The sequence below is a fragment of the Monodelphis domestica genome, chromosome 3 (genome assembly GCF_027887165.1).
Source record: "Monodelphis domestica isolate mMonDom1 chromosome 3, mMonDom1.pri, whole genome shotgun sequence".
In the NCBI taxonomy this organism is placed as follows: domain Eukaryota; kingdom Metazoa; phylum Chordata; class Mammalia; order Didelphimorphia; family Didelphidae; genus Monodelphis; species Monodelphis domestica.
Window position 1 is genome coordinate 446,195,305 of NC_077229.1, and position 237,647 is coordinate 446,432,951.

General features: G+C 37.0%; 1 protein-coding gene and 1 non-coding gene across 5 annotated transcripts; both read right to left on the minus strand.

The window, feature by feature from the left end:
- Nucleotides 1-988: 988 nt before the first annotated feature.
- FYB1 (FYN binding protein 1) lies at nucleotides 989-223,853 on the minus strand. 4 transcript variants are annotated; one of them, XM_007487422.3, is made up of 23 exons: nucleotides 223,742-223,853; nucleotides 221,666-221,761; nucleotides 191,358-191,407; nucleotides 139,497-139,570; nucleotides 137,869-137,994; nucleotides 131,814-132,984; nucleotides 71,521-71,695; nucleotides 61,644-61,693; nucleotides 60,350-60,369; nucleotides 59,774-59,808; nucleotides 58,359-58,479; nucleotides 55,837-55,996; nucleotides 54,651-54,795; nucleotides 42,582-42,604; nucleotides 41,689-41,749; nucleotides 38,466-38,606; nucleotides 36,746-36,777; nucleotides 33,071-33,137; nucleotides 27,097-27,196; nucleotides 24,897-25,059; nucleotides 12,945-12,978; nucleotides 5,497-5,528; nucleotides 989-3,370 (listed from the first exon to the last, which is right to left on the minus strand). In XM_007487422.3, exons 5-23 carry the CDS (start codon nucleotides 137,869-137,871, stop codon nucleotides 3,348-3,350), a joined length of 2,556 nt encoding a protein of 851 aa, XP_007487484.2. In that variant the 5' UTR covers nucleotides 137,872-137,994; nucleotides 139,497-139,570; nucleotides 191,358-191,407; nucleotides 221,666-221,761; nucleotides 223,742-223,853; the 3' UTR covers nucleotides 989-3,347. The 4 variants fall into 4 exon arrangements, with proteins under 4 accessions (XP_007487484.2, XP_007487483.2, XP_007487489.2 ...); XM_007487421.2 differs by lacking the exons at nucleotides 221,666-221,761; nucleotides 223,742-223,853 and adding an exon at nucleotides 206,386-206,549; XM_007487427.2 differs by lacking the exons at nucleotides 38,466-38,606; nucleotides 221,666-221,761; nucleotides 223,742-223,853 and adding an exon at nucleotides 206,386-206,550.
- On the minus strand, nucleotides 20,614-20,727 carry LOC130458701 (U5 spliceosomal RNA). The gene has a single exon (XR_008918090.1). It is a non-coding gene; the product is annotated as a U5 spliceosomal RNA (small nuclear RNA).
- Nucleotides 223,854-237,647: the final 13,794 nt, after the last annotated feature.

The following is a 237,647-nucleotide window of genomic DNA, read 5'->3' on the forward strand; positions in this document are numbered from 1 at the left end:
GGTTACTAAGCTAGTAGTTCATTCATTTTTGCTTTAGCATTTGTTTTGAAAATGGGAATTTGTTCCATTGCTATTAAAATATTAGGGAATAATTTGAGCAGAACTAGATTTTTGTGTTCACTTATGAATGATGCTGAAAACTGTATCACTTCATAATTACTCACAAGCTGTAATCCTGTCATTGCCCAATTCCACAAGCAAAATTTCATATATTTTCCAAGGTGAAGTACTATATTTATTATAAGTCTTTTGGTGCAGTAAAAGGTGTGGAGAGAGGTGGGCTGGTCTGAACATATCCAATCCAACCTGGCTGCCTGCAGTCATAGAATTTGTTACCTTGAAGCTGGGGGGTCACTGAGGTACAGGCTGACCAGTAGTTGGAGGCCCCAGATTACTATCATTTATTGAGGTATTTATATATTTCTTAACTACTTAACATGTTTAAAACTATGCTATCATTTTATTTTATTTTTAATATAATTTTAATAGTTACTCTTTTTATTTCATTGGCAAGGTTTTTAAGTGTTGGGCTCCTAACTCCATTTTCTCCATAAGTCTTGTGTTTATTGCATGATTTTGTAGAGCTTAATGGTTTTTAGGAAGCATATTTTTAGTTATGGAAGAATTGAATGTAAATATTTGAGGCTGGATTTGAATTCAGATCTTCCTGTCTCCTGTTTTAGCATTCTATCCTCTGTGTCTTCTCACAGTTGACAACTCACCCCATATGGAATTCTAAATAAATATTCTAGGGCAAAAAAAAAAGAAGGAGGGAAAAATAAGAGTGGGATCTTTTCATGAAACTATTTGGAAGTAACACTTCTATTAACTGCCTTCTAGGATAATCAGGTCATAGCAGACACTTTCTATTTGTAGTTTGATTCATAGCATTAGCACAAAGCTATTGTTATGAGACTTTATTATGTATATATTAGCTACAAAAAGATTTGGGTTCTAAGGAAGAATACTGATACTTAAATCACAAATCTGAGTTAAAAACAGGCTTTATTTTGAATTACATTTGTACACATTACTCTTCCAAGATTTTATTATAAAACAGTTGTTATTCATCTAGAAATACAGGACAATATGAATGCTTTTATTTGTTCAATTTTTAAATTGTTTTTTAAAAATCCCAAGCTATTGTATGCTTCAGGGGTGGTGTGTTTGAATAAGAACCAGAATCAGGGCTTCAAGGTTTTATGCTTTGCCAGTCTTAAGATGAATTATGACCTTGAAATAAGTCATTGCATGTTTTGCTTTCTCTAAAATAGGTCTTATCTGATTCTGAATAAATCCTGTCCTTCTAAGGTAAACGATGTCATTAAATTCTTTTTAAAAATTCACCTAGATTAAGGCATCACAAGGAGGAATGCAAAAATATAGTTGATTAAACTGGCTTTTTTTAGGATAAAGGGGGTTTGGGGTGAAAGGTGCATATGCAAACCATACCAGGCCTGCTGTCAGATTTGGAAGAATAACCCTTTAGTATTATTTAATGTTCAAATCACTTTTATGAAGCTATTTCTGAGAAATTTATTGGAGGCAATATTTCTTCCTATTGTAAGGAGACATTTCTTCTGTACCATTCCTGTGAATATAGACTTTTATTTAGAAGAAGGAAAACTGTATTTTTTTGGCTTCAGTAGCCCATGTTATTCATGTACTCTGATTTGTGGAACAGTTATTTGTAGAACAAATCTCCCAAGCTAGAGAATTTTCCAGAAAACATTTTTGGTAGCTCTCTCATCAAATATGTCAATATTTCACCTACCAATATCCAAAAGAAATGTTCAAAAAATATTTAAAACATTTAAAATCATTTTACCTTTTTATTGGGTCGAGATTACCTATCTTATAGAATTGCTGTTATTATTTTTTACAGGTTTGTGTGCATACACTTCTTCCTCTCTATGGAAGCACCCAGACTGACCCTTTGGGGAGTGGTTTTCTATACAAAACTCTAAAACTTCTTATAGATCCATTCAAATCTTTTCCTGTGGCCACATGGTACACTTGAGAAACAAAGGAAGAACGAATTCAACAGCTATTGTACACTAATGAAAAAAATCACTCAGTCCCCACCGCACCCCCCAAAATTGGAGTGGTACAAATTTGCTACAAAATTGTGAAAGGACAAAAATGTTCTGACATAGCCTTAAAAAAGAAATTCAGCAGTTTGGGAGGATATTAGAAATGATATAATTTGACGTTCTAACTTGGCAAGTGAGAAAATGAAGTATCAGAGAGGTCCAAAGTTTTCCTATTTCTATAGAAAGTTTGCATAGGCAGGAGGACTGTGAGTAGATCTGAGGAATCCTGACCGTTTCCACATGGTTAAATATTAGATCCTTATTTTGGAAGTCATGAAAAAAATATATTTTCATATCCATTCAACAAATATTTTTCCTTAAAGAATTGGAACTAAATATATAACTTTTAGTTTTGATTCTGGCTTGCCTTTGAACTAAATGTGTGCCTAAATTGGGGACATCTTTCTAGCAGGGTGTTCATTTGTACTCCCCCTGCTGGCAACGAGAAACTTACAGGGAGAAATTAAACCGGTTGTAAAGCCTTCTGAACAGATTTGGAATAAAAACAGGGCTGTTCATAGTCCTTTATGTAGAATGTCATGGTTATAGAGTCAAAGTTTAGGTCCATGTTACTTCTCAGAGAGCATCACTTTAAATAATGAACAGAATCAAGTTATTTGAATATCAAAAATCAGCTAAATGATGGGTTTTAAAGACTAAGACATTTATCTTAGATGTCTGTACAAAAATACACAAATTATAACAAACTCTCTAGCAAATAATTAATATGCTTTCCAAATGAACACATATAGACAAAACATTCTGCAAATTTAAAACACAGAGAATCCTATGAATATAATTTCCTTTTAGCAAATATTAGAAGAATTTTTCAAGTGGAGGAATTGCCTTCTCAGATGCCAACTTATGTTTATTTTCTTTATTTAAATCATAAGTGAATGTGATGGGTTTCTTTCTCCTCTGTTTTTCATTTGATATTTCTTTTACTGTCATCGAGGTCTATCAATTTCTTATCAATGAACTGTGTATATCCTTGGAAGTGCTGAACAGGTAGCCAAAGGGGATGTGCATTGCTTCCTTGATGAATCCCTCTGGGATGTTTGTTCAGAATAAACTTAACTCATAACGGTCTCAATCTCCAGTTCTTTATGGTGAGAATGATGCTTTAGTAACAAAAAGGAAGTGATAACAAAGTATTTTGCTCATTCATCTGCTGTTACATCTTAATTATATGGTAATTAAAACTGTAAATGCTTATAAGAATTCAATGAAGTCAGCTTCTAAGGTGGAAAGCTACTAGTCATTGTCGTAGATACAACCTGAAAAAAAAGGACACAAAATTTAATTAGAAGATGAAAAGTACACATATATGCTTTTACGTTTTCTTGAGTTGAAGAACGTCTTTTTGTGATTGTATTGTATCATGGACACTGAAATGCAGACTACAAGAGAGGGCTGAATGTATGAAAGATAACTATCTTCTATATAACTATAGAATGAAGTATTGAACTCACTGTCCAATGTTCATTTTGAATGTATAAAAAAATTAATTTAGTCTCTAAATAACAGCAGGCCTCTTAATCTGTACTGCATTTAATTTACATGAGTCTTTTTTTCCTATATGTAATACATGGCATTTAATATTTATATTAACACTCATTAAATGGCTAGTATAATCTCTTTGACATAACATAAACTTTAAACAACTAGCTAGATCGTTATATATAGGAACCCAGTAAATATAAGTGGAGTACAGAAGAAATATCATTTAAAAAATAAAGAAAATTTTAAAATAAAGAGTAGTTGTAATATTAGTCAGATAAATGATAACTAATTGAAGAAGGCAAAAAAGATGAATAAAGTTATGCGTGAAAATTAGAAATATCAGTAGAAGTGACTATTTAAAATTGTTAAATGGGTTAAAGAATAGAGGGAGGGAAATGAGCAAAAGTATGTTTAGGTTTTAGAGTAATACAATTTTTTAACAGAATTAATGAAGTTTAGAAATTTTATTGGGCAAAATGTCCATCTTTTAGAACAAAATTAGGCAAAATGCTACATGATTTATTGTAGGAAACAGTGGTGTATGACTTAAGAAACACAAATGGCAACATTTCTTCCATCACTTGTCTTCTACATCTAATTTTGTTTCTATACCATGGAGATCTTTTATACTGTTTCTATTTTAAAAAATATCCCTTGTTAAAACAAGAAGAACAATCTTTTCTTATACTAAATCAGTCCTAGATCCTTCTTTTTCTAACCACTTAATAATTCTAAGTCTGTACACATTATAGAAAGAAACTTGTAGAGCTAATTGTTGAGCCAGTCAGCAAGAATCTCAAGAATATAAGGTGTAAGAAGACTGGAAAGGTGTGTGGGTGTGGGTGTGGTGGAGGGAAGGGGAGACAGGTTAACTTATGAAGGGTTTTGAATACTAAATTTGGTGTGGAGCTAGGCAAGAATCAAAGTTTCAGTTAAATTATTTAAGAAAGTAGTTGAGAATAAAACTATGATCCCATATAAATTAAGCTTGTGTCTGTGTGTATGTTTCTGAGATTCCCCCTCTGTCTGTGTTTCGAAGGAATCACATCACAGGCTGAATGAGTAGAGAACTTTAAATAGAAATAAAGGCAGACTTTAGCAAAATTCATAGCTGGAAAAGCTAATTTCAAGTTAAAGTTAGAGAAAAATTGTTCTAAAGGAGAGTAGATTATTGTTCAAATAAGGGTTAAGAGGTAGCCAAATAAGAAATAAGGACAACGAATAAAAATAGTAGAGAAGGAATAGATTATCTTTGTAATATGTGATAGTTTAAAAAACCAAACATCTAGTTTTGGAACTAGAGGACTTGGTTTCAAATCCTGGCTCTGCTACTAATAACCCATGTGAATTTAAAAGCCACTTGACCTTCCTGGGATTCAGTTTATCTTTAAAATAAGGGGATGGATGAGATGATTTCTAAAATTCTTTTCTAGTTAAATCCATGATCTTAACAGGTATAGGAAAATTCTTATGATGGCAAACAATGAATGCAGAATTTCAAGGGATGGTTGGGCACTCTGGTTAGATACCCTCTCAAAGGCAAAAGTGGTAGATGGGCTCTCCTACAAGCCGCAAAATAAATATTCTCATGTGCTGTCAGTTTGTATGACAGCTAGAAAGCATTAAGGCACAAGAAAGAATAACTAAAATTGAGGCAAAATGTGGCTACAACATAGAAATTTTTGGCATATAAACTTCATTATGTGTTAGGAACACTTTTTTTTTTAACATCCTACACTATACCCAGAAAATTATGTATGATCAATAAGTATTGATTTATTATAAAAGCTGATGATTTAGACTGATAATTGTTCTTCCTCTCTATGTATAAGCACTATTCAATAGCTTTTACCATAAACATATGTGCTAATATGTATATTTTTTAAAAAATGAAACTTACCATCAGCAATATCATCATAGATCTCTCCTTCACTGTAAATATTAAAAAAAAACATTTTTAAAGGAAATCATTTGCTTTAGACAAAAAGCATTATTTATTATAATCAACAAACATTTATTTAGCATATACTTTCTAACACTGTACTAAGGCACCATGATCCCAAAGCTCTTTATGCTAAAAAATACCATATTTATGACATCTCTTGAACTTTTAGTGTTGATTAAAATGCACTTATATTTGGTATAGAAACTACAATGATTATTTTCCACTTTTAAAAATGGAAATGAACAAAATTAAGAGTTAAAATGTGATTATTATGATACAAAATATGACAACATTTATGTAATTCTAAAAAGTGACTTTATTTTATTCATTAAGGTCACAGTAAGTCATAAGGATCATTGATAAAAAGTGTAGAGAACTTGAAATATCCCTTGGCATAGGGATTACACAACTGGGTGAATTCCAGTTTGGTCTTTTTTGGTTTGATACATTTGTATCTTTTTACAAATCTGTGTATAAGATTTCTATTTCCATCCATCTTTTCATTGCTGATTCAGCACATTTTGTGTGTGTGTGTGTGTGTGTGTGTGTGTGTGTGTGTGTGTGTGAGCACTATGGGGAATATATGAAAAACAGTTCCTGATCTCAAATAGCTGGCATTATAGTGAGAATTGAGATCAACCTATAAATAACTTAAGATTTTGTTTCTTAAGATATTACTTTGAAAACTTGTAACTAGGTTGCAAGTTCAGCATTCAAAAATTTAAAATATTTTCATCAGAAAATCTTGTCTAGTTCAAGCAAAATTGTAAGATGAGATGGACCTATGAGAATATCAAGAGAACTAATGAAAAAAAAAATGTGAGGGATGGTGGCCTAGCAGTACTAGATATTAAACTGTACTATAAAGCAGTAATCATAAAAACAATCTGATACTGGTTAAGAAATAAAAAGGTGGATCAATGGAATTGATTAGGGGTAAATGACCTCAACAATCAAAATACTAGTTTGATAAACTCAAAGATCACAGCTTTTGGGAAAAGAATTCACTTTTTGACAAAAACTGCTGGGAAAGTTGGAAAATAATATGGCAAAAATTAGGTTTAGATCAATATCTCACACCCCATACCAAAATAAATTCAAAATAATCATATCATTTAAACATAAAGAATGACATAAGTAAATTAGGTGAATGTAGAATAGGTTCTCTGTCATATCTATAGAGAAGAATTTAAGACCAAATGAGAGATAGGGAACATTACAAAAATATAAAATGAATAATTTTGATTATATTAAATGAAAAAGTTTTTATACAAACAAAACCAATGCAACTAAAATTAGAAGGGAAGCAACAAATTGGGGAAAAAAATTATAACAAAAACCTTTGACAAAGGTCTAATTTCTCAAATTTATAAGAAGCTAAATCAATTGTACAAAAAAAAAATCAAGCCATTTTCCAATTGACAAATGGTCAAGGGACATGAATAGGCAGTTTTGAGATAAAGAAATAATGTTCTAAATTTCTCATAATTAGAGAAATGTAATCAAAACAATGCCTACTGCATACTTAGCAGATTGGCCAATATGACAGTAAAAGAAAATAATAAATGTTGAAGGGGTTGTGGCAAAATTGGGACACTAATGCATTGCTGGTGGAGTTGTGATTTAATCCAGTTGTTCCAGAAGGCAATTTGAAATTATGCACAAAGGGCTTTTAAAAAAAAATGCATACCCTTTGATCCAGCAATACCTCTACTAGGTTTGTACCTCAAAGAAATAAGTAAAAACACTTGTATGAAAATTCATAACTGCACTCTTTATGGTGGCAAAAAATTGGAAAGTGAAGGATTATCCCTTGATTGAGGAATGGATGAACACATTGTGGTATATAATGGTGATGGAATACTACTGTGTTGTAAGGAATGATGATCTGAAGGATTTCTGTTTGAACCGGGAGAACCTCAGTGAACTGATGCAGAGTGAAATGAGCAGAACAGGGAGAACTTTATACACAGAAAGTAAAACATTGTGGAAAAATTCAATGTAATGGACTTTCCTAATAGTAGTAATGCAACAAGGCAGGACATTCCTGAAGGACTTATGGGAAAAAATGCTATCCACATTGAGAGAAAGAAGTATGGGAATAGAAATGCAAAAGAAAAACATTACATCATTTATCACATGTATATATGGGTACATGATTTGGGGTTTAGGCTTTAAAAGATTGCTCTATAGCAAAAATGAATAATAAGAAAATGGTATCAAGTGATAACATTTGTGTAACCCAGCAGAATTGCTTGATGGCTCTAGGAGGAGGGAGATAAGAAGGGAGGGAAAGAAAACGAATCATGTGTGCAATTGGAAATCTATTACCCCAAAAACTGCATTTCCCAGGAGCCCACCGACTTCCTGTCATTACATACTTCCTGTATGTAGACAGAGGGATAAATTCAGTGGGTGTTCCTGGTCTGGCCTCTTTACTTCCTGTTGGCTACTGTCGGGATAAGCAGGGATTTTGAACAGGCTGATTAGCCATGGGCTCATGGTTTTTTTAAATTTTGTTACCTTTTTATTTCCTTATTTCTAATGATCATTAATAAATCTCTTAAAATATAATATTTTTACTATTTGAGATTAATTTTAATTTTTACACATGTAAACATGGACAAATATCTTAAAATAAAAATTAATTAAAAAAAAGAAATATGTTTTACCACAGAAAAACAACTGCTTGATTATATGCGTCAAGGGGTTATAATTGGTGATATAGACTAAATGATCATCCTAGTGCAAACATCAACAGCATGGAAATAGGTTCTGATCAAGGACACGTGTATTATCCAGTGGAATTGCGCATTGGCTACGGGAAGGGTGGGTGAAGGGGAAGGAGGGAAAGAATATGATTCTTGTAACCAAAGAATAATGTTCTAAATTGATGAAATAAAATTAAAATTAAACAAAGAAAATAAAAAAAGAAATATGTTTTGAGTGATAAAACATGTATAACCTAGTGAAATTGCTTGTCAAGTCTGGGAGGGAAGAGGAGAGGGAGACAACATGAATCAAGTAACTTTGGGAAACTTATATGCAAATTTGTTATTGGAACAGAATAGTGATAAAAATTTAAAAATATATGAGATGGACCTCTGTGCCTTTCTCAAGAAGGTAATCTTTGTTATTCTTTCTGGCTTCTAGGGATTGTTTGCCTTGATCTAACCCTTGAGTTCAGGTGATTAGCCAGCATGAGTCTTTTAGGACTACTTAATAACACGAATTTGCTTGGTCTCATCTGATGTTAGGTTGATGACCTACACCTGTTCTCTGAAATCCTGCTTCTTGTATTCATTGTATTAAATTCTGTGATCCTGAATACTCAGCTATTGGCCCTAGTCCCCGACTCCTTTCAAAGCTTAGCTCAGTTGCCACACTGATCTCCTCAACATTATACAAAGTAACTGAAACATTGCGGGAAGAACAAATGTAATTGACTGCTTCTAGTAGCAATGCATTGATCCAAGACAACCCTGAGGGATTATGAGAAAGAATGCCGTCCACATTTAGAAAAAGAACTGTGGGAGTAGAAATCCAGAAGAAAGCATGTGATTTATCACTTGTTTATATGGCTATATGATTTTGATTTTAAAAGATTACTCTATTACAAAAATGAATAACATGGAAATAGGATTTGAGTGATTGATATATATATATATTCCAGTGAAATTGCTTGGAATATTATAGGTAAATGTCCACAACTAACCCAACGGAATAGGGAATGGAAATCAACACAAGAATTGGTTGAGGTAGACAATGCCATAAACATAGGAAGAGCCTCAAGTGCACAAATGCATTCAACAACCCTTCTAAAAAATCATTGAATATTGCAAGATATATCTATGGTAGGTTAAAAACAATAAAGTTTAATGCCTATTGTATAGACAAGTAGTCTCCCAAAGTCAGAGCCAGGCTTGACCCTACAGGGAGATTAGAGCAACCAACTGGAGGTTGGTAAGATGAGTTGCATCCCTCCCTTGTTGTGATAGCTAACAGTGGGGTTGTCTCCAACATAACAACCATACTTATCTATTTTTCCAATATTTCTCCCATTATACCCATTTCTTCTGTTCTGCAAATTCCTAATGTCTAGTTTTCAGAACTTGGCATCCTTCAGGGTTTCCAAGAATCAATAACAGCAGCTTTGCAGGTTCTATTCCCCCACTCTCTGACCCCTAAAGCACTGATAGTAGGCAGCCAATCAGTCAACAAACGTTGACTGAGAGTTTACTTTGTGCCAGTCACTGTGCTAAGCTCTGGAGATAGAGAGAAAGGCAAAAACACTTTTTTCCATTCTCCAGGAGCTCACATGTTAATGGGGGTGGGAATGGGGAAGGGCAGGGCGATGTGGAGAAGAAAATATATAAACATCATCTGTAATCTATTCAGTATAAGTGAAAGGTAATCTTAGGGCAAGCACCAAGGGTGGGGAGAGACTGGGAAAGGCTCATGACATAAGGTAAGAATTGACTTGGATTTTGAAGGATGTCAAGGAAATAAGAAAGCCCAGGTGGGGAGGGAGAACATTCAAGGCATGGGGTCAGCTGGTAAAAGGAAGAGTCAAGAGATGTATAGTTAGATCAAAGAATATAGAAGGCTGCAAGAAGATGGAAAAGGTAAGAAGTGTCTAGGTTATGAAAGGCTTTAAAAGTCAAACAGGATTTTATATTTGATCCTGGAGGCAATAGGGAGCATTGGAATTTTTTTATGTTTGATATGAGGGGTGTGAATCTTGAAATTTCTCAGACTTGTGAATGTTAAAAATTTCCACATTGGGGAATTCTCCATTGGAACAATTCCCTACTGGGAACATTCCACATTTGGATGTGAGAACTCTACTTGGATCAGAAATAGGAGGACCTCTACTCCACCCTACTTAAGGACTGCTTTAGGGGAAAAAACTCCTTGCTAAACAATGAGGGTACTTGGGCCCATACTTAAAATGAGGCAAAAAGTTCTTTAAGCCACGCCTATTTTTAGAAGTAATACAATGGGGTGCTAAGTACCTATTAAAGGTCAGGCAACTTTAAACTTGCCAGGAGCAAAGAGGTGAAAACTTATTCAGAAGTTTTTTCTGGTTCAAACTTACTAAAGGGATTAGTCGACCCAGCAGTGTTTTTAGAATGGGTTGTCCTTTGGAAAACGTCTACTATGATTGGTAGATGTAAGGACTTAGAGGAGGTAACATAGGAGAAAACCCCCTATATGAGAAAAAGCAGAATCTCTTGAAAAATCAATCCTTTTGAGGAAAATCGCTCGAGGAAAATCCTTTTGGAGAATCTCTTGAGAGAGGCTCTGGAGAAGGGAAGCTCTTGGAGGACAATCTCTAAGGAGGTCTCGCTGGAGCTCCTCTGAGGGGACTCTCTCCCTCTGGAGGCTCTTGAGAGAGGCCCTTTGAAACAGTCTCTGGCTGGAAGGCTCTTAGAGGAGGACTCTGGCTGGAACTCTCTCTGAGGAGACTCTGTCACTAGAATCCTTGTTTAGACAGACCTTGTGGTGAGTGATAAAAGACTGACTGACTGATCTCTCTCTCTTAAGACTCAGGTCTAGGCCATGTTGGCTTAAGGCCCTTCATACTTATTCCTTTCTTATTCTCTCTCTCTTTCTTTGATTCCTTGTTGTATATTTAATTAAATTCTCTATAAAACCCAGTTGACTTGGGTATATTCATAATTGGGAATATTTCCCTGGCGACCACCTTATATTTGATTTAAAACCAAGACACTGTAGTGAAACATTTTCTGCGGTCACAAATTTACTCACCCACTCTTATATCTACTATAATTTATATCTTCCACTATTTTACTCACTACAGTTTATGCCTACAACCATTTCTCTGCTTTAGGAAGATTCCTTTGGAAGCTGAATGGGGATATCCTGTAGAGGAAAAGAAACTTGACAAAGGTAGACCATCCAGAAGGCTATTTCAACAGTCTAGGCTTACGGGAATGAAGGCCAGGTTGGCAGATAACAGGTTGAGGGAGTGAAGTGAGAAGAGAGAGCTCTTGGCTTCATTTTGTTTTTCTGGGACACATAAGGCAAGATTATCAGCTGAGCAGGGCAGGGGGTAGAGGTCAGTGGGGGTGGGGAGAAGAAGAGCAGTGCATGGGAGGCTTAAAGGATGAAAGTTTGAAATAGCTGCCATGAAGAGTAGAATTGATAAGGTCATTCCTGGAGGGTGAGTTCCGGAGTTAAGGGCCAGTGAATGGTGAGTTGGAGTCTTGCTTTCCCCTTTTAATTTTTTTTAAACACTTTTGCCTTCTGTCTTAGAATCAATATCAATTCTAAGGCAGAAGAGCCACAAGGAATAGGCAATTGGGGTTGACTTGCCCAGGATCACACAGCTAGGAAGTGTCTGAGGCCAATTATCTCTTTAATTTTTAGTGGAACAAAGAATCACACAGAATGAACAGGAAGGATGGATTGTGAACTGTATCCCAGATATTATTACCTGATCTCCCCTCCCCCCTCCCCCAATATATTCCTCTTCTAAACTAGCTATTTCTGCTGAAGATTCCACCATCCTACCACTCACCCAGGATCTTACAACCTTGACTTCAACTTTGACTCCTCACTTTCCTTTACCCCACACATTCAACCTATTGCCAAATCTTCTCCACTCTTCTTCTCTCTGCTTTACTCAATTTGTCTGCTTTCCATCCCAACAGACACCATTTAAGTGCAGGCCCTCATCATCTCACAATTGCTTCATCTCTCCTCTTTCCAGCCCATCATACACAGCTGCCAAACTGGTTTTCCTACGTGTAGGAATGCTGGTGTTACTCCCATACTCATATTCTAGTGTATGGGGGGAGAAGGGGAACTGGTGATTTTCTAGTAATTCCTTCCAACACAGATGTACAGGTTTGCAAGTGCTCTGCAGCTAGTATGATGTTCCCAAAATCTTCATGCAATTCGAAGCTATTTAAGTTTAATAACCTAAATTGCATTAATTCTTTTGGGACACCTAGTAGACATAGAGAGCTAGCTGCTTGAGCCATTGAGAAAATAAGTGACTAGCCCAAGATCCAAGATATCTTAAAGGTCACTTGATCCAGCTCTTCTCGATTTATAGTAGAGGAATTGCTTCTAATTCAGCTAACTTAAATAAATAAGGTACAAAACCATAAAGCCTTAACAAGAGAAAGTAGTGATTGTGACTTGTGGGTTTGCAATAATAAACTATGTGAACTAGCAGAAAGTATAGCTACTGTAATAATTGTATCCTTTGAAAATTTAATTACAGTTACAATGATTATCATTAATATGTAGACCATAATACTTTTCCCATTCATGTAGCATATTATTCCACTTACAAGAAAAACTGGCAAAAGTCACAAGATTATTCCTTTCTTTATAACAAGATAGAGCCCTGAAAGATAATTTTTACTTACTTGTCCACCAGACAGCTCCGAAGGACATAGCCATCTATGGAATAAAAAGGAGAGAAAAGTCTTTAACATGCCACTTAGAAAAATATCAATTTTCATTTTAAGAAATGGAAGTTTGTGTTCGCAATATCTGACTAAAAGGTACAAATATGTTTCTTTATAACATTCTCCTTTCCAATATCTTTCTTTTCTTTTATATTCTTCTGACTTTCCTTTCCCCAAACTAGAGTAAATTTTTAAAAATTAGGATGAAAAGACAACAGAATTGCTGATGCCCCCTTGCTAATCACTCCAAAATCTAATAAAGTGAAATTTGATAGGGATCAATGTTAAGTCTTAAATATAGGTTCCAAAAAAAAAATCAGCTTCACAAGTATAAAATGGGGAAAATATATAGCTAGACAGTGGTTACTCTGAAAAAAGATCTGGAAATTTGCTCAGTATGAATCCACTAAGTGATTGGGCAGTCAAAAAGCTAATATATATTGCTTTAAGACAGGCAAAGAAGTTAGCCTTATGGTATTTTGAACTGGTTAGACCATATCTAGTGAATTATATTCAGTGCCGGGCATTATATTTTAGGAAGAATAGAGGTAGAGAGTTAGACAATTAGAGAGTTAGAGAAATTAGACAAGTGCAATGAAAATGATAAAGGACCATTATGTAACAAGAGACTTGAAAAATTGTGGATGTTTAACCTAGAAAGGAGAAGACATGCTAAACAATATAGTTCTATTTAAGTATTTCAAGACTATCTTTTAGAAAAAGGATTAAACTTATTCTACTTTGTTCTAGAGGACAGATCTAGGCATAACGGGCAGAAAATGCAGATATATTAAAAAAAAAAAGCCTTTCTAACAATCTTAGGTGTCTAAAATTATAGTGGTCTTCCTTAGAAAGTAATACTTTCCCATTCAAGTCTTCAAGGCTACATGATCACTTGTTGGGTATATAATGGAGAAGATTCTTGCCTAAGCATGAGTTGGTTTGAGATCCTTTCCAACTCAGACATTATGTAATTTAGATTTTTTTCCCCTCCTCTTCGTCTTCCTTCTATAACACTCTAATACAGTATATAACATAGGAACTCTAATATACTGAAAACTTTACTTCACCAGCTTAGATTTGATTTCATGCCTATTGAGTGGCTGCTATTGGCTGTCATTTGCCTAGTCCTGTACTTAGCTTTTCTAAGAAAATGGTGACAGCAAGACTATTGCCTTTGTGAATGAACTTCTACTAATTTTTTGTTATATTCCATGATATATTACTGACCTTTTCACATTTATTTCATTTTGTTTTTGTGAACTCTACTTGAGACAATTATTATTTATGTAGCCAGAAATAAGGTTTCTAGAAAGAGTAAAAGGCATTTAAATTGTGCCTTTAAAGTCATGAACATTATTGAAAGACTGAGTGAGTCATGTTTGAAATGATCTGTATATGCAACAGCAGGCCTGTAAAACTTTTGAGGCTGGTTGTGGAAAATAAGATTGAGTTTTTCAGCCCTATTTAGTTTTGTAAAATACATTAGATTTATTTTTCTTTGCAGAAAGGTAGTGTTATGTAGTGGATATAAAGTTGGACCTAAACTCAGGAAAGATGATTTAAATCTAGTGTAATAACGATGTAGATGTCATCCAACCTCCTTGAACCTCAGCTTCCTTACCTATAAAATAGGCATAATGACATATATAATATATAAATCCAAAAGATATGTATGCCTTTCACAGGATTGTGAGACTTAACAGAGAATATATGTAAAGTGCTTTACACAATTTAAAGTGCTATGTAAATGTAAATTATTATTAATATCCAAATTAAAGTTTGTGTTCTAGATAACAGAAGCTGAAAACAAGAACATATATGCAAAAATTAGTTATACATTATATATGTAACATGTATGATAAATGTTATACATAATAAATATATCTAACATAGTAAATGCTATATGTTATTAGAGGAAAGTCTTATACTTGCTGATTTTGTATAAAAACTAATAAAATATAATACCTCACATTTAGGTAGTGCTTTAGGTTTGCAAATTGCTTTACCTAAATTATTTCATTTGAGTCTCCATACAACTCAGGTAGGTAGGTACTACTATTATAAACGTGGAAAATATGATCTAGCAAATTACAGATAAAAGATTAGAAAAAGTCAAAACCTGTGACATCAGGAATTCCACAACAGTAAAATGTTCTTCTGCAATATTTTCTAAGAAGAAATTTACTGTCTTTCAAAGGAAATAAAACCTAGACATTCTCTTTAGTAGTAGCTCAATTGCCTACTTTTGCCACTTATTAATGTGTGAATTGATGTAATGGATCAGATGTCAAAATTAATTATTTTTATTAATAGAATTTACTTCCCTGCATCCAGGAGAAATAAACTCTCGTAGATAGAGAGAGAGTTTATTTCTTTCATATTTCCATTTTCCTTTCATTCAAAGGAGGTGACATTCACAAGTTATTCTTCAAGTATTAAATCTGTAGCTGTATATATAATGTTCTCTTGATTTTACTCATAAATAATATTATTTCCAAGTTTTGTTAAAATTAGCCTGTTCCTTGTTTCTTATGGCATAGTATAATTCCATCACAATCACATACCACAATTTGTTTAGCTATCCCTCAATTTCCAGCTCTTTGTCACCACAAAAAGGGGTATTTGAAACATTCAGCTTCTTTTTCTTTTTCCTTGATCTCCTTGGGAAATAAGATCTAGCAGCAATGGTATTGCTGGGCCTAAGGTTATACATAGTTTCATAACTCTCTAGGTACAATTCCAAATTGCTCTCCAAAAATGTTTGGATCAATTCACAGCTCCACCAACAGTATATTAGTGTCCTTATTTTTCCACATCCCTTCCAATATTTTTATTTTGCCCTTTTGTCATTTTAGCCAATCTGGTGGATGTGAGATGATATCTGAGAATTGTTTTGCATTTCTCTAATTACTAGGAATTTAAAGCATTTTTTCATATGCTTACATATGGCTTTGATTTCTTCATCTGGAAAGTATTTTCATATTTTTTGGCCCATTTATTAATTGGTGGATGTCTTATTCTTATAAATTTGACAAAGTTTATATATTTTAGATACAAGACCTCTATCCTAGAAGCTGTTTATAAAAATTTCCCCCCAATTTTATGCTTTCCTTTCAATCTTGGCAACATTTGTTTTATTTGTACAAAACCCTTTCAAATTAATGTACTCAAAGTTATCTATTTACATCTCACAATGCTCTCCATCTCTTGTTGACTCATAAATTCTTCTCTGGTGACTCAAAATTATTGAAGAGTAAAGAATATATGACAATATTTCAATGATAAAGTTGAAAAATTCCAAGTTCAGATAATTTTATGTCTTCCTTTTCATTTAAATTAAGGATATATTATGGTGCATATAGGTAGCATAGTAGGTAGAGTACCAGATCTGGAGTCTAGAAGATCTGGGTTCACATCTGGCCTCAGATATGTCCTAATTGTGTAGCTATGTTAAGTGACTGTGCCACTTCAGCCAGATAGCCTTGACCTTGCTGCTCTCTGGTGTGTGAAGATTAAATTTAACTTTTCCCTGATTATAAAAATATAATTAATTAACTCTCCTCTGATTGTGAAAATTAAATGAACTCCCCTGCTCATTTTTAGATTTAATTACCAAAAGTTTCACACTTGTGTGGGGGAGGCCTGTGACCCATGTGTGCAATAGTGGGTGATGAATCAGAATTAAACTGACTGCCCCTGGGAAGTCCTAAAACAAAGCTTCAACTATGATTGGTAGACATAAAATTAGGGGAAGGCACAGGAAGTAATGCAAAAGAAAGTGTCTTTAAAAGGGAGTTACAACTTCCTGAGTACAGTTCTACTTGGAGTTCTACTTGGAGTTGAACTTCCTGTGAGAGAAAGTTCTTCATTCTTTGGAGTTGAGAATCTGCTGACTGAACCTGAGACTCTGTTCCTGGTGAGGCTGCTCTTAAATCTCTTTCTTTGGACTGACATGTGGTGAGTGAAAAGAGCTGACTCCTTTTCCTGGATATTTTCTGAAGAGACTAGCCTCAGGAGAGACCTATCCTCTTGAGAGAGGTTTCCTGTATCCCCAGGTCCTCAGCTACAAGGGCCACAGCCTCTTGGGATAAGGACTAAACTCCTCTGCCCAGGTTGAGCCAAGGGCCAGGAGTAAATTACTTAGTGCTTAGGCTAGATATCTTACCCTATCCTCTCTCTGATTTTTTTACTTCACTCTTTCTATATTTTGTAAATAAATTGTAAGTAAATCTCTTTGGAATAAATTAAATTCCTGGCAACCCTAATCTTAAATAATCTAGTCCAACCTTTTTAAATAACTAAACCCCTTTCCCCCCCTTACAGGTGTTAGAATGATACTAATTCAAAAGGTAAGGACTATTTAAAAATATATACAATAGCCTATATATTATTATACTATCTCTATCTATCTATCTATCTATCTATCTATCTATCTATCTATCTATCTATCTATTTATGAACATCTAAAAATTGACTCTAGTCATGGAGTTGCTTTGAGACCAAAGTGCCTGCCACTCATTTTCATGTTATGAAACTTTTCTCTTCATTTAAGACAAATATCACAAGTTACAATAATGCTTAAAGGAAATGAAGTCATCACTGACACATTTGATGCCATTTACTTATCTCTTAGCAGATGATCTTTGTAGTTAGTCAGCTTTTAGAACAAATTATTGAGTCTGTGTCAGAGCCACAAAGTATAAGTCCAATAACTTTCACAAAGTGAATCCATGTCAGGAACCAAAACCAAAGTTGAATATTTGCTTACATTTTTTTTCATATATGAACTGGGTATTTCTACCTTTATTTTGTTTTTTTCTTTATAGAAATGGAATGGAAAAGAAAGCATGTAGGAAAGAAATTTAAGATCAGAGTGGCAAAGGTTCCCATGGTACTTTTATTGATACAATTCTAATCTATTTATTTAATTATTTCATAATAACAAAAGCTTTTCTCTCAACTCTTCAACTGCCAAGTCAATGGCATTTTGTGTTGGCATGCATTCCTAATAGCTCCCAATTGAAATGCGAAGAGCTGAGATTGAAGTAATGCATTTGAAATCTGATACTCTGTTGCCTGAGACACTGATTTCATCTTATTCTCCTCATGGATCAAAATGTATTTCAGTTTTTATTGGATCTTTATTGAAACAGAATTAGTCACTATAATGAAGGCACAAAGAATCTCACAGACACTCAAGCTCATCTGCTTATCCTATGTTGATATATGTATACACATATTTGTATTATACATTATATGCTATATAATAGAATATGTATATTTGTATCATATATATTGATTTTGTTTTTGCTACAGGGGTATGTTTTAAACATAAGTGTTGCTGGAGCAACCATTAGGGAATCTTTTAAAATCATTTAACAGAATATTTTGTTGTACCGGATTACATATCATTAGTACTTAAGCATGGACATAGCTTTTTTCTATTAGGAAAACTATTTATAGTCATTCATGATAAGCTGCTCAGCTATTTCTCCTCAATATCATGAATTATATAAAAATAATCCTGTTTGTTTTTCCAACACTGACAGCATTACTTCCTCTATTCTGACTGCTCAGGGTTCCCTGGAAAATGTTTCTTGTCTATATATCACTTAGCTCATCATTGGTGTTAATGAACATTAACTATTATTAGTAGCATCTAAAGGAGATGCTTTGAGGGGTAAGAATTGGATGACACCTTATTGCTCATTTCAATTTCCTGAAATAATGTGCTTATTCTGTGTCTATCAGGTGAAAAATTATTATTCATTGCTAATGCACAGGATGTTTCCAGGATTATGATTTCTGATACCACAATGCATCTGTTTTTGGATCCTTTTAAAAACCTACATCAATTAAAGGTGATTTGTGATGTGTCAAAAAGTCAGTGAATTATTCTACTATAATTTTATACATAGTCTATAATTTGTATTCTCTAGTAATAAATCTTATTTCTAGTTGAGAAATCTTGTCTTTGCTCATATGTGGATATCCCCAATGGTGGATTTTGGTGTAACCCTTGTAAATTACATGGGGACTCGTAGAAAAGTGACTCCCACAGATAAGAGATCTAGTTTTTGTCTAGAAATCTCTCCTCAGTAGGACAGAACGCACTGATATGAAACAAATGTTTTATTGACATTTGCTAGGGCAGAACTAGCTCTGAGACTAACTCCCACACCCATATGTAACTGTCAATTCTATCTCAAAATGTTTGTTTAGCTTTTGTGTAGTGAGCTTTTATGGCTAGTGACATGGATCAGAATGGTGTTTGTGAGTATGAAGCTACCAAACCCCCCCCCCCCAAAACAATAAATTCAGTGTATGGTAAATGGTTCCATTAAAAAACTTCCAGTGTCCCCAAAGTAAAAAACAATCAATTGATCACATTTCCTCCCCTTTTATGTATGCCTCCTAACCTTGAACAAATTGCTTAACCTCCTCTCTAGGACTGTTAAATCTTTTCAGCTGTGCCTGACTCTTTATGATCCCATTTGGGGTTTTCTTGGCAAAGATATGGGAGTGATTTGCCAATTATTCCTCCAGTTCATTTGACAGATGAGGAAACTGAGGCAAACAGTGTAAAGTGATTTGCCCAGGCTCACACAGCTAATAAGTGTCTGAGGCAGTATTTGAACTCAAAGTCTTCCTGACTCCAGCCCTGGCACTTTTCCCCTGGGGCACCTACTTGCCCCTTTCTTTAGGTCTAAATGTCTTCATTTGTAAAATGAGGATTAGATCATCTCCAGGGTAGTTAATATCATTAAAGAATGTATATGCACACATACAACATGAATCTATTTGTCTATCCACATATATATGTAAAACTGTATGTGAACATATACATATGAATATTTATGTACCTATATACAGGTTCAAAGTATTAAAGTTTAAAACAGCACTAAGATTTTGGCACACAACCTGTGTGCGTATGTGTTTATGTAGAAATATATATAAACAAATATATAAACAAATATATATATATATATGCATGTAAAATGGGTTCAAATTCAGAAATACAGTAAAAAAAAAGCATACAATTTAGATATATCCAGGCAAATGCTATTAAAATATACTATGTCGGGGCAACTAGGACTCAGGTCCTTCTGAGTGGCAGGCCTGGAGTCAGAAGGACCTGAGTTCAAATCTGGCTTCAGACCTTCTCAGTCACTTGACCCCAGTTGTCTAGCCCTTGCCCTTCTGTCTTACAGCTGTTACTAAAAGGGTTAAAAAATTAATGCATATATACATATATTTAAAATGTTCATTTGTCTAATCAGTTACAGAACTAGAAATATCCAACTATATTTGGGCAAAGCTATAAAATATCCTGGAAATGTGTTCAACATTTCTCCTTGCATCAGGCTGGGCTGGGGACCTTTTGGTGTTGCCTCATTGTAATGTTTAGAAATGATTTCTTCCCAATGATTTACAGGAGGTAGATGAACGTATTGCCCATCCAACATTGATTCACGATATCATCGATATGTAAAGGAATCTTCCCTCTGGAAACAACACCCTTCAATAGATATTAGGAGAATTCTGCAGCAGCAGCAGATCTCATCAGACATTAGAGAGCTGTTTTGGTTTCATCTTTGTATTCCTGGCACTTAATATGTACTTTAAAAAAAAATTATTCTCTTAAAAAAATGAGTTAAAAACTCTTAACTGTTCCTCTCCATGGAAATATTTAGTAAAAGGTGAAAGATTTATATGATCTCAAGAGAAACCAGACTATTTAATAAGTGTTTTTAGACTAATTAACCCATGTCAAGGAAAAATCTCTCCTCTAAGGGATAAGTAGTGATCTGAACTCCTTGTCCAAGACTAGAAATTTATTTTAGAGAGACTATAATACCAGGAGTATGAGCTAACAAGGGGCCAAAGTTTACCATTAATCCCAAGAGCAGAATAGGGCAAGATGAAGGTTCTCTTGTATTAAGGAGAAGCCATAACTTGCCTGTACCCAAGAATGCTTGACCAGCTGCCTAGGTTTGGCACAGGACTCTAAGAGCATCCATGTGTTACACAGTGGGCTTGGAATAATAATTTCTCTTTTCATTTTTACTTCTTTTTAAACCCTAGCCCTCCATCTAAGAATTGATACTAAGTTTAGGTTCCAAGGCAGAAGAATGGTAAGGGCTAGACAATTGGGGTGACTCTCTCCCTGGATCACACAGCTAGGAAGTGTCTGAGGCTAGGTTTGAACCCAGGATCCCTTGTCTCCAGTCTGGCTATCTACTCACTGAGCCACAGAGCTGCCCCTGAAATGATCATTTCTTAGACTATCCATCATAACGGTAGGCTATAACTGGACATTAGATCAGGCAAATTGAAGGGCTTGGGATGATAGAGTTAATTAATGTGTCTCAAGGAGGGCATGCATGATGTCCCAAATAAGACACATGGTACAGTGTCCATTTTATGGAATATTACGGATTCCATCTCCTAATGAGAAAGATAAGGCACAAGGATCAAGAGAAAGGTTGTAAATTGAGGAAACATGAGTTATTGAAAAGAACAGATTTGAATTAGAAAAGTCAAGACAAGATCTCAAGCTTGCCCCTTACTTGGCCTGTAGCTTTGGGGAAATTATTTCATTTATCTACTCTTTAATTGGTGCTTGTTTAAAATAGGAGTAATACCTACTGTGAGGTAAATATTGCCATATGTTTGAGTGCTTTGTAAACTTCTAAAAAACACTTTATAATTGAAAATACAGGCAGGCACATCTCCCAGGAGCCTGCCTTGAGTTCTACAATATAGAGCTGCTATAGATGCTCAACATAAAATGCTAAGAGGACTTTTCACCTGGTGTTTAGTAATGCTGCCATAGAACTTCACCTAGGTTTCTGGGGAATATAGTTCCCAAGGAGAGCATGCCTTTTTTACAAAAGATAATATTATTAATTATAGATAATATATATAGAGAGCTTAATTATAGATAATGTTATTAATAATAGCTATTGGCAGGGGGCAGCTGGGTGACTCAGTGGATTGAGAGTCAGGCCTAGAAATGGGAGGTCCTAGGTTCAAATCTGGCCTCAGACACTTCCCAGCTGTGTGACCCTGGGCAAGTCACTTAACCCCCATTCCCTAGCCCTTACCACTCTTCTTAGGAAGAAGGTAAGGGTTTAAAAAAAGAGAATAGCTATTGGCAGCATTAGAAATAATATCTATAAAAATATATGGATTAAAATATCCCAAGTAATCCATTTAAAAAATGGTAATGGAAAGTAAAATAGTTCTTTAAGGTTTTCAAAACACTTTACCTATGTCACTTGATCCTTACAAAAGGGTAGGTGCTGTTTTTATACCCATTTTATAGATGAAAAAAATGGGGCTGAATTGTTAATGGAGTGTGAAATGATCCAACCATTCTGGAGGGCAATTTGGAACTATATTGTGTATAGTTTTTGATCCTATAATATCACTACTAGGTCTGTATCCCAGAGATTGAAAAAAAAAGAAGGGGTGGGGGAAAGGACAAAAAAAATATTTACAGCAGATATTTTTGTGTTGGCTAAGAACTGGAAATTAAGAGGATGCCCTTCAATTGGGGAATGGCTGAACAAATTGTGGTATATGTTGGTGATGGAATACTATTGTGCTCAAAGGAATGATGAACAGGATGATTTTAGAAAGAACTAGAAAGACCTGCATGAACTGATGCAGAGCGAAATAGAGTAACTACAATATTGTGGAATGGTCAAATGTGAAAGACTTAGCTACTCTTAGCAACACAATGATCCAGGTCAGTTTTGAAGGATTTATGACAAAGAATGCTGTCCACCTCCAGGGAAAGAATTGTTGGAGTTGGAAAGTAGCTCAAAGTATATGATTTTTCATATTAATTTATTTGTGTTTTTACTTTGGTGTTTTGGTTCCATATGAATATTCTCTTACAACAATGACCAGTATGGAAGTATGTTTTACATGATAATATATGTGTAATCCAGATTGAATTGTTTACCATCTCCAGGAGTGTGGAGGGATGTTAGGGAGTGAGACACTTTAGATCTTATAATTTCAGAAAATATATATTGAAAATTATTATTACATGAAATTTGGAAAATAAAATATCTTAAACATGACTTCCTAGGGCCATATAGATAGTACAATAGTAAATGTCCAAGGAAGGCAGAATTTGAACTAAGGTTTTCCTTTCTTCAAGTTCAGCAACTTATTTAATATGCCTTGTCTTTTGTGATAAATCTTGCTTTCCAAAGAACAATTTTCAGTTATGGGTCACCCAGTACAACTATAGAATCAGGTTTTCTTACTCAATCATGATTTCTTTTTGTAAAGATCTTTGCTTTGTCACTAATTGACTAGATTGGGATATTCTATTACCCTCATGAAGTCTCATTTTGGAATGCATCTGTGTTACAGGACTTGTTAGATTTAGTTAAATTTCAGTTCTTTAGTATTAGGTCTCAAAGGTTTTGAACAATACGGTCTATACCTTTTAGACTAGATAGTGAGCACAAAAGCATAATATGGTTTACCAGAGCTCTTGAGATAACAGTTGAATTTTTAATAAAAGTAAAGTGAATTGAATGGATATGATTTGGGAGATATTCCAAGAATAAGATCTGGGGAGGAAATAAAGAACAGAGGTGAGAGCAGCAAAAAAGTACAGATAGGTAAAAAGGAAATTTGGCTGGCTGAAGTAAATGAAACAGAAAAATACAAATAACAAAACAGATAAGAAAAGTAGATATGTTTTATGATGGCATGCGCTCGGTAATTTGCTGACGTCCATGTGGAAAGCTTTGAAATTTTCCTTGAGCAGTTGTTTGCTTGACTGCCACTTTGTAATAATACATAGACAAAATCCTTTTTTCCACATTCCTAAGAACCAAAAGACTGAGAATAGTTGTTTTGAGAATCTGGATTATAGGTTGATAGGTCTATTCCCCCAAGTTTCTGTGATGGGAAATGTATCCATAGTAATCTGAGGGGGAAGGGAAGCAAGAGAAGTACTGTTGAGAACAAGAGCCACCTAAATCCTTTGCTCTTTCTCCCTCTATTTCATTCCTAAAATATCATTTCAATTCCCAACCCAGAGTTACCCTTCTTTCCTAACTAAAAATGCAAGCAAGAGCCTCACATGATTCTTTTGATTAATGTTCTAGGTGGCCAACTCCCCAAATTATAAAGTCACAGAGTCTCAGCCTTGGAAGGTACCCCAGAGGCTGTTTTGCCCTGACTCCACCTAAATAGGAATTGGTCCTCTTTGCTTAGCTCCAGGATCCTTTCTCTCCCTGCGTCCCCCATTGCCTATTCTCCACTAGCATCATCTTTGACAGATGTCCATTCTTGACCCAGATAATACTGTGTAGGCAACAGAGTTTTAAACTGCCCTTCTCCTTTGGTTTTCAACAAAACAAGTTTCCTACATTTTTGGAAAAAGCTTATCTGAAAAATTTTAAAAAGAAGATTAAAAAGCTTCCAGAGGGCAAAGAATCTTATTTGGTTTGATATTTGAAACCACTCAAAAGAGGCCACTCAAATGTTAAATCAAAGTAGATGCATTTGTAAAATAGTAAATCTTGGAATTACAGATATGAAATAATCTATAAAAAATCCTAACCAGTCAGAACAAAAGGCATTCAGCATTTAAGAATCAAATTTGTCTTTGCATTTATATATAGGGTACACACTGGGCTTGGGTCACAGGATTTCAAGCTAGAAGAGAACTTGGAGATTGTTTATTTTAATTCTCTCACTTTATGGATAGTTAGAAAGAGAATAATTTATAACTAAATCTATTAATTTAATGAAAAAAATTATTTTCTAGTGTATACTCTAAATCCAGAACCCACTGTGCGGTCCAAACTATATGAAATTTTCTTATTTGATCTTAGATAATACTCGGATATGATACATAGTACAATGACTTACATTTGCCTTCTTCATTCCTGCACAACACTTTTGTATCATCTGTGCTTTGTATGACTTCAAGAGATTCCCCAGGCTTCAACTGTAAATCTCTGGTTCCCCATTTTTTAGATGTTAAGGTAGGCACCACTTGAGTTGTATAGAGGACTCTAATTTCACCATCAAACTGAAAACAAAAGAGATATTAACTTGTATTTTTTCCTAAACATGTTGTGAAAACCATAGCCACTGGTACAATTTTGCACAGAAATCTTGTTTATTGTAATGCAATTAGACAATTTAACAAGCATTAATTTGTATCTACCATGTTCAAAGTCCCATGCTAGGCACTGGGACTAGAGAGGCAACAAAGAAAAAGAATCTGTCTTCAAAAAGGTAACATTCTATTGGTGGATATGACATTTAAACAGATAAACATACCTAAGATATTTTAACAAAAGGAGATAAATTGGTACCTGAATTACAAGTTAAACAAAAAGGAAGAGGATGAGTTTGGCTGTAGCATAGGTATGGTGGGAAGTATTGTGCAAGAAGGGAAAACATAGGTTAGTGACAGGGGGTGAAGGACTTTAAGTGCTAAATTAAGGAGTTTGCATCTTAGAAGCACTATGGAACCATTGGAGATTCATTATTTTGCTGTAGAGAGGGTAGACTGGAAAAAGGAAAGACTAATAGTAGGAAGTTCATTTAAAAGGCTATGGCAATAATACAGGCAGAAATGATAAGGGCCTGAATTAATATGGGGCCTATGTGAGTAGAGATGGATGCAAAGATAACATGGAGGCAGAATCATCAAGATTCGACAACTTAACGACTAAGTGAAAATGAGGAGTGAAAAATAACATCCAGGTTGTTAATCTGGTTGACATAAAGATAAAGGGTGCCTCTGGTCACTTATTAAAAGGGAAATTAAGAATGGGGTTGAGTTTTGAGCAAAAATACAATGAGTTCTGTTTTAGAGATTTTATGTTTGGGATGCCTATGAAAAATCGAGATGGAAATATCTGGTATTGTCAGTGATATTGGACCAGAACTCAAGAGAAAGAAGGCTCTGTGTGTCTTTGTGTGTATACAAATATGTTATACATTACATGTATATTTACATGGAAATGATCATTGAAATAATAGAAGCCAATGAGTACATTATAATGAGGATATTGAGAGAACAGGTGAAAAGTTCAACATTGATGCTTGGGGACCTCCATGATAAGAAGGTGAGAGATGGATGGTGACCCAGTAAAGGCAGTCAAGAAGGAACAGTCATAAAGAGAGAAGAACCAGGAGACATTGGTCTCATGAGTTTTTATTTGTATAATCAAACTTCTTTAGATTATTGAATTGTAAAGAACAGGGTTATCAACATGTCATATTTGTGGAAAAGGCAAATGACAACCCAACCAGAAGCCAGAGAAATTATTTTGAATTTTATTACTAGAGGATTTAATATCTTGATTCATTATTTTCATTGTATGAAATGACTATTTCCCCCTAAATAATAAAAGGCTTGGAATAATTATACTTGTTTTTAATTTATTAAGTGCTTTAAGACAGCATACAATTGTCTGTAATAAGCTAACTCACAAATTGTGGGTAATGGATTGTAAAAACCTCATGGGCAGAGATTGTCATTATACTCCATTCTTATAGCCATCACTGTACCTTACACATCTGAGATGTTTATCAGATACTTGATGAATTCAAAATATTTTCTTTAAACCTAAAATGCTGACATTTTAAAATTATCTTTTTAATAAGTGGATAAGACAATAGATTATTATTTTTTTTTAAATCCTTACTTTCCATTTTAGAATCAATACTATGAGATGGTTTCAGAGAGGAAGAGAAGAAAGGGGTAGTCCATGGGAATGAAGTGACTTGCCCAGGGTCACAAACCCAGGAAGTGTCTAAGACCAGATTTGACCTCAGGCTCTCCTGTCTCTGGGCCTGGCTCTTAAATCATTTATCCCCCCCCCTCCCCAAATGATAGGACTATTGATTAGAAAACAATACTATGACCTTGAAAGTGTTTTGAAGACTTAATTCCTAAAAATGTGAATTTTGTTCATTACCATCCATGAAAGATATCATAGAAAGCCAGTAAATCTATATCATTGTTATTGTGAGAAATTGGTAAAGGCATGGTATTTTGAATTATGCATCAGTTACTATTTTGAAATTCTGATGAGATTTAATCAAGACTTACTTTGAATTTTTTCTTGAATTCCTTTTCTTCTTTTTCTTGCTTTTTCAACTTCTTTAGGTCTTTCTCTTCTAACCTGCCTTTGCCAAAGTTTACTCCTGCACTGTAATACCAGAACACACAGAGTAGTAAGACTTTCTATCAAAGCTTAAAACTACTTACATAAACCAAATCTGCTCAACAAAAAGATGTTATCAACAATATCGTACTTGTAAATTTTACTTTAATTATCCATTTTCTTTAGAAATCAAGTATATTCACTGAAATCAATAATATCACAGGAGAGACAGCTTAAAATTATTTAATTATTTATTATTTAATATTATTTAATTCAGTCACTCATTTTAGACATGAAAAAATGGAGCCCTAGAAGTTAAATGATTTTCCCAAGATCATGGAGAAGTTTTAACTAATTCTCTTCTATTGCCAAGTAAACAAATAATTTTTTGTTATATAAAATGGCAACAAATCTATTTTAAAAATTTATTCTTAGTGATGAAATAAAATTCCTGCACAGCTACTAGACCAGGCTATTTTATTCTTTTCTCCAGTTGTCTTACATGCCTTTCCTTTTATTCATTTACTTTTTCAGTTACATTTAGGAATAACTTTTGGGGACTGTTTTCTGACATTTTAGGATTCAGATTTTCTCCCTCCCCTCCCTGCCCTGCCACCTCCCCCCAAAATCATAAATAGTTTGATATATCAGTGCTTTCATGCAATATATAGTTCCATATTGCTTGTGTCATGTTAGAAGAAGACACGTCACACACATAATAATAAACTCTTGAAGGAAATAAAGTCATAAGCCTTTTTTTTATGTTTGTATCTAACTTTATTTTTTGGTGTTTTGATTTGGTAATCATTTATCAGGAAATGAAATGACCACACTGGGGATGGGGAGCATGGTGCTCACCAGGCAATATCTTATATAGTCTACCTGAACTAGGCTGAAGTAATTAAAAGCCCAACGCAATGGCTCTAGGGTAAATATGGAAGCTGGAGAAGAAATATGATTTTTGTAAGCCCTCTTATGCAAACTCCTTATTAACAACTAAATCTGAATTTATTAAGTGTCTAGAGATTAAGTTTCTCTTTATCTGTGTAATAACAGATTCCCATTAAAATTCATTCGTTCAAATATTCCTGATGCTTCATTTTGAATCTTGCCATTGTAAGTCATGTTCAGGAAGGAAGGTCAATGATCTCTCTTCTCCAGTTCTCTTCCATAGCTTGCCTTATGGGGCTCTATTTACAGTTACAGCCAATGGGAATTCATACTCAGGTTAGCTCTGTGAATATATTTGAAATAAATCTGAATAGTTTTAAGATGTGAGTGAGTGCTAGAAAAGATGAAGAGTTTTGTGTTTCAATAGTTGATGTATCCATGATCTCTCCACAAGTGCAGATGACATACCATTCATTTCCTGCCACTTTGTGTGACTCATATCTAGTTTTTCTTTCTGAAAATCTTCCACAAGGTATCTACCCAAAATTTTGAGAACTTACTAAGGTTTTGTTATTTTTTTAAACCTTTACCTTCTGTCTTGGTAACGGTTCCAAGGCAGAAGCATAGTAAGGACTAGGCAATTGGGGTAAAGTGACTCACCCAGGGCCACACAACTAGGAAGTTTCTGAGGTCAGATTTGAACCCATTTGAACTCCAATCTCCTGAGACACCTAGCTGCCTCTCATTTGGTTCTTTGAATATTTTGGGGTACCAGTGTGATACATAGATAGCCCATCTTTTGTTATTCTTTTCTCTGACTATATGAATGTGAGAAAGCATAAAAGAATATTGCTTCTGGAGTCAGAGAACCTCAGTTAAAATTTCACCTATGACATTTACAACCCAGGGCAAGTCATTTGTACCTTGCTTTCCTGTTCCTCATCTTTCTTACGTGCTAAACAAAGGGGTTAGATTCAGCCTCTGAGGCCCTTTCTAGTTCTATAAGCCTACAAAACAGCTAACTTCCTCCCTAGTCAAGATATCATTAAGGTTTTTTTATAAATTCAGAAAGTAAATAATGCTTAAGGATAGGAAGATGTTTCTGATATGGTCTGACAAACTTGAATCCGGCTCCCTGGCCTGGAGAAACAAAATTTCAAAGGTTTTTGTAGGGTTGTTTACTTCAAAGATAAGTTCTCTGGGCCTCAGTGTCTTCACCTGTAAAATAAGGAGGTTAACCCTAAGGTCACTTAGGGCTCCAGAATGAGGATCCTATGACCAAATATAGTGGTGACCAAATGTTTCTTATTTAGTCTACAGAACACAGAATGAGGTAAGAAGCCAAAACAGTATTAGTAAAAAGTTAGAAATGAAAACTGACCTCCTGATGGTAAAAGTTATTATCTTACTTTATTTTTTTTAACATTCATTTAAACAATTTTAGTTTGATAGTGAGGGTTGTTAAACACTGGACAGAGTACTGGTGGAGGTTACGGAAACTCTTTCTTGGTCTAACTATAGTTTCAAAATACATTCTCGTAGAGATATTTATTTTTAGAAGACAGTTTACATGAACTTTATCTGTGCATAAATGGCTTCAGATTCTATGATGGTCAGGTTTTCTTTCTCATTTGGCATGCGCTATGTGGCAGTGTTCACAAAACCCAAAGAAAAAACCTACAGTTATTAAAAAAAAATCTTTCTGTCTTAGAATTGATACTAAATATTATTTCCAAGGCAGAAGAATTGAAAGGGCTATGCAATTGTGGTTAAGTGACCTGCCCAGGACTAAGATCAAATTTGAACTCAAATCCTACCTTCTCCAGGCTTGGCTCTCTATCTACTAAGCCACCTAGCTGAGCTGCCCCTAGTTTGTTTTTTTTTTTAAATAATGCACAGACAAGTTGGAAATATTTTTGGTATTTTTTTCCTTCCTCAGATACTTGAAATATTTTTATTTTTAGTGTAAAGTCTTTGCTTTCCTATTTTAAGAGAGCAAAGTCTTTTCTGTCATAAGAGAATTGGCTGCTACATCTTTTCTACTTTATAATCACAACATGAGAGGCCGAGAGGGTACCATGGATAGAGAGCTGGCCTTGGGGTAAGAGCTGAGTTTGAATCTAACCTATAACACATACTGACTGTGTAATCCTGGATCATTTACTTAATCTCTCAGTGTCCCTAGAGAACTCTCCAAGACTATCAGTTGCTGAGTAGTTGCTTCTCTATGTTGGTAGAGGGGCTTTTCATACTGAGAGATCCCTGTACTGATGACCTCTGAGGTCTGAACCAAAAAAATAAGCGACAACATAAGTGATTTTCATACATATAAATTAAACTGTAACAATTCCCGTTGATTGAAGATCTGACATTCATTGGTTAAATGTGGTCGTAGAGGGATGAGAAAAATCATGAATCATGTAACCATGGAAAATATTCTAAATTTTAAAAAAAATGTGGTCCTAGTTGTATTGGTGACATGCAATGAAATTATGGAAGTGGACATACCACTGCATTTTTTGTCCTAACACCAAAAAAAGTTAGAGTTTTATAGATGAAAAGCTTTAGAAAAGCCTTTTGAGATGATGTCTTTTTGTGGAAGCTTTCAGATAGCCTTGGTTTTGTCTCTCAGACAGCCCGCAAAGTTCATTGGCATCCAAAGAGTTTTAAATGGCGCCTAGTCACCCTAAGGTAAGACATCTACAGGGGTATACTGTAAACAGCTCAATCATACAGGCTTAAGAGCTGTTCGTGGGGCAGCCAGGTAGCACAGTGGATAGAACATCAGACCTGGGGTCAGAAGAACTTGGTTTCAAATCTGGCCTCAGACACTTCCTAGCTATGTGACCCTGGGCAAATCATTAACCCTAATTACCTAGCCCATGTCACTCTTCTGGCTTAGAACTGATACTGAAACAGAAGGTATGGGTTTTAAAAAAAAAGATGATTTACATTTTCAGTGTATTTGCATCTTGAAAATCAAACCAATATAAAACAGGGATTTATAGTTTTGTTGACTATCTAAACTTAAAAAAGTAATAGAAAAAATGTTAACAAACATATTAAAACTATGTCATGGATGCATTTTCCCCCCTGAAGACTTGATTATTAAACCATTCAGCAACCCACAGCTAAGTATTTGCTTCCTATTTGCTTGACTATGTAACTGCCATCTGTTTGCTTAAAAAAAAATAATGTACAATAAGCACAAGGAATGAGGGTCAAGGCCATACAGGAATTTTTAATATGAGAAACAAAAGGAATGTTTTCCACTTTCAATTAGACTGTACCACACCTTCAGGCCTTAATTCTCCAATTAATCTCTTCTGGAACTTGGCTTGGCCAGAACTACATAGCAGCAGTTAAAACAAAACAAAACAAAACTTGGCCTTGAGTTAAACTTCCATCTTTTCCACAGCTGAGTAATTCTTGGCAAATGAGGGGGAATGCCATAAAGAATTTTCAGGGTTAGCATGGAATCTTGAAAATGTTTCATGCGCAAACAGAATAGATTACATTTTTCTGGCAGTGCTACAAGGCTGGCTCAGTTTCTCCAATGCTGCATTAATCTCTGTGCTATAAAATGGACGCTGTATTACAATGGAGCTTTTCCTATGTCTATTATATGGAGCAGCAGGAAATGGTAAAATTAGAATATCTGATTTCACTTTCATTGGAAATCTTACTCCATTAGCTACTGCTATTTTCCTCAAGTTTTTCTTGGATTCTAACTTAAAATTTCCCTCATTAATTTCCTATTTCACAAGAATGATCTTATAACAGCAAGCAAACAATTTGCTTTTTATTTTCTTGTGAATATTAGACATGGTTGACTAAGAGATGGCTCCTATTAGGGGCCTCTGTGCTTTTTTAAAAAAGAAAGAAAGAAAAGAATCTGTGGAACTATGAAAGTAGTGGCCAGAACAGGCTGATTGAGTGCTAAATTGCAAGTTATAGAGTCAGGGTGGCTAAAGAGATGGGAGGTCCTGGGTTCAAATTTGAGCTCAGATTACTTCCTAGCTGCGTGACTCCAGACAAGATGCATAACCCCCATTGCCTAGCCCTTACTGCTCTTCTGCCTTGGAACCAATACACAGCATTGATTCTTTTTTGTTTGTTTGTTTTAAACCCTTACCTTCCATCTTAGAATCAAGATTGTATATTGGTTCCAAGGCAGAAGAGCAGTAAGGGCTAGGCAATGGGGTTAAGTGACTTGCCCAGGGTCACGCAGCTAGGAAGTGTCTGAGGTCACATTTGCACTCAGGACCTCCTGATTCTAGAGCTGGTACTCAATCCACTGAGCTGCCTGGTCCCTGCCCTTCCCCCCCCTCCCCGCCTACTACTGATTCTAAGATAGAAGATAAGGTTTTTTTTAAAAGTTACAAAGTAGATTAGAGAGTAGACTAAAATGAGAGTCAGGGAGCTGGATGATAGACACATTGGATGCTACAATGTACTGATGTGATGATAGGTAGGTTGGACCAGGGCTGGGGATAGAAACAACTATTCAGGAATTAAGGGGATGAATGGCAGCATGGGGAGAGGCAGTGGAACAAGAAGGAAGACAAGAAGTTCAGACAGAAGAATTTAGATAAGACAGTAACACAGTAAGTATAAACAGCGCACAGCTCATATAGCTAGGTAAAAGGAATAAGGCTAGTCTCCAGCCATGTCTTCTCCTTGTTCCAGATGTCCCAAAAATCTGAGGGCAGTTTTAAGCCTTAAGGGTTTTGGATTGGTTTTTATGTATAATAAATGGATAATTTCATAAAAAGGGCTTCTTTTACATATATAATATAGAACCACATAAAGTGGTGAAATCGGAATATTGATTTCATTTCCATTATAAATTTTACTCCAATGACTATTGCTATTTTCTTCAGGGTTTTCTTGGATTCTAGTCTAAAATTTCCCTTATTAATTTAATTAATTAGGTTTTAATAGCATGTAAACACACTAAGACTTTTGGGATACCCTGTATTTTTTGGATTCTATTGGCAATAGAACTATAAAACTTGTTTCTCTTACCTGATTTCAATGGGTGGAGCAGGGAAATCAGATGAATCCACGTCATCATAGACTTCATCTCCTACATCTAATAAAAAACAAAGGAGAAGAGAGATGGAGCAGAAAAAGGATTAGTTTGGATTTTGAAATAGAGACTTGGGGGCCGGTAGGTGGCTCGGTGGATTTAGAGCCAGGACTAGTGACCTCAGATACTGCCTAGCTGTGTGGTCCTGAGTAAGTCACTTAACCCCCATTGCCTAGACTTTATTTCTCTGCTGCCTTGGAACCGATACTTAGCATCCATTCTAAGCTGGAAGGTCGGGGTTTTAAATAAAATAGAGATTTGATGCTCAGTTGGTATCATTTTGAAAGAAGTAGAGCAGACACTTTTCTCTTGTTTGAGGGCATTTCCAAAGGGCAATAGAACCTGGCCAGCCACACCCAGTGGGGATAGAGATAGAATCAAATTCCTTGTGATTACTTCTCAGCTCCCATGGACAGCCAGTAAATAACTAAGCTTCTAGGAGGCAGACTGTTTATATCTCTGGGATGGCATGTAGTAGGTGCTTAATAAATGCTTATTGAGGCACAGTTAGCTAGGGCACTAGATAGAGCACCAAGTCTGGCCTCAGACATGTCTTAGTCATGTGACCCTGGGAAAGTCACTTAACCCAAACTAGCCCTTGCCACTCTTCTGTCTTACAACTGATACTAAGAGAGAAAGTAAAGATTTGAAGAAGAGATGCATGCTGATTGCTTCCTTGAATGCCATGAGTTAAGACTCTCTTCACAACTTGGATGAAGGTTAGGATGCCTGAATGCAATCTGAGGCAAGGCATTGGCAGTAAAGCCAACATATTGCCTGGCACAGAGTCAGCACCATGTAAATGTGGATTGGGTTGAATGGAATGCTGGGCATTAACAATGGAGGAGGGGACTTTGAAAGAAAGGCAGCTGTGGAATTTGGGGGACTAATGTGTTTTATCTAAAATAGGTTCTGAATCCAAATTATTGTTCCTGCCTCAGAAACTGCTCTGTTATTTGAGCCATTAGCTTTTACTCCATAACGAAACAATTGGCATTTAACATGGCAAGTAGCATATAGTAAGCACCCAGTAAGTGCTTGTTTATCTATTGATTTTGTCATCCAAATATGCAAAAAATTATTCATCCCAAATGGCTAAGTCACTACTAATACAGAAGACAGTAAGGCATTGGATTGGTATTTTGGGGGCAGCAAGATAGCTCAGTGGATAATCAAGGCTTGGATATGGAAGGTCCTGGATTCAAATCTAGCCTCATATAATTCCTAACTGTGTGATCCTGGGTAATCACTTAAACCCAATTGCCTAATCCTTATTGTTTTTCTTTGTTGGAATAGATACTTCCTCAGTAATGATGCTAAAACAGAGGGTAAGAGTTTAAAAAAGGAAAAACAAAAGGTGATTTTTTTTTTATATGAAGTGGTATGATCTCATTTTTTTTCATTGCTTTATCTTCCTTTGCATCCAGTCAGCTGATGATGGACATTTCCCCCTTATCCTCATTAATCCTCTGTGGATGCTTACACTTTAAGGGAGTTGGGGTCAAGGTCCAAAGAGTGATGTTAAAGAACGATTATTATATATACTGTTTAAATGAGGTGATTCTGGAAAAAAATTCCTAAAAGGATTTAGCAAGGATTGGGAAATCTGGACAATGATATTCAAAGGATCATAGTGCCTTGAACCTAGTAAATGCTCAATATATATTTATTGACTGTGTGGTTCCTTTATAAGCAGCCACAAAATTTATTTTTGGTCCTCATGGATTCTCATAAATGCACTAAAACATGTTTACTCTGGAAGGTTTCCAGTATGATTTTTACATGTGTTCATGGCAGAAGAATACAAAGCAGCACCCCCAAAATACCCTAAAATGCTTTTGTTTTTAATGAGCTTGTAATCCTTCATCAAGATCCTATCCTGATGCCCCACTGTAGCCCCAAAGAGACTCCGGCAACTCCTTTTCAAACCAGAAAAGCCTTGTGTATGGACCCATCAGCAGAGGGTATATCTTTTGTCTAAGAACCACTCTGGTTAAGTTTAGCAAAGTTCACCATCACATTGCTGGATTCCACAAGCTGAATTTGTTTATTTTTAAACTACAATTAATTGCAAAGACCATCCATGGAAGTGAGTAGGGATTGTGATCTGTAGCCACAAATGACAAGTCCTTAAATCATGAAAATGTACATATTTTTATTTTATTCCTAGTTTTTCAAAGCCCACCTCAGGTGCCACATCCTATGGGAGCCCTTTCCTGGCCCTCCCACTCCTTGGAGTACTTAGTGTTGTATCTCCTTTGAAATTATTTTTAATTATTCTGTATATGATTTGTATTTCATTTTCTGTATGTGTTTGGCATCCCTATGAGAATGTATGCACCTTAAATTAATACCTAGGTCTGTTCTATTTTTCTCTTGGTTATCACCAGTGTACTGTGCTTTGTACACAGGATGTACAAATATACATGCATTTGTTAATAATAAATGCTTGTTGAGCCATTCTTAGGCTGGAGAAGGATGAAAAATGCCTTGAGAACATTTCAAGTAATGGTGTATTTAATCACTTCCTCTATATTCTCAGTGTTTTTGGACATATTTTGACTTAGATCATTATCATCATTACATTTGATACTTAGCTTAATTCAGCCATTGGTTTCTGGGATGCTGAGACTTCTGAGTGTCTCTGAAAATTCTAGATTCAAATACAATGCTCAACTTACTGCTTTAAATACTTCCAAGGAATTGAGTACTTTTAGATTATTATCTTAGGAAAATAAATGCCATACTATCCTGTGTTTGGCTTGATATTTTAGACAGTGCACTTTTTTTTTCTAATTAGACTAAAAAAGTCAGAATATTTTAATGTGTCTGTATTTCATAGAGAAACTGATAATCATTCATTACAAGGAGCTCTGGCTAGATGGGGAAAAAACCTAGAATACTAGAAGCTATGCTAATTTCCCCTATCTTCCTTGAATACCAAGAACTCCCTAGGCCTTTTGTCTCATCCCCCCAGCCCTAGGCTGCTTGAATGAGATTGGTATCAACAATTCTTTGCCTTTCTAGGAGATGAAGGACCACCAGAACTTATCATCTGTCCTGCTTCTACATCCTGAAGTCCTGGCACTAATCTACTGGTGTGATCTCTCTACTGAGAGATCCCTGAGCCTTTCTATCTTCCTTCTCATTGAACAAACTTTAGGACTTCTAGGCCTTTCCATCTGTTTTGTAGCTGTGATTTCTTTTAATGTATTATCTTTCCCAGTTAGGGTGGGAGATCCTTAAAAGCTGAAATTGTCTAGGTTTTATTATTTTTATTCCCAGTTCTTAGCATAGACCTTGGCATATAGTAAGTCCTTAGAAAATGCTTTCCTTTCATTCATTCATCCATCCACTCATTTATTTACTTCAAGAAGGCCTTTTAAAACACATATATGAGCACAGACCACAGATCATACATTTTTAGAACTGAGGATCTTTGAGATTATCTAGTTCAACTGACAATTAAATGATGAAATTGGCCTGGCAAGGTTAAAGGAAACTTGGCTTAAAAGCCAAATAGTGTGTCATGGCAGAGCCAAGATTAGAATCCTCTCAGATTAGCATTAGAGAGCAAGAAACAAGATAAATAACACATCATTTCTACTCACCCAATCCAAGCTGCTTTGGAGGAGAAGGGAAACTAGGGAAAAAAAAATAAAAGTAGTTACAATCATATTAATATTTGAATTCAAATATTTTGTTATTATTTAGAGTACACATGAATAAGTGATAGCCAGGAGGCTTTCAGTAATTAACTGATGGACAGCCATTCCCCTCTCATCTTCCATTCCTTCAATGGGACCCAAGCTTTTGAACCAAGATAGCTAAGACAACTTCAAGATCATATTTAGATCACTGACCAAAAACAGTTGAGTAAAAAGAAAGAAATCTATGGATTTATTTGTCTCTTGATTTAACCAGAAGGCAAGGCCATATGGTCTAATCACTTAGCTACATGAATGGCTATGGTTAGTTGAGTTGAATAGATCTTTTGGTCAAGTTCCAAGCTGATTACTATCCTATAACTCTGGGTCAACATTGCTTGGATCTACAAAAAGCAGAATTTCCAATCAAAGGAAATACAGCAAGTTTTTCTTACTACCTGTATTTCAACTCTTTAGCACAATACAGGAAAAATGGTGATAAAGAGGGGAATGTCCATTTTACCCAGTGAGAGATCATAAATTTAAAAGTGATATGAAATCAGTATAAAGTGGTTAAAAGATAGAGCAATACCTCCTGTGATGTGGTTTATTTTTAAGCGATATTGTTTAGTGAAGATTTCATTTTTTTCTAGAAATTTTAAGTGTTCTGTTTATCAAAGCCTTGAACTATAGCTTCTGATAGACCTTCCTAAACTCATTTCCTGGTTACATGTGATGAACTGTTTTGGAAGACTGAATAGGTTTTTGAGATGTATATAGTAAATTCATTTTGAGACTTTTGAAGTAAAAGTTATCCTTTTTCTTTTTAAACCATTATCTTCTGTATTGGTTTTAAGGCAGAAGATCAGAAAGGACTAGGCAATGGGGGTAGAGTGGCTTGCCCAAGGTCACACAGCTAGAAGTGTCTAAGATGAGATTTGAACCTGGGACCTTCTGTCTCTAGGACTGACTTTAAATCCACTGAGCCATCCAGCTGCCCCCCCCCCCCTAAAGCCTATCCTTACAAGGGAACATTGTTCATCATCCTTAAATTCAGATGGAAGGCTTTTCCACCTCTGGTTTAATGGGGAAAGTGAAAGAAAAATCCTCACTTCTTTGGTTCTTGTTAAGATAAAGCCTTATTACTTTTATCTAAAATACAGTGCTGAAAAAGCAATAAAAACTGAAGTTCTAAATGTTTTTAAATGTGATATCCTTTATTTTAGCATGTAGTTCAGTGCTTAGTAGTCAATAAAAAAATAGGTCTGGATTGAATTCTTTATTTCTTACATAACTAGCAAGTTAATGACTGAAAGAAAAAGTGTTCTAGAACGATCTAAAAGCAATCAATCCATTACTTAAGTAGGGAAATATGGCCTCCTGATGCTGTACCTGAGCTGTGCACACAATATAAAAGGGAGCTGTTTTCACATATACTCTTACCATGTGGAGGGAAAGCAAAATATGTTTTATAAAAAATACAGTCTCTTAGATAGTGAACTTATGAGTGAAAGAAAAAAAAGGGAAGAAAATGGTGATGATTAATTACAGAGAACATGTTAGGAAATTTGTTTTTCAAACACACAAATTTGTTTCTGTGGTTACTTGGTTATGAAAATATTAGTAGCATTGGATTAATATTAGTGTCATTATTGTACAAGGCATTTGGTTGGCTGCCTCTTACGCTACGTCTTCGTTACTGTCTGACTCTGTGTCTTTAGATTTCTTTCGTATACTTTTCTTTTTGTCATCTTTTCCCTTTAACATCTTCAAAATCCCCCAGGTCCATGGATTACTCTTCTCGTCGTCGACCTGTAGCGTGGAGCTTTGGAGCATGCATGCATTGATCAGAATGCAATCATTGAACTGTAAAGATGTTTGAGTTGACATTCAGATGCCTTCATCATTCATACTTTATTGATTAGGGGTCAAAATTCAGACTGCAAACAATCCACAATATCTTTGGCTTTATGTGATATTTCCTTTGATTATAAACATTCTAAAATCCTTAGGCAGGGTTATAATTTCCTTCAGACATTCATGTGACTCATGCACTCCTTAAAAGAACCAATGTCTATAATCATGACGTTTAAAGCTAAAAGGGATGTTAGAGATAATTTAGTCTAGCTACTTCCTAGCTATGTGGCCCTGGATAAGTCACCTAATTTGGTTTGCCCAAGTTTCTTCATCTATAAAATGAGCTAGAGAAGGAAATGGCTAACTACTCCAGTTCCTCTGTGGAGAAAGTCCCAAATGGCATCACAGAGTCAGATGTGACTGAAACAAATGAACACAAAACTCTCTCATTTACAGGTGGAGAAACTGACTCTTACAGAAGAACATGGTCAAGAACAGAACAAGTAGTCAGTAACATATTCAGGATTCAAACTTGGATCTTCAGATTCTGAATACAATGCTTTTTCTATTTTATCACATCATCTTAAAAACTAAAGAAAAATAATAAAAAGAGAACTGTGCATGCTTTTGGAATATCATTATTTTGCTACCTGGAACAAGAGAATTAAAACCAGTCAGAGTTAGGTTTGCTAAAAATATGCATTTGCTTTTACTGAAATTTTGGGATTAATTGAAAAAAAATTCCTTACTTATGGTTCAATTATATTCAGGTCCCAAACCTATAGATATATTCTAGTATATATAGATATATTCTAGTACCTTTACAAAGGGTGAAAAAAAAGAAGAAAAGAGACCTTGAAGGTCCTCTTAGAGATAAATCCTTGAAATGGAGGTACTTCGGTGAGTTTGCTTGAGAAGTGCTCCCAACTGTGTTGGTCATTCTATCTATTCACTGAGTTTTCTTCCAATTTTCAAAATATGAAATTAAGTCAATGTTAAGTTTTCAATATGTCCATTATGATTTGCTCTATGATATAAAATCAATACTAATAGATTATAATTTACTTCACCTCTCTGAGCCACAGTTGCTTCAAATGGGAAATGAGGGAATTGAAATGGATGATTTCCAAGGACCCGTCTAGCTCTGAATCCTTGAAGCCTCAATTTAAAACATTTAAAAAAGGGCATTCCAACCAAGGAAAAAGAAAGTGCAATTGGCTTCCCTCTCGGCAGGGGATTTGGATGACTGAAACTAGAGATGAGTGAACACCAGCTGACTCCCATACATATGTGCTTTCTCTCTGCTCTTGCCCCGTGGCTCCACACTCCATGGCTTCCTATCCCTCCCACAAAAAATAGTCTTTAAAAAAAGTGGAAGCAGAAGAGACTGGGGAAGCAGACTTCCCACACTGGTTGACCAGATAACTGAAACGGTGGAAAGCAAAATGACAGAGAAGAGGACCCTACTACTTTTGTGGCATGTTATCTACATCGCAAACATCAGGAAGTTGTTTTTTTTAAACTACCTTCTTCCTATTTTACTATGATCTTTGTAATAATATTGTGAATTTTAAATGTTTCATGAGAAATACTTTAGTTTGTGATCCAGTTATTTGGAAAAAATGACTACCTTCCATTTATCATTCTTAGCTTATGTCTCTGCTAGGCTGTTCACTATCTTTGAAATTGAACTCCTTCCCTTTATCCTCCACTCTCAACTAATCTCTGGCTGCTGAAGTCTCCTTTGTCAAGACCCCCTTTAAGGCTTCTTTGAAGCTTTCCTTGACCCAGCCATCATTTGCTCCCTGATGACAAAAGTGATCTCATGGAGGAAAAATATTCATGGATCTGGATAGAGCTGGAAGGTACCTCAAAAGCCACAAGTTCAACCTCCTTATTTTTATAAATGAGGAAACTGAGGGACAGGGATGTTAAATGACTTACCCAAGGTCACATAAGTTGCAAGCACCAAAAGTAAGATTTGAATCTAGGTCCTTTAAACCCAGAACTAGTGCTCTTTCTATTGTACCACACTTCCTTCAAAAAATTCTTCATAGTAATTTGTCATATAATATAGCTATTTATATATAAATCTCTCCCCATTTCTCCCCCTTTATACAGTGAGGTCTTTAAGAACATGGTCTTCTATGTTCTTTAGAAGTCAGTAGTTCTCAAAGTATGGCCAAGGAACTTCTTTTTTTAGGGAGGTCCTCTAGATCAAAATTATTTTCATAATAATTTCAATTGCAGAAAAAAAATATGACAATTAATAGATAATGCAGTTAATTGATATTGATAGATTTTTTGTTCAGGTATTTTTTGAGTTATATCTAACTCTTTCTGACTATATCTATCTATCGATCTATCTATGCAGAGATACTGGAGTAGTTTGCTATTTCCTTTTCCAGCTCATTTTAAAGATAAGAAACTGAGGCAGAGTAAAATGACTTGTCCAAAGCCATACAGTTACCAAGTGTTTGAAAAGCCACATTTGTACTTAGGAAGCTAAGTCTTACCTGGTACTCTGTCCATTACACCACCTAGCTGCCTTATTGATAGACAAAACCCAGATAAACAAAAGCTCTTTGGAAGAGGTCCTCAGTAAATTTTAGGAGTGTAAAAGGGTTCTGAGGCCAAAAAGGTTGAGAATTTCTATTCTAGATTATAATTAAATTTTGTATTCCCAGTTGACTAGTTTATTTTTTTGTACATATCAGGTACAAAATCCATTGTCATTGAATTAAATGCATATAATGGTTCTTATTGCTCTTCTTTATCTTTCCATTCTTTCACTTCTGTGATCTTTCTGAACTCCTCCAAATAGAAAATTCTAGTTGAATGAAGTATAGTATAATTACAGAATCTGATTTACTCCTACTAATGAGTGTAAAAACGTCATTTTTTGTTCAGTTAATATATTTAAATGATTATTCCTTGATTATATGTCTACTCTTTTATCTCTTTTATACTAATGGAACATCAAGAATAATTATTTTTAAAATATTACAATTTTCAGTGATGAAGACACACTGTAAATATGATATTCTTACCCATTATCATCATCATCTTCAATACCATCATAAATTTCATCCCCTTGATTTGGGAACACTCCTTGATTTTTGTGGGAGAAAAAAAATTCTTGTTAATTTAAAATTTTTATTTATGTTATATTATGATTATGTTAGACCAGATAAGGCTAGTCTCAAACCCAGAAGGACCCAGGCTCAAGTCCTATTTCTGACATGTTCTCTGTGACTCTGTACAGATCATTTAACCTGTCAGTGCTCCAGGAAAGTCTCTGCAATGAGAAGTTGTGGAGAAGATGACAGACTGGATTGGTAGAGGCAGTTGCCTCACTTGGGAGCTCCCTATGCCAATGAACGCACAGATCTGGACCCTGTCCCCATAGTAAAACTTTTGCCAAAGCTTTGATAAGAAGCTTTTGATAAGAAATAAACTTTAACTGTATGTGATGTGTATGTCTTAAATACTCCAGAGATTTTTACCATTTTACATTGCTACTAAGTCTCAGATAAGGAGTCTGAGTAAATTTAAGTACAACTTAACTAGTTTGGAAGTAATATTAGCTCATATTAACATAGTACTTCACATGAGTCATATCAGTATTGCTTCACTACAGCCTTATAAGAAAGATAGTATCTTTATTGTTATCCTCATTTTTTGAGAAAACATACTCTGAGAAGTTAAGTGATTTGTGGAAGGTCCTAGAATTATGAACCTAATACCAGTGGTTCCTGTTTAAAATAACAACCAAAACCCCTTACCTTCCATCTTGGAATCAATACTGTGCATTGGTTCCAAGACTGAAGAGTGGTAAGGCTAGGCAATGGGGGTCAAGTGACTTGCTCAGGGTCACACAGATCTGGTTTAAGCATATGTAGCATGCTACCAAAAAAAATACCAATAAAAATATTCAACTTACCTCCACTGCCACTTTGACTATGGCTGGAAAAAAGAAAAAAAAAAGATATTCTGCATTAGTTGGTAAAATGTTTTATTATGTTTTGTTTTTTTAATTGTTGGTCAGTTGTTTTCAGTCATGTCCTAGTCGTGTTGCTTGGACACCAAATAGGGAGAGAAGTCTTCTTCCTCACATTGGTAAATCAATAGCAATAAAGTGAGTCAAATATAAATCCCCAAAGGTTTAAGTTCAGGATGTGGCATTCAATGAAAAAGTATTCATTTACTTCTTATTTTATCAGGCAATTTAAAAAATATAATTTGTCCTAGCAAAAGAGTATTTAAAAATCACATGAAACCCTTATTTTTTTCTAGTGGTCAAATAGAACTTCAATCCTTGAATTCAAAATGGAATTTTCTGGTTAATGTGACACAATAAAAGTTAATCTTTTATGTAATTCAAGAATTGTAGAAAACAAATTGAGAATCAGGGCATATCAGGTTAATTCAACACATTCAACTAAAAAATAGGCTGCCTCTTTTAAAATTTTTTTCCCCAAGAGTTCACATAAAATTAGGAAAAGGGAGGATCATAGAAAATAAAATGAACAATTTTGATTATAAAAATTGAAAGCTCTTCACACAAAATTAATGTAATTAAAATTAAGGTAACTGGGGGGAAAGTCTTTGCTATGGCTGTGGGATTTTTATTTTATTTTTTCCACATTATCTTTTTTTCTTTTAGAATATTGGAAAAAAGTCTTTATAGTAATTTTTTCTGATAAAGTTCTCATTTCCAAGATGTGTACATATGTGCATTATAAATTTGATAAGAAACAGAGCCACTGCCCAGGCGATAAATGTTCAAAGTATATGAACAGTCATTTGCAGAGGAAGAAACCCAATCTATATCCAGAAATATTAAAAAAAAAAACCTTCAAATCACTAATAATTAGGGATATGTAAATTAAAACAACTACAAGCTGCTACCTCACAACCATAAGATTGGAGGAAAATGGCAGTGGTTGGAGGGACTTTGAGAAAATAGGCCCTCTAATACTGTTGGTAGAGCTGTGAAGTGGTAGAGCCATTCTGGAAAGCAATTTATAACTATATATAAGTCGCTAAACTTTGCATATATCCCTGAAATCAGTACTATCACTTGACCTAGATCCCAAAGAAATAAAAAAGGTGTTTCATATATATATATATATATATATATAATATATGTATGATATTTTTATATATAATATATATAAGCATCATAGCAGCTCTCAACATGTCAAAGTATTTAAAACTAACAATAAGAGTACAAATGGAATGTGTCTGGATATGAGTGGAAGATGCATCTCTTCCTTTCCCACTTGCCTCAGTAGCAGGAATGAGAGAGACAGCATCATCATGTCCTCGACCCTGAACTCACAAACTCAGGAATTTTTGGCTGCACCAGTTTTCTAAGGCAGCCCCAAGTTTTAATCAAGAGAGAATAAAGTGGGGAGGTGAAGGCAGGGAGAGGAGAGATGGGGGGAATATAAAGAAAATCTCCATTGTTTGTTCCCATCCAGGAGATGGAGAAGGCAGCTCATCTGCAGCTGACGGTATACTTTGTCATGGCAGATTTGTTCTCTCCATTTCTGCATTTCACAAGTTTGAGAATTTAATATCTCCTCATGGACTGCGTGAAACAGTGCACGAGTCATCGATTTGCAATCACCAGGTGACCTGTTTTTTCAAGGGTTCACAAGTGGTTGGATTTGACCCAGGGGCCATAGTTTGCCAACCCTTAACATAGTTGATAGAGAACTGGTCCTAGAGCCAGGAAGATGAGTTCAAATTCAGCCTGTGACATATACTGGTTTTGTGACTCTGGGAAAGTCATTTAACTGCTCTAGGTCAGTGGTTTCTAACTCAAATTGAAAGAGGTGTGTGTGTGTGTGTGTGTGTGTGTGTGTGTGTGTCCATATAACCAGTATATAAGATCTTTGCTAGCAGCATACTGACTTAGTTTTTAAATGTATTATCTTTGTTTTATTGTATTTATTTTGTTATGCATTTCCCAATTACATTTTAATCTGGTTGTGGGTTGTAATAAAGCCTGATGTCCCTGCTCTAGATAATTTTGGTAAGTTGCAGAGGAAGTGCTCACCTGATGATGGCAAAAGATGTTCCTTAATATTAAATATTGAAATGAATAAATTTGCCCTGAGCACCAGAATTCCTAGTTATGGTTCTGGCTTTATATTTTTACACAGTTTTATGCTTTCAAATAATTTAAATAATGATTCAAAATTATGGAGAGGAAATAACAGGTTTTTCCCAAACTCTATTGTTAATATTCTCCCTCCACAAATTATTTATTTTGTATTAGTATTTTGTGTAGATGCAGTATCCCATAGTAGACTATAAGCCTCTTAAGGGCAGGAATAGTTTTTCATTATTGTCTTTGTATTGCCAACATCTAGGGTAAGGAGTGCTTTGTATATAATGCTCTTCAGCCCTTTTTCTGTGTCTGACTCTTTATGACCCCAGTTGGAGTATTCTTGGCAAAGATACTGGAAGGGATTGGCATTTCCTTCTCTAGTTCATTTTACAGATGAGAAACTGAGAACAAGGTTAAGTGACTTGACCAGAGTCACACAGCAAGTAAATGTCTGAAATTAGATCTGAACTTGCCAAAATCAGTCTTTCTGACTAGGCACAGCCTCTACCCACTGTACCACTTAGCTGCCTCTCAAATATAATGGGCACTTAGAAAGTGCTTATTCAATTGAATTGATTGGTTTCCTTTTTATTGAGGGGATCTCACAGGAAGAAAAATAAGCCCTAGAGTGCTAGAAAAATGCTAGTTATTATTGTTATCATAATTATTATCATCTTGAAGAAAAGGGAACAGTGAAAGGAAGGAGGGAAAGGCAAAGGGGGAAGAAGAACAGGGAGGACAAATAAAGGAGCAAGAAAAAATTCATGTAATACTAGAGAGAGCAGTTGATTTGGAGCGAGGAAGCATCGGGTTCAATCCTGCCTCCGATACATTCCAACAGCTAGACACAACTTCTCAGTGGTCTCTAGGCAGCTCTCTAAAAGTCTAAGTCATAGAAGAATTGCTGATTCTCATTGGTAATGGGAATATCCACACCCATGAAATCTCAGACCTAGATCAAAAAATAAAATAAGCATAATCTGTACTATCTGTCTTATAAACTAAGATAAGGAGCATGATTTTTAAACTGTTAAGAGCTGAATTACAGCTCTTACAGTATTAAATGTACAGTATTAAATGATACTTTGCTGTTCACAAAGCCCTTTCCCTACTAATTGTCCAAAGTAAGTAATGCAATTATCATTACTTCCATTTTTCAGTTGAAAAGATTGAGGCTCATTGAAACTAAATAGTTGTCCTAAGGCCACACTGACAACCAAGTCCAAGAGATAAAGAAGATGGAAAGGAGTGTTGGATGAGAGAGAATGGAAGGAGGAGGAGAAAAGGAAGAAGTGATATCGAGTGAAGTGGCTAAGGACTTCCCTTCTTCCCCTGCAGTTAAGGTGACTTGTGCCCTAGGGACCAAAGCTTCTAATTTCCATTTCAAGAGGAGAGTGGAGAGAGAAGAGGACATCCTTAGTCAAGGGATGGAAGGTCAGTCAGCACCTTCCTAGTAGACAGCTCTGCAGTTGGTACTAAAACTTCCTCTTTACTCTCCTACTTCCCCTGGAAACTAGGGCTCTTGATGGCCACAAATCATAAAGAAGACTTTTGAAAATGGCCATCATAATCCTACAGGAGACTTATTTCTAGAGAAAATGTTAACAGAGGCATCCCAGTATTGTGTTTTTGCCAGGTTAACCAAGTCACTGCTTTTTAAAAATTGGCTATAATGTTCATACTTTAAGAATTTCACAGCATTGCCAAAATGTGAAAAAATGAGGAACTACACAAACATGACGTGTATGGAACAAAACTCCACCTCTTAGGGTTAGGGAAGTACTTTTTTTTTGTTTTTGAACATTTTTTCCCCAATTGCATTTAAAAATAATTTTTAACATTCTAAAATTTTTTTTTACTTCCTAATTCTCTCACTCTTCCTTTCCGCACTCTTCCATGAGGCAGTAAGCAATATGATACAAATTATACATGTGCAATCATGAAAAACATATTTCTGTATCAATTAAGTTGTGAAAGAATATGCAGCTCAAACACACACACACAAAGTTAAGGTGAAAAATAGTATGCTTTGATTTGCGTTCAGACTTCATCACTTCTTTCTCTGGAGGTGAACAGCCTTTTTCATCGTGAGTAGAGGGAAGTACTTCAAAAGGTAGATGGGATAGCATTTCAATCAGCCCTCCCAACTTCTCCCTCCAGCTGCCAGAAGAGGCGGGGGCCAGCCCCACAAGTCAGGACACTCCTAATCTGGTCACTTGTATCACTGGTTACAGAAATTCACCTCAAGGTGTCAGTGAAGCAAAGTGCACGACAAAGAGCTGACATTTTGAATGGACTGTTTAAAACACGTGGGTCTGAGTAACCCAAGAGAAGAAAACAAAAAAATAAATTTCTTCAGTTTCCCTTTAAAATTCTGAAGGGAGGACAGAACTGAACTTTTACATCAAAAAAGCCAAAGTGACCGAACAGTGTGAAGTTTTGGGGTTTTTTTTTTGAGTTACCACCATCTTTCCAAACATCCAAGTTTGCCAGTTTCATGTCATCCTGGACTCCTCATAATGTCTTACCCTGTAGATCTCACTAGCTGCCAAGTGTTGCTGAATCAAGATCTTTCTCGAGATCTATAATGTCTAGGTCCCATTCTCTCCCTTCATATGAGGCATAACGGATAAAGTACTAGGCCTTGAGTCAGAAAGACTTGAGTTCAAATATGACCTCAGATACTTACTGGTTGAGACTTAATCTCTGTGTCCTCACCTATAAAATAGGAAGCACCTGGGAGCCAAGATGACAGAGAAGGTACATGGATCCCTTTGGCCTCTACCAAGTTACCTTCCAAAAAAGAAAAAATGAACTAATGCCTCAGAATGAATTCTGGAGCAGCAGAATCCACAAAAGGAGAGAATGAAGTAGATTATCATCCCAAACAACTAAGAAGATTGGCACAAGGGACTTAGTACACCAGGGTGGAAATGAAGGGCAAAGCAGGGTGGCAAGGCAGGCACCACTATGGCAAAGGACCCTGGGTACAGCTGAAGCAACATCAAAGGTTTCTGGAGTTCTCAGCCATAGATGGTAAAGGGAGTTGGACAACTGCTCAAAAAGAGTTTCATGGGGTCCCTTTATTAGCTCTGGATGGAAGACTCTTGTTGCTCTGCCCATAGGCAGATCCAGATAGCAGTCCTGGAGTATGATCTCAGGGTAAGAAGGAATACCAGCATATCTGCTTTTGTAGCCACAAGGGAACAGGGGACCTGGACACAGTTCCAAGGCAGAAAAGTATGCTTATGGTTACTTACAGACAAAAGCACAGGCTGGGAGAGTAGTAAACATATCACTTTACATACCACCTTGGAAAAACTGAAAGCAGAGAGTTCTCCAGGGCCACCTCTGAAGGGAGATGCACAAAGGGACCTGAAGCTTGGAATGGTGCTTCCTTAACCTCAGTTGCAGAGCCCAACTTTTTTAAATTAAATTTTTTAAATTAATTTTTAAATTAAAAGAAAAGGAAAACATAGAAAATGAGTAAGCAACAACAACAACAAAGAAACTCATCATAGAAGTTATTTTGGTGACAAGGAAGACCAAAACACAAACTCAGAAGAAGACAACAAAGTCAATACTGCTGCATCCAAAGCCTCAAAAAAAATGAATTGTTCTTAAGCTCCAAAAGAATTAATGGGGGAGTTCAAAAAGGATTTTAAAAAATCAAATAAGAAAGCCAAGAAACATTGGGAAAAAATGAGAGTGATACAGGAAAATCATGAAAAAAAAAGATCCAACAGCTTGGTAAAGGAGGCATATGAAAAAAAATACTGTAGAAATTAATACCTTAAAGTACAAAATTGGGAAATTGGTAAAAGGCATAAAAAAAAAACAAAGAAGAGAAGAACTTCTTAGAAAGCAGAATTGGCCAAATGGAAAAAGAGTTACACAAATTCACTGAGGAAAAAAAAAACCTCCTCACAAAGTAGAATTGGCCAAGTGGAAAAAAGAGGTACAAAAGCTCAATCAAGAAAATCATTCATTAAAAATTAGAATTGGGCAAGTGGAAGCTAATGATTCCATGAGACATCAAGAAACAGTCAAAGTCTGAAATATATTTCATTCAAAGAATGAAAAAGTAGAAGAAAAATATGATCCCATAGGAAAAACAACTGACCTAGAAAATAAATTCAGGAGAAATAATCTAAGAATTATTTGGCTACCCAAAAGCCATGATAAAAAAAGAAAAAGAGCTTAGACATTATCTTTTAAGAAATTTCCAAGAATGCCCTTTGATCTAGCCATACCACTGCTAGGTTTGTATTCCAAAGAGATAATAAGGAAAAAGACTTATACAAAAATATTCATAGTCTCGCTCTTTGTGGTGGCAAAACATCAGAAAATAAAAGGATGTCCATCAATTGGCAAATGGCTGAATAAATTGTGGTATATGTTGGTGATGGAATACTATTGTGCTGAAAGTAATAAAGAAATGGAGAAATTCCATGTGAACTGGAACGATCTCCAAGAATTGATGCAGAACCAAAGGAGCAGAACCAGAAGAACACTGAACACAGAGACTGATAGATTATGGCACAATCAAATGTAATGGACTCTTCTACCGGTAGCAATGCAATGACCCAGGACAATCCAGAGGAACTTATAAAAAAGAATGCTATCCACATTCAGAGAAAAAACTGTGAAACCAGAAATGCACTAGAAAAATATGTGATCCACCATGTAATGCAATAGGGATGTGGTTAGGGTTTTGATGTTAGAAAGAATCCACTGATCACCTCCCTTTTGAAAGAGATCCCAAAAGGATAACCTCCAGAAATATTATAGCTAAATTCCAGAACTCTCAAGTCAAGAAGAAAATACTGCAAGCAGTAAAAAAAAAAAAAGAAATAATTCAAATATCATGGAGCCATGGTCAGGATGACATAAGATTTAGCAGTTTCTATATCAAAGGATTGGAGGGCCCTGAATATGATATTCCAAAGGGCAAAGGGATTAGGATTTCAACCAAAAATAACTTACCCAGCAAAACTGAGCATAATCCTTCAGGGGAAAATTGGTTATTCAGTGAAATAGAGGATTTTCAAACATTCTTGATTAAAAGATCAGAACTGAATGGAAAGTGTGACTCTCAAATATAAGACTCAAGAGAAATATTATGAAGTTAACAAGAAAGAGAAGTCAAAACACACTCAAATAAGACTAAAATGTGTATATTCCTACATGGGGAGATGATTCCTATAACTCCAAAGAATTTTATCATTATTAGGGCAGTTAGAAGGAGTGTACATGGAAAGAGGGCAAAGGTATGAGTTGAATATGATGGGATGATATAAAAAGAAATAAAATTAAGGCATTAGAAAGAGGAATGCAAGGAGGAAAGGAAAGGGAAAAATAGAATTGGGTAAATAGCCTCACATAAAAGAGCCAATGAAAGAGCTTTTATAGTAGAGGGGAAGATGGGGGAGGTGGGGAGGGAAGAGCATGAACCTTATTCTCATCAGAATTGGTTCAATGAAGGAAAAACACACACAATCATTTGGGTATAGAAAGATACCTTATCCTATAAGGGAAGTAGGAGGGAAAGGGGATGAGTATAGGGGGGCTGATAGAAAAGAGGGAAAATTGGGGGAAGTGGTAGTCAGAAACTAAACAGGGGGAAATAGGAAAGAGTAAAACTTTTTATAAGTCTTTCTAATAAAGGCCTTATTTTGAGTCAAATATATAAGAATACAAGTCATTTGCCAATTGAAAAATATTTAAAGGATATGAACTTAAAGTAATTAAAATTCTCCAAAATTATGCAAAAATGCTCAAAAATCACTATTAATTAGAGGAATGCAAATTAAAACAACTCTGGGTTACTGCCCCACACCTAGCAGATTGGCTGTTATGACAGAAAAGAAAAAAATGACAAAACTTGGAGAGGATGTTGGAAAATTAGGACACTAACGCACTGTTGGGGGATTTGTAAACTGATTCATTCAAAAGAGCAGTTTCAACTTATGCCCAAAGGGCTATAAAAACCAGTTCATAACCGTTGACTCAACAAAACTCTTTCTAAGTTTGTATCCCAAAGAGATAAAAAACAAAAAGGGAAAGGATCTATATGTACAAAAATATTTAAAGCAGCTCTTTATGTGAGGGCAAAGAATTGGAAAGTGAGGGAATACCCATCAATTGGGGAATGACTACGTTAGTTTTTTATTGCAATGGAATACTATTGTAATATAAGAAATAAGAAGGAGGAGTCCAGAAAACCCTTGAAAAATTTACATGAACTGAAGCAGAGTGAAATAAGCAGAATTAGGAGTATACTATACACAGTGAAAGGAATACTGGACTATGAACACTGAATAACTTAGCTATTCTCAGCTAATGATTCAAATGAACAATGATTCAAAACTATCCCAAAGAACTCAAGATAAAAAAAAATGCTATCTGCTTACTGAGAAAGGACTGATGGATTCTGAATCTAGACCAAAGGAAATTTTTTTTCACTTTCTTTCTTAATTTTTTTTTTAATTAGAGTTTACTTCCACAAAAGGATTAATATGGAAAAATGTTTGCACGTGTAAAATCTATATGACAATCCCTACCATCTGGGTGGGTGGGGAGTAAGTGGTGGGAAAGGAGGAAGGAATTCAAGACTCAATATTCTTTGAAAAATATTTGAAACTATTTTTACATGTAATTTCAGAAAAAATAAAATAAATATACAAAGGGAAGCACCTACTTCCCAGGGTCGTCATGAGGATTAAATGAGATAATATTTGTAATAGTCTCCTTGCAGTTAGTCATTCTCATTCCCCCAGCTATTGTTCCCACTAAGACCACCACTCGTCAAAGTCTTGGAATTTAAATGATTAGAGTCCCTCGCCTGAGCCCAATGGAGAATCCCACTCTGTCCTCAGTGATATCTCCCAAGTTTTGAATGACTGCACCACAGAAAGTTTGTGATAACTTCTCTTTCCCCAACTTCAACCTCACTTCCTAGAAGCCAGTGCTGGGGTAGGGATTACAAGGCACTTGGACGTTATAAGTGAATCAGTTTCCCAAATGTTCCAGATTTTGCTTCCTGAAGCTGAGGTCACCTTTGATTTGCCCTGCCTCTTACCTTTTCCTTTCCATTTCTACCTATAGTCATTTGGGGAAAGAAGGTCAAAGGGAGTGGGAACCAGTGTGTACATCTGCCAAAAAGTTTACACTGATATTAGTATTGCAATAAAGGGGGGAGAAATCCAAGTAAAAAAAAAAACAGGAAAAAGATTTGTTTCATGCCCACATAACAAGTAGGCTGTCTGATAAAGCTGCTGCAGTGATATTCCTAAAGCACAGAACTATTTATGTCATTCTCCTACAGAACTACTTCTAGTGTCTCCCTACTTTCTGGAGGATCACACACAAATTTCCTCTGTTAGGCACATAAAATCCTTCACAGTCTAGCTCCAAGTTATCTTTCCAGGAATAAGATACATTATTCATTTTCCTTCTTGTTCTCTTTGGATGAATCAAATTAGCCTTTTTGTTGTTCCTTATCCATACCATTCTCATTTTCCATCTCTGGACCTTTGCCCAGGCTATTCCCAAGGCCAGGAGCACATCCCCCTTTCATCTCTCCCTTATGAGATCCCTGTATTCCTTCAAGACTCAGCTAAGCACCATCTCTTCCAGGAAACCTTTTTTTAAATTTCCTGAACTGTTAGTACACTTCCCCCAATTAAAAAAAATGATTTTTATATATTCATATGCATATATACCATCTCCTCCTATAGAATGTAAGCTCCTTAAGGTCAGGGACTATGTCATTTTTGTCTTTCTATCCTCTGCAAAATGACCAGTACACATAATGAATACGTACTGATTGATATGATGATGATGATAATAATAGTTCATACTTATGTAGCATTTTAAAAAGACTTAGAAAATACTTTTTTACATACCTCTTTAAAGTAAATAGGGCAAATATTATGAACCATCTTTTATAGCTTGGGAAACTGAAATTTGGAGAAGTTAATTTACTCACTTGTGGTTATAAGGAAAATAGGTTTTCATGGAATGGATTAAGGGTAGAAATTGACCTTGGATGTCATCTTGTTCAATCCTTTCCATTCACAGAGGAGGAGACTAAAGCCCAAAAAAGGTAACTTGATTTGCCCAAAGAAACATACATGCTGGGAGTTGTCAAAGACCATGCTGTTTGACACGGTCCACGTGGAAACCGGGGACTGCAAAGCACCCCCCAGGAAGGATGGAAACACCCATTGAAACCCCCCTACATGACTTTCAATATTAACTTCCTCTTATTATTGGAATTGCTATGGTTATTATTCTTACATAGCCCTAGGAAAAATAGATGAGAGCAACATGCTTGCAGGATTAATACAGATGTCCCACTCTGTTCCCCTAGGATATTACTAGGAGAGCCCACTTACAAAATTAAACCTAAGGATTCTTATATACCCACTTAGATAGGACTTTCTTTTCTAGGCATAAAAACTTCTGGCAAATCTGTGCTCTGAATTCCCTAACCTATATCTGGGTCATATTGATTCTACCCACTGATCCTGCCCTTAGCAACAGTGTTTTGTTGACTATCTCCCTAGGCTTCCTGTCTGTTGTTAGGTTCCATGGAAACATGTATGTTGAGAATGAAACTGTGTGCCAAATAGATGTGTGATCATGAGGGTCAGGCCTCAGCCAAGGTGGAGCAGTTTATCCTGTGAAACCTGTGTTATGGGTTGAATGTGAAAGCTGTGTCCCATCCATCATTTCGCTGACCCTGTCCCACCTCCAAGACCCCATCCCCAGTGGGAGGCTGGTCCACCCCACAGCATATACAGAGGCAAGTTTTGAACCCAAAGTACTGAGCTAGGTTTAAAATGCAAGTGCTCTGATTCTAAGGACAATACTTTTTCTACACAGCCATGGCACCTGAATTCTACTTCCAAAACTGTGATAGTATTTAGGCCAAATCCCATTGTGACAAAAATAATGAAAAGATCAACCTTGGTACATCCAAATTATCTTTTTGGCCAAAGGTTCTCATATTTCAAATAAAAGTTGACACAAAGCAATGACAGTGTGACAAATGAACATGAAATTCATTAAAATGAGATTATAACCTTTTTTTTTTCAAGCTCTTGTGAGTTTTAATTTATTTGAAGGAAAAGGACCTATGTGTTAAAATATTTATAGCAGCTCTTTTCATGGTGGCAAAGTACTGGAAACTGAAGGAATGTCCATCAATTGGGGAATGACTGAACAAGTTGTGATATTGATTGTGATGATATACTATTGTGCCATAAGAAATGACAAATAGGATGATCATTAAAAAAAAAAAAAGAAACCTGGGCTTATACGAAGTGATGCAAAGGGAAGTGAGCAAACCAAGAGAATACTATACACAGCAAGAGCAATAATATAAAGTGATCAATTGTGAATGACTTAACTATTATCAGCAATGCAAGGACTCCAGACAATTCTAAGAGACTCGTGATGAAAAAGACTATTCACCCCACAGAAGGAACTGATGGAATATGAATGCAGAATGAAGCATACCATTCTTCACTTTATTTCCTTTGTGAGTTTTTTCTTTTATGTTATCTCTCTCCTTCCACAACATGATGAATGTGGAAATATGTATTCCATAATAGCACATGGATAACCTATATCATATTACCTGCCATCTCAGGGAGAGGGAGGAGAGAACATGGATTGCAAAATGTCAGAAAATGATGATTAAATATTGTATCTATGTGTAATTTGGGAAAATTATGATAAAAAACAAATTAATTAAAAAAGAAAAATAGAGGACAGTTTAATGAGAGTATCAGAAAAAAATGGAAGGTAGTATTTCTCTCAGGTCTTAGTATGTAGGACAGACAGAAGTAACATGGCAGCTTCATTATTTGCTTATGGACATACCTGCTAACACTGCCATGTTCAGCAACATCATCGTACAGCTCCTGATCATCTTCCATGAGTTTTGATGGAAGAGTACTCATTGAATTTTTCTTTCTTTTTAAGGAATCATAGTCGATCTCCACTGCTGTTGTTTTAATATAGCCATCTACAGGTTTGGGGAAAAATGTTTGAGAAACCACAGATTAGAAAATGATATGCTTTCTGTACCACATCTCTTGTTTGTATCACTCCAGCTTTTCTTTGTAATTCTCTTTTAAACATATCCTTTGTATTGCTCTCTTTTTGATAATTCAAACTCTGTCCTACTGAAATTCGGTTAATTCCAAGATAAGTTGCCTGTCCTATGAAGTACTAAGTGTGCTACATTTTTATCTAGCATTGTATTTTTTATATTAAAAAATTAATCATGTAAATGATGTAAAAATATTCAAGATCTAGCAGTCCAACTCCTTTATTTTATATACAAGAAACCAGGTTGAGGGCAATTAAATGCTTTGCTTAAGATCACACAGGTAGTAAGTACCAGAAGTGGGTTTTCTGACCCCAGAACCAATGTTGTTCTCATTATACCATGCTGCCTCCTGACCTAGCAAAGGCTTAGAGCCTAAGGAAGTTAGTGTCAAGTGGACAGGATGACAGAAAAAGCATGGAGCAATGTATAGGGGAATGGCCCCCAAATCAGAAAGCCCTGGGTTCAAATCCCACTTCTGGCACATTCTGGCAATGTGACTCTGGTTGTCACTTAACCTTTTAGTTCACTTGGCAACTTTCTAAGGCTCTAAGTTGTGAAAGATATGTTTCTCTGAAAGGTTTGCAGAAGTCCTTCATTAGGTGTTCCCTAAATGGATGAAATCGCAAGTTGTTTCCCTACTCCCTCTATTCACAAGAAGAGAGGACATAGTTTATCCACAAAATATTCATAATGGCATTATTTTTAATACTTCAAAAATTTTTGAAAACAAAAACAAAAAAACCCACATGCCCAAAGATTGAGGAATGATTCAATAACTTGTGATACATGACTAGAACTGGATATAAAATTGGAGCTCTAAAGAATGACTAATATGCAAAGTGCAAACAAGAACAGTTTACCCAGTATGGTGCAATGAAGGGGAAAAAAAGCAGAACCAAAAGAACAATAATATAAGCACAACATTTTGATGACAAAGAGAAACTTTAAACTCACATGTGCCTCTGGAAGTTCTGCCTAACCATTTTCCTTCAGGGTTGTCCGTGATACGAATTATTTCAATTTCCTCTCCTTGTTTGACACTTAGCTCGTTCTTCCCTCCTTTGACGTCACAGCAAGCCTTAGCTTGATGGAGGACTTGAATAGGTCCTGTTAGCTTTGAGGAGCAAGAAATAGCATATTATCTATACATTCTTTTAGACTATAGAGCTTTAAGTAATTCAAATTAATCTGAGGAAGAGGAATAATCACCAAACTCCTTATTATCCTGTCTACCATACCTGATCTACTTGTATAAGGTTGATAACCAGAAGTCTTGTCTAATGGACATTTAGAGTACAGAAATAGGGATTGGAACAGGATGTAAATGGCCCAAAGAATAAGGACATATTGCTAGTGCCTGAAAGAAACCTATTAGTCCTAAGGATTCTGCCTAGTAGGCTAGCAATCAATTAATAACAAAAACTGTGTATTTAAAAATCTAATGAGTACGCTGTAAGGAATGATGAACAGGATGATTTCAGAAAGAGCTGGAAAGACCTTCATGAACGGATGCAGAAGGAAATAAGCAGAACCAAGAGAACACAGTACATAGTAACAACAATATTGTGAAGTGATCAAATGTGCAAAACTTAGCTACTCTTAGCAATGCAATGATCTAGAAAAATTCTGAGGGACTTAGGACAAAAAATGCTATCAATTCCAGAGAATGCAGTTGAAAGCATAAGATTTATCAATTACTTACTTGTGTTTGTGTTTGGGGGTTTTGGTTTTATAATATTATTCACTTATAAAAATGAATAATACAGATAAAAAAGTAAATTTAATATAAAAAATCTAATGAGCATCTGCTCTACAGGATGTTCCCAAAGTCCTACTTCAGTTTTAAGCTTCAATAACTAAAAATTGCACAAGACTTTTGGGATACCCCACATATAAAGCATGAAAGGCTTCATGGGAATTTGTCTGACTTGCTTTCAGAAGGAAGCTTATGCTTCACTAAATGATCAGCCAATTACTTTATTGCCTCCCTAGAGAACTGAAAATATTAGAGGAAAACCAGGCTAAGCAAAGAGGAATGGTTCTCTTGCTAAGGTTGACAACTGTTCAGAAAAGATAAGTCACTCTCCTCCATCTCTAAGCTTGAAACGCAGACATCTATTAGTATCTTTAGAAGCTCAATGCCATTCTGCCAGCATTAGTTTGACTGAGTAAAATTTTAAAATTATGCCTATCTGAAGAATTTCCCAATATGTCAGTATCTGTGGTGAGTTTTGTGGTAAAATGAAGATCTAGTTTTCAGTTTGAATCATCACATCCTATTTTATTTGGTCAAACCAAGATTATAGAAGCAATACAGTATTCAGTTATTAGATATCAGAGCAGGTCAGGAACACAGACAGAAGGGGTGAAAGTTAAAAGAACATAGAGAAAGGCAGAGGTGAAATAAAACATTAGGTCAGGAATGTTGAAAGACAAATCATAGATTAAAGAGAATGAAGTGGGGACAATTATTAGAATCCATAGCATAGGAAGAGTGCTAAGTTCAGGAATCTGGGTAAAGAAAGTCAAGATATTATTGCTGAGATCATAGCTCTTGAACTAGAAGGAACCTTAGAGATCAACTTGTCCATATTCTTCATTTCTCAAATGAGGAAACTGAGGCTGATGAAGATACAATGACTTATTCAAGGTCACAAAGGTAGAAAGTCACAGATTTGGGACTTGAGTTCTATACTCCAACTCCAGAGCTCTTGAAAATTATTTTGAGATATGGTTCAGTTCAGTTCTCCTACTTAATTCTTCTCAGAGCAAATATGGAACTTAGGATGTGGATGAACTCGAGTTCCCATATATGGGCATATGTTAAAGACCCCACAATGGGAGATTCTGACTTTCCTATTTCACTCAGATTAAAAACCTGTTAAAAACTTCTTCTGGAGAAGCTACCATGCTAAAGTTGCCGTTTCATCTCCTTAGATGGATCTGTGTTCTTATCAATTGAGGAGTTTCCTCCAGTAAAGTATCTCACAACCCCATCTATGCTTTTATCTATTCAGATTTCCTTAAATCTAAGCATGCCTACATTAGGAAGGGATATATCACCAAGAATGATTATTGAGGCCACTTTTTTCAGAATGTGATCATTATTAAAGCATATAATTTTCACTTATGTTTATTTGGGTTTTTCTTTTGGGGTTTTTTATTATTCTCTTACAAAAATAAACAATATGGAAATATGTTTTGCATGATGATACATGTATAACCCAGACTGAATTGCTTGTCAACTCTGTGAGGGGGGAAGGAAAGGGTGCAGGAAGATAATTTGGAACACATAACTTCAGAAAAGCTATGTGGAAATTTATTACATGTAATTGGTCAAATAAAATATCTTTGCCAGATAAAGAATATTATCATCAGTCCGTTTTAGTTATAGTACTTCTTTAGAAGTTGAGCTTAAGCACTTAAGCTACGGTGAAAAACAAATCTTTTTCCCAAGCACCAAATAGTGAACTTACTTTGAACTTTTTCTTGATCTCTTGTTCCTTTTTTTCTTTCTCTTTCTGTTCTTTCTTCTCTTGCTCTAGTCTTTTCTTCTCTTCTTTATCTTTCTTCTTCTCTCGTTCTTTTGTTGCTTCTCTGCAAATAAGAGATATTTTTGTATTGCATTCATGGGTACTGATTGACTAACCATCACTAGCTAAAACTTTTCTACCCACAACTGAAGAGGTTATTTGCATCATGGTTACTGGAAATTAATTCAAGTTGGAGTCAACCAACTACATACTAAAGACTGTCAGTCTGGTGGTGTGACTTCTGGAGGATTTCTGCCGGAAAAGAGGTACAGAGTTGAAGGCTCCCTTAAAATAAAATCATATATAGGATCACAGATCTAGAGTTGGAAGGGACTTCAGGGGTCAGTTTGTCTGATCCCATCACTTTTACTGATGAGGAAACTAAATCCCAATGAAGTCAAGTGACCTATCCCAAATCACACTGGTATGAAATGTTTGGGAAGGATTGAAGGCCAATTCCTCTGACTCAGAACCAGGGTTCTTTTTACTATGCTGGTTGAGAACTACTTGGCCAGTAGACTGAGGCTACTTTAGGAACTGTTCCTTCTCTTTCTCATGACAGATAGATGACTGAAAGCTACGAGGACCAGGCTTTCTAACTTCTCCAGAAATCTTGTGTCAGGCTTTAATAGACTAAACAAAAAGGGCACCTACATTTAAGATAACTTAAGAGGACATACCACTTTAATTCAATTATTTTTCAAGAAACATTTCTTATTGTCCTATAATTTCATTGGGGAATCAATAAAGTTTACTTTTCAGTGCACAGCAAGCTGGTCCCTTGATTCTTTATAGAAGCCTGCAAGCCTCATGTGGCCAACAAAACTCTAGAGTGGGCCAGAATCAGATTAAAATGTAATTGGGAAATGTTTTATAAAATAAATAAAAATACAATCATGTTAATTTGTGGATTTCTAAGTCAGTATGTGGCCCCTAGGGGTAAGTTTCTATTTAACATCAAATATTTAAGGTATTTCTCATAGCATCTCTCCAAGATAAACCATTCACCAATGAGGAAAATTGGACACAAATAGATTGAGATATGTTCCCAGAGAGTAAATGACAAAAATACTGACTTTTTGATTCCTGAGTCTATGATTTACGTACTAGTCCACATGCCCTCCCATTCAGCTCACACACATTTTTTTTTAATGTACCCTTCCTTAGAGAAGCATTGCTTTCCTGGTATTTAGGGATTCCTGATGTGATTATTATAACCCTCATGACTCCAGTCCATTTTGAGTTGAAGGTCATTTGAACAATTTGGATTTCTAGTGTAGTTACTCCATGTTTCCTAACACAGATGTTCCATTAATCTTTTTTTAAAAGAATTATATATAGAAAAATATAGCTCTCACATGTCTTCATATGTTTCTCCATCGCTTTCTTGATCCTATAAGAAAAAAATGGCTAGTGGTAAGGTTTTACTGATTTCAAGAGAGGGAAAACCAGATGTTATATGAGTTAAAAACATTGTGACTCACACAAGGAGCATAAGAATGAAAGCCTTGCTAAAAGTACTTTTTACGTGAGCTAGAATAGAAATAGCAAACACCGAAAGAATCTTGCCTCTCCTAATCTCCGCAACAAGAGAATATAAAAGTTGGAGTTCTAAATCTTTGAGATTCTTTGGAAGAGAAATAAAAATGGAAAATACTCAGTCCCTTACTCATTGGTCTCCTGTCTTTGGATAGTAGCAACTTGAGAAAATAACCACTTTACTTCAAAATTCTAATGATTAAACATTTTGCTAACTAAGATTGTATTTATTCAGAAAAAATTAAAAGCATATAAATAAAAAAGTGAATGATTTATTTAAAAAAATAATAGCTCCTCTAATGGGGGAAAGGGAGGATGAGAGTTAACTAGATATTTTAATGTAAGAAAAAACAAATTAATAAATTGTAATTTTAAAAATGAGCAAATGAACTGACCTCATCTGGATTTCCAAGATCTAGAAACAAACAAGAAATTAACAAAGTTTTAATTTTTGGTTTTGAGAAAACTGTCACTTTTTTCACTAATAGTTGTAACTTGGTACTATTCAAGCTTCTTTCTAAAGAAATTGGGTATTTTGCCTGCAAATGGTTGAATGAGAAAATAGAAATACATGACAAGCTATGTGTTAGAGAACTTTATTTTATGATTTCATGAACATTTGAATTGACATAAAGCCAGTTATAGGGACCTCCATGAAAGAAACCAACAAGTAAAAAGATCCGATACTTTCTCCTTTAAAAGGCAGGTAAATTCAACATTTTGTGAGCTAATGTGGAGCACATGTGTTGGAACATATTTACTCTGATTAATTAAAATGATAACCTGTGTCCATAAGTTTATCAAGCTTAAAAGTTCTATGTGAATATCACATGTATAATATAGATATATCCATGTGTGTATATATATAGAAATGTCCAAATATATCTATATAAAAGACATTTTTTCTTTCTATACCTTACATGATATAAACCTACTTTTATGAATCAAAAGTAACAAGAGATGGACAACATTTTCTGATTTGCCAGGTGATTGATTAGACATAGCCCCAGGTTAGTATAACATATTAAAAACTGAAAGGATGTCCATCAGTTGGAGAATGGCTGAAAAAATTGTGATATATGATAGTAATGGAATGCTATTCAATAAGAAATGACAAGCAAGATGATCATGAAAACCTGGAAAGACTTATATGAGGTGATACAAGGCAAAACAAGCAGAACCAGACAAACATTATACAGAGTAACACAATATTGTATTATAATTAACTGTGAATGAATGACTTAACTATTATCACAAGGCATGGTTCCAGGTCAACTCCAAGGGACTCATGAAGAAAAAGGATATCAGTCACCACAGAAGGAACAGACTGGGTCTGCATGCAGACTGAAACATCCCATTTTCGCTTTTTTGGTCTATGAATTTTTCTCAAATGTAAGCAATTTGTGTATTGTTTCACATGACAAATAGGGAAATGTGTATTATATGATAATACATATACAATCTATGTCAAATTATTTGTCTTCTTAGGGAAGATAGAGGGGTAAGAGAGGGAGAAAAAGAATGAGATACATTTTGGACATAGATAATGGGACAGTGTTTTTCTTAGATAAGCATCTTATTATAACTTATGCATTTATAACAAGTCATATATATTATATTCTTGTTATGCTATATATTAGGCTATCTATATATATATAAATTAAATAGTGACTCAAAAATGTATTTTACCATTGGATTGCATATCAACATCATCATAATTTTCTTCATTTGTTAGACTCCTGAAAACAAGAAAGAGGAAAAAAATGAAAATAGAATAGCTTCTCACTATACAAATGAATTTATATATGTGTGTGTATATCTATATGTGTGTGTACATATATACATATGACATATGTGGGTATGGAACACTATAGGTTACTAACTAGCATTGATTTCCCAACTATATGACTTAGAATGAAATTTGTATAACACATAATGGCCACTTCAATGAATTCATGATTTCATTAGTATCTTTCCTATGTTCACCAGTATAGATCCAAATCTTCCTTATCCTGCCTAATGGACAGTTTTAATTGCATGTTCTGTGGGCATGTCAAATGCAAAGTGACCAAAGTAGAACTTAGAACCTCTTAAACTCATCCTTTTTCCTGCTTTCCCTATTTTTTCCCCCTGAGGATATCATCATCTTAACAAGACATTGTGGTCATCAACCTCAGAGTTACCTTTGACTCTTTCCTCTACCTCAACCATCATCTCTACCAGATCTTGTAAATTCCAACCTCTATAATTCTCCCCTCTTTTATTCACTCATCAAAACCATCCACTCTCAGTCTTTTTCACCTCGAATATTGCAATACCCTCTTAATTGTTGTCCTTGCATGCTTTTTAATCTATCCTTGTTCCTAAATTCTTACCATGTCACTCTTTTATTCAAGAAACAACAATGACTCCCTGTTATCCTTTGAATTAAATACAAATTCCTCTAGTTGGCATTTGAAGCCCTTCCCTACTGGGCTCCAACATTTTTCTATGCACATTACACATTACTTCCAGGTTCTTATCTTCATGCCTTTGCTTAGGCTATCTCCCATGCCCAGAACACTCTTCCTCCTCACCTCTGCCCTTACAATATCTGTTTTTCTTTAGATATCATCTCAAGTGCCAACTCTTTCCTGATGGCTTTCCCAGGCACAGTTCTCCACCATACTTCTTAGTACTTCTACCCTCTCAAAACTGCCTTTTATTCATTTTGTATGTGTGAATATAAATCTCTCTCTCTCTCTCTCTCTCTCTCTGTCTCTCTCTCTCTCTCTCTTCCTCTCTGTCTCTCTGTCTCCCTCTCTGTCTGTCTCTGTCTCTCTCTCTCCCCCTCTCTCTCATCTATCCATCCATCTATCTATCCATCCAATCTAATCTATCTATCTATCTATCTATCTATCTATCTATCTATCTATCTATCTATCTATCTATCTATCTATCCATCTATCCATCTATCTAGGTATCTCTTCAATATCTCAGAGGTTAGGGTCACAATGTCCCCTAGGTCCTGGAAACTCCATATAAAATGTTTTGGCTCTCTCTTTGTACCAGAGAAGGTCTGGATTTTGTCTTTTTTCTTTTACAGTGTGTTTATAGTAAAAGAAAGTATGCATATTTATGCTATTGAATATGTTGATATTATAAAATGACTCATATTTTACGTATTTCTGAATTTCTAAACATTTTTATGTGTTGTTTGCAGGCCTTTGCATGTCATCTGTAGCCTCTCCAGAACTGACCCCAAATTCCCATTTAATTTCTTATGCCAATTTGTGACATATTGAAACTATGATGGGGAAAGTCATCCCAGTTGAATGTAAACTCCTTGAAGGCAGAAGTAGGTTCATTTTTGTCACTTTATTGCCAGAATCTAGCATAAAATGCTTAGCATATAGGCATTGATTGATTAATCTCCTGTATTTCCTGTCTGGATCTTCAATGGATATCAAAATAACAAAAAGTAAGAACAAAAAATGAAAAAAATTGAGGACATGTCACACCTGTCCACTTATGGCTGAAATATCTATTGTAGCTATGGTAAACAGTCCTGAAGAGGAGAACTATGTTTTCTTTTGTCAAAGATAAGTGGACTAAAACAACCAACTGACTACTCAGCAGTAAGTACCTTCATCTGGTGAAGATTGTTAGCTGGAACTCTTAAATAATCAAGGAACTCATTTAAGAGGTGAGGTGGCACAATAAATTGGAATAGTAGTCCTGGACTCAGGAAGATCAGAATTTCAAATCCAGCTACAGAATTATCAAGAGTACTAAAGAATTTTGTCAGCTAGTCGGAGCAGTGGATGGAGCACTAGCATTGAACTTGGAATCAGGAAGACTCATCTTTGTGAGTTCAACATTGGTCTCCAACACTTGCTAGCTGTGTGATGCTGGGCAAGTCATTTAACCTTGTTTGCCTCAGTTTCCTCACCTATCAAATAAGATGGAAAAGGAAATGGCCAATAACTCCAGTATCTTTGCCAAGAAAACCCCAAATGGGGTCATAGAGAGACTGACAATAACAACAATTTTAGAATTTGCTTTTAGAGACCACCGGAGAACTTTTTGTCTGGTCATCAAACTCTTTGGTTTGTCTTTTTCTTCTTACCTAGAGGCTGCATCAAGATCAAGAGCCCCATAGGCAGGATGGAGAATCCCTTGGGCACTGAGGATGGAGAGTCCCTTCAGGATTACTATCTAAGTGAAAAGCTAGTTGTCTACCAGCAGGAGAATATAATGAATGATCCACAAGGTAAAAAAAGCCTGGGTCATCTCTGAAAAAAGCCAATGCTTAAAAACCATTAAAAATAGCTTCCTGTTTGTCCTGTTTGGGAACAAGACACATATTGCTTACCCTAAAGAAAATTCATGGAGATATGTTATATGATAATATATGTACAACCTATATCATATTGCCTGCCTTCTTGGGAAGAGGGAGGGAAAAAATGAGACAGATTTTTGGACAGAGCTAATGTGAACATTTGTGCATTACGTATTTGTAATAATCATATGTATTATGTTATGTTACATATTTTATCATGTTATATATATTAAAAATAAATGGTAACACACAAAATCCCTTCCAAAAGCCCTTTTTCCTAGGGCCCCTAGGTACCATTGTAGATAGAGCACTACTCTGGGAGTTTGGAGGACATGGGTTCAAATCTGGCCTCAGATACTTCTTAGCTATGTGACCCTAGACAAGTCACTTAACCCTGAATGTAACTCTTCTGTCTTAGAATTGATACTAAGACAGAAAGTAAGAGTTAAAAAAAACTTTCCTCTTTCCCCCATATTTCCCTACCCAAAGTTATGCAGCATGGGATGTTTAAATCTAAAGGGGTACTTAGATGGACTTTGCTACAAGTAGCAATGCAACAAGCCAGGACTCCTGAAGGACTTATGGGAAAGAATGCTAACTACATTGAGAGAAAGAACTATGGGAGTAGAAATGCAAAAGAAAAACATATGACATCACTTATCACATGTATGTATGGGTATGTGATTTGGGGTTTGGGCTTTAAAATATCACTCTATACTAAAGAAGAATAATATGGAAGTAGGTATCAAGGAATAACATTTGTACAACCCAGTGGAATTGCTTGCCAGCTCTGGGAGGGGGGAGATAAAAAGGGAGGGAAAGAAAATGAATCATGAAACATGGAAAATTATTTAAAAATAAAAAAAATAAAGGAGTGCTTTCAATAGAAATAAAAAAGAGCAGAACAACAATAACAAAGTGATGGATGGAGGTTTTCAGTGGAGAAAACTAGCAACCAAATTTTAGTTTTGTTATCATTCTTTCATAACTTTCACATAAGTACCATGCTATGCTTCATGCTGAAGTTGCTTTAGGCACGATCCATATTGCTACCCATGGTTCTCTGTTTTGGTTTCTCTGCAAATATCTACTATGGTAAAGATATGTACTTGAGGACCCAATTATCTTTTGGTCACTAGATGGGGAAACAATATGCTTGGAAAAGTGACATTTTATGGAGATTATCCTTGCTCTGCTTGCTCCAAAGGATAGAAGTAAGCATGATGGGCTGAACCTACAATGAGGGAGATTGGGGATTGATGTAAAGAAATAACTTCCCAGCAACTGCATCTATCCAAAAGTGGGTAGAAGGCATCAATGATGCATTATTGTATATTCTCTACATATGTTTCACTGGCATATTGCCACCGTTAAAAGGACAGGGACTGTAATCTAAACTTAGTATCTTCCTCATTTGAAAGAAAAATGTTCTTCACAGAACAGGTGCTTATACATTACTTGAATTGGAGGGAGGAAAAAAGGGAAAAGAAGAAAGAGAAAAAAGAAATAATATTTCGCATCTTAGTTTCGGTTACCTCTCATTTTCATTCTGAAATATTCCCACTTCTAATCCCCTGAATTTATTTAATGTTAACCTGTCTTAAAAACTATCCCTTTGTGATGTTCTAAATTTTCAAATATGTTTTCAAGTTTCTTAAAAGAAGTATTCAGTTGTCATTATGTTTTGACTTTGGGAATTCTGGGAAGATCTCATGACCCCCAAATTCCCACTATCTTTTTTGATTGCTGATGATTGAGACACTTCCCACCCCAGTTAGAACTCCATTCCTTTGTTTTATACAAGGATTGTGCATTCCATTTAAAATGCAAATACTCCTGTCAGTTGTAATATTTTAATCTTTTGTATCATTTTAACTTGTTTAGAGGAGTTGTGTGCACAGGGGAGAGACCTCTGGGTTTGGAGTTTGGAAGATCCAAGTTTAAATTTACTTACTGGCTATGTGATCCTGGTCAAGTCAATTAACTTCAATTTGCCTCAATTTCCTCTACTGTAAAATGGTGATTATAAAAGTATTGTCATAGGGATAAAATGGGATATTTATTTTTTAAAGCATTTAGCACAGTATCTGGCACATAGTAGGTATTATATAAATGCTCATTCCTTCCTTTTCTCCTAATATTAGAAATCAACAGCCTGATTAGTAGTAGAATAAAGGTATATTGATGTTGGAGACTGCCAATTTGGTATTTATGCCTAGCACAGTCCTTGTCACATAGTAAATCCAAGTATCCCTTCCACATGATGACTTTTCTCATGATGGTTTTGATAAAGAGGGAGCCAGCATAAGACATTGAATGAGAATTTGGGGGGAGTTTTGAGGTAGTCGCAGATAACATGCAAAGGCAGAGATGACACAGAACAAGTTTGGAAACTCAAAAAGGCAGAAAATATATGTCTAGTGTTATATAATATCGACATATTTTATCTTGTAATACCATAAAGATACACAATTTCTTTTTTAAAGTTAAAACAAGGAAAAAGTTAAAGTTTGTGAAAAGACCATGAAAGCCAAAATATTTTCTGTGGATGTTCCAGATTGTGGGGGCACTGTACTCCTAGCCCCAGGGAAACAGAAGGAATATCTGTACATAATAAATGCTTACTGATTGATAAGAGTCACTAGCTAGAACCTTTATCAAAGAACAAGTTTTGAGAGACTGTAGAGAGATCTTGAGGTCCAGATAACGCATGTTATTAAATGGGAGAAAGGCACAGAAAGAGAACAATTAAGGAATCACATTTAAAGTCTTTTAAGGTCACAAAACACTTTTTTTTCATAATAAACATAAGGAAGAGGGTATATTATTACTCCCATTTTACAGATGAGGAAACTGATGTTCAAAAAAGTAGAACATGCAAGGTCATTCAGCTAGTAAAACTGGCAGAACTGCGACTGAATTCTAGGTCCTCTGATTCCAGTTCTGGTATTCTTTCACCAGATTTCACCCCATAGACCTTCAGGCAACTTTACAATTTTGACTAAGGCTTATCTTATTTACTTCAGGGTTAGGTGAAAATCTATCTAGATATTTTTTTTCCTGATACTAAGACTACCTGAGGTAGCAGAAAAATACATAGGACAGAGCAGGTTTTGGAGCCAGGAAGTTGTTGTTTAGTCATTTTCAGTCTTGTCTGACTCTCTGTGACTTGGCAAAGATACTGGAGTGGTTTAAAATTTCCTTCTCCAGCTTATTTAATAGATGAGGAAACTGAGGCAAACAGGGTTAAGTGACTTGCCCATAGCTAGTTCCATAGCTAGGAAATGTCACAGCTAGTAAAAGTCTGAGTCTGGATTTGAACTCAAACCTTCTGAACTCCAGGCTTAGTGCTCTATCCACTGCACCACTTAGCTGCCCACCGTACCATCTAGCTTCCTGGGATGCAGGAAGATCTGGGTTCAAATCCTGCCTCTGACACATTCTGACTATGTGACCTTGGACAGGACACTTTATGTCTCAGTAACTCAAAGGTTCAATAACTTAAATTTTTTTAAAATAATTCATTTCCTTTGTAAGCCTGTGAATTTTATTTTTGTCCATTTAAAAACATTCAGAGAAGCGTCTATAGGTTGCACAAGACTGCCAAAGGTATGGTGGTAAAAGTTTAACAATTGACTCTCCAAAAAAATGTACACATGAAATAGTTTAAAGTTTAATCTGAAATATGAAAAATTTTTTCAGTATCAAGTCCAGACAATGGACAATTCATTAATCCCAATATTATACCATTTTCATATTTTTGAGGCTTATGCCAAAAATTAATTATCAGCTCACTATAGTTTATAAAGGGCCACTAAATGGTTCAGTTCTTAGTCAGGAAGACCTGAGTTCAAACCCAGCCACAGACATTTCCTAGCTGTGTGTCACCAAGGAAGTCACCTAACCCTGCTAGCCTCAGATTCCTTGGCTATAAAATTAGGTGGAGAAGGAAATGGCAAACTACTCCAGTATCTTTGTGAAGAAAAGCCTAAATGAGATCACAAAGAGTTGGACACCACTAAAAGGACTCAATAACAACAAAAAGTAGTTGGTGAGTTGGCTCCAGCACATCTCTGGTCCATGATACAAAAAAAGAGTAAGAATTCCTGCTCCAATGTTGCAGAGAAAGTGCTACTCTGGACTGACAGAGGCAATTTCTTTATCTGGGAGTTCCCTACAGGAGAGGTGTCAAGCAAGAAGCTCAAGACCCAGGAGGCTGACAGACCACAAAGCATTCTGACACCATGTTTAGTGTTCACAGGTCACATCTTGGAAGTTTAATTTGACTCAGCCCTGTAAACATAACCCAGTGTGGATACAGAACGGACTGAGAAACAGATGGAACTTTCTAGTTTCTGTGGGTGGCAGTACATGGGTGTTTTGAGTTGGTGAGGAAAAAATAATTATCTGGTTAATTCCAATTATGTGGAGATTCTGACACCTATTAGTTGCGTGGTTATGGCAACTCGCCCACTTTTCTAAGTTTTAATTTCTGAAGGAATGGCTGGATGTACAGTGAATAGAGCAACTGGCCAGGAGTAGGGAAGACTCATCTTCCTCAGTTTAAATCTGACCTCAGACATATCAGGATTTTTGAGGGCTGCCATTTTACACAGTTGGTGTGCAATCCAATAAACCCTCCACATCTTCATCTCCCATTTTTCCTGTGAAATTGTATCCACATGCCTCCATTAAATTTTATTGCATTAAATATTATAATTATATATATGTGTGTGTGTGTGTGTGTGTGTGTGTGTGTGTGTGTGTGTGTGTGTGTGTGTATTTCCCCCACCATTCTAGCCCAGGGGTATAGATTTGGGGCCAAATCTGGCCCTCTGTCAATTTTTGTATGGTTCTTGGGGCAAGAATGGCTTTTATACTTTTAAATATGGTTCTTATTAGATCTTAAAGTGAAAAAATGGTTTTTACATTTGTTAGATATAAATGTAAAAACCATTTAAAAATATAGTTTTATTGTACTTAAAATTGTAAAAATCATTTTTGGTTCCTTTACTATACAAAAACAGGTGTCAGTAGGATTTAGCCCTTGGGCAGTAGTAGTTTGCTGTCCTGTGGAGGTTTTTTGGGGGGGATCTTTGTTATCCAATGAGTTAGTTGCAATTTGTTTGTCATCAGCAAATTTGACAAATATGCCATCTATGCCTTTTTCCAAGTCATTTATTTACTCTGGGCATAGGACTAAGGAAAGATTCCTGGAGACCAAGAATAGGTCTTTAGAGAATGTCTCTGGAACCTTTCCTCAATAACTAGTCTTTGAATTTGGTCAAACAGATAGGTCTAAATTCCCTTTTCTGTAATATTTTCTAGCCCATATAACTCTTTTGTCCACGAGTCCATATAAGGGATGATGTCAAGTTCATCTGCTCCTTTAATCTTCTTCCAATTCTCTCCCCATCTTGGTTAATTCCCTCTGGGTGAATTCTAGCTTTATAATGTCACAAAACTGAAAACAATACTCCCGAGATGATCTGAGCATAGCAAAGAACAGAGACAATTACCCTAGAGATTTATATAATCCCAAGGTTACTAATTTGTTGTATATACTGCCTCCATTTTCTCATCACCTTTAACTCTTTTCTACCTGGTTTCCACTCCCACCCCTCTATTGAAGCAATTCTCAGTAAGATCATTAATAACATCCTTATGTCCAAATACCCATAGTCTTTCCCCCGACTCCTCCCCTCCCCTCTTCCTTTCTCTCCTCTCCTCTGTTCCATTCTGTTCTCCTCTCCTCTCCCTCCCTCCCTCCCTCCTCCCCTCCTCTTCTCATCCTCTTGACTTTTCTGTGGTATGTGGTACTTATAGAGCACTTCATTATTCTCCCTTCATTGCTTCTGCAATATGGTATGGCGTTCTTATGGTTCTGGTTCTACCTCTACTCATTTTTACTAGCTCATATTTTTAAATGTCATAAGATTCTAACCTTTACCCTTCTCCCTATGTGTACAATTTCTCTTAATAATATGACCTATTCCCACAGCTTCAATTATCTTTATGAAAATCTGTTTTTCCATACTCCCATGACTAAAGAATTCTATATCAATATTCCATATGCCTGCTGAATATTTCTACTTAAGTATTCTATCAGTACCTCAAATTCAACTTATCTACAACTAAACTTATCCTCTTTCCTAAACCTGCCCTTCTTCCCAACCTCTCTATTTTAATGGCTACCTCTCATCTTTGTAATGTTCCAGGCTTGACATTTTGGAATCAACTTTAACTCTCCCTACATCCTCACCCCATTTATCTAAGCAGTTGTGAAGTCCTGCCATTTTTATCTGTAATCTCTTTCTCTCTCTCCTATCATTGAGTCTCTTCTTTGCTGCTAATGCACTACCATACTTCAAGTTTTCATTTCTTCCTGCTTAGAAGTGCCACCTAACAAGCCTCCATGCTCACCATCCAACCTATCCTCTACAATACTACTCAAAAAATCTTCCTTAAAAATGAGCATGATGGTTTGTTGTTGTTTAGTCTTTTTCACTAATATCCAACTTTCATGATGCCATTTGGGGTTCTTTTGGCAAAGATACTGAAGTAGTTTACTATTTCTTTCTCCAGTTCATTTTACAGATGAGGAAACTGAGGCCAGCATGGTTAAGTGATTTGCCCAGAGTCACGGAGCCAGTAAGTGTCTGAGGCCAGATTTGAACTCAGGAAGCTCAGTCTTCCTGAATTTAGGGCCAGCACTCTTATCTACTGCACCACCTACTTGTCTTGATGAAGCACTTGCTTTCCTTTAAAGTCTCAACTCAGATATTACTTCTTCCATAAAGACTTCCGCTGATTCTTCCAGGTGAAGGGGGACTCTCCCTCTTCAAATTTCTTATACTATGTGGGCAGGACTTTTCCTTTGTACTCTCCTATGTATCATCGCTATTCTTGAAGTGTTCCATTGTTTTCTATTGACTAAATTTTCCTTTCTTAATTTGCCCTCTGCTCCAGTTCTTCTGTTGCCTTCCTTTCAACCTAATTATCCTGCTCTATCATTGGTGTCTGATGAAGAGAAAACTGATGTTCATGCAAATCTAATCTATTCTAAAAATGATCTCTTGGAGACCAAAGATCATACCAGAGACGCAAATGAAAGTTTTCAATGAAGTCAACCATTCTAAAGGTCTAGGAAATCTACATTTTCAATGGATGGTATCTACCCCTAGAAAGCTATGCCACACTTTTTGGGTTTACTCAAAGCACTAGGTGGATGTATTTATTACTTACTTTGGATCAGGAGGAATTTTGATATTTCTAGGAGGTAGACTTGGAACTGGAGGTTGTGTTGGGTAAGGGACTGGAGGGACTGGGGCGACTGGTTGAGTGGTAGGATGTGCTGGTGGAGGTGGTGGTGGTGGTGGTGATGTGGCCCCAGAGTAAGGTGCTGTTCCTTTGCTTGGAGCTGAAATGCAAATACAAATAGTTAAGAGAGGTCTGCAAAACATAAGATCATAGATTTTGGTCAAGAAGAGAATTTACAAATAATTCCATCTGGTCTAATATCATTAATACCAATGATGATACAAAGGTTAAGTAAAGATTACACAGGTGTCAAGTGGCAGAGCTGGGATTTGAACCAAGACTCCAAATCCAGCATTTCCCCTGTATTATACTGACTCATGAGGACTGGTTACTTTTTCTTTTAAACTTTTACCTTCTATCTTAGAAAAAAAATATCTATATACATACATATACATACATATACGTATACACATAATATATATACACATAAGATACACACATATAGTTCTAAGGCAAAAGAACAGAAAGGGCTAGGCAATGGGGGTTAAGTGACTTTCTCAGGGTCATATAAGTAGGAAGTATCTGAGCTCAGATTTGAACTCAGGACTTCCCATCTCTAGGTCTGGTTCTCAATTCACTGAGCTGCCTAGCTGCCCCCTTGGTTACTTTTTAATGTGAAAAAAGTATTTTTAATGTGAACTTGACAAACGTTATCACTATTTTTGACTTTGTCTCATGTACTCCTGCTTCCTAGTTTAGCATACTCTTCTACTCCCATGATCTCATGATCTGCAGCTTTACTTCAGACACAAAGAGATGGCCTTACCCTTCATTTTTTTCCACACACAAGAGTTTCACTTCCACAATCCATACATGAATTTCTTCTACCTGACCATAGCCTTCTGTCCCTTCATCTCTCTCTCTTTCTCTGTCTATCTCCTTCTCTGTCTCTCTCTGTCTCTCTGTCTCTGTCTCTGTCTCTGTCTCTCTCTCTCCCCCTCCCTCTTTCTCTCCCTCTCTCCCTCCCCATCCTATATTTAATCTTAATCCTGGGAGCAACCTTTTGTCCATTCCTGGTTTCCTAGGCCATGACCTCTGCTTTAGCCTCAATTTTCTTCCTTGAACAAATTTGAATCCTTAAGGTGAATTCCTTTCCCTTTTGTATTATTGCTGCTTAGCCCCTTCCAAATTCCAGCCCTAGGTCACTCCCAGCATGGAGTAATCCAGACTTTGCCCAAGTGGTACAAAACACCTCTGGAAGGAGTCACACAAATGGGTTGACTGAGTCTACCATAAATTTAGATTATCCAATCACAATTGCCCCCTTGCTGCTGCATGACAATTCTTTTGCTACTTCCTTATTAATGCCTTCATATTCTTCAAAGTAGCTATTCAAACTCTCTTCTTTCCTCAAGTCACCTACACTACTTATTTCAGTTAGAAAAGTAAGGCTGTTCTTCAGAACCTGCCTCTCCTGCTCAATCTCATATTTCATATCAGCCCTGAATCCACACCACTTCACTCTACATTTTCTTCTCCTTTGCTCAGTCTCAGAAGATAAAGTGGTCCTGCTCACCTACATCAATTCCTCTGCCTATGCCTGTAAAATCACCTTCTTTCCTTCTGTAATCCTCCTCCTAATTTCCTCCTTTTATTGGCTCCTTGACTACAAATATGTTCCCAGCCTTTACAAACTTTTACTTGATTCAACCACATCTTCAAGCCAATCTCTCTTTTCTTTCCCATCTATAAATTATTTTTAAAAAAAAAAAGCCTATAAAAAAGCTGTTCTTGTCTGTACTTTCTCTTCTCAAACTGATTTCTTAATCCCTTGAAACTGGACTTCCAAATCTACCACTCAAGGTTGCCAATGATCTCTTTAATGCCAAATCCAATGACTTTTTCTCAGTCTTCATCATTTTTGACCTTTGTAGCATTTGACACTGACTTCTTCTAGAACCTCTCTTTTCTTTTTCAATTTTTTTTTCATGGTACTGTTCAGTAGTGGTTGCCTTCCTACTTGTTTGGTTAATCTTGCTCCCATGTACTTACTACTCCAGAGTTCTGTACAGAGCTTTCTTCTTTTTCTCAATCTATATATTCTCTCAGTGATGTCATCATCTCCCCTTAGTTTTATCACCTAAATCTGTATCTCCAACTCTCATCTCTTCTAAGCTCCAGGATAGCATCTTCAATTTCTGCTTTTCCCAAAAGCTGTCCTTCCTCCCTACCTTTCCTATTTCTGGTAAGGGCACCACCATTTCTCTAGCCACTCAGGTTTGCAACTCTGAGTTATAATCCACTCTTTACTCTCCTTCACTTCACAGATCTAATGAACTGCCTTCTGGTCAATTCTACCTTCCTAATATCTCTCCTACCCTTTCTTTTCTCTCCACCCAGTTTTAGCCCTCATCATTTCTCTACTGGACTATGGCAATGTCCATGTAGCAGATTGTTTCCACTAAATCCAGTCTTTCTTCACTCCAACCCAACCACCCACGCAGCTACCAAAGTGGTTTTTTCTAAAGCAGAGTTCAGATCTTATCATTCTGACTATATCAGTTCCAGGCACTGAAGACGTTTCAATGATTTCCCAAAGCCTTTTTGATAAAATGCAAACCCTGTAAAATCTGGCTCCAACTTATCTTTCTAGGTTGATTACAATTATTCTTCCTTACTACAGCTTTGTATGTACACAATCTTGGATTTTCTGCCTCCATATCATTACCCAATCTACTCTCCCTGCAAAGTCCAGAATTTCATCTCTCTTCACCTCTACCTCCTGGAACTTCTAGGTCCCTTCAAGGCTCAGATCAGGTTATCCAGGTTGTTCTTGCCTCACCTCAATCTCTTTGTACTGACTTTGTATATAATCTGTATTTGGTTTTTGTTTTATCTATAACATGGCATTTCTCCTTTTCCATTCTTTCTACAGCCCAATAGTGACTAAACTCCTTGAGTCTAGGGATTGTCTTGCTTTTGCATGTTTATTGCCAGTGGCTAGCATAGAAGGTGCTTAATAAATGTTTTTTATTAAATCATTATTCTAAAGATACTATTTTTTGTGATTCAATCTTCATTCTAACATTGCATTAGAACAAAATTTTTCTTATCTGGTATATTATATCATTTTGTGAACTTAGATAATTTTCCCCCTCAGCTTCTCTTTCTATGAAGTTACTTTTTTTTAGCCTATTATTTTATGAAGCTTCATCAACCTTGTGTTAATTTTAGTCATCCTTCTTTGGACCTTTGCAGTTGTTTATGCCTTTCTTGATGTGCATTAACCAGACCACATGTAGGAATAAAAGCAAAGACAGATTAAAGTTTTATTCACTTTTAAGATAATGCTTTCTTTGTTAAAAAATGTTCTTTTGGGGAGAAGCTGGGTAGCTCAGTGAATTGAGAGTCAGGCCTAGAGATGGGAGGCCCTAGGTTCAAATCTGACCTCAGATATTTCCTAGCTGTGTGACCTTGGGCCACTCACTTAACCTTCATTGCCTACAATACACAGCATTGATTCTAAGATGGAAGGTAAGGGTTTTTTTTTAATGTCCTTTTTTGAAAATTCTTAGCATATTATTGACCTTTCTGGTCTCAACAGAAAGCTATAGTTTCTCAAAGAGTGTCCTTTTATAAGAAATGATCTTCCCCTTATCCTCTATCTATTCAATATTTAACACTTGTCCATATTGAAGATCTATCATTTTCCTTGCACTCATACAGGTTTGTGAGATTTTCTTTTTTTATTTCCATATTTATCATTTTTAATATGCAAGAAAAAACTCATAAAGGAAATGAAGTGAAAAATGTATGCTTTGATCTGTATTCAGACTCTATTAATTCCTTCTAAGGTGATAGCATTTTTTTTTAATCATGAATCCCTTGGAGTTGTCTTGAATCCTTGCATTGCTGATAATAATAATAATAATGTCATTTACAGCTGTTCACTGTAGAATATTATTGTTACTGGGTATAATATTCTCCTGGTGCTACTTTGTGAGATTTTCTTATCATTTTCTCCATCAGCTAACATTTTATAACTCAAAAACTTCTTATAAGAAAATGTTAGGGGCAGCTAGGTGGCTCAGGGAATAGAGTCTAGCCAGAAGTAGAAAAATAGGAGGTCGTAGGTTGTAGGTTCAAATTTGGCTTCAGAGACTTCCTAGCTGTGTGCCTCTGGGCAAGTTGGTTAACCGGATTGCTTAGCCCTTATTCCTTTTCTGCCTTAGAAGTTATGGGTTTTAAAAAAAAAAGAAAAAGTGAAAACTTCATTTTATGCCCTTCTTCCAGATCAGTTATCAAAATGTCAAGTAAGACTGACCCAGACAAGCATGAAATCCTGGAGGAACTTGCTACCCTTTTTCCACCCAGAAAATGCCATTTTATTCTGCTTTTGGATCACTCTACTCTTTATTTTCCCCAATTCCATTGTAAACTAAATCTTCTTTTTAGCCCAATTTTGGAAAATTGTCAAAAGAATATTTGAAGTCTTAATGAGATGCCAAAAAAATTGGTTAGATAGACTCTTATTTAAATGCTCCTTCTCTCATTAAGCAGGGCAGTTTGTACACTAAAGCCTTTTTTAGAATTACAATTAAGAGTGAAACTGATTTACCCTGGCAAACTATTTGATCACATTCAACAGTGTTAAAAATATGTGGGCTTATGCAAAAATATCAGATGAAAATATCAGTCTTTTTTTTTCTTTATGAGAACACCTAGTACTTTCAGTTAAACACAATAGTATTTGTTCTGAAAACTCAGTCTGTATTACAGTGTTGGATAATATGATAGTTGGTCGCTCTATTATTCTACAGAAAGAAGATACTGTTTTTGGAGGGAATATAAAGAAGGGCTTAATAATAGTAGCAATTCACATTCCTATACCATGAAAGACATATCACAACAATACTATGAAGTGGTGCAAATTATATTATTCTCATTTTACAGATGAAGAAACTGAGGCTTAGGAAAGTTTAATGCCAAGTGTGAAAACTGAAATTTTAAACTAGTTATGTCTTCTAACTCAAGAGCCACAGTGCAACCCCTTCTGAAAAGAATCGATATTAAATTACCAAAGGAGAATTTTAAAAAATAGAAGACAAAGTTAGAGAGTTGATAAAATGAAATTATGAAACATATGAATTGATATAACTTCATGCACAAAGAAGTGTTCTGGGAAGCTAGTTCCAGTTTTTAAAATCTGTATTTTCCAGTCTGATATAATTTTTAAAAAGATATTGAGGAGAAAATGGCTATTCCAAAATATCTATGTAAAGTTAGCTTTTGATAAAACATCCTCTTATTTGTTACACATTAAATATTACTGATATTTGTTATTTAACCCTTTTATTGATCCAAAGCAAAAAAATGTAACAGCTCCATTAGGCCAGAATCAATGACTATAGCCCAGTTAAATATAGTTTGTTGGGAAAGGGAGCCATGTTTCTGGTAGGCAGAAGCTTAGAGTTATTCTGACAATTGGGTAAATCCACACCAATAGCACCCTTGAGTCTAACGCAGGGATTCTTAGCCTGGAGTACGTGGGCTCAGAGAGATTTTAGAGGGTCCTTGAATTTAGATGGCAAAATAATTGCATTTTTTTAAAGAAACCCTTGGTTTCCTTTGCAACCTCATGTATTTTATTTTAGATCTTTTAAAACTTCATTGTTAGAAAGGGTCCATAGGTCTCACTGGACTGTCAGAGGTCTATGAAACAAAAGAAGCTAAGAAACCCTCATCTAAGAAGATCAGAGAGAGCTGACCTGGGGGATGCCTGGTCTTTTACTTCCTGAGAACCATGGCACTTTCCTGACAACCATCATGAGCATGCATAGATTCTTTTTGGAGAACAGAATTAGGTCAGTGGTTAGCAATGCTACACAAAGAGGAAGGTTCACTTATGCATTTTGTTGTAAATGTGGGTTTTAGGACTGTGGCCAGATACCCAGAAATAGGGAAATGGAGATAGTATTGTGAACTTTAAAATTAAATTATCCTTACAGTATACAACCATAGGAAAATGCATTAGAGTTTAGGCAGAGGCTGATGGGAGAGGTCAAAAAGAAAAGAACCTAAGGAAAAATAATGAAAGGGTTTGACATGGAAGAGCTAAAAAAGAAAGGAAGTTAGAGTCAGCAGCCATGAATACTACTGAGAGAGAGCAAGAGATCCTATGGAGTTAAGGCTAGAGGTTTAGGAGGTGGGAGAGAAGCTAACAGGGGAGGGAGATCAGGAGGTTCTAGATATGGAATCAGGTAAGCAATCAATATTTAATATTTAACTCTTTTAGACATCCTAAGCAAAAGAATGTAGCACTGTTCCTGGGATTCGAGTAGCTTGAGGGAGTCTGGAATTGACCAGGGACAGGGACATATCTGGCTTCTCACAGTAACTTGAGGTTAACACTCTTTCCACTCAAACTGATTTTTGTCTTCCAAGGAGCTGAGTGTAGTGTGTGCTGAAGCTCATCTATTAGAAATGGGATGGGATGTAAAATAGGAATAAAATCTGAGGTTTCAGTTCCCAAGTCAAAGTCTAAAAAGAGACATCCCTTTTTTACTTTGCTGGGTGGAGACAAAAGAGACATGTTTTCACTATGGCATTATCAACCAATTGATCATTAACTTCACTAGAAGAGACTACAGGGATCATCTACTTCAACCTTTTCATTTTATTCAGACCCAGGGAGGTTAAGTGACTTGCCCAAGATCACACAGATAATCAGCATAAGAGGCAGAATAATCAATCTATAAGCATCTATTAAACTCTTAATGTGTGAGACACTGAGGTTATTTATGCAACCCATACTCAAGGTATCTGCCTCAGACTCTTCTTTTTGGTAGAGAGAATACTTCCTTAATGTTCCATTAGTGGTTTCCACTTGGAAATGGTTCCAGGTTCTCTTCAGGGGGAGGTTCTGGGAGGAAGAGAAAAGTCTTAGAGAAGAAGCAGATGTTTAGAGGACCCACGGAACTGTACATCCTCAGATGAAAAACAGAAAATAGAATCTCTCCCCTCCTGAGCTCTTATGAACTCCTCTCTTCATGTAGGCAGGAAGTACTGAGTAACCACTTTCTCCACCAATGAGGAAAGTCTTGTGTCAAGGTTGAGGTCTGGATCCCTACTTGACTAACTAGAGCCCTGACTAATTTTTCAGGAAAATCAAACCAAACCAAACCAAACCAAAAACTATCATCACACCAAAGCCTTCGCAGTGTCTTTGACTATGTCCTTGGCAGTGTCCTTGAGTCTATGCTGACTTTTTCTCTGCTTTGAATTGTAGCTACAACCTCCCTTGTACACTTTCACACTAACCTTAGTGAAATACTGTTTGATTTAGCTAGGCATCCTATTTACTCTCTCAGTAAAATAGGCTTCAAATCCCAGATCATATCTTAGACCACACTCTTGCCTCTTTTCCCCTCCCCAGATCTTATTCATTAATCTGACATCAACTGAAAACCAAGTCCTTTTCTCCCTGGAGACCAGGAAAGGAACTCTCTATTTCAGAGACCCCCTAGTGGTTCTGATTTTCTTATCCACCTCTGATTCCTCCATCACCCCCAAATGGAGAGAAAAGACTGATCCAATAAATAGAACCATGTTCAGATTAAGAACAGGAGTTTAATTCAAAACTGAATGATTCAGTCACAAATAACACTCCTGATCCCAAATAAAGAGGTATGAGAAGATAATGTTTCCTTACTCCCTTGTGGAGTTGGAAGAGAGGAGGAATGAGCCTCAAGTGTGGAACACCATATATTATTGATGTTTTGCTGATTTTTTTCTCTTAAAAAAAAAAAGATGGCTCTCTAAGATGGAGTGGGAGATGGAAAGGGTGGGGAGAGGAAGGATGCCAGGGGAGATTTAGGTAATATAAAAGCAAAATATATCAATAATAGTATACTTAAAAAGAGTGTAGTTTGAAATGTTGGCCTCAGATGCAACTGACACATTTAGAAGAATAATTCATCTTCACTTAACATGTGGTCTAGGTATAGTGCAATTGATGGATAACAATAATTTAATCTTTATTATAGTAATTCCTCACTTATTACACTGTCACTGATTATATTATTTCAACTCTCTGGAACACAGACTACTTCCCCAGCCTTCTAATTTGCTGCTGCTTCTCTATTATGGAAATAGATATTAGATAAATAAATCTTTTAAAACTATGTCTAAAACAAGAATATTTGAACTCATGGATACATAAAATTTGGTGCATGGACTTTATGACATTTATTTTAGCTGCCTGGAAGACTTTGCTTTTCTTATGGTTGGACTTCTTGACTATGTTCCAGAAAGTCAAGGTTGTTGGTTGAGTGGTTTCTGGTAAGAGAGGTATATTGTAAATGGACATTGTTTGGGAGATATGTAGCAGTTGTGGACTATATCTATACATAATGAAAAGAACTGTACTTTTCATTTAAAAAAGACTCTAATTGATACAATTAATAAGAAAAATCAGCACAGCTACTTACTTGGGGAAATAAAAGAAAGGTTAGTATAGATTTGACAGCTATTAAAAGCTAAGACTTGACAGGAGTTATCAGATAATTGCGTGTGAGAAAATGAGGGAAGGAAAGAAGTCAACATTGAAAATAAGGTTATGACCCTGGGTGGCTAAGAGCATGGTTATTAATAGAAATAGGGAAACTAGGAAGAGGGTGGGTATTGAATAAATCATAATGAATTTAGGCTTTAGAAAGGTAGAGTTAGCAAACAAAATTGTTATCCAACGCTTGAAAAATGGCTGGGCAATTTATGGTTCAAAGCAGAATGAAGTTAGCAGAACGATTTACACTGTAATATGAATACTTAAACCAGTCTGATCAGTCTTGATTCCAGAGGACTCATGATGAAGAATAAAGTATATTGGCCATCTCCTGACAGAGGTGATGGAAAGAGACACACATTTTTGGATATGGCCAATAGGAACTTTGTTTTGTTTGACTATACTTATTTGTTACAAGCGTCTTCTTTTCTTCCTTTTTTTTTTCTATAGGGAAAGTAGAAGGGGGTGGATATGCTTGGCAAATTAAAAATTTTTAATAAAAAAATGAAGATGTGGTACATGAATGTAACGGGTAGTTGTTGCACCATAACAAATGCCAAAAGAATTCAGAAAAATTTGGGAGGACGTATATAAAGTGAGACAGTATAGAAGTCAAAAATGAGTGAACAATATCAACAATGGATATAATAATATTATAGATATTGTTGTGGGGAGGACTGGATCAAAGGGAGACATATGCTAATGCAGACAGGGCTTTGGACATCAATCAGGAAGACCTGAACTTAAATCCTACCTATAATTCCTACTATTATCATGTTAGAGTGAAATTTAACCTCTTTTTGCTTTTTTTATCTTTAAATGAGGGGGTTAGACTTGATAATGTCTAAGGGGGCACAGTGGATAGAGTGCTAGGACTGGAGTCAGGAAGATTCGTCTTTCTTCCCGAGTTCATATTTGGCCTCGGACACTTGCTAGCTGTGCAATCCTGGGCCAGTCACTTAACCCTGTTGGCTTCAGTTTCTTCATCTTTAATGAGCTGGAGAAGGAAATGGCAATCCACTCTAGTATCTCTGCCAAGAAAACTCCAAATGGGGTCCTGAAGAGTGAGCCACGACTGAAATGAATGAACAACAAAAAAGGCCACTTTCAGCTCTGAACCTACAAAGCTGCTATTTCATAGCACAGAGAACTTCTTGTGATGAAACTCTCTAGCAATTTATCTGTTCTGCAGTGTGGAGTCTTAGCTGTCAAGTCCTGAGATGACCACTTGCCTAGGACCACACATGGCTAGTATGTGCCACAGGTGGGAATCTTTCTGACTCCCAGGCTAGCACAAGCTGCTTCTCAATGCAAATGATGACCAAGCAGTCAAAATAATCAAATACAAATAATCAAAATAATCTCACCTTGGAGATAATACAGATTTTGTTCCAGATTGCCAAAATAAAGTGAATCTCACAGTGAAGTGAGTCATATGAATCTTTTGGTTTCCCAGTACATAGAAAAATTATGTTTATACTCTATTGAGTGTGCAATAGTGCAATAGTCTAAGAAATGAAGATACTTTAAATTTAAAAATTCTTTATTGCTAAAAAATCCTATCGGAGCCTTCAGCAAGTGGTAATCTTTTGGCTGGTGGAGGGTCTTGCTGGCTGTTGATTGCTTGGGGTGCTGGGGCAATTTCTCAAAATAAGACAATGTCGATTGATGCTTTCTTTCATTTGAATAGTTAGAGGCTCTTGTAAGGTGATTAAATGACCTAATTTCAATAGTGTCATGTCTCAGGGAATTGGGAGTTCTGAGAAAGGGGGATACAGAGGGAACAGCCAGTAGGTGGAGCAATCAGAACACACATGTGCCTTAAGTTCACCACCTTATTTATAAGGTGGAGTATGTGGTGCCCCAGAAGAAGTACAGTAGTAGCATCAAAGATCACTGAAATAATGGGAGAATTTCCAAAATGTGACACAGAGCCATAGTGTGAGCACATGCTATTGGGAAAATGGCTCTGAGAGATTTGTTGGATACAGTGTTATCACAAACCTTCAACCTGTTTAAAAAAAAAAAAACTAACACTATCTACAAAGCTATCTACAAAGAGTAATAAAACAAGGCACGCCTACATTATGAACTGTAGTAGCAATTCTCAATTTGGGAGAATTGATAAAGAAACATGATTTCCTCCTCTCAGAAGATGATTTGTAGAGTGGATGTGGAATGTATTTAATTTAATTAATTTTAAAATATCCAGTTATTTAAAAATATTTTTCCATGGTTACATGATTCATATTCTCTCGCTCCCCTCTTTCCTCCTCCCTTCCAGAACTGACAAGCAATTCCACTGGGTTATACATGTATTATCACTCTATACCTATTTCCATGTTATTGAAATATTATATTATATTGTGAAGTGATGGAAAATGGGAGGATCAGAAAGAAGAGAAATCAATATAACCAGGCTGTATGGCTTTTTTTTTTAAACCCTTACTTTCTATTTGAGTAACAAAACTAAGACAGAAAAGACAAATGAGTGTTAAATGACCTGCCTAGGGTCACACAGCTAAGAAGTGTTTTAGAACCTGAATCCAGATCTTCCCAACTACAAACCTGGCATTCTATCCACTGTCCTACTTAGCTGCTCCCCTGTGTGGATTTCTCATCAATTCAATTATGGCAATAGAAAACCCAGAAGTCAGGCCTAGAGATGGGAGGTCCTGGGTTCAAATCTGGCCTCAAATACTTCCTGACTGTGTGACCCTGAACAAGTCACTTAACCCCCATTGTCTAGCTCTTAGCACTCTGCCTTGGAACCAATAAATAGTTTTGATTATAAGACAGAAGGTAACAGTTTAAAAAAAATCCAGAAGCAAGGGAACAGAATTATTATAAAAGGTAGACTTTTTTTTAAGGTCAATTTTGAGATTGGCTTTAGGTGTTCTTTCAGAGTAACTGAAAGATAGTAGATATTCAAATATATCAAAAACTAGTTATTTTGCAGTGACAACTAAGGAAGAAAAGAAGACATAAAATAATATAGAGAAAGAAAAATTGTATAGGTTGCAAACGTTTCATATATCAACTTCCATAAATCTAGAAGGCTACCAAATCAAAACTATCTTCCCTTTTTATTTTGAAGTCAGGCTAAGATTTTGCACCAGTTTTACTACCTTGCCTTAAATACTAGGGTATATGGTTTAAGGAGAATTCTACAAAGAGGAAAGCATTCAAGAAGGGATCACATCAAAACTCGATGGCCCCCTAATAGTTTCCTGAGTTCAAAACTGACCTCAAACTACTTGTCAAACAGGTCACCCTAGGCAAGTCATTTAACCCTTTTTGCCTCAGGTTCCAGACCTGTAAAATAAGCTAGAGAAGGAAATGGCAAACCACTCTAGTCTCTTTGCCAAGAAAACCTCAAATAGGGTCATGAAGAGATGAATGAAACTGAAATGACTGAGCAACAACATCAGTTTCCTTGCCCAGGTGCAGTTGAACTATAGGGCTAGGTTTAAACATTATCCAAAGTAACAAAAATATACCCATAAGTATGATCTGGGGGGACTAGAAAGGGAAAGATAGGAACCAGGGAAGGGAGAGAAATAAATAACAAAATTGAATGCCCTCTCATACCTAAACCTTTCACTCTCTCTCAAACAAAGCTATTTGTTCCAGATGCCTTTAGAGTTAGCTACTAGATTATAGGACTCTGATCACTATTTTTGAAATCTATTGATTCTGTGGCTTCTGGCCTTTGAACAACTAATTGTAAAGAAGTCCTTATTTATTTTATTGGGAGAGACCCAATTAATACCTTAAATAGTGATTTCAGATTTTTTTTTAATAAGTGGCCAACTTTTGTGGAATAATGTACTCTGCTCTCTACTCATTTCAATTCCAACAAAAATCTATTCCTACAATTATGATTCCTCCCATGCTGTTTAGAGTACTGAATTTGTAGTTAGAGGAACAGGTTTCAAATTCCACCTGTTACTCCCCATGTGTAAAAAGGTGAGGCATTTACCTTTCTAGGTATCATTTTCCTTTTCTATAAAATTAGGATCAGATGAGATGTTCTGTAAAAGATCCTTTCCAACTTTAAGTCCTATGATCCTAATTCATCTCCAAATTATAATTATTCTCTATTTTATATTGTATATTATATATCTTATATAATTTTAACTATATCTATTCAACTATTCTCAGAACTGGACTGGGTGCCCAAATATCAGGATTATACAGCAAATCTGACTTTGCTATTAATTAGCTGTTGGAATTTGGCCAAGATACAAACGCTGTGCTTTTTTGGTAAAAGTGGAGAAAGCATAAAATAATGTTTTAAAAACTAAAAAAAAAATAGAGAAAGCATTTGTACACTTACAGATTCATAGTGAGAAAAATCACTTGTAAATCTTAAAATATTGTACTATATACCTACTTCTGTAGTTACTCATATTATTTACTAATACCTATGTATCAAGTGGTGTTTCAGTTTGCCCAAAAAGTGCAAAGGCCAATGTACTAAGACCCTAGGGAGATAAAGAGTACTGAAACAATTCCTCTCTTAGAGGAGTTTACAATTTAGTGGTAGTGATAAGTTTTTCCACTCTCCTAGATCACAGAATCATATATTTGGAAGAGACCTTAGAGGCCATCTAGTTCAACCCATATCTGAACCAGAATCCTTCTGCAGTACAGTCAGTAAGTAGTCATTTAGGGTTTTTGAGAAGACATCGAGTAAGGAGAATCTACTACCTCCCAAATTGGAGAAGTCTATTCTGTAATTCTCCTTATATTTAAACTAAATTTGTCCTTTTGCACTTTTCTCCTTGTTCTTTTATTCTAGGGCTAAGCAGGACCGAATCATTCTTCTTTGTAGCAATCTTTCAAGTATTAGAAAATGCCATTATGCCCCCCTTAAGTCTTCTGCTGTTAAACTACTTCCATTTCCTCCAGGTAATCCACATATGGCAGTGTTTTGAGGTATCATGTTTACCTTCTTTTGGATACTCTCCAAATTATCACTATCTTCACTAAAATGTGGTGTCCAGAACTCAACATCCTATTCCAAATGGATTAGACCCGTATAGAACAGTGGCATCATCACCTCATTGGTCTTAGATACTAAGCCACTCAATTTACTCTAAAATTATGTTAACTTTCTTTATTGTTGAGGTTGCAGTATGTACTGAAACCCCTAGGTTTTTTTTTCCCCCTGGAAGAAATGCTTTCTGGTCATGCCTCCCCAAATTTGTATTTGAAATCGATATTTTGATCTGATATAAGACTTTATATTTATAATGAATTAAAGTGCAGTCCTTAAGACATATGCAATATATCAGGTCTGGTTCTAACTCTCCTGGATAATTGAGGATCCTGCTTCTGGCAGTGTATTATGAAGCTCTCCCCTAACTCCCCCCTTCCCCAACCCCCAACACACATGCTTCAGAGCTCTTTTCCTTTGCATTATTCAATGGTGACAAAAAGCCTTTAAGGCTGCTGAATTAGAATTCAGTGTGAGTGTAAAAGTTAAAGCAGATAAACTCTTTCATTGATTTTGAGGAGGAAGAATTGCTCTGAGCCTCTGGGAAGGGAGAGGTACAGCAGCTTTGGGTACCCTGTTTCTCCTCTGTGGTCCTGGTATGTTTCTTCTTTCCTGATCTTAGGTAAATGAGTATCCTGACATGGCAGAGTCCAGGTGACTGACCAGATATCCCTCAAAGCCATCTGAGGTCCCACTAACAACTGGACTTCTGGAGCTGGTGGCAAAAGGAACAAAGTCTGGAGACAGAGCAGCAATCCCAAATGGATGCAGGCCAGCAAGGGTCTAGTTGATCAAAGCAGCAACTTGTTTATCAACTATGCCAAACTCACAAATGAACTTGGCAGGGACCCCAAGAAAGGAAAAAAGTGTTCCCAAGACCAGAAGTACCTTCTATCAGGTTGGGGCAGGGAATATGCTTTATAGTAGTCACAACCACTTGAAGTTCAAGACCATTCTTCGAAGAGACCATATAGGTATGTAGAAGATGCCAGTTTTCAAGGGAGGAAGGATATTTTTCTTTATAATTCTATCATTGTCTACCTTTTCAGTAAATAACTTTTTATAAAACTCTGTGTGTGTGTTCAGTTGTGTCTGACTCTTTGTGACCTCTATTTGGAGTTTTCTTGGCAAAGAAACTGTAACGATTTGCCATTTCCTTTTTCAGCTCGTTTTACAATTAAGGAAACTGAGACAGGCAGGAGAAAGTGATTTGGCCAGGGCCATACAGCTAGGAGGTGTCAGAGGCCAGATATGAACTTGGGAAGATGAGTTGTTGTTTTTTTTTTAATAACTCCAGGCCTGGCATTCTATCCTCTGCACCACTTAGCTGCCCAGTTTATAAAAGCTAATTCATATCACCTGATTAAATGATACTAGGAAACACATTATTGGGGTGCTTATAATCAATACTATTACCAATGTTAGTCCTTTAGCATTTCTCCTAGAACCCTGAGGGTTAAGTAGTTAATCCTCTTCTGGAGAATAAAACATGTCTTTGAAAATAGGAGTTAGAAGAGTGATCTCTGAAAGGGTGGCAATATTTATTTTTAACAAGTTTCATCTTCTCAGATTTGCTTTAACATTCCTGCCTGTAATATTTAAAAAATTCTAATCCATAGAAGTTAGAGCTGAAAGAGAAGATAGCCAGCCAACTCATATCTGCAAAAAGATCCCTAATATTTGATTAAGTTATCATTCAGTTAATAAGGGGCCATTCAATCTGTCAATCACACCCACCATCTACTAATATGATATGGCCATTTATGCTTTTACCCAAGTCTTATGTTAAATAGGGCAACCACAGATCCCTGCAATATTCTCTCACAGACCACCTTCCAAGGTGACGCTAAAGGATCAATGAAACTCTTTGGGTATAGCCATTCAAGAAGTTCCAAACATATCTCACAGTGCTCATCTGAGCATCAAATAAGATGGTATAGGTGAAGTTACTTGGGGATCTTCAAACACAGAACACTGGATCTATAGCCTTCCTTGGAGACATTTCTATTTGAGTTTGACACCATAAATTAACATTGTCTATGTTGTGTTATACTTTCACTTATTTTATTAAATGGTTGGACCAGGAGTTTTGCTTATTGAATAGGACAGTAGACATTGAACATGACACCTCTGAATTCTTAGACACTTTAATGGTAGCACAAAATATGGACTGAGAAACAATTACGGACAATTTGTAGCACAAAATAGCTTCATGATAGATAGAAACTCCTTCATTGCTTAAATACACTCAAAACTAACAACTTCTATCAGCACATTGACAAAACATCAAGGAAATTATTCTTTACTTCATTTTAAATCCAAAGGATTTCTTGGCAAGTCTTGGTTTTTCATTGCATGAAATATATTAGCCAATCATTTGTGAAATCAGCCGTGCCCTACAATTTCATATCCAAAGGAATAAAAACAAAATGCAGAAGATAGCCTCCTAAGTTCATTAATTGGCTCTGGGAAAATGTGCTGTTAGGTGAAATGATCAGAGGGATTGCCAGTTACTTTTTGAATGCGATTAAAATGATTGAAAAATGGAATCTTTACTGTGGAATTGCCCAAATTTAACAGTGGGATTTAGTTACAATGGGTTGTTATCAATATCACTGTCAAATTATTTTAGTTGAAGGAACTTTATGAGGGGCACTTCTAAATTAAATTTTCCCACCCAAATTCCATCTCTTGGTTTAAGCTGTTTTTTTTTTCCAGCAGAAATTTGGGGGTCATGGAAGACAGTGGAAATCGTAGATGTTTTAAATATACCAGAGTAGCTAGGGTGCACACTGCATATAATGGTTGGACAGTTTGGAAGACCTGAGGTCGAATTCTGTTTCAGACACTAGCTGTGTGAATCCAGGCAAGTCACTTGTCTTTGTGCCTGTTTCCTCATGGATAAAATAGGAGTGATAAAAGTGGAACCTACCTATCAATGTTGTTGAGAGGTTGGACTGAGATGACAAGTAAAGCACTTTTTTAAAATCTAAAAGCACTATATAAATGCTAGTTACTATTGCCATTGCTATCTATTATTATTATCATAGCTTTACCAAGTCCTGAAAAACAGCATAAAATAATTAGGGGTGGGGAGAACTGAACTTATTATAGTTAGAAGACTTAGAGTGAAGTGAATAACTCCACTAGGTTGTTTGGGGGGGGGGGGGTTTGAACCCTAAGGGACCTGTGCTTTCATAAAATAACATCCAGAGCAGATGCTCAACAAATGTTTGTTAAATGACTGTACAAAATTCTTTTCAATTACAAGTTGATATATGAATATGTTATTGTCCCCCTTATCCTCAAAATATACAAAATGTGAAATCTAGTGGGAGGATCTCAGAGTTTACAAAACTTCCTAGTGCTTATGGGTAAATTCTCCCATACCGAAGAACCTGGGTCAGTATTCAAGTTTTCCCAATTTTCTATGGTTCCATCTATGCCTAAAAGCATCCTGCCTAAACACATTAGAGAATTTCATCGCCTAAGTCAAAAGAACTATCTCTTTAACAAACTCAAGCCAATTAATGCTTATTGATCATTTATTAAATGCAAAGAGAGCACTGTGGAAGCTAGAAACCTGCCTAGGCTTTTACTAAAGCTATCTCTAACATACTTTATGAACAATTCACTTAATCTTTTTGCTTTCTCATTTGTAAAGTGTGTGAGGAAAGATGACCTCCAAGGTCCTTTCCAACTCTAAATGTAGGATCCCATATTCATCACACATAAACATAAGTAGCAGCAGTTATTCATGTCAAAGCACCTAAAAACACAAATTATGTAAACTGCAGGAGATGATCGAGTTGTTCTTTTTTTTAATTTTGGATTTATTATGGCTACTAAGTATCTAGGCAGAAGAGTAGGAATGGCTAGGCATTTGGAGTTGAAACGTACCCAGGGTCACATAGCTACGAAGTTTCATGTCTGAGGCCACATTTTAAACCTAGATCCTCTGAACTCCAAGCCTGGCTCTTTATCCTCTGTGCTTAGCTGCCCTTAGATTGTTTGTTTCTCTTCCCTTTAGTCTTAGAATCAAAAATTGGTTCCAAGGCAGAAGAGAGGGCTAGGCATTGGGAATTAAGTGACTTGCCCAGGGTCACACAGCCAGAAAGTGTCTGAGGTCGGATTTAAATCTAGCACCTCTCATCTCTCAGCCTGGTTCTCAATCCACTGAGCCACCTAGATGCCCCTAGCTGAGATATGTTCTTAATAACCTCTCAGTTAAGAGCTGCAGGCTTAGTAAAAACTTCAAATTTTACTTGAGCTTTCTCCTCTCCCAACAGAGCTTTTATCTTCTTCAAAGGACTTGCAAATAGGGGTGGACAAGAAGCATTTGAAAACCAAACTAGTAGGAAACACAGTAGAGGAGAAATGAGTGCTTTGAAAGGGACCACAGACAGCTCCGAATCTTCAATTACAATGGAAAGAGGAGCAATACTGAAAAAGCATTGTGTCTGCACAGATAATCAGAGTACAAGTCAGGATGGAGGGGAAAGGCAGAGATCAAAACCGATCTGATGATCAATGAGAGGAAAATAAGAAAAGGAAGTCTTTCATCTCTAGTCTGAACTCTGCCTTTCAGGTGTTTGTAATCCTGTGATCACTGGCAGAAGTTGAGCATTCAAGATCTCCGCATTAAAAGAATGCTTCACAAAATTTGCTTAAAAACCAGAAGGCAAATAAACAAAAACAAACAAACCCTGAGCTTGAAAGTCCTTCAACTGTATGTGCACTTGACATGTAAATTCTGTATTTGAAGAGTTGTCATGCATTTGAAATTCACAAATCCTTGCTTTTTTCTCCCCTACTTGGAATTCTGATAATTACTCAGTCCTGACAAATAAAGAAATATGGTTGCCTTTGGATGTTTCTCCTCCCCTCTCCCCAAGTCCCATAAGACAGAATAACAACAGGAATAAGTCAGTGCATAATTGAAATTCTTTTGACATAAGCCCATGCTCTCTCTACAGGGGACCGCTTTCCTTAGAGCCTTCTGCCTAAGGGAAGGGGTACAGGGCAGCCTAACTGTGAATTCCTTTTTTTTTTCTTCCAATTCCCTAAATGAAGCTTTTGTTCAGTAAATATAAAATTCACCTTGTTATATTTTAAAAGCACTCCAGTAACCCACAGAGATAGTGACAGAGTTCAGTTCCCTGCTAGCATATGGAACTACTCTGTCTTCTCAGTTCCAGTTTGCCTTTTAAATGGATTAGGCAAACTGATGACCCCATTCACAGAAATTCTTTATGGTCTATATTGGATAAATTAAATCAACAGATCATACAAAGGTGATTTCTATGTGGGTCTGGAATGATTCTTACATTTTTCTCCTCCACTCCTAAAAGATTTGTCTTTCCAATTATTTCATTTAATCTACCATGACATTGAGTTAGCAAGTTCTGTGCACTTGTAGTCTTCACAGAATGGGGAAATGTTGGCTGGGAGAGTATGTAGTTCTTCGGTCATGTCCTGCTCCTCCGTGACCCCACTTGGGGTTTTGGAGGCAAAGATATTTTGGGCATAGAGTGGTTTTCTATTTCCTTCTTGAACTCAAAAAGAAGAGTCTTCCTGACTCCAGGGCCAAAGCTCTATGCACTGGGCCACCTAACTTCTCCTGGGAGAATCTAGGGTAGTAAAATTCAGCCTGGTTAGAATGAACAATTTGCCTGAATAATTTACAAGGGAGATAAATGAGCCTGTCTTTTTGGTCTCATATTATCCGCAAACATTTCTTCTCCACAATTCTGAAATTCCTGTATTTAATCACAACCTTCTATTCTCCCACTTCTTCCTGTGCCTCACCCTCATCACAACCTTCAGCTACTTAACCCTTTCCTGATTTCTACAGGCTCTTGTCTCACCTCTGCTCTAGTCTCACTTTTCCCCCTTGAAAATCTTGACCCTTTACTTAGTGATATCAAACCATACCCTCAAATCCTCACCCGACACCACTTGTCCCAAAGACATCTCAACACATTAAAAAAGAACTTTTAATTTCCCCACCACCACCCAACTTGAGATCCCTTATTTTAATATATTTTTAAATCCTTAAAATCAATACTGTGTCTTGGTTCCAAGGTAGAAGAGCAGTAAGGGCTAGGTAATGGGGGTTGTGACTTGCCCAGGGTCACACATAGCTAGAAAGTTTCTGTGACCATTTTTAAACCCATGTCCTCCTGACTCCAGGCATGGCACTCTCTCCACTGAACCACCTAGCTGCCCTGTTTTCCTTATTTCTTTTTGGCATCTTTCCAGTCCCTCAGCGTCTTCTATAGCTCCCTCAACGTCTCTTGCTTTTCCCCACCCTACCTATCCAGTTAGTTGCCAAATCTTGTTGAATTGACCTTCACCAAAGCTTTAGCCCCTGTCCCTTTCTCCCTTATTCACAAAGCCACCAACCTAGTTCAGGTCTATTTCCCCTTTCCCCTGGATTCTTGCATAGACTTCCTATTGGTATCATTGCTTTATTTCTCCTTTTACCAAACAATCTTCCACACAACTGAAGTGATTTTTTCCTAGAACCCATATCTAACCACGTTACTTGTCTGTTCAATAAACTCCAGGAGCTCCCTAATGCCTCTAAGACCAAATGTAAACTGACAGTTAAAGCCCTTCAAAGCCTAATTCCAAACTAGAGAGGGTGGCCCCAAAATCTTAAGTTTTAAGTGGGGTAGCATAAAATTGTGCCTCAAAACTGCCATAAGAGTTTTGGGCCAGCCTATATTTTCGGTGTCCTTATATATTAGTCCTCTTTCTTCTATGTAGGGTCTAACTAAACTGATTTTGCTATTCCACACAAACAATGCTCCATTTTGGCCTTTGTGTCTGTGTCTTTACACCATTCTCCCATTCCTGGAACGTATGTACTTTGTCCTAACCTCTGCCTTTTAGAATCACTTGCTTCTTTCTTTCAAAGCTCAGCTTAAACACTGCCATCTACATGAAGCATTTACTGACCCCTCATTGCCTTCTCTGAAAAAAAAACTACCTTGTACAGACATATGTGAATATCTATATATTCTGGCTTCCAAATGAATCTAAGGTCTTTGAGAATAGGAATTGTTTCAGCTCTGTCTTTGTATCCCCAGTGCCTGGCTAGGACATTGTGTGTGTTATATAAATGATCACTGAGGGAGCAGCTAGATGGCTCAGTAGATAGAGAACCAGGCCTGGAGATGGGAGGCTTTTTATTCAAATCTAGCCTCAGATACTTCATAGCAATATGACCCTGGGCAAGTCACTTAACTCCACTTGCCTAGCCTTTACAGTTTTTCTGCCTTAGAACCAATAGCATTGATTCTAAGAAGGTAAGAGGTTTTAAACTAAATAAATATGCTCACTGACTAATTAACCATTTAACTCCAATCCTTACTTCTTTCATCTCTTCCCCCCATTCATCCTTTCACACTGTGGAATCATAGTAGATGAAGTAAAGTTGTATAGTCATGCTGACTTTGCCCACTACAAAGTACAGATTTATACTATATACTTTAAACCAGATCCTTTCCCTGGCTCTGCACCAATGTTTTCATTCTTTGATTGACTTTTGGATTCTCCATAGCTGTTGTTCTCCTACTTCATCCCCCAACATCCTTTATCCCCTTTCCCTCTCAACAAAGGATGTTACCTCATATTTAACTGAAAAAAAATTGAGGCCAGTATTTGGGAGTTCCCTCTTTTCCTAACTTTTATACATGAAATCCCATTAATATAATTCTGTTTTCATCTCTTTTGTGCCAATCTCTGAAAAAAAGTGATAGTTTTTTTTTCCAAGATCCACCTCTTTAATTGTGTCCTTGATCTTCTTACCTTCTGTCTTTAGGTACATGAACCTTCATCTATCTCATCTTTCTCTCTCCCTGATTTTTAATGTTTTCTCATCTCCTAAATCTGTGTTGGTGAACCTATAGCACATGTGCCAAGGCATGCTAGAGGGGGCTGCTTCCTTCCCCCTCTCCATGTGCATTTCTCACATCATTCACCTCTCTGTCCAGCAGCCTAGAGGGAATGCTTCCTTCCTCCTCTGTCTGGAGTAAGGTGGGGAGCTTGCATGAGGTGTGAGGGTTGCAGTTTGGGCATTCAGTCTCTAAAGGTTCACCATCACTGTCCTAGATCCTTCCATGATGCTTTCAAACATGACCAGAAATCTCCCAGGCTTAAAAAAAAACCCACAAGAACCCTTCGGTTGACCATTCTCTCCCCTTGGATTATCACCTCATATCTTTCTTCCCTTTCACAGCTACATTCAACCAACCAACAAGATTTATGAATTATCCATTATATGTCAGATACTACTGAGGGTACCAAGGGTAAGTGAAATATTCTTACCCATGTAAGGTGCTTATGTTTTACTTGAGGAAGATAGCATGCATGTATGTACAAAATAGATACAAGGCAATTTGGGAGAACACTTAGCAAAAGTTGACTATGGCCATTGACTCCATTTTTACACCTCACATTCATTTCTCATTTCCTTAAAATTTATCTTCCATTTGAACCACTTGAGTGTAATGACTTTCTCCACAGTCATCCATGAGTTTCTTTCCACTAAATCTAAGCTCCTTTCTTCATTCTTCATTCCTCATGACTCTTTACATTCCCTGTAGCATCTTTCAAATTGCTGATGACTCCTTTCTCCTGGACTCTCTTTCATCCCTGGATTTTTATGATATTACTCTCTCTTGGTTTTCTTACTGTCTGATTGCTCCTTCTTAGGACAGTACTCATATCCTGTCCTTGATGTGTATACCCCATGGCTGAGTCCTAAGCATTCTTCTCTTGCTCCTCTATACTTTCTTGGTGATGTCATCAGTTCCCATTGGTACAATTACCATCTCCCATCTCTCCCCTGAAATCTAATCCTGTATCACCAACTGCCTGCTATCCTGGAAGACCTAGATTCCCCAAAGGATTTTAAACTCAATGTGTCTAGAACAACTCACTTTTTTATCTTAAACTCAACTTCAAATTTTCTCATTTCTGTTGACAGCACCAACATTCTCCTAGTCACTTAGGTTAGTAACCTAACTATGGAGTTATCCATAATTCTTTTTTCTCTCTTTTGCCTATATCCAATTAATTGTCAGTCTTTCCCAGTCTGCTTCTTCAACATCTCTCATATTCCTCCAGTTCCCTTTTATTCACATGGTATTCACCTTTGTTCAGACCCATGTTATCTGCCTGTTGGGCCATTATAATAGCCTTGGATTGGTCATTATGTACTTCTGGCTTCCATATTTGTTATTCAATCATTTTACAGTCATATATGACTCTGTGTAATCTCATTTGAGGTTTTCTTGGCAGAGATAATGGTATGGTTTGCTATTTCGTTCTCCAGCTCATTGTACAGACAGGGAAACTGAGGCAAATGAGATTAAGTGACTTACCTAGGGTCACATATCTAGTAACTGTGGCCAGATTTGAACTCAGGAAGTTGAGTCTTCATGACTTCAGATCTATTATTCTATCCACTGTGCTGTCTAGCCACCTTCTAATCTCCATATCAATTATCATATTGATATTTCAGGTCTGACCATGCCACTCCTCTGGTTGTGATATTTCAATGACTTCTCACTGTTTCTCTGCTGTATATCATAAAACATGAATACTTCATTCTGGCAGTCAATGCCTTCCACAATCTGCCTCCAACCTATTAGGGAGGAGCAGTGTGGTAGAGCAGAAAGAACAATGACTTAGGGGTAAAAGGACCTGAATTCAAATTCTGCCTCTCTCCTTTTTCATCTGTGTGACCTTCAACAAGTTGCTTACTTTCTTCTAGTTTTAGTTTCCTCCCTTATGAAATATAGTGGGTGAACTATGAGGTTGTAAAATAAGCAGCTCTAAACCTATGATCCCATCTTCCTCAGCTGTTTACCCCAAACTTGTCCTCTTATGTTCTGGGTTCCAATCTTGTTTGGAGCAACATTCTTTTTTTTTCCCCTTAAACTATTATCTTTTGTCTTAGAATTGATAACAAGTATCACTTCCAAGGCAGAAGAGCTATAAGCGCTAGGCAATTGAGATTCAGTGACTTATCCAAGGTCACCCAGCTAGAAAGTTTCTGAGGTCAGCTTTGAACCCAGGGCCTTTCATGTCCAGGCCTGGTGCTTTATTAACTGAGTCACCTAGCTGCCCCAAATATTTAATGGTTCTTAAACTTAATTACTAAACTTTTTGTGTCAGATTATTCAAGTTATACTAAATAGTGGAAATAGTCAAAATGCTTTTAGTCCTACTTCAAAGGTCTGTGATTTTAGATCATAATGGGTCAATAGCTTAGTATATATGTCTTAGAAAGTTGCCTAATGCTGAGAGAATTCAGACAGCTTGTCAATGATCAGAGGCAGGTCAGTGTCTAGAACATTGGCCATGGAGTCAGAATGACCTGAATTCAAATCCAGCTCTGGATACTTCCTAGCTGTGTGATTCTGCACATATTCCCTAACCTTTGTCTCAGTTTCCTCATTTGTAAAAAAGGAATAATAAAAGCATCTCCTTTTGGTAGTGAAAATAAAAGGAAACTGTTTTTATAAAACACTTATAAAACAAGTTGTGTTTTTTTTTTATCTTTAAGCACTATGTAACTGCAGGATATTATTTATATGTTACCTCTCCCGATAGAACATAAATTTCTTGGCAGGGAGCAATGATGCAGCTTTAAGGATAGTGGAAGAAAGGATCACAGATCCAGGTCAATGAGTCCACAGAGCTCAAGATAATACTAATAACAGTCAGCATTTTTATATCACTTATAGGTTTGTAAATCACTTTGCAAATATCTTCTTTTATCTTCACAATATCTCACAGCCTATACCAAGATAAGGTCAAAATGTGTATATGATTTAAACATAAAGAGTCATATTTTAATTAAATTAGGGGAACAGAATAGTTTATCTGTCAGAACTATGGAGAAGGGAAGAATTTAAGACCAAACAAGAGATAGAGAAAATTATAAGATATAAGATGAATGATTCCTATTACATTAAATTTAAAAGGTTTTGTACAAACAAAACCAATGTAACCAAGATTAGAAGGGAAGCAACAAACTGGGAAAATATTTTATAACAAATTTCTCTGATAAAGTTCTTCTCAAATATATGAAGAACTAAGTCAAATTTATAAGAATCTAAGTCGTTCCCCAATTGATATTCAAAGGATATGAATAGGCACTTTTCAGATGAAGAAATCAAAGGTATCACTTGGACACTAATGCATTACTGGTGGAGTTATGAATTGATCCATCCATCCATAAGTTTTCTGAAGTTATATGATCCAAAATGTCTCCCTCCTTCCCTTCCCCATTCCTGAACTTTCAAGGAATTTGATCTGGATTTTGTATGTATTATCATGCAGAATATTCATTTCAAAACTTATGATCTTATAATATACTTCCTATTCAGTTTATGGTTTAGTTGGTTTGGCAGTATGCTTTGTTTTTATTTTTATTTTTTATTCTTTGTGAAGAGAAATAGCTTGGTGGATAAGGGAGCAGGAATTGATACAGAAATGAAAGTGATGTAAAACCAAAAAGATCAGTAATATTTACCAAAAAATTTTAAAATAAATTTCAGGAAGAGAGAGATGGAACTCAAGGCAACAAATTTGTTGTGTGCCTATGTGAACAAAGTACTGTCCTAGGTGGTCAGGAGACAAAGGCAAAAAAAAAATAATCTCTGACCTCAAGGAGCTTATGTTTTACTAGAGGAGAGACACAAAGGAAACAGAAAAGACATTCTGGTTATTTCTCACAGATGGCATGCCATTTCCATCCTCATGCCTTTGCACAGGCTGTGCACCATGCAAGCTTTGCATCTAAGAGTCCCTAGCATCCTTCAAAGCTTACAACATACACCTTCTATATGGGGCCCATCCCAATCCTCCCAGCATCTAGCACCTCCCTGCCTCCTAATTAGCTATTATGTAACTTTCATATTTACAGTCTCTTAAGAGTAAGAACTGTTTCATTTTTAGTTTTGTATTCCTCATATCTAGCACAATCCTGATGTGTGAACTAGGTACTAAATAAATGCTTGCTGATGGCTTGAAGGAGATAAGAGATAGACTCAGCAAAGGACTCATTGCCAGAGATTGAGGAATGGCCAGTCCAAAGACCCAAATGGGGATAAATAGAATATCATACATATGGAACAGCTAAGTGGTACAATAGAGTACTAGGCCTGGAGTCAAGAAGGCTCATCTTCCTGAGTTCAAATCTGGCTTCAAACACTTATCAAATGTATTACCTTGGGCAAGTCACTTAACCCTGTTTGCCTCAGTTTCCTCAAGGAAATGGCAAACCACACCAGTACCTTTGCCAAGAAAACCCCAAATGGGATCACAGAAGAGTCAGGCATGACTAAAAAGCACCTGATCACTCCCATTTGTCTGGAGTGTAGTTGGTACAAAAGGGGATAATACATTTGAAATAAATAGGAAAAAAGATAGTTTGGCATAAAATTCTGTGAGACTTTGAAGTACCAGGTAAGGAATTTGGTCTTTTATCCTAGAAGCAACAGGAAGATGCTGATGGGTTTTCGTCATGGGAGCAATATAGTTAGACCTGTGCCCTAGGAATATTATTTTGATGGGGATATAAATTGGAAAGGGGAAATAATAGAAAAAGGGAAACAAATTAGTCTTGTACAATCAGGAAATGATAAGAGGTTTTGAGAGTCAAAAAAAAAAAAGAGGACAGAAGCCTCCAAACCTCTTTGTGAGGAGTTATTTCGCCGCTCCAGAGATGTGAAGTGACTTCTATAAGGTTAAACTCTGCTCGTAAAAATTACAGAGCTAGGACTGGAATCCACGTCATCTGGGGTCAAAACCCAGTCTCTTTCAGTTAAGGGAATTCATGTTTATCTTCATATAAATTATCTACTTTGAGGAACGTTTCCAGTGGATTTTCACAAATCTGGTTTCTCTCACTATTTAGCATACTTTTAAAGCTAAATTTCTTAATCATCTCAGCCATGGGATGACAATGCTTACTTATTTTTACATGAGTGTAAGAAAAGCAGATCTGACACTGATAAAACAGACATCATAAAAGTACGGCAAATCATATATACATTCTAAGGACAAACAGTGGGCTTCAGGATCATCTGCTCATCTGATTTGAATTATCTTCTGAAAGTTTCCTTTTACTGATATTATCATGAGAGCATTTCAACATAAAGGAGTCTTCATTTTGTGATTTTGTGGTCTTCTAAAGCAGCCTTTAGTTGAGAAAAGAAAAGGGGGGCATCAAGATTAAAACTAGAATTTCCCCAAAGGGAGACAGCTTTTCAAAGTGATGCAATGTGCTTTCAGCTTTCATTTGTCTGATGCAAGTGATTGCAGGGAAAATCTTAAGGTTCCTTCAAATTTAAAAATTTTACAGTTCATATTAGCTCTTAAAACCAACTCATTTAGCTAGAAGAAACAGATGTATATGTGGAAACTAAAGAGTTTCACCTGAAGAGACCAGGGGAAAGGTTGGCTAAAGTTGTTCCTAATTTTTAATTTGTTGTTCAGTTGTTTGTCATGCCTGACTCCTCATGACCCCATTTGGGTTTTTTTGTTTTTTTTGGCAAAGATCTTGGAGTGGTTTATTCCTTCTCCAGCTCATTTTACAGATGAGGAAACTGAGGCAAACAGGGTTCAATAACTTGCTGGGGGAATCACACAGCTAGTATGTTTCTGAGGCCAGATTTGAACTGAGGAAGAGGAGTCTTCCTGTCTCCAGACCTCTATTCACTGTACCACCTAAATGGCCCTAATTCTTAATTAGGTGGTAAGAAAACAGAAACATAGGATCACAGATCTGGAGCTGGAAGGGACTTTACAGGTCACTCCTCTAGGGGAATCTTTTCATTTCAAGTGAAAACAGATGCCAGGAGAGATCAATGACTTGTTCTTGATCACACAGGTAATAAATGGTCAAGCTAGGATTTTGACTCAGGTTCTACAACTAGACTGTTCAGTGCTCTATTCTGTTATTTTCTAATGATTAACCTCCATATATTAACCTCCATATAATTCCATTTCCTTTTGACACTTAATAATGTAAAAACACTCTTGGTTTTTTTTTGCCAGGTCAGAAAGGACACCAAAATAGGATAATTTCCCAGCTTTTAATTTCTCTGAGGCTATCAATGGTTCCAGTGTTAGATGGCTGTTTTAGCAGCATCATAGTAACATGACAGAGTAGTACTCTGGGTAGTTACCTTATCTAACTTTTTATCTTACACCACCCCCTCTCTCACTATTGAGGGTGGTTGTTAGGGGGCTAGGGCTGCTTTCAGTTTCTTTTGTCTAGTTCTCAGATGCACTGACAAGCTTGTAACTTCTTTGGACTCTTTGGTACTTTAGTTTCCCTTCTTTGCTCTTAGGAGTTCTTCGAGAGGATTTGTGAATTTCAGAGAATCATGGTGTCTTTTCAGAACTGGAAGTTTCCTTGGGTCAGGAATTCTTTACTTGGAGTCTATACATTTGTCTTTAAAATATTGATAGAGAAAGAACTGTAAGAGTTGTCTTTCACGTCAGTGGATCTTTGGTTTTATTTGGGGGTTTTGGTTTTGTATGAGTGTGATCTGACAACAATGAACAATATGGAAGTGGGTTTTACATGACAATCAAAATGAAATTCTTAAAAATATTGTAATAACTGTAGTTCAAAGTCCATAAATTTCTCTAAAATATTGTGATAACTTTTTAGATATAAGTATTCCTTTGTATTCCTATGTATTTTATGTTATCCATTTAAAAACTGTTTGTTATACACTTAAAAACACTGTTCTGAGGAGTCTATAGGCTTCATTAGACCCCACAAAGGGGCTCATGACACAAAAGAGGTTCAGAATCCCTACCTTTGTGCGGTTGTCTAGTCTAACCACTCATTCAACCAATGAAGAAACAGAGAACTAGAGAAGTTTACAATTTTGCTATTAAGTGAGCTAGTCATTTGGGAGGCTTAGGATCTTCCCAAAGTGGAGTGTTCTTTCCAGATGTATTAGCTGTTTGACCCTAGACAAGTCATTTAAGCTTCTGTTTGCCTTAGTTTCCTCATCTGCAAAAAGGGCATAATAATAGCACCTATATCCAAGGGTTGCTCTAAAGATCAAATGAGATCATATTTATAAAGTACTTAGCACAGTGCCTACACATAGGAATTGCTTAACAAATGATTGTTTCCTTCCTTCCTTCTATCATCTATCCTTTTATTATGTCATTTTGAATAAATGTTAATTTAAAAAACACAGACTAGGGGGCAGCTGAGTGGCTCAGTGAATTGAGAGCCAGGCCTAGACACAGGAGGTCCTAGGTTCAAATCTGGCCTCAGACACTTTCCAGCTGTGTGACCCTGGGCAAGTCACTTGACCCCCATTGCCTAGCCCTTACCAATCTTCTGCCTTGGAACCAATACACACTATTGACTCTAAGACAAAAGGTAAGGGTTTAAAAAAAAAATTTTTTTTTAATCACAGACTAGCTCAGTGCTGAAAACTTCTGGCAAATAACAGCTGTGTGAACTGGACCAAGCTGCTTAAAAGTCTCAGTTTAAGAATAGCTAAGCAGCTCAGTGGACAGAGAACCAGGCCTGGAGATGGGAGGTCCAGAATTCAAATTTGACCTCAAGATACTTCCTAGTTGAGTGACCTTGGGCAAGTTCCTAGCCATTCTTCTGCCTTAGAACCAATACTTAGTATTGATTCCAAGATAGAAGGCAAGCGTTCACTATAGACTCAGTGTCTCAGGCAACTTTGTAAGGTAATAAATTACAAAGCAGTGGCTAATCTGTATGGATAACATTTTAAAAAATATTTTTAAACATTTTCCCACGTTTCCATGATTCATTTTCTTTCCCTCCCCTCTTCCCTACACCCTCTTAGAGGCGACAAGCAATTCCACTGGGTGGTTCAGATGTTATCAATTGATACTTATTGGATAGTGTTTTCTGGCTGGGAGTTACCCATCCCAATAAAATCACAAGGTGGCTCTAACACTTAGAAACAGACTAAAAAAAAAAAAGTGTGTGTGTATGGGGGGGAGGGGGAGAGTGGAGGATATAGATAGGTAGCCCAGTGGACAGAGCATCAGGCTTAGAGTCAGGAAGACCTGGGTTCAAATCTGTAATCTCAGACACCTTTAGCTGTGTGACTCTGGGTGAGTCACTTAATCGCAGTTGCCTAGCTCTTACTGCTCTTCTGTTTTAGATTTGATACTGGGAAAGAAGGTAAGGACTTTAAAAAGGGTTCAAATAAGCCCCCCAAAAAATAAAAGAACCAAATGGGCTTCTCACCAGTTCTCCATCAGCACACACAGCTCAAATTCTGCTAAGGAATCATTTTGGCAAACTCAAATGATTTCCCCCACCACCCCACCCCAGGAAGTTCTGCAAACTTGCCAGTCGCTTCCCTTTCTTCCCCCACTCTCACAATAACTCTCTACGCCCTGAGACCCTAGAAGAAGAGTTCATAAAGGACCTTTTTCTCATGGTCCCGAAGGTGTATCTAGGTACATATGTGTGCCTTGTCATTGTACCAGGCTGCTCAGAGCTCTGCCTTGGGGCAGCCTGAGCAGTGAGAGGCTGCAGTGACAACCACTTCCGACTGCACCCATGACAGGGCTGGTTTGCACAGAGCAGCTCTGCTCAGCCTCCCTGCCTCAAACGTGACTGGAGGACTCAACCTATTCCTTTCAGGTTTCCTCTATGTACATGACAGTGGCCAGCAAGCAAACACTGGCCATCACAGTGGCTTCTGACTGGAACACCCTGATGTAAAAGGAATGGTGGTGTTTAGTTCAAGGGAGAAACCGAGAGAAGCTGGGTTTGATTTCTACTAATTTCTAAATCTGCTGAGGTTGCAAGTAAACCTACAGAGCCATTGGGTTGCTTGAGCTGAAAGAGATTCTAGAGATTATGTTGTGCTACTACTCCAGCTCAACTTAAACTAAAAATCATCTTGAAGAAGTGCCTTCTGGGAGGTTTATATTTAGGTGAAAACAAAACATCTCTTTATTCTGCATCTTTAGGTATTACAGGAGTTTCCGGATGAAGCTCTTAAAGATCTGACTATTCTTCTAGGCCTCTTTCATACCAAAGCAACAAGGCATCTTGCACAATATGTATAGAAAACTTAGGAAATATTGGCATCTTCTCTTGATTTGGGCACTAACCAAAGATGGAAACAAAAATACAGTAGTGCCTTTTGTTATTGTTCAGCAATAAATGAGGATGAGGAAATTCCTTCTACCAATGCAATGTCAGCACATTCTCTGCAACTGAAAGTTTTAGAGAATGGCCTAGAACCCCAAACTTGCCCCAAACTTGCCCCAAAGTCAGTATTTGTGAGAGGCTGGATTTGAATCTGGGTCTTCCTGGCTTCGAGGCTAGCTCCCCATCCCCCAGAACAAACACACTGCCTCAGAACAAAAAAACAACAACATGTATTCCAAAATGCCATTTGCAAATTACTTGCTGGCACCAGGAACATCACTGATAAAAACATTGTTAGAAATCAAAATGAGATAGCCCCAATGGACAGAGCCCTCAACTTGTACCAGGACCCCTAGGCTTAAATCCTGGCTCAGTCATTTTATTAGATGTGTAACATGGATAAGCATTTAATTCTCAGAACCTGATTCTTTTACATAGGGTAATACTAACAATAGCTCTTGTGCAAAATTGTTGCCAGGAGAGTTCTTTGAAAACTTTAAGATACTATATATATATATATATATATATATATATATATATATATATATATATATATATAAAGATACTATATAAAGGGGGGCAGGCAGCTGGGTGACTCAGTGGATTGAGAGCCAGGCCTAGAGACAGGAGGTCCTGGGTTCAAATCTGGCCTCATACACTTCCCAGCTGTGTGACCCTGGGAAAGTCACTTAACCCCCATTGCCTAGCCCTTACCATTCTTCTGCTTTGGAACCAATACACAATATTGATTACAAGATAGAAGGTAAGGGTTTAGGAAAAAAAAGATACTATATAAAAAATGAAGACAAGTAGATGGCTCAGTGGATTGAAAGTCAGGACTAGAGATGGGAGGTACTGAATTCAAATTTGATTTCAGACACTTCCTGCTTGTGTGACCCTGGGCAAGTCACTTAACCCTTTTGCCTAGCCCTTACCACTCTTCTGCCTTAGAACCAAAACATAGTATTGATTCCAAGATAGAAAGTAAGGGTAAAAAAAAAACCCTGGATAGGAATAAGTAGCTACTGAGTCCCCTTCTAACTCTCAAATTCTATAACTCTATGATGCCCAGCTTGGTGAATGATGGATAGAGCTCTGATCCTGGAGACAGAAAGACTCATCTTCTTGAGTTCAAATCTGGTCTCGGACCCTTACTAGAAGTGTGATGTTACTTAACTGTGTTGCCCTCTATTTCCTCATCTATAAAATGAGCTGGAGAAGGAAACAGTAAACCACTGCAGTATCTTTGCCAAGAAAACTCTAAAGGGGGTTGTTGGAAATGAGTGAAAAGTGACTCAATGATAACAACAGCATGATTTCAAGCAGGCAGTGGAAGACTAGGAACTGGAAAGACCTGGTATCCGAGTTTAAATGACCAAGATATCCCCAAATACCTTTGTGAGGGCATTGTTAAAATGGAATCCAGATGATGAGCTTTGGAGTTAAAGAGGGTGAGAAAATCATGAAGAGATGACATGAGCTGTGCCATCAATTTGGTGGCTCATAAGACCAAAAATTTAGAGCTAGAAAGGACCTTAGAGACCACTTGGTTCAACCTTTTCATTTTTCAGATGAGGAAATTGAGGCCAATAGAGTTAAGTGGTTTGCCAAAGGTCATACAGAGAGTAAGCAAAAGTGGCAGCATTTAAACCAAGGTCCTCTCCCTCTAAAACCATTTCTCTTTCCCTTTTATCATGCTGACTCTCTAAGCTGTCTCTTCTTAGATACTGAAGTCCCAGAGGATAGTGGCAAGAGCAGGCAGGAAAACTGTGAGCCCAATATTGAAAATGCAATTGAGTATTGCAGAATTTGATAGGAGATCTCAAGAAGGAGGTTGAGGTGACATGAGTGTAGCATGAATTTCAAAGGAACATAGATGATTATTTTTAAGCATAGATATTTATTTTAATTTTTATATATAATATTATAAATATAACATAATAAAATAATGTGATTTGTTATAAATATGTAATAAATTATGCTAAATATGCTTATCCAAGAGAAACACATTCTCACCTTAGTACATCTGAAAGTCTATGCCTTATTTTATTTATTTATTCATTATTTTTCCCTCCCCACTCTGCAAAAAGTCAGGTCATATGATATAGGTTGTAGAACAAAAGGAAAGAGATTATTTAAGAATGACAGCTAAAATTTGGTGAAGATCCCAGAGGAACTGAACTGCTGAACAATGAAAATTAATCTCTTGTTTAGGAAGAGAATTGGTTTTGGGTTATTGAAAAATCAGAGGCCATTTTAAGGGACCCAATCAACTGGTATTTTCTAAGTGCCTTTTTTTACCAGGTGCTGGGGTAACAAATATAAAAGTGAGGCAGTCCCTGCCTTCAGAGAACGTATACTCTATTAGGGAGAGTACATTGCTACTAGATGCTCTATAGTGTTCTGATAGAGCATTAGGAAAAAGAAGCATGAAGTAATCTTTTATAGACAGAAAAGACCTGGTATTAGTTTGATTTTCCTGTCATTTTCATTGTTGTTATTGTTCAATTATTACAATTATGTCCAACTCTTTAGGATCTCATTTGGAATTTTCTGAACAAAGATACTGGAGTGGTTTGCCATTTCCTTCTCCAGCTCATTTTACAGATGAGGAAACTGAGGCAAACAAGGTTAAATGATTGGCCTAGGGTCAGTAGGAAGTGTCTGAGGCCAGATTTGAACTCAGGAAGATGAATTTATCTGATTCCAGGCCACTGGGCCACCTCGCTGCCCTATTTTACTGCCAGTCAGCCAAAATCTTGGCACAAGGAAACAAGATTGTGTGATGGATCTTGTCCCTGAAGTCACTTGTAAGCTCTATGACCCTGTATAGTTGGACTACATTTGTTCACCAGGCTTCACACAATATCTTAGATACAGAGGATACTGAATAAGTACTTGTTTTATGGAATGGAGAGAGCTGGAGGAAAGAAACTTATGACCTCCTTGAGCCCCTCTCCTCACCACTGGTGATTCGAAGGGTATTCACTGGTATTTCTACTTTACCTCTGCTTTGGGGGCTCTTCTATCAGACATTTCTGTTTCAGGTTTTTTTTCCAGCTGTTCACTGAACTTTTTGCTCTCCCACATGGGAAGGTCCCTGAGATCCACACAGTCAACACCAGTGAAGACAAATGAATTACAGGAAAGGCAGGCCCTGGACCCAAACCAGCAGTTATTTATTGCAAAAAGTCTATTCCAAACGTATGATGAACACAGTCATTTTGATTTTTTTTTTTAGCTTCAGGAACAACAAATCAATGGCATGAGTCATTTTGACGACATACTTTTTGTAGACCGAATAAATCATAGTATTTCCCAGACACATCAGTGGACCTGTGGGCACTTACTCCAATGGCATAATTCTTAACCATCTACGCCTTCTCATCCTGTGCTGTTTATTATCCACACATTTCCCAAAGCCCTCCAAAGAGGATCAACATGCAAAGAACTTTCCCTCTACATACCTTGAAATTTCATGTGTCCCAATCAGTCAGTCAATGAATAAACATTTATTAAGACCCTACTAAATGCTGGGTACTATGCTAAGTACAGGGGGAAAATGCAAAAAAAGTTTCCGAGTAGAAATGTAGCAGAAAAACATATGATCAATCGCATGGTTCAATGGAACTATGATTGGGGTTTTGGCATTATAAGATCACTCTAAGCAAATAAGAATAACATGAAAATAGGTTTTGAACAATGATACATGTATAACCCAGTGGAGTTGCTCGTTGGCTACGAGAGAGTTGAGGGAAAAGGGGAGGGAAAGAATATGAATCATGTAACCATAGAAAATATTCTAAATAAATACATTAAAAAAAAAAAACAGTCCCTCATCTCAAGGAGTTTCACAGTCACACAATACTGGCTCATCTTTTCTAGTTATACTTCTCCTTGATATTGTCTTCTATGCCACTCCTTTTTAAAGAATTCATCATTGCTAATATTATTGTTGTTGTTTCGATTGTGCCTGATTCTTTGAGATCCTTTTGGGGATTTTCTTGGTGAAGATACTAGACTGGTTTGCTATTTTCTTCCCCATTTTATTTTACATATGAAGAAACTGCAGCAAACAGGATTAAGTGACTTACTCTGGGTCACACAGCTAGTAGGTATCTGAGGCCAGATATGAATTCAGATTTTCTTGACTTTAGGTCCAGTGCTCTATCCATTGAACCACCTAACTAACCATATTGTTAATATGCTTTAATCTATTTCTACATACCATGGGGATCTCCACTGACCTGTGGGAAACTCATGACTAATTCTCTGCTTAATAACTACCTATGGAAGAAAAGCCAGATAGATTAAAAAATACTTATCATCTAGACCAAAGTTATCAAACAGGTGATCGATAGACCAGATCCATAGTCCAGAATGCTCCTGAATATAACCTGAACCAGAATAAAATGTAATTGGGAAATACTTAAGAAAATAAATAAAAATACAGTATAACATAGATAACACGACATTTAAAAATTAAGCCAATATGCAGCCCGCAGGAATCCTTATATATGGTTTAGTGACTCCCATTTCTATTTGGGTTTGACACCACTGCAATACACTATGAGATTCAAATGGATAGAGTCCACGGTTCTTATCCATTACCAATAGGTCCTGTTCTGATATTACTCATGGGCAATAAATGGGCTCAAGATTGACCCAGAGAAGGAGAGCGAAGGACAACAGATGCTTTGTTATTATCTTTGAGATGACAAGAAAGCTAGAGAGGAGTTTCTTAACTTCTTGTGCCATGGACTCTAAGTTTGGGGAAGCCAACAGACTTCTCAGAATCATGTTTTTAAATGCATAATATAAAATATATAAGATTACAAAGAAAATAAATTCTATTGGAAAACTTATCAAAAAAAAATTTAAGAACTAAGTTTACAGATTCCAACTTAAAAACTTGTGATCTAAAGGAAGACCTTCATCATGTTGGTTGGATTTTATATTAAGTCAAGTCCAGTCAAATCCACCACAAGCATTTTTTATGCACTGACCACATACAAAGCACTATGGTAAGTTCTGCAGATTCAAAGATAGGTACAAATATGTCCTACTTTCAAAGAGCTTTGTATTTGCTAGAAGGAGAGAGGGGAGATGGCATGCAAACAACTATGTTCGAAGAGATATATACAAGCTATGTTGGAAATCATCTCAGAGGGAAGTTACTAACATTGACGGGGACCAGGAAGGCATCTTGTAGAAGGTGGGTTTTAAGCTGATACTTGAAGGAAGCTAGGGTGGTAGAGATGAGAAAGGAGAGAATTCCATGGGGGGGGGGGGGAGAGGGAAACTGGAATGGCACAAGATTTAATGAAGTCATAGAGCTTCTATAATATCATTGGAAGGACTACCCAGAGCAATGAGCTCATAGGTTCATTGAAGCAATACATGTATGTTAAGAAACAATATTTATTCAGTCTATGTAAAGTAGTTTACTTATTGTTATTTTTTTAAAACCCTTAACTTCTGTCTTAGGATCAATACTTGTATTGCTTCTAAGGCAGAAGAGCAACAAGGGCTAGGAAATTGGGGTTAAATGACTTGTCCAGAGTCACACAGCCAGGAAGTATCTGAGGTCAGAATTGAACCCAAGACCTCCTGCCTCTCTTTTCACCGAGCCATCCAGCTGCCCTGAAAGACGTTTATTTATTGTGTGAATTATTTATTTGTGGATGTAATTAAATACAGATCAAAATTGCTATGTTTGGTGTACATATGGAATAGACTCCTTGCAATAACTTTTGGGTTTGGTCCAGAGCCTGCTCTTTCCATGCCTCATTTATCTTCACTGGTGCTGACTATTTGGATCTTAAAGACCATTTGGGAAACTGCACAGGACTTTTAATGACCTCAACCATTGCCCTGAAACAGAGAAACATCTTTTCTAGTGCTGTTCTATGGCTCAGAAATGATGGAATATGCATTTCCTCCTCTACCTAATCAAACCCCTAGCTTTCTTTGAGGAAGTCTATTCCAACCGGTTTCCCACCTAAACTGGTGGGTGCCCCCCCCCCATCCTCAAATCATTTTCTATTGCTTTCTATATATTTGCTTTTCTATATATTTTGTGTTTGTCTTTCTGGATTTGTGTTTCTTCCCAATAGGATATAGATTCTTTGAGGAAAGTTATCTGAGAAAAATGATTGCCTCCTTTTTATATTTGTATATATTTTATATTTTATTTCATTGTATATGATATTTGGTTATTTTAGTTATATATTATTATATATTGTATTAATGGTATATAGAATATATTTATATAATGTATTATATTTTATTTATGGTTTGGGGGGCTGCCACATAACACTACAGCTTCATTTTGAGCTTGAAGTATACTAAAATAGACTAATATTATATAACATATATAATATATCTTATTTTTTCCTGGCATGGCACCCAGCATATATCATTACAGAACTGGAGAATTGGAAAGGCCTTCAGCAGTCATCTCTTTCTATCCTTACATTCAATAACAGAATCAACAAATGATCATCCAGACTCAACCTGAAGGTCTTCAAGAAAGAAGAGCTTATCCCCTCTCTAGGCAGCCTACGGTCGGTGGCAAGTAGGTGGTGCAGTGAATGGAGTTCTGGACCTGGAATCAGATTAATTGATCTTCCTGAGTTCAAATCTGAGCGTTAGGAGCTATGTGACCCTGAGCAACTCATTTAATTGTTTACTTTAGTTTCCTCATCTGTAAAATGAGCTGAAAAAGGAAATGGCAAACCATTCCAGTATCTTGCCAAGAAAACCCCAAATGGGTCATGAAGAGTCAGATACGATTGAAACTGAAAAATGAATAACAATAACTGTTAGGAAGTTTTTCCTGTTAGTAAGCCTAAATTGACCTCTTTGCCTTCTGCTCATTGATCCTAATTCTGTCCTTGGCCAAATGAAATAAGTCTAGCTCCAATTCCGTATAATAGCTTTTCAAATAATTGAAGAGAGCTCTCATGTCTTCCCAGGGTCTTTTTTCTCTAAACAAAATATGATCAATTCCTTCAACCAATCTTATCATCATCATTATAGCTCACATCTACAAAACATTTCAAGGTTTGCCAGCTCTTTTACAAATATTAAACAACTCTGAGAGGTAAGTGGTATTGGTGTCCTCATTTTATAGACAAAGTTACTAAGGCAGACAAGTGGATAAGTGATTTGCTCAGTCACACAGCTAGTCAGAATCTGAGGCCAGATTTGAACTCATCTTCCTGACTCTAGGTCCTATGATGTATTCATTGCATCTCCTAGCTGCCTCATAAGGCATGGACTCTTCCCCACAGTGACCCTTCTCTTGGCACTCTACAGGTGCTCCAATGTCTTTCTTAAACCATGGTGCCCATGCCCAAATACAATACACCATGTGAGTTCTGAAGAGGGCAGAGTGAAACTATCACCTCTTTATTTCTGAAAGTGACTGATACTCCTTTCAATGTACCCCAAATTTGCATTCCATTTTTAAATTTTCTTTTGATTTTCAATTAACTTTTCTCAAATGAAGATCTTCCTTTTCTTCTTCCTACCTCCTGCCTTCCCCTTTTGAGAAGGCAAGATGCGCTGGTTTGGGGGGCTGCCACAAAACACTGCAGCCTCATTCTGAGCTTGAAGCATACTAAATCCCCCAAACCCTTTCAAAGCAACTGTCTATCTATGCTTTTCCCATTTTATGCTTGTAAAAACTTATTTTTTGTACCCAAGTATACATTTAACATAGAGGCAAAACAAAGAGCTGGAGATGGGGCCCAACTTGAAACTTAATTTTTCTGAAAGCTCCATGAATATTTTCTGAAATATCCTGTAATTAAAAATTATATTCCCTGCCTCTGAATTTCTACATTCCTTAGCATATCTGAAGGAAGTCTTAATTTAAGAAAAAGCATTTTAAAAATCTAGGGGCAAATAGGTGACTCAGTAGATTGAAAGCCAGACCTGAACTGGAGATCTTGGGTTCAAATTTGACATCAGACACTTCCTAGCTGTGTGACTCCGGATAAATCACTTAATCCCCAGTGTCTAGCCTTTTTGCCTTGAAACGAATGCACAGTATAGATTCTAAGATGGAAATTAAGGGTTATTTATTAAAAAACAATTTTAAAGGTCTGATCAAGCAGTTTTCTTATTAAAAAGAAAAATTAACAATAGCTTGCTTTTATTTTACCTATAAGTGGTCAGTTTAATTGCAAACCTACAGGTTGATTCTTTTCATATTGAAACATTTCATATTGAAAACAAGATCTTTTCCATACAACCAGAAGTGTTGATATTTTGGTCACAGATAATGAATTTAATGAATTTTTCAAATACCTAAATGCTCGTTTCAACCCTCCCTCCTTAGATTACCACTTTGTCTAAATAGTCAATTTATCAAAAATATACTCTTTTAATGTATTTTAACCTACAAAAAAATGTCTTTCAGGAACCCAAAGCCCAAGTAATGACGTATTATAGCCACTTTAACACTTTTGTTACACCTACAAATATAAAATGCAAACTATGGTGCCAACATCATGAACTAATTAATATCTCCTTGATAAGTTTGGCAGTTTGAAAGTTGTAGCTAAAAACTAGTCAGTATTTCAGGCAACAAGTATATCATAAGACTTTTTATGTTCCTGGCATAAGATATTGCTTTTGGTGCCAACCTTTGTAATGATTATTTGCTGTCTTATGGATCTGTTGAACTTTTTATCCATTTTCCCATAGATACATGAATCTGTCTTTTTTTTTTTAACACTTTCCCTATATCTTAGAATGAATTCTGATTGCTTCTAAGGCAGAAGAGCAGTAAAGGCTAGGCAGTTGGGATTAAATGACTTGTCAAGGTTCATACAGCTAGGAAGTGTCTGCGACAGATTTGAACCCAGGACCTCCCATCCCCAGGCCTGGCTCTCTATCCCCTGAATCACCTAGCTTAGCCCCACCTGATTATGTCTTAAATACTCCTGTAACTGTCAGGATGTTAATAGCAAAGAGTGGTAGGTGAACGTCTCTCTGCTATCTACTGCTTTTTTCCCCTTCTTTTTTCTCTTGTTTGCAGCTAAGAACTTTTGTGCAAACTATTGCATTCTTCACAACTAAAATGCATCTTCAACCATTAGAAATACAGATTGCTACCTTTAGGCCATTAAATACTTGTTAGGCCTTTTGCAAATTTTTAAATCAGCCTTGCTGCCAACTAAAAAAAATTTTTAGCCTGCTAAGAAAACTTAGCAAACAGAAAACCTTAGTCCACTATACCAATGCTATATTCACTCCTCTTTCAAATCATTTGGCTAAGAATACACACAACTGTCCAATGCACTTAAATTTAAGAGTATATCCACTTCATTTTAAGCCTAATTCCCAGGTACACCGACCAAATAAAAGCATGGCTTAATGTTCAGCTATTTCACAGTATTAAACTAAATGTCTAATTCACACACACACACACACACACACACACACACACACACACACACAAATTGGAAAAACAAAGATCTCTGGTAACATAGTTAACAAAGTAACATTTTCTAGCTGACAGGAAATCTTTGAAACAACCTCTTAAGCAGACAAAGTATATATGCAGATCCTTGTCAGTCAATATCACAAGAATTACAAAATTAAGTGGTTAATAAATAACATTCTGAGAAAGAATAAATGATGGATTGTTCTAAGAGGTGTCTCATAAAATGGAATATTTAGATGAACAAAAAATTGTTACAATTGTCCTGGGGTCACACCCTGCTTTGAAGAAATCATTTGCTGTTGTTTACCATCCACATCACATCTCTGAGAAACCTCATCCCATTGTGGGATCCCAGCCTTGCTTACCCAGTATTTTATCACTGAAATGGAAGGCACTCTTCTAGATGTGTTGCTATGGTTTTTTCTATTTTCTGAGTTTTGAGTCTGGCAATATGAAATCCATTCTAGAAATTAAAATGGAGGGCTGTCAGCAAGTTTCTTGACTTCATTTTCTTAAATGGATTCATTTGAATATGCTAATGTAATCAGTTGTTTCTGGTATAGAAACCTGTGATTAGTTCTTTTGCTTGATGTTAATTTAGATGAAATTTAGGGCAAGGGCCTTCAGGTCTTTCACTTGTCCTGTTTATCCTAGTATCATCAATGAGGTTAATCAATGCCCAGGGAATCAATGACAAGTCATTTTTTCATTTAACGAACATTTGCAAAGTGTCTACAAAATGCTATGTGTCTATAAAATTATGGTTTGGGTGAAGGAGGAGAAAAAAGTTAAATAAGGAGAAGGAGAAAGAAGAGAGAACATCAAGATGAAAACAGAAAGAACTTAATCTATTATAGATTCAGAGTGTTCTTTGACATTTTTTCTAATTAAGCAAATATTCAGAAAAATTCTGATGTACTATTTTCTTAAACTTGTTATTGATTCATTTGATTGCTCATTTTTAATCACTGAATTTTAATATATGATTGGGATGGTTATTGCTTCATTTCTTTATTTTTTTATTCAGTCCCCCTTTCCCATTCTACACTATAAAAGGCATCCTTCAGCAAAATATATAGACTTATGTCTTTTGTTTTTCTGCTTCTCCATTCATTCTCTGGAGGTGAACATTCACAAATCATTTTTCATATATTACGTCTATAGCTGTACATAATCTACTTGGTTTTACTCTTCATCGTCTCATGATTATTATTTTTAAATTTTTATTGTCATACAAAACACACTTCCATATTGACCACTGTTGTAAGAGCAAAGTCATGCATAACCAAAATAAAACCAAAAATATATACATGTGAAAGATGACTCCATAACAGTTCTTTCTCTGGAGCATCTCAGGATTATTTCTTGTAATTACTATGGTAATTTAGTTAGGGGGATCTCAAGCCCATTGCCTAGAACCCAGTAAGATGGTGATCTCTCCAAATATGGCATATATTCTCCTTTGGTTAGATAAGACTACATTTCTATCCGAGGCAATGTTTTCACGTACTCCTTTAACACATGACTTCTACTTAGCAAAACTGTCAGGGAAATGTGTAAGATACTACTGAGTTCCCATGATATTTCAGCTCAGGAAATAACCAGGGGATTTTCAAATTCCAATCCAAGTTGCTTCATCTACAGTGACTATTTTTATTTAAAGGGCATATATATGAGAAGGAAACCACCCTATAGATTATACTAATTTGGAATACTTGTGCCCCTGTTCCATTGAAGCAACTGATCAAATTGTGATGAGGTCAGTCTTTTCCTTGTAGAAGAATTGGTAGAGAGAAAAGGGAAGGGGAAAAGCATTTATAGAACCTGCTATGTGCCAAGCACTGTGCTACAAAGCCCTTTTAGAAATGTTATCTCATCTGATCCTCACAATAACCCTGAGGAGTAAATACTTTAATTATTCCCATTTTATAGTTGAGGAAACTGAGGCAAATAGAGGCTCTAACCCAGCTCATAAGTGTTTAAAACTGAATCTGAACCCAAGTGTTCCTTACTTCAGGCTCAATGCTATATCCATTGCATTATACCAGATGGCCCACAGAACAGAATGGCACAATGACTGACATGATAATAATGCAGGAGTGGCAGGAGCTATAATTTGAGTTATCATTTTGATTTGGTTCATGTCCCACTGAAGCATATGCATGCCACTTTTATTTAGCATCAAGAGATCTGTGAATTGTTCTCACAAAATTCTCTGAACATCTCTCTTCCCTAAGCTTTTCCTTTAAATATATATATATATATATATATATATATAGAGAGAGAGAGAGAGAGAGAGAGAGAGAGAGAGAGAGAGAGATGTATTGTGGTTTGACACAAATGATTCCCAACAAACCCCTCTGCAAAGTAAATTACACTTCCCCCTTGCCAGACAAAGCACATCGGATTTTGTTATTAACAGAAAGGTTTGGTGTTTCCTCAAATATTTGCAGTAGGCTACTAACACTGATGGTTCTCTCTCTCTCTCTTTCCCTCTCTCCCTCTTTCTGTCCCTCTTTCTCTCTCTCTTTTTCTACCTCTCCTTCTCTCTCCCCTCCCCCCCTTACCTTTAGTCTCTTAGAATCAATACTCCAAGGCAGAAGAATGGTAAGGGCTAGGCAAGAGGGTTAAGTGACTTGCCAAGGGTCACACAGCAAATAAATATCTGAGACCACATTTGAACCCAGGACCTTCTGTCCCTAAGCCAGCTTATCAACCTAACAAGCCACTTATTTGCCCTCCAATGATTATTTTTTACACAATTTTGTTGAACCCCAGGACTTTCTGAATGAACATGGAGTCAGTGATCATAATTCTTTTTTGTAGTTTGATGTCAACTAAACAACTTCATGCTGAGTGCAATGCTCCATCATAGAGCAAGTAGAAATATGTCTCTGATGGAAAAGAAAAAGACAAGAAAAAGAAAGAAAAGACAATGAGAAGAAAATGGAAATGGAAAGTAAAGAGGAAAAGAGAAAGAAGTCAATAGAGATGGTACGATAGAAGTTCCTTAGGTGCCAATCATGGGCTTAAGTGCCCCTCATACCTCTTGTCAAAAGAGATAGACTCGATCTTTATAGTTGGGCTACCCAACTAATAGATAAGACTCTACCCAAAAGACTTCAAAGTCATACTTGGGTAGATTTCCAAATGACCTTATCTACTCTTTGTGAAGATACCAAATAATTAAGGGAGCAGAGACAGCAGCTCTGTTCCAGACCTTCCCTATCACTTTTCTTTCTCTCTTCATTTTTCCTCGAACTGTACATGATCTTGAGGCTTACTGGAATTTGAAAAGTACCTCTCCCTGTGAACCTGGGGCAAGGAAATGGGGGAACCAAAGCCCGAGCCTTGAATTTATTTTACAACATAGTTTGCATACTTCTCTCCCTATAGTTTATAAGCTATTTGAGGCTAAGGGACTATTTCATTTTTGAATGAAAATATGCCCTACCACATAGTAGGTCCTTAATCATTGTTGGTGGACTGATTGAGGTCTTTTCTTTATATTCTTCATAGAAATGGGATTCTTTTTATTTTCTATTATATATGGTAACAGGGAACAAAAATAATTTCAAACCCATATTCACTCTGTGAGAGAAAAGTAAACATAACTAGGTGAATTTGTTTTTGCAGACATTAAAACTATTATATATGCATGTTTGCACTGTCATATAGGAAACAATAAATGCTTGTTGACTATGTATAAATATGTAATCAGCATCATTTCCAGGTATTAAAATCTGTAGTTTTTGAAATAAGGTATTTTTTTTTAGTCTTTGACTTTTGTCTTATGATCAATTCTAAAACAAAAAAGCATCAAGAGCTAGGCAATCAAGTTAAGTAACTTGCTCAGTCACACAGCTAGGAAGTGTCTGAGGTCAGATTTGAATCCAGGACCTCCTAAATCTCTAGGTCTGGTACCTATCCATTAGGTCACCTAGCTGCCCTTGAAACAAGATATTTTGAAAATACATTTAAATTCACTTTGACTCCCCTGCTTGTGTATACTTATTTTAAATATCCTCTCCATAAAAGTCCATCCCTTAAAGAAACAGAGATGCAGCAAATGTCATTTTGATCCTTTTATTTGCCTTATTTGAATGGTTGAAGTATAGATTGTTCAGTGATGAGAAGGAAGGAACCTAAAAAATCTGCTCAAATCATCAACACCTGTGACTGAAATAAGACATGTATAAACCAGTGGAATTGCTTGTCAGCCCTGGGAGGGGGGAGGGAAAGAGCATAAATCATGTAACCATTGAAAAATATTCTAAAAAAACATAAAAATAAGAAAAAACTTGTGACTAAGAGTAAATAAACCTAGTTCTTATTTCACAAGATGCTAGGATGAGCAGAGAAATATAAAATATGGCACTTGTCCAGGGTCACAAAGCCTGTGGCTACAAACAAACTATCCTTCCTATCCCTGGGTTCTGTCTCCACTGAGTGTAAGTGACTCTCAGGGTCAGGAAGGGCTGTTCCAACATCACTCTCAGTGCAGAGATGATGAGGGAAGATGGATGAATGAGCACTTTGACTTCCTTTGGGAACCTTAGATGAAAGGCACATTGTGGAGAGAAAACATCCTGCTTCAGGGGGCTATTTTCCGGAGTGCTTTTGTTTAGCTGCCTTCATATGCTCCCAAGTTGCCCTGATCCTTTTGGTTGTGCTGCTCTGCTAATCCTCAGGAGGTGTTTAACATGCAATCCCTGCTTCCAAATAATAGAGAAAACCATGCTGCCTCCGTGACAATTAGTCAATTACACAAGGGGGTAATGGCATCTTGGGTAATCCGTCTCTGCCCCTACCTTGCCACACAGCTCCTGGCAATGAAAACTCTGCTAACTGAACATGGCTTTGTGGCAGGCAAGATGTGGTCTGCTTCAACATGTGTGATAAAAGCAAGACGGCAGCCCAGGGTATGCACTTGCAAAAGGCATGTGTTTTTGACTACACTTTTTTAACAAACAGATGTCTGCTTCAGTCGTTTTCTGTTAAAATCTCTTAGTACTGGGTAGTTTCAGAATTTTTCCTCTCCTTTCCCCTCCTTGATTCTTTCTTCAGTTTATAGAATGTTAGAACTGGAAGGGATCTCAGCCATCATTATTGATGCTTAACTCTTACTAGTCAGTAGGATCCCCCCCCCCCCCTTTTTAAGCCCTTACCTTCTGTCTTAGTGTCAATTCTAAGACATAAGAGTGGCAAAGGCTAGAAAATAGGGGTTAGATGACTTGCCCAGGATCACCCAGATAGGAAATGCCTGAACTCAGGTTCTCCTCACTCCAAGCCTGGTGCTCTATCCTCTGTGCCTCCTAACTGCCCTGGTAGATTCACTTTCCAAAAGGGCTGTTTCCTTTAGTCTGGATTTGAATCCCAACCCTGCTACCTCTTAGTCCTCAGCCTAGACAACTAGGGAAAGGCATTAGAGTTGGAATCAGGAAGATCTAGGTTCAGATTCTGTGTCAGACACTTAGTTAACTATATTACCCTGAACAAATCATCAAACTGTTTCAGTTTCTTCATTTGTAAAATGAGGATGCCCTCCCGTTCCAAGATGTCATGAACCCCCTAAGCTATATTTTCTTCATCTATTTAAAAAAGGGGAGGGTATGAAATAGACAAGGTGATCTTTAAGGTCCTTTCTCAAATCAAATCCATATCATCAACAACAACAACAATAATAATAATAACTACCATTTATATAGTTTTACTATGTGCCCAGCACCATGCTAAGCACTTTGATTTTTATCTCATTTATCTCAATTGAATCCTCACAACAACTATGGAAGATAGGTGCTATTATTAACCTCATTTTACAACGAGGAAATTGAGGCAAACAGAGGTGAAGTGACTTGCCCAGGATCACACAGCTAATAAATGTCTCAGGTTGAATTTGAATTTGACTTCTTGATTCCAAGTTGGTGTTCTATCCACTGTACCACTTAGCTGTCCCCCAAGAATTTATTAAGTTCCTGTTATGTCGAGTTCTGTGCTAAGTTCTGGGGATACAAAAAAAGACAAAAGACAGTTTTTGATCTCAAGGAGCTCACAGTCTAATTGTGAAGACAGCATGCAAACAACTGTGTACAAATAAAATGGAGATACTTTAGATGGAAATAATCAACAGAGAAAATTAGAATTAAAGGAGATAGGGAAAGGCTTCTTGCAGATGGTGAGATTTTAGCTGAGACTTGCTTTATATGCTGTGATCTTACCTGCTAATAACAGAGACACTAGTAATTAAAGAATATATGGCTGTCTCTCCGATTTCTACATTGCTGTGTTCTATAATCCTTAGATGGGGAAGAATCTTTAGAGATGTGGTATATAATACTTAGGAGATTTTAGAATCAGGCCATTAATACAAATCTTCTTTGAATGAGAAAGTTGTTTCCCCACACTCCCAGATTTTTTAAAAAGGCAATTTTCTCTTGAATCCAGAAAGAGAATCCTGGCATATCACTATTCCTGAGGATTAGCAGTGGCTATCCCCCCATTGTGAAAGCCAATTCAATTTCATTTTGATGATAAAAAACAATCATTTTAAATTGGTGCCTCTTTTTAGATAGTTATCTAGCACATTTCTGTTTCAGATTCAGAAATAAACCTCAGTTAGACAAAGTGGTACTTTCCATGGACAAAAAAGTGGTTTGAGGATGGGTAAATGTAATAAATATTCTAAAAAATCACATAACCTGTATAGATGTTCAATTCTTCTGTATGGAAATGGCTTTTAGAGATTAGACTCAATAGGCTAACTGTGCTTCATTCCACAATCAATCACACAAGCTGAGCTTTCCTCAGTTTTTCAGGATAGATGAGCTGCTTGGGAAAATGGAGTTAGGATAAACTTGCTCACTAGGAAAGTTTAGAACTGGAATGGTTTCAGTACCCAAGACTTTATTTAGTAAAAGAACCTAAAGGTGGGAGAGACATATATATAAGAAAAAAATGTTATTTCTATTTTAGTCCAAGGTGAAACTGCTGTTTGAACTTGTATCTTAAGGGGTTAACTGTTTTTGACCAAATTTAATTTATATTAAGCACATGAAAATGTACTTTATGCTCCATTTGTGGGCCAAGCACCATTTTGAAAGAAAGTCTTGTTAAAAATTTTCAAATGGCTGTCTCTTCAGTAGCCCTCCTTCCGCATAATCAAAATTTAGAGAAGAATTGAATCATTTATTTAAATGTATGACGTCTGACTTCCTTAACAAGGGATAAAATAATTTCTTAGTTTCTCCTATCAGTTTAAAAAATACTGAGTGGGTATCTTCATCAGTAGAGTCCTTAATGAAGGGACAATTCATGGTAGTGTCCTGGGCTTTGACTTCAAGAGAGTCTATCACTTAACCTCATTACAGTAAAAATCCCATCTCCAAAGTCTATATGAACCACTACAATTGGTTTTACTGTAAATGAAGTTATAAGATAACAACTTGGAGATATGTCATAATATTAATATCAGTATTAAAGAAAGAAATTATAACTGGCCTGCCTGGGATAAAATTGGGAAAGCAAGCAATTACATCAATGGTCAGGTAGAGCTTTGGATCTGGGATCAGGATGATTTATCTTCTTGAGTTCAAATCTGACCTCAGATACTTAGTGGCTGTGTGACCTTGGGCAAGTCAATTAACCCTATTTGCCTCAGTTTCCTCATCTGTAAAATGAGCTAAAGAAGGAAATAACGAACTTTTGCCAGTATCTCCAGTATCTAATAATACTCCAGTATCTCTGACAAGAAAATCCCAAATGATGTAGACTCTAAACGATCACTCTAGCGCAAACATTAATAATATAGGTCTTGATCAATGACACATGTAAAACCCAGTGGAATTGCTCATTGGCTACAGGAGGGAGATGAAAGGAGGGGAGGGAAAGGTAACCATGGAAAAATATTCTAAATTAATTAAATAAACTTAAAAGCTAGAAAAGAAAAAAAAAATCCCAACTGGGTCATGAAGAATCAGATATGACTGAAATGACTGAACAACAAGGATGAAAGGTTTTATGGTATCAGAGTAGAAAGAGTTGTAGAGTAAAAAGTAGATGTTAGGTATATCTTCCATAAAATTGTCAAAGCTGTACTTCTCCTTTTCTTTGCTCCTTTCCTTTTTTCCTGTTAAAGTTCTTAATTAATCACTAAGAACTTAATTGACAACAGTTTAAGTTCTTTGCCTTAATGCCATCTGTTCAGACTAGTAGAAGCCCACTGAGAAGTGACTGAATTTTGAGAGAACTCATAAAGCTTTTGGGGGGTATGAAAGAGTCAGGGGAAGGTGGCTAATAAACCTCTCAAATTATAGGGTCAGCAGTTTGCTGCCTGAGAAGAGGGTGGGTGATGGGGAGTGGCAAAGAGGAGGGCAGTACTGCTCCCCTTACCCTTTGTGTGAAACTTCTGTTCATATGCCAGAACTTCAGACACCTGAAGTGCCCAGAAGAATACCCAACTGTTCTGTTAAAGGCATAAACCTGATCCATACATATATGCATTCATGAAATATATGTGCGTATGTATGTGGAATACAATATAATAAAATGGGCTCATATAGCATGAGCCTACAGCTGCTCAAAAGACCAATGCTATTTGAAGTTATGTTCATAGCAATATTGCACCCACATCACATAAGGCAATTGTCCCACTTGTACCTTCCCTGATCAGACCATAACTAGTTTGATGTATTTTCTCCAATGGGGGAAGAGAGAGGTTAGTTTAAGTTTTTTAAACATACATACGCAAACAATATTTAGAACATATATATAGAGAGAGAAAATATCAATACACACATCCACATATATTCTAAATATCTCCCCTGTTTTGCTGTCTAAGAAATAAAGAAATGAAGGCCAGATCTGTCAGTTTAAAAAGGGTATTGCCCCCTTGAATCAAGGTCAAGCAAACCAACTTAACACTCTCAACTTCAATTATTTTACCTGCAAAAGGAAGGAATTGGACTATATAAGGTCCAGAGTTCTTTTCCAACTCAAAAGGTATATGATTCATTTTCTGGCTTTTCCCTTTACTAAGCTTATCTGAGGCAAGTCACTTAATCGTTTTAGAACTCAATTTCTTCATCTCTAAATTGAGGGGATTGAAACAGATAATCTAATCCTCTTTGCATCTATCTCTACATCTAGCATTCTCTGGGGAAGGTACCATGACAGAGATTCAGAAGTGAAGCTGTTTTGGGGAGAGAAAACAGCATGATTCAGACTGACTGAGGACTGCTGACTGTAATGATGTCAGTTAGAAATATCTTTGTGCAAAAGAGGAAAGGCTTAAGAGTTAAAATCTAACAGCAAGAATAGTTCAGGGGAGCTAAAAAGTACATGAATGTGGTGGGGTGGGGGAAGAGAGAAGCTAGTTTAAGTTTTCTGTGAATGGGGCCACCTTTGGGGAAACTGCCGACTTTGAGTGTAGGTGACTCCGGAAAAAAACAATTTTGATCTGTAACAGAGGGGTAGATCTGACAGAAATAAGAAAAAAAAATCTTGCTTCCTTTGGGATTAAAGGGCAAACAAGTATCTTTAACTTAGATTAAGGATAGAAATACTACCAGGAAAGACAGAGTAAATCCAGGGTCAAGGAACTAAACCTTAACCAAGTGTGTGATTCAGGAGTAGAAAGGATCCAAATTAACTTGAGTAACAAGAGACTATGTGGCTAAATAAAGGGACAGGGATTAGATCTCTTCATCCATCTCTTCAAACTCTTGCCCCACTCCAGCCCCAACAATTACCCCCAAATTAGGTAACAGCTCTAGATTTTATAATCCTAACAAAAATGCTTTTCACTATGATAGTGAATAATTCAAAAAAAAGTTTCTATTGCAAGTGCCATCTTGAAGAAGATGCTTTGAATTAGAAGTGTTTAACCTTGTTTGTGACACAGACTTTTTATTGGCAATCTGGTGAAGTCTATGAGCCCCTTCTCCAAATCATTTCCTTTAAAAAAAATTATACTTGGAAGGAAATTCTAAATCTCATTTACAACTTAGTGAAAACAAAGATACAATTTTTCATATCCAAACTCACAGACCCCTTGAAATCTATCCATGGACACCTTAGGATCTGTGGACCCATATTAAAAATCCTTGCTCTGGAGGAGAGGTATTTTGGGAGATATGAACAGATAATGACTTTGACTTCAAAAGCACACAGGGTTTAGAGCAGACCCTCTACTCTCCTTTTTCTACCCCCCCCATACACACACACACACACACACACACACACACACACACACACACAGAGGCTCATGATAGTAATTTACTTGGAGATGAAAAACACCTACCTGTATCCTATTTAGGAACTGTTTTAAGTCTATTTTGTTGCTATAACCTATGAATATAATATGGAGCAAATGGTTGGGTATTCCATTTTTAGTTCTTTCTAATCAGTAAATATTCTTCATAAATTTGCTGCCTTTGTTCATGTCATTAAACCTCCTACAAACAGCAATCATGTACCAGTGTAATGTGCCATTACATCCTCACTGATACAATTGTCACCATTTCATCATATGATTATTTTTTCTATGTGGGAAAATGAGGTTTAATTCTTTTCAAAATGGAAGGCTTGGGCCAGAAGCCAAGCTCTAAAATGTTTAAAAACAATCCCCTAAAATAAACAAATTAATTTTAAAAATAAAATAAATGATCCCCTAATTTTCACATTCAATCTGAGGCATTTTCCTTTTTAACTTTACTGGGTGGATGAGATAAACTTATCAACATCCTAACCATTAGACCTTAGTAACATATAAACTTAATATTTGATCCATTCGGTAGATTCTGTTAATCATCTGAATCCTTTCCCTAAATGATGTCAAAAAAGCAGATCTAAAACTAGCATGGGGCAAGCAGGGCCTTGACCCTGGATGCCAATATATATGGGGAATTGGATGTATGTGGTTCTTTTTCTGAGGTGGTACAAAGTGGAAGTCTCTGACACTAGAGGAAGAAAGCATGACTAATATTTAGAACATTTTTGGTTGGCAAAGAAAGTTTCATGACAAGTTTGTGAATTCAGTACTATAGTTGTAATCACTCCTACCTTACAGATGATGGAAATAGGACTCAGAGAGTTTAAATGCCTCTGGATATTAGCATTCTGGATGGGGGGGGGGGAGGAAGAAGAATCTCCCCTTCCCTACCCAAAATGATTGAAGCTGAATAAACTGTCAGAGAACTACTACTCCTGGAAACCAGGATGTTCCATGCAGGATATCCTGCAATGATGGTGGCCTCATCATCTCAGACTTAACACAAAGTGGGAAATGGTATGTAATGAGATGTGTTAAGTTTATCATGTTGTCAAAGGTATCTTGTCAAGTTTGAATCCAGGACAGAAATCAGAAATCAAGAGGATAGAATATAATAAAGAAAACATTTTATTTATTTAGGTTTAAAAAATTAAGTTACCTAAATTATGATATAGAGAGATCTGACTTTATAATAGTTCATATAAAAAAATCTGGTGGTTTTAGTTGGCCACAAGTTTAATATAAACCTATAGCTACTAAAAAGTTTAATGCTATTTGAATCTATATTAATAGAAATACAGCATCCACAACACATAAGTCAATTGTCCTTTTTTTACCTTCCTTGGTCAGACCACATCTGGTTTAATGTAGTTTGTCCAATTGAAAGCACCACATTTTCAGTGAGATACTGACACTATACTATATCTAGAAGGTCTCTCATCCTTTCTCCATCCTGGTTTACTTTTGCTATTTGAGAAAATACTTAAGGGCTATTTCACTTGGACAACCAATGATTAAGGGGAAGGACATATCTTCTCAAATAACTGAAGGATTGTTATATTTTAAAAGAGTCAGCTTGTTCTGTGTTATATAAAGGGTCAGAAGTAGGACTGATGGCTTATAAGGAGACAGATTTTGGCCCTCTATAAGGAAAAAAAATAGTAATTAGTACTATTCAGCACTAGAACAAGATCGTTTTGTTTGGACTGATGTGAATTCTGGAAGTGTTCAAATAAATGCTGGATGGTTCCTTATCAGGGACATTGAAGAAAACAATGCTTCAGTGAATGAAAGGTTTAATAGATTAACCTCTAATTAGGCCACTAAACACTGATTTTATACATAACTTTAGTAATTATCAAGCTAACTAAAATTCAATCTAGAGATCCTAATACTGCTTATCTACCCCAAGTTCAAAGAGGAAGAGAGAAGATTCTCTACCCACCATAATAACATTCATAGCAGCACTATTTTTGCAATAGCAAAGAACTGCAAACCAAGTAGATGTGCCTTGATTTTCAGCTGAACAAATGATGGTACATGAATGGAATGGATTATTACTAAGCCATTAAAAAATGATGAATATGAAGAATACAGAGAAGTATGGGAAAGCTAATTTGAACTGATGGAGAACAAAATAAGCAGACCAAGAAAACAACATACATAATGGTTTCAAGAATGGAAACAGAAAGAACCAAAAGTCTGAAATTAAACTGCATAATTATAATGACACAGTATAGACCCAAAGAAGAGATGAGAAAATCCATCTGTCATTTCTTTGCAGAGGTGGCAGAATACAGGTATGGAATGCAGCACATCCTTCCAGACTCTGAACTGCCTTTCCCTACCTCAACTCCCACTCCCCTTTTTTAAAAAATTCTGTTATAAGGATGGCTCACTGGATAGAGGAAGGATACATTCAGGAGAGAAGATGACCAAAGAAAAGATTCTTTAGGAAATACTTTAAGAAAATTCACTTTAGGAAAATACTTTATTTCATACTTCTGGAAAAAACACTCTCATTCTCAGTATTTCTAATATGGCTAGATTTTAGATATATATAAGAGAATTATACTAGATAGGGTCTGAATGATTGAATCAGGGTCACACTCAAAAAATAGTTAATGGTCATAAATGCTAGGCTGAGGAATTAACATTTAGTTTGGTAAGCAATCAGGAACCACTGAAGGTTTGAGAAGTGGACATGATTAGTATTATTTTAATGACTTACTAAATCTCTATGTAAAATATATGGTTGTAGCCCAATAAAAGTTTACGATTTAAATGAAAGACAATATTAGGGCTGATGAAGGTAATTTATATTGCTGTACTGCTATGAATGTTTTGGTAGGTAAAAAATCTTTCTTCTCTCTCTTTGAACTTGCAGTACATAAGTAGTCATAGGATCTCTAGCTTGAATTTTAGTTAGCTTGATAAATACTAATAAAACTTTTTATTTTTTAATTTTAATTCAATTAATTTAGGATATTTTTCTATGGTTACATGATTCGTATTTTCCCCTTTCCTCCTCTGTCCCACTCCCGTAGCCAATGAGCAATTTAACTGGGTTTTACACGTATCATTGATCAAGACCTATTTCCATATACTAATTACACTTTTAAAAGGGACATAATTCATGTAAAGGCAAAAGAGAATCTGTTTGGTTTGTGTACATTTGATTAATTTCAACACATATTGCATTTAGTGGTTATATTAATTATGTGGGGAGAGAGGAAAGGAGAAAATTTAATTCAATTAACAATTTCTTAAATGCCCAATAAGAGCTAATATTTAGAATGTTTTCAGTTGGCAAATAGAGCCTCATGACAAGCTTGTGAGTTTAGTACTACAAGTGTAATGATTCCTACTAAGAGATGAGGAAAAGTTTAAATGCCTTGTCCTTGGACACATAGCTAATAAAGAGTAGAGGAGAAGTTGAACCCAAGGTTTTCCTGGCTCCACATTCAGTGAGCTAGATAGGTTGCTTCACAATGTTCAAGGTACTATGCTAGGAACCAGGAATAAAAAGACAGAAACTAAGTAGCCCCTCCTTTCAAAGAACTTAATAGGGATCCACTAAAGATTATTGAATAAGAAAGTGACAGTCACATACGTTTCTTAAGGATATCAATTTGAAATTTAAAATAATTTTTCACAAAAAAATTAGTTAAAACTAGATGGGAAATTGTTAATCTGGAAAATTGTTTTTTTTTTTAACAAATTGTTTGAGTAAGAGGTTTCTTTCCATAGAATATGTATCATCTATCTATTTTCTACCTATTTATCTATCCACATTATATGTATGTATATATATATGACATATATTTTCATATGAAGAAATAATTCAAATCTTTAAGAATACAAGACATTCCCCAATGTATGAATGGCCAAAGGAGATGAGCAGGTGGTTTTCAAAAAGAAAAAAAATCTAAGCAATCAAAAGCCATATGAAAAAAAATTATCTAAAAGCTACTAATTAAAGAAAAGTAAATTAGACTCTACCCTACCAGGCTGGCAAAGATGATATCCTTCCCCTCTACCAAAAAAAAAAAAAGTATGTGTGATAAATTGGAAGGGTTGTAGGAAAACAAGCATGGTTAAGAAGTGTGAATTCATCCAGGCATTCTAGAACACAATTAGGAACCATTCTTCAAAAGTCACTAAACTGTGTATACCCTTTGATCCAGTAGTAGTTCTACTGGTTGGTTTATAGCCAAAAGGGATAAATGAGGAAAAGGACTAATATGTAAAAAAAGTATTTGTTGAATTTTTCTTTATAGTAACAAAGAACTGGAAACTGAAAAGATGATGTATTGCAGTTGAGAAGTGGTTAAATGAATCATGGTATATGAACATAATGGAATACTATTGTGGCATGAGAAATGACAAAAATAATGTTCTCAGAGAAACTTGTTAAGACTTATAAGAATTAATAGATATTGAAGTGAACAAAACCAGAACACTAATTCAACAACATCATAAAGATGAACAACCAAGAAAGACTTCAGAACTGTGACCAATGCTATGGCCAACTATAATTCTAGAGGACCAAGGATGAGTCACAGTACTCATTTTTTGGGATATCAATTCAAGATTCAGAAAGAGATATTTTTGGGGGGTATGTCCAATCTGCATTGCAATATGCAATTTGTTTTGCATAAGTATCTACATTTTTTTCAAGGTTTTTCATTTTTCTTTTTCAATTGAGGGTTGGAAAGAAGGAAATAAACTCTTGTCAATTAAAAAAATTAAATGAGAAATTAAATTAAAAATATAAAGGACTATCATTTTGAAAGCTGTATAGACACTGGTCTGGAAAGGGAAGAAACCAGAAGATGATTGACCAATTAAGAAACTGAAGCAATGGTCCAAGTGATTGGTGATGAAGTCCTGAACTTGTGGCTATGTGAGGAGAGAAAATGGGGTAGATTAGAGAAAAGTTAGAGAAATAGAATCAATATGACTTGGCCACTGATTAAACATAGGGAAACAAAGGAGAAAGAAGAATTGATGACTATGGTTGTGAACCTGAATAGCTATCTCTTCTCAGCCTTTTGTCTAAGATAAAAGGAATCCAGGTAACCAGAAGGATGGTGCATACTTTCATTGAAATAAGGAAATTTGGAGCACACTTATGTATAGCTATATCTAAATAAATATCCATATTTATAGACACGTGTGTTGGGATATATGACCATAATAAGGAAAAATAGATGTGGGGGAGGTAAAAAGATACACTTTAAAACATGATCAAAGTAGGAATTCGTTTTGCATGAGTATGCATATTTGTTATCAGGATTTTCTTTTTCTTTTCTCAGTTAAGGAGGCTTGGGAAGAGGGAAATATGCAATAGATAAAAAGTTCTATTTTGGACATAATGAATTTCAGTTGCCTATAGGATAGCTGATTAAAAGTTTCCAGCAAGTACTTGGTAACAGGGTACTAAGAAAATAGTTAAGGAAAGGGGGCAGTAACATTGAAGGGTTAAAGAAATAAGGGAAGAGAGAAAATTGAGCTTTGATTAGCTCAATAATTACTGGAATTAAGCTGTTTATACAAGAAAAATAGTCTACCAGGTGTTTCATATCTGAATTTCATCATCAAAAAATCCAGTTTTGCTCTGTTCAGTTCCCAAATTACTGAACCTCGGTGTGGACAAACATTTTCAGATGTAGTTTTGTTTATCACTTAAACTAAGTCTACTTTCTAACTTTCCTTTGATTTAATCACATGCTTTTGTGTTCAGTGATGCAGGAAATTATGTCCAGCTGGATAGACTGATGACTGAGTAAATAAATGCATGTTAACTCCAACAGGGCAAGGATAAGAATTTCTCATCCTGGGGAGAATTTCTGAGTCTGAAAAAAAAGGACTTTGGGGAGATTGCTTTCCCAGTTCTCCAAGGTCAGAGACAAAGGATGCTTAATAGGAGAAAAGAAGGTTTGGGGTGGGGGAAGGGGGTAACATGAGTATTATTTTCCAGTATTTATAGGGCTTTTGAGCATTAGAGCAATCAGATTTGTCCTGGAACCCAGACATAGAACTTGGAATGGAGCCTCAATGAGGGACGGTTCAGGAGTAAGCCAGAGCAGTAAATCCAAATTTGGGCAAACTTTTGTTTTGTTCAAGGTAACAGGTGTGCACTCAACTAATAGGTCTGGAGAAAGATTAGGGAACAGATCTGTGACATCATTGGCACAAAGAACTTGTGAATGAGGAAACTCCTGCTACAAATATGGGTTGGCATTTTCTCTGAAAATGTCTTAGAGAGATGCCAATAGCATTGAAAGGCTGAGGTCCTTATTAAAGGTCACACAGTCAGTAAGTGTAAAAGATAGGATTTGAATGCAGATCTTCTTGGCTCGGAGGCTGATTCTTTATCCCTGTCATTCTGTCTCTCAAGATCTGGAGAAAATGGTTAAAAAGGCACCAGTCTTTGTATCATAGGTAGCATGGCATCATTTCTGTTCTTCCTGGTTCCTTAGTTAATTAAGCCAATACTCTTCCTTCCATCATAAATAGAAGAATGAGAGTAGAATTTAGAGCCAGCTCTATCAGGACATTAGCCAGTCATTCCCTTTTGGCAAAAGGCATTGGCAGATGTGAGGGGGGGAAAGGTAAGACATTTCTGAGAAGAATAAGGTTTGTTTATACTTTTTGTGAGAAACATTTTTCATCTACTGACAATACTTTTTAAGCAAGTAGGAATGATTTATGAGTTCTATATACATATAACTCAAATGTGTAAGCATAAACATATACACACATACTTAGACACATCTGATGAAAAGAAACGAAGGTCGGGAGTCAAAGGGCCTTTGCTGACATCCTGGCTTCACTATTAATTAACCATGTAGTCTTGGGGAAATCATTCTATATATGCACACTTTAGTTTAAAGTCAGTAACCCCTCTCCTACTTAGAGTGCAATGTAATTCTGAAGATAACATGAAATGTGAAAGTACTTTGAAAAAAGGTTGAAGAACTATATGAATGTAAGACATTATTATCATACTAGACACATTATATTTGTAACACATCATAAATATGTACAAATATATATGCATATATACATCTGCATGCTTTTGTGATAGGAGGTTTGTGCAATAAATAAATAAATAGATACATATATGTCTCAGTCTGAATCCATCATCTTCCATTGGGAGGTGGGTAGCCTGATTTGTCATAAGTCCTCTGGAATTGGCTGATCAGAATCCCTGAGTCTTTCAAAGCCTTTGAGATATATGTTTGGACAAAGACAACATATAGATTTGTTTTATGGGACTATGTATAATACACATATATCTATCTGATACAATTGTTTTCCTTTCAATTTTTTTATGGGGTTTTTAAAGCAGACAACTATAGTACTACCAAAATGGGGAGAAAAGAAGGTTATGGCAAGGTAAAAAAAATGCATATAATGATACTGAATTTTATACTTAAAAAGAAAAGCAGGCTATTTCTTTTTGTTGTTCTATTTTGTATATAGAAATGTTCATATAATTTGGTTTTTCTTAAATTCAAAATTAAAAAAAAATTAACCCCAGAAGCTCTCTAATTCTCTAAATAATTTTCATGGAAGGTTGGAAAGGTGATGGAGAAGTAGGCACCATTATGGAGCCTGAGGCATTTCAGGAGAGAAGAGTCCTGGATGGAATGCTACAAAAGGCTTTGCCCAGTCTAGCACACAATTAGAGGTGTTTTTTTTTTTGTTTGTTTGTTTTTAACAACTTGAATAAAAACTTTGGAACTGCTGAAGGAGTGTATGGCAAGGGAGAATTGGAAACACAAAAGTTAGTCAGGCAACTGGAAGAGTACCAGACAGATTTTGCAAGTATTCTTATGTCTCCATGCCATGAATAATTCTCATGTGCTGGTTTGGACACCTTTTAGGCTGCTGCTACCAGGTCTGTACCACATAAGGGCAAAAAGGAAGTATTGTGAATTCCATTCAAAATGTGTTTCATCAATTGTCTTGTTATAATAATTAATTGGGTTATAAAATAAATGGAAATACAAGGATAAGGTAGAAAAATGTTAAGACCCAAGAAAACATTAAATGCTTCCCAGTGATCTGTCTGAATTACTTTCCTAGTACAGGTACTTTAGCTACAAGAATAAAAATGGAAATGAGGACAGTTAATTTTCCATTCAAGACAGAGAGAATTGTAATTTTCCAAAGGCCCCAAACAAATATTGAATGAGCTCTGCAACCATAATGCAAAACACAGTTTGGCTACTCTACATAGGTGATTGGGAAACATCACACTGAACAAGGTGGCATCTCTCCAGTAAACTAATATACATGGAAATTGTTTCAGAGGTCAGGAGCCTTGCCCATGAGATCATGAATGTGATAGGCTGCAAATCTCATGGTGTTTGATTATTCCCACTGTTTATCAGCCCAGGCATATGGTAAGGTGATCAGAGCCAATCAGGCAAAATAAAGGGGAGGGAGGCAAAATGAATGTCCACAAAATAACCCAAACTCTTCTCGAGTACTATTACTGGTGACAAAAAGAAAGGCAGCATGTCAGAACAGAAGCTGTACTGGGCTTGGAGTCAGGAGATGGGTTTGAACTGAACCTTGGGCATTTGCCAGTTGTGCAACCATGGACAGGTCATCTTCCTCCCTTAGAGCTTCCATTTGCCCATGTGTAAAAGAATAGTAAAGTGTATGGGTGTTACAAATGTACAAATATTATGAGTAAAACCATTTTAAAAACTTAAATCAACATATAAACCTCTGACTTGTTAAGATTATTATTTTTGGTCTAGCTGCCTGAGGCACCAAAAAATTAAATGACGTGCTCATATATCCAAGGATAGGACCTGAACACTTCTTCCTGACGCCAAGATTGGTCCTCTACCTACCGTACCTATCTGTCTCTCCTCATTATTATTGATACTAAATATACTGTGGGTAAATAAAGGTTAGAGTTTATGGCATTATAGCATTATAATTTTGAATTATCTTGTTAATGTCCTTTTGTTTTTTGCAAAAAACAACTATATCCTATGAATGTCTCCAAAATGATCATATAACTATGGGGAGATCGTCTCTAGAAGCAGTATAATTTTAACTCAATTGAAATACAAGTGGATATATATTAAATATATATGCAGGATACACATATCTTTAGAATCATTGGGGATTATGTGGTAATTATGTAGCAAACTTAAAGTAGCCAAAATGAGAACAAAGTGAACGTGGGCAAGTTCATTCTTTTGATTGAATGTTTCTTTGTTAAATCACCAGTCCAGAAACCTTTAATATCTATGGACATATACTCACATAGCAGAAAGTGATGTCATATAGGTAGCATGAGATGAGGCTCTCCCCTCATCTCATGAATGGGGCCAAATAAATACTTATTAATTAGGAAACCAATTTTTTTCTGGTCACAAGAAATCAAATGCATATCTCTGAGGTAACTCCAGGGAAGTAATGAGTAATGAGGCCATATTCTCATTTAACAGAAGTGAAAATATTTAGCTAAAGAAATAAAATTGCTATTTATAAGTGAAGCCACTCAATCCAACAAATCCACAATTAGCCTAAGCAGAGTACTTCTCAGTGATAGAATTAACTCCAAATCTAATTGCACTGCTTCCCTAGTTCTCCAACCTCCAAGAAAAACAAAATGAGACAATTTATCACCATGTACCAATGAGTTATCATGCATAAAGGGTTGGTTGGGCTTGTCAGAATTCTTTTTGGAATGTAAAACCTCTTCCACCATGGCAAGAGACAAGCTAAGCAGAAAATGAGAAAACAACTCACAGTTTGCAGGGCTGGCCTTTCGGAATCTTGCCAGGTCAACGGTAGGTGGTCTGTTGGGTTTCTGTGGGGCTGGACCCAGGGTAAAGAGGGCAGGCAAAGGCTTCTGCTTAGGTGCAGTTGAATTCTTTTCTCCTTTTTCCTTTTCTTGACTTTGGTTCCAAGGTCCTCCCACCACCAGTTTGGAAGGTGGCTTCGAGAACTTGGGTGGAGGGGCACCTGAGCCTGAGTCGTCCTGATTCATTTTACTCATAAATACATTCTTAGCTGCATCTATCTTCCTTTCTTCTTTTTTCTCTTCAGTATTTTTGGGGAGGTTTAGGCTTGAGCCTGGGGTACCTCTGCTGGCAGCAGGCTTTAGAGTTACCCCAGGAAAAGGCATATTTGGGAGGTCTGTTGCATGGTCTTTGTTTTCTGTATCTTCCTTGCCTGGCTTGGGAGTACTGATTTTAGGTTTTGAGGGAGGGGCAAATGCAGGTCCTTTCTGCGGAAATGTACTCTTGCTGGGGCTCTGGTCTTCATGGGAGGTGTCTGTATTGGCAGAAGGTTTCTGCCCAATTGCTGGTTTGGTGAAAGGGGGCTTGGAATCATGGTCTTGTGGAGAAGTGAACTTTCCCTTAGCCGCAGCCAACTTTGGAAATACTGGTTTAGGTTCATTTTCTTGTGCTGGGGCATTGAAAACTGACTTTGGACTAGGAGTTTTTACGTCATTCTCTTGGTTGACAGCATGAAGCAATGGTTTGTTCCCAGAGGGTCTCGGAAACACAGGCTTGGCATCTTCTTTTGGCTGGTCAAATGGCTTAGGACCTACAGGTTTCAGAAATCCCACTTTTCCTTCAGGCTCCCTGCTGGCAGAGCTTGCTGGAGTCCCAAATCTCTGTCCTGCTCCAGTAGGTTTCAGATATGGGGGTTTGGGGTCCTTGTCGGTTTTCTCCTCAAATGAAGACTTTACTCCCAAAAGAGGCCTTGGAGTCCCAAACTTGGATGAGTTGTTGGGCCCTGGGGGTGGACTGGCATTTCCTTGGTTGGTAAATACACTCTTCCTTGCCTGTATTCCTGAAGGGGATGAATGTCCTCCTACTTTGAAGGGTCGATTGCCAACGGAGACCTCCTCTGTCAAGTTGCCCCCAGTGTTAAACTTCGCCATGAGAGACTTCACATCTGCTTTTCCATCCTACAAGCATAGGGAACAAAAACTAGCTGAAAGCAAGAAGTCTCATTTCTACTACGCTTTACAGTACTCTAAAGGGTTTCCTGGTTTGAGGCTTGTAATGCTGATGATTGGCCAAGGAGGTGTTGTAACATTTATCTTCCTGTATGGCAAAAGAAGTTATGAGAAGGATGTTTTTTGTTGTTTTTTTTTTTGAGGGGGAGGGGGAAGCCTTATATGTGACTTTTTAATAGCCTTAAACTAAATCTTTCACTTAAATTAAATCTTTCCTTTGTCCTCCTCATTACTTAAAAAAAAAAAGCCCTACTTCACTGGCATTACTAGACCATTTTTTTATTCAGCTTTTTGTTTTAATGTGACAACTTTGCAAGCTGATTCTTCCATATTTTGCAAGTGAAAACAGTTTTGGAAAATATCTGTCTTGACAGACCAAAATATATATATTTTATACAACTGTCTTATTAACCCCTTCCAGTTGATAACAGTTTTCTTGTTTCTGAAATGTCTTTTTTTTTTATTCCTATTCACTTTTGTGGTTAGTCTGTTTGGTAGCTCACAGATTCCAAAGGCTGATGTAGAAGGAGGAGTTAAAACCTACTTTTTTTATGAAAAATTTGTAGAAGTTACATTTTTTATCTGTGAACAGGGAATTTCATATCTCTGGCTCATAATTTTCAGAATGTATGTGGACAAAAATGAAAGGAGAGTCTGACAGACAAAGGGGTATTTTCTCAGAGGCATAATGAGCAGATTTTTAAAGGCTTTCTGCTAATGAGAAGGTATCAGTGCCTTTCTCCTCCCCATCTTCTCATCTCTCCCCTCTCTCAGTAATTACTAGTCCCTACTTCTGGAAGTTGCCCCACTTTGACCAGCTTTAGAATTACAGTAATATTGGGTAAAGGTTCAAGATAGCATTGGTTGTCACACAACTCTGTGAAACATCTCAGATAGGCTTTAAAAAAATACCTTTACCTTCTCTTAGAAATGATCCTGGGGGCAGCTGGACAGTTCAGTGGATTGAGAGCCAGGCCTAGAGAGGGGAGGTCCTGGGTTTAAATCTGACCTCAGGCACTTCCCAGCTGTGTGATCTGTGTGACCTAACCCTTACTAAGTACTCTTCTGCCTTGGAACCAATATATAGTATTAATTCTAAGATGGAAGATAAGGGTATTAAAAAAAGAAATGATGCTAAGTATTAGTTCCAATGCAAAGAGTGGTAAGAGCTAGACGATAGGCAAGTTTGAACCCAGGACCTCCTGTCTCTAGGCCTGATGCACTATCCACTGTACCACTGCCCCTGAGATAGGGTTTTTAACTGATTTTATTCCTCCAATCAGAAGCATTTGGTTGAGACTTCCTTCCTTCCTTTATTCCTTTCTTTCTTGCTTAATTTCTTTCTTTCTTTTTTTCTAAACCCTTACCTTCCATCTTGGAGTCAATACTGTGTATTGGTTCCAAGACAGAAGAGGGATAAGGGCTAGGCAATGGGGGTTAAGTGACTTGCCCAGGATCACACAACTAGGAATTGCTGTTGAGACTTTCTGATACTAATGGAAAAAATGGAAAGAGTTGTGAGTCTCAGACTTTTTATACCATTGAAAAGCTTTAACACCTTTTTTTTTTATGCTCATGATTTTGTGCTAGGTAATACCTAGTAGAAGATCTAAGAAAGCAGGACTTATTTTCACTTTTGTCTTTGTATCCCTATTGCCTATGACATAGGAGATATTCAGTAAATGCTTGATGAATTAAATCAAACATTTTTAAAGTTTCTGCTCACAACCTAGAGGCTAGGGGGAAGGAAAGAAAGGGAAATGGCATGAGGAAGATTGAGCAGGGGCAGAAAGGGAGAGAGTTAGCTTTGGTTGGGAGGGAAGTAAGTAATTGCCCTAATTTTTTTTTGCAGCTTTTTCTTCTGCATCCCCTCCTACCCCCCATTTCAGAGCAGATTCAAATACTGTTCCTTCATTCTCTCCATTTTCTTCTCCCTCTTCTACTTTCCTACTATTTACCCATCTCTCTTAAACAAATAGGCTTCTGGTAGTACTCAAAGAGATCAAATTGAATATTAAGAACTGTCCTTAGTTCTAATAAATAATAACAACTAATAATAAATAAGTAATAATAAATAATAATTCGTGTAGTTTATTTGGGTTTGCAGAATGCTTTCCAAATATCATATCATCTTACCCTCATAATAGCTCTGAGAGGGAAATACAAACAATCCAATTTTCGAGATGAGAAAATTGAGTTAGAGATTGTATCTTGTCCAGTTTCACATAATTAGCAATTATCCTGATCACTTCCATTCCATACTTTGCTTATACTAAAATGGAAAGGGGTGAGAAGTGAGAAATCAAAACCACTAAACTCCCTCAAATCTACTATAAAATAGTAAAACTTTCCTTCTTTTTTTTAAAGCCTTCCCTTCTGTCCTAGAATCAATACCAAGTATCAACTCCAAGGCAGAGGAGTGGTATGGGCTAGGCAATGGGGATTAAGTGATTTACCTAGGGGTCATACAACTCAGAAATGTCCAAGGCCAGATTTGACTTCCTGTTTCCAGGCCTGGCACTTCATCCACTGAGCCAGCTAGCTGCCCAGTGGTGAAGATTTTCAATAAAATGATAAGTTGCCAGGAGATGTTAAAAAAGAGATAGAAAAAACTATGCTGTTCTTAAAGTCATTGACAAACATATGGATTCATTTGTTGGTTGTCAGATTCAAGAACTTAAAAAGGTACCTCAGAGACTGCCTAGTTCATTTCTTATTTTATGGCAGAAGAACTGGCTATTCACAAAAGTAAGAAGGTGACACTGATAGTCTGGAGTGTTCAGGACTAGAACCTTTTTCACCCAGGAGTTAGCCCCCTGGACCAGTGGAATCAGAGGTCTAGACCCTATTCCTATTCAAATTCCTACAGCCTTATTTAGGAAGATATAAGTAATTAAATAAGATAGAAGTAATTAAAAGTTTTAGTAACAAGTTTGAGGAGATACAAAAAAATACTTTCAAAAGCCTCATAGAATAGACACCGAACATATTAGGTATTTAATAAGTATGTGTTAAATTGAAGTCAGAAAGGCAACACACTAAAAATAAGAAATGAATACCAAAAAATATATAAATATCTAACAAGGGGAAGCTAGGTGGCTCAGTGGATAGAAAGCCAGGCCTGGAGATGGGATGTCCCAGGTTCAAATCTGCCCTCAGAGACTTCCTAGTTGTGTGACCCTAGGCAAGTCCCTTAACCTCAATTGCTTAGCCCTTATCACTCTTCTGTCTTATAACCAATACTTAATATTTATACAAAGACAGAAGGAAAGGGTAAAAAAAAAAAGATCAAACAAGACTTGAGTGAAGAGCTATGAGAAGACATCATGGACCTACCTTTCATAGAGGTGGGAGGTCCAAAAGTATTACATGTATTACATTATTTTGGAATCTTTCAACTTAATACTGCCTTTTTTTCTTCTCCAAAAAATACTATTTGTAACATGGATAACTCTTTGGGAGGGGGAGAGAGAAGAATATATGGGATACTATAATGATGTAAAATGTAAAAAACTGAAAATATCAATAAAATTTTTTTTAAGACCCAAAACTTTATAGGGAACCCTAAGACTTGAAATCAGGCCCTTCAGCACTCTTCTCAATTCCCTTCTACATTATGTTTGGTTTGGGATTCTTACCTCAATTGAATCACTTTATATTATGAAATATTTTTTAAAAGCTTCAAGATCAATATATAATGAGGTAGCCTCAAAGTGAGGAAGGCCTGGGTTCAAGCCTTGCCTTAGACATCTACTAGTTGGAGAAACCCAGGTGAGAGCCTCTCATTGTTCTAGATGTTGAAGAGAAGGCAGAGAACTACAGAGGTAGAGAAAGTTCCTGTAGGAAAAAGGGATTGTATACCAATGAGAACACAGGTCTGATTGCGACCCCTAATACTTCTCAAGCATTGAAGAGATTCAGAAAGGTTAGGTAGGGCAAGGTACCTCATTTCTATGGAGAACTCCTGGAAGGATACACACCTTAGAAGAGGGAGATTGAACATATCAACCACACATCAATAAAAATAAAATTTACAACTATTTATTACTATATAAATCTGTTTTCCTCATTTTTCCAAGTGTTATGTTCAAAAATATTCTAGCCAGATATCAACAGTTATAATGACAACTGAATTTCTGCCTAATGATACAATTACAGGAAAGCAAAACGAGAAGAGATCTTCAGTATTAGGATTTGTCCTCATTTCACTGTAAGACTAAATTGATATTCTACTCCCTAAGGTCCTATTTAGTTTTAATAGTCTTTGAAGATAATGCTTCCATTTATTTTTATGAGGAAATATTCTACCATCTAAAGAACTTACTGCTTTTTTTAAAATTCATGTTTTCAGGTTAAAATAAAAGTACTTTCATCCCAAATTATTTATAAATTTCTTTCCTAGGATTATCTATAATGATTCTTCTTATTTCCCCCAGCGCTGAAATACCCACAGTTATCGCTTTGTAGACACACATGGAGATGAGATTTTATGCTCTTCCTTAAGAAAATGAAAGTTAGTTCCTTGATCCCTCATTTAAACTCTTTCCCCAAAGATTTTTTAAAATCCTTACCTTCCTTCCAACTTAGAATGAATATTGTGTATTGGTTCCAAGGCAGAAGAGTGATAAGAGACACAGGCAATGGGGGTTAAGTGACCTGCCCAGCAAAGTAGGAAGTGTCAGAGTCCAAATTTTGAACCCAGGACTTCCTATCTCTAGGTGTGGCTCTCAATCCACTGATCCATCAAGTTGCTTCCTTTCCCCAAAGATTTTGATCTGTGTGAAGTAAAAAGCTGAGAATAATAGGGAACCTATTCCCTGGGTAGAACCTTACCATGGCTGGAAGAGCCTCCGGGAAAGGATTGTCACCAGAAAAAAAATTTTTGATGCGTCCTCTGAAAGTCCAATCAACAGCTCCAGAATATCTTTTTGATTTTAGCAATCCACATGAAGGAAATCCCTATTTAAAGAGAAGAGTGATAAGTAGCATTTAAGGATAGACCAGACCCCCATGTGCCCATATTTCATGACTTCTATCTGTAAGCAGACAGGGTTTCATTTTCATATGAATAATAATAGCATGCACCATAGTTTTGGAGCCAGAAATGGCGTTTTTATGTTTTCTTATGCCAAACATACTAACTTGGGCTTTCAGAATCCCTTGAGTAGTGAGCTACTCCTTACTCCTTACTAAACTGGGAGCAAAGAATTTACCAAGAAGCAAACAATAATGGATTAGTTGCATGAGGAGCAACTGCACTACAGAACTGACAAATAAAGGATTATAGGAAAGGCTATTAGCTAGCACCAAAAAAACAAAACAAAACAAAACAAAAAAAACTAGGTCAAGTGATGACATTTTAGAACTATGTATCTTATAGAAATGTTCATTCTTTATCATAAATGCTCTAAAAAAGAAAGCAAAATGTTTCATGAGTCTGTGTTAATAAACCTAAAAACATGTATCTTAATAGCTTGATTTCATGTCACATGAAGTGCTAATTTGTGGTAAGCCATAAGCCTTCCTTTAAAAATGTTGTAAAAATTGACCAATTACCTGGGTTCTTATTTTATCCCCTGCAGAAAGTGAGTATAAATTTGACAGTGGAAAACAAACCTAGGGAGTCATTTCATGCCAGATTAAATTCTTATCCTTTTCTGAATAAAGCCTCGGGAAACAAAAAGAAAATGACTTTAATTGACCCCATGTAACAAGATCACACACAAAAGGGAAGCATCTAAAGTCTAAAGAACATGGGTCATATAAAAGTAAGTTTGCTTTTTGACACTGACCAGTTTCAAACTGGGAAGAATTATCATTGCCATAGATCTTTTCCCCATGAAAAAGTAGCTAGAGAAAGTAGATCTGAATTTCTCTCACATGCCAAAAGAAACTAATTAAGATCATTAACACCAAAAAAGTCATGAGACCCACCACGGGTCCTTGGGTACCAACCATGGCAATGTGCCACAGGCAGCCTTGTGGGTATGCCTGATGGAGGAAATGAAAATACACCAGTTGGCATGGTCACACCTGAGTTTCCTCAACAATAAGGGTGCATAAGAGATGCTGCTAGTGTGTGCCTCTAGGTTTCTTTTCTTTTTGTTCCCCCACCCAATCATCAGCTGGTGATTCCACTTCCTCTCCTATCACTTTTTAGAAATTGTGTCATTTCAGGCTCTTTGTCCCACTAGCATAATAGAGACTCATTAAGGACCTGATCATCCCCGGAGATGTTGTAACAAAAGTCCAGCTATACTAGGCACCTATGGGAAGATGGGGAGCACCAGCGAAGAGTGAAGAAGCAAGGAAGGAACTACCCAAGTGTGACAGGAAGTCAGACTGAAAATCCTGGGTGAATCCAAAGACAATGAACTCCACATTTCTGAGAGTTAACAGGCTAATGGAGGGAGCTGGGAAAAAAGAAGGGGGAAAAAAGTGAAATCTTTATTTTCACTAACCTTTAACTGAAATTCAATTACAAATGAGAGCAACAACACAGAATTCTGAGAAGGCCTCCATAGTTTTCACCAGCCTGTCAAAGGAATGAAACAAAAATGGTTTAGACACAAAAAAGATTTTAGAATCCCTGGTATAAAGTCTCTTTGGATTTCAATATTTAACACAGGGAGAGGAATGACCACTTTTTAAAAATTCCTTTAGGTAGAAGCAACTGATGTTGAAAAGTTTTGAGCCTGGCAAAAATCAGAGTTCAGATGCTGCCTGCTAAACTAGCTGTGTGCCCTGGGTAAACTCACTCAATTTTGTGTGCCCTGTGCAACGCTTTAGGACTTAACCAATAAGAAAGAGTACACACTCTAATGCAAATACTATCAACAAAGCAATGGGTTCAAATCATGAAAACATCTAATGCCCAGTGGACTTACGCGTCGGCTATGGGGGGTGGGGGGGAGGAGGAAAAGAAAATGATCTATGTCTTTAACGAATAATGCTTGGAAATGATCAAATAAAATATATTTAAAAAAAAAAAAGAAAGAGTACAGTCTGTCTACCTCATGAAACGAGTTCTCATACCAGAAATTTCCCATAAAAATTTCCCACCAAAAAAATTTCTTTTTAAATCACAAATCTCTTTAAGAGGCCTAGAAAGGGCTGGTATAGACATTCAATTCAGTGAGCACTTGTTATGTTCCTACTATGTTAGAGAAGCTGGAAATAGAAAAACAAACGTGAAACATTCCTTGTCCTCTTGGAGCTTATGTTCTATTAGAGGATACAGCTTGCACTTGAATAAATCTATATGGTAGAGTTTTGGAGTTGGAAGAGAACACAAACTGGGAAGGTTAGTGGGGATCAGAAAAAAGCTTTACAGAGGAAGGACCCAGGGGTTGCAAAGACAGAGGTAAGAAAAGAGAATATCCCAGAGGCATCTAGGTGGCTCTGAGACTGAGAACCAAGCCTAGAGTAGGAAGGCACTTGGTTCAAAATCTGGCCTCAGGCTGGTTGTCACTTGTGACCCTGGAACAAGTCACTTAACACCAACTGCCTAGCCCTTATATTTCTGCCTTGGAATCAATACTAAGTATTGATTCTAAGACAGAAGTCAAGGGCAATTTGAGAGAGAGAGATAGACTGGATAGACTGAGTGAGAGAGAGAGAGAGAGTCAGTTCCATACTTGGGGGGGAAGGATGGGGAAAGAGTTTCTGCAATGCTTTAAGGGCAGGAGGTGGTAAAATGTTTCCTTGGGGAACAGAGGAAGAATGACAAGGTCATTTTGGCTAAAAGCTATAGAGCACATGAATGGGAGTGATGGGCTATAAGTTTGGAAAGACAGGCTAAAGTTTTATATACAAAATATAGAAACTTGTATTTTATTCTAGAGGGACCACTGAAGCTTCATTCCCCATCTCTTGCGAGCTGAAATTGCAGAGCCTCTTCATGGGCCATATCCAGGTGCTCTGACCTGGGCTAGTTCATCCCTCCTTAGGCATTTGAAGGCTCACCGTATTGATGTTGGCCACCTGATCTGTATAGCCCACTGCCGCTCAGACCTACCAAGTTCAAGAGATTGTCCAGTCTATATTTTTCTGGTAGGTGGGACTTGAGGCATGTGCCACCATTCCTGAAGCCACTGAGGCTTCAGGAGGGGAATGACATGGTCAGATATTGGCTTTGGGAGTATCAGTTTGCTAGCTCTATGGATGATGCATTGGAGAGATGAGGTTGTGGAAGTTGGGACACCACTTGAAAAGAACAATGTTAATTAGAAAATAGCATCTTAACCGGGATACGTATTATATGAGTGATGAAAAGGGTACAGATGTAAGTGAGATAGAATTGTTCCTTTTCATTGCTGCTCTTTTGGATAAAGTGGAAGGGTAGAGGTTAGGAGAAAGTAAATTTAGGTGGCTACAGAATGAATTGAATAACTGAATTTAAAGAGGGATTATCATTCAATGTCAATTTGGAAGCAAATCTAGTAGAATGCATTGGAGAAATTATCTTGTTTTTTGGCTATTGATATTTTGTTACCATATGGATAAAGGCATAGATATATAGCCATAGATAGCTATAAAAATTGCATATGGAACAAAGATGAGAGGTATAGCTAACATATAGATGACAGAGTCCTTAGATTTTTGAAAGTCTGGAATATTGGGCTAAACTGAAAAGGATGCTATTTTTTTAAAAAAATTGTAAAAACTTACACTTTAGTTTATAAAAATAAATTTTACAGCTACAAGTCAAGGAGGTCTAGATAGCTAGCAATTAGTTTGATTGAGATTTGAAGTTTTGATGAACTTAATATTTTAAGTCAATAGTGTGATAATATATTTTAAGAATTCAGGGGCAGCTAGGAGACCCAATGGATAGAGATCCAAGCAGAGACACAGGAGGTCCTGTGTTCAAATCTGACCTCAGACACTTCCTAACTATGTAACCCTGGGCAAATCACTTAACCTTCATTGCCTAGCCCTTGCTAAGATTAAAAAAAAAACACTCATTAACAATTTGGATATTATGAAAAGCAGCATCCTGTTCTATTCTCAGTGCCACATTTTCAGAAGGACAGCATTAAACTTATCTGGGTTGCCAGAGGTTAAAAGGAACTCAGAATGTTTAACCTGAAGAAGAAAATGCTTTGGGGGAGATGATAGCTATCTGTAAGCATTGAAAGGACTGTCCCAAAGAGGAACTAGTTTAGTTCTGCTTGACCTTTGAGGGGAGGACAATTGATTTGGGAGTTGTGACAATGACTCCCAAAGTCACACTGTTAGCAAGTGGCCGGAATGGGATTTGCATCTGTCTTGTCACTTTAAATCTAGTGTTCTTTCCACTGAAAGGCCATTTTTTAAGGTATGGAAGCCAACTGAGAGGTGAAGTAACTTTCTATGCTGGCTCTGTTCAGATATTTGCAAGGCTGTCAAGTGGAAGAGGTATTCAACTTGTTATCCTTAGCAGAAGCCTGAAACCATGAGGTAGAAGTTGCAGACAACATTAGTTAAGCTGGATGAAAGGAATGACTTCTAGTCACTGGAGCTGTCCAAATAAGGAATGGGCTGCCTCAGGAGTTAAAGGTTTCTCTCAACTTAAGATCAAATAAAAGTTGGATGGTCACTTTTCAGGCACATAGGAGAAAGGGTTTTTATTTAGGTGTAATGACTTCAATGACTTCAGGTTTCTTCTAACTCAAATTTTAAAATTAAGATCCTCTTGAAGAACTAAGATTTTAGCATTTAGCAGTTTGATTACCATTAATTAAATCCTGGGTTGTTAGCGAGATGTGACAGTTTTTAAATTAGTTTTCACTCCTTAGTTTTACATATGGGGAAACTGAGTCACAAAGAGAGGACTGGTACAAGGGCATACAAATAGTTGAAGAATTATAACTCAAATCTGAGACTTTTTTTAAACCCTTATCTTCTATCTTAGGATTGACACTTAGTATATCAGTTCGAAATTGGGGTTAAGTAACTTGGCACTGGTCACATATCTAGGAAGCATCTGAGGCCAGATATGAACCTCAAACCTATTGTCTCTAGGCCTGGCTCTCTATCCACTGAACCTCATAGCTGCTCCTCCTTAGATTCTTAAGTACAGGACTTTTGCTGAAAGAAAAGTATATTCGTTCTGTTTTCTTTTTTAAATATAATACCAGTGGAGGGTGGCTAGGAGTAGTAGCCTTTCTTACCAGGTACCATTTCCTTCACTGTGATAGAGCACTAGAGACATTCATTAATGCTCACATCATTTCTCTCTAGAAAATTATAACATGGATGATAAAAGAAAGCAAGAATTCTTCAATCTTCTATATTGCTGCTAATACCATTCGTTATAGTTTTTGCTGAATCGTGTACTATCTTGAACTGTAATATATGTGTATATGCTCTCTCCCCAAGTAGACTGTAAATTCCTTGAGGGCAGGCACTAAAAGTTCTGGGTAACCTTCACAGCCTATTACAATACACACACTATGAGTTGAGTAAGGAAGCTGTTGATTTGCAGATGCTTCCCATAGAGGATCTCATAGGTTAGAGCCTGGATGAACATTTTCCTTCTTTTCCCCATGGGTTATTAAACCCTGGTGACTGGTCTTTCATAAGAACTAAATGGGCTCAGGGGTCCAGTCAGGAGATTCCAGTTGGTTGGGTGGTTGTGGTTGGGGGGAAACACCAACCTCTATCCCCCTCCCCCCTCTACTGCTTCTGCCATGGCTTGTCTACTACAACAGGATGTGGGAACTGATCTCACCACACATAGAGCTCTTGGTACAGGAACAAGTTCCAAAGTCAAATGTTGATAAAGTTACTGGGCAGGGTCCCAAGCAAATGAAGGAAGAGGCCACTGTGAACATTGCCCCCATCACCTTCATTCAATGTGGTATTAAAATGGAGACCATCTTCTTTATCAAACCACTATGTGGGAAAAGATTCCACTGCAATGTTAAGTGCCTCTTGAAGTTCTGAGGTGTTGAGATGAGAAAAACATCTCTAGTATTACTGATGTGCTGAACTTCCGAGAGTTGGGTTCCTCTTCATGCATTGGTCCTGGTGCCTAAAGCAGAGTACCTTTATTGATGTCAGCTGGCACCTTCAGATTGACCCCTCATCTTGATGTAGGCACCTGGGAATTTGGGCTTTCCTGAATTGTAGAAGTCCCTACATCCTGCCTTAGTTTCAAGAAAATAGAAAAAGCAAGACAGTCTATCTAGCAACTGGTAAACCCTGGATAATGGGTTCCCATTAAAAAACAAACAAAAAACAACCAACACATAGATATTTTGCAATAACCAGATTGAACATTATGTTATGTGTCCTCTCAACTTCCTGAGTGGCTTGGAACATTAGGATTGCCACCATTCTACAAAGACTTTTCTTGATTAGTTAGTTGAAACTATCAATAATTTTAGCAAGGTAGCAGGATATAAAATAATCCCACATAAATCACCAACATTTCTCTATATCACAATGTTCAGCAAAAGGAGATAGGAAGAGATAGCCCATTTAAAATAACCATAGATTGAATAAAATTCCCAGGGGGTATACACATGCCAAAACAAACCCAAGAACTACATTATAAAAAATTTTATATAAATAAAGTCAGATTTAAACATTTGGAGCAATATTAACTGTTCATGGGTATACAGAACCAATATAATTAAGATGGCAATCGATCTAATCTACTTTGAATAAGTATCTATCCCAATTAAATTACCAAAGAATGTCAAAGGACTTAGGTATTAGAGAAAGCACACTAGAAAACACACTAGAAGTAAAATAAAATAAACCTTTACTACAAATTTCTGTAGTGTGTTCTACCTATTCTTGATTCTTTCTAGCTCATACAAGCTGAAATATCCTTATCCTAACTCCCATTTCCATAGATGAGTCAAGTTCCCAGGGCTCTGCTGGCTATACAATTAAAGGATTTCCTGGGCATTCCAGAAGGGAAATAAATGAGGTGGCTTTCTCTGATGCCACTGGTTCAGGCGAACATCTATGTTCTTCTCCCCATTTATTCAATCCATAATTATGTAATTGGCCAGCTTTAAGTAGCTCTTAGAAAGGGGTAGTTTCTAAATGAATAAAACAAGAAGAGTTGGTATAAAACATTCCCTCCCCCAAATCTCTGACATTCTCCCACTATATATATATAGAGAGAGAGTCCTGAGGAAAGTGGGCTCATGCTTAAGAGAGCACATGTGGCCAAGGGAAACTCAGTTCCTGGTTTCCAAGTCTTTTTTTTTTTCATTCATGGAGTTCTCAAGAAGTTCCCTTTATTCATTGGTTGTTTCTTTGCTAGACTTTATCTAGGGCTATGAGTCTAGATTGTCCTGGGCTTTTAATGATACACACACAGCTGACTGCTGATTTGGGACTTCCATTTAGGATCCTGATGGGATGACAGGAGCATTGCTGTCCTGGAGTACAATGCTAGGACATAGAGAAGATAGGGAGGTCTAATGTTCTTTAGAGCATTCAAAGCAGGCAAAAACCTTCTCCAGTCAAGTGAAGGGTTGGGGAAGAAAAGAAACCTGGCTGAAGTAAGGAATTCTTCCCACCTTAGGCAATCTCTTTGCTGGGATATGCTCCAATATGAAAAAGCAATATGCTCCAATTTTTGGAAAAGCTCTCCATTTCAGGTAACTAAGGGCAGGGTCCAATGGCAGAACAAAATTCCTCAGCCAATTAGAATAGATCATAAAATATTAAAAAAAAAAACTTTAGTTCAAGGGTCTTTTGATTAATGTTTCCTCATCTAATTAAGGTATCAAGCTAAAAAGGGTGACTTTGACACCTTCCAATTCCTGCAATCATGTAGTGTGTACAGGGGGATTTAAATAGTTACTAATAGCTTTGGGCTGGTTTTAGATTATAAAATGATGTTTTAACAATAGTGGATTTCATTCCCAATTACAATTTTTATAGATGTCTTGTTTCTTATAAGGTCCTTATAAGGTTGGGTGGTATAGGATAGTGTCAAAGACAGGAAGGTCTGGCTTGAAGTGTGACCTCGAAAAGAGAACTTGGGCAGCCTATCAATGCCTTGAGAAGCTAGAGAACACTTGTCGATCTTCATTGATTTCTTCTTTAAGAGTTCCCTACACCAATTCCAAATTTGAGAACAAGCAACCAAAAAACCTATCTTAAAAGAACAAAAGCACTTTTTTGGGGCTTAGTCTTCAGTGTCTGGGCAAACACCCAAAGTGGCAGAGGAAGGTAGCCCAAGGAATTCTCAGAGAAGCACAAGGATAATCAGCAAATTACTTGCACCAACTATAGGTAAGGGAAACTTCACTGTTTTCACAAAGACCTTATCAACAACTCATTTGTCATACTTGGTCTTCCTGGTTCTCAGGCCTTGAGTTTGCCCTCTTCCTCTCCCTCTCTACCCCACCCTGATTCCCCACCCACAAGAAAGTATAAGTTCCTGATTCCTTTCACCTGTTCACTCTGCTCCCTCTCCCCTAAAGAAAAAGATAGTTGAACATGAACTTCCTCTTAAGCTGTTCCACTTTCCCTAGCCCACAAAAGCAGCAGAATCAGTCATCAATGCAATATCCCTCTTGTTTAGAGTACACCAAACTCCAGATCTAATCCATGATGTTAGGAAATGACAGAGGATCACAGATTCAGGGCTGGCAAGCCCCTCCATCTGTGTATGGGGGAGTAGACTGTAATCCAGAGAGGTTCTGTGACTTGTCCTGGATCACAAAATAAGTGTCTGAGGCAGGTCTAATCTAACTCCAAGCCAAATCACAAGCTCCTCAAGGGGACTTTACGAGCAAGGAAAGCCAAGATTTAAGCCCCCCTTCTTTTCTAAACACATTCGCCCTCTCCCCCCAACTATTACACACACCTGGGGTGGGCTCCTCTCCTTCCTGCCTTCCATCCTTTCTCTCTTCCAGCACTCAGCCAGAGTCATGGAACTGAGAGTCTCTGGGCCAAATCCCGCCTCAGGAGGCTGGCCCTCCAGGCAGGTTGGCCAGAGCTCCCTTCCTGGCCTGTGCAAATAACTGTGAGCAAAGCTGCTTTGAAGTGCCAGCCACCTGCTACCTAATTAAAAATGACAGCAGCTGCTCAGCAGGGAGGGACCCTCAGCTGACCTGAGGCCAGCACAAGCCAGAGACTTGAAAGAAAGGAACAAGAGGAAAGAGATGGAAATATTACAGAACAAGACTTTGTGGAATAAGGGGTTGCTTGTGTGGCCTTTCCTTCCCCCTCCTTTTCTTCCTCTTTTGGACTCTGAAGAAAATGAGCTTAGTGTTGTGCAGCTAGGGGCTTTAGCAGGGCACTCACTTTACATATTTTCCATTTTTTCTCCTTTCCATTGGACACATATCCACATAGATGCATTTACACATACATATACGTAGATATAAACATGCATGTCGCAACGAAACCATCTGCCAAATGAGCAGAGCTCAGTGCTCCCTCGCCTTTGTAACCTGAGATTCTTTCCCTTTGGGGTCACCTTTTCCCATTTATATCTTCTTTTTCAATTTCCAGGATTTACCTGAAAACATCCTGTTGTTTATGCCAAGACCCACTTTTCTGGCAAAGATTTTCTTTGCATTCTAAAGTGCTTTGTCTGCTTTGACAATGACAGAGGGGGCAATCATGACTACTAGGAATGAACAGTCTGGTGAAGCAGGAAGGAGTACATTTTTGTTTTACTCTGACATCTTCTCATGACAAGAATGTCTTTTACTTTCTTTTATTCTTTATTTTAGCTCCTCAGATATATTTTTGTTGATGTTCATGCTTGATTGATGATAATCTTTTGCAGGTGATGAGCAAACATAACCAGAGGGACTAACAAGTTTGGCAGAGGCTGGTTCGCAGCATTTGGGGCTTATTGGAAGCAGAGGTTTAAGTTTCGTTCTTTGCTTTTTTCCTTAAACCCTTAATGTATGTCTTTGTATCAATGAGAAGGCAGAAGTGTGGAAAGGGCTAGGCAAATGGGGTTGAGTGACTAGATCAGGATCACACAGCTAGCAAGTGTCTGAGACCAGATGTAAACCCAGGTCCTCTCAACTACAAGCCTGGTGCTTTATCCACTGGGCTACCTAGCTACACCCCCTCACCCCACTCCCCCATAAATCTGTTTCAAGCTTTCCGGTTTTTCAAAGGATTTCTCTTCCAATTTGTGCTTCCCTGTAATATCTTCACCATGAACTCTATGGAAGCTCATAGAATCTCAAGGATGGTAGAGACTATGAGAAGGGGAATGGGTCAGATTCACAGTTATAATCTTCGACCTAGAAGGGACTTTAGAGAGAGAAGTATCAAGTCCAGCCTCTTATCTTGTATATATCTGGTAGATCTGATCCTGGCAGGGAGTAGAACATCCCTTAGGAAGTTCTCTGTCCCTATTGGAACATACTTAGTTTATTAATTATTTAATGGCTACTCCATGAATTATTATCCTACTATAAGGTGAAATGGGTGGTGGTGGTAAGTGCGCGTAGTCCAGAGCTTGGAGGGGCAATTATCTAGCTCCTTTGAAATGGGCATTCTGATTGGGGTAACTGTATAACAGAAGCTTTAAGCCCCAAGAGCTCTCCAAGGTCACCTAGATCAGACCATACCTGAGCAGAAATCCTTTCTCTAGCACCCCAGGCTTCCTTTGATCTCAAGTGACTGAGCAGTCATTACCTTCTCAAAGCAGCCTAGTCCTTTTTGGGACAGCTCTAACTGTAGAAAAATAGTATGTTCTAACAAGAGAATAGGCAGCTTTTTGCAGCCCCTGCCTGATGGTCCTCTTCTTCCCTCGAGGGTCAAGAAAAATAAATCCTATTTCTCTTCCATACCACGCACATCCAAAAGAGACCTTCACTTTTCCAGGCTAAATTCCTCAGAGCCCTGGTTTCGAGCCCTGAGCCCTTTTATCATCCTAATTAACCTATTCTGTACATAGTTTGGATTGGACCATTGTGTTTGAAGAAGGTAGGAAATACCAGTTGAATACAGAACCACATAGGGTCAACTATAATGAGATCATGGCCACAAATTCTGGGCACCAAGCTTCTATTAATGCAGCCTAAGATTATATGATCATTTTTTGTTCCTATGTTGTATTATCAACATGTAGAGAAATTATTACGAATGAGTTTTTCTGTATGAATTCATTCCATTTCAACTAGTATTCATAAAAAGTGCTAGACTAGGATGTGCACACAAAGATGAAACAAACAAAAGCAACAGTCTCTGCCTCCCAGGAGCTTACACTCTATGATAAAAGCGAGAGAAGGGAAAGGAGATGGCATTCCTAGGATGGCCGGAAGTCCTGTTGGACTGGAATATAGATGTCTTGAGAAGGATTGTTGAGATTAGGACAGGAAAGGCAACTTCTACTAAGAACATGAATGGAGGGCCTTAAAGGCTGGACAAAGGGATTTGAACTTTAGATAAGGGGGGTAGCCATTGAAGGTCTTTGATCATGCATTAGAGAAAGGAAAATGTTATCCCATTTTTCAAAAGGGAAAAGAAGGGGGCAGCTGGGTGGCTCAATGGATTGAGAGCCAGGCCTAGAGATGGGAGGTCCCAAATTAAAATCTAACCTCAGACATTCCCCAGTTGTGTGACCCTGGGCAATCATTTAACCCCCACTTAACCAATACACAGTATTGATTCTAAGACAAAAAGTAAGGGCTTTAAAAAAAGGGGAAAAGAAAGAAATTTGCAATGACCACCACATAAAAGGTTTTTCCTCAGTTTTCTTGGGAGAAAAATAATATAATTGACTTTTCTCTGGGTTGACATGGTTCCATGAATTAATACAATTTGAATCCAGTTGTCAAACTAGTTCCAAATTCACCTACCTCTAAGATCAATAAGCTCATAACCATCATAGCTTTGAGGATGACCTGAGATACTTTTTCAATGTTGCTAAAACCCAAATATATGATATAATTTCTCTATTTAAGTCTCAGTATTATACCATCTCCCATTTACACTATAGCCCTATTAGGTTAGTAGTAAAAGAATTATTAGTATATTATAGTCTGAACAAAAATCCTACTCAGATACATTGTCACAGCATGAAGGTCCTAGATCTTATAGAAATGCCAGAGGAGTACAAGCCTTATAGATAAAAGCAGACTAGATAAACTTTGCACATGGATCCCATTTTTGAAAGACCCAGCTATCCTAAAACAGAGAGAATCTTCAATTACAAGCAGGCTTGCTACTGGATGATGAATTATTTGGCATTGAAACCCACAAAACAAAACGCAAAGTGCCCCCCAAGTTCTGTGTACCCCAGTTACATTTTTATAGTAATGATGGCAGAGAAGTGGGAAAAGGAGGAGGAAAGCCCTCACCAAGTTGCTTGAACTTTTTCTGGAGGATTCCTAGAAGGACATAGGGAAGAATTTCACAGAAAATTGCAAGGGGAGATGTGGTTAAGTTGTTTTTGGCACCATCAGAAAAACATCCATCTCAGTGAGATCATGGACATATTAAGGCACTCAAAAAGTATTTTACAGATGAGAAGAAGGAGATTCAGAGAGTTAAAGGAATTTATCCATGGTCACATAGCAGGTATCAAATTTGGGATTAGAAATCAGGTCTGCTAATTCCAGTTTCAATGCTCTCTGTGCTATATCATAACACTGAGAAAAACAATAACGATAGTTGATTTTATTTAGCACTTTAATGATCATGCTTTAGAGTAATTATTTGCTTATATTAATTATAGTAGTACCTAACATTTACATAGCACTTTAAGATTTGCAAAGTGCTATAAATATATTATTTCATTTGATTCTGACAACAACTCTTCAAATGCTACTATTATATCCATTTGCAGTTGAAGAAACTAAGGCTGACACAAGTTAAATGACTTGCCCAGGTTCATATAACTAGCAAATACCTGAGGTGCGATTTGAACTCAGGTTTTCCTGATTCCAAATCCAGGACTATAGCCACCATGCCACCTAACTCCTTCAGTTACACCACTGAGCCTTATGATAACCCAGTAAAGCAGGTATCATAGTTATTACTATCCCCCTTTTACAAATTAGAAGACTGAGGCCCAAAGAGGTTGTGATTTGCCAACAGTCACAAAGTAATTGTCAAGGACAAGATTCAAACTCAGGTATTCCTGAATCCAAATCTAGGTCTCTTCAACATTGTTCCCTTCTAATCTTATTGTGAAAGGAAATTACACTGTTCTGGTGGGATTTATTCATGATAAATCCATGCTGGCTGTTATTGAACATTTCTTCCTCCTTTTCTAAGGATTCATAAACATCTGTGTCTCACTGAAAGTTAGTCATTCCTTTCTACCAGCTTGTAGAGGGTTTGGGATTTTCAGAGAAATGATGAAAAATTGGGCATCATTTGATTGACGTGCTAAGATTCTCCAAACAAGTGGGCTTGACCTTGGACAAGACACAAAGTCCACTTCCAGGTCCATATTCAAAACCTTGCCATTTGCTATGACCTGCAAGAGTTTGTCTTCCATTAGCTGAGTGTTTGAAAACCCACGATCTCCTCTGCATTATGATGAGATATCAGAAAGTAAATGGGCTAGATTTTAATGGGATATTTAATATACAATCTAGAATTTAACAATGAATTAAAGTCAAGCTTATCAGTCTGTAGTTGGAAGAATCCAACTTTGCTTTAAAAAAAATAACAACTGGCATATGTTGGTGATGGAATACTATTGTGCTCAAAGGAATAATGAACTGGAGGAATTCCATGGGGACTGGAACAACCTCCAGGAAGTGATGCAGAGTGAGAGGAGCAGAACCAGGAGAACATTGTACACAGAGACTGATACACTGTGATACAATTGAAGGTGATGGACTTCTCCATTAGTGGCAATGCATTGTCACTGAACAGCCTGCAGGGACCAAGGAGAAAAAACACTATCCACAAGCAGAGGACAAACTGTGGGAGTAAAAACACCGAGGAAGGACAACAGCTTGACTACAGGGGTTGAGGGGATATGACTGAGAAGAGACTCTGAATGAAGACCCTACTATGGAAACCAATAGCATGGAAATGGGCTCGGGTTGAGGAAGTATGTGATACCCAGAGGAATCGCCATCGCCAATGGGAGGGGTGGAGGAAGGGGGGGAGGGAAAAAAAAAGTGATCTTTGTTTCTAATGAATAATGTTTGAAAATGACCAAATAAAATAATGTAAAAAAAATAACAACTGACCCCACACTTCCAGGCTGTTCACACTTGCATTGTTCTCCATATTTTTTTTTTAAGAACATTGATGGGCAACTGGGTAGCACAGTAAATAAAACACTGAGCCTGGAGTTAGGAGGACCTGTATTCAAATTTGGCCTCAGATGCTTTCTAGCTGTGTAACCCTGAGCAAGTCACTTAACCTGGCCTATCCCTTGCCACTCTTCTGTCTTAGAATTGATTCTAAGCAAGGTCAGAATTAAAAAAAAAAAAAGACCACTAATAGTAGCTCAGTAATCACATGTGAAAATCTTTTCACTAACCAGGGACACAGCTTATCTAGATCCTACAACCTGAACACATGATGAGGAAGTGAGATGCTCTCTTACCATCTACTATTTATTTTGTGTTTCAAATGGACATTGTTATTTTTTTTCTGTTGCCCCACTAAAGATTTCACCTGGCAGGGAAAAGAGAACCAAGCTAAGAGATGAATAGTTTTGTTTTCCATTACCACTATAACATCATTTATTTATCCTCATATTCTCTCCCTTTTTTAATGCTCATTTTGCCTCAATATAGGTTTTCTGATCCTATGCATCTTTTTTCTTTGATTTTATTCAGTCCTTTTCAACTCTTCATATTCTCATTTGGGTTTTTTTGGGCAAAGATACTGGAGTGGTTTGCTATTTCCTTATCCAGCTCATCTTACAGATGAGAAATTGAGGCTAACAGTGAAGTGATTTGCTCAGGATCACACAGCTAGCAAGTGTCTGAGTCTTGATTTGAGCTCAGGAAGAGGAGTTTTCCCGGTGCCAGATTAGGCATTCTATCCACTGTACCATCTCTCTGTCCCAATCCTTTCTCTAAATTCTCTGAAATATGTTTTTCAAAAGTCTACAGCAGATGTCAGACTATGCTTGGCATTCCCCTCCTTCAAACTTCCTTCCAAAGTTTCCACTATTTCTACTTGCCAGTCAGTTCCTCATTCATGATGAGACTCACTTCTAGAACAGTAGTTGCCTTTGTTGCCTTCTTGATATTATGAAGAATTAAATTATCAGCAAGACTGACAATTGGCTATTATTAGCCACAGTGCATAATTCAGACAATGATTGAACAAATCATTATAAAGAAAAAAAAGGAAAGGGCTTGTTATGACACTTTTCAATCTGGAGAATATCCAAAGCAACCTTATATTAATATAAAAAAAATGAAAATAAAATGATCTTTTCAAAGTGGCTAGAACAAGAGGAATTGTTTATAACATATCAAAGGGGAAATATCACTCATTTCCTCACACTATGGACTTCTAGATGAAGATACTTTGATATAATATACATTCAAATAAATGATGCTATGTAAGGGAGAGAGAGTACCAAATAGTTTTGAATGCTTTTAAATTTTTATTTTTTACTTTTTATTTTAGGTCCTATTCTTATCAATAAGCAGAAAGTTGACAACTAGAGCACTGAGCAGAAACTGATAATAAGAGCAAATGATAACTATCCATGTACTCTTAAAAATAATTGTGTGTTCTAGAGAAAGAACTATGGAGTAGAAATGTAGAAGAAAAACATATGATTGAACACATGGTTCGATGGGGATATGATTGGGGATGTAGACTCTAAACAATCACCCTAGTGCAAATATCAATAACATGGAAATAGGTCTTGATCAATGATATGTGTAGAACCCAGTGGAGTTGCTCATTGGCTTCAGGAGGGAAAAGGGAGGAGGGGAGGAAAAGAACATGAACCATGTAACCATAGAAACATATTCTAATTTAATTAAATAAAATTTAAATATATATGTATATATATATATATATATATTTGTGTGCATGGAAGGATATTTTCTGTTTTTAAAATCTTCAGTGTTCAAAGACCATTTTAAAGAAGTAATAAATAAGGGAAGTTTAACATAGTTCTTTCAAAAGATCAGTGATCAATGTCTTTGAGCCAAACTTTTTTTATCTAAAGTTACTTGAATGATAAAATTACAGAATCATAAATTTAGTTCTGTAGGAACTTTAGAAAACAGCTAATAAAAACTCCTCATATTAGCAGTCTTTAAAAGTCTTAGCCATACTTGCAGTGTTTTCTCCTTCTATACTCTAAAGGCACACGGAGCTCTCAATTCTCTAGTTGGAAATTTCATACTTTCTGATCAAAATGGGAATTGAAACAAAGGATTGAAAATTCTTAACAATACTCTCTCTCCTTTCCAAAGCATCATTCTTTTGTATATGTAACATCAGAGTATTTTCACCTATAAATTTAAAATATGGGGAAATAGATTCACATCACTTAATGTGTTTGCCTCAATTTTGTCAAATATAAAATGGAGATAATATAATAATAGCACCTACCTCTCAGGGTTGTGAGGATCATGATATAATATTTGTACCCAGTAGGTGCTTAGTCAGTCCCTTCCTTCCTTTCTTCCTTTCCTCCTTCCTTCTCTCCCTTCCTTCCTTCCATTTTTCCTTCCTTCTTTCCATCAATGGCCACCATAAGGGATCTATTGGTGTCCTTCCTTTGGACCCTTAAGGTTGTGAGGATGTGAGCACAACACATATGCTCTCTGTTCTTCTTTCATGATGATCCCACTTCCTTTTCAAGGCATATTTTTCTGATGAGATCTTGTACACCTTTCTTATTTGCAAATTATTGGTAATATGCTATAAACTATTTAAATCCATTGCTTTTTGGATGGACTATAATTTTGATTCTTTAAAGATTACAGTATCCCATGATTCATAAACAAAGTGTTTCACTGGGAAAATGTTATAGTCAAAAGGTTGGCTTTCTGTTTCAGGAGATAGTTCAATCTCATGGAAAGCCTTTTTTTTTTAATGTTATAAAATTTATTTAATGACCAGGCTTGGTTCCAGTGATGTGATGAGAAAAGGCTCTTCTTCTTCTTCTTCTTTTTTTTTTTTTGAGAATTTTGTTTAATTAGTCAATTTAGAATATTTTTCCTTGGTTACAAGAATCATGTTCTTTCTTCCCTTCCTCCCTCTCCCTCCCATAGCCAAAGCTCAATTCCACTGGGTTTTACATGTGTCCTTGATCAAAACCTATTTCCATATTATTGATGTTTGCAGTAGAGTGATCATTTAGAGTCTCTATCCCCAATCATATCCTCATCGACCTCATGGAAAGCCTTTAAAGTTAGTTTGTTCACTAATGTTAGTTTGTTCACAAGGAACACTTTGTTCAGTTAAGTGTTTTTTGTGTTTAGTCAACAAATAGTATATGAAGCAGGAACACGTGTGCCCTCTTCAGCTTTCAGCTGAATTTTCAGCAAATAATGTGGCCCTTGTGACATAAACGATTTTATTTTTGCATTTCTTTGTATCCCTAGCATTCAACTGACACACAGTAGGTGCTTGTTATTCAGTTGTATCCTACTTGTCATGCCCCCATTTGGGGTTTTCTTGGCAAAGATACTGGAATTATTTGCCATTTCCTTTTCCAGCTCATTTTACAGATGAGGAAACTGAGGCCATCAGGGTTAAGTGTTTTGCTCAGGATCACACAGTAAATGTCTGAGGCCAGAATTGACCTCAGATTTTCCTGACTCCAGGCACACTTCACCACCTTGCTACTCCAGGTGCTTAATAAATTTTTATTAACCGACTGATGCATCATTTGCAAAAAAAAAACAAACTTCATGTTCCTTTCTCATGTTTTCATGAAGAATACCCTTGATATGAATAGTTCATAGACCATTTTCATAAAGATATTTTGTGACAAAGAACCTTGGTGCAATAGAGAGAGCTCTGGATTTGGAATCAGAAGACCTGGGTTTGAATCCTGACCCTGGGCTTCAGATTCCTCATTTTATTAAAGATAGATATTAAATATTCATGTTAAATATCAAATATTAAATGTTTGAGTTTTCATCTAATGCTAGATCTCTCATCTGATAATACTAAGTTGACATTACAGTTAGATCTTTTTTTAGATGGGAGAAGAGAAATAATGGTACCATCTATGTTTCTCTCCCATTCTTTAGGTATCTTTTCTTTGAAATCCCCTGGAAATTAGTCCATTCTACTTTCAGAATTGTGTTGCTTCTTGCCTGGAGGAAAGGAAGGAAATAAACATTTATTAAGTGTCTACTATGTGCCAGGAACTGTACTAAGTGCTTTATAAATATCATCTCATTTGATCCTTGTAACAACTCTGGGACATAGATGATATTATGATCCCCATTTTACAGTCCAGAAAACTGAAGCAAATAGAGGTGAAATAACTTGCTCAGGGTCACATGATTAGTGAGTGTCTAAGTCTGGGCTTCAACTCAGGACTTCCTGACTCTAGACCCAAAACTCTATCTACTATGCCACTATCTGCTTCTAGGTGGCTTGGGTATATTCTCCATGTTGTTCATATAAAACCCCACCCAAAAAGAATCTCGGAGCTAGAGATCTCAATCAAGATCTCATCTCAGCCTGACCAACATTTCCTTCCACAGTATCCTGAACAAGCAGTCATATCACTTTTGCTTAAGGACCTCCAGTAATTAAGAACTTACTTGTCATTCAACTTGGAATCATTTTAATTACATGACATTTTTTTCTTACAGAAAACCCAAATTATCCCCTCTTCAACTTCTACCAGTTATTTTCATTGATTTTCTCTAGTGTCAAGATGAAGAAACCGAATTCTTCATTCAAGTAGTCAATCAACAAATGTTTATTGAATGCTTGTTATATGCCAGGAGCTATGTTAGACACTAGAGATAGAAAGATAGGGGGAAAATAGTTTGTACCCTCAAAGAGTTTGCCTCCTATTAGAGAATATAGCATATAAGTGGGTAAGTAAATATAAAATAATTTGAAAAGGGAGAAGGCATCCACATAAATCACCAATATTTCTATATATTTTCAAGAAAGCTTTAGCAACAAGAGTTAGAAAGAGAAACTTCATTTAAAAACACTCTAGACAATATAAAATATTTGGAAATCTATTTGCCAAGACAAACATAGGAATTATGTGAACCCAATTACAAAACACTTTTCACACCAATAAAGTTAGATCTAAACAATTGGAAAAACAATAATTATTTGTGGGTAGCCAAGCTAATATAATAAAAATTGCAATCCTACCTAAATTAATTTGCTTATTGCCATATCAATCAAACTACAAAAAAATTACTTTATAGAAATAGAAAAAAATTACAAAATTCATCTGGAAGAATAAAAGGTCAAGAATATCAAGGGAACTAATAAAAAAAGAAATGTGAAGGAAGGAAGCCAAGTAGCACCAGATCTTGAACTGTACCATAAAGCAGTGATCATCAAAACAATCTGGTACTGGTTAAGAAATAGAAGGGTGGATCAATGGAATAGATTAGGAGTAAATGACCTCAGCAATCTAGTGTTTGATAAACCCAAAGAACCCTGTTTTGGGGATGAGAAATCACTATTTGACAAAAACTTCTGGGAAAATTGGCAAACAATATGACAAAAATTAGGTTTAGATCAATATCTTACACCCTTTACTAAAATAAGTTCAAAATGGGTATATTATTTAAACATAAATAGTGGAATTATAAGTAAATTAGGGGAACATAGAATATTTACCTGTCAGATCTATGGAGAAGGGAAGAATTTATGACCAAACAAGAGACAGAGAATATTACAAGATGTAAAATGAATAATTTTGATGACATTAAATTTAAAAGGTTTTGTACAAACAAAACCAATGCAACCAATATTAAAAAGGAAACAACAAACTGGGAAAAAATTTTGTAATAAATTTCTCTGATAAAGGTCTTATTTCTCAAATAGGTAGAGAACAAAGCCAAATTTATTAGAATCAAAGTCATTCCCTAATTGATAAATAGCCAAAAGATATGAATAGGCGCTTTTCAGATGAAGAAATCAAAACCATCAATAATCATGAAAAAATGTTCTAAATCCTTCCTCATTAGAGAAATGCAAATTAAAACAACTCTGAGATATCACTTTACATCTAGCAGATTGGCCAATATGACAGTAAAGGGAAATGTTGGAGAGAATGTGGTAAAATCCAGTAATTCTACTACTACATCTGTATCTCAAAAAGATTTTTAAAAATGGGAAAGGACATGTTTGTACAAAAATATTTATAGCTGCTCTTTTTGTGGTGGCAAAAAATTGGAGATGAAAAGATGTCCAGTAATTGGGGAATGATTGAACAAAATGTGGTATGTGATGGTGATGGAATAATGTTTTGCTATAAGGAATGATAAACGGGATGATTTCAGAAAGAGCTGGAAAGACCAATGTGAACACTGGAGAACCAAGAGAACATTATACATAGTAACTACAAAATTGTGAAACAGTCAAATGTGATGGACTTAGCTACTAATGCAATATCCAGGACAATTCTGAAAGACTTATGAGAAAGAACGCTATCTATCTCCAGAGAAAAGAACTGTTGGAGTAGGAATGCAGATAAAAACATATGATTTATTACCTGTTTATTATTCATAAAAATTAATAATATAGAAACATGTTTTGCATGATAATACATATATATAACCCAGATTGGATTCCTTCTCAGCCTTGGGAGGGGGGGGGGAAGAGATTAAGGAAAGGAGACAAAATGGATCATATGACTTCAGAAAACTTATGTGGAAATTTGTTATTAAAATAAAAATAAATAAATAAATAGAATTTTTAAAAGAAGAAGAAAAGGGATACAGCATTGACAATTTGTGCTGATAGAAGATGTTATCTGAGCTGATTCTTGAAAGATGCCAATTATTCTAAGAGGCAGAGATAACCATTGTCAAAAAAAAAAGTCAAAGGAGAAAAGTTTATCCAGGAATAGGGAGTTTTAACATCAAAAGCTGCAGAAAGGTCAAAGCCAAAGAAGACAAAAAAAAAAAAGGCTTATGAATAGACATTAAGAAGCCATTGGCAAGCTTGGAGGGAATAATTTCAGTTTTAATTTATAATGGGAAAGTATATCTAAGACTGGAATCTTCTCCTAGAACCCTTACTTAACAGTATGTAGAAGAGGCAGACAGTTTAGGAAAACTTGAGCCATGGGTATGGTGTGGGTGGGAGAGCCCTGGAATTGAAGTCAGAAGCCTGGGTTCTATCCCCAACTCTGCCAGTTTTACTTATGTAGGATGTCAGCTTGAGTTGGGTAAGGCCTTTCTTGCCTTCAGTTTTTCCTCATCCGTAATATGAAAGAATAATCTCTAAGGGCTCTTTTAACTCAAAAATCATCTAAACCCCATTTGCCACTAGATGTCACTCTAACTAAGTTTTTTTGTTTCTTTTCCCTTTTCTTCTCTTCTTTTCTTTTCTTTTCTTTTCTTTTCTTTTCTTTTCTTTTCTTTTCTTTTCTTTTCTTTTCTTTTCTTTTCTTTTCTTTTCTTTTCTTTTCTTTTCTTTTCTTCTTACCTTCCATCTTGGAATCAATACTGTGCATTGGTTCCAAGGCAGAAGAGTGGCAAGGGCTAGGCAATGGGGGTTAAGTGACTTGCCCAGGGTCTCATAGATGGGAAGTGTCTGGGGTCAGATTTGAACCTAGGCCTGGCTCTCCATCCACTGAGCTACCCAACTGCCCCCTGTTTGTTTTTTTTAAATAAGTCCCAAAGCCTCAGGAAGAGACCATCTAAATGCCTACTGACTAAAGGTTCATAAACAAACCAAAGAAAATGGCAATAAAGGAAGCTCAGCTGAGCTCATACACTGAAACAGAGAAATCAAAATTTCATGGACATTTAATTTTTCAAACAGACTTGTTTCTGATCTACTATTCTTTGTATGCTTTTGTTGTTGTTCAGTTATTTCAGTCGTGCCTGATTCTTTGTGACCCTATTTGGGGTTTTCCTGGTAGAGATACTGGAATGGTTTGCCATTTTCTTCTCTGGCTCATTTTTATAGATGAGGAAACTGAGGCACACAGGTTTAAGTGACTTACCCAGGGTCACACAAATAGTCAATGTGTGAGATGGGATTTGATCCCACATTTTCCTGACTCCAGTACCAGCACTCTCTCTATTCACTGTGCCATCTAGCTGCTCTGAATTTACTGCACTTCCCTTCTTATTTGTAGAGTGTTTATAGTGGCTAGAATGAAATCATTCAGTTATTTATTTACTTATTCATTTGGTTAGGTATTAATTTTGGCGAGGCAGCATAGCCTAACAGATAGTATTAGACTTTATCTCAGGAAGTTCTGGATTCATGTTCTTCTGGCTCTTACCAGCTGTTCCTCCATGGTCCTCATATAAAATGAGACTAATGCCAGTGGGTACTTACCTCACAAGGCTGTATGAGGTTCAAGTGGGCTAATGTACAAAAAAGCACTTTCAAAACACTACTTCGACATCAACTATTATGTTAACACTAAATAGGAAACATGTCCAAAATTACATTAGGAAAAAAATGCTCCTTCCCCCAACAGGTAACAGGGAGAAAGGAATCAGGATGCACAAATGCTTTAAACTTAAATGCCTGTTTCAAAAGAGGTCTGATATTTAGAAATCAAATCACTACATTTATGTGTATGTATGTACACATGTGTGTATATGTATGTGCATGCATAGACACACATGTGGGCTATAGACCACCATCACAATGTTGGTCCAGGGGGGCTGAATGCTCTCCAGCTGGATCAAATACTCACCTGTGTTTGTATATACACATGTATCTGGCCTTTTTCCTGAGTCACTCGGAGGAGGAACATGAAAACATTGAAAAATTTTTACTTGTGCCTGTATTATAAATTCTTTTCTAGGCTTTTAATGGCAGGGGCTACTGGAAGAAAAGAAAAAAGGAGCTTTTTAAGTGAAAAATTTTAGGAAGAGATAGGTAGGACAGTGGATAGATTGCCAGGCTTGGAGGTGAGAGGACCTGGCTTCAAATGTGACCCCTAACCATTTTAACAACAACAAAAAAAAAAAACTGAGGTCCACAGAGAATTGAGAAGAAATGACTTGCACAAGAACCCATTAGTAACAAATCCTCGATTTGATCACTAACTCCAAATCCCCTGCTCTTTCCATTAAGTCATGGCCTCTGAAACTTTAAGGGAATAAAAAAAAGCAGATCCTTTTATTTTTTTTAACCAAAGGGATGGAGAGTCCTGTGTTAAGGCGTTGGAATAAATCCTTTCCATGGAATACTATATAACAATATAATTAGTCCTACTTTCTTTATGTGGATAATTTTATTTTCTTGTATCTATAAATGAATAATGGCATCCAGGTAGTTGTGCTTTGTACACTTTTCCTTTCTTTGGAATTTCAGCTACATTTTCAAGGAAGAACACAACATGGAAATTATATGCATCCTGCAAAATAGTCCAGTGCTGCTCTGTTACTAGCCAGGTATAAAACTACACTTGGTGTCCTCTTCCTGGGGCCAGGATAATGGTCCACCTTAATTTAGCTGTTCTTCTTCTACATTCTGTGCACAAGGAAATATCAAAATCTTACTTCAGGAAAAGGCTTGTTCGGGGAAGAGTTTAGTGGCTCCTTCCCTATGCCGAATTTGAAAAGCAAATTCAGTTTAAAAAAAGGAGAAAAAAATGCTTTTTTTATGTGCTCAGGATATTAGGCAAGAATGAAGAGGGGAAAAGGAACTAGAAAGTATCTATTTGGTTTAGATGATTCTGCTAACAGAACCACAAAGCATGTAGCTGTAACAGAGAACAAGATTTTCTCATAACTAACCCTAGGAGTAAATAAATAACCAAACCTTCCAAACCTAACCTGGCCCTAGTTCAGTTCATCATCCCTTGGTATAGAATCAATTTCAAGTCCTGAATCAGAGGCGAAGGTACATACACAATCAGCTTGCTTGTTGTCATTTCTCAATGTCCTTTGTAGTAAATTAAGAGCTTGAAATTAAGATATATAATGGCAAAAAAAGAATTTCAAAGGGCTGTAGTTCTTGGTTCAAATTGAAGTTGCACTTCAATTTCTTCTGGCTGATGAGCATTGGTTTTCTGGATGATTATATTATCATAATGAGGGAATGTTTTGAAATGACTTGAACATAAATTTCTTGAGGGCAGGGAATTGTCCCATTTTTTCTTTGAATCTCTAGCACCTAGTGGAGTGTTTTTAAAATAAATTTTAAAAATAAATGTTTGTTGAACCAAGTTCAAATGAATTAAATCTAAGACAGATTAAGTAATTTGTCTATTTCCTTCATTACTTGGTCATGTTGATATCCTTGGGTTAGCAGATCATCAAGGAGAAAATTATAGAAGCATAAAATATTGATTGTATTTTGAAAAACTGTGAAATACAGCTTCACAGTGAGAAATATATATAAGAACTAAGAATAAATAAGATAGGAAACAGTTAGGTGGTTCAGTGAAAGAGTAACAGCCCTGAACTAGGGAAAACTTGGGCTCAAATCTGGCCTCAGACACTTCCAAGCTGTGTGACTTTGGGAAAGTCTTTTACCCCCCATTGCCTAGCCCTTACTACTCTTAAACTCTTGCCTTCTGCCTTGGATTCAAAATTTTTTTAATTAAAAAAAAATTTAATATGATATTTAAAAACATTCATTCATTTAAGATACAGATGGACATATGGATTTACATAAAATAGGCAAAGCTTTCAGAACAGGATATGAATCATATATTATTAAAAATCTATTTTCATGATAAATGGAAAAATGATAATTCATTCAAATATTCTGCAGAGCATTTGATATCTGTTCTTCCTAGGTATTATTATTTTTCTGATAAAAACACATGTGAACTGGAATGCCCTCCAGGAATTGATGCAGTGTGACAGGAGCAGAACCAGGAGAACATTGTACACAGAGACTGATACATTGTGGTACAATCGAATGTAATGGACTTCTCCATTAGTGCCAATGCAGTGAACCAGAAAAACTCAGAGGGATTTATGAGAAAGAACACTATCCACATTCAGAGGAAAAACTATGAGAGTAGAAACACAGAAGAAAAACAACTGCTTAATCACATGGGTCGATTGGGGATGTAGACTCTAAATGAACATCGTAGTGCAAACATCAACAACATGGAAATAGGTTCTGATCAAGCACACAAGTAATACCCAGTGGAATTGTGCATCAGTTACAGGAAGGGAAGGGGAAAGGGAAGGGAGGGAAAGAACATGATTCTTGTAACCAAGGAATAATGTTCTAAATTGTCTAATTAAATAAATTTTTTAAATGATCATAGAATGTTAATTATGCAATCTGTTAGAAGTTAATGTGTGGCACATCCAATTACCTGCAAGAAATCATATATGTTGAAAAATTACTATGTGCCAGAAAAGTATGTAACCATTGAGATATATGATAAACATGATCCCTGTGTCTGGCGGAACAGCTTTGTGATGCCTGAGCACCAGGTCTGAACACTCAGCTGTCTCCCATTCATCTTTCGCCTGAGTTGCCGCCACACCTAGCCAGAAGCAACCCTCAGCTTCGAGAGATTGTAGGTCGGCTCTCAAAACCAAATCACTATCAAAAAACTTCTTAGGGTGCCATTTACTATAATCATGACACAATCAACTTCTTAGGCAGTTCCTGCTCTTTGGTTTGAGAAATTCTTACTAAATGTTTATCTATTCTTTTCCCCCGATAGATCTGCTCAGTCTAATCCAGTATTTCCCAACCTGTGCCTGTGTCAAATTTGTATGATTCTGCAATTTCTACTGGTTTGCAACTAACTTTTCATTAAAACCCAGCTATCACCAACTAGGTGCACAGTCAATAAAGCACTGGGCCTTGAGTCAAGAAGACTCATGAGTTCCTAAGTTCAAATATGGCCTCATACACTAGCTATGTGATCCTGTTCAAGTCACTTCACCCTATTTGCCTCAGTTTCCTCATTTGAAAAATGAACAGGAAAAAGAAATGGCAAATCATCGCATCTCTATCTTTGCCTAATATGGAGCCATAAAGAGTTAGAGACAACCAAAAAGAACATAATTCAAAAGTATTACTTCTTAAAATGTATAAGAAGTTATATTGCTTTCTCAGGCTTCTCCCCCCATCCCAGGTTCTCTTCTTCCTCTGGTTTCCCAAGTCTCACATAATGAGGAAGGAGGAGAAGGTCGGTCAGTGGTAGAGAATTTCCTAGTTATAGTTCAGGTTGGGAAATAATTTGGTTAATTTTCATATTGAGGTCCACAGGGAGGAAGTGGACATTTTCTCTGTTCAGTGCCTTGTTACTGAATTCTTTCTGAACACTGTCCTTAGCATTATTGGGATTGTCATTAGTATTTAGCTGGCAACAGTGCTGGGTGTAGCTAGTAGTCCAATGGATAAAGTGCCAGGCTTGAAGTTAGGAAAAATCAGATTCCTGAGTTCAAATCTGGTCTCAGACACTTGATAGCTGTGTGACCCTGAGCAAAGCACTTAACCCTGGTGGCCTCAGTTTCCTCATCTATAAAATGACCTGAAGAAGGAGATGACAAACCACACCCATATCACTGCCAAGAAAATCCTTAGAATGGAGTCACAAAGAGTCAGAATGACAGAAATAACTAAACAACAAAAAGCAACAATGCTGCAAATAGCAGTTTCTAAAGGCAGCATAATGCAAAGAAAAGAACTATGATTTTGAAATCAAAAGACCTGGTTCTGAATCCTGACTTGATCACTGATTAATGATAACACCTTTCCTCATAAAGTTGTTTGAAAAATCAAAGGAGATAACAAAAACAGCATTTAGCAAACCTTGCAGAACGATAAAAACTAGCTGTTTTTATTAGTAGGGTAAGTAGGTGGTTGTAAGATCAAAAATCAATATCCAAAATACTCCTAGTAATATATGTATAAGATTTATTAATAATAACTTGAAGCAAAAAGGAAAATAAAAGGCTGGAGAAAAAGAGAGAGCTCGCCTAGCCTCACACGTGGAAAAAGAGAGAGAAGGCTGGCCAAAAAATCTCCAATTATATACAATGTGCAAGCATGCAAGGTGGGAATGAAAGAAGAAAGGGATGCTGGGAAATGTAGTTCAAAGGTACAAGATTTTCTAGTTAAACATGGTAGAGTAGATAGAACTCCAGGCTTGAAGTCAGGGACACTCATTCTCCTGAGTTCAAATCTGTCCTCAGAGACTTCCTAGATATGTGACCCTGGTCAAGTCACTTAACCCTGATTATGTCAGTTTCCTCATCTGTAAAATGAGTTGGAAAAGGAAATAGCAAACAACTGCAACATCAATCAGACATCTGAAAATGACTGAATAACAACAACAAAATTATTATTATTACTACTCATTTGAACTTGGTCAAGTTACTTATTCTCTCTTGTTTGGTTTCAGATTCCTCATTCTTCAATGAAGAAGAGTTGGAATACATAGTCTTTGAGATTATTTCCAGTTACAACTCAATGATTTAGCTAAGTCACCCTGAATGTTGTTTTTTTAAAGAACCCTTACCTTCTGTCTTAATATCAATACTGCATATTGGTTCTAAGGCAGAAAAGCAATAAAGGTTAGATAAGTGACTTGCCCAGGGTCACATAGTTAGGAAGTGTCTGAGGTCAGATTTGAACCCAGGATTTCTTGCTTCTGGGCCTGGCTCCCCATCTACTGAGCCATCTAGCTGGCCCCCTGATTATTAATGTCTTCAAGAAGATATGTAACAAAAAATATGTAATAAAAAAAGTAAAACCCAGTGAAATTGTGTGTCTGCTATGGGTAGGGGTAATGAGAGGGGAGGGAAGAATATGATTATTATAACCAAGGAATAATATTCTAAATTGACTAAATAAAATTTTAAAGAAAAAATAAGTAGAATGATACTCTCTAAAGAAAATCTACTATAAAAATTCATTCATGTTCCTATGCTTTCACTAATTAAATTTAAAATACTTCCATTAGCAAAATTTAAAAAGAGAAGACTAGATCTGAGATTTTATTGGTATAGAGAACTTTCTGAGCTGAGAGAAATTTTCCTCTGCTAATGCAAACTGGTGCTTTCCTTTGCAACTTATAACCTGAAAGGTCAATCTTGGGCACTGAGGTTAAGTGACTTGCTGCTGTGGAGGCAGTTGATGGTTATATAGCCAAAATGTGTCTGAGGTTGGACTTGAACCCAGGTCTTCCTGGCTTTGAGGTTACTCTTTAGTGAAGGTGAAGAAGGAGAAGGAGAAGGAGGAGGAGGAGAAGATGGAGATGGAGATGGAGATGGAGAAGGAGGAGGAGGAGAAGGAGGAGGAGAAGAAAGAAGGAAGAAGGAAGAAGAAGAAGAAGAAGAAGAGGAAGAAGAGGAAGAAGAGGAAGAAGAGGAAGAAGAGGAAGAAGAGGAAGAAGAGGAAGAAGAAGAAGAGAAAGAAGAAGAAGAAGAAGAAGAAGAAGAAGAAGAAGAAGAAGAAGAAGAAGAAGAAGAAGAAGAAGAAGAAGAAGAAGAAGAAGAAGAAGAAGAAGAAGAAGAAGAAGAAGAAGAAGAAGAAGAAGAAGAAGAAGAAGAAGAAGAAGAAGAAGAAGAAGAAGAAGAAGAAGAAGAAGAAGAAGAAGAAGAAGAAGAAGAAGAAGAAGAAGAAGAAGAAGAAGAGAAATCTACATGGTGGGCGCTGCTCTCTTCTCTTCAAACCATTATGGATATGTTTATTAGTTTATATTGCCCAAGTAGAGTGTAATTCCTTGAGTATAAATTTTCTTTGCATCCTTAAGCACAGGATCTTGCACAAAATAGTTGCTTAATAAATACCGGGAAGATTGGATTGGACTGGATGAGTTCAATAATTGCTTCATCAATATCTCTGCACTGTGGACATCAGCTTCATCTCTTCTCACTGAACCTTGGACCTCTAGGTCCTGGGCTCTGATAGATGAGCTTCTATCTTGTCCTGCCTGGAGCCAGTCTTTGATGCTATTTATTTCTCAGTCATTTCCCTACCCTGCATGCATACTTATTATGTGCCTGACATGTATAATAGCCCTCCTTCCTCTAACTCCCCTTTCTGTACTGCCTTCCATAGTTAGAATGTAAGCTCCTCGAGGGGAGGAGCTGTTTTGTTTGCTTGTATTTGTCCCATTTAAGTTCTTGAATCCCCAGGACTAAGTATGGTGTCTGGCTCACAGTAAGCACTTAGAGTAAATGCTCACTAGCTCTAGCTTTCTATCTCTCTAATTACTTATCACCAGTAGTGAAGGCTCTGCACTCACTCCCTCAACCCCTACTTGACCTGGCAAATTAGATGCTCAAAGAGTGGCTTCCAACTTCTCCTTTCAGAGTCCTAAGGGAAATTCTGAGGGGCTTTGTTCCCCCTAAGCAGTATTTGGTCAGGAACTCCCACTGATGTTCAGGGCCTCCCAAAAGTTCACCAGAGGGAATCTACACATTGTGCTGAAGGTCTTCCTCTTTTTTTGTTTCAATTTTTTTTCTGACAGCCTTTTTTCCTGTTCATCTGTGTTCCTCATTGGTTTTATGCTAGGGCCTGCTAATCTTTCTACTGCCCTCTGTGTCATGCTCATCATCTGTCCTTTGAAGGCAATGGGGTTTGGGGACTCACTGCCACATAAAAACAATGTATTGAAAAGAAGGACACTTGTTATTATAGGACATTTTAGGGGTCTTTTTTTTAAGTACAGGTAAACTGAGGGAAAATTATATATTAAAAGACTTTGTTTTCTAGTACCCTATAACCCAAAGCTATGAATAGGGTACAAGATGGATGCCTACTTAGGGTACAACATTAGGAGGAAGGGTGAAATAAAAGAAACTTCATAACATGACTTTCCCTAAATGCCTAAATTTATTCCCTTAATGCCATAAATTCTTTATGTCAGGTTGATACTTATTTTGTGATAAATCCCCTTGAGCTGTGCTGTAAGAAACTATGAACAGGTTAATTTTAGAAAAACATGGAGGCTTGCATGAAATAATGAAGAGCAAAATGAGCAGAACCAAGAGACCATTGCATACAGCAACAGCAATGCTTCTGGAAGAATAATTGTGAATATCCACCTCCAGAGAAAAGAACTGATAAATAAAAGTATGCATGGTGTGATTTTACATGTATATCTATCCTTTTTAAAATGGTAGCCTTCTCTAGTTCAGTGTGGTATGGCACAGAATACAGCCTGGAACTTAAAACATAATTTAAAAAATAATTTAAATTAAATTTTAAAACCAAATGTCAAACTGAAAAGAGAACTCGATTTACAGTCAAAGGACTTCAGTTTGAATTCTGACTATGCTACATACTCATTTAACTTTTCTGAACCTCAATTTCCTCTTCTCTAAAATGAAGGCAATATCTTATCAGTGTTGGTAAGCTGATGTCATGCATGCCAGAGGGGGCTGCTCCCCTCACCTTCTCCACACATGCCAAAGACATTTCTCCTATTTTCTACCCCTCTGCCCAACAGCCCAATGGGAGCACTTCCTCCCCACACACAGACACACTGTCTGAGGTAAGGGGGTATCTCACATGCACTGTGAGGGTTGCAGTTTGGGTACTCGGTCTCTAAAAGGTTTGCAATCACTGGCTTAGATGATCTCCAAGGTCTCTTCTAGGTCTGATTTGTGTGATCCTAGGAACCAATTTCTAAACATTGTTGAGGATACACAAATACCTTTTATTTTATTTATTTATTTATTTATTTTTATTGAAACTCTTACCTTCCACTTTAGAATCAATACCATGTTCTAAGGCAGAAGAGTGGTAAGGGCTAGGCAATGGGGGTTAGGTGACTTGGCCCAGGTCACATCGCTGGGAAATGTATGAAGCCAAAATTGAACCCAGGACCTCTCATCTGTAGGGCTGGCTTTCAATCCACCAAGCCACCCAGCTGCCCTCACAAATACCTTTTTCTGACATTGTCATAACTTTTTTTCTGGAGTCACTGGACCTGGAATTGTCAGGCACTTTAAAAATTCTCATCATCCTATTTTCTCCCAAAGAGGAGTTTGACTCTCATCTCCAATCAAAATCTACTATTAGGGGAAAAAATTGGATAAAGTGATTCACACCGATAAAAGATCTGAGTGAATATCACCTTCTTCAGAGGTATTTACATTTTAGCAGAGAACAAGGTCTTTTAGAAGTAGAGTATCTGATTTGACAAGCAAGGTGCACAGAGACCTTTTAAAAAATCTTCCCCATACTCAACTAGAAGGAATCTTTAATTGATAAACAAGTTCCTCTTACAAAATTCAAACACCACCCAGTCAGGTTTGCTTCTGAGGTTCAGAGAGGGACCCCTAACTTTTTAGCTAGTTAGTAACAGAGTAGGGATTCAAAACTTGAGTCTTCAAATTCTGTTTCTTTTTATTAGATTCCCTGACTTCAAGGGCAAGGAGTAAAGGAGGAGAGATCTCCACCTACACTTATCTCATTTCTTAGTCTTGATATTGCTCTTCAGGTATCCTTTTCCTTTTTGAAGGCCCAAGGTTTGGTTTGCTAATATCCATTTCCATTTCTTCTTGGGCTTTCCCCATTTTCCTTTTTCACTAATTGCCTAGTAACTACAAAAAAATGTATACCCTTTCATCTAGTAATGCCACTACTTAATCTGCATCCCAAAGAGGGGGAAAAAAGGGGGAAATAACCTGCTTGCACAAAAATATTTATAGCTGCTCTTTTTGTAGTGGCAAAGAATTGGACACTGAGAGGATGTCCATCTATTGGGGAATGGCTGAACAAATTATGGCATATGATGATGATGGAATACTAATTGTCTAGCAACTTGAAAGTTTCTTGATTCAATATACACACATTCTCTGTTTATATTTGTGGGAGATTGCATCTCTTAGCTTGAAAGGATGTCTTGTACCAACTACCATTGTTACATCTGCCTTTGCTAAAAACCAATTGAGGCAATTTGCTGATTGTTAATGGGGAACATGCTAGTGGGGGCTCAGGATCTATAGTAACAGAAACTCAGTCCTTTGCTGAAAGTAATAGTTATTTGACCTCCCAGGATCTCAAACCTCAAGGGTTAAAGAGGGGGCATCAATGAGATATTTAGCTAGTGTTTACGGTATAGAAAGCATTGATTTGTGCTAAGTACTAGAAAGGGTAAGCCTAAGGGATATAAGACTGTATCTAGGAAGTTTATGATTTAGTTAGGGAAATAAGGCATAAAAAAAAGTTAATGAGATAATAGTAGTAGACTTCAAAATGAACAGGGCAGACAAATAATACAAACTTTTAGAGAGGTGAAGTCACTGTAGATGAGAATATTATGGAGAAATTTAATGAAGAAGAAGAGAATTAAATGGGACCATAAGAAGCAGTCTGGAATAGTGAAAAGAATTCTGGTTTGGGGGTGGTAGACTTGCATTTTCCCCCTTCCTCCAAAGCTTTCTAGCTGTGAGATAGTGGCCAAATCACTTAACTCCATTTCCTTTTCAATAAAGTGAGGACAACAATGTTTATTCTGTGCACTTTGCAGAGATATGAGATCGTTTTATAAATCTTAAAGTGCTTTAAAAATATATTATTTGTTAATAGTATGCTAATGTAGTGAGAACCAAGAATACTTTTCATTTTGCCTTTTAATCCTTAACCCTGAGCTTAGTGTCTGGTATATATCTGGCTATTGATGAATGCTTTTCAAATTGAATTATTATTGTTGAGGGAGCAGCTAGGTTGTAATGAGGATAGAGTGTCAGGCCAAAAGTCAGTGAGACTCATCTTCCTGAGTTCAGATCTGGCCTCAGACACTTACCAGCTATATAACTGGAGAAAAATCACTTAATCCTTTTTGCTTCAGTTTCCTCATCTGCCAAAAGAGCTGAAGAAGCAAATCATTCCAGTATCTTTGCCAAGAAAACCCCAAATGGGATCACAAAGAGTTGGACACAACTGAAACAACTGACCACAACAACAATAGCAATTACTGTTAAAATTTGGAAATCATTTTGGGGAGAAAGGAGAGAGGAGAGAAGGACACAACTGGGAAGGAGTAGCTGCACAGAGAGGGAAAACCATCTCTCCAACATTCCTCAGTGTTAAGAAATATTAAATAATGCTCACTACATACTAGGAAGGTAGTTGGGAATTTTATAGCATTTTTCCTTTTTCTCATATAAATGAATGGAGAAGGGGAATTAATTACTCGTGTTTACATGGAATTAGGAACTGGCCAAGCTTCATATTATCCAGCCCTTCTTCCACTACTAAATCACACTGCACTGCCATCTACCAGTCTACATTTTGGGGCAATGCCTACTCAGTTACACAACGACATCCAACCCACACAGGCCCTTCACATGCAAAATGAGTTCCATTATATGTGATGGGGCTTGAAAAAAGCCCACAGGCAGGATGCAGGGTATAATAGAAATACATTGGGCTTGGATTAAGAAACTGGGCTTCTTGTTCAGTTCTGTGAGCACAGGCAAAACATGCCACCCCTTGACCCAGATCTGAAGGGAGGAGGGGATTGGCCATACCACCTCTAAGATCCTTCCAGCTCTGGCATTCTATATTATATGTCTTGTTTGTGGCCTCTTGGGGAAAAAAACAAACCAACAAGTAGACTCCCTCATTGAACAGTAATCTGGACAAGTCACTTGACCCCCATTGCCTAGCCCTTACCACTCTTCTGCCTTGGAGCCGACTCCAAGATGGAAGGTAAGGGTTTAAAAAAAACAGCTATCAGAATTCTAAAGGAGGTTTTGGATTTGGATTCATGCTGGTCAGAGCCTTTCAGATCTTTTCCTGAGATTTCTCTCCCTGATCTGTTCCTAGACTCTTGAATTAAAAGCTAGTTAGCTGAGGAATTTGGATCAACCAGCAGCTGGCCAGAGTGCCTTGAACCCTGAGAACTTGGGGGATCCAGCCTGCCAGAGGGGACCAGAGTTAGGGTTTCCTTCTCCCTACTTTCCTTGCCTGCCACCCCTACCTCTCCCTTCTCTGTGTGAACCCAAATAAATTGTTTACTACTTTAGAATTAGGTTTGGTTGGTTTCTGACACTAGGAAAGGGGACAAGATTTGGGGAGAATCACATCTCTCCCCCAAAGGGGAAGGTTAGCTCAGGATCCCAGGGATCCAAACTGCCTAATCCAAGGAACAACATCTCTCCTTGATAGTGGGGTGACCGCAGATTTTGGAAGGGAAGTGACAGTGGGTGTCCTCCATCTCCCAGAACTATTCTCTGAGGAGACATTCCCTCTGTAAGGGGGACAAGACTTGCCTGCCTCTCTCCCAGAAAAGAGAGGGGAAGAAGTTTCTCTCTCCCTCTCTCCCCATTTCCCTCTCTCCTTCCATTCCCCCTGTTCCCTCTCAATTGTCCCCCCTCTCAAATCTTTCTATTACACATACATATGTGTATGTATTCTGAGGTATATATCTACGTTGTGTGCAGTGGATAGAGTGCCAGTGCTTATCTTCCAGAGTCCAAATCTGACTTCAGATACTCCTGATCTGTAAAATGGCAACCCAATCCAGGATTTTTGCCAAGAAAACCCCAAATGGGGTAAAAGAATCAGACATAACTGAAAATGACTGAACAACAAACAGCAACCTTAGAGTATCGTGCTTATTTGTATACCTGCCATGTTCTATCATCTTGCCCCCTCACTAGTTTAGAAGCTCCTAGAGAGCCAACTGTCACATTTCATCTCTGTGTTTCTATTGCCCAGGATGGTTTTTTTGTCCACTTCCCTGGATCTATAATCTCATGGATATGCATACTCCCTCAGACATAGTCCACAATAATCCATCCATGCTTTCTTCTCATGTGTGCCTCTTGTCTGTGTCCCTTCTGTCAGTCTATGCAAAATGCCAAGGGTTTTCCTTTAGTGTGCTGGCATTGCACAGGACTCTCTAGACCACACTTGTTATCCATCAGTTATCCCTCAGTCTTATTAAATGACCAACCCACCTCCTTTTCTGGTGATAGATTTGCCTGATAATAAATTTTCTGACACAGTTCTTTGTTGGTAGCCTTCTCACTTTTACTATACATGTCTCCATGCATTTTGGATGACCTAAATTTTAATTCCTTTGATACTGCTATGCTCAATTATTCATAGCCATCTAGTACTGACAGACGAATATTGAGGTGACTGCATGGTGCAAGGGATAAAGCATGAGGTCAGAAAGACAGGAGTTCAAATCTAGGTTCAGATACTAACTGAGGCTGAGTAAATCACCTCACTTCTCTTTGTCTCAGTTTCCTTATTGGTAAAATGGGAATAACAATAGCATCTATCCCCCAGGGCTGTTGTGAGGATCAAATGACACTTTATAGTAAGTTTACTTAGCACAGTGCCTGGCACATAGTAGGTACTAATAAATATTATTGTTGTTGCTGTTGTTTAGGATTGTTAAGAGCATCAAAGAAGTTCCCAAATACAGTTTAGCCTCTCTTCGTCCTATTCAGTTCTAGGCCTAGTTTATAATCTATTCTGTATTATTTGACCAAGATTTTATATTTATGAAGCTCTTCTGTGGTGGCTAACAGTCTAGACAATAGATATTTTTCCTGCACTTGGTTTTTAGTATTTATATAGTGAAGCCAAGGTCATCTGGTGGATGTTATTTGAGACTCTCCAGTGTTCTAAGGCTAATCTTCAAACAAGAGCATCTGGTGGTATTTACCATATATAGAATTCTTCTGTTTGGATTTTGCAGATAGAATCAACAAGGCTCAGGAAATGATTAGGTATGAGAGTGGGTGTAAAGTAGAGGAAAGAGTTGAAGATGGCCTAAGATTGTCAACCTGTGAGACTAGAAAGATGGTAGTCTCTTTGAAGGAGAAAAGGAAGAATAAGTGGGTTTGGGGGTAAAGATAATGAGTTCTGTTTCAGATAGCTTGAGTTTGAGATGCCTATGGAACATCTAGGTAAAGAAATTCCATAGACTATTAGTAATGGAAGACAGGAGATCAGAAGAGAGATGAAGGCTAGATAGGTACTTGAGGGAGGAATTGCAGACAAGCATAATTAAATCCTTGGGAACTGGTGAAGTCACCAAGAAAGCAAATGAAGAAGGAAGAGAGAAAAAGGCCTGATACAGAGTATCAGAGGATATCTGTAGATTAGAAGCAGGATATGAAGATGATATACAAAATAGACTAAGAAGGCATGAGGAAACATGTAAAAAGCAAGCCACAAGGAAAAATTGTCATGAACATTCAAGAAGGAGAGAGTTTAAAGGAAGAGACAATAGCCAAGAATGTCAAAACCTGAAAGGAGGTCAAGATGGATAAGGATTGAGAAATGAATATTAAGAAATTTATACGTGGAAAAATAACCTTAAAAAGCATAGTCTCAGTTGTGTAGTGTAATATTAAGAAAAATTGTCCTTCATGGTTGTACTTTCAAAATATCTTGCATAAATCCATCCTATCTTTGGCAGATGTCAAATGTGCTCTGTACATGACTTTGAGTAATTTACTCTCTTTATCCCAATCAGTTCTCTAAAACTATAAATTATAGAGCAGGTAGTATATTTGCAATGGCAAATATTGTGAAGGTAGAATTGACAAGGCTTGGCCATGGATTAGATATGTACAATGTGAGGAGTTGAGGATGAAACCAACCTTTGAGGCTGGGTGACTAAGAGAATGGTAGTAAGAGGAAAGCTTAAAAGGGGTAAGAATTGGAGGAGAAATATGAGTTCCTTTTTGTTCACATTGAGTTGGAGATATCTAAAGTATATTCACTTTGAGATGTCCAAGATGTATCTAGAGATATGTAACTGGTGGAGACAAGTTAGGGCTGGATATATAGATCTGGGAACCAATTTCATTGCGATAAATAGATCCATGGGAACTGACAAGATAACCTGATTAAGAGGTATAAGATGAAAAAAGAAGGGAGACAAGGTGAGAGCATTAGGCAGCCCTTTCCAAAGTTACCAGCATCTTCTTAATTTCTCATTTAAGTCATTTATCAGTCCTTATCCTTCTTGACCTCTTTTGGCTTTTGACATTCTTGACATACCCTTCTAACAATTCACTTCTTGGATTTTTCATAAAAATGCTTTCTTTTGGTTCTTGTGCTATTTGACCATTCCTTCTCCTTCTATTTTATTATATTCTTTCCATATCCTTCCTCTTAAAGACACCTCTACTCAGAAGGCATGATATGGTTGAAGAACTAGCAAAGGAAATGAGAAGAGGTCACATAGGAAGGAGGAAAATCAGGAGAGAACAATGTAGGAAAACCTAGAGAGGAGTGAGTATGCTAAAGGAGAAGGTGATCAGCTATGTAGAATACTACATAGAGGCTGAGGTCCCATGAACTTGCCATTAGTAGGGGGGTGTCTAAGTGATAATGGCCTACAGGTAGTTGGTAATACAAGACACATGGATGCATGCCATTTTGAATAAACTTATTGGCAAAGAATGTCTATTAGGGATTGATATCCTTCTGGATGGTTTTATTGGGCCTTGTTCTGCTGAACTTTTTTTTTTTTTAAGTCAGCAACTTAAATGAATATGAAATGGGGCTTTGATGCATGCTCAAATCACATAAGATAGATTTCCCACGTGGAAAACTCTAAGGACCTACTTCTGGGAGAAAACAATCTGATTCTACTACCACATGGTTAGCATCAGCCTCTTTCCTCTGGCTTTGTAGCCGAAATAAGCTGTGTCTTTAAAACCACTAGACTGAGACAATCTGCCTCTTTCTGCTGGCATGGGAATAAGGGAGGGAGGGTGAAGGTGGCACCTGTGCAGTAGGTAAACAAGACCTTCACCCCCTGGATGCTGACAGAAAAAGAGAGCCAGGCTGCACTCATGTGATAGTTTTAAAGACCTAGTTTATTCTAGCTATGCAACCAATGAAAAGAAGCTGTCCCACCCATGTGATAGGGGAATGCAGAATCCCCTCTCCCAGATGCAGGTCCTTAGCATCTCCCAGGAGGGTGTCTCCATCTTAGGAGATCTGGGCATCAGACAAAGTCCTGTTAAAATAGAGAGATAACAAGCATTGGAAATATTGCTTTATCTACAAACAACAGAAAGCTAGTATGGATAAAATTTGGAAGACAGCAACAAGAGAAAAAGAGATTTGACTGGCTTGAATAAAGAGTCCAAAACAGTTTCCTGCCCCTTTTCTCTCTCCCCCAAGAAAAACAAACAAACTGCATATAAATATAAGATGGTGAAGACTTGGGGGTTTGTTTTTCTGTATTTATTTAATTAATTAACAATATTTTTTCATGGTTACATGATTTGTGCTCTTTCCCTCCCCCCTTTCGTAGTCAATGAGCAATTCAACTGGGTTTTACATGTATCATTGATCAAGACCTATTTCCATATTATTATTTGCAGTAGGGTGATCATTTAGAGTGAAGACTTGACTTAACACAATTCATTTTGAAAAGTTCTAGACGCTTTGGTTGGTTACAAATTCAGAGTCAATTGAGTAATGAAGGGTGACTTATTTAAAAAGTTAATGCAAACAGCCTTCGTTAATAATAATTTTATACCCAAAGCGAGAGAAGTAAACTTTATTATACTATTTCTCAGACCATCTCCACAGAAGTATGTTTAATATCTTTTTTTTGGAGGGCAGGAGGAGGGCATATTCAGGCCAGCTAGGTGGCATAGTGGATAGTACCAGGCCTGGAGTCAGGAAGATTCATCTTTTTTAGTTCAAACCTGACCTCAGACACTTCCTAGATGTATGACCCTTGGCAGGTGACTTAACCCTCTCTGCCTGTTTCTTCATCTGCAAAAAGAACTGGAGAAGGAAATGGAAAAGCACTTCAATATCTTTGCCAAGAAAACCTCAAATGTGGTCAGGATATGATCAAAATAGTTGGACATGACCAAAAACAAATGAACAACAACATTTAAAAATATACATTGCCGACTAGGAATAATTACAGGGGAGATATCAGCGAGTGAAAGATCTGGAGATCATATCTCATAAGAGAGAACTAGGTTTAGTTAAACTATGTTTAGTTTAGAGGACAGAATTAGAGGGGACAAGGTAGCTATCTATAAGTATTAGGACTGTCATGTGGAGAAAGAAATAGACATTTAAGAGAAAGAGGGCAAAGCTAAGGTTACCTCCAAGACAGATTTCAGCTCAGTGTCATTTTACGGAGCTGTGAACCTTCATCATTGCAGCTGATCTATTGGCAGAGGCTGGCAATTCTATTGTTGTCATGTTTCTATTGACTGCTTTTGGATCCTTCAAGCCTGGTTATTTGTAGTATCTGGCCCCAGATTCTGGAGTGAAGGAGTGGATGTTTGTTGGAAGGGTGAATGGAAAGGAAGTATGGTTTCTTTTCCCCCAGCTTCAAAAGGCTCAGTACGAAGCTGAGCTCTCTCTCGCTCTCTGTCTCTGTCTCTGTCTCTGTCTCTCTCTCTCCACCTTGTCTTTACAACATGAGACAGCAGCTCAGAGCTATACATCATAAAATAGCTTAAAATGTGGCTCTGAGGCTTTTTATCCCAAGCTATCTCATAGCAAAGGAGCTATTATTAACTCTGCTCAGGAAACAGGAGGCATGAAGCAGGAAGTATAAAGGCAATATGAAGGCAGAGACAGCAGCAGAATAACCAGGCTTCAAAGTCTGTATAGAAGAGACTTCAAGCTGTTCACAAGTCAAAATTTTGCACAGTTCTATGATCAACTGAATACTGGATTTGGGAGTCAGGAAGAATAGACAAGGATACTGGACTTAGTGAAGGAAACATAACACTTAGATGTTAGGAAGAGTAGACAAGAGTGCTAGAGTTGGGCGTCAGGGAAGAGTAGACAATAAAACTGGAATTGGAAGTCAGGAAGACCTGAGTTCAAATCCCATTACCCTAGGCAAGTTACTTACCCTGTCTGTGCCTCGGTTTCCTCATATGAAGGGAGTTGGATTCTATGGCCTCCAAGATCTTCTCTAGCTCTAACTCTGTTGTTCTATGAACCCATGTCACACATTAGAGTGACAGAGTTTATTTAGACAGAGATTGACCACAAGGAAGACCCCATGGGCTAGAACTCAAGAGCATTAAGGGCCAAGAATCACAATAAGGAGGGGTAAATTTGGACCTTGCTCTTCACTGGTCCTATGTGGCATATGAACTATATAGATCCAGTAGAGGAGCTAATTCCCAAGGACATTGAGTTTTCCTTAGTTGGATGGACCTCAGCTTCAAAGTGGTGTAATATGTCTGGGGGTGAGTGTGGGGAAAGTAAGACTCATCAAAGTGGTGGGTGATTCTCTAAGAAACAGAGGTAGGAGGGGCTCTTAACCACAGGGTGACAATGAGAGTTAGAGCCTGGAGTTCAGAGGTGGGACCCACAGTAGGGCAAAATCTTCTGGACTACTTATGGGCAACAATGAGGGTTTTTTATTTTTTGTATTTTTATTTTTGTATTTTCTGTGTAATTTTCTGTGTGTAATAAACAATTACATTGTTCTTATCTTGTTTGCTTAGTGCTACTAAAGGAACTGAGGCCACCTAGAGGAGATTTAGGAACAAACCAAATCCATCTATTCACAGAACATGAGCCTAAGTATAGGGCAAACATCAGTCATTACTGAATTATTATTGACCTTCAAAGGTCTCTTCAAAAACTGAACCTCTTCTGTAATAGGTCACTCTGGTTGCATATATAAATGCATGACTTCTTTCTCTAACAGAACCCAGCATCCTTCTCTTTTGGAAGATCATTGTGCCCTAGCCCTTTCTATGATTGGTCAGTTCCTATTGGAGCCTCCATTTTTTTCTGGAAAATGCCAAGTTGAGCCATATTCATTCCTCCATGGGCTCCACTTTTGACTCTTCAGCTCCCCCCCCCCCAAAAAAGGGATGGATATATATATATATATATATATATACTCATTTCTGGCTTTCTTTTACGTGTTGTCTTCTCTCATTAGAATATAAGCTCCTTGAGGGTAGGAACTATCTTTCTTTTTACTAATATTTGTATTCCTAAAGCCTGGCAAATAGTAAATACTAAGTAAATGTTCATTGTGTTATAGTTAAATTTTTTAACTATTAGAGCTGTGCAAGAAAGGAATAGCTTGGGTCACAAAGTAGCTCAATTAATGAAGCAACAAGAATTTATGAAGCACTTATTAACTGAGATAGTTGTTGAAAAAACAAAGAGAAAGCACAAACAATCTATGCACTCAGGAGACAATATATCCATAAACAGATATATATAGGATACATACGGAGTATGTATCTCTTAGAGGGGAAGGCGATGGTAGCTAGAGACAAAGAGAGAGACCTCCCATGGAAGGCATCATTTCATTTCAGTATTCTAAGAGATAAAGGTGAACATCCTAGGCAGGGAGAATAGCCAGCATAAAGACATGGAGATGGGCGACAGAGAATCATGTGTAAGGAACAGCAAATAGGCCAGTATTACTAGATTATAGAATGTGTAAAGGAGAGCAAAGTGGAAGAATCTTGGAAAGATGGGGAGGGACCAGATTCTGAATGGCTTTGAATATCAAATATAGGAATTAGAATTTGCATAATAGAGGGATGATAAAGTCAGACCTACACTTTAGGAAAATTACTTTATCAGCTGTTTAGAGAATGGTTTGGAGAGGGGAGAAAATAATGGCAGGGAAGTCAATTGAGAGACTATTGCAGCATGCTAGACAAAAATGAAGGGATAAAGTAGGATCATGGTTGTGTGAGTGGAGAGAAGGAGACAGACAGGTAGGTAGTGTAAACCTCAAAATTTCTCAGACTTATGAATGTTAGGGGTTTCCCCCATTGGGGAATCTTCTACTTTAAAAAATTCCCTAGCAGATAGTGAGAATTCTACTTAAATGTGAGGGCTCCTTGCCTTGGGAATATCCCTACTCCACCCTACTTAAGACTGCTTTAGGACAGAGAGCTCCTTGAGAACAATGAAAAGTGCTTTGACCCATGCTTATGTAAAGGACAGGAAGTTCTTTGAGTCATGACTATTTTAGAATTGATACAATGGGATAATAAGTACCTATAAAGGTGGGGCAACTTGTAAACTACTTAAACCTAAAAGGGTGATAACTTATTCAGAGGTTTTTTCTTAATGAAATTTGTTGACACAGCAGCATTTTTTTCTGACTTACTAAAGAGATTAAAACTACTCAGCTGTGAATTCAAAATGGGCGGTCCTTTAGAAACATGTACAGTGATTGGTAGATGTAAGGACTTAGGGGAGGTGACATAGGAGATTTTGCCCTTAAAAATAAGAGCTCAGAGAAGAGCTGGATCTGATTCTGAGGGAGCTCATTTTGAGAAGACTCATTCGGAGGAGATCTCGATTTCTGACTCTCATTCTGAAGGAGAGCTCCTTGAGGAGCTCCTCTGAGGGGCTCTGTCCCTCTGGGGTAGGAGCTCTGGAGGCGCTTGAGAGAGGCCCTTTGAAACAATCTCTGGCTGGAAGACTCTTTGAGGAAGGACGCTGGCCTGGTGTTACTAGAATCCTTGTTTAGTCAGACCTTGTGGTGAGTGTTAAAAAAACTGATTCTTTTCTTACTCTCTCTCTCCTTCTTTGATTACTCATTGTATTGTTAATTAAAAATCTCTATAAAACCCAATTGACTTGGGTATTTGAATAATTGGGAATATTTCCCTGGTGACCACCTTATATTTGATTTTAAAACCCAAGACACTGTAGTGAAACATATTTCTGTAGTCAAATTTGCTCACCCTCTCTTATATCTATCACAATTTATATCTTCCACTATTTTAATCACTACAGTTTAAGACCTCAACCATTTTAAATCTCACAGTAGATAGATAGAGAGATAGAGAGATAGAGAGATAGATAGATAGATAGATAGATAGATAGATAGATAGATAGGTAGGTAGATGATAGATAGATAAATATATAGATGTTAGATAGATGATAAACAGATAGATAGATAGACAGATAGATAGATAAATAGACAGACAGACAGATAGATAGAGATAGAAATAGAGATATGTTGAGCCAAAAAAGATTTGGAAACTGGTTGGATATACTGTGTGAATGCAAGTGAGAAGTCAAGGATAAAACTGAAGTTATAAGCTTAGAACTGGTGCCTGAGAAGAATGTGGTATTCTTACCAGCAATAGGAAGTTATAAATAGGGATGAGTCTTGGGGGGAAGATAATCAATTCTGTTTTGTGAGTTCTGAGTTTAAGAGACCTATTGGAAATCCAGTTAGAAATGTTGAAAGGCATTTGGATATGGGGAACTGGACCTCAAAAGAGAAGTTGAAAAATGACTAGAAGGCTAGACTTGAGTCAGAAAGATCTAAATTTAAATTTGGACTCAGACTCTTTAACTAGTTGGGTAACTTTGGGAAAGTCATTTAATCCCTTTCTGTCTCACTATAAAATAGGAATATAGTAGCAAATCCCTCTCAGGGTTACTGTGAAGATAAAATAAGACAGGAGGAAGCTAAGTGGTTCAGTGTTTTGAGAGCCAGGCCCAGAGACAGGAGGTCCTGGGTTCAAATCTGACCTCAGACACTTGCTAGTTATATGATCCTGGGTAAGTCATTTAATCCCATTACTTATCCCATTACTATCACTCTTCTGCCTTGGAATCACTGCACAGTATTGATTCCAAAACACAAGGTAAGGGTTTTAAATTTTTTTAAATGATAGAATAAGGATATTTCTAAAGTGCTTTGCATTTCTTAAAAGGACTATATAAATGCTCACTATATATAGATTAAAGGCCTCTAAGTGGCATAGTATAGAGAGAGTAAGGCTTGGGGTCAAGAAGACCTGAGTTTAAACCTGACCTAGCTGTCTGATTCTGGGTAAGTCACTTAATCCTGTTTGCCTCAATTTCCTCATCTGTAAAATGATCTGGAGAAGGAAATGGCAAACTACTCCAATATCTCTACCAAGAAAACCCCAAATGGTGTAACAAAGTGTCAAACACAACTGAAATGACTGAATAACACAATTATATAGATTTGGGAATCATTTGTATAGAGACGATCATTGAACTCATGGTAACTGATAAGACCACCAAATGAAATAGCATAGAGTGAGAAAATAAGAATGCACAGGAGAGAGCCTTGGGAATATCCATAGCTAGTTAGCATTCCATGGATGAAATTCTAGTAAAGAGTACTGAGAAGCCACCAATCAGAGAGGAATACTAAAAAAAGTTCAATGTCAGAGAGTATCCAAGGAAAAGAACAGAGTCATATGTTGCACAGAAGTCAAGAAAGATAGGAACTGAGAAGAAGCCATTAGATTTTTATTGAAGCCATCATTCATAATTTTGAAGAGAGCAATTTTAATCAAATGATGTAGTCAGAAGCCAAATTGTAGAAAGTTTAGAAAAGAATGAGTGAATATTTAGGGAAATATGTATTGCATGATAACACATGCATAACCTATATCAAATTGCTTCACATCTCAATAAGGAAGGGAGATAGAGAACTGGGAACCCAAAATGTGAGAAAACAAATGTTAAAAACTGTCTCTACATGTAATTGGTAAAAAACAAAATATTAAAATTTATTCAGTCAAAAAAAGGAGAGTGAGGAGAGGACATTTTTAATTAAAAATGATAAATTATCTCTAATGTGCTTTGCATTTCTTAAAAGGGCTATATAAATGTTTGCTATGTATCAATTAAAAGCTGCTAATGGAGGCACCAGGCATATGCAATTTTTTCAAAAGACTTATCTGATGATTTCAGAAAAAGCTGGAAAAATCTACATGAATTGATACAGAGCAAAATAAACAGAACCAGGAGAACATTGTACACAGTAACAGCAATATTGTAGGATGATTAATTGTGAAAACTTGGCTACTCTCAGCAATGTCAATCCAGAAAGACAAGACAAAAACTGTTGGACTTGGATGGATACAGATCAAAGCATATTATTGTTAAAATGTGAATTCTGCAAGCCCCAAGTTTGCCCTTTCCCTTGAGAACTTGTTTTTAAGGGAAGTTCCAAACTGTCTTTGGTTGAAATTAGACTGAATAAAGGATCTCCCAGCACCCATTAAGTGTCTTGAATAGGAGTAATAGAAATGCTCAAGTCCTCAATCACCCTTTTTGTCTTAGAAGTTTCCCCCATTGGGATATGACTAAGGATGTAGACTCTGAATGAACATCCTAGTGCAAACATCAACATGAAGTAGGTTCTGATCAAGGACACATGTAATACCCAGTGGAATTGGGCATCAGCTACTGGAAGGGTGGGGGGAAGGGAGGGAGGGAAATAATATGATTCTTGTAACCAAGGAATAATGCTCTAAACTAACTAAATAAATTAATTTAAATAAAAAAAAAAGAAAAGAAGTTTCCCCCATTGTATCAGAGATTCTTTCCCAAGAAGATGGATTCCTGGTTGGACCATCCTTTTTGTACCCATTGTAAGTTAGGCCACTTCCTGATCCCCTAGCCTCTAGCTACAGCTTCTTTCCCAAGCCTGCCTGTAAACTGTCAGTGTATGTTTGATGTGCCTAATTCCCCAAAAGGTATATAAGATCCCTATGTTCGGTTATTCTTTGGAGAATCATCTAGCAGAGGTGATCCTCTCAGAGACACTGTCCCCAGAGCACCCAGGTTTTACTCTGTGTGGTATTTAGGACTTGACTTTGTGTGAAGGTGGATATTTAAGGACCTGCCTCTTTCCTAATTAAAGATTTGGTTTTGCTAACTACTTTAAAGGTTCTGTGTTTTTCCAGGTTGATATTATCTTTAGCATCAGTGTATTTAGGGTTTTATTCTGGGGATTTGGTTTTATATGAGTGTGCACTTACAACAATGATCAATGTGGAAGTGTTTTTTGCATGATAATAAAAACAAAATTTTATAAAAAGGAAATTTATAAGAAGGGAAGAAGAGATATTGGACAACAGGTCGTAGGATGGTAGGATCTAGTGAGGGTTTTTGTTGTCTAAGAATGGGTGAGGCATAAGTGCTTTGGAAGGGAGCAGAAAAGGAATCCATAAATAGGGAGAGATAGAAGATTAGAGAGACTCAGATGATAGTGGTCACAATCTTCTTAAGACCAGCAAATAAAAAAGAAGAAGGAGAAGGAGAAGGAGAAGGAGAAGGAGAAGGAGAAGGAGAAGGAGAAGGAGAAGGAGAAGGAGAAGGAGAAGGAGAAGGAGAAGGAGAAGGAGAAGGAGAAGGAGAAGGAGAAGGAGAAGGAGAAGGAGAAGGAGAAGAAGAAGAAGAAGAAGAAGAAGAAGAAGAAGAAGACGACCAGCAGAGATGAGGTCAAGGATACATATGTGGGGTTAGCTATAGCAAGAAAGACCCTCTATTTCCAGAGACATCAGAGATGAATTATGTCAGATGATGTAAAATTAGGAGAAAGGGAAAAGAAGGGGCTCTTAAGGAATGGTTTCTATTTTTTCCAGGAAGAGTTGAGATCTTTAGCTTGAAAGGATATGAAGAAGCTGGGGTATGAAGTGTGGAACAGGTGCTTTGATGGGGCTAGATGGCCATCTGTCAAAGATGTTAACCAAAGCTTCTTCCTCTGTTAGGAGCTTCCCTTTACTGAGACCATTCATTTCCTGTCTGAAGAACTAAATAACCTTTATGGTTCTTTACATTGCTTAAGATTCTATAATGTGATATCTGAAGCCACTGAATTTAATATTTTAAAAACATACTGTGTTCCAAATTGTACCTGTGTGTACAGGCATGTGCGTTTACAAAGATAACAGTCCTTAAAAGGCTGATATGGAGTTGTATGAATACGTATGAAATGAGATAGAATATGATGGGGGTGAGGTGGGTAGGAGCAATGCAGGAAAATGCTCTAATGAAATTTGGGAAGAAAGTATTTACTCCATGAGTGCCAATGGACTTTCTGACAAAATGGATTAGAAGAGAGAAGAGGAGTCAAGGACAAAGACTGGGAAAGCACCTCCAATAACATTTAAGAAAAGGAGAAAATGGAGTAAACAATGAAGACAAAGCGTAGTAGGTTAAGAAGGGTGGGTACCCAACCTGGAAAAAGTGGGACTTCCCTCTCAAGTCTCAGAATTGCTCTCCTACCCCTTACCTTGCTGTAGGAATGAATGATGATGCATAGGGGAGAAAAATCCCCAAGCTGTACTTCTGCCAACTCTGGTATATTTAATTAAACTAAAGACCAATTTGTTTGAAAATATTTTTGTGTGCCAAGCCAAGGCTCCCAGCCTTCTGCAGAAGAGAATAGACAGTACAGCCATTGTGTGAAAATAAGCTGGGTGGAGACAGTGAAGGCTCTGTGGCCTTGTAAAATATTCAAACAAGGGATTATTACCTGAGCAACAACAAAAGAAGTCAGCTGCCTGTTGGGAATCTTCTCTAGTGCAGCTCAGCTGCTCCAGGGAAAATAAGGATTGTTGCAAATTCCACTTTAAATTAATGAACAACTAAGGTTCTTGAGAAGGGCAGAAATGAAAACCTCAGGGAAGTATCTATCTGCCAGGCATCCGACTCTAGCCTTGGAAACTGTGTGGAGTGAGAAATTCGTGTGTTATTCCACTCCACACAGGTCTTTTCAAAGGGTGAAAACCTCATTTTGTGAGAGGTTGTGATAGATTTGTGTGGGCACCAGCCCAGGATCATGTGAGCAAGAATTCACCCCAGACATCCACAGCTTATCTTTTAAGAGCCCCACTACCTAAATCCCTGTCTTCTGTAGAGCTTGAGCTTGAGGGAGGGAAGGAGTACATGGCAGCTATCATTTCACTCCCTAGCTCTGGGGGTATTTGTGATTATTCTTCAGTTGTTTTAGGCAGTTCCCACTTTTCTTTACCCCTTTTAGGGGTTTTCTTGGCAAAGATACTGAAGTGAATTGCCATTTCCTTTTCCAGCTCATTTTTAAGATGAGGAAACTGAGGCAAACAGGATTAAGAGAGTTGCCCAGGGTGCTAGTAAGTACCTGGGGTTATATTTGAATTCAGGTCTTGGGGGGGGAGTATTTATACACACTTAATGAAGTTTATTTCACTTTCTATTCTCTTCCCCTTTCCCTTTCTCTATCTCCTCTATTTTCCTCTAAAACAGAAGTCAGAATAATATTTTAAATGCACCAAAATAGCATACATAGTTTTACAAAGGAAACCAATTATACTGAAATACAGTTTTTGAAATCGTTTTTAAGATGAATTCATGAACTCTTGGCTAAAAGATTCATGTTCTAAAGCATAAGTGGAAACTTTAGGTGGAAAAGGCTGGAAATGTGGTCAACCTGAAAAGTTGAGAGAAGCATTACTTTTCCTAAAAAAGTCCCTCATCTTTTTTTGTTCCTCCTCCTCCAACCTCCATTTCATCAAAACTGGTTTAAAGTAGTAAGGCACTATCTACAGTAGTCAGTGGATACAGAGATGGAATGAAATGGAACTGACTCTCAAGGGTGAACATTTCAAGAGTGGAGAATAAAACAGGACAGGTGATCAACTGGAGATGGAAGGAAGGTACCACTGCCAGTTGGGAGAAATCAGAGAAAGCTTCTTGGAAGAGGTGAGGGTGGAGATAAAACAGGTATCATAGGAGACTCTGACCACAAATTGTACACCTAGCAGTTCTACATGGATAGCAAATTCTCTAATTTCACTCCCAGGTCCCTGAATTTTAAAAACCCAACATGCTGCACTGAATGGTTTTCATTTCAACCAACTTGTGTTTTAGTTATAGATCATTTCTTGAGAATTCTGATTGCTATTAAATAATATGCCTCTTAATTCCAGTAATTTACATTTTAATTATTTCCACTATATTTGCTTACATGTAATCTCGCTGTTACATTATACATTTCTAAAGCTCAGGGCTATCTTTTGCCTCTTTTTGTATCTCCGGCATTTAGAATGGAGCCTGGCACATAGTAGGTGTTTCATAAATATTGATTAATTAATTAAAGAACTGGCTGACCAATGTGGCAATAGATTAATAATTTATAACAGAGTAGGTCAGGGAATCCTGTTGATCTTTCTATCTAGTAAATCTATGAGAAATTATCCAGTGATAGATCATACCTGGAAAGTTGTATATTGATACATACCATAAAGGCATATATTATTCGACATAAGTATATATTATTAGAGTATGAACCAAGGATTATTATTTTTTAGGGCACACATTTATTGATGACTCAAATGTAAAAAAAAACTAAAATTTAACTAAATACATTTTTAAAAATTAACAAAACTTCAAAATAACAATTTTTTTAAATGAGAAAAAAATACTATTGGGGGGAGATAGTAGACATGTTATGTATTGTACTCATGCTTATGAACTTAGGCATTCCTCTTTAAGTAGACAGGTGGAGCAGTGGAGTCAGGAAGACTCATCTTCCAGAGTTTAAATCTGGCCTCAGACTCTTAACCAGCTCTGTGACCCTGGATAAGTCATTTAACCCTATTTACCTCAGTTTCCTCATCTGTAAAATGAGCTGAAAAAGGAAATGGCAAACCATTCCAGTATCTTTACCAAGAAAACCATAAATGAAATCACAAAGAATCTGGCATAACTGAGGTGACTGAACAACTCTGAGGCTCTGTTGCCTTCCTCTGAGTCCCAGAATGAGCCTCTAATATGGCAGTAAAGGAAAATAATAAATGTTGGAGGGAATGTGGCAAAATTGGGACTCTAAAACATTGCTGGTGGTGTTGTGAATTAATCTAACCATTCTGGAAGGTAATTTGGAATTATGCTCAAAGGGCTTTAAAAGAATACATATTCAGCAATACTAGGTTTGTATTACAAAGAGATTTTTAAAAATGGGAAAGGACCTGTTCATACAAATATGTATTATTGCTGCGCTTTTTGTGGTGGCAAAAAATTGGAATATGAAGGGATGTCCCTTGATTGGGGAATGGCTGAACAAATTGTGGTATATGATAGTGATGGAATACTATTAGGCTATAAGGAATGATGAATGGCTTGATTTCTAGGAAACTGGAAAGATATCCATGAACTGATGTGGAGTTAAATGAGCAGAACCAAGAGAACATCATACACAGTAGCTGAAATATTGTGGGACAATCAAATGTGATAGACTTTGCTACTAAAAGCAATGCAATGACTCAGGATAGCTCCAAGGGAATTATGAGAAAGACTGCTGTCCACATCTAGAGAAAGAACTGTGGGAGTAGATACACAGAAGAAAACATGTGATTTATCACTTGTTTATATGGTATAGGATTTGAGGTTTTGGTTTTAAAAGATTGCTCTATTGCAAAAACGAATAACATAGAAATAGGATATGAGTAATAATACATGTATAACCCAGTAGAATTGCTTGTCAACTACAAGAAGAGGGAAGAGAAGAAGAAGGAAGGGAGAGAGATGAGAATCACGTAACCACAGGGAAAATTTTTTTAAATTAAATTAAATTAAAAAAAAAAAGAATTCTAGGCCTCTGCAAGAAGCTGATGGAAGTCCTATGATCCTTGCCTTCTAGGGGGAACAGTTTTGCTATCTTTGGGTTTCTTCTCTTCTGATTCAGATTCTTTTTTTTTTAAGACCTCTAAAGAGGAAAACAGCAAGATTTCCTTCAGTTACCCGCTAATGTAACTAAGGATCCTAATGCAAACTTAAAATTCCTCACATTTGTCCTCCCCATTCTATCAGCTGGAAAATAGCACCATCATCCCTTATCTGGTAATGCTTCACATTCCATTATCTTCTGGTCTTTTCTCCAGGCTATCTCTGGTTCTTATACATGTTAATTCATTCCAAACAATATTTGTTATAGACCTACTATGTATAAAGACCCAGTATACAAATACAAAAGTACAGGGCTGGCTAAACAGTGCTTGGCTCAATATAAAAATACAAAACAGCCCCAGCCCTCAAGGGTGAGAAGGTAAGAGGAGAGGTGGAGTACAAAATGTACATAGATAAGTAAATACAAAGTAGAAACTTGTTATCTGAGTGAACTGAAAGAGAAAGGGGAACCTTCTCCCTCATTTTCCATGAAAGGATAAGAACCAAGGCATATCATCACTCCATAAAGGAGGTTCTTGACCTTTTTAAAGCTAGGATCTTTTGGGAAGTCTACTGAAACCTTTAAGCCCTATCTAAGAATGTATTTAAATGTATAAAATTAAATACATGCAACAATAGAGGAAACTGATTATATTTAAATATAATTGGGTGTGCTGGAACCAATTCAAGTCAACTCACAAAAGCCAAATGTTAAATTTTGATTGTGAACATTTATGCCTCTGAAAAAGGCAAGTGCTTGATTTATTGTTTTGTTGTTGTTTAAACTGAACAAGAAATGTTAACGATGCAGATTAAATTTAAAAGTGTGTCATGGATAAATACTTTGCTCCTGAAGAACTGATAGTTAAACATTTACCAATATACTCCTGATATAGTTTATTAAAATATTAAAGAAAGCAAGTTGAGGGGGCAGCTGGGTAGCTCAGTGGATTGAGATCCTAGGTTCAAATTTGACCTCAGACACTTCCCAGCTGTGTGACCCTGGGCAAGTCACTTGACCCCCATTGCCTACCCTTACCACTCTTCTGCCTTGGAACCAATACACAGTATTGATTCCAAGATGGAAGATAAGGGTTTAAAAAAAAGAAAGCAGACAGATCCCAGGCTAAGAACCCTTCTTTTAGACAAATGGTGTTTGCTGGGTGCACATAGAGAAGAACACTAACACTCTAGTTTCTCCCCACTTTAGTGAAAATAAAACAAACCTCAAACAAAAACCTATGTAGCATGTAAACATGAACTCAAGAAAGAACATGTGTAAATGGGATGGTACTGACAAAATGCCCATGCATGTTAAAGAGGTGCTCATGGAAATGACCAATTAATGATTCTGGAAACAATGATGTATATACACACATATAATAAATGGGTATGTTTACATGGAAAAATGATGTAATCATAAACTGGTGACTGCTAACTTGGGGTCTATTCTAACTGATAACTTGGAAACTGGGAGATTCATTTTTATTTCCAGTATCCTGAACCTTCCAGCACTTTTTATCTATTTCTTTCAGAGAGAGCTAAAAAAAAAATCACTGTGGTTTCTAGGTCATATCCTTATTGTCAGAAGTCTGTGTTGAATTTCCTATTCTCATATCATGCAACCCACTGCATCCTATCACACAGCCAACAGCTTTTTAGAGTTAAAAGTGACTTAGGGACTAATTAAAGAAATTATTCTGTCACAGCATGGCATACAGTCTAGTGGGATCCCCACACTCTATAGGTTTGCATTACATATTTTTTAGTCTGGATTTCATTTTTTTAGGAGACTCTCTGGTGAAGAAACACACCTTGCCTATGTGTATAGGCAATGGTTTCAATTTATAGTCTTAGAAAGTTTCCTGGGGGCACTGGATGGTAATGAGTAGCCCATTACTTAGGGCACACAGCAGGACTTGTACAACCCTGGTCATTCTGACTCCGAGATAGGTTTTTTAAATCTACCATGCTAGGTTGCCTCTATAATAACTATATATGAATGCATATTGATGATCTGGTTTTATGGAACCCCCAAATTTACCTTTGTCCCTTGGGAACTTGGCAGAAGAGAAATCCCAGATTGATCCTAGCCTAAAATTGAACAATAAACCTGAAAGTACCCAAGGATCTCAACTTAGATAGAAGTAGTAGATAAAATCTAATCTTAAATACCTCTTTGTCTTAGAAGTTTCTCCCATTGTATCCAGAAGCCTCTCCCAGAGAGTCCAGTCTCTGGCTGGAATCCTCCTTTCCTGGTCTCTAGGTAAGCCAATCAATTGTCCTTCCTGTTCTTTATTCCCCAAAAGATATATAAGACCCCAAGTTCTTCGGCTCATTGGAGAATCCCCTTTTGAGGTGCATTTTTCAAGAGACATTGTTCCCAAAGTCTCAAAGCCTATTGGTTTGTGAGCACATGACTCTGTGTGGTGGCCATAAGTACTCTTGTCTCCCTTGCCTGGATTAAAGAGTTATTAAAGAGTAACCACTTTGGTAGTTTTGTGTTTTTCCAGGCTGACAAACAACAAAAACAAAACCTTTAGTGGATCCAATCATTTTTACAAGTTATGATTCTATACTGTTCTTCCTTTCATAGCCAGACTACTAGAAAAAGTGATCTGTATTTAGAGTCTCTACTTCCTCTACTCTTCTTTTCTCAACTCCTGGAAATCTGGCTTCCATTCTAATCCTCCACTGAAATTGTTCCATCCACAGTGACCAGTGATCTCTTTACTGATACATCCCAATAATCTTCCCCCAACTTTTTGAACACTAAGCATCTGCCATTGCTGATGTATTCTATTTTTTAAAATACTTTCTTTTCTCTGGAGAAGCTTTCCAGAAAGGCTGCCTTTGTTTGTGAGACATTTTACTTTTATGATATTAAATGAAACCTTGTTAATATATTGTAGATGATTAAATAAAATGTTTCCTACCTGAAACACCAAAAGGCTCCTCAGAAGATGACCCAGCAACATGGAACATTCTGAAAAATCACATTAAAACACAAAATTGAATTCAACGAAATTTGTTTATAGTAACAACAACTTTAGGAGGGAAAAGACAGCAAGAAATAAAGATTGAAAATCAAGTAACTTTTTACTTTCTTGTTTCCCTTCTTTCTTCTTCCCCTTAATCTGTAGTTTAAAAAAAGATGTTGGACTATTCATCAAGTTGGTTAAGGATCCCACTGATCTTAAGCTAACAGAATTTTGCAATATTTGTTTTGTGAAGACTTAATGAATGATGAGATTTGCTACTCAGGGCACAATTCTATATGTGGGAATATTTTCAACATCCAGATAACTGTGATAACTTGTTTCATTGAATCAGATTGAATTGAATCTGTTTGGTTTAGAAGTTTAAAACATATGAGGATATTGAACAACTGTATTGGAAATATCCTGTTTTGGATACTTTAGTATCCTTGGGACCAACCTGATTCCAAGCTAAATTCTGCAATTTTTGACATTTTCCTTCAAAATCTTGAGTTGAAAATTTTGCCTCTTTCCCTCAGGTAGAGATTCCTAGGGATACTAATGATGAGTCTTGCCAAGTCATCTTTGGAAGCTTTTTGTTTAGATAATAGCCTGCCCAGCTGCTGTTCTAGTTTTAGTTATTCATGACTCAGTTCACAGCACAGAGAACAGAGTGCTAGGCCTGAAGTCCAGAAAACTCATCTTTCTGAGTTCAAATCTGGTCTCAGACACTAACTAGCTGTTTGACCCTTGGCAAGTCACTTGACTCTGCCTCAGTTTCCTCATCTTTCAAATGGACTAGAGAAGGAAATAGCAAACCATTTTGCTATTTTTGCCAGGAAAACCCCCAAAATGGGGTCATGAAGAGTCAGGCATTACTGAAAGGAATGAAGTACAAACAAGAAATATGAATAAAGTCCACAACAATATCTAAGGGATTCTTAGCAAAAAGTAATCAGGCTGTCGTCAGTAGGGGAAAAGGCAGAGTTTTCCAGATATGCAGAGAAAGTTCAGGCAAATATTTGGGCAGAAATGGCCTTGCTCTCTCTTTAGTATTTTGCTATCTTAAAGCTTAACTTGCTACTACCATGATTATTAACCTTCTCTCCTCAAACACCATGCTCCGCTTTCTTCTGTCATCTCTGCCAAGGGCCTCACTTCATACTTTACTGAAAAAGGTGAGGCTCCCTTTTCTTCCCATGATAATCTCCCTCTTTTCCTCTGATCCTGTCTCTGAGGAGAGGTGGTTCTCCTTACCAAGGTCAACCCAATAGTTATATCCTTGATCTTATTCTTATCTCTTCTGGGAGCTTACCAGTTTGTTATACCCTCTCTTGAATCTTCAACAGCTCTTTAGCCATTGGCTTCATTTCTTTTTTGCCCACAAATATGTCCAAATTTCCTTCATGGTGAAAAAAAACTTTCGAGTCTACCACTGTTTCTACCTATTATGTTTGTAGTTTTCTTCTCTTTCATAGGCAAACTGAAACCACGTCTTATTTCCTAAGAATGAGTGTCGCCCAAGTCTCTGTGATGGGTCCTCCTGTGCCTCTATACTCTCTCTTGGTGATCTCATTCACTCTCATTGGTTCAATAAATCATCAATTCTGATGACTCCCCAATCTACATTTCCGGCCCTCAGTTTTCTCCCCGGTTTCCATTCCCATATCACCAATTGCCTGTTGGCCATGCCCATGTAGATATCCCATAAGCACCTTAGAATCAACATGTCTGAAACAAAATAACTTCTCTATTTCTATTAAGGTACCACCATTCTTCTGTTCACTCAGATTTACAATCTCAGATTAATATTTTCCTCTTTACTCCCTCTCACCCCTTCCCATATCTAATTAGTTGCCAAAGCTTATCAATTCTAATTTCAAAACATCTCTTATATATCATATACTTTCTCTGTTCTCATCAAAACTATTCTAAATCAGAATCTTTTCATCTCTCATATGGTCTGTTACAAGAGACTCCTAATTTGGCTACTTGAATCCAGTGGAAAATTTCCCCTCTGTAATCTATCCTGCACAGTGGTACCAAACTGACAATGTCATGTTTGTCTTTCTCAGCACTCCAATGACTCCCTATTGCCTTTAAAATACAAACTACTTTTTATTTGGAATTTATAGGATCATAGATTTAGAGCTAGAAGGGAACTTAAAGACCATTGACTTCACTTGTATTTTACAAGTGAGGAAATTTGAGCCAATGAGTTAAAACTGAGAAGTTCACGGTCACAAGTATTTGCAGTAGAACCCTTACTGCTAAAGTCCTTCCCAGTCTGGCATCAATCTATCTTTCTAGATTTTGTTGCTACCCCTCCTCCCAAGCCCCTGGAGCACATACTCTATATTCCAGCTGAACTTCCTGTATTCATATTAGACATTCCATCTCTTTCCTCCTTTGCTACCTAGAAGGATTATGCCACCTCCTACATGAGGAGGGTTTTCCTGAGTTCTTAGAGTTCTTAGTTCCCTTGACTCAGAAATTATTTTTACATTTACTTTGTATTAAAAAACAGTTTTCATATGTTTTATATTTATATCTATATATGTATATACATCATGAAAAAAATTAAAAATGGATATATATATGTATATATGTGCATCCAATCTAATATAAGCTCCTTGGAGACAGGAACTGTGTCATGAATGAAGGAATAGAAAAGTTTTTATTAAGCATTTGTTTTTTAGGTATTCTACTAAGTGCTAGAGATAAATTTTTTTTTTAAAAAAGGGATAGATCCCAGATAGGAAAGTGGTGACTAGATAAGGGAGTTTTGTTCTGGAGTGATAGAAAGCACAGGGTCCAGCATAGGATGGTTGGATGGAACATAAAACTAAAGCACGTTCTGGGGTCTAGAGTAGTCAAGAGATACAGTGGATTAAATCAGCTAATTTGTACCAAGCTAGTTACTAATCAACTGGGTTGGGCTAGAGGGTCCACAAAGATGAATGAATTAACCTCACCAGGCATTTGGGCATGAGTTCCATAAGATCTAGGTAAAGAGATATAGATCTCAGGTCTGGTGTGAAGGGTACTGGTCCAGGTAGAGAAAAGCTGGTCAGCAAAAGCAGACAAATGGAGAAACGACCTGGTAGATTTTTGGATACTATAGGAAGTTGAAGCATTATCTGGTGACTAGGGTCTGATGATAAATAAAATATCATTTTTGTTTTTTTTTTCAGAGCCTAGCAGAGTACCTAGAATATAATAGTAACAATAATAACTATAAAAAATACTAGTATTTATATAGCACCTTAAAGGTTACGAAGTACTTTACAAATATTATTTTACTTTATCCCCATCACAACTCTGAGAAATAGGTCTTGTTATTCTTATTTTTCCAGATGAATAAACTGAGACTGACAGAGGTTAAGTGACTTCTCCAAGGCTACACAGCTAATTAATAAAAAGCATGAGGAGCAGCTAGGTAGTTCAGTGAAGTGTGATCTAAGCCTAGTAATGGAAGTTCTGGGTTTAAATCTGGCCTTAGATACTTCCTAGCTGTATGATCCTGGGTAAGTCACTTAACCCCCATTGCCTAGCTCTTGTTGCTCTTTTGTCTTGGAACTAATACATGATGTTGATTCTGAGGCAGAAGGTAAGGGTTTTAAAAAACAAACAAATGGGAGCAGCTGGGTAGCTCAGTGGATTGAGAGCCAGGCCTAGAGATGGGAGGTCCTAGGTTCAAATCTAGTCTCAGACACTTCCCAGCTGTGTGACCCTGGGCAAGTCATTTGACCTCCATTGCCTAGCCTTTACCACCCTTCTGCCTTGGAGCAATACACAGTATTGATTCCAAGATGGAAGGTAAGGGTAAAAAAAAATGAACAAACAAACCAACAAACCAATGAACAAATAAATAAATAAAAAGCAGGAATTAAAAGCCAGACCCTCTCCCTCTAAATTCAGGGATTTAGATCAAGTGGAATCCCACATCATATTGCTTCTTAATAGATGAACATTGAAATGCCAGATAACCTCCTGAGATCACTTCCATCCCAATGATTCAATGGCTAAGAGAAAATGACTAACAGAACTTATTAGTATTTTGGATACCAAAAGTATTCCCCTTCCTAAGGCAGCAAAGAAGAGTCACGTCAATAAGTATTTACAAAGCACTTGTTATGTGCCAGGTGCTGTGGTAAACCCTGGATATGCAAAAAGGGGACAAAAATAGACCTTGTCCTTAAGAAGCTAACAATCTAATTAATAGATTAAGGCAATATGAAAACAACTATGTACCACATATAGCTGGTATATAAAGATATACTCTCTATGTGTGTGTATGTCTATATGAATTCTAATGGGGGAATGTTTTATAGATATACATATATATGTGTGTGTGTTATATTTATTACATATTTATATATATTTACCAACCTGCTACAGCAGTCCACAACCCCCCAAAATATTGAGTCTCTTTGACTTCGGTTCTATGATTCTGAATCTCCCATTGAGGATAAGAACATATATACAATATCCCCTAAGAAAAATCCTAAAGCAGAATCTTTGCTATAATGTGTGCGTGTCTGGATCAATTCTAGTGCTTTAGTGCAATGTATGAGGGCATAGAATGTGAAAGAGACTTCAGGGACTGCCGAGATCCTTTTAAAGCCATTTAAAAATCTTTTCAGTGGATTGCAATGGTATCAAGTAGGGCAGAATAAGCTTTCTGGCTATTTGTCAATTTCAAGAATTCAAAGGAAGCCATTGAAGATGGAAGGTGATCAAGGAGTTAGAGATTCTCCTTTTCCTGGGCTTCCCCCATCCATTCCTTGGGAGGGAGGAGTTGTCTTTCCTTTAGTTTGCATTTGCATTCCCAGGATTTAGGGAGTAAGAGATTATTACATAAATGCTTTTTAATTTCTGTAGGCTTACTTCTGTCTTAAATTATTCCCTCCCTTAATCAGTACTTTGAGGGTTTCCTTCCTTTTTTTTTTTGGTCTATCAACTATGAAAGAGATATGTTTGGTAAGAAACATACAAATAGAACATTACAAGAAATGATAAAACCCTTTATAAATATCATACCAAATGTTAAGAAACAGGGAAAGCTCCTAAGTACTTGAGGTAGGTTCATCCATGCCACCTCCAAAAATATTAATAGAAATTATTTTTGGTCAATGTCATTTTATAAAAGTTTATGAATAAGCATTTCATTTCCACGAATCCATCTATGAAAACTCTCTAGAGTTTCCCCTCCAGAAGTCAGTGCACAGTGTGTGGCAGGCAGTAGGCATTTAATAAACCTTTTTTAATAGATTGATTGTCTGTTGCTCTCCTTGATCCCCAGTGGACAGTAAGGGAGAGGAGAACACTTACTTCTCTCTGTACCCAGTAGTTGCTTCTGTCATAATAGGTCCTTGTGAAATAATAACAATAACTGTTAGTGTACAAAAGCTTGAGATAAGAAAGGCTTATTTCTGAAGTAAGAATTCAATTGTGTTTTCATTTTGACCTCAGTGTTAACATTAATACTTTAATAACACATATTTTTAGTTTGGTATGAATTTCCTTAAAGGGTAATCTACTACAGTGGATAGAGGGCTGAGATAATCATCAAAAAAAACTAGAATCAAGAAGATCTGGCTTCTAATTCCAGGTGTCCTCTCCCTGCTCATTGACACCTACTAGGTATATGATTCTATGATTTTCTTACTTAACTAGCTAGGAAAATAAGCACTTAGCCTCTACATATCTCATTCAACTTCCTATGAAATCTCCTAAATAATAGACATCTTATAATTTGAACTCCCTATGTTAACTAGTGTCATTTGCATTTTCCATTCAGGTCTAGAGTTTAGGAATCTTAAAAGTATAGTTAATCATGAAATTTGAGAAAAACAGTGCTTGCATCAGGTGTTGAGTATCTCATATGATCATGTTTTAGTTAACCAAAATATAACATAATGGAAAGAGCCCTGGTCCGTAGAGTCAGAGGACCTGGGATCAAATCTTACTTCTCGTATCACGTAGTACATGTGCAGCCCTGGCTCCAGACCTCTATCTCCTAACCTATCCAGAGAATAAATTGGATTATCCCTTCAGATATCTTCCAGCTCTCATTCTATGATCTAAGAAATGCCTTGATGGTCTGGTCTAAGGTCTATAAAGCACTATGGAAAGATGCAGAGGAAATGGAAGGTGTGAATCCCATCTTTGAGGGGCTTATAATTAGTTGACAAAATGAAAGATTCATGCCTGGAAGGACAAATGGATAACAGAGCACTGATTATTAAAAGAAAAAAAGATGTCTTTCGTCTTGATATGAGTTGGTTTTGTATACATGAATGTTGAAGTTTTGAAAAGAAAGAGGGCTCAGTATCAGGAGGAGAGGGTAAGGGAAGAAGTGAGTCTCAAGGTGGTACAAAGATGGGGATTGAGGAAGGAGGTTTGCTGTTCCTCTTGCCCCAAGGCATAGAAGGGTCAGAATTCTTCATTTTTATTTGAAGTTCCTTTTAGCTTTTGCCAAAAAAAAAAAAAGGAAGGAAGGAAAGGAGAAAAAAAGGTTCTTTACCCTCAACTTAGAATGGAAAATGAATTAATCCTTTTTTATTATTGATCCTTTTGATGAAGCCTATGGATAGTTTCTCAGGATAATATTTGGTAACAAACTGGAAACTGAGGTGATGTCAATCAATTGGGGAAGGGCTAAATAAGTTACGGAATATAATTGCAATGGAATACTATCGTGATGTAAAAAATGATGAGCAAGGACACATGTAAAATCCAGTGGAATTGCTCGACAGCTATGGGAAGGGATGGGGGGAGGGCAGGGAAAGAATATGATTCTTGTAACCAAGGGAAAATGTTCTAAATTGACTAATTAAATAAAATGTTCAAAAAAACTAAATAAATTAATTCTATTCTCTGAGTGAGGAAAAAAAATGATGAGCAGGCTGATTTCAGGAAAACATGCAAAGTCCTGCATAAAATAACAGAGTGAAATAAGCAGAGTCAAGAAAATGTTGTGTACAGTAATAGCAATATTGTTCAAAAAGCAATTGTGAATGGCTAAGTTAGTTAGAGTAATATGAATAGGTAGATCAACTAAAGACTTAGGAAGGAAAATGATGTCCACTTTCAAAGAAAGAACTTATATATGAAAGCATACATGGTTCCATAGAAAGATGTACATATATCTATGTTAAATGTTGGCCTCTAATGTAGGGTTGGGAAGTAAGGAGAGAGACAACTCGAGGCTCAATATGTAACAAAATAAAATAAATATTTTTAAAATTATATTTTATAATGTCAAAATAAAACACAAAGGACTGTAAAGGAAACCAGTTTTGTTGAGATATAAGGTCACAGATCCTAGGAGAAGAACCCCCATCTTAGAACTATTCCTCCTCAAGACAGAGGTTATGCAATGTTGCCCATCCTTGCTATTATTACTGGGCATGATTCTAGAAATTGCATGTGTACTGAAAAGGAGAGAAAAAGAAATTAGCAAGCATAATGAAAAAGAAGGTTAAAGTATCTTTACTTGGGATCTTCCTTGATATGACAGTTTATTAGAAAATCTAAGAGAATCAATAAAATCATTAATCAAAATAACAAGCAACTTTAGACAAAGAGCAAAGATATAAGATTAAATTAATAAAATAATTAGCATCTTTATATACTACCAATCAAAATTAGAAAAAAATGATAGAAATAAAAATGCCACTTAAAATGAGAAAAGATATGAAATATCAGGGACTAAAATTCTCAGACATATATAGCCTCATATAAAGTCAAACATAAAATAAATTTCAAAGAAATAAAGGAAGAGGTATTCAAATAATTATCTTTGAAGATGATGCCACACTCCAAATTAGCCTGGAGATTTAATACTATAATGATCATAATGCCAACGGCCACCCTTATACTAAAAAAATTCAGTGTGAAGATTAAAAAAAATAAAACTCAAGAATAACAAGGAAATTTGATCTTACCAGAAATACCAGTACTGAATCTGTATCCCAAGGAAGTCAAAGAGAGGGGGAAAGGACCTATTTGTACAAAAAATGTTTTTAGCAGCTCTTTTTGTAGTGGCAAAGAATTGGAAAGTGAAGGGGGTCCATCAATTGGAGAATGACTGAACAAGTTGTGGAATATGGTTGCAGTGGAATACTATTACACCGTAAGAAAGGATAAACATAATGAGTTCAGAAAAACCTGGAAAGACTTACATGAATTGATGTAAAATGAAGTGATCGGAACCAGGGGAACAGTGTATACAGTAACAGAAATATTGTAAGATTATTTACTGTGAAGGACTAAAATATTATCAGCAAAAGAAGGTCCCAAGATAATCCCAAGGGACTCATGATAACAAATGTTATCCACAGGCAAAGAAGAAACTGTTGGAATTTGATCACAGATCAAAGCACACCATATTTCACTTTATTTCCTTCATGAGTTTTTTTTTAAACCCCTACCTTCTGTCTTGGAGTCAATACTATGGCTAGGCAATGGGGGTCAAGTGACTTGCCCAGGGTCACACAGCTGGGAAGTGTCTGAGGCCAGATTTGAACCTAGGACCTCCCGTCTCTAGGTCTGGCTCTCAATCCACTGAGCTCCCCAGCTGCCCCCATGAGTTTTTTATTATATGTGTGATACTCTCCTATCATAGCATGGGAAAAATGGAAATATATATTGCATGGGGAGGAAAAAGAGGAAGGGGAAGGGAGAGAGGGAAGGTTAGAATCTAAATTGCAAAATAACAGAAAACAATGCTCAAAATAATTTATTTATATAACTAAAAAAGAAAGTTAAAAAAAATACTAAGGGAAATTATGAATAGGAAAATTCACAACAAAGAAGACAAAGGATCGTTATATTGGATAGGGAATAAATTCCTAACAAGTTGTGAGAGGAGAAATAATTATATAATTTTTTTAAAAATTCCTTTACAACAAACCAGAAATGCATATAAAATAAAGAAGAAAATAAAAAACTGAAATGGGAGGTGAAAGCCTTTGTGTCAAACACTTGGAATTAAAGTCTAACAACTAAAATTTCTTAGGAACTGACATAAAGTAATCAGAGTAATAGGTATAAAGCTATAATTGGTCAAAGGAGAAGAAAAGGCTGTTTCTGAAAAACCTCTCAAAAATCACATGAAAATTTGTTCAAAATCTCTAACAATGAGAGTAATGCAAATTAAAACAACTCTGGTATTTTCCTTGACTATCATATAATTTGCAAATGTAACAGGTCCCAAATTCAAAATTTCCTTTCTCTCTCTCTCTCTCTCTCTCTCTCTCTCTCTCTCTCTCTCTCTCTCTCTCATTCTCTCTTTAAAATCAATACTAAATAGGAAAAAAAAAGAATCAATACTAAGAATCAGTGCTAAAGCAGAAGAGAGGTAAGGAATAGGCAATTGAAGTGAGGTTAAGTGACTTGCCCAGGGTCACACAGCTAGGAAGGAGAGCCCCCTAGCTGCTCCTAAAGTCAGTGTGTCTTTCTTTCATTTTAAAATGTTTTTTCTTTTTTCTTTTTTGAATACATGTAAAAATACTTAAAAAAAATTTTTTTTGACATTTCTGAATTCAGATTTTCCCCCTTCCTACTCTTTCTACTCCTAGAGGCAGTGAATAATGCGAGACAGGTTATACCCATACTTTCATGTACATAAGACACATTCACACATAACAACAGAAATCTCAATCAAGGATATATAGTGGAAGATATAAAGTCAGTATTTCCTGAGGGAAAACAAGAGCACTCTTTATACAGCTGAAAGGGCTACAAAATAGTCCCACCTTTTGGAGTCAATGTGGAAATACATAGTAAGAACTACTACAAGTATGCATACATTTCAATGGTCCCAATAACTAGCTTATTTACAGGAAAAGAAAAGGGGCCATTCTGTACAAAAAAAATATTCCTAAGAACACTCTTTGTAAAAGCAAAAACCAAATCACGCCAAAAATCCCCCAAAAAAACCCTGAAGGAGGAGGAGGGGCAGGAGTGGAAACCAAACATACATATGAAACCAAACTAGGAGTCCTTCAATTGGGAAATAGATGAAGAGAGTATACTAGGTAACTTCCCTGTGTTATTTTTGTGTCATGAAAACAATGAATCTAAAAAGTTAAAAAAAAATGGGAAGAGAGGCAGCTGGCTGGCTCATCAGATTGAGAGCCAAGCCTAGAGATGGGAGATCCTGGGTTCAAATCTGGCCTCAGACACTTCCTAGGGCAAATCCCTTGGCTAGCCCTCACTGCTCTTCTGCCTTGGAACCAATACACTGAATTGATTTTAAGATCGAAGGTAAGGGGTTAAAAAAAATAGGGGAAGACATAGAACTGATGAAAAGTGAAGAAAAGGTGGACCTAATGGAAAAACATCCCCATTGACCACAGCCATGTAGTGAGAGGTAGTAATCATCAAAATACTCAGATGTTTTGGTTGTAGCAATTTAAAATTTCTCTCCAATGAGGGAGACTGTTCCTCATCCATGTCTTCTTATCCTCTGTGACTCTTAACCATTTCCCCTCATGAGTTTATGTTAGGACGTCCATCCAGTGTGCTGTAGGTTTTTCTTCCTTTTTTCTGACATCATGAAGATACCAGTGGAGCAGTCAGCCTGTCCATCTATCATTACTCACCCTCCTTTTACCATCACAACTTTTCTTTCTATCATACATTTCCTCAATGATATATTTTACTCCTGTTCTTCAGAGTTCTTTCAGAGTTCAGCTCACTCACTCATCATGCCTCTCTCTCTATTATTTTCTGTGAGGTTTTCATTTTCAATTCTCAGATATATGACAAAATTGATGTTGCTATTAAATGTTGCTATTTAAGAGCTGGGCCTTTGTTTCCAGAAAAATCTTGGGGTTATTAAAAGAGCTTTTCTATTTCTTGAAGGCAATCTATTCCACTATCCTCCTATTTATCAGTGACCAACTTGTTATTTATTAGTACTTTCTGTCCCAGCTATATATACTGCTAAACAAAATCTATAGAACATCCATTCAACTATATGCCATAATTGACACTAGACATTATTCATCCACTTGGTCTTTCCTTTGTGGATGATTAGGATACATTCTTTTGAGTGGTTACAGATCATTTTGAGATAGCTCTGAAATGCTTCAGAGCTTGATGGAATTGAAACATCTATAGAACTTCACAATCTGTAGGAAATTCTTCTTTAACTCAGACTTTGGGCTAACCATTATCCATCACAATGATGAACACATTTACTTGCTTTGTGCCTGACCTCATATTTATGAGCAGCAAAAAAAAAATGTCTTTTGAACAGGATTTTTAGAATTATCATATCTTTCAAGGAATCTTGAATAATTTTCATGAACAGAAAAGTGAAATCTTTTAAAGAAAGTATTTAAGATGATGTTTTGCTGTACTAGATCAAATGTTTTTGCATAATTAAACTATTCTGAGTCTGGTTTTTGTGTTCTTTGAATCTTTTTGTCAATTGTGAAAATGTAAAAATGTGTTCTGTTGTAAAATATCACAAATAGAAGCCCTCTAGTTCTTATCCAGGATGCTCTTTTGTTTAAGGAAAAAGGTGACAGATAGGTTGGTAGTTATTGATGTTTTCTTTGTTTCCTTTTATTTAGTAATAAAAGGTTTTTTGGCAGTCTTGCCAAATATTCTTTAATTTAAAAAAAAGACAATACTGAAAGGGCAATATAAAACCTTCTCCAAGTTCTAGTCTCATAGTACTTTCATTTAAAAATACATATATAGGCCAAATTTAACAAGATGATGCTAAATGGAGATAAATCTTAAATCCTAACCTTAGATTAAAGAATAAAGGAATTACCCAAGTACAGGATAAAGAATGCACAGCTAGATAATATTTCATGGGGGAAAATATCTGAGGGTTTCAGTGGATTGTAAATGCAATAGGAAAAAAAATAAGGTGATTATGGTAGCTTAAAAATATGATGTAATCTTAGATTGCATTAATAGAGACATAGTGATGAAAGATGAAAGAGATGATGGCTCTGCAATGCCATGTTCTGGTCAAAACACATTTGGAATTTCAGGTTTGATTCTGGATACTATATCTTGGAGACACAGACAGATTGGAACAAGTCTTAAAGAAGGCTACCAGGATAGGGAAGGCTAGGCAGCCTGGTGGCACAGTGGATAAAGTACTCGTCCTGGAGTCAAGAGGAGCTGAGTTCGTATCAGGTCTCAGACATTTATTTGACACTAGGCAAGATGCTTAACCTCTGTTTGCCTTAATTTCCTCAACTATAAATTGGGGATAGTGTTGCTTCATAGGGCTGTTGTGAGGAGCAAATAAGATTTTATTTTCAACACATTTAGCAAAGTGCCTAGCACATAGTAGGCTCTATACAAATGATTATTTGTCTCCTTCTCTTCCCTTCCATTCTACATTAGCTGAAGGAACTGAAAATATTTCCTGAGAGAAGGAAGGAAAGGCTCAGAGAGATCTAGATGGCACAGTGGATCTCTTCTAGTGTCTGAATGAGTGTCATGTAGAAAAATTATTTAGAGATCTAGGAGGGATCTAGAGGTTTTAGGAGCAGGGTAGAGATGTCAGAGAAGCAGTTTTGATAAAGTGAAAAACTTTGAGCTGCCTTAAGAAGTGATGAATCCCAACCAATACACAGTATTGATTCTAAGACAGAAGGAAAGGATTTTTTTAACACAAGACCTATAGGCCTGGCTCTCCATTGACTGAGACTTCTAGCAGTCTGACTAGCTGTTCCTGAGGTCTCTTTTAACTCTGAGATTCTATGTAAGTATGTTTCATTTCAGATACTAGTTGAATAACCCAGGGAAAGTCACTTAACTCTGTTTGCTTCAGTTTCTTCATCTGTAAATGAGCTGGAGAAGGAAACCCCAAATGGGTACATGAAGAATCAGATACAACTGAACAACAAACTTCAGAGTGATGAATTCTATTAGGATGATAACTATTGACTCAATTCTTAATATCTTTTCTTTTTAAAAAATGTTTCATTGATGCTTTAAAGATAATCCTTAATACTATTGTGCTCAAAGGAATAATAAAGTGGAGGAATTCCACGGGGACTGGAACAACCTCCAGGAAGTGATGCAGAGCGAAAGGAGCAGAACCAGGAGAACACTGTACACAGAGACTGATACACTGTGGTACAATGGAAGGTGATGGACTTCTCCATTAGTGGCAATGCAGTGATCCTGAACAACTTGGAGAGCTCTACAAGAAAGAACACTATCCACATTTAGAGGAAAAACTGGGAGTAGAAACACAGAAGAAAAACAACTGCTTGATCACATGGATCCACGGGGATATGATTGAGGATATAGACTCTAAATGATCATTCTACATCATCATCAACATGGATCATTAACATCATGGAAATGGGTTCTGATCAAGGACACATGTAATACCCATTGGAATTCACCTACAGGAAGGGTAGGGGAAGGGGAGGGAGGGAAATAATGTGATCCTTGTAACCAAAGAATAATGTTCTAAATTGACTAGGTAAATAAAATTTAAAAATAAAATAAAAATAATCCTTCCTTTCCCTTTTTATCAGAACTATATATTGGTTCTAAGACAAAAGAGCAGTAAGGGCTAGGCAATGGGAGTTAAGTGACTTGTCCAGGGTCACAAAGCTAGGAAACATCTGAGATCAAATTTGAACCTAGGACCTCTCTTCTAGAGCCACCTAACAACCCACTCCTTGGATTCTAACTGCTCCCCCTACCCCTACTCCACACACCCCTGACAGTCTCTAGACTACAAGCTAAAAAGGAAACCCTACTGACACATAGTAGATACTTGTTCAGTAGCTTTTCAGTCTAATCCAATGCTCTGTGACCCCATTTAGGCTTTTCTTGGCCAATGAATTGGTAGTTTGCCATTTCCCTCTCCAGTTCATTTTATAGATGAGGAACTGAGGCAATTAGTGTTAAGTGACTTGCCTAGGTCACCCAGCTACTAAGTGAGTCCACATTTGAACTCATGACTTCTTGACTCCAAACCCAGTTCTCTATCCACTGCCCTGTGGATACTTAATAAATGTGAATACTTAATAAATGTTTTTTGATTGATTGATTACCAGATCCTGATCCCACTCCTGGCTTGTCCTATCCCATCTTGGTCCAATTCTAATTGGTTCTTTGTTCTAATTGGCATTATTTGCTCAATACTGGATTAGCTACTGAATGATTTTACAGAAACACAGATTATCAGAGCTGGAAGTGCCCTTAGAGATCAACTAGTCCAATCCTCTCATCTCACAGATGAAGCAATGGAGGCTCAGAAGTGGGCTGGAATCTTGTGCAAGGCTATATATTTGGAAAGCCAGATCTCGGGATCAGCTGAGACTCTTGGCTTTACCTGCTCTTCTAATCTCTTCCTAGCCCCACCCCCACTTCCATCGCCTTCCCGGACGCAAAGGGAACCAAAGACACAAATATTAATGTGGCCGAAATCCTATTTTCCTCATGCAATTTTCCTAAGATTCCACAGTTTTTTTTTCATTTTCCGTCTGTCATAATGGCACTTCATATTCATATTCAGTTAAGTTGTTAGCAACAATGGAAACAGTCAGATAAGACACTAAACAAATGCAACAGTTTTGTGTTTAGCTCCCTCCTAACTAGGGGAGGTACATTCCAAGCAGTTTTAAATTAACTTTAAGGAGTCCTACAGTGGCAGAGAAGTTTGGTTATTTACCCCCAAGGAAGAGATTTTTCTCTTTGGACAAACCATATGGCTGGCAGTGAACCCAAAGGAGAGAGTAAATATAGAGATGAGAGAACAAAGAACAGGGTCATTGAGCAGGAGTCTTTTGTTTTTTTCTCATAAATTGTTAAATTACGGGGAAGGATTTCCAGGTGGGAAGCTTAATAGTGAAGAGCGTGCAGAGTCCGTAGGGAGCAGAGAGACGCGCTGAGTAGAGAGCTCATACAGCAGGGCAACTGATTTGAAAACGCTTACTACCAGCCACTGTTAGCACCAATACTTTCCCGGGTGCCCCCCTACCTTTCTTCTTGCCCTGTTTTTCAGGTTCAATGCTCTGTTAGGGTCAGCTGGGTCCTGGCTCACTCTCATGTCCTCCTCTCTTTATCCTATTGAGAATTGCTACTGTCAGCGTTGAGCATGCCCAGTAAACACAGGTTTTTGCTTGCAAAAACTCAGGTGATTTGCTTGCAAATCAGAGTAGAAACAACTGCACCCTTTATCCTCTTTTCGTTGTTTACATTGGAGATCTCAAATGGAGAAGTTGGAAGCTCTCCCTCCCCTCCCCTTCCTCCTATGCCTTTACGAGTGAATAGAGCGAGTCAAATAATATTATCTCTTAGAAATGTTACTGAGGCAGCCCACTTCTTCTGATAGGCTTTCATGTACATACATGGACAGTTCCTGAAGTGCAGCACAGTCTTAGACACAGCCCCGGCTACACAGACTAAGATAAGTGTCTTTGGGAGGAATGTACATCTGTGATAAACTAAGTTTGTTGATGTTCACTTCTCCCATCTGACTTCGTGACCCCATTTGGGATTTTCTCGGCAGAGATACTGGAGTGCTTTGCCATTTCCTTCTCCAGCTCATTTGACAGAGGAGGAAACTGAGGCAAACAGGGTTAAGCGACTTGTGCAGCGTCACATAACTAGTGAATGCCTGAGTTCGGATTTGAACTCGGGGAGAGGAGTCTTCCTGATTCCAGATAAACTAAGTAGGTTTTATTTAATTTATTAGCTTTTCGACTGGGCAAGTCACTCAACCCCCCTCACTAAGCCTTAATTTTCTCTTTGGCAAAATGGGGATGATGTCTCTGGCACCTAACCTGCCTCAGAGTGCTGTTGTGAGAACTGGAGTTGATCATTGTATGTAAAATGCTTTGCAAAGTACTTGAAGGCACTAAATGTATTTCTACCTAAATATTTATTTCTATATTTTATATTATTTCTATTATGCATACCTAAATATTTATGTATACATTTAATATTATTTAGACTACACATGTCAGTGTAGGTTTGATGTCCTGAGTTTCCCAAAGGGTATAAAACATCCTTGTGTTCTATTGTTCTTTGGGAGAATCTTCTAGTGCCTATTGATTCTGACCAGAGACACTGCCCCTAGAGCCCAGGGGTTTTGACTCTTGTATGGTTTTGGCAATTGTCTCTGTGATGGTGGACGATTATTAGGCCATTCCCTTTCCTGATTAAAGACTTATTTTTTTATGACTGCTTCAGTAGTTCTGCATTTTTCCAAGTTGACAAACTAGAATCAGAGAAACCTAACAGTATAAGCTTAGTATACTTATTGGAATGAACCAGAGATGGGAGGTCCTGGGTTCAAATCTGGCCTCAGACACTTCCTAGCTGTGTGACCCTGGGCAAGTCACTTGACCCCCATTGCCTAGCCCTTATTTCTTTTCTGCCTTGGAACCAATACACAGCATATATAAATAAATAAAATGTCATACCCAGAATTTAACACAATATTCCAGATGTGTTTCCACCAGGACAGAGTACAGCAGGACCTTTACCTCTCTCATTCTGCATATTCTTCTTTTATGCAAAATGCAAAATGCAGCCCGGAAATACATTATCTTCTTTCAGTGCCATATTACAAGGCTGACTCATATAAAGCTTTCACTCCACTAAAACAGTTGGGTGTTTTTTTTCCCCCCAACAAGAAATACATTCTAGTCATGTCTCTATAATCTTGGACTTATTTGGTACAAGTCAATTGATTTTTCTGAATTTGACATTTTATCTCTAATAAATTTTATCTTGTTAGCTTCAACTCACTATCATAGCCTGACAATTATATCTCAAATCTTGATTTCCACCCCCCTACTATATTCATAATCTATATGGCGTCACTTTGACCCATATATAAATTTGGTACACATGCCTTACTTCCATGCCTTTAGCTCCATCACTGACAAAAATGATGAATAGGATAAGACCAAAGCTAGAAACCTAGAGCCTCCACTGACCACCACTGGAATGGGGTCTTCCCTCCTTAACTCCTCCCTCCCATGGGCTCATTGATTGCTATAAGGATTGGCTAAAATAAGGCAACAAATCTCTTTTTCCATAAGATGGAAGACCACTAGATATGTCACTGCCTCCCAAAGTCTTCCTGCCTTACTACCTACTCTTATGTCCTGCTGCCCTATGCTGTCACATTGATATAATCTGAGGACTCTATGGATGGATCTTGCCACCCACCCCACCAGTGTACCCTCCAGCAGATCTGCAGATTTGTTATCTCTTCTGGTTAGAGAGTGGGCTCCTTGAAAGTAGAATTGTCTTAGTTTTTCTATTTGAATCCCCAACACTTAGCATGGCATTTGGGACATAGTAAACTTGTAATAATAAATAATTTACATCCAGGCTTTTGTTTATCTATGTGAGACTGCTTTGTAGGCTGACACACTGATATAGTAATCAATGATCTTTGGGTCCTCCAGTTCTGAACATACTTAAATGATTAATAATTACAACAATAATAGCTAATGCTTCCAAAGTGCTAAGTACTTTATAATTGTTATCTTGTTTGATCCTCATGACAACCTTGGGAGGTAGGTGCCATTTTACAAATAAAGAAACTGAGGCAGGTGGAAGTTAAATGATTTGCCAAGGATCATACAACTCGTAAGTTTCTGAGGGCAAATTGCAATTTAGGTCTTCCTGGTTCCAGGGTCTTTGATCTATCCATTGTACCACTTAGCTGTCCCTTAGACATTTGATCTAATCTACCTCAGATCTCCATTTTAATCACAGGGCTATGATGAGGGACTTTGTCAAATGGATTATTAAAATCCAGGTATACCACATCCACAGCATTCTATTAGTTACTAGTGTGAGAAAAAAAGAAAATGAGTTTAATATAGAATGGCTTATTCTTACCGTCCCATGCTAACTCATTTTGAGAAGTAATGTGGCGTAAAGGAAAAAACCATAATACCTGGTTTGAGGTTAGAGGATTTGAAGTCAAAGATCAGTTATGTTCCCTTGTGTCTTTATGAAAGTGATTTTAACTTTCTAGATCTTAGGTGTTTTTCTTTTCTCTCTTTCTTTTCCTTCCTTCTTTCCCCTCCCCCCCTTCATCTTTGGATCAATACTAAATATTGGATCCAAGGTAGAAGAGTGGTAAGAGCTAGACAGTAGGGGGTAAGGGACTTGCCCATGGTCATACAGTTAGGAAGTATCTATTTGAGACTAGATTTGAACCCAGGACCTCCTGATCCCAGGTCTAACTCCCTATCCACTGAGTCATCTAGCTACTCCCAGGCCTTGATTTCTTAATCTGCAAGAATGGGTCTAAATGATTTCCTTTCCATCTCTAAATCCTGTGCTCACTACTTATCTTTCTAAGGACTCACAAACTGTGCCCTTAATTCATTAATCCTAACTGGAATTTGTGGACCTAAAAAGTAAGATTGAATGTATTATCATTTTTTTTTTGGATAGTAAGGTAAAAGAGGGAGACATAGTTATTGATTCAAAGTGAAATAATCAGAACCAGAAAAACAACATGCATAATAGTAACAAAACCCCTAAACTAAATGCAGTGTAATTTTACCAATTAAATTGGCTAACTTGATTTCCCCCCCCTTTTCTTTTCTTTATTCTTTGTTACAAGGAATGGCTATCTGAGTAGGGAGATAACAGTAATAGAAAATCAAGGGTGTGCTGGTAAAACTTTAAAAACTGAAGAATAATCTATGCAGGGTCCACTTTAAGCTTAATCCATATATTAACATTTTTTCCATCACTTTCTTAAGTCTAGAAATCAACAACAAAAAATACATCAAGTCCTGAGTTGTGGCATTTATTGATTTCTGCAGTGTAAATGTAATAGTTTGAAAATTTAGCAGAGGAGTCTCAGTAGTACCCAGCTCTAGCACACAGTGTAAAGCAAAATTTATCAAGAAATCAAGTTAAAGGAGATTAGGCAGTAGGTTAATGTAATGGTTGGTGGTACTTCTCTCTCTAACCTGTGTTCCAGGGTTAAGACAAGCTGAGTGGCTGGATAGGATATATTCAGGAGGTTTCCTTTGAGGCTCTGATTTAGCTTGTCATGTGTACTTTGGGACTGTGCCTTGTTCTCTCTCTTTCAAATGGCCACTTTGCTGATGTCTGCCCTTTGGACCTCACCTACCAGCTTTTGAGTCTTCTCCTTCAACCTTGCACCACATTTTTGGGAAAGGGCAGTACTTTCAGGTCTGAGTCATATGTGTTACATAATGGATGTAGAACACCTCAGCAACCACAAAAATGTTTCTAAAGCTCAATTTAATACCAAACTGGCCCATTATATTATGGTAGCTTCAGAGTTAACTCACCTTCAACACAGCCTATGTAATGCTAGAGAAGAAACACTTAATAGAAACTCAACTGTTAAGATAGAATTTTGAGGTCCAATTTATTATTGCTATTATTTTTAATACCCTTTCCTTATGTCTTGGAATAAAAACCAAGTATTGGTTCCAAGGCAGAAGAGCAGCAAAGGCTAGACATTGGGGATTAAGTGACTTGCCCAGGATCAGAGAGCTAGGAAGTATCTGAGACCACATTTGAACCCAAGACTTCCCAACTCCAAGAAAGGTTCTCATTCCACTGAGTCACCTGTCCAATTAATTACTGAACTGAAAGGCCAGTAATTATTCCTTTCTAAACCATTTCCACCCTGACTTAAATCATGGAGATGGGGGGGGGGAGGGAAGGGTAGAATGGAGAATAGCCCTGTGATTTCATTGTTATTGAGAATTCCCCAATGAGGAAACTCTCTCTACCAGGGCAGGTTGGCACCTTCTCTGCAACTCATAGTTTTTGATATTTACCAAGAGTCCTGAGAAGCTGTGACTTGCCTAAGGTTAGTGTTGTTAAGGTCCAGGATTTCACCCACCACCAAGGAAGACCCGTGGACAATGCAAGCAGGCAGGGAAAGGCCATTTATTGAACTGATATGCCCATTAGTGGGAACCTCTGCCATCAGAGTTCCCAGTTGCTTCTGAGAGGCTGGGCCTTAAGTACTCTCCAGCATGTATGGCCCCCTCTTCCAGCCCCTTATCTGCTACATATGATTCTTGGAACGTTGCTGGCATGTTTGGCTCTCCTCAGCCCTTATCGGTTACATACTATTCTTGGGACCTTGACAATTTTATGTTATTGGGGTCTTCCTGGCCTTTATCTGGTACCTACTGAAGCTGGGGTTTGGCATGTTTATTGGGGTCTTCCTGGCCTTTATTTGGTACCTACTGCAGCTGCATGTTTATTGGGGTCTTCCTAACTTCCAAGGCTAGCCAGCTTGTTAAGGCTTTCCTGTATTTTCAAGGCTGGTCATTTTGGCCTCCCTCAGTGTCAGGATGTGTCAGAAGCTAGACAAGAACTTAGTTCTTTTTGCCTTTTTGGCTGGTTTTCAAATCATTTTTTGGAGAATAACTCATTGCTATATATTATAACACTGAAAAAAGGATTTATGTTGACTTCAAGTGATTATCCTATCTTTATATAGGACCTGATATCAGGAAGATCTAGGTTCAAGTTCCACTTCTCTTTTAAAGACATCCTTCACTTCTGTCTTACTATAAATTCTAAGACAGAAAAATGGCAAGGGCTAGACAATCAGGGTTAAGTGACTTGCCCAGGGTCACACAGGTAAGAAGTTACATGAGGCCAGATTTGAATCCAGATGCTCCTGACACCAAATTTGGCTATCATCTCTGCTACCTACCTGCTTCTCAGATCCCACTTCTAAAACATAAATACCCGTGTAACCATTTTTTTATTACTTAAATTCTCTGAACCATTGGCAACCCTCTAAGAGTTAACATTTCAGTCAAGTTCAGTGGGGAGCCCCATAGCTGTGAAAAACTAGGATAGATTCTGTCAATAAGACATTTATGAGTGCAATATTACGTATCAGGCTTATTATTCTTATAGTATGGATTTTCTAAGAGGTGTCTTTTAGGGGCAGCTGGGTAGCTCAGTGGATTAAGAGCCAGTCCTAGAGACGGGAGGTCCTAGGTTCAAATCTAGCCTCAGCTACTTCCCAGCTGTGTGACCCTGGGCAAGTCACTTGACCCCCATTGCCTAGCCCTTACCACTCTTCTGCCTTGGAGCCAATACACAGTATTGACTCCAAGACGGAAGGTAAGGGTTTCTTAAAAAAAAAGAAGTGTCTTTTGTAGGTTCTTGCTTATGTAACTAATGTCAGAAACATTCTTGAGGAAACCATTCAGAGAAACATTCCTGTAAGTGAAATAAGCCCCTATCACACTTAATGATTATTACACTCTCAAGCAAAGTTCTGAAAATTAGTTTCACAAACTATAAGGATGGCATTTCATTTTCATTTTTCTTTGTAAATGCTTAAGCATTAGTCCAAATTATTTCCTTTCATTAGTCGCTTACATGAGTGTGAAAAAAAAAGAAGAAAGAAGTGCACAGTTCTCACTTGAAAACAATTTCTGGTTTTCCTTTGAAGGTATTTGTGGTTTACTTGAATGGCTCTTGAAAAAACCCTTTCTCTCCTTGTCCCTTGTGACTAGGGCAGTCACAGCCAAAAAGGCAATGTGGTGAAACACAAATGAGCATTTATTAAGCATCTATTGTTTGCTTGACACTGTGCTAAGTACTGGCTACCCAGAAGCAAAACAAAACAAAAAAACAGAGCCCCCATTTCCAAAAAACTCCCTAGCTAAGAGGAAGATAACATGATTTAGTGGATAGAGAACCTAGACCCGAAATGAGAGGTCCTGGGTTCTAATTTAACTTCAGACACTTCCTAGCTGTGTGATCCTAGGCAAGTCACTTAACCCTCTTTGCCTAGCCCTTACTTCTCTTCCATCTTGGAACTGATACTTAGTTGTGATTATAAGACAGAAAATAAGGGTTAAAACAAACAAACCAAAACTACGTACAAATAAGATACAGAGGAAAAAAAACTGGAGATAATCAACAGGAAAATATTCAAGGGATCAGGAAAGGCTTCCTGAAGAAGATGGGATTTTAGTTTATTTAGGACCAGAAGGAAATCAAGGAAGCCAAAAGGTAGAGATGCAGAAGGGAGAAAATTATAGGTACAGGGGATAGAACATTCCAAACATGGAAGACAGTAAGTGAAAATGCTTGGAATCTATGCTTAGGTGCTGGGGATATAGACAAGAATTAGCTTCTATCCTCAAAAACAAAAAAACTTACCTTTAGTCTTGTCAACACGGAATCTAGAGACTCCCAACTTGTAGCTTAGTAAGATCTGATGAACCCCAAGTTTTAGGACTAGCTTGTCAGTTGGAGACCCCAAAGCTTGTCCTTGTTCCCTGTTCCTGTGAGAATCTACCCCAAAGGAATCTCCAGCTAGCAGTTTCACACTGAAGAAGAGACTCCAAGGTCAAAGATGATCTCCTTCAGGTGGGGCCAAGCCCAAACCAAGTGACTCTATGGAAGTAGGAAGCATATCAGTCTGCCAGATTCATAAACTGAAGGTCCCGAGTTCAATCCTGGAAAGGAGGGTGTGATACAGTGGGAGAGGTTTCTGGAGACAATTGTCTTTTACCTTAGGGTCCATTCTTCAGTCTGAAACTGCTAGCCTGAGATTCCTTTGGGGTAGATTCTTACAGGAACAGGGAACAAGGACAAGCTTTGGGGTCTCCAACTTACAAGCTAATTCTAAAACTTGGGGTTCATCAGATATTACTGGGCTACAAGTTTGGGGTTTCTAGATTCTAGATTGACAGTCTCAATATCAATTCAAAGACATGAGTGGCAAGAGCTGGGCAATTGGCATTAAGTGACTTATCCAGGGTCACACAACCAGAATTAGAAAGTTTCTGAGGTCATATTTGAACCCAGGACCTCCCAAATTTAAGCCTGGAGTTTTATTCATTGTGCTACCTAGCTATCCCTAGCCCTACCCTGAAGGAGTTTACATTTTATGACAGATGAAGGATGGTGGAAACAGTCTATTTACATAGCAATAAAGGCAAAATACATGCAAAGGAACTTTTGGGGGAAATGTACTTGGTCTAATATGAAGTTTTGTTAACAATAGAGCAGTTGTTGCATAATGCAAATTAGAATGTAGTAAAAAAAATGGAATGGGAAAATGTGTAAGGATAGGACTGACTTGAATGATTATGAGGGAGCAGAGAAGGGAGAGTCTGCTTAGGCATCGCTGAGCATCCTGGATGAAGTCAGTGGAGGGTAGATGCTTCCACTTTTCATGTGAACAAAGTCAACATTGATTTGATTATCAGCCTATGTGTAAGAGGAAGAGAGAACACAGGAACATAAGATCCTTATGGTCTATGCTCCTTTTAAACCAGATCATTTCACTATTCCTCTTTGCTCCCAGCCTCACATTTTTGTCTTCTGCTGTTGAAATCCCCCTTGAGTTGCAGAGCTCAGGAGCTACCTCTTCATTAGAGGCTCTCCTTTAAGACTCTGCCCAACTAAAAAGTATATCTCATTTGGAAATTTGCTTAAATCCCTTCTTCCTCCAACTAATATCCTCTAGTAGTTCCCTATTACCTACTTCCAGGATCAAATATAAAATGTATTTTAAATGGCATATAAAGCCCTTTGCATCCTAGCCCCATGCCATTTTTCTAATCTCATGCTTGACTCTTCTCCACCCTTTATAATACAGTGACGTTGACTTTCCTCCATCTCCCTCATAGCACTCTCCCTTCCAATTCCATGCCGTTCCCCTGTCTGTCCCCGTGCCCAGAATGTTCTCTCTTCTCACCTTGACCTCCTTCATTCTCTTGCTTTCTGCAAAGCTCAGTTCAAAGTCCACCTCCCTTTTCTAGCCTTTTCCCTCTCTAGCCTTCCCTCTGAGATTACCTTCCATTTACACTGTATATATTTTGTATGACCATAGTTATTTTCAGGTTGTCTCTTCCATTAGAATAAGAGCTCCTTGAAGGTAGTTTTTGCCTTGCTTGGGGAATGAGACATCCTTGTGTTTAGCACAGTGCCTATATAAATAAAAAAAGCTTCAAAATGCTTAACTGTCTTTAGTACCTTTTACATTTCCCTTACTAGACTGTAAGTTCCATGACAGTGGAGGCTCATTCATTTTCCCCACTCTAGTACAGTATCTTGCACATAGAAGTAAGGAACTGGACCTTTGACTTTATTATTATAGAGAACTTTTAGGTGAAGAAAATCCCTCTTTCAATGCAAGCCATCAACTGCTCTGCAGTTTATCTTTAAGAGTTGCCTAGAGTTGAGGTATCAAACACTCATGAAGCCTACAAACTCTCCTTTCCTTTCCTTTCCTCTCCTCTCCTCTCTTCTCCTCTCCTCTCCTTTCCTTTCCTTTCCTTTCCTTTTTCTAAAACTCTTGCCTTGTGTCTTAGTACCAATTATAAGAGAGAAGAGTGGCAAAGGCTAGGCAATCAGGTTTGAGTCACTTGCACAGGGTCACACAAGTGGGAAGTATGTGAGGCCAGGTTTGAACCCAGGTCTTCCCAACTCTAGGCCTTGCTCTTTAACCACTGAGCAACCCAGCCATCCTGAGGGTAAGTGACTATTCCAAAGTCACACAGAGTATATGTGTCAGAGATATGACTTGATACCAGGCCTTCCTGGCTCAAGGCTAGTTCTCTATCTACTACACTATAATACCTTTTACTTCATTGGAAAGACTTACCAATGTAGATTCAAATATTTCTATTGTGTTAATTATTTCTGTTGATAGGTAACAACTTCTCTTATTTTTTGTTCCCATTTAAAGTTTTCTGTCCAGAATATTTACAAAAATATAAATTGCCTAGATCAACAAAAGAATAAATAAAATACTTAAATAATCCCATATGGGAAAAAAGAAATTGAACAAGCCATCAAAGAACTCCATAAGAAAAAATCCCCAGGGTCAGATGGATTCACAAGCGAATCCTATCAAACATTTAAAGAACAACTAATCCAAATATTATACAAACTATATGACAAAATAAGCAAAGAAGGAGTCTTATCAAATTATTTTTATGACACAAGTATGGTACTGATTCCCAAGCCAGGGAGACTAAAAACAGAGAAAGAAAACTATAGACCAATTTCATTAATGAACATAGATGCAAAAATCTTAAATAATCTTAAATAAAATATGAGCAAAAAGACCACAGCAAGTCATCACAAGAATTATTCACTATGGCCAGGTGGGATTTATACCAGGAATGCAAGGATGGTTCAATATTGGGAAAAATCATACACATAATTGACCATATCAGCAACCTAACTAATAGAAATTACATGATTATTTCAATAGATGCATAAAAAGCATTTGACAAAATACAACACCCATCCTTATTGAAAACATTAGAAAGTACAAGAATAAAAGGGACTTTCCTCAAAATAACAAATATATATTTAAAATCATCAGCAAGTATCATCTGCAATGGGGATAACTTAGAAGCCTTCCCAATAAGATGAGAAGTAAAACAAGGATGCCCATTATGACCACTGCTATTTAATATTGTACTTAAAATGCTAGCAGTAGCAATTAGAGAGGAAAAATAAGTTGGAGGGATCATAGTAGGCAATGAGGAAACTAAAGTATCACTCTTTGCAGATGATATGATAGTATACTTAGAGAATCTGAAAAAATCAACTAAAGAACTAGTAGAAATAATTAACAACTTTAGTAAAGTTGCAGGGTATAAAATAAATCCACATAACTCATCAGAATTTCTATATATTTCCAATAAAACACAGAAACAAGAGTTAGAAAGAGAAACTCTATTTAAAATCACTCTAGGCAACATAAAATTTTTGGAAATCTATTTGTCAAGACAAACTCAGGAATTACATGAACACAACTACAAAACACTTTTCATACAAATAAAACTAGATCTGAACAAGTGAAAAAACATTAATATCTCATGGATAGGATGAGCTAATCTATTAAAAATTACAATCCTGCCTAAACTAATTTACTTATTCAGTGCTATACCTATCAAACTACCAAAAAACTTTTTTATAGAATTAGAAAAAATGATAACAAAGTTCATCTGGAAGAACAAAAGATAAAGAATATCAAGGAAACTGATGAAAAAAAAGTGAAGGATGTGGGTTTAGCAGTACCAGATCTTAAACTGTACTATAAAGAAGTGATCATCAAAACATTATGGTACCAGCTAAGTGACAGGAAGGTGGATCAATAGGTAGGGTAAATTACCTTAGCAAGCTAGTGTTCAATAAACCCAAAGATCTCAGGTTTTGGGACAAGAATCCACCATTTGATAAAAAACTTCTGGGAAAATTAGGTTTAGATCAACATCTCACACTCTATACCAAGATAAATTCAAAATGGGTAAAAGACTTAAATATAAAGAGGGAAATATAAGTAAATTAAGTGAACATAGAATAGTATATCTATCTGATCTATGAGAAGGGAAAGAATTTAAGACCAAGCAAGAGATAGAAAACATTACAAGATGTAAAATGAATAATTTAAATTATATTAAATTTAAAAGGTTTTATACAAACAAAATAATGCAACCAAGATTAGAAGGGAAACAACAAGCTGGGGGAAATATTTTATAACAAAAAACTTTGACAAAGGTCTAATTTCTCAAATTTATAAGGCACTAAGTCAAATATACAAGAAATCAAGCCATTTCCCAACTGACTGAGGGACATGAATAGGCAATTTTCAGATGAAGAAATCAAAACTATCAATGATCACATGAAAAAATGTTCTAAATCTCTCTTGATTAGAGAAATGAAAATCAAAACAACTCTGAGGTACCACTTCACACCTAGCAGATTGGCCAATATGATAGGAAAGGAAAGTAATAAATGTTGGAGGGGATGTGGCAAAATTGGGATACTAACACATTGCTGGTGGAGTTGTGAATTGATCCAACCATTCTGGAAGGCAATTTGGAATTATGTCCCAAGGGCTTTAAAAGAATGCCCTTTGATCTAGCAATACCACTACTAGGTTTTTACCCCAAAGAGATAATTAAAAGGGTTGTGCAAAAATATCCATAGCTCCATTCTTTATGGTGGCAAAAAAATGGAAAATGAGGGAAAAAATTCCCCCCAATAGGGGAATGACTAAACTGCTTGATTTTTATATGAACTGGAAATACTTCCATGAATTGATGTGGAGTGAAATGAGCAGAACCAAGAGAACATTGCACACAGAAACTGAACATTGTGGAACAATCAAATGTTATACACTTTGCTACTAGTAACAATGCAATTATCCAGGACAATCTTGAAGGATTTATTAGAAGAATGCTATCCACATCAAGAAAAAGAATTGTGGGAGTAGAACTATGCAGAAGAAAAACATGATTTGTCACTTGTTTATATTAGGATATGATTTTGGGGTTTTGGTTTTAAAAGATTATTACAAAAATGAATAATATGGAGATAGGTATAAGTGATACATGTGTAACAGTAGAATTGCTTGTCAGCTCTGGGAGATGGGCAGAAAGAGGGAGGGAGAGAACATGAATAAAGTAAAAATGGAAAAAAATGTTTAAATAAATAAACAAAGTTTTTTGTCTAGATCCTGATTTCCCTTTTGAAGTCTTTGGGAACATCTTACTGCAGTTTCAAGGTCTCTTGGGATTCTATAGAGCTTTTTATTTCATTAGGTGTTGGTTTGATTTCCATTGCTTTATAATATTTATTTAGAGATATTTGTAATCTTTTAGATGTCTTGATACTTCTCTTCCCTTCCATTTTAAAATATTTTTTCTATTGATGTAGTTTCTTGTAATCTAAGTTTCTGATTGAATTCTTCCTGAGATCTTTGGTGGGTTTGGTTTTTTCCCCCATAACTTATATTTCTCTGTCATTAACTTTCTGACTTTTTCCCTTTCGATAGTTACTTGGAGCTGACCCTTAACACTATCTCAATCTCTTCCCATGCTGGGGAATTCATTTTTCATTGGCTTCAGACTCTGCTCCAAGTAGCTCCTAGAAGTGGGGTGATAGATTGGGAAAGAATTAGCCTCAGATGGATTCCAGTCCCTTTACTTCAGACTTTCTACAACTACAAATCTTGGTCCCACGTCCCTGTGTTGATTCTGTTTGTGATTTTTGCAGAATTAGGGTAGGATGAAATAGAGGTTCTCAGCAGAGCTTCTGCTGTTTAGGGATTTCCCAACCCTTGTAGAAAGGGAGTAGACATCTACCCCTCCTATACTTTCTCCTCTTCCACAGATAGTTAGACAGAGTTAAAGTCCTTTGCTTGAAACAGGACAGTGGAGTGGCATATACCAATAAAGTCTATGGCAAGAAGGAAATCTCTGAGTAGATCCCAAAGCTGAAGTCAGTGAATGAGTTTGGGTATGTTGTCAGACTGTGGAGGCTGCTGAGGTAGTGGTTCATAAGAACAGTTAGGGATTAGTAGTCTCCACTGTTAATTCATAAAACTGTTACCATGATAGGTGTCTTGATTTCTTGCCCCATGGAAACATCTAACTCTAATGTATAATACTTTGGGGGGGGGGGATTTTTGAGAATAAGAATTGGGGAAATTCCTGGTTCCCTGTCTTATTCTCCAACTCTCTACAATCTTTCTACAGAAGTACTAGATGTTTATTATATTTAATTGTGTTGTCCTACTTTAACCCTTCTTCCTCTACTCTGACTTATGGTAGAAAGTGCTGAAGGCTTCCTACAACCTAATACTGCCTGTCTATGTGATTCTCCTTGTTATTATTTTGGGCAAAGGTTCATGGGGTAGATGAGGAGAATGGAGAATAAAAAGAATTTTTATCTTCACCATATATAGAACTTTCCTGGCATGTTATGTCTTTATGAATTATGCCATAAGATGTTGGGGACAATGAAAGAAAAAGAAAATAAAAAGGAAAGCCCCTTCTTTTATAAGAAAGCTGTGTTTAGTTATATGGGATAAACATATGTATGTAAGACCCCTGAGGTCAAAAACTGTTTTATTTTGTCTTTATTTTCCCAGTGCCTTATACATAGCAGTTTCTTAATAAGTGGTTACGGATTAACAGCAGGTACATAGAGTTTAGGTAATGTTGGTAGCATAGACTGATAGATTTAGGTCTAGAAATGACCTCAGAGCAAGTTCACTCCTTCTTAGAGAGAAGAAACAAAGACTCATGGAGGTTATGACTTGTCTAAGGTCACAGAAGTATTAAGCAAGATCCAGGATATAAACCCAGGTCCCCTGATTCTAAGTCATTCCTTTTTCCATTGTGCCACACTGGCTCCCTAAAAAAGTTCCTTATGTCATAAGGATACTGAAAAATAGTTTTACTGCAATGATTAATGATAAATAAACTTAACATATGTGAACTTAAATATGCAATATTATATTGTTTCCAGTTCTTCACAATTTACTTTTTCCTTCTCCTAATGTAACTCTGAACTTGAGGGATTGACTCGGAATGTAGCAGCCTCTATTTTACATGCATCTAGTGCTCTGTACAAGCTTCAGTCTGAACTTGACTCAGTAGCTCATCTAGTTTTGGAAAACAGAATTTTGCTGGACATCTTGACTGCTGCCCAAGGAGGCGCCTGTGCAATAATTAATCAGTCATGTTGTTCATATATAAGTTGTTCAGGAGATATCGTCGATGATATTGGAACATTTAAAAATTGTTAAATGATACTCTGCAGATAGCACAACACACTCATGTAAATGAGGATACTACATCTTGGTGAAACCCATCTTCACAGTTTTCAGAGATAGCCTCATGGTTCAATAGTGGTGGTTTATTACAATTCATTCTTAAATGGGTCCTAGTCATTTTTGGAATTCTTATTAAGATAATTATAAACTGTTGTACTACTCAATTTTCTAAATGTTAACTTGCTTCTAAGCATATGTTATAGATTTTATAGGCAATTCCAAAATACCATAAGGTTTTGGTGAACTTCTCATATATTCTGTAAGGTGCTTGGTTCTTCTTTGGGAGTTAAGACTATGTTGGGATGAACCCTCACTTCAACCAGTAATTAGTACCACGATGAATAAGTCTTTTCTTGCCCAGTTCTAGAAACTCACTTGCATCTACTCTGCATTCTACAACTGAACCCCTGCACCAGGCTATGCGTGCTCCAGAGATGAGTTTGAGTTCCTTTCAAGACACATTTCCTAATCTGGCTACTTGGTTGCATATGCAACCTAGATTGGCCCAGCAATATTTCACCCAGGTCTCAGATGACTTCTTCAAAGAGGGGACCAACTGGGGCCATCTTGTGGGATTCCTCATCTTTGGAGCAGTGCTCTATGAAGACAGTGTCAACAAAAAAAAATGGAGCCACTGGTGGACCAGATGGAGGACTGGATGATGACTTACCTAGAGATACAACTGGCAGACTGGATACACAGCAGTGGGTGTTGGGAAGAATTCACTGCTCTTTTTAGGAATGTGGCCTTGGAAGAGGCAAGGCATCTGTAGGAAGGGAATTGAGACTCAGCATGAATAGTGCTGGTCCAAGTGGTGACTCTAGTGACTATGGGGGTTAACTTTCTAATAATACTATTGGTGAAGTAATGGTAAACTCAATACTACTCTGTCAACTATGTGTAACCTTATGAATCAACGTCCTATACCCATCTGCATTGTTGCACTCTACCTTTAGTGCCATCCCTAGATTATAAATGATTGTAAATGCCCACATTTTTCTTTGGATCAAAGGAGGGATAATGTGAATGTGAAATTCCATACCCCTTGTGATTTTGATATTGTATTGTATATATATCCTATAATTCTGAAATACTCTATATATTTTATAATTCTGTAATACTATATAGCTATTTTGTACTAACATTGCTCCCCACCTTGCCCCCATGCTAGTTGGCTAAGCTGTGCATCCTTCTCATCTACTTTGTGGGCCAGAGACTTAGATTTAATCCACAAGTTTCTGCCTCATAGCTGTTCAGAACAGTCTATCTTTATGTTGGCCTCTGCTCAATCATCACAGCATGCAGTACTTCCATGCTAAGGGCAGAGATTACATCAATGAAATGACTGGCCATGGCCATGGCCATCAGAGGCGTCAAGACATAAGACCAAGTCACTGGACAATTTACTCAAGTCAGATGATACTATACTCACCAGGCTAGTTGTCTTCTGTGGCTAACTGGAGTCCGGCTTTATTGTGAGACTGACCCTCTCTCCATAAACCTATTTCTTTTTTGACTTGGAAACTTTGTTTTACTTTATAGGGTCTCTGCTAATAAATTTTTGCCAGAGTATACTAAAGCCCACCTTATAAACAGCATCCAGTAAATTCTCCTGCGGGGTCTTTATCACCCCTTGATATCTGTATTAGCTACTGAGCTTTGCATTCTTACTCATCAGTCCAAAACCATTGCAAAAGTGCCCTACCTCCTCTACCCTGTCATGTGAAACCATTTCAGGGCTGTAGGCTAGCCCTGCTCTACCCTCATGGAACCCTAGAGAAATCACTAGAATTCCTTGTCTCCCCTATTGCTAGTCTTCAAGCCACCTCTTGCTACCAGGGCAGTCAATCAGGGGAGTAGGGACAGGAGACAGATCTGCTGGTGGAGGAGACATGTCAGCCTCTCGATTTAGAAAGTTTAGGCTAGTGAGGGGAGAGGGGAATTCTTTTGTACAGAATGAGTGGAACAGGGATGGAGAAGATACATTCATGACATCCATCTTAAAACTACTGCTCCAGGTTGAGTGACAGTTTGTGCCTCTGTTTCCTTATCCATAGGATGGGAAGGGTTCAACTCAATATCTTTTAAGATCTATTTCAGATCTATATATCTATGATCTCTTAACCCTAACTTTTGTTTCCATTGGAGGAAAAGTGTGTTCCAGGTTCCTAACTGCTGATACTTCAGGACACCACTAATTCACAAATTGAAGTCAGCCTGTCTTGCCCACAATTGTCTTTCTTGCTTCTTTTCCCCAGAAATCCAACAAGATAAAATGGCTCCTGCTACTAATTCCATTTTAGCCTGAAGCATTTACAAAAGTCAGTCTTTTTAGGTTCTCTCTATGTGAATAAAGCAAGGCTCACACAAGGAAGAGTTCCAAAGATTATTCCCTGGAAGGACTATAATCCTAGCACCATCTTAAGGTCACTTAGAGCCTACTGCTGCTCCCAGCACAAAACTCTCCAACAGCCAAACAAAACTTGCTTTTTTATTAAAAAAAAAAAGTATATTCCTTTCTCTACATTCCAAAAACTTGAATTAGTAGGAAAAAAAAGGGAACTTTTAAGTCACAATGTCTTGTTGGAAGACTGTCAAGTCAGCATGTTTCCAAAAGGGCAGAAAAAAGAGGTCTGATTTTATAAAAACAACCTTAGCTGCCTACCTGCACTGCGCCTTGAGGTGATTCTGGTTAATCATAGGAATCAAGGAGATTCAGAAAGATTAAAAAAAGCAAAAACCTTACCATTATTTTCCTAATGAGTCCCCAAGTCGGCTGTGCAGTGTGCTGCCAATGCAGAGAATTTAGATGGCAAATGTGCAAGTTAGCCTCTGGGTAGACACTTCCTTTTTTTTTTTTAACTGTGTGGTCTCTGCACCCTTTCACACATAGATATGTAGTTTCTTGTTTGCATATTATCTCCAGTGAGCACATAATGTGTGAGACCAAGAAGGAGAGTTTATCTGGTTAGCAACAATAGTACTCAGTGTGAATAAGTAATAGTCTTGAAAGGAAAAGAATAATTTACCTTTATGTAGTATTTTATGGCTTATAAAGAGCTTTTCTCACAATTCTCCTGTAAGGATTGAGAGAGACAAAGAGAGAGACCACGTCACATATGTCCACTATCTCACTAGATCCTTGTGAGGTAGGTATTATATATCTAGTTCGTATTTCCATTTTATAGATGAGGAAACTGAAGCTCCGAGAAAGAGGTTAGGTGACCTCCCCAAGTGGTTACATGGCTAATAATTGTCAAAGATGAGATCTGGGGCTAGGTTTTTCGGACTTGGAGGCCAGTATTCTAGCTCCAATACTAGATAGGGATGGTCCACAATGAGAGACACTACTAAACTCTGTCAAGCATCTTGCCAGATTCTTGTTGCTGCAACCCAGTCTAGGTGTCAATATTTAACGTTGGAAATGAAACTGGTGCCCAAATGAATCTAAAGATCGACTTTCTTGGATGGGCCTCTAAGTTTCCAGCTCCTTAATCTACTCAAGTCCTGTGGCCTCCAAGTGTTAACTCCACTTCACCTCAGTTCCACACAGGAATGGAAACTTAGGTGTGTTTCCAAACAGCAATAAAGGAAATGGTAGATAACAGGAGAATGAGATAATGGATGGAGAGAGATGATGGGTACATTTTGCTGGAGAAGGTGGGATTAATGGATTGATTGGAGAAGAGAAGGTCGGTCCACTGCTTCATCTGAGACTGAAGTAAAAGAGAATGGAATGGGGGATGATGTTGTGAGATGTTGAGAAGGGGAAAAGAGATAGTCCATGATGAATAGCCTTTATTTTCTCAATAAAGCATCTTCAGTGGTGAGGAGAAAACACTAGCATCCAGAAACTGAGAAAGGTCTTCTGTAGAAAGTGGAACTTGAGCTGAGATTTGAAGGAAACCAGATTCTAAGAGGTAGGGGAAAGGAGGGAGAGCATTTCAGACCTGGAGGGGAAAGCCAGTGTAAAAGAATGGTAGATTGAGCATCAAGTATGAGGAACAGCAAGTAGACCAATATGGCTGACACTAAAGAGGAGTAGGGACACAGAGGGAGCAGGGAAGGAATGGATAGAGAAACTGGAAAATCTATGAGAACTGAAGCATGGTGACTTTAAGAGAACTACTGCTATAATGGCCATGACATTTTGAATGAAAACAACTTTGAAAGAAAAAAGAGCTCTGATCAATACAGTGAAGCAGAATAACTCCTACCTCTCAGTGCAGAAGTGATGGACTGTAGGTACAGAATTAGACAACATATATTTTCAGACAAGACCAAGATGACACAAATCTTTTTTGTTTAACTAGTCTTACTTGTTTTAAGGGAATGGTTGGTTCTATTTGTTTTTTATGGAAAAATGGTTGTATAATCATTTTTCAGTCTTCTGCTGACTCTTTGTGACTCCTTTTGGGGTTTCTTGGCAAAGACAATGGAATGATTTACCCATTTCCTTCTCTGGCTTATTTTATAGATGAGGAAACTGAAGCAAACAAGATTAAGTGACTTGCCCAAAGGCCACACAGCTAGGAAGTGTTTGAAATTGTATCAATTTATGGGAAAAAGAGGAAGTTAAAGAAAAGAAAAAAATCAATGATGTATTTTAAAATACACAAAAGAGACTGAAATTCAAGAGGATGCATTTGAAGTGGAATGCTGGTACTCATGTTAAATTTAACATATACAGTATGTAATAATCATGGCTTCATATTTTTTTGCGTGTTCCAGTGCATTTTATTTTATTGAAAACGTTATTTAATTAGTCGATTTAGAATAATTTCCCCTGGTTATAAGAATCATGTTCTTTCCCTCACCTCCTCCCACCCCCTCCCATAGCCGGTGTGCAGTTCCACTGGGTTTTACATGTGTCCTTGATCAAAACCTATTTCCATATTATTGACATTTGCACTAGGATGTTCATTTAGAGTTTATATCCCTAATCATGTCCCCATCAACCCATGTGGTCAAGCAGTTGTTTTTCTTCTGTGTTTCTACTTCCACAGTTTGCCCTCTGAATGTGGATAGTGTTCTTTCTTGTAGATACCCCCCAGAGTTGTTCAGGATCACTGCATTGCTACTGATAGATAAATCCATTACATTCAATTCTACCACAGTGTATCAGTCTCTGTGTACAATGTTTTCCTGGTTCTGCTCCTTTCACTCTGCATCACTTCCTGGAGGTCGTTCCAGTTCACATGGAATTCCTCCAGTTCATTATTCCTTTGGGCACAATAGTATTCCATCACCATCAGATACCACAATTTGTTCAGCCATTCCCCAATTGAAGGGCATCCCCTCATTTTCCAATTTTTTGCCACCACAAAGAGCGCAGCTGGGAATATTCTTTTACAAATCACTCCACAAGATCATCTCCAAGCAAGCTCCAGTCCTCACTTCAACTCTGAACTCCAACTACTCTGGTCCAACTAAACTCAATTTCGAGCTCCTTCCTTTTAAAGAAATTTTCTCTTGTGTCACCTCCCCTAAATTTTCACATCTACCAATCACAGTAGATGCTTTTTCCCAGAACTGCCCATTCTTAATTCTCAGCTTCTTTTGTTCTCACCTTCTCTGAGTAGACTAAATCCTCTGAGTACTTCACACCTCTTTTGTTAAGCTTGCCTTTTGTAAGTTGCTTGACCTTTTAGTGATTAATTTAACCTTTATAGGTACTTAGCACCCTTTTTGTATTAGATCTAAAAATAGACCTAGCTTAAGGTTCTAGCTTTACTATAAGTATGAGTTAGGGACTTTCATTGTTCAATCAGGAGTTTATAACTTTATCTTCCCCTAAGGCACTGTCTGAGTAGGGTGGAGTAATTTTAAAAGTTCCCAATATATTCCTGATCAAGTACCTCCATTGTTTAAAATGGGGAATAGCTTAACCAAATCTTCTAAGGTACAGTCTGAGCAGTTTTAAGATTCACAGTATTTACTAGAAGAAATTAACCATTAACTAGGAAGCAGATGGGTTTTCAGTCAGAAGACCTATATTCAAATCCAATCTCTCTTGTTTCCTAGCAGTGTGATCTTGGGAAAATCGCTTAACATTCTTGGATCTCAGTTTCCTCCTTTATAAAATGAGGGAGTTGGGTTACATGCCTTAAGTTTCCTTAGAATTCTGTATCTATGATCCTGTGAACTATTTTAAATCAGTGTGGTCCTAGAAGGTGACTTAATAACCAGACCTCCGTGAAACATTAACCTTTTGGTTGTAGACTGGCCTTTAGTACTGTGTATTTGAAATAGCCAAATAAACTGCATTTAAATCTAGTAACCAACTGTCTACTTGGTACATAGCACCACATAAAGATTCTAGAGTCGCCAAAAATACTTCAGAAGGCCAACTATATAAATACACATTTACACATATACATATTATATCTTCAACCCTGAAAAACACAGAACCACCAAAGTAATTAGAAAGGACAAGTCTTTAATTAGGACAAGGGAGACAATGTTCTAACAGCTTCCACACACAGTGACCAAATTTTTTTTTAAGTGCTATTTTTGGAGTCAAAAGACTTGGTTTCAATTAATATCCATGTGACCCAGGGCAAGCCACAGATCTTTACTGGGGGCGGTCCCATTTTCCACATCTGAAAACTGAGGGAGTTGGACTACATAATCTCCAAAAATTCTTATTGGTCATCCCTTAAGGATAATAGAGGCTAAGTAGATTTGTTCTGTAATGGGGAAAAGTATTGAATTTGGACTTAGCTGATTCAGGTATGTGACTTTGTAAAAAGTCATTTTCTTTCTCTGAACCTCCATTTCCTCTTCTGTAAAATCGATATGATATCTCACTGGGTTGTAGGAAGGAAGAAGATTTGTAAGCTTTACAGTGTTGCAGAAATGAGACTTCTTAGTTCCATTCTCTAGTCTGGGTTAGTCATTTTCTTACCCCTTCCTTTGGCTGCTTGTGAATTAGGAGATTCTGTATGATCCTGGAAGGTGCTCTGGGGTTGGTTTCTTTCAGCTTCTTCTCCCCCTTAGTTCTCTGCTAGCTATCTTCAGCCATGGATCCAAACCTGATCTTTTTAGACTTATGTTCCTTCCCAGCAAAGCCCTTTAATTTACATTTTAGCAAACAAACACCATTCTAGTGTTAACTTTGGCTTTTATCAACCAAATTACCAAAGATAATTTACTTTCTTTAAAGAACAAAGGAAAGACCAAGACAGGTTAGTAAGACTAGGTGAGAGAAACTGATCTTTAAAAAGAGAAATAATCATGGTTATTTGGTTTTTTCATTTTACTGTAAGATGAAATAAATAATTTTAAGATGCCTACTTCTAAATTCGCAATTCCCTTCAGCCTTTCTCAGATGCAAGCACTATAATGTAAATCCCCGCCTTCCATAGCTATATGCTCTATAAATAAGATTATTCAAAGAGAATAGGATCAGTAAGTATGGTAGGGGGGTGGTAGATGTTCTTCTTGGGTTTTAATACTAGCTTTACAGTAATTAGGATGTATGGGGTGTTCAGGGAGGACTAGCTCACCTCTGGGGTAAAAGTTGGCCAAGCTCATCCACCTTTGGTGTCTACCTGTCACCCAACTCTTACCATAGGTGAGAAGAAGCTATAGCATGCACAATGACCACACTCCAATAAACCATCTCAGTAGATGGACTAACCAAGTTAAGGGTAACTGTCAGACCTCAAACCCAATCTGGGAGTCAAGGGATGTCTATCCCAAGCACATGAAGATTTCCACAGGCAAAATGGGCACATGAGAACAATTCTTCCAATGTCCATGTGCTTAGAATTTCATTGGGAGATGCCAATATCATCTACTGCTTCCAGGGCCATCCCCAGTTGTCCTGACTTTTGTCTCTCCATTGCACTTGGATGATTCTGGAACAGAGAGTGAGACTGATGACTTGGTGCAACTCAACCTCCCTAAAATTCAATTCAAGAGCAAGTCAAGACATTACCCTGTCACGTCATGGCCCTCTTTGAAATGAAGGATAAACAACAGTAGTGAGACTTTTAAAAACATGTTAATATTACACAGCCAGCCTCAGTTCTTACTACTGTGGAGTTTTGATATCTTATGTGAAAAGCTGGCCCATATTCTGTCTTATGATTATTCCATTTGATTCAATTTAAGGATTCTCAAAAAAAGCAAGGTGAGCTAATGGTAGGAAGAAAGAACTGGAGCTCTTGAATCAGAAGACCTGTTCAAATATTATCTCTGATGCTTACCACCTCTGTAACTTTGGCCAAGTCTCATAATTTACGTAAACCTTATTTTCCTTAGCCCTAAAATGATGGGGGTTGGATTAGATGGTCTCTGAGGTCCATTCTGGTACTGTGGTAGGAGAAATATCCTATCTCCTACCCCCATGCCAGCGAGAACAGTTTTTCCTTGAGAGGCAATGAGTCATCCTTGAGACTCCAGGGACTGAAGTGTCCAACTGCTGAAATCAATAAATAAACATTTATTAAGCAGGAACTATTTGCTAGGCCTGGTGTTAAGCATCTGGGGATTAAAAAAAAAAGGCAAAAGACAACCTTTGCCCTCAGGGACCTTGCAAGTTATGGAGGAGACAACCTGAAATCAATATATACAAAGAAATGTATGTATAGGATAAGTAGGAAATCATCTGAGGGAAGGCAGTGGAATCAAGAGAGTTTGAAGGTTTCTGTAAAAGTTCGGATTTTAATCAAGACTGAAATGAAGCCAGGCAAGTGAGTAAGTGAATCTGAGGAGAAGAGATCATTCCTGGTGTCAACTTGGAATCTAGAAACCTCGATTTTGAGATCTTGAGAACCCCAAGTTTGTAGCAGTGTGAGGTCTCAGACCTCACGCTTGACCTTGTCACATGAGAATTCTCCCAAAGGGAAGTCCCAACTTCACAAGTTTCAGACTAACAATAAATCTTAAAGTACTTTAGTTGGAGTTAGCAGTCTTAATCAGGTGTGAAGTACCCTTCTTTTTGCCCCTCATTTTCTTTGTAGCCATTATAAAGCCAATCAACTATACTCTCCCATCCTCAGTTCCCCAAGAGGTTCCCTAGATTCTATGGTGCCTTGGAGCTGTCAGTTGAGTGTGGTTGACACTTCCAGGGGTGGGGAGCCTGTTTGGGGTTTGTGTGAGCAACTGTGTGGAGGCCTGAGGAAATGCCCTCCTCTCCCGATTAAAGATGTTGTTGTTGTTGTTGTTTTCTGACTATTTAATAGTTCTGTGGTTTTTTTTTTTTTCCCAGTTTAACACTGGCTTTTGGAATAGCCAGAGAAAATGCCTGGAACCAAGAGATGGAGAATCTTATTCAAGCATCAGTAAAGTCACTGGATCCAAGAGTAGTTGGTGGGGATTAAGGTATAAGACAAGAAAGCTAGTAGGATAGGCTGTGAAGGGCTTTGAATGCCAAATGCAGCATTTTTAATTTGACAGTGGAGACAACAGGGAGCCTTTGAGTTTATTGAATAGGGGGAGTGACATAGTGGAACCTGTAATTTAGGAAATCTCTTTAGGGGCTGAATGGAGTATGGATTGAAGGGAGCTGAGGTAGGCTGATCCACTAGAAGACTTATAATAGTCCAGGTGTTAAGATTAAAACTCTCTGGAGAGGGAACCTGGGTAGCTCAGTGGATTGAGAGCCAGGCCTGGAGACAGGAGGCCCTGGGTTCAAATGTGGCCACAGACACTTCCCAGCTGTGTGACCCTGGGCAAGTCAGTTGACCCCCATTGCCTAGCCCTTACCATTGGCTCCAAGATAGAAGGTGAAGGTTTGGGGGAAAAAAAAAGTATTTTACCAATGTTATTTTATTTGACCCTAAGCTATTATTATCCTCATTATGCAGATGAACAAACTGGAACTAAGAGAAGTTAAATGACTTGCTATGAAGTCATATATATATATAGCTAATTAGTGTGTCTGAGGCAGGATTCAAAACCCAGAGTCTTATTCAGGATAAGCTGCCTCAAGTTCCTTTGACTCTCTGCCTGATCTTACTTCACCACCTAGAATGGAGGCTCTAGAAGGTAGAGACTGTTTCTCTGACTCTTATTTTTCTCATCATGTAAAATGAAGGGTGTCATTGATCTATCAGCACCCTTCCAAGTCTTTGTCTTTGCTCCTGTGATCCTGCCAGGAAAGAATTAGTTCCCCAAAAGAACTGTCAATGATTAATATAAGTAGAAAGAAAATCAAAATCAAAAGGATGAAGAGAAATGAGGAGATTTGGACTAGGTAGGAAATTAAATCTAAGGCTTTCCTAAGGAATTTCCCATAGCTCTTCACTGCTCCATAACAGTTATTAACCCTGCCAAACCTATTTATGACAAAGGAGGGCCTTGAAACAGAGCTGATGGGGGAAAAAGAAAGAGCTGAAGGGAATGCTTATACTCCCCACTAGTGGCTGTTCCAACTTGTAGGGATTAATCTTTTGGACCTACTAATATGTGGGGGCCCCAAGAGTTTCAGGATCTCTTTAGGTAAGAATTGGACTGTGGATAATTCACAAATTGGATAATCAAATGAATATGTAAAGTGCTTTGAAAGCCTTAAGGCACTATATAATTTAGGATTATTATTATTAGTATAACTATTAAATTGTCTCCAAAAGGTTTTGGTTTTGTATGAGTATGTTCTTATAATGACCAACATGAAAATGTGTTTTGCATGATAATACTTGTATGGCCTATATCAAATTGCTTATCATTTTCTAGACAGGAGAAGGAAGGGAGGTGGACAATTTGGATCTTATAATTTTGGGAAAAGTATGTTGAAAATTGTTGTTACAGGTAATTGGGAAATTAAGATATCTTTGAATTTTAAAAAATTGCATCCAAAAGAAAGAATTGATTGATTGTTTCTTAATAGAAACCACTGTTTTTTTGTCTAAGCAGCCAGGCAGGACCTTGGGATTTCTTTCTTCATAGTGATATAGCAAGAGAAAAAAATAAGAGTGCAAAGAAAACAGTGTTGTTGTTTAGTTGTGATCCCATTTGGAGTTTTTTTGGCCAAGATACTGGAGTGGTTTGCCATTTTCTATTCCGGTTTGTGAACTTTAGATTACTCCACCCTACTTAGATCTTACTTTATGGTGAAGATAAAATTGTAAACTCCTGATTGAACAATGAAGGTACTTAGTTCTTACTTTATAGTGAAGCTAGAACTTTAAGCTAAGTCTATTTTTAGATCTTGATACAAAAAGATGTTAAGTAACCATAAAGGGTAAATTAATCACAAAAAGGTTAAGTAACTAACAAAAGGTGAACTTAACAAAGAAGTGTTAAGTAACTCAAAAGATATAATCTAATCAAAAAAGATGAGAACTAAAGAATGGACAGTCTTGGAGAAAAGCCTCTGATATGATGGGTAGATGTGAAAATTTAGAGGAGGTGACACAAGGATGAAAGGTCTATATATTTCACGTCACTTCCTCTCTCCGGTACCTTTGGTGGCAGAGAAGTGACTGGTGGCAGCATTCTGGGCCTTTCGGCATCTCGGCATCTTGGTGTGGCTACAGCTATTGTCTGGTTCGGTGGTGAGTTTCTGGCTGAATTTTTCCTCCTTTACTTCCAAACTTTAACCTCTTAGAAACCTCTAATCTCCTTCAGAGACCTAGTGGCAGAGATCTTGAACTCTCCCTGGCTCAGGCCAGGTGGGAGAAATCCTATACCCTCTTCCCTCTTCTCTTTAAATCCTTCCCTCTATATTAATTAAAATTACCATAAATTTCCAGACTGACTTGGGTATTTTATTTGGGATTTTTCTCTGGTGACCAATTAATTTAGATTTTAAGTCACAACCCTAAAATTATCTTTACAAGCTCATTTTACAGGTGAGGAAATGGGGGCAAATAGGGTTAAGTGACTTCCCCAGGGTCACATAGCTAGTAAGTATCTGAGGCCAAATTTGAACTCAGGTCTTCCCAACTCCTGGTCCAATGCTCTATCCTAGCTCCCCACAAACTCTAGTGAGATATTTAACAGTCATAATGAAAACAAAACAAAGCAATTACACAAATACTTTAAAAGTCCTTTTGATCAGGCCTTTTTTCTGATTTTCTTTTCTAAGTGGAATTTTAGTCTGTTACCACTCCAATCCTTCCTCAACATATCTATCCAAGTACTCTGCTTTAGAAACAGCTAGTCTGACCATGTCGGTTCTGGGCTCTCTATGACCTTTTGGATAAAGTACAAATGCTGCTATTAGACATTTACAGATCTTCACCATCTGTCTCTAGCCTCCCTTTTCTGATTATGCATTCCCTTATTTTGCATGCTTTCCTCCCAGACCAAGTGGCCTATTTGTGTTCCCCACACAGGATGGTTGTAGGGCTGCTTTCTTTCTTTTTTTTTTAATTGAAAATTTTTATTTAATAAATTAATTTAGAATATTTTTCCATGGTTACATGATTCATGTTATTTCCCTCCCCTCCCCCTCCCCCTATAATGCACTCCTCCCCCCTCCACTCCTAGGAGCAATTCTACTGGGCTTTACATGTGTTATTGAGACCTATTTCCATATTATTGATATTTGCACTAGGGTGATCATTTAGAGTTTATGTCCCCAATCGTATCCCCATTGACCCATGTGATCAAATAGTTGTTTTTCTTCTGTGTTTCTATTCCCACAGTTCTTCCAAAACTTGCCCAGGGTCACAAAGAAGGAAGTATTTGAGGTCAGATTTGAACCCAGGGCCTCCTGTCTCCAGGCCTGGCTCTCAGTCCACTGATCTACCCAGGTTCCCTCTCCAGAGAGTTTTAATCTTAACACCTGGACTATTAAAAATCTTCTAGCGGATCAGCCTACCTCATCTCCCTTCAATCCATACTCCATTCAGCCCTTAAAGAGATTTCCTAAATTACAGGTTCCACTATGTCACTCCCCCTATTCAATAAACTCAAAGGCTCCCTGTTATCTCCACGGTCAAATTAAAAATGCTGCATTTGGCATTCAAAGCCCTTCATAGCCTTTCCTACTTTCTTGTCTTATACCTTAATCCCCACCAACTACTCTTGGATCCAGTGACTTTACTGATGCTTGAATAAGATTCTCCATCTCTTGGTTCCAAGCATTTTTTTATCACTAACCTAGAAAGCAGACTCTGTGAAGGCAGAGACCATTTTTATTTTGACTCTAGTGCTCAGCTTAATAATCTGGCACATAGTAGGGATGTGATAAATAAGAATAAGAATAGGTAACATTTATAAAGCATCATCTATGTGCTAGTAACAGTGCTAAATAGTTTATAATTATTATCCACCTTGATCTTCACAACTCTATGTAATAGGTACTATTATTAACCCTCATTTTACAAATGAGGAAATTGAGGCAAACAGAGGTTAAGGGATATTCCCAGGGTTACACAACTAGTAAGTTTATGAGTATGGTTTGTGCCCCTTTGCCACTGTTCACCCTGGAATGCCCCTGGGAGGAATAGTCACAACTGTGTATAACATCCTTGAATAAACACTTTCATTCCTCAAGATGAAGAGGTCTGAGCTGAAATTCTTTGGGCAAGGACTAGCATCTTTTTTTCCTACCACAACAAGACTTATTTTCCCACAACATAGTGATTCTTAGCTTATCTCTACTGGACCTATTTTCCAGGTTATTTGTTGTTCCAGCGAGAGATTTACATTTTTCTTCTGTTTTTTCATTCTTTTGGATTTGTTTTATTGTTTCCTAAGGTCATTAGCTTCCACATGTCCAATTATGATTTTTATGCAGCCATTTTCTTCTTTGAGGCTTTGTACTTCCTTTTTTGGGAAGTTATTTTCCTGTTTAAGTTTTTGTTCTAAGCTGTTGATTTTTCTATCATTTTCTTTTCTAATTTTTCTTCTAAGTTCCTTATTTTTTTAAATCTTTTGTTGGAGCTCTTCCAAGAGTACATTTTAGGCCTGGCATCCTTTCACTTTTTCCTTTGAAGCTTCCCATGTTTTCATTTTTGTATTACTATCCTTTTCTGAGCTTGCATTTTAGTCATATTTGTTGCTAAAATATTTTTTTAGTGTTGGGCTTTTTCTCTTTCTTTTGCTCATTTTGGGGTTATTCTTCCCCCTTGATTTTGTATATATGCTGAAGCTTAGCTCCATTCTTAAAGGGAATACACACTTGTATTGTGTCTAGTAGGCTCAGCTGCCTTGGTCCCAGACTGAACACTTTGCAGAGGTAACCTGATTAACCTGCTGTGTGGAAGTTTGCAGCTATTCAGTTTAAATTGAGTTCCTGCTGAGTTGAGTTGGGATCTACCCAATCCCACTGAAGCTGGATCTTGTTGGGCTGAGGTCCTTCCACTGCTGCTTACCCTGAGTTGCACCTGGGCTCTGTTATGGTTAGACTAAGTGGGGCTGCTTTCCTCTCACTGCTGTCTGTTTTGTATTGCATTGGTTTCCACTTTTCCTTTGCTAAGGATGGACTGAGCTTGCCACTCTCTTTCTCCTGCCATTTGAGCTGTATTGTGTCTGAGTATTGCAGCAGTTGGCTCAGTTTTCTCTCCTCATACCCCAACCAGATGAGTTCTCCTTGCTGTCTCTCCACATTTTTGTGGGCTACAGCACTGCTTTATCCCTTCGTTTCTTGGTTCTATGGCTCCAGGACTGGTTTTGAGATGTTTTTGTTCTTCTGTGAGTATTTGGAGGATAGGTTGGCAGGCACCAAGTGTTTCTTACTCCACCATCTTGACAAATTCTGAGTCCAACCTCATCAATCAGTTATTGCTTCTTTGGTTCTTTCATTGTTCACAGACACTTGGAAGAAATGGGAAACCTCTTTTCTGATTTCAGGAAATTACTCCCAACTTGGAAATTCCCTAATTTTTCATCCAATTAGAAATTGGATTGCCTAATTTATTGTTTCCTTTTAATTAATTGGCCTTATTTTGTTAATTGGGTTTTTTTAGAATTTTATTTTAAAAATATTTATTTATTTATTTTTTACCAATCATATTTCCACACAATTTGTCCTAAATTATGTGATTGAACTTATCTCCCTTCCTCCCTTCCATTCCCTACTCCCTGTGCTGGCAGATGATTAGATCTGAGTTATACATGTATTATCATGCAAATGATTCATTGTTTTAAATATAAAAATCTGTTTCCTTCTATTTTGGGGGTTCAGCTTTAAACTGAGGAAGGGGCCTGGTACCAACTTGTTAGGCAATTGCCATACTTAATAATAAACCGAAATTTTCAGAAGCTTGAATCTTTGTTTCCTCAATCATTTCATCTATCATCTGCCACAAGACCATGGTTAGACAATGATTTCATTGAAAAGGATCTGGGGTTTTTGATGGCTTGCCAATTTAGTATGAGTTCATAATGATATAAAATGCAAATATCACCTTAGACTACATCCAAGGTAGTCTAGAATCCAGGATCAGGAAAACTATAATTCCTTTGTCCTGTTTTGGTTAGAGCATCTCCTGAGTATTGTATTCAGTGCCACATTTAGGAAGGATATTACTGTTAAAATAAAATTAAGAAGAGGGCATCTAGGATGTTGAAGGAACCCAAGACCATGTCCCAGGGGGATGAATTGAAGGAACTAGGAATGTTTAATTTTGAGAAGAGACGATGTGGGAGCAAAAAAGGAACATAAGAACTGCCTTCTAGTTGTTGTTCATCCTTCATTTTTGAAGAGGACCAATGACATCATGAAATGATGTTCTGATTAATACGTGAGTTAGATTTAAGTGAGAAAGAGTTGCACAAAATTGTCAGCCTCAGACTTTTCCAGAGTCACTGGACTTCAATACATTCTAGTATTTGAAAAATTGTGTTAAAGAAATGGAATTAACTGTGTTTTGTTTGCCCCTAGAAGTCAGAAGTCAGGAGTAAAAAGTATCAGATAACAAAGAGGAAAATATGAACTTGATGTAAATGTAATGTGGGAAAGTTCTCTATCCTGATGTATTGAAGCTGCCCTATGAAGCATGCATGGAGTTGAGTGCAAAATGAAAATCTTAACAGCCAGAGCAGTTCGAAAGTGGAAAGGGCTGCCTAGGAATAGATTCTCTCTTACTGGAACAATTCAAGCAAAGCCTACTCATAAAATATACTGTAGAAGGGCTTTTTTTTTTTCCCCTAGAAAGAGTCATTGAGTCACGGATTTGGAATAAGAAGGAACCTCAGAACTGAATATGATGGTATATGCCTATTACTCTTACTAGAGAGATCAAAACCAATAGATGTTTTGATTTAGGGAACTCTGAGCTACAATACATCTAAAATCAATTGGGTGATTACACTAAATTTGGCATCATTATGGTGAAACCTCAATCAAGGTAGGGTGGTAGAGGTTGGGAGGATACCACCAGATTGCCCAAAACAGCAAACAGGCCCAATTTGGAAACAGAACATAAAAATAATGTTTAAAAGAAAAAAAATGCACCAACCACATGGAAATGGGTTCGAATCAAGGACACATGTGATGCCCAGTGGAATCGCACATCTTCTATGGGAGGAGTGGCCAGAGGGGAGGGAGGAAAAGAAAATGATTGTTGTTTCCAAGGAATAATGTTTGAAATTGACCAAATAAAAATAATGTTTAAAAGGAAACAGAACAGGTCAAAGCTTTGATGTTAATCAGTAGGTGGGATTGGCCCATGAATGGATGATGTACTTTTAGCCTGGGAGCAATAAAGAGACTCACCCCTCAAAAAAAAATATAGGGACCTCAGAGGTCA

Coding starts and splice junctions, on each gene's coding strand:
- FYB1 (XM_007487422.3), bottom strand. Junction 55,997..58,358: donor AGATCAAGAAAAAGTTCAAA/GTAAGTTCACTA, acceptor TGCTCCTCAAAG/CTAACAGGACCTATTCAAGT. Junction 12,979..24,896: donor CAGGAATGAAGAAGGCAAAT/GTAAGTCATTGT, acceptor TTTATTCCATAG/ATGGCTATGTCCTTCGGAGC.